This window comes from Malaclemys terrapin, chromosome 24 (assembly GCF_027887155.1).
Source record: "Malaclemys terrapin pileata isolate rMalTer1 chromosome 24, rMalTer1.hap1, whole genome shotgun sequence".
Taxonomy (NCBI): Eukaryota; Metazoa; Chordata; order Testudines; family Emydidae; genus Malaclemys; species Malaclemys terrapin.
In genome coordinates this window covers 16,340,239-16,604,316 of record NC_071528.1, presented here as the reverse complement: position 1 = coordinate 16,604,316, position 264,078 = coordinate 16,340,239, and the positions used below count along the sequence as shown (strand labels likewise).

The 264,078-nt window shown below is 56.7% G+C and overlaps 6 protein-coding genes and 1 pseudogene across 12 annotated transcripts; 1 reads left to right on the top strand and 6 right to left on the bottom strand.

The window, feature by feature from the left end:
* Positions 1–5: 5 nt before the first annotated feature.
* Positions 6–15,953, bottom strand: RAB3A (RAB3A, member RAS oncogene family; the record flags this gene model as incomplete). The annotated part of the gene is made up of 5 exons (XM_054013946.1): positions 15,847–15,953; positions 6,285–6,512; positions 3,807–3,925; positions 1,609–1,733; positions 6–43 (listed from the first exon to the last, which is right to left on the bottom strand). Coding segments are annotated over exons 2-5 (510 nt in total), but the record flags the coding sequence as incomplete, so codon positions are not given.
* Positions 15,954–27,609: 11,656 nt separating this feature from the next.
* PDE4C (phosphodiesterase 4C) lies at positions 27,610–136,124 on the bottom strand. Of its 6 annotated transcripts, XM_054013726.1 has the most exons (18): positions 135,949–136,124; positions 134,258–134,379; positions 130,872–130,947; positions 102,370–102,587; positions 49,956–50,147; positions 49,319–49,355; positions 48,534–48,607; positions 48,178–48,227; positions 45,608–45,720; positions 40,492–40,585; positions 35,446–35,624; positions 34,973–35,071; positions 34,435–34,599; positions 33,305–33,404; positions 32,608–32,762; positions 31,190–31,312; positions 30,518–30,700; positions 27,610–29,958 (listed from the first exon to the last, which is right to left on the bottom strand). In XM_054013726.1, the coding sequence occupies exons 3-18, from the start codon at positions 130,911–130,913 to the stop codon at positions 29,395–29,397; spliced, it is 2,388 nt and encodes a 795-aa protein (XP_053869701.1). In that variant the 5' UTR covers positions 130,914–130,947; positions 134,258–134,379; positions 135,949–136,124; the 3' UTR covers positions 27,610–29,394. The 6 variants fall into 6 exon arrangements, with proteins under 6 accessions (XP_053869701.1, XP_053869700.1, XP_053869699.1 ...); XM_054013725.1 differs by lacking the exon at positions 134,258–134,379; XM_054013724.1 differs by lacking the exons at positions 134,258–134,379; positions 135,949–136,124 and adding an exon at positions 135,455–135,652.
* Positions 136,125–140,384: 4,260 nt separating this feature from the next.
* Positions 140,385–150,085, bottom strand: LOC128828680 (putative protein TPRXL). Its single transcript, XM_054013538.1, has 4 exons — positions 149,969–150,085; positions 142,408–142,881; positions 141,202–141,362; positions 140,385–140,610 (listed from the first exon to the last, which is right to left on the bottom strand). The coding sequence occupies exons 1-4, from the start codon at positions 150,024–150,026 to the stop codon at positions 140,563–140,565; spliced, it is 741 nt and encodes a 246-aa protein (XP_053869513.1). The 5' UTR covers positions 150,027–150,085; the 3' UTR covers positions 140,385–140,562.
* Positions 150,086–158,088: 8,003 nt separating this feature from the next.
* JUND (JunD proto-oncogene, AP-1 transcription factor subunit) lies at positions 158,089–159,648 on the bottom strand. The gene has a single exon (XM_054013717.1). The coding sequence runs from the start codon at positions 159,471–159,473 to the stop codon at positions 158,505–158,507; it is 969 nt and encodes a 322-aa protein (XP_053869692.1). The 5' UTR covers positions 159,474–159,648; the 3' UTR covers positions 158,089–158,504.
* Positions 159,649–180,853: 21,205 nt separating this feature from the next.
* Positions 180,854–185,440, bottom strand: LOC128828915 (uncharacterized; annotated as a pseudogene).
* Positions 185,441–193,504: 8,064 nt separating this feature from the next.
* Positions 193,505–203,823, bottom strand: LSM4 (LSM4 homolog, U6 small nuclear RNA and mRNA degradation associated). The gene is made up of 5 exons (XM_054013677.1): positions 203,630–203,823; positions 202,923–202,964; positions 200,119–200,217; positions 197,400–197,583; positions 193,505–194,286 (listed from the first exon to the last, which is right to left on the bottom strand). The coding sequence occupies exons 1-5, from the start codon at positions 203,630–203,632 to the stop codon at positions 194,198–194,200; spliced, it is 417 nt and encodes a 138-aa protein (XP_053869652.1). The 5' UTR covers positions 203,633–203,823; the 3' UTR covers positions 193,505–194,197.
* A 4,863-nt stretch (positions 203,824–208,686) lies between these two features.
* PGPEP1 (pyroglutamyl-peptidase I) lies at positions 208,687–236,343 on the top strand. Of its 2 annotated transcripts, XM_054013562.1 has the most exons (6): positions 208,700–208,737; positions 211,930–211,982; positions 219,829–219,973; positions 223,895–224,011; positions 226,492–226,724; positions 228,642–236,343. In XM_054013562.1, exons 3-6 carry the CDS (start codon positions 219,968–219,970, stop codon positions 228,832–228,834), a joined length of 549 nt encoding a protein of 182 aa, XP_053869537.1. In that variant the 5' UTR covers positions 208,700–208,737; positions 211,930–211,982; positions 219,829–219,967; the 3' UTR covers positions 228,835–236,343. The 2 variants fall into 2 exon arrangements, with proteins under 2 accessions (XP_053869536.1, XP_053869537.1); XM_054013561.1 differs by lacking the exon at positions 219,829–219,973 and having other exon boundaries at positions 208,687–208,737.
* Positions 236,344–264,078: the final 27,735 nt, after the last annotated feature.

The window sequence follows — 264,078 nt, the reverse complement described above, 5'->3', positions numbered from 1 at the left end:
TCATTGATGTTGTCCTTTGCGCTGGCTTCGAAGAACTCAAAACCTGGCCAAAGGGAGATGGGAGAGCGTGAGACGGGCAAGGCAGGGCCTTTGCTCACCAACAGGGCCCTGCAATGCAAGTTACCAAACGATTCCTAAGCCCTGGGAAGTACTTTAGCTGGGATAATGAAATGAATCCATCCCGGGTAATCACTTTTACATGGCCCCAACGTACATGGAAACTAACAAGGCAACCTCAGCAGCAGGCAGGGGCTGCACAGGGAGTGTCAGCAGCCGGGCACCATCGCTCTGGCCAGTGAGGTCACCCCGGCTCTGTTAAATGCCCCAGGATGTTCCGCTCAGGCTCCTGCTCCCCATCGCGGGAGCTGCCGAGTCACGCTAACTAGGTCAGCCAGGGGACGGCACCTTTACAAGCTTAGCGTCTCGACAGCAAGAGCTGAGATCCGGGGCCGGGATTCCGCCAGGTGAGACCCAAGGAGCAGAGCTCAGCATCCCTACAGCGGAGTGTTTTCTGCACAGCCACGTGCGAGGGCCCCCGCCTTACAAAGCCCAGGAAATACCCAAGCCTCTGATCAGCAGTTGGGTCTTGACTGACCGTGTAAAGATGGGGCCGGGGCGAGACGCCAGCACACGGATACCAGTTGCTTATTGTAAACTTAACATTGGCTGCCCAAGTCCCTTCCAGGCAGGCAACAGAGTCCACGGGCGGGGCCAATCCCAGCCACTCAGGCTCCTGCTGGTTGTAGCCAGTTCTCGTCATGCTCACGATAAATATGGAAAGCGTCTGAATTTTTAAAGGGTTTTACAGCTCCTCCTCTGGGCTGTTAAATTTGAATGGGACGCTTTGCAGGGAAAAGGGTTTAGCTATAATTCCATAAAACTCACCCCACGTTCTAACTGGGGTTAACCTGCTCGGAAAGCCACCCAGGCCGACTGGTTTTCCAACTACTTCACAGCAGTAAATGCAGGGTTTAGAGGGTTGTTATAATAAGAGATTATAATAGAAACAGTTATTGAAAACACTGGCGCTGGCTGGGCAATTCCCGTTTTGTTAGAAGACAAGCCAGGCTGCTACATAAGGACAGAGTTATGGAAGTGCACCATTACTCGACAGGAAAGAGAGACAGATCCCCTCGCAGGGTTACAGATCCTGTGCCTGCCATACAACCACACCGCAGTGCGCGCGCACACACCCACACCCTCTCGCAGGATTACAGGTCTGTGTGGCCGTACAACCGCACCGTGCACACACACACATACGCACCCCCCGCAGGATTACAGGTCTGTGTGTGCCGTACAACCGCACCGTGCACACACACCCACACCAGACCTGCAGGGCACCGTTACTGCCCCCTCTCAGTCCAGATGCCTTTTGGGGCAGCAGATGCTGCTGCTCAACTGGCCAAAGACCTTCCCATGCCAGGACTTGGCTTCTGAATTGCTCTTGTGCAAGGCAGCGCAAAGCCCCGACAGCTCGGCAATTCCTGGAACCCTCTCAGCTGCTCACGTAAGACCGAGTCCTGAAAGGGCTTGAGCATCGCCGCCGGAACCGTGCCGGGTCAGCCGGTTACCTAGCCTGGTGCTGCGTGCATGGTAACCAGCACTTACCCAGGTGCTCTGCCAACTGCCGCCCTCTCTCCGACGCCACGACGCGCTCGTCCTCCATGTCGCACTTGTTACCCACCAGCAGCACCTGTGCGTTATCCCAGGAATAGGTCTTGATCTGGGTTGACCTTAAAGCCGTAGCAGGGGAACAAATAACCACAATATTCAGACAGCGGGGCTGTGGGCAGCTGGTTCTAGACGAAGGCCCAGGTAGTTAAAGGCACTGAAGTGGTACTGTGCTCTGTGTTGCAATGCCCAATGATTTAGGAGCCTTTCACTCATTTTCAAAAGTGATTCAGGCACTTAGGAGCCAAAATCCCATTGACAGTTAATGCAATGTAGGCTCCTAAATCAGTTAGGCACTGCAGTGCTGAGCACAGCAATACATCAATACCTTTAAAGACTCTGGGCCCAGAGTCCCAGATCCCAGCCAGAGACTGGAGCCCGGTTCTCTGGGCAGCGGCAAGAGGCCTTCAACCCTCAGCCTCTTAGCAGAGAAGTTTCGCCTTCACCCCACTGAACTCAAGCCATCAAAGCCGGACCGCCAGAGGGCATGTCAGAGACCCACCACAGCTGCAGCCACAGAGTGTGAAGAAACCAGCAAAGCAGGGAGAGACCTGAAGAGGTAGCTAATACAGGGCAGAGAGAGAAAATTCCTGTAGAAACCAGTAGCGAGATGCATTGGTGGTCAGTGCACCAGAGAACGGGAGCAGAGGATGGGGACAGCAGAGATGGAAAAGCTCAACTCCCGTGCTGGTGGCAGCCTGGGCACAGCATGGCTCGTACAGAATAGACAGCAGCAGGGCAAGCTATGCTCCCCCCTCCCCCCCCCCAAACCGCTCTGCAACTGGCCCTAGCGTGCCCAGCTGGGGTGCCCAGGGCTTCGGCTTCTCTGCAGAGACGGCCCCGAGGGGCACACCTGGGGGGCTGCTCGCGAGTGTGCTGAAAACGCTCCATCTGCTCGCTGCACCTGGGCACCAAGTGCCAGTGGGTGGGAAAGGATTTCGGTCGCTGCCCATCCAGGAACCAGCCTCCTGGGGGAGAGCTCTGACCCCATCGCCAGCAGCCAGAGCCAGCCAGCCACCAGCACGGAACGGGCTTGCGGGCTCAGCCCTGTTTCGTTCTTGCACTGGGGAGGGAGCAGGCGGCCCGAGCAGTCAGCCAGTGCCAATGGGACACGTTCCGGCCCACATTCCAGCTCTCGCACTTGCAGCCCCTACTACGGCCCGTCAGGGGCTGCTTGGGGCACCTTGGCACCTGCTCAGTGCCGCTCCCCTGGCCTGCTGCAGGCGTGTTCCTGGGGGCTCTGAGCTCGTCTTGCTGTCGTGGGCTGGGGGAGGAGGCTCCTGGCCCAGAATTTCTGCAAGGGCTGCACTGAGTTTGGCTGAGACGCAGCCGCAGCATGGGCAGGTTATTAGCCAGGCTGCTGACAGCACAGAACTCAAGGCCAGGGGACTGCCCGGCGGGGGGAGCCATGCGGGCTGCATTACAGCTGCAGGCCCAAAAGCACCAAGTCACGCAGCCCCTGTCCCCTCACACCTGGGCAGAGGCCAGGAATCACAGTGCACAGGGGAGGGAGAAGCTCCAGGCAGCAAACCTTGCCCTGTCTCTGGGCGGCTCCCGGCCCCACCCCGCAGGGTGGGAACACCCATTTCAAATGGGGTGGGGGGCCGCAGCAGAGAGATGGCCAGCAGCAGCCGTGCAGAGTCCAAGCTGCAGCCCTAGGAGGAGGCAGGGGGTGCAGGTGCCCAGTGCGTGTGTGGGGAGTTTCCTTAGCAGAGGGCAGGAGAGGATTGTAAGTGGCCGAACATCTTGGCAAGCTTTGAGAAGGCAGCAGCCCCTTAGGAGCAGAGCAGGCCCCAGAGGGCACCTGGTGAGCAGCTGGCAGCAGAGCGAGTCTGTGCTGTCCGCAGAGCTGCCACGCGCAGGGAGTGCTCCCAGTGGTACCACAGGCCGTGGGCATGCAGAGACACGGCATGGGGGAGGGCAGAAGCACAGACAGACACCTGCTGAGTGGCCAGGCTGCCGGGTCCCAGCACGGCTAAAGTGACTGCGGTTACAAGCTGGCTCTGCACAGCTCCCCCAGCACGATGGAGAGGCTCCCGCCCCCACCCCCGGCTCTGCTAATGAGACGCCGGCACGGCAGTGCCACGGCTCAGCATCACTTTCCCTTCCCGGTGCCCTCAGAGCCGCCCGCTCACCAGTCCTGCACGGCGTTGAAGGACTCCTCGTTGGTGATGTCGTACATCAGGATGAAGCCCATGGCCCCCCGGTAGTAGGCGGTGGTGATGGTCCGGTACCTCTCCTGGCCCGCGGTGTCCTGGGGAGACCAGAGCAGGGTCACTTGGGAGCAGCAGTGCCAGGAGCTGCCCTGAGTAATTCAAGGCTCCCTTGGAGACACACACCCCCCCCCACAGCATGAAGCACGGCCACGTCCAGGGAGAGCCCAGAGGCAGGCCCTGGGCCGGGGTGCCAGAGCTCAGGGCAGGAAGGACGTGGGAACCCACCCTAACTCCCGTGCTGCCCCGGAGCTCCAGCACTGCGAGATGGGCGGAGATGGATCCTGCCTCTGAGATTTAAAGAAGGAAAATCCAATGTTTAGCCAAGTCTCTGGAACTTTCTCCCAGGGCTGCTGACCCCCACCCAGAACAATCTAGGGCACAGGGCCAGGCCAGGTCTCCTGGGCTGGGAGTGCAGGACACGGCAGAGCGCCTCTCCCACACCTTGGCCCAAGCCCGGCAGTGAGATCACAACCAAGCAACCCTGCGTGTGCCACGGAGGTGGGGTGGGGGACGGGGCCTCCAGGGAGCCCTGCCAAGGAGCGGGGGCAAGGGGGGGCGTGACTCCCTGTCACTGGGGATTCCCAGGACGGCTGGAAGTCTCACCCAGGCCTGCCGCGGAGCTGCCTGCGATTCGCCATGGCAACCCGTCCCTGTGCCAAATGGAGCCCTGGTCCCACAGTCCGCGCCCAGCTCCAGGGACAGGCTGTGGCTTGCTGCCTCCCGCGGGCGGCTCTCGCAGCCAGAGCTGGTGGGCCCAGCGGCCCTCCCTTCCCAGCCCTGCATGCGGCTGCACTGAGGGCAGGGCTGGGGCCAGCAAGCGTCAGAGAGATGCCTGCAGACCCCTCCTCCATGGCCCCTCAGGTCACTGCACCCCCCGTCCCAGGCCTCCAGCCATTGCTGAGACACTCCCCGCCCTGGGGATCCGTGCGGAGGGGGTCCTGTCCCAGACCTCCCCGCAGAGGCAGGCAGAGGTGGGGAAGCGCCTCACAGTCTGGCTTCGGCCCCCTGGTTCCTGGCAGCAGGGGCAAACCCCACCCCTGGCAGGAGGAATCCGAGTGGTCCCATTTTGGCACCTTTTGCCTCCCAGCAAGGGACCGTTCTGCTGCCTGCAATGCTACCAGGAGAGCTGAACGCAGCCCCAGCAAAGCCCCCTGAACTCGGCTCTCCTGAAAATTAAGCCCCACTCTGCCCTCCCAGGGCTGGGAACTGGCCCCTTCCCCGCTCCCCCAAGAGTCACCAGGCTCCGCGCTGCTCTGGCTCCAGCACCCAGAGCCTTCCCCGCTGCTGCAGGCAGCTCGGAGCCGCGCAGCAGCGTTTTACATCCCACGGGAACGAGGGCAAAGCCAGCGCAGCGAAATCTGTCACTCCAGCTGCTCCTTCAGCTCTGCTGCTCAGACTGTTCCGGGCCCTTCCATGATTAAGCTCTGTGCTAATTGGCATCCGGCCTCCCCGGGGAGGCAGGGAGCCTGCCAGCACATGGCGCCTGTGGAGCACGAGGCCACCTCTGAGCATCCTGGAGCCAAGGTCTTGAGCTAATGGCGTCTTCCCTGTTAGGAGCCCAGCACGTCAGAGGCTGTGTGTGTGTGTGTTGGGGGGTGTCAGCAAAGTGAATCAAGGTGGAGCTGACAGCCCTGGGGTGCAGAGCAAGGGACAACCCGGGACTGCTCTGCAGGGGCCCGGTGGAGGAGCTCGGAGAGGCGATGCTGTCGAGCTGGGCTTTAGAACAGCCCTGAGCGCGGGGTGCTCATGTTCTCGGAGGCAGAATAGGCCACAGTCGCCGCCGTCCCATGCGGACCCCAGTCCCCAGGTGCACACAGCACACCGGGACCCCTCTTCTGAACGGGCCACTCTGCCAGGCCACCATGGGCAAGGAGGCTGTGGGACGGGCAGCGGGCTGGCAGCAGATGCAGGAGGCTCACGCTTAGTGGAAGTGGTTAATTAGCAACCTGTGTCCTGGGGGGAAAGAGCGTTAAAGAAACCGGAACCGGCGTCACCCACGTGATGTCTGCCCTTTGGAAAACACTCCGGGCAGGTTATCATTCCGTGAGCATCTCCCCCAGCAAGCACCATCCCATGGTGCCCACCATGGACTGCCCACCGACGGCCTGGGGAGAACACCCCAGCCGCGCTGAGCCAGGCACACCACGCAGCAGCCACGGCCAGGGCACCAGTCTAAGCTGCAGGGAAGTCGAGGGTGGCCGAACGTGACTCCCCGCACTGAGGCCTGGCCAGGACTCTGGGTTATCACCCCAGCCCTGGAGGGGCCGGCTGGGCCGGGGAGGTTTCAGTGCACGTCTCCTGACCCGGATGGCTGCCCCACGCGTGACGTACAGCCCCACAGAGCCCCCCTCACTGCATCCCCCACCCGCCAGCGCGTGCAGCGGCCACGGCCCCTACCCAGATCTGCAGCTTGATGCGCTTGTCATTCCTGTAGATGGTTTTGACTTTGAAGTCGATGCCGACGGTGCTGACGAAGGCGGGAGTGAAGGAGTCGTCTGCATACCGGAACAGGAACGAGGTCTTCCCCACGCTGCTGTTCCCGATGATCAGGATCTTGAACATGTAGTCGAAGTTCTGATCCGAGGATTCCTTCTGGCCATAGCGGGAGTCAGTAGCGGAAGCCATCTGCAAAGGGAAGCATAAGGCAGAGCTGGGCTGGTGGGGCACGTGCTCCCTGGGAGATTCAGGCATGCTCAGCCCCATGGAGTCACCAGGGTGGCTGCTCCCCGCTCAGACCCAGAGACCCCACCATCAGCTTCTGGGAGGTCAGAGCGAGGTCCCATCACGTAGTATCACACCCCGTCAACCCTCTGGGTGCAGTAACACGGGCGGGCAGCGTGAACCACCAGAAATGGCACCCAGATATGCCCACCCTGCAACGGGGAGGGGGGAGACTCACGGGGGGCTCTTCCTGTGGGTCATATCTGGTGTCATCCGCAAAGGAGCACTGAAGCGTCCAACACCCTGGAAGGAAGGTACAAGGTTTCCCAGCGGGGGCGGAGCGACCAGAGAGCTGGGAACAGAATCCAGGTCTACGCACACCCAGAACGGCTCGGTCAGATTTTAAACGTGCTCCTCTCTGCCACGCCGTTTTAGGATAACCCTGAGACCCCAGCCCTGCCTGAGCCTGGGCCGTGCCCAGTCTTTCCCCACTGGCAGCTGGGGGCAATCACAGCACATGCCACCCACCAATGGGGCTGATGCAAGAAGTTGGGCCCGGCAGAGGAGGCCAGTCCCGAGCCATCTGGGCTCTCTGCTCCAGCCTCTCCCAGATCTAGCTACTCCACAGGATCTCCCTGCCCTGTTCACGAGCCAGAAGCTGTGAGGCCCATCAGACCAGAGGCCCGGGCTCCCTTTCTGTCCCAGCACATACTCGGGGTACGTTACACCCAGAAGTCAATGAGGAGGAAGAGGCCTATTCCACCCAACCCATCCCCCAGCCAGCGCAAGGCTGATCCTACAGCCCGCTCCCTAGGGCAAGGCTGTACGACTCCAGGCACAGCTCCCCCCATCCCGCCCTGAAGAGCTCCATCACGGCCTAACGCCGTCCTGCTACCCACCTCGAGTGTCTCCATCTTCATTCCATCCCCGGGCCTTGCCCTCAGCAAAGCGCCCCCTCAATTCCCCACAGGCTGCGGCCGCTTGGCCGAGCTAGGCAGAGTTCCTTCCCGACCCCCTCGGAGCTCAGCCCCTCTGGCCCCCCAGGCACTACCACTGCTCCCCCCAGACCTTCCTGCGCTTTGTCTGCAAAGGGCTGGCACGCTGGGCCTAGACAATACTGCATTTCCCCCTCGCCCCTTTGACTTGGCTAAAGGCTCCCGCTGCCCTTGCCAGCGATCCTTGCATCCCCTGCCAGGGCTGATGAGAGGTGCCGGGTGGGGACAGTCTTGAAGACTGAGGCCCTTTGATTATCCACTGAGCAGGCTTAGCTCCCCCCAGCCCCAGGGAGTTCGGGCACCATGGCCCATTCCGGCCGGGGCCCCTGGGGGGACGGGCAGCACGGGGGCCAGTCCGGTTCAGGTGTGGCAGCAATTCTGTGCCAGGCCCCGCAGAGCCACCAGGGATCCAGACTCATGACGACGTTTTTGAAGCCTGTTGCTGGCAAGTGATGGATATTCAGGGTCTGAACAGCTGGTGGAGACACAGTGAGCGGCAGCTGCGAGTGGAGAACTCCGGGTCCTTGGCACTATGCACAGCCTCTGTGTGTGGAAAGAGGCAACTCTGCTCCCTGGGTTCAGTGGGGCAGGAAAGAGACCATGGGGAAAATGGCAGGTCTGCCAGACAGGCCCCTGAACAGCCCACGCGGCTCACGGCGCAGGCAGGACGGCTCTCTGCAGTACCCGCAGTTGCACTCGGAGTCCTAGACGAAGCGGGAGCCCAGCTCGCAGGAGCCTTATGGCTACCAGCCTGGGGAAGCCATACGGGCGTGGCCAGTTCCTCCCTGGAACGCTGCTCTCAGTAGTGTCTGCACAAGGGCCTCTGCTTCTTCTGCCTATCACAACCTTTGTCTCCTTCCTTCCCAGCTGCTAGAGTGAACTGCAGCAGGGCACCAGACCATGCTTAGCATGTGCCACAAATCCTGCTTCCTCCCCACTGTGGAGGGGCTAACCCAGGGCAAACTCTAGCCCAGACTCCTGGGCTGAGAGTCCACCCAGCTTCAGCACGAAGCAAACTCAGTCTTTGACGCAAACTCCTCCACTGCTAACGTAGCTGTGAACTACCCCAGCACATGCATCAATCAAAACAAGGACCCCTTGGGGCTGCTAACGGAAATGGTGCGATACCCCTGCAATAGCAGGGCCCCCCAAGAGTCTGTACGGGGACCAACAACGTTCAACGTATTCATAAATGATCTGGAAAAGGGAGCGAACAGTGAGGTGGCAAAATTTGCAGAGGATATAAAATTACTCAAGATAGTTAAGTCCAAAGCTGACTGTGAAGAGTTACAGAGGGATCTCACAAAACTGGGTGGCTGGGCAACAAAATGGCACCTCGAGACTCAGTCTAAGTGCAAAGTCATGCACATTGGAAAACATAATCCCAACTATACATACGAAATGATGGGGTCTAAATTAGCTGTTACCACTCAAGAAAGAGAACTTGGAGTCATTGTGGACAATTCTCTGAAAACATCCAATCAATCTAAAAACCAGCCAAGAAAGTTAACAGAATGTTAGGAACCATTAGGAAAGGGATAGAACATAAACCAGAAAATATCACAAGGCCACTATATAAATCCAGGGCGCACACACACCTTGAATTGTGTGTGCAGTTCTGCTCACTCCATCTCAACAAAATAGATGAGAATGGGAAGAGGTGCAGAGAAGGGCAAGAAAAACGGCTAGGGGTATGGAACAGCTGCCCTGTGAGGGGAGATTCAAAAGAAAGGAACTGTTCAGCTTGGAAAAGAGATGCCTAAGGGCGGATGTGATCAAAGCCATGAAAATATGACTGGTGTGGAGAAAGTGAAAGTGAATAAGGAAGCATTATTTATCTTTTCACATGACACACAAGCTAGGGGGTCACATGTTGAAAACAAACGAACGGAAGTACTGCTTCAAGCCGTGGAACAACCCACGGTCACAGTCTGGGACATTGTGAAGGCCAAAAGTAGAACTGGGCTCCAAAGAGAGTTAGATATGTTCATGAGGACAGGCCCACCAATGGCTGTTAGCCAAGACTGTCCGGGATGCAACTCCATGCTCCAGGTACCCCTCAACCTCCAAATGCCAGAAGCACCTGGCACTGGCCACCGTGAGAGACGGGATATTGGGCTAGATGGACCATTGGTCTAATGCCAGCATCACTATTCCTAGACCAGTGGTGCACAAAGGCCCAGCGGGGCTCAGAGCACTGCACAGAGACAGTCCCTGCCCAAGAGAGCTTTCGATCGACAGAGACAAGACAGACACAGGGCGGGAGAAAGGGAATACAATCCCCATTTTGCAGGTTGGTAACGGAGCCCAGGGGGGTTATGGGTGGGATTATCAGTGGCCAACTCCCCTGGATTTTCAATGGGAACTGGGTGCCTGGACTCTCTCAGCTGCCTTTGACAGCCCCACCCCAGTGACGCTGGACCTCTGGGGCACAGCAAGGAACCAAGCCCAGATCTCAAGACTGTCTAGAGCCTTCCCCACTAGGCTGCATGAATGTGGAGAGGCACATGGCTGATGGAGCACGGCGAGAGAGCCCAGGGCTTCTCCTGGACAATCCAGAGCAAAATTCCTGAGAACCAAGGGCAGGTCTGCAGGGACACAACAGGGCAGACAGCACCAGCAAATACTGTTGCTCTGGGAGGTCCCTAGAGCTTTGAATGCAAGAATAGATCCAGGAGGTCTGTATTTACTAGGTCCTGAGGCAAACCCTTTCCCCCCAGGAATTAATGCTCCCAGTGAAGTAACAGTCCAAGTGCACCATGATGTTTTTCCCATTATATAAGCTTACTCTAGAGAAACCCTTGAAGCGAACAGCTTGCATGAATAGATAAGGTTCCAATTTCCTTCTTGAGGCAACCAGCCAGTGCGGGCCTTTGATCCATGCAGCTGTGATGTTCCTGCACTCTGCCTGAATCACTGCGAAGCCAGGCCTCCACTACTGGGTTTAACGTGCATCCTGCCAGCCTGGGTGCTGGCAGCAGCCGAATCATGCAAACAAAGTCAGATGTTTTAACATAAGAACGGCCACACTGGATCAGACCAATGGTCCATGTAGCCCAGTGGCTGGGGCAAGCCGGGTCAGAGGGAACGAGTGGAAGAGGGCAATTCATAGAGTGATTCATCCCCTGTTGCTCAGTCCGAGCATCTGGCAGTCAGAAGTTTAGGGACACCTGCAGCATGGGTTGCGTCCTTGACCACCTTGGCTAATAGCCATCGATGGACCTATCCTCCAGGAACCGATCTACTCATCTAGATATTTGCCTAGTTTTACAACAGGCAACATAAAAAGCACTAGCGAAGTCAGTACAAATTAAAATTTCATACAGACAATGACTGGTTTATACTGCTCTATATACTACACACTGATGTGTAAGTACAATATTTATATTCCCATTGATTTATTTTATAATTACATGGTAAAAATGAGAAAGTCAGCCATTGTTCAGTACTAGTGGCTGTGACACTTTTGTATTTTGATGTCTGATTTAAGTCGTTTAAGTGTGGTGAAACCTGGGGGTACGCGAGAAAAATCAGACTCCTGAAATGGGTACAGTAGTCTCAAAAGGTCGAGAGCCACTGCTCCACACCATTCATGATTTTACAGACCTCTATCATATTCCACCTTAGTCGTCTCTTTTCTAGACTGACAAGCCCCTGGCTTTTTAATCTCTCCTTAGAGAGTAGCTGTTCCATCCCTCTGATCATTTTTGTTGCCTTTCTCTGTACCTTTTCCATTATAAACCCAACTGTGCCCCCTACACACCCCATTTTCTAAAGTCATACCAGCCCCAATATTAGTGGGTTAGGTTTAGAGCCAAGGTAGAATCCCCACACACACACACACACACACAGTTTACCTGAATTGGACATTCAGCTCCCAAATTATGACACCCTAAAAACAAAGGCATTCACTGAAGCTCGTCTTGTCTATTATTGTGCCACTTTATAACATAAGGAGCGGGTTCTCCAAGCTGAGATCTAGCCCAGGTCTGAGATGACTTGGTTGGGACCAAACATGAAGAGTTGTTCAACATTTTCAGCAGGGGCCCTGTTATGGATCATCAGCCCCAACAAGCACTGCACAGCACAACGGGTCTGCGAGAGACCCCAAGCGTCCGCTACACGGCTGCCGCCCCCCCAGTGTGGACATGGTCTCACTCTCTCTTTTTCCTGCAGAGCCGGACCGCAAAGCTGAACTCGACTCTCCAGGGTCTGTGCGTTTGCACAGCACCTACCACAACGGGGCCCAACCTGGCTGTGGCCTTGAGGGACTATTGCAATGTAAATGTCAAACCACCACCACACAGAGGAGAACCAGCCCTGCAATACTGAAGTGAAGCAGAGACACCATTTGTAAATCCAGACATTAAGAACTGGGGGTCACCACCGCAAAGCTTCAAACATGTCATCGCCAGGCCCCAGTGGGAGGACAAGAGCAGGAGACAATTACCTTCACTGAGTAATCACTCTCCTGAGGTGAACAGCTCCCACCCTGCTCCCCACCCATGCACGCACACGTGCACACACACGACCCCTACTCCTCGTACTGTCGCAGATGCGTGGAGGGCTGAGAGGAGAGGCCAGATGATCAAGATTGGCTGTTTTGATAAAAGACCTGCTCTGGGAATGATTTTGGGGAAGTCCTGGGGCCCATTTTCAACAGGGGGAGACACTAGATGCCTGCAGTAGATTCCAAGGCCAGAAGGGCCTAGAAGGGTGCTGTCCCCCTCTGCTATGAACTTCTTAAGAGGGAGAGCCTGCAGCAAGCCTCAACAGGCTGATTGGAGACCCCCACATGTCTCAGACGGTTCACCAGGGACCACTCCTTGACCCCCCTGTAACCCTTAGTAGCTTTTTTTCGGGGGGGGGGGGGGGGCAGGAGATTCTCCAGACAGGCAAATCCTTCGCCCTTCCAGCAGCTTCCCATTTACCAGACCCCTATCACCCGGCTCTGAGAAAGAGCGCTAAGCGTGGTCCAGGGCAGCACATTGATAAGAATCCCAGAGCCAGGGAGGGAATGGGGGGGGTTGGCTACCGCTTCACACTAGGGAGTTGCCCTTATACCCTGCAGACGCCCGTCCACCTTCTCAGATTTTCAGGCTGGCCTCTGGCTAATAGTTTCAAATCTCTGGTGACGTTTTCCTAGCCCTGTTTATAAAGCGCAGAGACTAGATTCGGCTTCATCCGAGTTGTACCAGGATGCACACTAACTTGAGCTTTTAGTGCCAAGATTTAAGTGTGGGGGATGTGGCTTGCAAAGGGGTTTACTGATTCTCTCCCTTTTCTGTCAATGGAAATGAACAAGTTGGGCGAGCTGCCTCTTCCTCCGTTTTATGACAAGTTTCAGAGTAACAGCCGTGTTAGTCTGTATCCGCAAAAAGAAGAACAGGAGTACTTGTGGCACCTTAGAGACTAACAAATTTATTAGAGCATAAGCTTATGCTCTAATACATTTGTTAGTCTCTAAGGTGCCACAAGTACTCCTCTTCCTCCGTTTTATGGTCACCCTTTGCGATGGAGAAACAGAGACTCCAGAGACACACAGTATTTTTTTTCCTTTCTGTGAAATAATATCAGGAAATAATAACCTCAGTCATATTCACTACTGGGCTGACTCCTGCTTGGATTCTCTAGTTGCATTCCCTGAGAAATTGTTGTACCTTTGTTTTAGTCTCTGATCACTTAATAGTCAAGCACTAAGGTGACGGCAGAGTACGCAAGGCAAGAGGGTACGCAAGGCACTGTACGTACGATGCACAAGGCAAAAGGTTGGGCAACTTCAGTTTTGAGTACAAAATTCACCCAGAAATACATGTCCACTTTCTGATTCCCTTTATCAAACTGAACTTACAAACACAGCCAGGAGGAGGAGAGTTTTTGTTTTACAAGTGTTGTCCCAAGTCCAAAGGCACCTCAGATAGGGAACAGTTGGCCGCACTGGACAGTGCAGCTATGGTCATGTCATTACATGCCATCAGGAAGCTTTAATGGTGCGCCGAGCTGAACGCCATTTCTTAACAAGCTGCACAATTCAGAGTTTGGGGAGAAAATCAAGAGAGAATTTTCAGCCTCGGAGAAATCGGCCCTGCTCCATTTCTCTAAAGCCAAACAGAAGAAAACCTCTGAACACGTGGATGAATAAACCCTGTTTACACGGCTAATCTGACAGCAATCCAGATCCAATGGGAACTATACAATCTAACAAGTCACTTAGCTCATTTTAACAATTTGCAATTTAACTCAAATAATGGGTCTCGACATAATATTCGTCATTTGGCCCTTGGGGACCAAGTTCATATTTAGAGAAACATTTTGTTGCTACATTAAGCCAGCCACTTAGTGAGCTAACTCCTCCAATGCATTTTAATTACAGGACTCTGAATATCTACACGCAGCTTCAGTGTTTACCATCTCCAAGCGTCTGCATTAAACAATATGCAGCGGGGGACACACCCCCGTGACAGGCACGTGGAGATCCCAGCAATGAGCTAGCGCTCCAGAGAAAGGGAGGGCGATTCCCCACTAGCCCCAAGACTTAGTGTTTGTCACCCAAGTAAAAGCCTCTCCCTCCTGCCAAGGCCCAAACTGAGACACGCATGAACCAAGCCCCACTGTAAGGGACTGTGCAGATCAGGCGTGGAGGTGGGCTGCATTTCTGTAATGCCTCTGGACAGAGCAGCCCAGAACACGCTGCCCTGGCCTGGCCGAGCAGCAGGTGAGACGGAGCCCTCTATTTTTCATGCCTCTATGGCAAGATTCTCCGTAACCTCACAGGGTCCTGGTGTAAAATGACGGACACTAGTAACGCTGCGCTAATGAGCAAAGCTTGGTGTGGAGGCAGATTTGGGTCGGTAAAGTTGGAGAATTACACTGACCTAGGCAAGGCACGTTTCTGTAGTGAGGAAGAGGGTAACAATGGAGCTGGGCTGTACCTAGGACCTGGGCAATGAGTGTCTTTCATCAGCTAGCGCTTTTCTGAGGGAGGGAGCAGAGCAGGACTGGGACAGAATCAGTTTTATTCTGTAGAGAGAGCAGGGCTGAAAAGGGTTCATGGTATTTCTGTACCAGAAGCATCTGCCCTAGCAGTGGGCGCTCTTCTCCAGCTCCCTAGCTGTTTTCTTCTGGAAACTTCATCCTTTAATATCACCCAAGAAACACAAAACACCTATCATTGGAGGCAGACCACCTCGTTCACTGGTTTGCCTTCACCATGCAAACGTCACTAAGTGCACAGATGCCAAGGCAAACAGTTACTCAGGCCCCCACATCCATTTTGCTCTCTATTTTAAAAGCAGCATTAGGCACACGTGAAGTTAGTTATATCACCCATCAAAACGAGAGCAACACAGTAACCTTATACACCGTTGCATTGTACAGCGGGGACCAATAAAGTTGCATGCTTGGTTGGATGTGTTAATAAATGACTGTCAGAGACTCAGGGGTTGAGTGGATGCAGGTGGATTGAAGCTATTCAGTGCCTGTAGCATTCAGACCTCCGAGTCCCCGCCCGGCCATCAATCATTCATATTAAAACATCCTTAACCAGCTCAGTGTTATTTTATTTAAAAGGCATTCTCTGGATGGCATCAGTTAGCACCCCCACCCCCCCAACACTGGCAGAAAAGGGGCATGCACAGAATGGGTCCTTTTGCAAACACCGCATCTACGTTATTCTTTGAGGCCCAGCCAAATCTTCTGACCTGGCACCAACCAAGAGAAATGTCTCACCTAGGGCCGAGAGAGAGAAATATTCAGTGACCCTATTCGGTTCCCTCAACCTCCATGTTTCCCCCCATTGCCGGCTGAGAAATCACATTTGCAGAGCTTGGCAAATCACTGGAATGGATTCAGCCTCTGGTCCAAAAACGACCCTTCAATATGTTTTATACAAAGCCCGAAAACGCCCCATCCCCCGCAATCCAAGCGCCAGGCGGGAGGCCACGGGAGTTCCCGTGCACCCCAGGGCACCCCAGCTCCCCGCAAGCCCATCGCCAGACGCGCAGCGTAGGTGGAGGGGGGGGGAGCGGAAGCTGGTTTGCTCTCCCCCAGGCCGGTAGAGACGGAACTGGATGCAGAACGCTGACCCTGTGCACCCCCCGCCCCAGGTCTGTGTGCATGCACCCCCCCCCCCATTGCTCTGCCATGCTAGGGGCGCCCCCCAAGCACACAGCTCCCCTCCCCCCGCTTGCCCCCCTCCCGTGCAGCCAGGAGCCCCGCCCGGTGCATCCCCCCGGTGTCAAATGAAGGTTATCGCCCTGCACGCGGGGGCCGGGCGGGGCTGCCCGGGGGGGGCGCGCGCTCACCTCCAGATCGCGCTCCCCAGGCTTCTCTTGCACCAAATGCAGCAGCAGCGCGCGCGGCCCCGGCAATTGCAGAGCCCGGCTGACGTCGCCAGCATTCTGAAGGGGCGGGGACCGGTATGCAGATGAGAACGTGACGTCAGGAGGCCGGAGACGACCCATTCCGAGCTTCGCCCTCGGGCTCCGGGGGAGGCGGGCTCCTACCCAGTCTTGCGCGATGATAGGCCCGCGCTAATGATTGACAGCATGAAGGTGCACCCCCATTCGACGCTTTCGTGAGCTTTTGAGTGACAGCCTCGAGCCTCCTAGGGAGGCCACCTGGCCTGGTCCCTCAGGGATGGCAGAGCCCCCTCAAGGCAATGGCTGTTACTGGCACATGACGTGCCACCCCTCCACACCATGGGGCAGTGGTACGAGCCAGCACTATCAAGCTATATCGCACCCCCACAGGGTACAGTGGTATGAGCTGGTTCTCATCCTCTCCCCTGTCAGGACTGGCACCATCCTGCACAAGGGGCAGTGGTATGAGCCGGATCACACCATGTCCTCTGTCACAATAGGACTGCCCACAGCAAGCCCACACACGTCATCTCCCCAGCACAACAGGTTCATCCCCCGAAGGGATAGTGGTACAAGCCACCAGATGTGCCACCTCCTCTGTCACATTTCCCACCTGCCCCCAGAGGAGATAGTGGTATGAGCTGCCAATTCCCTCTGTTCCAACATGTCACCCCCCATGGGTCGGTGGTACGAGCCATCAAAGGCCCTCTCTCCTGTCCCAACACGTCATCCCCCGATGGGACAGTGGTACGAGCCGCCCCAACCCGTTCCCCATGTCACTCCCCATGGGTCGGTGGTACGAGCCGCCCCAGCCCGCTCCCCCGCCCCAACATGTCACCCCCCACGGGTCGGTGGTACGAGCCGCCCCAGCCCGCTCGCCCGCCCCAACATGTCACCCCCCACGGGTCGGTGGGACGAGCCGCCCCAGCCCGCTCCCCCGCCCCAACATGTCACCCCCCACGGGTCGGTGGGACGAGCCGCCCCAGCCCGCTCCCCCGCCCCAACATGTCACCCCCCCATGGGTCGGTGGTACGAGCCGCCCCAGCCCGCTCCCCCGCCCCAACATGTCACCCCCCACAGGTCGGTGGTACGAGCCGCCCCAGCCCGCTCCCCCGCCCCAACATGTCACCCCCCCATGGGTCGGTGGTACGAGCCGCCCCAGCCCGCTCCCCCGCCCCAACATGTCACCCCCCACGGGTCGGTGGTACGAGCCGCCCCAGCCCGCTCCCCCGCCCCAACATATCACCCCCCCGTGGGTCGGTGGTACGAGCCGCCCCATGCCAATGACCGGTTTCGAGTGCAGCGCCCGGTCGGAAAGGGACCCTGGTGGCGCTGGGTGACGCCGCCGACCGGGCCGTTCAAAGTCTGGTTGGCGGCGCAGTGGGGCCCGGGGCTAAGGCAGGCTCCCTGCCTGCCCTGGCTCCGTGTGGCTTCCGGGAAGCAGCCGCCAGGGCCCTGTGGCCCCTAGGTGCATGGGGGCCAGGGAGGCTCCACGCGCTGCCCCCGCCCTGAGGGCCGGCTCTGCCGCTCCCATTGGCCGGGAATCGTGACCAATGGGAGCTACGGGGGCGGCGCCTGCAGGCATGAGGGCAGCACGTGGAGCCTCCCTGGCCGCCCATGTGCCTAGGGGCTGCAGGGACCTGGCGGCTGCTTCCCGGGCGCCGTGGTAAGCGCTGCTGGGACCCCGCACCCCAAACCCCCTTCTGCACCCCAGCTCCCTGCCCCAGCCCGGAGCCCCCTCCCACACCCAAACTTTCTCCTGGAGCCTGCACCCCCCACACACCCAAACCCCCTGCCCCAGCCCCCTCCTGCACCCCAAACCCTTCATCCCCAGCCCCACCCCAGAGCCCACACCCCCAGCTGGAGCCCCCCCTCCCCCTGCTCCCCAACCCCCTGCCCCAGCCCAGAGCCCTCTCCTGCACCCTGAACCTCTCATTACTGGCCCCATCCAGAGCCCACACCCCCAGCCCAGAGCCCATACCCCCTCTCCCCACACCCCAACCCTCTGCCTCAGCCTGTTGCCCTCTCCCGTTTTACAAACCTCTTATCCCTGGATCCACCCTAGAGCCCACACCCCCAGCCGGAGCTCTCACCCCCTTCCCACACCCCAATCCCCTGCCCCAGCCTGGTGAAAGTGAGTGAGGGTGGGGGAGAGCAAGTGATGGAGGGAGGGGGGAATGGAGCGAGCAGGGGACGGGGCCTTGGAGAAGGGGCGGGGCCTCGGCGCAGGGGTGTTCGGTTTTGTGCGACTAGAAAGTTGGCAACCCTACCCCAGCTGCCAAGCCCTAGAAGCCCAAAATTAAATTCTAGCCCAGCAAGCCCAAGATGTCACAATCCATATTACCCCAGTGATTGCTAGGGATGAACCCTAACCCCAGCCTGGGGAGCCCCAGCGCCCCAAGCCTAAATCCTGCCCAAGCAGAGTCACCAGCCCCAATCTCAACCCTACCCCAGCGAGTCCTATGGGGCATGACCCTACTGCTAGCCTGGGAGCCCGACAGGCCCATATCCTTACCCCGGCCATGTCCTGAATCCCAGCTTGTGGAGTCCTACAGCACCGTCCTGAGCCTGCACAGCCCTATGGGACCCACCCCAGCCCTGGCCCTGGCCGCCTTCCAGACTCAGCCCACACCCGAGGCCTGGGCATCTCAGCAGCCCCGAGCCTAAGCACAGGCCCAGGTGCTCTACAAACCTCAACCCTAACTTTAGCTCCGGAAGCCTCACCTGAGCCTGGCACCTAGCCCGGGGAGAGACCCCAGCGCTCACCTGAGCCCGGCACCAGCCTGGGGAGAGACCCCAGCGCTCACCTGAGCCTGGGGAGCTCTACTAGCCCCAACCCTAACTTGAATCTAGGGAACTCTATGGGTCCAACCCTAACCCGGGGAGCTCCAGTGACTGCAACCTAACCCTACCCATGGGGGCCCCACAAATCCCAGCCTATCCTTAGCCACGGAGCCCTCACCCCACCCTGTCTCCATGGCCCCTAACCCTAGTCACTTCCATTCATACTCACCTGAGCCCAAGGGAGGGGCTGCGCTCCTGGGAGAACCAGGCTGAGACAAAGGCTGAACTGTCACGTCACAGCAGTTCCGAGACCCCCGCTCCAAAAGGCAGCGCTGCCTGGAACTAGCTCTGGTGTCGCTCCCTCCCTGAGGCCGGCCAGCGCCCTGTCCCAAAGGGCTCAGGCGATTGGCTTGGGGGATTAGGGGAAGCACCATATGTCACAGTCGCACACACGCTCTTGTTTTCAGCCACAGTGGCTTCAGACGTTAAACCCCCGGCATGCAGCCCTGAGGTCACAACCCACCTGACATTACCTGCCCAACAGCCGGTCACAGCACCCACCAGAAAGGTGGCCCTGAGCTACTGAATCTATCCAACAATCATTTCATCGTTCCTGAAGCATCAGCCGGGGCTCAGAACACGGGGCCAGGCAGCCCTCATCAATATGCCCAGAAAGCAGGTTGTAGGGAACAACACTGCCCAGACCTGGGCTGCCCCAGACCCGGTGAGGCCTTTCCGGTCTCTAATCCCTGGCGTTGAGGGTGAAATGTGGCTCAGAGCAGCAGTGCTGGCGGTGAGGCTGCGTGGCCTGCCCATGGGGGGTCTGGCACACGGACGGTGTTCTCAAGGGGGTGTAGCAGAGATCCTGCGGCTCCGTGGCACAGCCCACACGGTGGCAAGTGAGCGCAGGGAGGGCGAGTGTGATGGAAACAGGCCACTGGCCAAGTGAGGGGGTGGGCAGAACCACAAGCTGGTGAGCACCCGTGGATGTGACGTTTTGCCCCTTCCCAGCCCCCAGGGAGGAGATGGACCCTGGGCCTCACGCCCCGTCGTGCCCTGGGCAGAGGCCGTGATGGAGGCTACGTGACGTGACGAGCCCCCATTCCATCCCCCAGCTGGAGGGCACCAAAGGCAGGGCAGGAAACCTCTCCCCAGCCCTCGCAGGGTCCTTGTGGCTAACCCGGCTGGCCACTGGGTGGTGCCATTGAACCGTTATTGGGAGCACCGTGGAGGTGGGGGGCAAGGACTGGTGGCTTCTCCTGCTCTGGGTGCTCAGCCCCGTCCCAGGGGGTCGCCAGCCCCACCCTGGGCGAGCTGGATCCGGGCCCTTAAGGCCAGAAGGGGCCCTCGTGGTCGACGGGTCTGATGCCCTGCGGGCACGACCATGGCAGTACCGGTGAGGCACTGGGGGCTGAGCCGGCCCCTGGCTCAGGGGCCTGGGCAAGTGAAGCAAATTCAGGCGGGGGGGCACCAGGGGCTCTGCCTTCTCCCCTGGACTCCACGGCCCCCTTCTTCAGCCCTGGGGCACCTTTCCCCACTCTCCATCCCCCCCAGCCCCAGCGCCATTCACTGCCCTGCAATGGGAGGTGGTGGCTGCTGCTGCCCAGCCAGTGTTACAGGGAGTCAGGGACTCCCCAGGGCTCTACCCCGCTCAGTGTGCACGGGGTACCCCAGGTTGGCCTGCAGCACAGAGGTCTCTAGAGAGCCAGGGAGAGCTGCAGGTGCCATTCCTGGGCTGGTCGGGGGCTGCACCCAGCTTGCAAATTGCCTGCGTCCTTTAACCCCGGCTGACACGGCACTGCCCAGACCCCGCGGGGAGAGAGAGAGCCAGTCTGGCACAGGACGCTCGCCCCACTGGCGCACAGGGGACGGCACAGGCAGGCAATCGGCTCCCACCGAGCAGCAGTGGCTAGGGCGAATCTCTGCCGCTCACAGCAGGCAGCGAAAGCTACAGCCGGCCCCCCACGCCCTGTCCTGGGTCTGCACTTGACTCAAGCCACGGTGCCGTGCAGGGAGCAGCCTGTGTGTGGCTACGGAGAGCCAGCAATGGCTTGTGGAGGGTGGGAAGCGCCCATGGTGAAGTTGCATGCTGCAGCGTGAGCCGCGCAGTGCTGCCCAGAGCTGTGCACGGCTGGGCTGGGTGCTCAGCTTTCTCCCTGTGAGACTCCCCTGGGGAATGCAGCACACTTCCTCCGGCCTGGGCCTGTTTCCCATCAATCCGCACAGAGCACAGGCCCTTCCCAGGGTCACCGGAGGCCAGGGGAGAGACTGAACAGCCCCCCAGATGGCAGGGCTGATGCACTCCAGAGCCCTCTTCAAATACACTCTGCAGGCGTGCGCCGGAACCAACTACTGCGGCACATTCCGGCTCTTCCCTCCCAGCCAAGCCACGGATTTCGGGGGCCCCCGAGCTGCCGGCTCCTTTCCTCTCGGCCCTGCCCATGCGCTCAGCCTGGCCCCGCAGTGAGCTGAGCCGTTTAAGCCAGTGCTCGTCATTCTCCCAGGGACCGGGCTGGGTAGCACTGCTGCCCTGGACGGCCCCAGGCTCCCTTGGCTAGTCGGCAGCGCTGGCTAATGTCGTTCTGGGGCAGAGATTAGTTTTAGGAGCCGAGTTTGTAGCCGGCTGCTTCTTTCAGTTACATTTGTCAAGTCCCCAGGGGGAGCCCAGCTCTGCACCCTGCGTTCAGGACATGGGGCTGTGTCATGACAGCCAAATACTCCAGGGACAGCTCACCTCTCTGTGGCAGCCGACCACCCCAGGTGCCACCCAATTGCCCTCCGCCAGACCCTGCCCTGAGCCAAACCGCTGAAGTGGGGCTGTACAGGGTACAAACTGTCTGCGCGCGACCAGGCAGGGGTGGAGCAGAGCTGGCCACGTAGTAGCCATAACGGCTTCATTTGATTGCTGCCGCATCCTCCTCCCACCCTCCCATTTGCATCTTGTCACAAGCCCAGCTTGCAAGTGCCTCTTAGTCATCCGTGTGACGGTACCGGCCTGGGTCTGTTTGCACAGCCCTCAGCGGGGTCTGGATTGGGGCCCCCAGCTGCTATCGTCATACATAAGAACACAGGACCATGTGTGTGTGAGTTTTGTCTGCAGAGAGAGTCTGTACCCAGATCCGGAGGGTGTCCGGTCCCCAATCCATGCAGATCCAGCATTCGGTTCTGTGCTCCTCAGTGCCACGCAGCTGCTGGGAAATGCAAGGGGGAGTCGGAGGCAGGCAGCTAAAATGATGAATAGGCGGGAGGGGCAGGGCTTTGAAGAGGGCTAAAGTCTGCTAAATGAGTACGTCCAGCTTTTGAGTACATAAGAACATAATGACATAAGAATGGCCATACCGGGTCAGACCAAAGGTCCATCTAGCCCAGTATCCTGTCTACCGACAGTGGCCAATGCCAGGTGCCCCAGAGGGAGTGAACCTAACAGGTAATGATCAAGTGATCTCTCTCCTGCCATCCATCTCCACCCTCTGACAAACAGAGGTGAGGGACACCATTCCTTACCCATCCTGGCTAATAGCCATTAATGGACTTAACCACCATGAATTTATCCAGTTCTCTTTTAAACGCTGTTATAGTCCTAGCCTTCACAACCTCCTCAGGCAAGGAGTTCCACAAGTTGACTGTGCGCTGTGTGAAGAAGAACTTCCTTGTCTTTGTTTTAAACCTGCTGCCTATTAATTTCATTTGGTGACCCCTAGTTGTATTATGTGAATAAGTAAATAACTTTTCCTTATTTACTTTCTCCACACCACTCATGATTTTATATACCTCTATCATATCCCCCCTTAGTCTCCTCTTTTCCAAGCTGAAAAGTCCTAGCCTCTTTAATCTCTCCTCATATAGGACCCGTTCCAAACCCCTAATCATTTTAGTTGCCCTTTTCTGAACCTTTTCTAATGCCAGTATATCTTTTTTGAGATGAGGAGACCACATCTGTACACAGTATTCAAGATGTGGGTGTACCATCGATTTATATAAGGGCAATAATATATTCTCAGTCTTATTCTCTATCCCCTTTTTAATGATTCCTAACATCCTGTTTGCTTTTTTGACCGCCTCTGCACACTGAGTGGACATCTTCAGAGAACTATCCACGATGACTCCAAGATCTTTTTCCTGACTTGTTATAGCTAAATTAGCCCCCATCATATTGTATGTATAGTTGGGGTTATTTTTTCCAATGTGCATTACTTTACATTTATCCACATTAAATTTCATTTGTCATTTTGTTGCCCAATCACTTAGTTTTGTGAGATCTTTTTGAAGTTCGTCACAGTCTGCTTTGGTCTTAACTATCTTGAGCAGTTTAGTATCATCTGCAAACTTTGCCACCTCACTGTTTACCCCTTTCTCCAGATCATTTATGAATAAGTTGAATAGGATTGGTCCTAGGACTGACCCTTGGGGAACACCACTAGTTACCCCTCTCCATTCTGAGAATGTACCATTAATTCTTACCCTTTGTTCCCTGTCTTTTAACCAGTTCTCAATCCATGAAAGGACCTTCCCTTTTATCCCATGACAGCTTAATTTACATAAGAGCCTTTGGTGAGGGACCTTGTCAAAGGCTTTCTGGAAATCTAAGTACACTATGTCCACTGGATCCCCCTTGTCCACATGTTTGTTAGACTTACCGGTCTGTAATTGCCGGGATCACCTCTAGAGCCCTTTTTAAATATTGGCGTTACATTAGCTAACTTCCAGTCATTGGGTACAGAAGCCGATTTAAAGGACAGGTTACAAACCTTAGTTAACAGTTGCGCAACTTCAAATTTGAGTTTTCAGAACTCTTGGGTGAATGCCATCTGGTCCCGGTGACTTGTTAATGTTAAGTTTATCAATTAATTCCAAATCCTCCTCTCGTGACACTTCAATCTGTGACAGTTCCTCAGATTTGTCACCTACAAAAGCTGGCTCAGGTTTGGGAATCTCCCTAACATCCTCAGCTGTGAAGACTGAAGCAAAGAATCCATTTAGCTTCTCCGCAATGACTTTATCGTCTTTAAGTGCTCCTTTTGTATCTCGATCATCAAGGGGCCCCACTGGTTGTTTAGCAGGCTTCCTGCTTCTGAAGTACTTAAAAAACATTTTGTTATTACCTTTGGAGTTTTTGGCTAGCCGTTCTTCAAACTCCTCTTTGGCTTTTCTTATTACATTCTTGCACTTAATTTGGCAGAGGAAGAGAACTGGGGAAGGGGGCTAGGCTGTGTTGGGCAGAGGCTGCCACTGAGTGCATTTGCCAAGTGCCAGCACAGAAGCACAAGGGGCCCCGGGCTGGCACCTCTCGGGCAGCAGCGCTATGAAAGCACTAGGTGAGGAACAAGCCCGGGCATGGGGGGGTTATAGTGTGAAAAGGGAGCAGAGGCCCAGGGACGGACTAAAAGCAACAAGCTGGTAACTTACGCCGAGACTAGGGAAAGGTCCTGCTGGTGGAGGTCAGCGGTGACACATCCCAGCAGGACTGGCTCGGCCTGGTGCCCGTAGGCCTGGCATGGAGTGGGGTCACATTCGTGTCCAGCAGTCTAGCTTGCCCCGGCCCCTGGGTGTCAGCTTCCTCGCACTATCTGGTGCTGGGCCGGCAGGGCAGGCGGTGCCGGGCTGTGGGGATCTGGAACGTGTGCGGCAGGAGACGCTGGGCTGGAATTTGAAGTCTACAAGAGACGAGCGTCGAGGCAGGAGCTCGCGTAGACCTGTGTTAGGGATAAATCACGCATGCGAGCGCCAAGGAGGAGACAGGCGAGGCTGCGGGAGAGAAACAGGGAGTGCGCTGCACTGCACAGGGGCCAGGCTCAAATATTTACTTTAGCTGGGCCAGGAGCATCAGAGACGAATTCAGGTTTCCTGGGAAGAACTCAGCTCAGCTCAAAGGAACGGAGCTTTTCTGCCGAGAGCGAGCGGAGCCAACACCATGTGCCCAGCCACCAGCCGCTGCCTTGGTTCTAACCAGCCACGCGGCTGGTTCTCCAGAGCAGGCAGCTTCCCTCCTGTGTCCACAGGCGGCCTGGGACCAGGAGAGAGGAGCTGCGCCAGGGCGCTGCTGGGGGGCACGGTCGCTCCTCTGCCAGGCGCTGTGCTCGCTACCCGTCAGCATAAGCGGGAACGTGGAAGCTGCGTTTGGCTTGTAGCACTCTGGAGCTGCTCCGTCTCTCGCCACGTCTGTGTAGCAGCCAGAACGCTGGGCCCCGAGCTCAGCGAGGGCACCAGCTACTGCTGCAATATACGTGTAATAAGAATCCCGCCTAGACAGGGCTTTTGGGGCCCGCTGAGGTCAGTGGTGTTTAGCCCAGCAGGGGCAAGGCCAGGGAGGAGGGCAGGGATGTGGGGAGCAGTCAGGGCCGGCTCCAGGCACCAGCTTAACAAGCAGGTGCTTGGGGCGGCCAAGGGAGAGGGGCGGCACCTGCAGCAATTCGGGGACGGCAGATCCCTCACTCCCTCTAGGAGCGAAGGACCTGCCGCCGCCGATCGCGGCTTTTTTTTTTTTTTTTTTTTGCTTGGGGCGGCAGAAATGCTGGAGCCGGACCTGGGAGCAGTGAAGGATTCTGGGAAATACTGGCTCTCTTCCATTGCCCTCTGCCGAGGGGCTGGTCTGCGTCCTGCAGCAGGCGGATGGCGTGAGCACTGACTGATCGGAGGAAGCAGGCGTCAGGATCGTGACGGGGCAGCTGGGACCAAGGGTCAGAGCAGGGACAAACCTGAGGCTGGGGGATCAGAGGAGTTTTGTAGGCAGGTTCCCGGCCAGCGTTGATATCAAGGGGCCGAGTTCGAGTCGGATTTCAGGGGCTGGGTCAGGAGGCGAGGTCCAAACCGAGGGGAGGCCGAAGCCAGGCATTCAGGAGCAGGGCTATGAGTGGCAGCTACAGGAGAGCCACGCTGCTGCCTGGACACTGCCTGCAAGGCCCCTTGGGTTTATATAGGGCGGGAGCCAACCAGGAGCCCCTTGGGCTGGGACTTCCCATGGTCTGTGTGTGTCCACAGTGGGTCATGGGCAGTGGAGTGCCATCTGCCTGGCAGTTCTGCAAGCCCGCCTTCTACACCGGTGGGGCCCGACCCCCAGGGTGCAGTGAGACAGGGCAGAAAGGTCCCAAGGGTGTCTGGGAATCAGGGTGCAGTGGGCAGGCAGAGAAACGGACAAAGGCTGGGGGAGGAGCCGGGGGAGGCGGAGTGAGACGCTGGAGGGAGTTGCAGTTTTGGAGCTGGCTGGGGAAATGGAGGGGAGCCCAGACGGGGCTGTGGTGTCCCTGGGGCCCCCAAAATGGACCTAACTGGGGGGGGGGTCCTGTTGTCTGTACCTGCAAGACCTGTTTTGGACTGTGTTCCTGTCATCTAAATAAACCTGCTTTACTGGCTGGCTGCGAGTCCTGGTGCATCGCAGGAAGGGGGGTGCAGGGCCTTGTCTCGAAGCCCCTGGAGCCAGGAGAGCCCAGCACCCCCAGGCAGCATGAACCCCGGCCTGGCTGCTGCTGGCTCCTGCCGGGGAGCGGGCAGGACGGCATGTGCTCTGCCCTCCCTCCTGTCAATGCTCCTGGGTCCAGAGTGCTGCTTCTCAGCTCTGACGATAACACGACTCAGTCCGGAGACACCGGCCTGGGCAGGGGCGCAGGCGGCATGCGGCCCAGTCTGCCTGCTGAAGGCTGGGGCAGTGTGTGTGGCACGAGCGGCCAGTGCAGGAGAACCCGGGCGCTCTCTGCAATGATGGAGTTTCCTGGAGCAAACATCTTGTTCCCACAAGCTTCAAACAGCCCCAGCCCCGCAGCCTTCCACAAATCGATCCCTGAAAGACTCGCTGGCCACATGGCTGTGTTTGCAGCGCTGACCAGCCCCACTGGAGAAAGAACTGGCTGAGGCTCTGAGTTCGGCCAGGAGTTGGCCATGGGGGACCGCTCCCCAGCACACACGGCGGGGCAGCAATTGCCCAAGCACCTGTCCCAGCCCGGCCCAGCCCAGTCTCCAAGGAGCCACCAGACCCACGCCGGCCTGTTAGAATCTCGGGACTTTATCTCATGATAAAAACACGTTGACATGGATCACATTGAAAAAATAAAAGAGACGGAACAGGTTTAATACCCGCCGAGGAGAGTCTCTCTCCTCGCTCAGACACACGGCGAATGAGGAACGGGGCCGCAGCGCTCGGCTGGGCCGCCAAAGTGCAAGGTATAAATGCAGCATTTCGAGTGCTGATCACAGTAAAACCAGCGTGTAACAAGGGACACGGGAGTGAGGAGGTGAGTCGGGATTAAAAAGTGAGCTACAAAAGGCTTTAAAAAGTGAACGTGCCCCACAATAAATTAAACACGCTGCCTAGTGCACAGTGGTCTCCCCAGCCCCCCCCACGCAGCGCTCCCTGGTCTCCCCAGCCAGCCCCCCCTGCAATGCTGCCTGGTCTACCCAGCCGCCCCTCTGCAGTGCTCCCCAGCTCCCCCAGCCAGCCCCCCCCGCAGCGCTCCCCAGCCCTCCCCACAGTGCTCCCTGGTCTCCCCAGCCCACCCCGCCAGCCCCCCCCCCCCCCGCAGCACTCCAGGGTCTCCCCAGCCAGCCACCCCCCCACAGCGCTCCCCAGCTTCCCCAGCCAGCCACCCCCCGCAGCGCTCCCCAGCCCCCCCCGCAGCACTCTCTGGTCTCTCCCCCGCAGCGCTCCCTGGTCTCCCCAGCCCCCCCAGCCAGCCCCCACCCCCCCGCAGCACTCCAGGGTCTCCCCAGCCAGCCCCCCCCCCCCAGCACTCCCCAGCTCCCCCAGCCAGCCCCGCCCCCCCCCCCACAGCACTCTCTGGTCTCCCCAGCCCCCCCCCGCAGCACTCTCTGGTCTCCCCATCCCCCCCCCCTGCAGTGCTGCCTGGTCTCCCCAGTCCCCACAGCCAGCCCCCCCCCACCCCCCGCAGCGCTCTCTGGTCTCCCCAGCCCCCCCCCCGCAGTGCTCCAGGGTCTCCCAGCCCCCCCCACAGTTGGGGTGCTGTTGCATTGGAGAGCCAGTGCTGCTTTGTGAGGGGAAATGTTTAAAGCGGCGTTTTACGCATCTCCCCTTTTGGTTCATATTCTGCAGTGTCTGCCGGCAAAGGGCTGTTTGGAGTCAGGGAAGCCGGGGGTATGTCAGTGCCCGGCCCCTGCACTGACCATCCCCCCGCTGAGGGGGGCCAGCCAGTTCGTTTAGTTGCATAAATTAGAGGCAATGGAGATTCACAGCAGCACACCAAAGTATAAAGTACTTGCGTGGTCTAGGTCCCAGCGCAGGACAACACGTGAGAACGGGGCGTCCCTGACGGGCAGCACTAGACACTTTTCCGTGACAGCTCCTGTAAATACAGAGACCCTCTGCCACCCAGGGCCTTCCATAAAACCTCCCATTACCAGCCGTGCCTCCTGCTGGCTTCACTGGGACCCGCACAGCTGGGCAGGGAGGACAGGGAGAGGCGGGGAAAGTCGCTAGAGCAGCACAGCTCCCGGCGTGGGCACCATGAGCCCGGATAAAGGTGCCTGAGACCCAGACAGCTTCTTCCCCTTCCCCTTCCCCTGTGGCTCCCAGGCCCAGCCGCAGGGGGTGGGAGCCCTTCCACGGGGAGTTGCCTCCATGCATAGAGCCCTTGGGGCGGCCGGTGGGAGCGGGGCCTGCGCCCGGTGACACGGGACGGTTCCTTCCCGGCTCTGTTACTCACAGGGCCCGAGACCAGCAGCTCTGCTGGGTACCAAGGAGCTGCGCCAGGTCACAGCAGCTGAGTGCCCGGCCGGCCCCGAGCTCCCGGGGAGATGATGTGACGGTCACCCTGTGAGGAAATCCCAGCTGCGGCCTGCATGCACCCAGCGCTCCAGCCCCTGCAGCCACGGGGCGAAGTGCTTGGAGCTGGAACGTGGGGGCAAAGCCCCACCTCCTGGAGGGGGGTCCCCGCCCCACATCCCCTTCCGCAGGGTGGGCAGGGCTTCACGGAGGGGGCTGATGAGCCGCTAACAGGCAGGACACTGCAGACTGGCTGCTAAGGAGCTCAAGGCAGGGATGCTGCTTGGGGCTTAGCTGGGCCCCCGGGTTGGCACAGCCCCGATGTGCATGTGGATCAAAGGCCTGGCTTCCCCGGGAGGAGAGGCAGTGCATCCCGGCAGGGTGGGAGGGGGAGAAGACCAGGATCCGAGGGGGCATGGCCCAGGGGTACCAGGGAACACGCTCCCCACTCAGGAGCCCAGAGCTGCAGCCTGAAGGGGACACAGTGCTTAGCTGTGAGCAGCAGGGATGCTCATGGATCTGCGTGGCCTGTCTGCCCCCCCGCAGCTTCCAGCCCTTCTGCCCATCCGGGTCCGGGTCGGGCCCTGGCTGGCAGGCGCGGGGACGTAGGGCACAGGGTGAGACCGAGGATAGTGAGGCAAGACACACACGACAATGCTGCGGCCGCAGCCCTGTCCAAGCCCAGCGGCAGCACACAGACTCGCCCCGGGCGGCTGGGGGCCTGCTCAGGTACAGAGCCATTCCCACGCCGTGTGCCCGGTCATCACTCGAGGGCACATGGCAATTGACGATTCTAGTCCGGGCCCGCCTGGCCAGCTGCTGCCTGCTCCCTCCAGAGGGTCCTGATCTCAGTCCCCAGTGGGTGCTACGGGAGGGTGGGGGCCCACAGAGCTCATGTGCTCCATGCCCCAATCTCGCTGTCTTTATTAACGACCCTGCGGTGCCCAGTCTCCAGGTGGCTCCCAGACCCAACCAATGGGCACAGCGGGCCCTGCCCGTTACGTCCCCAGTGGCAGAAACGTGAGGTTCCCCTCTGTGTCCAGGGCCAGCTCCTTGGCCTCCAGGCTCCCCCTGTGGCCCAGCTCCGAGGTGCCGCCGTCGGGCTGCGAGAGCGTCCTCTCCAGAGCCCTCCTGTTGTCAAAGTGCAAGGCCTCTTTCTGCTTGACCAGCGTGTTCCTGAGCGGGCCGCAGGGCGCGGGGGGCGGAGAGTCCTGGACAGCTGAGCCAGGGGACAGGCGCTCGAGCTCCGGTGACTCCGAGTCGTCCGTGGCCAGCGTCTTGGAGTCGCTGCCACTGTTGTCCTCCTCCAGCGGGCTCTCGGCCTCCTCCGGCTCAGTGTCTGACTCGCCCTCCTCCTCCAGGGTCAGCTGGAACTGGAACTTCTCCCCCCCACCGCCCTTCTCGGGGTCCTGCTCCTCGGGCGGCGAGGGGCTGCGCGGGATCATGCTCTGGTACCACTCCCGGTTGTCCTCCAGCGTGTCCAGGATCTCCTGGGCGTCGGGGTGCACCAGGTCGGCCCACGTCTCCCAGAGCGGGTGAGCGATGTAGTCGATGAAGCCCACCTGTGAGAAAAAGCAGAGCTGGGGGTTACGGGCAGGTCCAGGCACATCCCTACGGGGGCAGCATCCCTGCCCCGGGGAGTCCTGCAGTCAGGTCCAGCATCTACATCAGCTTCCCCCGTCCAATTCTGACCCCATGGGGTCCTGCCCCGGGACCTGCCAGCTTCCAGAGGCTGCTGACGGGCGGCCCATGGGCAACTCCAAAGGACCTGGAGTGGTGCCAGCTCCTCCCTGCTATCGCCCCCAGGGGTCGCCCCCAGTCTGCCTCTCCCCACCCGGATCCTTCCACGAGAGCCCGGACGCTGCCTCGGAGCCAACGTGCCGCGTGGACAGGACCACGGCAGGACCCTGCCCACTGGCGAGTGCAGTGGGGTGGCAGCAGAGCCCAAGAGCCCTGCCTTCTTCTCGGTGATGGTTCCCCAGGCTCCAGTGGGGGCAGAGGGCCCCCAGAGAAGCCTCCTCCCAGGGCCACATCCCTCCCTCCCTCCCGCTGTGCTCCATGGCACCTCGCTGGCCCCTGCACCCCGAGCTGCGTCCAGCCCAGCCCCGGCCCCAGCCCCACCTGGGACTTCTCCACGGAGGCGCTGAGCTTGTCACACATGGGGCTGATCTCCATGCCCTTCTCCCGCTCCCGGTCCCCCTGGTGGAAGAACTCCACCATGATCCGGTCCGTCCACTGGCGGTACAGCTCCAGCGGCTTGGTGGGGTTGCTGAGGTCGGCGCAGTGAACCATGTTCTGCAGGACCTGGGGGGAAGGACAGTCACCGCTTTGCAAAGAGCCCGTCCGCCTCCCCGACGCCTGGCTGCCCTGGCCAGCCCCACTCCCAGGGCCCGTCCCTCGGGGGCAGCGCTGAGCTGGGACCTGGCAATGTCTGCACGAGATGCCCAAAGCGGAGGGGGCAGGGCCCTGGCTGGGCATTCGTTCAATATCCCCCTGCAAGGACAGCACCGGAGCAGCCCAGCCTGGAGCCAGACCTGGGGCTGGAGCTCTGAGTGCTGTGGTGGGGCCGGAGGAGGGGGGTGGTTGGGATCTGTCTCGGGTTCAGAAGGGCAGAGGGGGCAGCAGCGAGGAATGTCTCCGCCAAGGAGTGTCACGGTCTCATCGCAGGCCGGAGACCCACCTACATGAGCCATTCCGGCCGATGGGTGAAGCAATAAGGAGGAAGGGCTGGGGCCTGCAGTGCTGAGCTGCCCCATTGCATGGGGTCGGGGTCCCAGAGCCCCTCGCTCTCACCTGGATTCGGTCCGAGTAGTTATCCAGCAGCAGGACTCCCAGACTGGTCACCTTCTTGGTCTCCACCATCGTCTTCAGATCTGCCAGCAGGTTCATGTGTTTGGACATGTCCGTTGCCAGCACCTGCATGGAGGAGAGGGCACCCATTAGCCTGTGTCCAGCCGAACACCCCAGCCCCACACTCAGCAAACCAGGCAGCCTGTCCCTCCACTCCCCCAGCACCCTGGCTCCAGCGGCCACCTCCGTGGAACCGAGTGCAGGTCTCTTGGGCCTCCTGGGCCAGTCCGATCGCTGGTGCCCGGGGTGGGGAACAATCCCAGGCTGGCTGGCACGGGGGCAGCTAGAGGGGACCTCTGTGAAGAAGTGGGACTGTTCTTAATGTTTCCTGTGAATACTGTGAGTGCCTCAGTTTCCTCTATGCATTTCTTAAGTCTCCAGTGTGCATAAATGGCTGACAATTTGTCTCCTAGCAACAAATGGCCAGGGTCCTTCCCCCCTGCAAGGGGATAGTTAAAGGTGAACAAAGAGATCAGGTGACCTCCTGGCCCGGGAAAGAAACAAAGGCCAGAAAGGAGGGGCTGGAGGGGGTTTCAGTTTGGAGCTGGCTGGGGACTGGAAGGGAGGGCAGACGGGGTTGTCTGGCTCGCTGGGCCCCAGAATGGACCCGGCTGAGGGGTCCCGTTCGCTGGACCTACAAGCTCTGTTTTAGACCATGTTCCTGTCATCTAATAAACCTCTGTTTTACTGGCTGGCTGAGAGTCATGTCTGGCTGCGAAGTGGGGGTGCAGGGCCCTCTGGCTTCCCCAGGACCCACCCTGGGCGGACTCGCTGTGGGAAGCGCACGGAGAGGCATATGATGAATGCTCCAAGGTCAGACCCAGGAGGTGAAGCCGTGTGAGCTTCTTGCCCTGAAGACAGTCTGCTCCGAGGGAGAGGAGGCTCCCCAGAGTCCTGACTGGCTTTGTGGGGAGCAGTTCCAGAGCATCGCCCGGGGACTCCGTGACAACCTCGCAGGCTGTGACTCTCCTACTCCAGGGATGTCACAGCACAGGATGGAGACCAAGATCAGCCGTGCCCAGAGCAGCCAGGTCTTGTTTAGAGTGAAGGGAATAGCGTGTCCAGCTCCCTCTGGGCCACCAGAGTCCGTGAATCATTGACCCTGACTCTGCCAAGCCCTGCTGGGAGCGGCGGGTGCATGTGCGTGAGAGACCCCAGAGCCAGCTGCATCGGGGCCCTTGCTCTGCAATAGCAACGCACCAAGGGCACGAGGGCAGACAGGCGTCAGGTCAGTCAAAGGGGGCCCGTTACTGTCAGGCCATCGCTCCATGCAGGCGTTGGAGAGTACCTAGGCCTGACCCCCATGGAGTCGGGGTCAATCCTGCGTCTCATGAGCACCGAGCAGGCCCTGGCCCCCTCACCATGTCGATGGCCATCTTGCGGAGCGACTGCCGCTGCTTCTTGCTGAGGTGCTGGAAGATGTCGCAGTTTTCCTCCTGGAGGAGCTTGAAGCCCACGGCCAAGTGGTGATTCTCCAGGACAGAGACGTCATTGTACATCAGAGCCAGCTCTGAGTCTGCAGAGACAGGCGGGGTTAGCGCGAGAGGCCGACGCAGGCTCCCGGCTGCCAGCCCGTCCATGTGGCTGCCGGCGGCTCCCGGTGGGACCCCTGCTGCAAAGGGGCCTGCACTGGGAAATGATTGGCCCCAGCCGGGTCTGGGGCACCTCAGGTGATACCCGGGGCCACGTCGATACCAACTGCAGAAGCCGTCTGGGGGGCCCTTGAATGAGCGTGTCTGCATCGCAACTGTTTGCAGAAGAACCACACGTAGGCTCCCAACACCTATGGCTACACCGGGGTTCAGACCCACTGTGCCCAGCACAGGGACCTCACGGAGCTGGGCCACATGGCACAGGGCCCCCGTACTGCGGCTGGAGCCCTGGATTTGGTCAGAGGAGGCTGGCAGTGGCATTAACCCTGGGAGTGCCAGGCCTTTGCAAGGGCTCCTCCACCTGGCCAGTGTCTCATCACAGTGGCCTGGGGCAGCCAGCCCTATGACACACGTGTCTCCCAGGACCAGCCTGGGACTGGCGGGTTCCTGGGGGAGCTGAACTCACTGGTGTTGATCAGGAACTGGTTTGACACGCCGGGGTGGTCAACGTCATGGATGGCGCTGGCGAAGATGGCAGCCATGACCTCCAGGTCCGTGAACACAGCCTGGAACCGAGGGACAGGGAGTCAGAACGGAAAGAAAGCCACTCTGCAGGCCGACGGATACACCGAACATGTGGGTTTGCACGCTGGGGGAGCCAGAGGTGTACGTCACCGCAGCCCACTGGGATCAAGCCCCTGAGCTCTGGTTAACTGCGGCTGGAGGCGCCCGCGTACCGGGCTGTCTGCATGTCTCGGGCAGCGAGCTGGGGTGAGGGAAAGTCGGGGTATTCCCCACACGCTCCAGGCGGGAGGCATCCCCCAGCTGGGATCCTGGTGTGAACAGGTCCAGGATGGGACTGTGAGGAGACCCGGCATCTGCTGGACAACGTCGGGAGGAGAAGTGTAACTCCTACCCCTGCCCCTACGTCCCTCCTTCCCTGCGGCCATCTGTCCCATCCAGACAGTGTGACCTGCCTTCAGGGACCACCCAAAACTCCAGGAAACTGGGCTGCACGAGGGGACTGAGAGGGGACATGAGAACAGCTTTCAAGTATGTCAAAGGTTGTGACAAGGAGGAGGGAGGTAAATTGCTCTCAATAATCTCTGAGGACAGGACAAGAAGCAATGGGTTTAAATTGCAGCAAGGGCAGTTTAGGCTGGACATTAGGAAAAACTTCCTAACGGTCAGGGTGGTTAAACACTGGAATAAACGGCCTAGGGAGGTTGTGGAATCTCCATCATTGGGGATTTTTAAGAGCAGGTTGGACAAACACCTGTCAGGGATGGTCTAAATAATACTTAGTCCTGCTTTGACTGCAGGGAACTGGACTAGATGACCTCTCGAGGTTCCTTCCAGTTCTTTGATTCTACGATTCCTATGCAAAGATGGCTCTTTAATTGAAGGATGGACACACCTCACTGGGGATGGGTGGCTTGTGACATGGTGCAGACCTAGCCCAGGCTGCAGGGAGATGTGCTCTGGGGGGCACTAAGCTCTGGAGCCCAGGGGCAGACCCGGTGTGCCGCCCCACTAGCCTCCCAGTCTGGAGCCTGGGTGGGGGAGCGACTTCGAGAGCTGTCCCCACCCCCTCACCTCCAGAGCCGGCGTGGACAGCAGCACGTGCGTGGACTGGACCACGTCTGCGGCGTGGATGTTGTTGTGATAGGCCACGTCGGCATGGTAATGGTCCTCCAGGGTCATCAGATAGGTGATGAAGGTGTCGGCTGGGATGCTGAAGGTCTTCATCAGGTCCCGCTCCTGCCAGGCAGCAGAGAGGGCGGGACGGGCTCAGCGCAGGGCACTGACCTTCCCGCTACCTCAGTGCAGCTTCAGGATGAGCCAGGGTCAGTCCCCAGCTCACGGGACAAAGGGTTTTTAATTCAGAACTCCACGGAGTTTCTCTGACCTACGGCTGTCCTGGCACCTCCCCAGACACAGGTGCCCTGGAGGGTCGTGCGGACAAGGACGAGCTCGGGAGAGGCAAGGCCAGTGACTGTGCGGGGAGGTAAGGTTAGAGCGCGAGGCATCGTGCTGTCCCTGGCCCCCCACCCTGCCCCCTGCTGCCCCCCACCCCCTGCTCCACGCTGCCCATGCCCTGCCCCCACTGGGAGCCCCCCTGGGGCTCACTCACCTGGAAGATGCTGTACATGACGACCGTAAGCGGGCGGTTGCCAGAATACTCGGTGATTTTAAACATGTCAAGACCCCATTTGTTTGTATCTTTGAGTTCCTGGGAGAGACACATGGCAGTGAGTCAGCGGGGGACGCGGGCGGCACAGGCCTGGCGGTGGGACAGGGCGGGGGGGGGGGCGCAGGCGGCACAGGTCTGGTGGTGGGACGGGGCAGAAGGCGGGGCGCGGGCGGCACAGGCCTGGCAGTGGGACGGGGCGGGGGGGGGGGGGCACGGCCATCACAGCCCTGGCGGTGGGACGGGGCAGGAGGGGGGGCGCGGGCGGCACAGGCCTGGCGGTGGGACGGGGCAGGGGGGGGCATGGGCGGCACAGGCCTGGCGGCGGGACGGGGGGGGCAGCCAGGGGGACACGGGGCCGAGGGGCGAAGCATTCCTCCCCCTCCCTCAGCATGTGGGCTCAGGGCCCTGTTCACCTTGGCCAGGAGCCCTTCCTGGTCCGTCTTGACCCCGAAGCGAGGGATGCTGGAGCTGATGAAGCTGGAGCTGTGCGTCAGTTTCTTCAGGCCGCTGATCTGGGCCATGGGGCGCGTCGTCTTCTCCGCCTCCTTCTCCTTGGGCGTGGGGGAGGGAATTTCCACCTCATGCTGCTTGTCTGGGGGAGAGAACATGCAGAGACCGGTCGGAGCGTCGGGCACAGCCCCCCCGCCAGGCCATCGCCCTCTGGGAGTTGGGGACGCTGCCCGGGTCCGGACATTGTGACCGTTCCGGCACCTGCCTCTGTCCTTCCTTGAGCAGCTGGTGAGCCAAGAGGCTGCTCTGAGAGCCGGCGGGCACCAGGCTGGTCAGAGCCCACTGAACGCCCCCCACCTCAGAGCCCCTTGGCGCGCGGCTAGGTGAGGTCCATGAGCAGCATGAAAGTGGCAGATTTCCAGCGGGGGCGCACAGGACGGGACACCACTGCCGAGCTGGGGGAAAGCCCCTAACCCTGTGCCCCAGGCAGCTGGTGACAGCCAGCAGGGACAGGGGGGAGTTAAAACCGGAAGCTCCCCCGTTCCCCTGCAGAACACTGCGTTCCCCTTGCCAAGCCCCGCACCGCGGCCCAGCGCCCACACTCCGCGCCTGAGAGCAGCCGGCTCAGTGCCCTGGCCTGTGACCGCACTTACTGCTGTCAGTTTCCTGGAGAGGTAAAATGCTGGAACAACCTGTGTGTGTTTTCCGCCCGAGCCCCACGGCTTCACGCCGCTCAGGCCTGACCCGCCCGCCCAAACGACGTAGACCCAGACGTAAGTTGAGTCTAATAATATCGCTGCCATGGCAACGGGAGACAATGTGTTGAGGAATGTTGGTGCTTCCCAGCTGAACTGATGTTTCAAAGATCAATTCCTCCCCTCTCCCCCGGTGCACATGCACAGGGACAGATCGCCTGTGTAGACCCCCTGCCTAGCACTGGGAACCGTGGCAAGCCGGGGTTCTTCACAGCGACACGTTTCGTTTCCAGACAACTCTGCTCCATCGCCGTTCAGAGCTCTGCCAGAGGCTCTCAGGAGAGCCCCTGACCTGCTCCGTGCCTCAGTTTCCCCATCTGTAAAATGGAGCTGCTGAGGCAGGGCTGGGAAGCTGCGTTCATTCTGACTGGTAAAGTGCCCCTGGGGGCAGGGGTGGTGCAGATTTTATTTGTGGAGGCCTCTCCTGTTCCTGCAGCCACGTAGGTATCCAAATGAATGCTCCCTTTGTTAAAGCCCCACTATCTCAGCAAAGGGCCTGAGACTTTGCAGTAGGGTGACCAGATGTCCTGATAAAATCAGGACCGTCCCGATATTTCAGGGTGTGTCCCGCGTCCCGACCGATCTTTGGTCAGGACACAAATTGTCCCGATATCTGCTCGCAGGGACTGACTCGCCTTATTTTTTTTTGCTCCCCCCCATGTGTCCCGATTTTTTCTTTCCCTCATCTGGTCACCCTACTTTGCAGGGAGCCCCAGGGCGTTTGCATTCCTCAAACAGGCAGGGGGGGGGGGGAATGCGTGGAAAATGAAAGCAAAGCCAAGTCCGTGTGTGGGACAGGGCTGACCCCGAGGGACGAGCGCTGGCTCACCGGGCTGCTCTGAGCCCTCAGCCCCAGGAATGCAGGGCTGGGCTGTGCAAGAGAAGCCCAAAGGAATCGGCCGTCAGCTGTACCCAGCACATGCTGCCCATCTCTGCCTGGACACGGCGCTGCAGGTCAAGCGCCAGGTGCCCGGAGACCAGCCCCCTGCCCTCCCATTGCCAGCTGACTCCAGCCGGAATCCTGCCAGAGCGAGGACCCAGCTCTCGCGCCACCCTCCGCTCTGCTGGGAAAGGAAGAGACGCAGAGAAAGCATCTCGCCTCCAGGTCTGGATTGCAGTTACAAAGGGACACGGGACAGAGCCCTGCGCTGGGTGTGGCTGGAGACGCATGGTCAGAGCCCAGCGGCCTCGGGCTGGCACTGGGCAGCGCTCACACCACCGGGCAGGCCAGTCACTATTTCCCATGTGATTTCATTCGCCTGGGCAGCAATTGGGTCTCTGGGAAGGGCAGGGTCGCTAATAGCCTCACATCTGCACAGCGCCGGGAACGTACAAGGGCTACAGGAGATCTCGGGGGCCCTGGCAACCTCTGCTGCTCTGTGCAAAGAGCAGCTGTGACGGAGCAGGGAGCGGGTGGATTTGACCTGGGAATGTTGCAGGGGAGTTACATTGAGGATGGGGGACTTCCCTTGAGGGAAGATCCCTGAGCTGTAACCTGAGCCAGGAGGGGGGTTGGGAGAAGGGACACCACCTGGCTGGAGACTGGACAAAGGAGAGGAGGAGCAGAGGGGAGGGGGGAGAGAGCTGCTGGAGGAGGTTTTAGTTTCAGTTTGGGGCTGGGAGGTGCAACGCAGGGAACCCCAAGCTGGGGTCCAAGCTCCCTGAACCCCCCAGAAGGACTTGATTGAGGGGTCCTGGCTGTGCCTACAAGCCCTGTTTTAGACTGCATTCCTACTGACCAATAAACCTTTCATTTTACTGGCTGGCTGAGAGTCACGGTGAATCGCAGAAGAGGGGTGCAGGGCCCTGACGTCCCCCCACTCCATGACACCAGCAGGACCCCGATTTCCATCTGGGTGCTGGGCTTTCCCCAAGCTCCATGCCAACAGCGAGTGCCAGGCCCATCCCGGGGGACTGCGAGACCTAAGCAAATGCTGGGAGTCAGACGATTCTTCTCGCTGAGCATTGACGAACTGCTCCATTTCCTGGGGACGGGACGGTGCCGCTCTGGCACCCAGCCCCTGCCTGCCTGTCGTCCCAAAGGACACGGGATTCCTGCTCCCTCCGGCTCCCGAACAGGGAAACGCTCAGCGCTTTATTCACCGTCACTCAGCCAAAGGCCCTAGGCTGGCAGCAGATAGATACAAGCCCAGATTGTGTGAGCTTCAGCATGACCAACAGACTCTGACGCTGGAGATGAATCACCGCAGTGTGGTGACCCTAACGCAGCCGCCACTCTGGTTTATTGGGACAGACCCAGTTTCTCCGGTGAGGGCCTGGTGCCCCGGGCCCTTCTTTCCAGTCACCCGAAAAGTCCTGTGTTTTTTTCTGCCTGTCAACACCGTTGGGTTTTTGTAAGCACCGGCGTTGGCCTGTGGCGTGCAGCTGCTCCAAGCAGCGTTTGCGGCCTGCTCACCGGGGCCCGGCGAAGGAGTGAGCGGCAGGATGAGTGGCCGTGTCTAACGAGCACGGGCCCTGCCAGAGCTGCTGTCAGCTGGGAGCGAGCGTTAAGGTCACTTGTTTGGTGGTTCACACGCTCGGCCTACGTCTGCACTTGGGGCTGGAGGAGCCTCCCTCGCACTAGCGCTGATGGCTGCGCGGCCAGCGGGACGGGGTATGTACTCGGCCCAGCGACCCGGCTACACTCTCTTCACGCACTAGCTTGAGCAGAACTAGCACTAGCACGTCTCCTTGAGCTGGGACCCTCCCCCAGCGCTGAGTGTAGTCCAGCGGTTCCCAAACTTCATTGCTCCGCGACCCCCTTCTGACAACAAAAATCACTAAATGACCCAAGTCTGAACCTGCCCGAGCCCCACTGCCCTGGGTGGGGAGGCCAAAGTCGAAGCCCAAGGGCTTCAGCCCCAGGTCCCAGCAAGTCTAATGCCAGCCCTGGCGACCCCATTAGAACAGGGCCCCGCCCCACAGTTTGAGGACTGCTGGTGTAGCCATATCTCACTGGTCTGTCCGCCCTGCTCTCCGATCTGCAGCACGGGAGCATCCCAAGCTCGCTGTGATCTGGCTAACTCCAGTACCAGCCGCAGTGAAGATGGAGCAGCACAGGTGGCAGGCTCCCAGGATGCTGGGTACATCTCAGGGCGATAGCACCCCGCAGCTACCACGGCTCTGGTGCTCTTGTGTGCTGCAGTCCCACGCCCGCGTGCTCTGCAGACAGACCCTCCGTTACTGGGCAAACCCCCCTCTTGGAAGCGGGGGGCTGGCAGCAGCGACATCAGCGCATGCTGAGGAATGTATCTTCTGGCCTCTGTATCACTATTTTGTGGCACTAGAAACGTGGCCGGCTCCTTATCTCCAGCTGGAGAGCCCGGCAGAGTGGCTCTAGCCGTGGGGCGACAGGCTGGACTGCAGTTAACCAAACCCTTCCTAAATGCTGGCCACACCTTGGCCACTGCAAGGCTGCTGGACCCCACCCCGACCACACTGACATACAGAAAGTACAGCAAGCCCCGGGGTGCAGGGAAATCACCCCTGCCTGCCCCTTGATCCTGAACAGGGCTGGAGGGGTCCCAGGAGTGGGCTTTTGCCACTTTAATCAGCCCCGTCACATACAGCAGAGACCACGTTCCCCCAGTCACCCGGCAAGACGTCACGAGGGGAGATAAGGGCACTTCTCCTGTCTCTGTGGGGTAACAAGGAGAGAAAGGGGAGGCCTCGTGGGCAGCCGTTCCCATGGCCCCGTCATTGGGAAGAAGTGGCTGACGTACTTAGCCAGGGCATGATGCAGGACCCAGAAGGAGATTGTGGCAGGCCCTGTCTTTTTAGTGATGTGTCACACGACTTCCCTAGCTGGCTGACACGGCATTGCTGGGTGCAGCATCTTCCCCTAGCTACCCCCACAACAATCACTATCCATGGGATTACGGCCACACCCGGCTCGCTCCAGCCCCTTTGTGCCTGGTGCTTTGCAAACACACCCTGCCCCAAAGAGATTACACAGAATCCACTCAGAAACAAAATGCAACAGGCAGGGCTCTTCCACCGCATGCACCATCAATACCCCTCCATGTTTTCTGCCTGGGTTTTGCTCAGCCTAGGAAAGCCTTAGAGACAATAGGGCTTCTGCACGTGGCGATGGGGAGCTGCTGAGACGACAGTGCAGCACAGGAGAAAATCTCTGGTCCAGCCACCCCCCCCGGCTTCTCACTGGTCCTTCAACTCCAGACATCACATTCTCTAAAGGAAAGTGCCACTGTGTATGGCCGGGGCAGCGCGGCATCCCCCAGCCCTGCTACTCACCCAGGAAGGTGCTGGAGATGTATTCAGACACCTGGTTGCCAGAGCGGCTGGTTTCGGATAGGTGCGTCAGTTCCCTATTCAGCATCCTTTTAAACTGCAAAGACAAGCAATGGTGCCCATTAGCAACCCGGCCAGGAGACCCGAGCAGGAGTCACCCCCCAGCCTCCATGGCCCTGCCCAGCGGGATGGGGACGGGGTGGAGTGGAAGCACCAAGCAGGCTCCGGGGATGGCGACAGGAATTCATTTCCCGGGGGGTTGCAGCACTCTGCCTTGGGAGGCTCTCATGGGGTTTATAATAACGTGCTCGTAATGACCTGGGCCTTGCGCGCACTACACCAGACCGTGGGCCGCAGCACGGCACCAGCATGTAAACGCAGAGACGCAGCCCACAGAGGTGCGAGCTGCATGGACGTGACCAGGGGCTGTTACATAAACTGGCTGCATCTGGGTTTTGCCCTTTTCCATGCTCATTCTTGGGGAATATCCCAGCAGATGCAACTGAAGCAAATTGCTCTGATCACAGGCTGCTTTCAAACCAATTTCCTTCCCCGTGAGTGGGCTGGACCCTGCGTTCACACCATCATGTCTGACACACATTGCACGTGGCACACTCACAACACGCTGGATCAGTCCCACTGCGCAGCATGTGCGTGTGAAAGGAGCAGGGAGTGCAGGAGCCACTGCCACGGGCACAGGCTCAATGCCACCCTGGAGAGGGTGCCCGGCCGGCAGGGACCCTGCGAAGGCCACTGGCTGAGCTCACCGGGGGAACTTCCAGGGGTGACATTGGTTCTGGGGCAGGAGACAAAACACGACTGGGGCAGCTAAAGCCAGCAGCAAGGGCCAGGGCTGGAGGCGATCGCTCGGAGCAGAACAGGGCTCCGCATAGGACACCGAATGGGAAATACAGCCGGCCCTGCATTCCCAGGTGGGCACCTGCGCTCAGTGCATAGCCAGGGGCACCAGGGCTGCAGTTCGGGAACCTTCGGCTGGAAACACCTGCCTCCCTCCCCGCTGCAGGGGAGCTGGCGCTGTAAGGACTGGGCTGCAGGAGGGCTCCGACGCCCCATCCCCGAACTGCTGCCATGGGGGATACGCTAGACATGGGCTCTCCGGGACAAGGGTGCCCGGGGGTGCAGCCTGGCCCCAGCGAGAGCAGGCTGCACCCTGCTTGGGGTGTGAGGGCCAGAGGGTGGGCCCGGGCCAGGCTGCCGCGCGGAGGGAACTCAGAGGAGCCTGCTGGGGTGACAAGCCCCTGGGCCTGGGACCAGCTCACCCACTTATCTTGATAAAGCCCCAGGATGCGGAGAACCAAGGGCTGGCGTCAGGCATCTCAGCTTCCCGCCAGCAAGGCTGGCACCGTGCGGCCGGGAGCCTGGGGCTGAGCCAGGGATGCCCTTTGGGAACTGGGGGGCCGGGGGGGGGGGATTAGCCGAACCCCTGATGCCCTTCGAATCGGAGCAGGATGCTGACGCGCCGGATGCAGCGTTGCAGGTTGCAGGGGTTCGGGCTCCTTGCTCATGTCCCAGGCACCCCAGGGCTGCTCCCGCAGTGGCAGGTAGCCCCGCCCCCGCGCGCTGCCGCCCAATGAGCAGGCTCCGCAGCAGGGGCAGGACCCAACCCTGCACTCCCATTGGCTGCCTGAGCCCCAGCCGATGGAGCCCCACTTTAACCCTTCCTGTGCTGCAAGGCAGCCCCCGTCTCAGAGCCGGGCCAGGGGATGGAGCGTGCCTCGGCGCAGCGGCCGGGACAGGCGGGGAGAGGGCTGGGGGGGCTGTCCCGGGCTGTCACAGCGGCAGCTCTCGCCTCTGCCCAGCGTGCAGGAAATGGGGCCCAGTCCTCGAGGTGGGGGCAGCTCAGGACGGCAAGGTGGGACCAGGGGCATAGGGGGGCTGGGGGTGCACCCCTGGCTTGAAATGGTTTCTGTTCTATGCAGGGTTTACAGTTGGGGCAATGGTGACAGGTTTCAGGGGGGCAGCCGTGTTAGTCTGTATCAGCAAAAACAACGAGGAGTCGTGTGGCACCTTGGAGGCTAACACAGTTATTTGGGCTGATGAAGTGGGTTCTAGCCCACGAAAGCTTATGCCCAAATCAATGTGTTAGTCTCTAAGGTGCCACAAGGACTCCTCGTTTTCAGTTGGGTCAATGGCTCTCAGCACCCCCCAGTGTACAATGGGCAGAGAGCTGCTGGACTGCGGGTACTGGAGCGACACGCTGGGCGAAGGAATTCCTTTTATCAGGCCCTCGACTCTTGGCGAGAGAGACAACGTGTGTGTCTAACGCAGCCTGGGGTACAGTCTGTTCCCGGTTACAGCCTGGCACCCACGGTGCATGTGTGTAGCGGGGCTCTCTCCCCCCGCAGATCAGAGCTATTCGAAGGCAGGCCCAGCCGCCGTCCTGAGCCACTTGGCAAGTCACGCTCCTGAAAAGCGAAAGGAGCCGGAGAAGAAGCCGAGGCGCGGATCGAGCTGTGCAGCATGTGCTGCCCCAGCAACATCTGCACAACAACAGGAAGGAAGGAGCGGGTGACGTAAGCCGAGAACTTGGCGCCGAACACACACGAGCGTCTCCGCTGCTTTCTATCGCACTCCGAACATTCGTCAGAGCGGAAGGACCAGGAACCAAATCGCTCATGGGCTTGGCTTCTGCAAGTGCAGTTGGCCAGGCAGGTCCCTCCGGGGGAGAGCAGGATTTTCCGCCTCACATTTCATCACAAGTTCCAGGACGACAGTGGAGACAACATCCAACCCTCTCCGGGCAGGACTAGGCAGCTGTCAGAGCACCCGAGCCTGGAGACGCACGTCAGAAGAATCTGAGCACCTCCGAAGTGTCTATGGGCCTATCTTCATGGCCCCGCTGGAGGCAGGGCAGCATCATTGTTCCCATTCCCAGGTGAAAGATCCCAAAGTCACCCAGGGAGTCACGGCGCCTAGCTCCCCCGACTCCCACAGCAGTGCCTCAGCCACGCGGCCACCATTCCTCCATTGCCGCCCTGGTGAATTCCGGTGCAGTTCTTGCCAGTGGCAACAAGGCCCTAGTGACTACGCACCAGCACCGCCCTGGTGCTCCCCTCTCTCCACAAAGCAGGGGGCAGCCCTTTGGCTCTTCCTGGGTTGCTGACGGCCTGACTGAGGTCGCAGGCTTAAGCTAGTGCATTGGACCAGCTCTCTAGGGGCTTGGCTGGCTCCCAACGTGTTGGCGTTAAGCTCCGAGCCCTCGCTCGATGGCTTGGGACCCGGACCCACGCTCCCTATGCCAGGATGCCACAGCTCAGACCAGCAGGGCCTACAGCTGAGACCCCTCGCTAGAAAGGGCCAGGAGCTTTGGGCAGGGCATTCGCTCAGGTTAGGCACTCGGTTTGCCAGAGCCCAGGTTTAACCTTCCAGGCCCACTGCACAGCCCAGATTCTCGCTGGCTGCTGCGGCGCGAGCGGGTTGGGGTGGGGCTGCGTGTACGGGCAGCCCTTGTGTGTTGAACCCGATGTGAAGGGCACCAGAGCCCACACAGTCAAAGTAAGAACCATAAATCTGACTACATCCTAACGCCTCCCTCTGCCCGCCTGGGCCTGCAGTCAGCGAGCGGAGCAGCAACGCCCAGCCCTCCAAGCGGGGCTCACTGCCACAGAAGGACCCCGTTAGCTATTGTCCCCCAAAGGCAAATCTGATCTGGGAGCGAAGTATGTGTCAGCGCAGAACCTGACTTCCCTCGGTCAGAGAAGAGCCCTGGAACGGGGAACGTCACTCCTGAGCTCAGGGTGCGATGGGACTCCCAGAGCTCGGCTCCTTGCCGAACCTGCTGCTTGCCACTCTGGTCACGGGCTCTGAAGCAGCAGATTCCCTCTTGCCAGGAGCCCCCTGCGCTCCGCCCCAGAGGGAGCGCACCCCTGGCCACACACGGTGTCTGGTGGTGAAATGTTACCCACATGCCCCCTATCCGTACAGTGGGAGCCCACGCACAGGAGGCAACGAGGCCGAGTCCGGCGCTGGGGTGCGCCCGGTAGTGTCACTGTCATGTGGGGCTGTGTCTCTGGTCTGGGGTTGTGCAGCGCCTAGTGCAATGGGTTCTGGCCAGCGACTGGGGCACCCGGGCGCTACCTTGCCACACAGAGCAGCAGCAGGCACCTATGCTGAGTCGGGCCCCACGGGAGTTGCATGGTGTGATGAACTGGGACTGTTCTTACTGTGGTCTGTGAATGCTGGCAGGGGTGTGTGGCTAGGATAGTCTGCATTGGGGGATGGGAGACTGACCAACGGAGAATACCTGAGCATGTAACATGAGAACTTAGGAAGGGGTTAGAGGCCAGGTGACACCTTTGCCCGGGAAACTGAACAAAGGCTGTGGGAGGGGTCGCTGAAGGAGAATCGGAGGAGCTGGTTTGTGAGGTGGCTGGGAGGCAGACGGGGCTCTGACCTCCCAAGGGGGCTGGGGTGCCCGAGGACCCCAAGATGGACCTAACTGAGGGGTATCCTGTTGTCTGTGCCTGCAAGACCTGTCTTGGCTCCTGTGTTCCTGTCGTCTAAATAAACCTTCTGCTTTACTGGCTGGCTAAGAGTCATGGTGAATCGCAGGAAGCCAGGGGTGCAGGGCCCTGAGTCCCCCATACTCCGTGACACATGGAGCCAGGTCTCCAGAGGGCTACTCACCCGTAGCTGCCTTGGACTCTGCTGGAACTACAGCTACCAAACCCAGAGGTACCTAAACCAGCAGCTTCTGTTGACAGTGTTGGCCATAACCTGCCAAGCGCCCAGCGGAAGGTGCTAGCCCCATGGTTCTGGTCTGGGGACCAGTTTCTAAAACTTCCCAGGTCAGCTGGCTAGAGTGTTCTCCACTTCCTGTCCTGATCCGCTGTGTGTCAAACAGCTGCCACGCTCCAGCCCAGAGCAGGCTGCATTCCTGGGGCGGGGGGGGGGGCAGAGGAGTGCAACCCCCTGCGTCCAGGCTCTGCAGGTCGGGGCTTGTCCCTGGGTCCTTGGGACTGTCCACCGGCTCTCTCTGCACAGCTGTGGCCCACAGGATGGCTGGGGTGGGGGTTTATAGACAGGAGCAGTGTCTCTGTTTCCTGTCAGGGTCTGACAGGGATCGCAGGCTCCCGCGAGGAGCTGCTGCGTCTCTTACCTTGTTGGAGGCCATCTCGCTGACAGAATGCCTGGTCTGCAGGGTCTCCAGCTGGTCCAAGCACCAGTCCAGCTCTTCCAGGGTCTCGATTGCCAGCTTCTGACAGGCATCCTCTGCGGACAGAGAAGCAGGTGGCGTTGGGGAGGGTGCTCGCTGGCCCGCTGGCCAGAGGCCATGCCAGCATGCCGCAGGGTCTCAGCATCACGTCCGTGCCCCCTGGGCCGTGCACTGCAGCCGCTCTGCTCCCAGCATTTACAGCCTGGGCCCAGAGGTGCCTCCGCTTCACAGCCTGGTGCCCGGATAGCGTAGCAGCCTCTAGCCCTGAAGTTCTCTCTCCCACTGCCTGGCCTGCTCTGCCCTCTCCAGCCGAGCCGTGCTGCGCTCAGCGTGGCTGGAGGGGAAGCCGAGCCGGGGGTGCTGGCAGGGCCGGCTCGTTACATAAAGCACAAATAGCAAATATCGGGTGGAAGTTGCAGCCATTTATTGTGTTGCCATGGCGACAGCAGGGGTTGAGCCTGACGGGTTCGGTGCCAAGGGAAGGTGCAGGACCGGGGCTTGGGGGGGTTTGGGGTCAGACATGATAATGACGCCTGTAGGGAGCTCTGCTCCCCGGGCTGCAGCAGGCACCGGCTACCAGCCGATTCCTGCTACCAGGCAGTCACCAGGCTCAGACACCAGAGCTTGTGAGCGGCATCGTCCCTAGAACTGCCCTGGAGCTGGGCCTGCCCCGCAGCGGTGCTTTGCCAGGACCCGGACGTTGCTGTGAGCCAGTCCGAGAAGCTGACCCGGGCACCACCGCGGGGCCTGGTGGCACAGAGCTGAGGGGGAGCCGAACCCCAGCCTGGCTGGGGGACTTGCTGCACTTTCTGCCCGGGTTTTTCAGGCCCAAGTGGCTGTTTTTTCCAAGCCCTGGCCACATCGCACACCCCAGGAGTCGGGACGGGAGCCGAGCCCAGTCCACACAGTGTGGCTTGGCCAAGCTGCCGTTTCCTCTGGGCAGCCCTGGCCCATGTCCCTGGCCACCCTGCTAGCGAGGTTCTGAGATGCAGAGGGGCTGTGCTTGTCTAACCACCTGCCCTGAATTAAGGCCAGTGGGAGCCAGGGTACAGCTTCAGAAAAACCATCCCTCTCGAGGGAGACCCCGGCCCAGCCCAGGGCTAATTCTGCTCGCTGTGCCTTAGTCCCAGTCTGAACTGGGCTCGCGGCAACTTCCGCCATTGGAGCTTGACAGGCTTGTGTCATAGAGTCCCCAGGACAGCTCGGGTGTGCAAGGCTGCCCCGGCGTTGATGCCCGAGGCGCATGGGGCCGGGCCCCAAGTCCAGGCAGGAAGCTTAGCAGGCACTGGCCCCTCTGCCAGGATCGGACCCTATATCGGGCCTTATGACCCTGCCCCAGACAGCAGCCCCATATTATAGCAGAGATGTCCTGGGACACCCTTGCACCAGCCCCCCAGGGAGGGCGATGCCCATGCCCCCTGCCCTACCCAGTAAGGTCAGGCCAGCCTGGAGAAGTGCTCGGCCTTTTAGCGGGGCACAGACTTCTGCAGGGCTGCCAGGCTCTGGGATGAGGGGGTTTAGGTGCCCAGGTTCCCCACTGGCTGGCTGAGGGGTGCCCCTCTGGCCCCCACCTGGCGTCAGCACCCCCCACGCTCCCGCCCCAGGCTGAAGCCAGCTGCAGTCGGGTTGGTTTGTGTGTTGCGGGTTGGCCGGGGTCAGAGGAAGCAGGGGCAGGGCCCACCCAGCAGCCCAGCTGGAGGCGGCAGGCCTCCCGCCGGGGCTGGAGCTCAGGCCTGGAGACACGAGCAGAGAGTTTTATTAATGGAACGTCTGACGTCAATAGGAGACTTTCCATCCTTGCTGCAGCATGAAGAGGAGCCAGACAGGAGGGAGCAGGCGAAAACCAGACATGGATCAGGAGGGGCCGTGCCAGAGCCATGGCACGCTCACCCCTTGGGGGACTGGGCTGGGGAGGGGAGCTTCATTCCCACAGGCCTCTGGCCACGGGAGGCCCCATCTCCTGGCAGCTGCCATTGCAGCGCCTCCTGGGGTGTGGCTCCCGGGGCCAGTGACACCGTCAGGGGGGCCGGGCATGACGGTGCCCATGGCTGGGGACGGTGCCCCTGCAGCGCAGTTCAGAGACAGGCTGGGCGTGGCCCTGGAGCTCAGTTGGGCTATTTGCGGAGAGCTGGGAGCAAGTGGCGCTGCCTTGGGCACCTGAGCAGATGACTTGCCCACGTCCACCGTTCTCACCAGTACCAAGGCAAGCTGCAGCCCTGGCACGAGACAGCAGGCAGCTGCTCCGACATCCCAGCCCCGGGCTCAGCAGGGCAGGTGGGTGATGGCAGAGGCCGGAGGTTCACGTCCATCCTGCTGGGGAACCCAGGGCCTCAGCTCTGACGGGGCTGGGACACAGGGATCCTGCGGGGAGGCCAGTCGGGAAGAGAGATCCTAGGGAGGGTCAGTCTCACCCTCCCCTGTCAGCTCCAACCAGCTGCTGCTGGCTGCCTCCATGCGGCCGCCGGCGCCCCGGGACAGCCCTGCAGTGAGCCTGGCCCCCGCAGGGAACTTACCCGACAGGCTGGCCTTGCACACAGAGGGCGGGTTGCTGCTAGAAGTTCTCCTGCAAGACACGTGGGACAGGCAGTGGCTGAGCGTGGCATTGCTGGGGTGCACCTGACTCAAACACACAAACCCCCCCCAGGCCAGCTCCCCACGCCCCATACACTGGGGAGCAGCTTCTGCTGGGTACACGGGAATCCGATTCTCCCCCATCTCCCCTTCCCAGACCATTGTCCCCAGGAACGTTTGCTCTGTGCTCTGGGGTCTGGGGGATCCTCCCCACCTGCCCTTGGGACCTGGCCCCTTGGGATGGGCCCCCACAGCATGCGTGTTCGAACCCCTCTGCTGCTCCCTGCTCCCCACTCACTTGCTAGCCACGCGGTCCTGCAGATGCGTCAGCATGGCAAAGTTGCTCCTGACGGTGCGCAGGCTGGCCAGGACCTGTGGGAGAGGAACGCAGCCGCTGAGGGCAAGCAGCACAAGAAAGATCCTGGGCGCGGGCCTGGAGCCAGACGGCTCAGCAGTACTCCGGGGGAGCCCCATGGCTGGGAGCCTGGAATCGGAGACTTACCCTGGAGTCAGGGCTCAGACTGGAATTCACAATCCGCCCCACACCGATGGCAGGAGCAGCAGCCCCTTATGGGGGGGGAGGAGTGGGGGGAGCAGTGCTAGGATCTGCCCCAGGCCTGGGAGGTGGGTGGAGGCGGAGAGGAGAGGGGACGCCCCAAAGGCCTTTCTGAGCTCTGGAAGCGTGTGCCAGGACGGTGCCTAAGTATTTGGGGGGTGGGGGAGAAGCTGGTGTTTGGATGGGGTGGGTGTATGCTCTGTGCTGTGCCCGTCATTCTGTCCTGTCTGTCTGGATCCTCCCTTCCCAGAGGGCCGGACTGAGCGGCTGGGACCCATCCTGCAGGAGGCAGAGGGATGGACGTTTGCTGCGTGTCTGCGCAGTGCATGGCACAACGGTGCCCCAGGCTGCCTGGCTCCAGGCACACGTGTCTATGGGAGCGTAGGGGCTGTGCAGTGGCGGTATGATGTGGTGGGTGCTGGATGGAGACGGGCCTGTCTGTGGGGAGCATGGGGCTTGCACTTGGCTTAGATCCAACTCCAGAGCGATTCCCAGCTGCCCAGCCTCAGGGCAGAAGAGACCCCTACCTGCGCGAAGGGCGTGACGATCATGTCTTCTCCATGCCTGCAAGGGCAAAATGGCACATGAGGCCCCGCGTGGGCAGTGAGGGAGGGGCTGGGTGGGCACCCCGTGCACAGGGCTGGCCCAGGGCCTGGGCACCACAAATTAGGGGGTGAGTGATGTGCTGGCATGGAACCACCCTCTGCCCAGGACGGGATCCACCCTGGTCAAGGGAGAGCAGACATGCGAGCTGGGAGTCTGGGGCGCCCAGCTGGGGCTGGCCTGGCTGCTGAGCGGGCCCAAGCTGTGGTGCCTGGCCCCTGAGTTACGCTGGCTGCCCCTTGGCACGATGCCCCCGAGCAATGCAATTCCAGCTCCCGCTTTTCCCTAGCCCTGTTCCACAGCTACAGCCTGGTGCCCCGATGCCTCTGCTCCCGTCAGTGCCAGGCCCACACGTGAGCTCCCCTCCCATCTCCAGAGGACAAGGGCACCAGACCTGAAGACTTCAGCTTTGTCTGGCTGGACTACAGACTAGGGCTAGGGCCTGTTCCAGTCCCTTTGGCCCTTGGCCGGGTGTCTCGGCCTGCCAGCCCCGGGCGAGTTCCCCGCAGGGAGGGGCGTCCCAGGGGGGCTGCACGGGGCCGAGGCAGGGCTGGTGCTTACAGGTCGCTGGCGATGGAGGAGTTCCGGGACATGGCTTTGGGAGACAGATCATAGTCGCTGTCGGAGCGGTAGAGGAAGGACTCCCGCCGCTGGCTGTGAGGGACGTTCCCCTGCAGGACCAGGCCGGAGCCGGGGCTGGCTTGGGGGTCCAGCGGGCTCCTCCCCGATGAAAGGCCATTTTCAATGTCAAAGCTGCAGAGAGAGGGAAGGAGGAAAGGCTCAGGAGAGGGGAGGCAGCGAGCCAGGGCCTGCCATGGGCCCACACCGTCTTGCCCAGCGCAGGCTGCTCTGGGACGCTCCTGGCTAATTTTTCCCAGCTCTGAACCCCGCTCACTGCACACGGGGCCAGGCCAGGAGCCTGGGGAAGGGGAAGGAACGTGGACACAGGCTGTGCTGTGCAGGCCAATGAAAGGCCTGAGAAGGGGCAGGGAAAGGGGTTTCTGAACTGCAATCGGGGACAGAGTTGTGGGGCAGACCCAGCCTTGCCCCACAGGCAGCTAGGCACGCTGGGGTGACTGTCACAACACCCGCTTGCTGCTGGCTCTGTGGGCGATACCCCCACGGCGGGCGACCCCCATGGCAACGAGATGCTGTGGGCAGCCCTAGCTCTCGAGTGTAACCCTACAATTGCAGAGCACCCCGGTTTGTAGCACCCCTACTCCCAGCCCCACGCCAGCCCCCCAGCACCCACAGCACTGCAGCATAAGGCCCAGACACATGGGGCTAAGAGCTCCAGGCCCAGCCCCCTGCAGTGCCCCATCTACCCCCTACCCCCACAGCACTGCAACCCCCCAGCCCTACTGCCACTGGCCCATCTCTGGGCCCCCTGGGGCAGGACAGGCACCCTGCCCATCTCACAAGGTGGGCTCCGCTCTGGCAGAGGAAACGGATTGTTTTCATCCGAGGGGAGCGGGGTCCTGGCTGTGGGAGCAGCAGTGGGGTGGGTGCAGATCTGGACCATGCAGTGACGCTGCGGGACGGGGCCCAGGCCTGTGCCTTGCTGAATGGGCAGGTTCTTACAGAGCTACAAACGGGGACCAGGCCTGGCCCCTGGGCCTGCTACGTGCTGCTCCCCCTGCCTGAACCTCATCTACCCGGATTCCTGCACTCGGCCAGCAGCCAGCACGGCTGCCACCCCCTAGCGCAGGGCTGGGAGCCGTGCTGGGGGAGCTTAGGCTGGTGGGGAGGCCAGGAAGGGCTCTGTGCAGCCAGACTCCAGCCAGATACAGCTTTCGTCTAGTGCATGTGTAGCAAGAGGGAATGAAGTGCAGTCAAGTGCACAGAGCAAGGGCCTGGAAGCCAGGACTCCTGGGTCCTATTACGAGCTCTACCACTGACTCACTAGGCCGCCTTCTGCCTCAGTTTCCCGGTTTGTGTAACGGAGGTAGTGAGATTCACCCGCCACTCATGACCATCTGGGGTGTGCTTTAAGCCCCCTGCAAAAAGCAGCTCTCCAAGGGCCCCGTCCAAAGCCCGCTCCATGGAGACACTCCCGGCAGTCCTGCAGGCTGGGCACCAGGCCCCCACGATCCCCGCTAGAGACAGCTGCAAAGAGCCCGGCTCTGGACGGAGCAGGGACCCACGAAGGGGCTCGGTGCTGCGAGCCCCAGCTCTGCCCCTGCCCGACCAAAGGCAATGGTGCTGGTAGCGCTGCCCAAGCCACACCCCTGTGCCAGCACATCCCCCATGCCGGAGCCACCTGCAGCAGCAGCGCCGACCTTGGGAAGACGAGGTCAGCGCAGCCGAATGCTGCTCTAACAGCTGCTCAATAGGATTTTCCAGCAGCAGCTGCTGCCCCCACTTGGGGATGGAGTCAGGAGCCCCCATTCCCATCGACTGGCCAGCTCGGCTAATCAGCGCACTTGTCTCCTTCCCTGCAGGAAGGTCACAGCCGTGGGGGGGGGGGGGGAGAGAGCAATGGGCTTGGCCGAGCCATGGCCCATCCAGAGGGCTGGTTCACTGGGGTTTGTAGGAACCTGCATGTCTGTTGCACGCCCCACACTGCCTGTCCCAAGGAGAGGCAGGGAGCTGGGCAGCAGCTCCCCCATGGTAGCATGGGACAAACTCTCAAGGGAGCTGGCGAGCTCCGGCTGGGTTTGGTTTGGCTCAGCCCGAGGCCAGGGCACTGGGCTCTAGCCTGCCCAGCTCAGATTCTCCCGGCCGTGAAAACAGCCCTTCAACATCGCACTGCTGGGACGCACGTCCCCACCTTCAGCCGGTCTTGTCCCTTCCTTACCGTCACCCCATACTGCCAACACATCCCCCGGGCAAGCCCCGCTCCAGTTCTCGTGCTCGGGTGGAACCCACCCTTGTTGATGGCTCAAGCTGCATATGGAAACGCAGCCCCCACTGGGGAGCTGAGCTGAGAACCGTCCCTACCCCCTCGACGGTGCAATGCCAAGGCCCGGGGCCACTTTTCAGCAGCACGGCCATTTCCTGGACGCTGACAACGGCATTATTTGCTTTGGCCTGAGCTGCTCGTCCTCCTCGCAGGACGCCTGCCCCTCCGAAGGATGCTGGGAGGTGGAAAAGGCATGGCAGCGTGGAGTGGCTCACGTCAGCTGGTTTGGGAGATGGAGGGGGCCCCAGGATGGGCTGAGAATTGCTGAGGAGCAGTGGGGGTGTCAGGAAGCAGCGGAGAGAGAAGGCCCAGCTCCTGCTCTGCCGGCGATACAGAATTTACCCATTTGTCAATGGAAAAAGCCCTCAACGCCATCACTTCCACAAAGCAATAGCGACTAGCGGAGTAGGCTGATAACATCTGCCGCTGAGCCCCGGCTGGGAGGGGTTGCAAGCACTTGGGAGGACAGGGCTACAATTCCAGTCCTATCGATAGCACAGGGAAATCTGGGCTCTGTCCCCACCTGTCCCCATGGAGACATTCGCCTGATGGGAACGCTCCCCTCGGCGTAACCCCACCTGAAATCAGAGCCAGTGGGCACTGCCCTTCCCAGCTCCCTGGCTTCCCATGGGCTCAGAGACACCGGCTGGACCTTCAGTCCCTGCCTCCTCAGAGGTGTGCAGTGCAGGACTCCACGGCCCAGCCCCTGCCCAGCACGCTGACCACCGGGGAATCCTCTGTCACTAACGGGGCGTCCATCCAGGCCCTGCTCCCCGCCCCGGCTCCCTTCAGCCTGCAGCGTTCCCATGGCGCTAGCCGGGGCATGCGGAAAGGCAGCCGGCACGTCCCAGTAACCAGTCGTGGGGACCGGCTGCGCCGCAGGATGTGGGGCTGAGCAAGCAGGGGGGGTTGCTCGCCCCACCCAGCAACCGCTGCCCTGCCCCTCCCCCCCCCCTCCACACACACAGTCCAGGTCACACCTGGCTGGGGGAGCTGGGTGCAGAGCACACCTTACCCCCTGCGCCTTCTCCCCTCCGAACACGCCCGGAGCCTGCTAACGGGCAGCCAGCCCCCGCTCTGCCTCCTTGCCCCATCAGTCCCAGGAGGGGCTGGAGCCAGGGACTGTCCCCAGCTGCCCCCCAAGCGCCTCCGAAGGCAGCACCGCCAGAGAGAGCCACTCAGGTTGGAGGCCCTGGCATTACAGGGCGCGCCGAGGCAGCCAACAAGCAATGGGGTCCCCCGTCCCCAGGCTGGTTCTTTCGCACACAGCCCATCGCCGGAGCCTGCCCTGAGGTCTATGGGCTGGCAGTGTCAGCAGCTGGCCGGCCCGAGCTGGGCTGGCCCTGGGATCTGAGCCCAGTGAGCACACGGCAAGCGGCGCAGTTACCGTCTGTGCTTCTGCGCGATGTCGATGGGCCGGTTGACGGCGCGGGGCGAGCCGGCCAGGTGGCCGTTGCAGACCATAAGGGCACAATCTGCCAGGGCCACGGAGCCACAGCTTGTGGACAGGCTCATCCTGTCCCGTGCCCTCCAGCTGCTCCCACGCCAGCAGGGCCAGGCCCCTGCACACCTGCAGGGAGAGCGGGTCTTCTCCTCTAGCGCGGGGGCCTGGCCCGAGACTCCCATGGGCCGCCCTGCGGCACCGCCAGCACTGCGTCCGTGGCCAGCTCCCCACAGCGCCTTCCGTTGCACCCCTAGGTCTAGGGGGCTCTGTGGAGCTGCAGCCCAGGGTGGGCTGGGCATGGGCACCTCGCCAGGCTGCGCCCAGCTGCCCTCTGCCTCTCTGCTCCCACGAAGCGGCTCCACACAGCCACGGCTGGCTCTCCCTGCGTGTCCCCTCTCCACGCTGCCTGCTCCTGGCGAGGGGGCCGGCTCCCCCAGGCCGGCTGCAGGCTCAGATGCACACCCCCCCCCTCCGGTGGCTGGCTTGGCTTTGCCTTGCTCAGCCCCAGAAGTTCCTTCCCTCTGCCCTGCTGCTCCCCCTGCCAGCAACCGGCACAGGACCCTCTGCGAGCCCAGCTCGCCAGCTCCGCGTGATGTCACTGGGGGGAGGAGGGAGGGGCCAGCTGGCACGTTCAGCTCTCTGCAAATATTTCCCTTTAACTCCTTCCAGCCCAGCATGTGCCCTGCTGGCTTCTGCCCACGGCCGCTCCCTGGCGCGCCCCCGGGGCACGGCTGGCACAGGCTGCCTCGTGCCCCAGGGACCAGCGCGCCAGGGTGCAGGAAACAGAGCTGTCGGCTGGGCAGACCCACTCTTGGAACCAGCAGGCGAGGAGTTAACACAAGACGGGCTGGGGACATGGGGGCTGGATACCACCTGGCAGCAGGGTAATGACATGGTGGTTCCAGGCATAGCAGCCTTCTTGCCCCAGTGACCGTGACAGGCAAATCCACCTCCCCCAGGTGGGGGCCCACGGTTCGTGTCCGGACACAGATGTGGGGCTCCAGGGGACAACAGGAAGGATTTCACACACACACACCCCCGGGGTGAGACAACCGCTGCCCCAGCCCTTTGCTCAAAGCCCCAAATCTGCCCCCCTTCCCCAGAGCCGCAGCTGAGCCTGTCCAGGAATGGGAAGTGACGCTCTGCTCCGCTCTCCAGCCCCCATGACCGTCACGTCTGAGACCCTCGCCGCATGGGACACATTTCCCATCACTCCCCGGCTGAGGCAGGGCTGTGAGCCCCAGGAGGCAAGTGGGGAACTGACGCACAGAATCAGCAGCTGGTCCACACTCCCGAGTCCCACGCGGGGCCCTACCCACCGGGCCAGCCGGCCTCTCACCCCTCTGCCCTGCTGGGCTCGCTGCGCGGTGCTTTGCGGAGCCAAAGGGCTGCTCCTTTACCCCACCACATCAGTTTAGAGGCAATGGCAGCGGAAGCAGCCCAACGCCGTGTGTGGACGCAGCTCACGCTGCTTAGGGTGGGGTGACTGTTCCCACGGAGTGACGGGGTGATGCCGCGCTGGGGGGTCTGACATGGAGCCGTGTCAGGGGGCCCTGGTCAGACAGCACCCTTGGCACAGCGCAGAATGGTGCTTCCAAGCCCCAGGGCCTTTCCCTGGCATTTCACACAGACACAAGTCTGGCTCCTGCTGACGTTTCCAACAGTCCTTCGGCATGGGCGAGTGGGTAGACGGGCCCCAGCCTAGCACCTGATGACCTGGGTCCAAGTCCCTGCTCTGCCACAGGCTTCCTATGGGGACCCTGGGCGCTGTGCTTCAGTTCCCATCTGCCCGGGGGTAACCGCCTGGCCCGGCCTCCCGGGGGGCTGGGAGGATAAACACAGTGAAGACCGTGAGGCTGTAGCAGCAGCACCTACCCGGCCTGGCCTCAGTTTCCTCGCAGTGCCGGGGCTGATCACCTGTCCGCACTCTCTCCCAGGGCACGTGGCCGGCCAGCTAGCCCGGGCGCACAGACCTGGAGCCGGGCCCAGGGCTCAGAGCAATTCTTTAGGCAAAACCACCCAAAGAAAACAGCTCCTCTGCCCACCCTGGGCTTGGCTCTCCGCTTTCCCGGTAGGAGCCCAGCTCCTAAGGTCTGAGGGACTGAGCGTCCTCTGCCCTTCCCAGCTGGGTCGGGCCAAGGAGCCGTAAAGGGGCAGGCCGTGCACCTGCCAGTTCTTCACTGCAGCAGCAGTAACAATAGCAGCGCCTCGCAGCCCTTGCTCTCCTCCTCCGGACCCCGGGAGGGGCTCTGCAGACAGAACTGCCCTCTGCAGGGCTCTGCGGGGCGAAGTAGGAGAGGCTCCAAACTGGGCAAGCGTGGCAGCTGCGCTGGTGTGTGTGACGGAGCAGGGAGCAGGGCAGATTTGACCTGGGAATGTTGCAGGGGGGTTGCAGTGGGGATGTGGGACTTCCCTTGAAGGAAGCTACCTGAGCTGTAACCTGAGCCAGGAACGGGGGTGGGGAGAATTAACACCTTCTGCCCGGGAGACTGAACAAAGGAGAGGAGCAGCGGGAGGGGCTGGGAGTTTAGTTTCGGTTGGGGCTGGGTGGTGCAACGCAGGGAACCCCAAGCTGGGGTCCAAGCTCCCTGAACCTCCCCGAGGGACCTAATTGAGGGGGTCTGGTCGTACCTACACGCTCTGCTTGAGACTGTGTTCCTGTCCTTAAATAAACCTTCTGCTTTACTGGCTGGCTGAGAGTCACAGTGAATCTCGGGAAGAGGGGTGCAGGGCCCTAACTCCCCCACAATCCGCAACAACTGGTGGCAGCGGCGGGATCTACTGCACCCCGTGGACGGCGCTTCCTGCAGTAAGTGACTGGGGAGCAGTAAAACGAAGGGGGATTGACGGGGACCAGGCGCGCTGAAGAGTGAGAGAGAGACGGTTATTACCCCTGGGAGTGTGTGACCAGCGAGAAGGACTTTTGCAGTAACAGGGTCCCCCGAGGGGATCGCAGCGAGTGGTCCCAGGGGCGGAGGAGTCTGCAGCTCGACCCTGGCAGAGAGGTGGTGACCTCGAGAAGGGCTGGCACACTAGGGGGCCCCCTGGGAACTGTGGGGAGCTGTGAGCACACAGGCCGGTGAGTGGCCAGCAGGAAGATGTATGCCAAGCGGCTTAAGAGCGACCTGGTGGAGCTGTGCAAGCAGAGGCAGCTGCGCATTGGGAGGCTCACCAAAGAACAGCTCATTGCCCAGCTGGAGGCAGAAGATCGCGCGAATGAACTGATCCCTGTGTCTCAGGGAAGCAGCCTGGCAAATGCAGCGCAGGCCCCAGTGTCTGTCCCAGCTGGGAGTGGTCAGCCGGCTGCTGAGGGCGTCCCGAGACCCCTCCTTCCTATGCCTAGGGGAAGGGTGGGGAGGAGCCCAGCAAATACCGAAGGCGCCGTGGCCCCCCCGGCCAGCAGGGGGTCCCCCCGGCGAAGCTCGCCGGCCAGCAGAGGATCCTCCCGGCGACGTTCGGCATCCGGGGAGCGGAATTGGCTGGAATGGGAGAAAGAGCTAAAACTGAGAGAGCTGGAGGATCGTGAACAACAGAGACAGCATGAACGGGAGGAGAAAGAGAGACAGAGACAGCATGAACGGGAGGAGAAAGAGAGACAGAGACAGGAGAATGAGAGACAGCGTCAGCATGACCTGGAACTGGCGAGATTGAAGGGCAGCGAACCCCCGGCTGCGGTGAGTGAGGGAGGACCCAGGACTGCACGGAGCTTTGATAAGTGCATCATGGCCCCATACAAGGAGGGGGAGGACATGGATGACTTCCTGGAGGCCTTTGAGACGGCCTGCGAGCTGCACCGGGTGGATCCCGCGGACAGACTCCGGGTCCTTACCCCCTTACTGGACCCCAAATCCGTGGCATTGTACCGCCAACTGGGAGAGGCAGAGAAAGGGGACTACGAACTATTCAAAAAGGCCCTGCTACGAGAGTTTGGGCTGACTCCTGAGATGTACCGGGAAAGGTTCCGGAGTCAAGATAAAACCCCTGAGATCTCATATCTGCAACTAGCCGTCCGCATGGAAAGATACGCCAGCAAGTGGGCTGGTGGGGCCCAGACGAAGGAGGACCTGATTAAACTGCTGGTACTGGAGCAACTGTATGAGCGGTGCCCATCCGACCTGAGGCTGTGGTTGGTGGACAGAAAGCCAGAGAACCCGCGACACGCCGGGCAGCTGGCTGATGAGTTTGTAAAGAGCCGGTCAGGGGGTGGCAGGGAGGAGCCCCAAAGGAACAGGCCCGCCGCGATGCAGAGAGAGAGTCACCCTGGGACCTCCCAAAGGGGGAATATGGGGAATCCCCTCCCACGGGGAAGGCCCAGCATCAGGGACAACCGACCGGCTCGAGGGGACCCACGGGACCTGAGCTGCTATTACTGCGGCCGAAGAGGCCACGTTCGGGCCCAGTGCCCCAAGCTCAAGGACAGACTGAGCAGACCGAACCCGCACCGGGTTAACTTGGTAGAGGCCCAGACGGACGAGGGGCCGGCTTCCCACGCAAGAGGGGCTGGCAGCTTATCAACTGCTCAAGAGAGAGAAGGGCCCCCGGCCAGCTTCTCTGGGGGGCCAGATGCTCCGGATTCAAAGTTCTCCGTTTACAGGGTTGGCGCGGGGCTGTCCCTGCGGAGCGAGTGCCTTGTTCCCCTGGAGGTGGATGGGAAGAAAGTTTATGGATACTGGGACACGGGCGCAGAGGTGACACTGGCCCGGCCCGAGGTGGTGGCCCCAGATCGGGTGGTGCCCAACACCTTCCTGACCCTGACCGGGGTGGGCGGGACCCCATTCAAGGTTCCCGTAGCGAGGGTACACCTGAAATGGGGGGCCAAGGAGGGCCCCAAGGACGTGGGAGTGCACCACCATTTGCCCACTGAGGTGTTGATGGGGGGGGACCTAGAGGACTGGCCAAGCAGCCCCCAGACCGCCTTAGTCGTGACCCGTAGCCAGAGCCGGCGAGGGGCACTACGCCCTGACCTTGGGAAGGATGTCCCACCGGAGGCACCGAACCCTTCCCGGGTGGGGAGGGAACACCCAAGGACAGGCCACGGGGTGGCTGGGGCTTCCGACCCAGCCGACGAGAGGGAGCAGGTCCCCATCCCTTCCCCAGCCGCCGAGTTCCAGGCCGAGTTGCAGAAGGACCCCTCCCTGCGGAAGCTAAGGGGCCTGGCTGACCTCAGTGTGGTACAGACCATGAGGAGAGGATGCAAGGAGAGGTTCCTGTGGGAGAAGGGGTTCCTGTACCGAGAGTGGGCTCCCCCGGGGGAAGTGGAGTCGTGGGGGATCAGGAGGCAGCTGGTGGTTCCCCAGAAGTTTCGCCACAAGCTACTGTACCTGGCCCATGACATCCCTCTCGCAGGGCACCAGGGGATCCGGCGCACCAGGCAGAGGCTGCTACAGAACTTTTACTGGCCCGGGGTCTTCACCAACGTCCGGCAGTACTGCCGATCCTGTGACCCCTGCCAGAGGGTGGGGAAGGCCCGGGACAAGGGGAAGGCAGCATTGAGACCTTTGCCCATCATAGAGGAGCCTTTCCAGAAGGTGGCCATGGACATAGTGGGACCTCTCAGCAAGACGACCCGGTCTGGGAAGAAATACATCCTGGTGGTGGTAGATTTCGCCACCCGCTACCCCGAGGCAGTGCCCTTATCGTCCATTGAAGCAGACACTGTGGCGGATGCGCTGCTGACCATTTTCAGCCGAGTGGGGTTCCCCAAGGAAGTCTTGACGGACCAAGGGTCCAACTTCATGTCGGCCCTACTCCGGTGCTTGTGGGAGAGATGTGGGGTCCGGCACAACTGGGCCTCAGCATATCACCCCCAATCCAACGGGCTGGTGGAAAGGTTCAATGGGACGCTAAAAATGATGCTGAAAACATTTATGAATCAGCACCCGCAGGACTGGGACAAGTACTTACCTCACCTGCTGTTTGCGTACAGGGAGGTACCCCAGGAGTCTACCGGGTTTTCGCCTTTCGAACTGCTATATGGAAGGCGGGTAAGGGGGCCCCTGGACCTGATGAGAGACGAATGGGAGGGGAAGGCCACTCCTGACGGAGAGTCGGTGGTGGAGTATGTCCTGACCTTCCGGGAACGACTTGCCGAGCTCATGGGCCTGGCCAGGGAGAATCTGGCCAGAGCCCAGAGGAAGCAGAAGGTCTGGTATGACCGCACAGCACGGGCCCGCACCTTCGCCACTGGGGATCAGGTGATGGTCCTCATCCCCGTGAGGAAAAACAAACTCCAGGCCGCCTGGGAAGGGCCCTTCAAGGTTGTCAAGCAACTAAACGAGGTAAACTATGTGGTGGAGCTGTCGAACCGGGCACACCACCACCGGGTGTACCATGTGAATATGATGAAGCCATATTATGACAGGGGGAATATGGTGTTGGCCGTGTGTGGACAGTGGGAGGGGCAGGGAGATGACCCTTTAGTAGATCTATTCCCTGGGACAAGAGTTGGCTTCCCCCTGGAAGCAATTCCCCTCTCTGATCGGCTAACCCCTGCCCAGCGAGCTGAGATCGGAGGGGTGCTGCATCTGTACCAGCAGCTGTTTTCCAACCAGCCTGGACGCACTAATCTGACTGTCCACCGGGTGCAGACAGGATCGCACCCGCCTATAAAATGCTCCCCCTTCCGAGCCACAGGGAAAACTGCTCAGGACCTGGAAAGAGAGGTCAATGACATGCTGGCTTTGGGGGTGATCCAGCCGTCTTCCAGCCCTTGGGCCTCGCCGGTGGTGCTGGTCCCCAAAAAGGACGGGTCGATCCGGTTCTGTGTGGACTATCGGAAGCTCAATGCCATCACTGTAGCCGATGCCTACCCCATGCCCAGGCCGGACGAGCTCCTAGACAAGCTGGGAGGTGCTCGGTACCTTACCACCATGGATCTTACAAAGGGCTATTGGCAAGTGCCGCTGGATGCAGATGCCAGGCTGAAATCGGCCTTTGTCACCCCTCTGGGGCTCTATGAGTTCCTGACCCTGCCCTTCGGCCTCAAGGGAGCGCCGGCCACCTTCCAGCGCCTGGTGGATCAGCTACTGAGGGGGATGGAGAGTTTTGCCGTGGCGTATATCGATGACATCTGTGTCTTTAGCCAGACCTGGGAGGACCACATATCCCAGGTTAGACAAGTGCTGGACCGACTCCAGAAGGCTGGGCTGACCGTAAAACCGGAGAAGTGCAAGGTGGGGATGGCTGAGGTATCCTACCTAGGCCACCGGGTGGGAAGCGGCTGCCTAAAGCCGGAACCAGCCAAAGTGGAGGTGATCAGAGACTGGCCCGCTCCTCAAACCAAAAAGCAGGTCCAAGCCTTTATTGGGATGGCAGGGTACTATCGGAGGTTCGTGCCCCACTTTAGCGCCATAGCCGCCCCCATCACTGAGCTGTGCAAGAAGGGGAAGCCAGACAAAGTGGTCTGGACCGAGGAGTGCCAGGAGGCTCTCCGGGCGCTGAAGGAGGCTCTGGTCAGTGGCCCAGTTCTGGCAAACCCAGACTTTGACAAGCCCTTTATGGTGTTCACCGACGCCTCAGACACAGGACTGGGGGCGGTGTTAATGCAGGAGGATGAAAAGGGGGAGAGACACCCCATCGTGTACCTGAGCAAGAAGTTGCTACCCCGGGAGCAGAACTACGCGGCCATCGAGAAGGAATGCCTGGCCATGGTGTGGGCCCTCAAGAAACTAGAGCCATATCTCTTTGGGCGTCACTTCACCGTGCACACCGACCACTCTCCCCTGACCTGGCTGCACCAGATGAAAGGAGCCAACGCCAAGCTCCTGAGGTGGAGCCTGCTCCTGCAGGATTATGACATGGACGTGGTCCATGTGAAGGGACGTGACAACGTGATAGCGGACGCGTTGTCCCGGAGAGGGAGCCCTGAACTTCCCCAGGTCACTGGTCAGAGTGACCCCGCTCAGTTCAGTCTCGAAGGGGGGAGAGATGTGACGGAGCAGGGAGCAGGGCAGATTTGACCTGGGAATGTTGCAGGGGGGTTGCAGTGGGGATGTGGGACTTCCCTTGAAGGAAGCTACCTGAGCTGTAACCTGAGCCAGGAACGGGGGTGGGGAGAATTAACACCTTCTGCCCGGGAGACTGAACAAAGGAGAGGAGCAGCGGGAGGGGCTGGGAGTTTAGTTTCGGTTGGGGCTGGGTGGTGCAACGCAGGGAACCCCAAGCTGGGGTCCAAGCTCCCTGAACCTCCCCGAGGGACCTAATTGAGGGGGTCTGGTCGTACCTACACGCTCTGCTTGAGACTGTGTTCCTGTCCTTAAATAAACCTTCTGCTTTACTGGCTGGCTGAGAGTCACAGTGAATCTCGGGAAGAGGGGTGCAGGGCCCTAACTCCCCCACAATCCGCAACAGTGTGTTACTGGGCGAGAGCAGAGCATGCAGGAGAGTTCCCCTCGGAGCTGGGCCTGCCAGATTGAGACAGGCAGTGTTGTGGAGCGTCAGCCGAACAGCCACCTGGGCTTGGCCCAGACTGGCGGGAGAGAGAAACAAGACTTGCCCTTAACTCCCCTTTCCAGTCACCCTAGGACCCATTTGTAACTCCAGCGGGTGCAAACAGTCAGACAGAAATGGGGTGAGATTTACTTAGCTGAACTGGGGTTTTTAATGGCCATGTGCTGCCGGGGCGTCACGGGAAAGGCAGCGTCTCCTTCGCACCAGGCTGGGGCCCTGGGTCAAAGGAAGCGGTGTCCCCAGCTGTGGCACCAACACCACTTCTGCAGAACCTGGGTGCTCCGGAGAAGTCTCGTCCCCTTGGCCTGGCTAACGGCAGCTCAGCTGGGGAGCTCGGATCGGACCAGACACAAGCCAGCAGAGTTGCAGGGCTGTCAGCTAACGGGTTTGTTTAGCTTTTCCTGCATGCCGCTGAATTTCCTTATGGCCATTGATAAAACAAAGTATCACGAGGAAAACCAAACGCAGACAGGTGCAGGCAAACCCCAAGGGACCGCCAGAGCAGGGGGGCCTGAGAGCCCCTCTCCCGCTCACAGCGTCTGCCTTTGCCCATGGCCCATTCTGCTCCCCCATCACAGACACACCCAGCTCCTGGCATGGGTGCCGCCCGGGATGTCTCCAGCCAAGATGCCAGGGCAGAGTCTAGGCTCTGAGCAAAATCCAGCCCTGTAATATTTGCTCCAAGCGCCTGGGTCCCTCCCACAGGCCAGAAGCCAGCGCTGGGGTAGGGGTGGGACAGTATTTGATTTGAAGGCGTCTAACCTCCCAAACCATGTGTAGGTGCAAGAACCAACCCAAGCCTGCCAGGCCCCCCTGGCTGGGTGTTATCCCCGCTCCAGTTCAGCACAGAGACTATTTAATCTCTGCACAGCTGCCTTTCACTGGTACCATTTCTACACCCCATGTGAATGGTCTGGCAGAGAGGGGGCATCCCCTGTCCTGGGCCCATCCGGACTCTGGGAGCAGCTCATGGTCCCGGCAGACCCCTCGTGACAGCCTTGCTCCAGCCGTCTCTGGAATGCCAGGCAGACTCCTGTGTGCCCGATGCTCGCTGCAGAACACGCGTGCTGGCAAGGCAGGATGGCGTGCGCCTCCGTCGAGGAATGGAGCTGGCACAAGCCCCTGGACCAGCACGGGTTTGACTGGAGTGGCATGTTTACCAATGCGCACGGTGCACAGACGGTCTCCCCGCCGGGGAAAGGGAGCTGCAGGCGCTCTGAGATGGAAGAGGGCTGTCTGGATTCACAGGATACATTCACACTGCAAATAAAAGGTGTGTTCATAACCCACGTGAGCCAACTCGGGTTAGAACAGCAGGGAAAACACGGCACTCAGCTGTCCCCTCGGGTGAGCAGCTGGAGTTAATCAGAGCAGCTCCAGGGGCTGACACGTCGAATTGCAGCGCAGCTCACGGGGTTACGAACACGACTTTTATTTGCAGTGTGGACACTGCAGACTGGGCACCTGCTAGAGCCCCCCCAGCCGGGCTCCTCATGGTACCTGACTGCACCCCCACTCAGTGCGTCCCCGGGGCTGCCCCACAGCCACGCATTCAGCGGGGAGGGGTGTGTGCAGGGGGGGTTAGTTCTGAGCTCATTCTCCTTTCTCCAGCAGTGGAAGAGACCCAGGGCCACAGAGTCGTGCCAAGCACCTTCCACCAGCATGAAAGGTGAGCGAAGGACCCACGGCCCGGCGAGGCTGCTGGCCTTGTGTGACGGGGAAGCCATCCCCACGGCCTGTGCTCCAACAAAGCCTGCACAGGTCCCGCCAGGCCTCTCTCCAGCTGGTTTCCAGCCATCACTGTGACAGAAACGGGGCAGCTCAGAACCGCGCTCAGGGAAAACAGCAGGAAGGTTTCCTGGCCTGGCCCAGCCCAGCACCCCTGCGGCTCCCGCTTTCCCATCTGCTCCCTGCCAGATCCCAGCCTGGCTTCCGTTTCCATGGTGTCGTGAGAAAGTGCATAGCCCCGGGACATGGCCAAGGGAGCAGAGTAAGGAGGAAAGCCACCGGGCCGGGGGAATCCCAGCTTTGTGCCCGTGAAATCCCACGCGACAGCCCCACTCACCGGGGCAGTGGCGGGTCCTCACACTGGGCCTGGGATGGCCACGCTGGCAAGTCACTTTCCTGCATGCCCATGTCCCCCCCCGCCGCAAGGCCACAGTGCCAAGGGTCAAAGACTGCAGCCCTTGGGCTTGCAACAGCATCCTGGGCCCAGAGCCGAGCTCACCCTGCATCTGGAGCTCCCCCCAGGCCAGACCTGGTCCGGTTCTCCCTGCCAGAGCGACGTCCCCTGCCAGTGCTGCCCAGCCTCACTCCGGGGGTAGCCACGGTGGGCTCCCCGCCCTGCCCATCACAGCTGCAGGCAGGATCCCAGCTGCCCTGGTGCTGGGCGGACGTGCGTCACTGGAGCAGCTCCCAAATCGATTCAAGCATCGATCCACCCGTCCGTGCCGAGATGCGACCTTCAGCGACCTCCGTGAGCCAGCCGGCCCCAGACACGCAGCCGGGGGCGGGGGGTGCTGAAGAGGCTCCATGCAGCTCTCATCTGCCTTGTTCTGAAGGCAATTAGAGGGAGGGCCCAGGCGGCCCCTGCCCCTCGCAGGAAGCCCAGGGGGCAGCAGGCCGGGCAGGAGTGCTCTCCCTGCAGGCGGCTGCACACGCTCTGCTCTCTGCAGTCACAGCCGGTGCTCGATGGAGGTGGCTCATGGGTCCCATAGTGCCCATCTCTTCCCCGGGCGCCAACAGGATCCTCACAAACGTCTCCAGCATGGGGGCTCCCAGCCCTTTTCTGGGGAGACGATTCCCCGGGCTCATACATCCTGCTGGCAGGGCGTCCTCCTTGGTACTTGTTGCTCCAGTTCCTCACCCTATGCCCCGGGTCTGTCCCACTCCCACTCGTCCTGGAGCTGTCCTGGGATGGGGCTGTCCTGGCCCAGCAGCGTGAGGCCAGCAGGTGCCTGGCCGGGTGTGACGAAGTGGGACTGTTCTTTATGTTTCCTCTGAATACTGTGTGGGTGCCTCAGTTTCCCCTATGCATTTCTTAAGTCTCTAGGTGGAGGGATAAAGGCCAGTGTGCATCAATCACTGACACTGTCTCCCTGGCAACAAATGGCCAGGGCCCTTCCCCCCCCCCCCCCCAAGGGAATAGCTAAAGGTGATCAAAGAGATCAGGTGACCTCCTGGCCCGGGAAAGAGACAAAGCTCAGAGAAGGAGGGGCTGGAGCGGGGTTCAGTGGGGTGCTTACTGGGAACGGGGAAGGGAGTGAAGACAAGGGTGTCTGGCTCTCTGAACCCCATAATGGACCCAGCCGAGGGGTTCCGTTCACTGCTGTACCTACAAGCTCTGTCTTAGACCGTGTTCCTGTCATCTAATAAACCTGTTTTACTGACTGGCTGAGAGTCACGTCTGACTGCGAAGTGGGGGTGCAGGACCTCTGGCTTCCCGAGGACCCCGCCTGGGCGGACTCGGTGTGGGAAGCACATGGAGGGGCAGAGGATGCTCAATGCTCCAAGGTCAGACCCAGGAGGTGAAGACGTGTGCTCCGAGGGAGAGGAGGCTCCCGAAAGTCCTGACTGGCTTTGTGGGGAGCAGTTCCAGAGCATCGCCCAGGGACTCCGTGACACCCGGCAGCACAGGAAGGTTTTTCCTCCCCTGAATACATAATAGCTCGGAGCAAACCACCAATCCCCCGCGCTCTCCTGGTCCATTGAACCGTCTGATTTCAGAACATGGAGACTTTTCACTTATGCAGACAGGCCTGCAGCCCAGCGTCCCCAGCGCTTCATTCATTCAGCATCTCTCTGCACATGGCAGCAGTGAGGCAGAGGGGTTAAGATCTGCAGCAGAGCTGGGAACCCAGGAGTCCGGACTGCTTGCTAGAGCGGGGTGCGGGGTGGGGGTGTCATACTGGGCTGTCTGTTTGCCTGTCTTTGCAGCGTGCAGGTAACGCTGTGGGAGAGAGGTGCTGGGGGCATTATTAGGAGACCGATTTCCACAGCTCCCTCAGGTGCCGGAATGCAGCCGGAGCGTGTCACAGAGAGGTCCAGAGATGCTGCAGCTGGCTCCATAGTAGCTGATTTGGCTCGTCCCGCTCTGTCCCAGGGCTCCGGGCCTCCCACACACAGATGTGCCGGGAGGACAGGGACCCCCCAGCTCATGGGAACCATCACTTAACCCCCCTTTCCCTTCCATCTGTACCCCATGCAGGAGCGCCCCCGGACGGGGGAACAGCTGTCTGGCAGCATCCTCCCGGGAGCCAGAGGCAGGTGCCAGCAGCTCCAGTAACTTCAGCCATGCTGAGCCGAGTGGCCCCAAGCCCAGAAAGGGAGAGACTGAGGGGCAAGAGAAGCCAGGCCACACTATTGCAGCGGGTGGGGGCTCAGGCCCCGCACCAGGGTAAGACCAGGCAGGTGTTGATCCTTGAGGTTGTAGATGTGCAAAAGGAATGTGCGTGGCCAAGAACATGCTCCTCCGATGCCCCCAGTGCCCTCCCCTACTTCCGGCTCACAGACGCAGCCCCGGCACACAGAACCCCCTTGTGAAACGCACTGGAAGGGGGACGTGTGTCTGGGCCACGGGCAGGCGAACAGCTCAGGGGCGATTGACCCAACAGCCCTGGCTTGGCAGGGGGATCAGTGAGTGTGGGCAGCTGGGGCTGTGCCCAGAGCCCTGGCAAAGGAGGTCACTGCATGCCCACAGCTACTGCCCCTGCAATGCCCCAGCTGGTGAAGCTACTGTCCAGCCAGAGGAAAATGCTACCTCATCACCTGCATCAGTGCCCCTGGCTTGGCAGAAAGGCCCCCGCGTCCGCAGAGACAGGCTCGCAGCAGCCCCCTGGTTCCCTGTGGAAGGAGAGATTCCCTGTGTCTCCTTGTCAGGCTCATGATATTTGGTGTCTCCCTGGCTGCCCCCGCTGCTGGAGTCAGGGGGTGGGGGTGGGGGTGTCTCTCGCTGAAGAAAGAACAAGAAGTTTCTCCTCCTCCTGGTTGTCAAGCAAAGTTTGAAGTTGTGGGGCGGGGGCGACGCAGACGCTCAGAGACAGGTGAAGACCTGGACCCCCCGGTACGATCTGTCCAATGCTCCCGGCTCTGGGGCCGGACTCGTGATCTTTGCATGTTTGGGGCTGGCTGCTGAGCCCCCCGGCTCACAGTGATCTGTGGGGTGGAGTGTCCAGACCCCATTCCCTCCTCCTGCTGCCAGGCCGCGCCATGGGCTCCCAGCCAGCACAGCAGAGCCACAGCAAGGAATCGGACGAGACCGTGGAGAGGCTGAAGTCTGCGCCATTCTCTCTCGCCCGGATCTGACCTGATCCCGGGGACTCAGCCCTCCCCACCTGCGGGGCTGTTTCAGGCTCTGCCGAGCTCTCCGGAGCGGGGCTGAATGCAGCCACCATTCGTGCTGTGGGTGCCCAGCCAGGACGCCACATCCCTGGCCTCCAGCTGGAGCTGGCCACAGCCCTGGTGCCAGTTTGGCATGGCTTTGCCTTACTGACGGGCGGTGCTTTAAAAGCCAAAGGTCTCACTGCCCCTTATCACCTGCCGTGGTGTCACGGAGCCAGCGGGGCTCTCGCTCCGTGTCCTGCTTCCCATCTACACGGCCTGCGAGCTCCAGCACAAGGCCCCTCCCCGGCCCAAGGGCTGCCTGAGCTGGGCCCCGCGAGGCGTTTGGGCGCTGGGAGCTGCCCAGGGCAGAGCTGGTCCAGAGAATGGCCACTGGACGCAACGGCTGGAGCTGCCCAGGAACCATTGGGCACCTCCTGTCCAGAGGGACGTGGGGCTTGGGATCTCCCATTGCACCTCCTGCAGGGCGGGTTCCGCTCTCAGCAGGAGTTTGTCCATCCGTCTGTCCATCTGAGAGGCTGCTCCCCACCGAACTCCTCCTGCCCAGGCTGGTCGAGTGCCCCCTGGCTTGGGGTTCCCAGCTCTCCACACCCAGGGCCTGGTGTGCAGGGGCGGAGCACCCACTGCCCCCAGGGAAGACCAACGGGCTGCAGGTGGCTCAGAATCCAGCAGCTCCCCCTCAGAGCCACGGAGAAGCCGCCTCTCCCCGAGAGCAAGAATTTCTTGGAAGATTTGGTCCTAGGAGAGTGATGCTGTGGGGCAGACCCCAGCCGTAAAACAGGAGCAAGGGGGCTGACCCACGGCTGGGCCAAGAGGGGCCAGTTCTTATTTCAAAAACCCAAGTAAGGTTCGCGGGAAACCAGTGCAGCCCCAAAGAATGTGGTGCAGCCCGGAGCCACTAGGTGTCAGCACAGACAGGCCAACGGAGACGCTGGCACAGTGTGGGGAGCCCGGTGCCCGAGGGCCGTGCCGCAGAGGTGCCAGGGGCACGCCGGGGCCCAGCACACTCGGCTCTTGGCACCGCGCCTTTCCCAGGAGACTAGTTACTGAATTAAACATACTTTCCGTCCCACGCGATCTCCTTTGATGCTCACCGGCCAGCCTGGGCCCTGGGCCGGCCGTCCTGGGAGGTTTGTTTCCTCTATAAATAGCTCTTGTTGCCATTGCAAAGGGCTCAGCTGCTCACGTCCTGCACCAGAGGCAGGGCAGCCCCGTGACCCCGCGCGTGAGGACCTGCTGGGCCAGCTCTGGGGCCGTCATTCCTGCACCCCGCCCCCCAGCTCAGGGATTCGTGGGGGAGAGAGAGCCCAGGAATGGAATGGTGCTGCCAGCATCACACGCTGCCTTACGCAGCCTGGCTGGAAACGTCACCGGGGCTGTGGGCCGGCGCCAGGCAGCATCTGCAGAGCAGTGGCCCAGGAGTGCAGCCGGCCACACGGCTTGTTTCACGTTCACTCACCAGGCCAACCCCTGCCTCACGTGGGCAGCTGCAGCTGCCTCCCCCATAGCCGGGCCCCTGCCGGGGGGGTGCAGTGGCCTTGGGAGAACAAAGCCCACTGCTGCCTGGCATCCACCATGCACCAATGTCCCTTCCAGAGCGCTCGCCACCTGCATAAGGAGAGGTGCAGGACCCAGCAGCAGGCACCTGTGGCCCACCTGGCTTGGCCAGCTGGGGCATGACGGGGGGAGGGGTAGGGGGCACAGGATGAGTCTGCTGCTTGTTTTCCTCTCTCTGTCATAACAAACACCCTTTCTAGTTACATTCCCACATCTGCCGCGCAGCTGCCGCCCAGCTCCCAGACAGCCCGGCTCCTCCCAGATCCCCAGCACCCTCCATCCAGGTGGCCTGGCAGCCCACTGGCCAGAGAGGGGCTGCCCTGGCCCCAGGCCTCTGCCAGGTGGAGTATGGAAGTAATCAGCCAGGCCAGGCAAACAAAGGTCCTTCAGCCAGCGGGAGGCTGGATTGGGACCTGCCCCGGTTCGCATAAGTGGGTGGAGGGTTCGATCCCCCAGAGCTGGAGCTGCCCAGCCTGGCCTGAACCAGCTTTCCCCACTCAGCTCCTCCTGGCTCCCCGGCTCAGCCCCGCATCCCCTGTGCACCTGGCCTGCTGGGGGCTGGGCAGGGGGAACCCTCCGGCCCCACAGGGCCTTCGCCGGGGGAGAGGTGCCGGGGTTCCTGGCCTCAGAGCTGCTTTTGCTCAGGGCTGCAGGGTCTGAGCAGGGTTGATGCCAGCTCTGCGTGAGCCCCCCACGGTGCGGCCAGGGAGCAGGACCAGCAGTGGGGAGCAGCCCCACACACCTGGCCTGCAGGCACCCACCGAGCACCCGCCAAAGACAGCGCTTGGTTGGGGAACCAGCTCTGGGCACCTCCTGGCATCACCCAAACACCCCAAGTTCTCTGCTCTCGTCAGCGCCCACCCATGGCTGGTACCTTGTGTCACCCACATAACGTGCAGAGCTGGGCTGGGGCCAGGGAGGCGGGGAAGGGAAGTGCCCCACGCCACACAGACAGGCCTAAGTGCCCAGCTCACCTGCAGGCACCTCTCAAAGTCTCCCAGTGAGTTCAGGTCTCAGCACCCTGCCAACCCTGGCTCTGCACATCGCCCCGCACTGGCCACCCTGCCCGGCTCCGTCCTGCCCGGCTCCGTCCTGCCCGGCCCAGCTCTGCCCTGCCCAGCTCCGCCCTGCCCAGCTCCGCCCTGCCCGAAGGTGGGCAGCCCCCCACCTGCCCTGCCCGGCTCCGTCCTGCCCGGCTCCGCCCTGCCCGGCCCAGCTCTGCCCTGCCCTGCTCCGTCCTGCCCAGTGGTGGGCAGACCCCACCTGCCCTGCCCAATCCTGCCTGGCTCCGTCCTGCCTGGCTCCGCCCTGCCCGACGGTGGGCAGCCCCCCACCTGCCCTGCCCCGTCCTGCCCGGCTCCGTCCTGCCCGACGGTGGGCAGCCCCCCACCTGCCCAGCCCGACTCCGCCCTGCCTGGCTCCGCCCTGCCCGAAGGTGGGCAGCCCCCCACCTGCCCTGCCCCGTCCTGCCCGGCTCCGTCCTGCCCGACGGTGGGCAGCCCCCTACCTGCCCTGCCCAGCTCCGCCCAGCCCGGCTCCGCCCTGCCCAGCCCAGCTCTGCCCTGCCCGGCTCCGCCCTGCCCGATGGTGGGCAGACCCCACCTGCCCTGCCCGGCTCCATCCTGCCTGGCTCCGCCCTGCCCGACGGTGGGCAGCCCCCTACCTGCCCGGCTCCGTCCTGCCCGGCTCCGCCCTGCCCGGCCCCGCCCTGCCCGGCCCAGCTCCGTCCTGCCCAGTGGTGGGCAGACCCCACCTGCCCTGCCCAATCCTGCCTGGCTCCGTCCTGCCTGGCTCCGCCCTGCCCGATGGTGGGCAGCCCCCCACCTGCCCTGCCCCATCCTGCCCGGCTCCGTCCTGCCCGACGGTGGGCAGCCCCCCACCTGCCCAGCCCGACTCCGCCCTGCCCGGCTCCGCCCTGCCTGACGGTGGGCAGCCCCCTACCTGCCCTGCCCGGCTCCGCCCTGCCCAGCCCGGCAGTGGGCAGCCCCCCTACCTGCCCAGCCCAGCTCTGCCCGGCAGTGGGCAGCCCCGGCCCTTACCAGAGGGGGTGAGCCACGGTAAAACGCCGCTGCATGCGGATGCTCTGGTTCATCATGAGTTTCCTGAAGAGGATGGGCGAGTTGCGGGGCGAGCTGCAGGGAGAGGCACTGGGGGAGGCCCCCGGGGAGCCATGCTTCGGGTTCAGCATTTCGGAGCCACAAATTAGTGTGTGTGTGGGGGGCACATGCACAAGAGGCTCAGGCAGGCCTTCACCCCCCTGTTGAAAACTCTCCCCCCAGAAAATCACTTTGAGGGCTCCCCTGCCCACAGCGGGGCCCAGGCTGGCAGAGAGGGGGCGCGGGGGCCGCTGCCGTCACTTTCAGGCCATCAGTTTGATTGTGCGCAGAAGCTCCATGGAGGCTGCCTGCCCCTCTCTCGCTCTGGCTCCGCGCTGTGCTCTGGCTGAAGGTGAACGAGCGTGACCGGGGGGCCGGCGGGACGTTGCTACGCGGCTCCGTTTCCTGAGGGTCTCGCAGCGCCGTCTCCCCGGGTCCCATTCAGAGAAGACAAACTGTCCGTTTGGTACAAAGCAGGAAGCGCATTGCAAACACAGCGCTCTCGCTCCCAGGGAAACTTTCCATTCCCCTCCCGTCCCTGCCTGGGAAATTAAACAACTGTCTGGCTCAGCAGATACTGAAATACGAAGCAAGCCCCCCTCGCTGCTCGGGCTGGGCCAGGCCGGTCTGGCACAGGGACGCTCGCTCCCTCGCCCGCTGCATGGACGAGCCGGGGCTTGCTGGGGCTCTCCGTGGAAGGGAGAAGCGGCACAGCACCCCCAGCCTTGCTGCTCCCCCACTGGGCACTCAGCCCTTTCCCCGTCAGCAACAGCTCCGGCTGCCTCAACTGCGGAGACGTTAAACTGCACTGGAATCTGGGGCAGGACCGGGGAGACTTTCCCGGCTCAGGATCGTAAACCACAGGGGCTGGATCCTCGGCTGGTGTAAATCCAAAGACTTCAGTGCGGCTACACCAGCGTACGCCCTCTGGGGAGCTGGCCCACTGGCTTCCCCTGGCACCAGCTTGCCCGGGGGAGGCTCAGCTCAAGGTGTCCCCTCGCTCTGCCAGCCGCAAGGGCAGCCCCCTTCATTCTCCCAACCCAGACGGGTTCCCCCCGTGCTCCTCCCCTGTTCCCCAGGCACCCCCAGAGAGGCCCGGCAAGGAGAGCAGTGGGGCAGAGCCCCTCCCTGGAGCACAGGCAATGGGTAGCCTGGCTGGGAGCGCTACACTGAATCATAGACTATCAGGGTTGGAAGGGACCTCGGGAGGGGTCTAGTCCAACCCCCTGCTCAAAGCAGGACCAACACCAACTAAATCATCCCACTGCTGCTTGCGCAAGCTTCATATACCACTTAAACATCCCACACAGCTGTGCCGGAAAACGGACATCTCCAAACAGCCCCGCCAGCTGCAGCCAGGCGCAGCCCCACTAAGCAGAGTGGGAGCCCCACAGCCCAAGACAGTCCCCAGCCCTGCTCAGAACCTCCTCGCATGGCACTGCTGTACGGGGACGGGCCACACAGCAGCCTGCCCACCACAGCCTCCAGGCCATGCTGCTGGCCCAGGCCCCTTTCAGGCGCTCTGGGTCCCACCCTGCTCCAGCCTCCACCATCAGCGCCAGGCCCCAGGGCAGCGAGAAGAACACCTGAGCAGTGGGACCAGGCCCCAGGGCAGCGAGAAGAACACCTGAGCAGTGGGACCAGGCCCCAGGGCAGCGAGAAGAACACCTGAGCAGTGGGACCAGGCCCCAGGGCAGCGAGAAGAACAACTGAGCAGTGGGACCAGGCGACAGGGTTTCCGGGGTGGAGAGTCACTGGGGAGGGGGCAGGCAGCAGTGGGTCAGTGTCGCTCCCACGCAGGGAGATACACGATGTGGCTGTAGGCAGAGTCCCAGTGGCACAGCTGGGCAGCTGGGAGCGCATGTGGCTGGCTGGGCTGAGCGATCTCCAAGCCCCCAAGCCGGCACAGCCACCGGCTCCTCCTCTGCTCCCAGCGCCGCTGGGAAACTCACCCCCTCTGGCTGTCTGCACCGGCTCAGGAACGGCTCCCTGCGTCAGCCGCAGCCCAGACCCCACGGCAGAGCCCAGCGGGGCTCCCGCCTGGCTGCTGCCCAGGAGCCTGCAGGCCAAAGCCTTGTCCTTGCAAACCCTCTTGGGCAGCAGAAGCATTTCCACGGACCTCGCGCTGCGGCAGCCGCAGGGGCCCCACTCACACCGAGTTCGTACATCTGGGCTGTGGGTCAAGACAGACAAACCAACCAGACACGCTCGGCGCCACCGGGCCTGGAGCGGTTAACACAGGAGGGCATGAAGGGATGGCTGCTTCCCTGCAGCCAGGAGCCCTGGCCACCATCCATAGCATGTGGGGCCAGGAACCCCTCCCACCCCAGAGTGCTCTCTCTCTCTCTCTCTCACACACACACACCTACCCTGCAGTGAAGGGGTGTGTGTGTGTGACAAAGTGGGACTGTTCATAATGTGGTCTTTGAATGCTGAGTGGGGAGTGTTGGCTGGAGAAGGTTGCAGGGGAGTTTGGCTGGGGCTGTCTGCACTGGGGATGGGAGACTCTCCTTGAGGGAGGAGACCTGAGCACGTAACATGAGAACCAGGACGGGGGTTGGCGGCCAGGTGACACCTTTGCCCGGAAAATGGACAAAGGCTGGGGGAGGAGCCGGGGGAAGGCGGAGTGAGACGCTGGAGGGAGTTTCAGTTTGGAGCTGGCTGGGGAAATGGAGGGAAGGCCCAGACGGGGCTCTGGTCTTCCTGCCTCCCCAAGATGGACCTGACTTAGGGGTCCTGTTCTCTGTACCTACAAGCTCTGTTTTAGACCGTGCTCCTGTCGTCTAATAAACCTCTGTTTTACTAGCTGGCTGGGAGTCACGTCTGACTGCGGAGTTGGGGTGCAGGGCCCTCTGGCTTCCCCAGGACCCCGCCTGTAGGGACTCGCTGCAGGAAGTGCATGGAGGGGCAGGGGAGGCTGAATGCTCTGAGGCCAGACCCAGGAAGGTCAAAGCTTCCTAAGCTTCTTGCCTGAAGACGGTCTGCTCACAGAGGAGGCTCCTCCAGAGTCCTGTCTGGCTTCGTATGGAGCAGTTCCAGAGCATTGCCCGGGGACGCCGTGACAGGGAGCATTGCAGGCACTCAGCCTTGGAACTGGACTGGGGACCTGGGTTCCCACCTCACGACCCTTCCCAAGACCCAGGCCCCAGCACAATCCAGCCCTGGGGCCCCCGTTTCAGGAAGCTTGTACTGAAGCCCTGTCTCCACTGAACGTCTCGCTGCAGCTCAGATGACGCATCATTAACTCACCAGCTCCCAGAAGGCGGAGAAGGCCCAGCTGGCTGTCACCCCCACCCCCCACCTCCTGCCCTGCAGAACCATCCCAGGAGGGTCCTCCAGTGAGTAATGGGAACTGGAAACTACCCTCACAGCCGGCACCAAGCGGCTCCCTGGGAGGCCGACTCAGCAGGGAGGCCACGGACAGACTGGGCCATGGGAACTGAGCTCCCCACGGTTGCCATGTCTAACATGAGTCACAGGAACATCCCCCTCACGCCGTTCCCGGTGGCTCGGGCTGTATCACAGCTGGGCAGCCGGAAGCGCACGTGGCTGGCTGGGCTGAGCGATCTCCAAGCCCCCAAGTCCGGACACAGCCCCTCGAGGACTGCGGCCCGGCAGGATCTAACCAGCCGCAGGCAGCCCTGCACCAGCCTCGTCGAGTTCTCTGAGCAGCAGGTAAAGGAGACCTGGTTGGCAGGATTTACTGGCCCTGGGGCCAGGCCTGGCAGCTGCAGCAGGGAGGGATGCAGTCCCAGCGCTGGATCCAAGCGCTGGAGGGGGAGCCTGCCACACGGGGAGAGCTGAGGACTTGGGGTGAGCTGCAGTGCCGCTGTGGGGTGGAACCTGCCCTCCCCGTCTGCTGGCAGGCAAAGCTGGGCACTGAACCCTGCCGTAACTCGGGGTGCTTGGGGCCTGGGAGCAGGGCAGCAAGAGACCCCACATTAGAGCATTCCCCCTGGGGGGACGCAAATACACAATGACCCAAACCTTCTAACTGCCTTTGGGCAGCCAGCCCGGCACCGCCTGCCCAGGAGAGATCAGCAGCCCCGGTTGGATGGCTCTGGTCCCCCGCTCCCTCTGGGCAGCTCTGGAGGGGGATCACGCAGCCAAACCCGGAAACCCCGATGCAGGCAGCCCCCAGCACACGAGTGGCCGGATGCAAGGCTCTGACCCACTATCACCATCACAACGCACTGCTCTCGTGCCAGGCGCTTGCCTGGTGCTGCCAGGGCCAGGACTGAGAGAAGCCTCTGCCTGGAGAGTTTGCCAACTCTGCAGCCTCCACTGGCAGTGCTCGGAGCTGGATCTTGGCACCTCACGTGACTCACCCTTGTACATGCACCCGGCAGGAGACAGCCCAGCTCTGCTGAGCTCCTCCCTGCGATCCCATTGGTGACTGGAAAAAGGCTAAGGTAGTGCCCATCTTTAAAAAAGGGAAGGAGAAGGATCCGGGGAACTACAGTCCCTGGAAAAATCATGGAGCAGGTCCTCAAGGAATCAATTCCGAAGCATTTAGAGAAGAGGGAAGTGATCAGGAACAGTCAGCATGGATTCACCAAGGGCAAGTCATGCCTGACTAACCTAATTGCCTTCTATGACGCGATAACTGGCTCTGTGGATGAGGGGAAAGCAATGGATGTGTTATTCCTTGACTTTAGTAAAGCCTTTGATACGGTCTCCCACAGTATTCTTGCCGGAAAGTTAAAGAGGTATGGGCTGGATGAATGGACTATAAGGTGGATAGAAAGCTGGCTAGATCGTCAGGCTCAACGGGTAGTGATCAACGGCCCCATGTCTAGTTGGCAGCCGGTTTCAAGCGGAGTGCCCCAAGGGTCGGTCCTGGGGCCGGTTTTGTTCAATATCTTCATTAATGATCTGGAGGATGGCGTGGACTGCACCCTCAGCAAGTTTGCAGGTGACACTAAACTGGGAGGAGTGTTAGATACGCTGGAGGGTAGGGATAGGATACAGAGGGACCTAGATAAATTAGAGGATTGGGCCAAAAGAAATCTGATGAGGTTCATCAAGGACAAAGTGCAGAGTCCTGTACTTAGGACGGAAGAATCCCATGCACTGCTACAGACTAGGGACCGAGTGGCTAGGCAGCAGTTCTGCAGAAAAGGACCTAGGGGTTACAGTGGACGAGAAGCTGGATATGAGTCGACAGTGTGCCCTTGTTGCCAAGAAGGCTAACGGCATTTTGGGCTGTATAAGTAGGAGCATTGCCAGCAGATTGAGAGACGTGATCATTCCCCTCTATTCAACATTGGTGAGGCCTCATCTGGAGTATTGTGTCCAGTTTTGGGCTCCACACTACAAGAAGGATGTGGAAAAATTGGAAAGAGTCCAGCGGAGGGCAACAAAAATGATTAGGGGGCTGGGGCACATGACTTATGAGGAGAGGCTGAGGGAACTGGGATTGTTTAGTTTGCAGAAGAGAAGAGTGAGGGGGGATTTGATAGCAGCTGTCAACTACCTGAAGGGGGTTCCAAAGAGGATGGAGCTCGGCTGTTCTCAGTGGTGGCAGATGACAGAACAAGGAGTAATGGTCTCAAGTTGCAGTGGAGGAGGTTTAGGTTGGATATTAGGAAAAACTTTTTCACTGGGAGGGTGGTGAAGCACTGGAATGGGTTACCTAGGGAGGCGATGGAATCTCCTTCCTTAGAGATTTTTAAGGTCAGGCTTGACAAAGCCCTGGCTGGGATGATTTAGTTGGGGATTGGTCCTGCTTTGAGCAGGGGGTTGGACTAGATGACCTCCTGAGGTCCCTTCCAACTCTGAGATTCTATGATTAGGGTCCTTCCCCCCCTGGCAGGGGGAGGTGGGGATCTTTGCCCAGGTTGCAAAACGGAACAAGGATTCAGGAAACAAAGTCTCTGGGGTTTGGCTGGTGAGAGTCACACTGATGAGAGCAATACAGGCCCCCAGGACACTGACCGACTCCAGGGGGTCTCCAGTGTGTCTGGTAACCCCCTGCTCCACCCCTTGTGCCTCAGACACGTGCCCCCCTTGACTCAGGCAAGGCCCTGGGAGGGCAGCTAAGATCTGGAGGATGGTTCTGGGCTCTAGAACGTTTCCCTCGCTCATCAGACCGTCCCCTCCATAGACTCATCAAGCTCAGGCTTGAAGCCAGTTCAGTTTTTTGTTCCCACTGCTCCAAAGCGTCACTCGTCCGATGGTTAGAAACGTTTGTCTGGTGTCCTGGCCAGTTTATATCCATTTGTTCGCGTGCCACCATTGGCCCTTAACGTAAATCAATTCTTCAGTCATTGGGCACAAGCCCGAGTTTAGCGATTCATTAGAAATCCTGGCTATTGGCCTTGCAATTTCACGGGCCAGTTCCATTAAAATTCTTGGAAGGAGATTTTCCGAGCCCCCCGCTTCGCTCCCATGAAGCTGTTTGAGTTTGGACTTCTGCCTCGGACTTGGTAATTTCTAACTCCACGTCCTCGTCCCCAGTAGGTGCCTGCCACAGTCCCCAGGCAGAACAGCCACAAAGAGTTTGTACTAACTAAAGCTACTCCGACTGCCAGCTCTGCATCCAGGGACTGGCTGTATGTCTGGGTTTGTACAGCACCTAGCGCCAGGGACCCATGGCCCGTGATTGGGGCCCTAGGAGGGTCTACCCCAAAGCGAACCATAAACAGGGGTGGCCAATGGAAAGAGCTGAGGGTTTTGATGCTCCGGTGAAGGCCACTAGATGGCAGCACAGAGCTGACTTGCTTCCCCCTGCTGCCCAGAGCCTGGCTGCAGCTCTCGGACGCCAGGACTCAAACTCAGGCCCTCGCCGCGCGTAGATGGCAGGGGCTGCTGGGCTGACGCGTGGGCCCCTCCGTGGCAGCAGCCTCGCCAGCTAGATCCATGTCCCTTGACCTCACTCCTGCCTGCTGCCCCTGCCCCCAAATCCCCACCCCACTCACCACGGTCTGACTCCTAGGGCGGTGCCAGTTCTCCCAGCTCAGCATCTCTTGCAGCCACCCACCCCCCACCCACCCCCGGTCCAGCCGGACCCCGCAGTGCAGAGATGCCTCTGCCGTGCAGGTGCAGGTGCAGGGCTCTCTGGCTGGCGCGGATGAAATCGGGGGGATAATTCAATGCCAATCTCAATGCCCAGGGAGCAGCGCAGCCCCTCCCCGCGGCTGGACCCTCAGCACCCCGAGCAGCCAAGCATGGATTAACGCAGACCCAATGTAAACACAGCGGGTCAGCCAGGGCAGGAGGGGCTGGCAGAGCAGGGCAGGGAACCCAGCACTTTCAGCCTTCCTCGGGGCAGCACAAGGCTGGCTGAAGCTTTCCCCTTGCTGCCCAGTGACTGGAGCGGAATTCCTGTGTTCTTGGCACCACACCTCCGCCATAATGCTGACACCAGCTGGCGGGGCTGGGGGCCGTGGATGGAGGCAGGCGTGCTGGCCCAGGGATGGCTCTGTGACAGCTCCCATGGCCATGGGCTGGCAGCTCAGACACTGTGCAGACTGGGCAGAGGGGGACAGAAGCGGGCCAGGGTTTCAGCCTGTCGAATTCCAGCTCTCCAGCTCGCAGGGCTGCACTATGCGGCAGGGAGAGAGCTGGCACAGGCGGGCGTCAGGCTCCCTGACACGGGTGGGGAGTGGGCAGAGAAAGAGGGAGGCTAATAGATGCTGGGGAGAAACGCCGCGGGTGCTGTGAGGCTCAGCCCACGTGATGCACAGAGACGCTGGGGGCTCTCACCCCCCGTGTGCAGGGTGTCACTGAGCTGGGAGGGAGCAGGCCGCTGTGGGAGCCCCCCGGCCTGGGTGGGGGTGAGCGGGGCCTGTGCCAGGCAGTGGGGGAGATGCAGGGACAGTGACCGACTTGTTTAATTTGCACCAATGAGCCAGGCCATTTTTCAGGGAGCAGCAGCAGGCCCCGCAGCCCCTTCTTAAGGGCTAGTTATAGATGGGCGCTGTCCCCTGCTGGCAGCTCAGCCATGCATTGCAGGGACAGCGGGCAAGTGCAATCAAATTACCCTCTGGCTGCGGGCCCCCCCCCCAGGGCTGCTTACCACTAACCGCCCTGGCCTCATGCCTCTTCATTCGCTGCTGATGGATGAGCAACAACCAGCCACGCCCCCAGTTGTCCCCGGGCAGCCGCCTGGACCATGAGGTGCCACGCGCCACAAGCTACACAGGAAACGCCTGCTGGCTCTTCGGGGGGCTGCCCGGCCCGTTCCCTGAGGGGGAGTGGGGCACGGCCTGGCCCCTCCTTAGCCCCACCAGCCACCTGCTGAGCCCAGGGCACGGCCTGGGTGGGGGTGAGCAGCCCCAGGGGACAGAAGTGGGTTCTAGAGGCGACAGGAAGAAGCTGGCAGCCCGGGCTCCTGGGTTCTTCAAGAGCTGGCTCTGCCCCTCCCCCCCCCTTTCAGGGGGGTAGCCCCGAACACACACGGAAAGGGTTTAACATTTAACTCTCCTCAGTCCATGGTCAAAGTCTTTCAGGCCAGTCCCCAGCCCCACCTGCCTGCTACCTCTCTGGCTGCAGCTTTGCTGCTGGTGCTGAACCCCGGGGCTGCCCGAGATGGACTCTGCCCAATGCCCAGTGAGCCCTGGAGAGAGAGACACCCTCTGAGTGACCGCGAAGAGTTAGCAGGAGTCTCACAAAACTGGGTGACCGGGCAACAAAATGGCAGATGACATTCAGTGTCGATAAATGCAAAGTCATGCACATTGGAAAACATAATCCCAACTAGACATACAGAATGATGGGGTCTAAATTAGCTGTTACCACTCGGAGTCATTGTGGATAATTCTCTGAAAACATCCACTCAATGTGCAGCAGCAGTAAAAAAAAAAAACAACCTAACAGAATGTTAGGAACCGTTAGGAAAGGGATAGATAAGACAGAAAATATCATAACGACACTATATAAATCCATGGTATGCCTGCACCTTGACTACTGCGTGCAGTTCTGGTTGCCCCATCTCAAAAAAGATTGAATTGGAAAAGGGGCAGAGAAGGGCAACAAAAATGACTAGGGGTATGGAACAGCTTCTACATGAGGAGAGATCAAAAAGACGGACTATTCAGCTTGGAAATAGATGACTAAGCGGGGACATGATTGAGGTCTATAAAATCATGACTGGCATGGAGAAAAAGTGTTATTTACCCCTTCCCATAACACAAGAACTGGGGTCACCCAATTAAATAAACAGACAGCAGATTTAAAACAAACAAAAGGAAGTATTTCTGCACACAATGCAGTGTCGCCCTGTGGAACCCATTGGTAGGGGATGTTGTGAAGGACAAAAGTATAACGGTTCAAAAAATAACTAGATACATTCCTGGAGGACAGGTCCATCGGTGACTGTTAGCCTAGATGGTCAGGGATGCAAGCCCACGCTCCAGGTGTCCCTGAACCTCTGACTGCCAGACGCTGGGACTGGGCAATAGGGGAGGCATCTCTCGATAATTACCCTGCTCTGTTCACTCCCTCTGTCACACCTGGCACTGGCCACTGTCAGCAACAGGGCACGGGGCTAGATGGACCATGGGGCTGACCCAAATGTGGCTGGTCGTATGGCCAGTTGCTCCCGCACAATGCCCTGCAAAGCAGAGGTTACAAGGCTTCCATTTACCCAGCAGACCCCGGCTGGTGTGTCAGTCCCCTGTATTGACCCATCCACTGTGGAGTCCTCCCCCAGCACCTCCGCCTGCTGGGGAAGCAGATGGAAACACTGAGCATTTTGCCTGCGCGTGTTGCCCGGCTGCACGTGCCTCCGAGTGGCTCGGAGAGTCACAGAAGTGCTCTCGCCCCCGGAAAGCTCCTAAGGCAGAGAAAGCACCAGACGCCCACGGGAGCAGCGAACCCTCCTCAGCAAGTTCGTCTCCCGACTTCATTTCTGTTGGGTTTATGGCGGGGGCCTCTCATCAGTCTCTAGGTGCAATTACGGTGCGAGTTTACAGGCCCACGTCCCTCCCTGCCCAGCCCCAGCCCCAGCCCCAGAGCAGCCTGCGAGGCCGTCTGCATCCTCCAGCCCAGCACAGTTATTGCTTTCCTTGCCGGAGAACATGCCCTGGAGCAGGCGAACGCTGGTCAAGGGGGCGAGTTTATTAGCCAACATCCTGGCAGCAGGGGCCGCGATGTTAGATTTCCCTTCTGCTCCAAGACCAGGCTGGGCCCCATCTCTCCAGCCCCCCAAGCAGAGCCAGTGAGGGATGAGCCTTGCGGGGGGGAGACCAGGAGCCCCCAGGAAGGAGAACTGCAGCAGTCTGTCCCTTTGCTGGCACAAACCCCCACGTCTGGGATATTTGCAGCCCCAAGGACTGTGGGAGGCTGGTAAATTTCCATGTAAAACGTCATCCCTCCCCCCGGTGCATGCCCTGGCGCAGTGCTGCCGCTGTTCGCGGTGGTGAGCCAGCCCCAGCATGTGTGAGCGAATTGACAGCTCTCCAGGCCTGTCGTGTGGGTCCCAGCGCCCAGGACCCTGCCCAACGCGGGAGGCCTGGGATTTTATTCCATGCTAGTGGGATTGTGCAGGAACTGGCCCAGCACTAGAGATGCAGGGATGGGTCGCAGGCAGGTGTCCTGCCCTGGCCGGCAGCGCTCAATGCTGGGGCTCCCCCATCCGGGCTCTCTCCAGCGCCAGCTGTGCTAGAATGGGCTGGGGGAGGCTGGGCATTACCCTGGGTCAGTGTCACGCTACAGTGATGGAACGGAGCACGGCTCAGGGGCCTGGACTGCGGCAAGGCTGGGCTGGGTTCAGCTCATTCCCTGCAGCGAAACTCCACGCTCAGCCGAGCTTTGGACGATGCGGCGGCCAGGAGAGTTCGAGGCAGGGCCGGGGGCGGGCTGGAGCCAGGGACCACAAAGAATCCCAACACCCACGGTGCTGAGAGGGCAGCGAGAAGGGGTGGGCAGGGGGCAGGCGCCATCACCCCCAAACACAATCTGTGGCACCAGTTGGGCAGGGCCTTGCCCATCCCCCTCTCTGCGCGTTACACTCCCCTTGGGCAGGGGCTCGGAGACCCCTCACTCTGCAGCGTCTGGCCCCAGCGCCCAGGGGCCCTACCCAGCAGAGCGCAGGGATCTGAACTGCCGGGCACGGTCCCAGGGCAATGGGGGTCCCAATGGCCCAAGCATGGCGGAGCTGTTCTCACTGTCCCAGTGTCACAACAGGGGGACGCAGAGACCCTGAGCTCCGGTGAGGGCAGCCCCGGAGCCCAACAGCAGTGACAGCGCAGGATTCAGCCCTCTCCTCGGGGTGAGGGGAGCCCGTTCTCCACAGCTCAGGGGATCGGGGTTCTAGCACCGGCTGTACCTCTCCTCTCCGGGCCCCCACCCCTGCCTGGAGGGGGGGTAATCGCCTCCCTCCTGCATAGGGCCATGGGGAGCAGAACCTCCCCGAGCAGCACCCACCCCAGCTGGGGACACGAGGGTGCCAGGCCTGGCCCAGACTCAGCGAGAGCCAGCTCCTGCCCCAGAGCGCCCACAAGCAGCTTGTGACGCAGCAGGGAGCGGGGCGGACTGACCTGGGAATGTCGTTTAGTTTTACTGGGACTGTCTGCATGGGGGATGGGAGAGCAGGGGGTGACTTTAGGGGAGGGACGCTACCTGCACCTGTAACCTGAGCCAGGAGGGGGGTGGGGCCAGGTGACACCTTTGCCCTGAAACTAGACAAAGGGAGAGGAGGAAGGGGGGGGGAGTGAGTTGGCTGTGGGGGGGGCGGTTTTTTATGTTTTGGGCTGGCTGGGAAGACGCAGGGAACCCCCAGTCTGGGGTCTAAGCTCCTTGTCCCCCAGAGAGACCTGGTTGTACCTACAAGCCCTGCTTGGGACTGTGTTCCTGTCGTCCAATAAACCTTCTGTGTTACTGGCTGGCTGAGAGTCCCAGTGAATCGCAGGAAGTGGGGGGGCAGGGCCCTGACTCCCCCACACTCCGTGGAGGGGGCGGGGGAGGCTCTGAGGGGAGCAGGGCCTGGCACAGGGTCTCAGTCACCAGGCAGCACAGAGAGGACGTTTGTGGGGCTGCCAGGCCTCGCCCCCTTGCTGTGGGAGGTTTGGGCCGGTGACCCCCGCCGGCCCATGGGTGGGATCACACCGCTCTCTGCAAGGCTTTTTTGAAGGGTCTTGATTTCTGCCATGAGAAAGGGGCTCCCCGTTCCCCTGGAATGGCTGGTTGTGCTGGATTCTCTCCCCAGAAGGGGCCTGGAGGGAGCGAGGCCAAGAGCCAGGCCCAGCGGACAGGGCAGGTCACTTTCCCGCAGGCAGAGAGCAGCCCCCTGGGAAAACACCTGCTCGGAGACCGTGTTTACTTGGCCTGAGTCACTGATTTATTTCTGGCCGCTCAGCCTGGCTGGGAAGGCACAAAAACAAGCTCAGGAGGCTAAGAGCACGTGGAGCCCGGGAGAGCCGCCGGAGAGCCAGCTGCCACGGCACCGCTTGGCGCAGGAGCAGAGCGATGGGGCCTGGGCTGCGCGAACCAGCCAAGGCTCGGCGGGGACCCCCGGCCTGGTGCTAGAGGGCACAATGTCCTCCTCTGTCTGAGGCAGAGACCCGAGGGCCTGAGCTCAGGTATATCTCCTCACACGCAGATCACAGCCTCCGGGCCACAGTCCAAGCTACGTCACGCCCTGAATCCGCTGCGGGGTCAGCGAGAAAGAGCAGAAAAGGATGTAGCTTTCTGGAGGAAGGTCCCTGCCCCAGGCTGCTCCAGGGGATGCCCCCCTCAAAGCCAAGCAATACGGGCAGGGAGGAGAATGCCAGAAGTTCAGACCCCGGCCATGCCACTCCACACGGGCACTGTCACAGCCCCGCAGGATCTGAGCTACACCCAGCTCGGGAGGAACCTCTTCGGTGTGCCAGACCCGCATCAGGTGACCGGCGCCCACGGGGGGTGTGTCTCCCCTTGCCCACTGGATTGTGTCGGTGATGGCTGGGAGCAGGGCGAACCAGCCTGCTCCATGCAGACCTTGTGGCGAGAAGCCTGTTCAGGAGGCCGGAGGCCCTGCAGCCCCAGAGATGGGCACCAAGGCCAAGGCACTGGACTGTGGACCAGACTGACCCCTCTGTGTCCATTTCACCAGGAAATGGCTCATCCATCCCTGGGGGGCTTCTCATGCTGCTCACCCCGCCCGACGCACAGAGGCTCCTGGGCCAGGACAGCGTCTCCTTCTGTGCCCCTCCAGCGTGGGAGTGGGACCGGCCCCCATCAATCAACGGGACAGTCAGTTACATCAGGTCACGGACTCAGCTCAGAGCGCCTGGCCGGCGAGAGCCGAGCAGTGGGGGGTAGAGACTGTGCCGGCTCTGAGCCAGGCCTCAGGCTGCAGCTTCCCGCCATGGGGCAGAGCTGAGCCCGGGCAGCGACGCTCTGGCAGGCTGAGGTCTGAGGAGCGCCCCGAGAACCCTTCCCCAGCCCTGGGAGAGAGAGGGGTCCCTCGCCCTGTGGGCCCATTCCGCAGAGGCCCCTGCGCTCTCGGGGTCCCAGCTGGAACATGGACTCACCCTGGGTTACCCTTCCAGGCCTCCAACTCGCAGGGCAGAGCAGGGCAATGGTCTCACCCAGCGGTTGTGGGAGGGGCTGGAGTTCAGGACTCCTGGGTTCTATCCCAGCTCCGCCAGCCCCGTGCTTTTGTGGGGTTAATCCTGGTGACGGGAGGGCTGCTGGCGCTCCATGATCCCTAGAGGAAAGGTGCTGGGAGAGGATTCAGCCCAGAGCGACCTCTGTTACCTCCTGGCTCTGTCACAGCTGCAGGGCTGGGGGCAGCTGTGGGATCAGGGCTCCCCAGAGGCCCCCCTGGGAAGCCAGGCTCTGCAGTCTTCCCCCTGCTCATGCACCCGCAGGAGGCTGCTGGTCAGCGCCTGAATCCCAAGGCAGAGCTTTGCCCCTCCGGCAGACAGGCAAAACCACTGCTGCAGCTGCTTGAAACCCGGCTACCAGGCGCTGGCACCGAGTGCCCGGCTGGCACTGCTGGGAATGGGAGCACACACCTAGCAGAGATCAGGCTCTCCGGGCCTGCGCCAGGGGCTGCAGTTTGCAGCCATTTTATTTCCTAACCCACAGGTGACACAAGTGGCTGTTCCTGCATGATCCCTGTCCTGTGGAGGGGAAGCATGCATCGCTCTTGGCAGACCATCCGGGAGCCAGCCCCCCGCACAGCACCCCGCCGGCCATTTCCCCGGGGCCCTGCTGGGGGCACCTCTATGGCTTTTTCTGCAAGCGTCTCCTACGCAGAGCCGGGGGCAAAGGTCTCGTTCAGCATCCTTCTCTGGGGGCTGTAATCACCGACGCCCAGGGATCCCACGTCAGAGCCTCACAACTGGGAATTAAGACGACTTGGCAGAGGAAAGGGGCCGGGATTGTGTCTTTTCATTTGAAGAGCAATTTCCAGGCAGCTGCGTCTGCACCAGCCACTCCCTCGATTTAAACAAAACTTAGGGGTGGGGGGATGACAGCCTTTCCATGTTCTCTGCGTCCCCTGCTAGTGAATAACAGCCTGCGGGGTTCACGCACAACAGCCCTTCCCAGAAAGCGTTTCTTTAATTTCACCATCATTTATCCCCTCCTGAGACAGGTGCTTAAGGAGCATTTTCTTCCAGAGTCAGGCAGAGAAACTCTTACTGCACAAAATTCATTTTCTGTTGATAAACAACAATTTGGCTGCCCCGGCAATTGGCTCAGGGACGCTCACCCCAGCGCTTCCCGGGATGCCCAGAGCACATCGCTCCCCAGCTGCTGCACCTTTAGGTGCTCGATTGTACCTGCCCAGGGCCGCGGCTCAGCCCGGATTCCCGGCTTTCAACCGGAACGTGCAGACAATGCCGAGCGCCGGTGGCATTTGCAGCTGATGATGCAGAGACAGGTTGCGAGGTCCCACTCTGGCAGGGGACAGCTTCCTGACTGATTCTGTGGGCGTTTCTATAAAGTCTTTGATTACTCATCACGGAGCAGGGGGTTAGTGCAAACTTCTCGAATTGAAACCGAGCTACAGGAGCCACATCCATTGCACAATCCCCCCCACCCCCCGCACACGCACACACACACGGGCCTCTGTCCGCCATCTCTGTGGCAAAGGCAGCAAAGCAGGGCCGGGGCTGCAGAGCCTGACTGGCTGCCGGCGAAGGCCTGGGAACAGACTCTGCTTGTGCAAGTGCCCCGCGGTTTGAGTCTGTTTTCACAACACGGAAACGCGATGCTGATTAAACAGCGTGCAGAACAGAGTGGAGAACTAGCTCCCGGCTGTGGCTTTGCTAGTGCCAGTGACGATGAAATCAGCACCTGCCCTCGTTTTAATCAACTTAATGAGTAAATAAACAATGGCATTAGATAACAGCCTTGGAACCACTGGTGTGCGCACTCGCTGCCCATGGGACCCCGACCGCACCCCGGCTCCCTCACCCCACTCCTCAGTTAGATTAACAGCCTCACAGACGGGACCTCCAGGCTGCACCCCTCAACCCCCAACCATCCGTCTCCAGCCCAGAACTTCTGGCCAAGCAAGAGTGGGGCTTTCGGGAAGAGACGCCCAATCCCAGGTAGTTCTCTGGGGCAGGGACTGCGCCATCCTAGGACGCCCTTTACCTCCTGCAGGGTCCTGCTCAGTGCCTGCAATCACTTCTCCGTATCGCTCGTGCACGGATTACGGGCTCCTGTCTACCCTACAGCACTGCCCCCACCCCGGCAGGTCTCGGGTGTGATTCACAACCACTGTCCGCACACGTCAGTACGCCCGGGCTATGAACAACAGCTGCAGAACACTGCCTGGTGCACCAGGGCTGGGGGGGGTGGCCTGCATCCACCCCTATCTATGCAGGGCAGGGGACCCTCTGCCTTCAGACCCCCACACTGGTGCATGAGGGAGCCCTCAGCCATCTACATGGCTCCCCCTCGGCCCTTGGACTGTGCTTTGCACGTCTGGGGGAGGGGGAGCCCCCCATCCAGCCCCTTGGAGAACCCCAGGAGATTATAATGCCCCTGGTAGTGCAGCTCTTGGGCTGGGGGCACATGAGCAGGAAGCCAGGCCCCACTGAGAGCCCCAGTGCTAACCGGGGCTGCGCAGGTCCCTCCCCGCATAGCTTGAGCCTGGAGCTGTGCAGGACCGTGGGGGAGGAGGCTGCACCGTGCACACCCCCGGCCTGGGAGCCAGCCTGCACTCCGGGCAAGGTGTGACGGCGTGGGAGCCCCGGCTCAGTCTGTGCAAAGCAGAAATGTGGGAGCCAGGGTCCCCTTCCCAGGTTCTGTCGGGCACTCACCGCTCAACCCCCAAAGCCATTGGAGAATGCTGCTACCCCGCAGGCTGTTCCCTGGCACTGGACTGGGTGGGAATGCCGCAGAAACGCACGGGGCAGAGCTAAGGTTACATCTGCTGGCTTCAGAGCGCCTGCCCGGGCCACCTCCAGGCTCTTCACTTCCATTGTTTATGGAACAGAAGCGAACACGAAAGAAGAACTCTCCCCTCCCCCTTTCCTTGCGACACACAGAAGCTATTTAAATACAGGGAACTTTGAGTTTACAAACCAGTGAGTCAGGGAGCTGGAAAAGAAACGCGGCCGAGTTAACTTCTGAGCAATTTTAACTCAAGGCCGTTTCTCCAGGAGCCAATCATCTTCCCCTCTCAGCTGAGTCACTGAGATGTGTCTGTCAGCGGAATTACCTGGGCCTGAGTCACAGGCAGCACAAATATTGGAAATTAGCTCCTAGGGAAAACCATATCTTGTTAGCCATTCCAAGAATGCTGAGCTCTTAAGCAGGGTCCCCGAAGGACTCCCCCTGTCACAGCCCCCTGGCGAGTTAGTGGGTTTGCTCTGGAAGGAAGAATCCTTCGGGGATAGCCCCAGACAGGAAGTTCAGCTGTTGCAAATCTACAATGGAATTGGAAAAGGTTCAGAAAAGGACAACAAAAATGATGAAGGGCTGGAACAGCTTCCATATGAGGAGAGATTAACACGAGTAGAACTCCTCAGCTTGGAAAAGAGACGACTAAGGGGGGGATACGATCAAGGTCTATAAAATCATGACTGGTGAGGAGAAAGTCAATAAGGAAGCATAGGCACCGACTCCGTGGGTGCTCCGGGACTGGAGCACCCATGGGAAAAAAAAATGGTGGGTGCTCAGCACCCACTGGCAACCCCCCAACCAGAACCTCCCCCTCCCCCAGCGCCTCCTGCCTGCCAGTGGACCCAACAGATCAGCGCCTCCCCCTCCCTCCCATCACCTACCACAGATCAGCTGTTTTGTGGTGTCAGGAGGCACTGGGGGGAGGGGGAAGGGGAGAGCGAAGGCACAGCCTGTTTGGGGGAGAGGGGCAGAACTGGGTGGGGAAGAGACGGGGCGGGAAGAAGGAGGGCTGGGGTGGGGCCTTGGAGGAAGGGCCTGGGCGGAGCCGGGGGGAGCACCCCCTGGCAGATTAGTAACTTGGTGCCTGTGTAAGGAAGTGCTATTTACTCCTTCTCATAACACAAGAACTAGGGGTCACCAGATGAAATGAACAGGCAGCAGGTTTAAAACAAACCAAAGGAAGTATTTCTTCACACAACGCACAGTCAACCTGTGGAACTCCTTGCCAGAGGATGTTGTGAAGGCCAAGACTATAACAGGGTTCAAAAAAGAACTAGATAAGTTCACGGAGGATAGGTCCATCAATGGCTATTAGCCAGGATGGGCAGGGATGGTGTCCCTAGCCTCTGTTTGCCAGAAGCTGGGAATGGGCGACAGGGGATGGATCACTTGATGATTCCCTGTTCTGTTCATTCCCTCTGGGGCACCTGGCACTGGCCACTGTCAGAGCACAGGATACGGGGCTGGATGGACCTTTGGTCTGACCCAGTCTGGCTGGTCTTATGGCCATATGCATCCCCATGCCACTGGCAGAGCCCACGGAGACAGAGGAGCGCTGGTCACCATCACACCATGTGGGAAATGAACCTCAATATTTTTAAAACCGAAATGTCAAACTTGGCATCAGCACGAACCCCCAGAGATTCCCCCCACCCTGCGGGCTCCTGGCCTCTCGGTCCCAAGGCCGTTTGTTTAGCATACGGACCCCGCTGTGATCACCACGCAGCACATTCTGAGCGGCTGCAGCTAAAGATCAAAGTCTGACAGGTGACATTTTTCACAGACTTGTTGTTCTCCGCTGAATTTCAAATAATCTATGCAGCTAGTTCTGGATATCTGAGCAGCTGGGCGCAGTTACCGGGTGTCTGGGGTCCGAGCAGGGACTGGGGTGTGATTGGACCCTCAGTGGCTTTATTCTGCTCCTTCCTGACTACCCAAGCAGCACTTGGAGAATCTAACTTCCAGGGCAACTCTCAGGAGGGCAAACACAAATCCCACTCATTTTTCAATAGCCACTTCAGAGTCACCATTCCTGCCATGACACCTGCTCCACTCATGTGCGTACGACCAGCCAGAAGTGCAGGCCAAGTGAATCCCTGTCAAAAGGCAAAGGAACATTGGTGGCAGATTGTGCCCAGAGGCTGCCAGCAGGCCAGGAAAGATCAGCTGGGCTTGCAGAGATCAATAAAACCAGAAACGTCCTGGCCCAGGAAGGGGAGTGAGAGGCTCCCACCCCTGCCAACACAGCCAGCCCAGGCTAGACTCGGCTTGGCCAGTTACATTGTAAAGTCCCCAGTGACAGAGCTGCCCCTACCTTTGGAAACCATCCCACAGCCCGGAGCCCCTCCGGGCTAGTCACTCCCACCCCATTTCACCTAACGGCCTGGGCAGAGGAGGGTACGTCCACACTGCAATGCGAGCCCATGCTCAGACTCCGGCTTGAGCCCAAGCCCACACTGATCTGTCTGACTTCGGCCAGGAAGCCCTCAGGACCTGGCAGAGGGGGTGGGTCCAAGCCAGAGTCCCACTGGGACTTGAGTCCAAACTTCATCGTTTTGCAGTGTGGACGCAGCTCAGGTCAGGTCCCCAGACTCGTGCCCTGAGTCCACCAAGACTATCCCACAATCCCCTGGGCCAATGTTCCTTGGCCTGTGTCACGGAGCAGGGAGCGGGCAGATTTGACCTGGGAATGTTGCTGGGGAGTTACATTGAGGTGAGAAGGAAGCTACCTGAGCTGTAACCTGAGCCAGGGGGGTGGGAGAAGTGACACCTTCTCCCCGGGAGACTGAACAAAGGAAGGAAGGGCAGAGGGGAGGGGGGAAAAGGCTGCTGGAGGGTTTTGGTTTTAGTTTCCTGTTTTGGGCTGGGTGATGCAACACAGGGAACCCCAAGCTGGGGTCTAAGCTCCCTAAACCCCCCAGAAGGACTTGATTGAGAGGCTCTGGTTGTACCTACATGCGCTGCTTGGGACTGTGTTCCTGTCATCTAATAAACCTTCTGTTTTACTGGCTGGCTGAGAGTCCCGGTGAATCTCAGGAAGAGGGGTGCAGAGCCCTGACTCCCCCACACTCCGTGGCAGTCTGTCTATCCCAAGTCTGGCCAATCAACCCTCAAAAACGGAAGCCAATCTCTGGTTCAAATGCAGCTGGAGAACAAAACACCCAGCACCAGGCCAGGCCTGTGCTAAACCCCAGCTCACGCTTTTCCGTGGCCGCTGCTTCCCCCCAGTCCCTGGAGAAAACCCGCTGGCCAGACTCAAGCAGGGATCACCCAGGATGAGCTGAGTCCGATGGCAGGACTCTGGCAGCTCCAGAAAAAGCCCTGCTCAGTCAGTTCTATCCTGGCTCTCCTTGTCCTTCCAGCTCTGCCTAGCAAGGCTGCGCTTCTCCAGCCACCTGCTGGGCTCCGCACACAGTGGGGCACGGGAGAAGGGCCTCTGGTCACCCTGGGCTGCTTCCTCTAGGACTGTCACTCCTTTGGAAACATGGAGCCCCGCTGCCGAGCGGGGGAGAGGCCATCACATCCCTGGTCGGAGGGAGAAAGGTGTCATGGAGTCCCTGGTCGATGCTCTGGAACTGCTCCCCACAAAGCCAGTCAGGAGTCTGGGGAGCCTCCTCTCCCTCGGAGCAGACTGTCTTCAGGGCAAGAAGCTCACACGGCTTCACCTCCCGGGTCTCTCCTTGGAGCCAGTGGCGTAGCCAGGGTTGCTGCCGAGGAGGAGCAGCGGAGAAAAAAGGCACATGTCCTTCGGTGGCATTTTGGCGGCCCTGCGCGTGCGCCAAAATGCCACCAAAATCACGGACAAGGGGAAAAGGCGCCACTTGGGAAATTCTGGGCTCGGAGGAGCAGGTGCTCCCCCTGCTCCCTCCCTAGCTACACCACTGCTTGGAGCATTCAGCATATGCCACTCCGTGCGCTTCCCACAGCGAGTCTGTCCAGGCGGGGTCCTGGGGAAGCCAGAGGGTCCTGCACCCCAACTTCGCAGTCAGACATGACTCCCAGCCAGCCAGTAAAACAGAGGTTTATTAGATGACAGGAACATGGTCTAAAATAGAGCTTGAGGTACAGAGAACGGGACCCCTCAGCCGGGTCCATTCTGGGGCCCAGTGAGCCAGACAAGCCTGTCTGCCCTCACTTCCCGTCCCCAGCCAGCTCCAAACTGAAACCCTCTCCAGCCCCTCCTTTCTGGCTTTTGTCTCTTTCCTGGGCCAGGAGAACACCTGATCTCTTTGTTCACCTTTAGCTATCCCCTTGCAGGGGGGAAGGTCCCTGGCCATTTGTTGCTAAGAGACAGAGTGTTGGCCATTTATGCACACTGGAGACTTAAGAAATGTATAGGGGAAACTGAGGCACCCACACAGTATTCAGAGGAAACATTAAGAACAGTCCCACTTTGTCACAAAAGGGCACAGTACTGTCCCTGTGCACGGAGGTGCCAGGCTTGGATCTCAGACTAGGAAATGCCCCAGCATCCAGGCTGCATGTCTGCGGCCAACGTAATCCCCATGCTACAGCCCCGGAGCGACGTGTGGGTGAATCCAGCCCCCTGACGCTGGGTCTCAGAAAAGAGAGTATAAGTGCGGTGAGGGAGTGAGTGCCTAGCTAGCAATGCCAAAAGTATGCACGCTGGGTGACGCCAGGTGCACTGCCATCCTGGCAAAACTGTCATTGACCTCAGTGCGGCCAGGCCTTCACCCGCGGGCGCAGCCCACCGACCTGCCTAGCAGCACGGCACGCGGCCCAGGACAGGCGTTGCGGCTAACGAAGAGACAACCTTAGCCAAGCCTTCAGCAGCCTGGAACCAGCCCCCCCGGAAGCGGATTTCTTGGCAGATGCCCCTGCAATGTACAGATGGAGGGCGGGGGGGGGAGGTTGCTAACAGACAAAAATAATGCCACCCTTTGCTCCCTCCCGGGAGACTGATCAGTCTGATTAGCTGATTTGCCGGAAGACTCCGTGGTTGTGTTGCTGGATACACAGATTGTAAAACAGAACAAACAAACCCAAACCCACCGGCTGCTGTTTACCAGCCCTGCAGCCCCAGAGTGGAAGGATTTGATTTCCAGCCCAGCTGAGCCACCATCAATCTTCTTCATGCAGCAGAAACAACATAAATATTCCAAAGCGGCCGCCGAGGAATTAATTTCTACAGGGATCCTCATTTGTTCGGTCTGACACCGGTTCCCTCCTAGCCCGCTCCGTCCTTAGTCACTCCGTGGGACTGGGGGAGAATTCCTAATGCCCGGCCCCGGCCCGGCCCCGGCCCGGCCCCTTCCCCGCGGAGCAGCTCGTCTGCACTTTCACTGGGACACGGGAGGTTCACGGCTGCGGGGACAGGTGGTGCCGGATCAGCGCGCAGCGGGGAAAAGAAGAGAGCTGTTGGCTCGGATCTTTCTTGGGGCTTTGGGTCTCTGAGCTGGCCAGGGGCTCTCCGGGGCTGCCCCTCCCAGGCTCCGGGTCCAATTCTCCCCCGCCCCCCTTGCTGAGATCTTTGTTCGGGTTCGCGCGGGCTCGGCTCACCCCCAGCTGGGGGAAGTGCAGCGGCTGCGCTCGCCGGCAGGCGGAACACCCCGTAACGCCCGGCAGCCAGCCCGGCTCAGGCGTTACACGTGCCCTAGGCCGGGCCGGCTGGATAACGCCTTGTCCAGCCCCGGGGCGCGGCACCAGAGCTGGGGACGGAGCGGGAAGGCGGCTGAGCCCCGGGACACAGAGACACTTCACCCCTTAGTACCCGGGGCTCCGGACCCCCCAGGGCTCCAGACCCACCCCCCCCAGGATCCCCCCGCCCGGGGCGCGGTCTTACCGGCGCTGCAGGGAGCAGGGCCAGGACATCCTGGGCTGCCGGAGGCCGGGCCGGGGCGCGCCGTCCGGGGCGCGGCGGAGCAGGTACCGCTCGGTGTCGGAGTGGAAGCGCTGCTGGATGCGGATGTGGGTGCGGGGCTGGCGCCACAGGTGCTTGGGGGGCTTGGCCGTGCCGGCCCCCTCCCGGCTCAGCTCCATGGCCCGGGCCCGGGGCGCTGTCCGCCCGCCGGGTGCTGAAGCGGCTCCGAGCGCCGGGAGCCGCCCCCGGAACCGGCAAGTTCCTGGGCGCTGCGGGAGGACGCGTGGCCCCGGCCGGAAACTTTCCCGGCTGCGCCCCGCCGGCCAGCGCCCGCCCCGGCCCCTTCGCTTGTCCCCGGCCGCCGGGCTCCGCAGCGGCTGCGGCGCGCTCCGACAGGCGGTTATATAGCGGAGCGGAGCGGAGCTCGGCGCAGGTGCGGGGGAAGCGCTCACCCCGCCCCGCCCCGCCCGCAGCCAGCCCCGAGGCGCTGGGCGCGGCCATCCCCGGGGCCTCGGGCCGGACTGGAAGCTCCCTGGGGCTGCTGGGTCCTGCCTCCACCCACCCGCCCATGGCCCGGGGCCGAGCCGGACACCCTGGAGGGGCTTGGGGAAGGGGCGGGGGCTGCTCCCGGGCCAGGCTGGGCCCCCACCATCGCTGCCAGGCACCGCCCGCCATGAAGGGACAGAGACACTTTTCATTGGGCCAAACCCCAGCCCGGACCCCTCTGCCAGAGGACCCCCCCCCCCCGCCCAGCAGCCAGGCAGTGCTCGGAGCTGGACAGACGCTGGGGGGAGGGGAGATGCAGGGCCCAGCGGGATGGGATGGGGGCAGGGGAAATGCAGGGCCCAGCGGGATGGGATGGGATGGGGGGAGATGCAGGGCCCAGCGGGATGGGATGGGAGCAGGGGAAATGCAGGGCCCAGCGGGATAGGATGGGATGGGGGGAGATGCAGGGCCCAGCGGGATGGGATGGGAGCAGGGGAAATGCAGGGCCCAGCGGGATGGGATGCGGGAGGCAGCCCAGTTGCTCTCACACCCACAACATCAGGGGGCTGGCCAGGCCAGAGTGCACTGACCATAAGACCAGCCAGACTGGGTCAGACCAAAGGTCCATCCAGCCCAGTATCCTGTCTGCCGACAGTGGCCAGTGCCAGGTGCCCCAGAGGGAATGAACAGAACAGGGAATCATCAAGTGATCCATCCCCTGTCGCCCATTCCCCGCTTCTGGCAAACAGAGGCTAGGGACACCATCCCTGCTCATACTGGCTAATAGCCATTGATGGACCTATCCTCCATGAATCTGTCTCGCTCCCTTTTGAACCCCATTACAGTATTGGCCTTCACAACACCCTCGGGCAAGGAGTTCCAGAGGTTGACAGAGCATTGCGTGAAAAAAATACTTTCTTGTGTTTGTTTTAAACCTGCTACCTGTTAATTTCATTTGGTGACCCCTTGTTCTTGTGTTATGAGAAGGAGTAAATAACACTTCCTTATTTACTTTCTCTACACCAGTCATGATTTTATAGACCTCAATCATATCCCCCCTTAGTCGTCTCTTTTCCAAGCTGAAAAGTCCAAGTCTTATTAATCTCTCCTCAACAGGAAGCCGTTCCATACCCCTAATCATTTTTGTTGCCCTTTTCTGAACCGTTTCCAATTTCAATATATCTTCTTTGAGATAGGGCGACCACATCTGCATGCAGTATTCAAGATGTGGCCGTACCATAGATTTATCTAGAGGCAACATGATATTTTCTGTCTTATTATCTATCCCTTTCCTAATGATTCCCAAATTTCTGTTTGCTTTTTTAACGGCTGCTGCACATTGAGAGGATGATTTCAGAGAACTATCCACAATGACTCCAAGATCTCTTTCTCGAGTGGTAACAGCTAAGTTAGACCCCATCATTTTATATGTCTAGTTGGGATTATGTTTCCCAATGTGCATTACTTTGCATTTATCAACATTGAATTTCATCTGCCATTTTGTTGCCCAGTCACCCAGTTTTGTGAGATCCTTTTGTAGCTCTTCGCAGTCTGCCTGGGAGTTAACTATCTTGAGTAGTTTTGTATCATCTGCAAATGTTGCCACCTCACTGTTTACCCCTCTTTCCAGATCATTTATGGATATGTTGAATAGAACTGGGCCCAGAACAGACTCCTGGGGGACACGACTATTTACCTCTCTCCATTTTGAAAACTGACCATTTATTCCTACCCCTGGGGTCTGTAACTTCCATGGCCAGAGGCCAGGGCCGGGCAGAGGGGCATCAGGAGCAGATCCTGCTGCTGTGCCCCGTGCCCTGTGCTCTGCCTGGCCCCATGGGCGGGAGGGACAGGGCGGTGCCAGGCTGCACTGCCCACGCTCCTGCTCCGTCAGCCACGCTGGGCCTGCTGGCACTGGGCTCAATTCAGGAGACCCCCTGACCCCCGTGAAAGAGAGCCAGCGGCAGAACTAGGCTCAGGCATCACACGTCCTTCACTGTCCCTCGGCCAGCGCCTGTGCCCTGCCGCCCCTGGGCTCCACAGGCAGCCTGGCGCTCTGCATGTGTCTGGGTGATGAAGTGGGACTGTTCTTAATGTTTCCTCTGACTACTGTGTGGGTGCCTCAGTTTCCCCTATGCATTTCTTAAGTCTCCAGTGTGCATAAATGGCCGACACTCTATCTCCTGGCAACAAATGGCTGGGGCCCTTCTCCCCTGCAAGGGAATAGCTAAAGGTGAACAAAGAGATCAGGTGACCTCCTGGCCCGGGAAAGAGACAAAGACCAGAAAGGAGGGGCTGGAGGGGGTTTCAGTTTGGAGCTGGCTGGGGATGGGGAGTGAGGGCAGATGTGGGTGTCTGACTCGCTGGGCCCCAGAATGGACCCGGCTGAGGGGTCCCATTCTCTGGACCTACAAGCTCTGTCTTAGACCATGTTCCTGTCATCTAATAAACCTCTGTTTTATTGGCTGGCTGAGAGGCACGTCTGGCTGCGAAGTGGGGGTGCGTGCAGGACCCTCTGGCTTCCCCAGGACCCTGCCTGGGTGGACTCGCTATGGGAAGCGCACGGAGGGGCATATGCTGAATGCTCCAAGGTCAGACCCAGGAGGTGAAGCCGTGTGAGCTTCTTGCCCTGAAGACAGTCTGCTCCGAGGGAGAGGAGGCTCCCCAGAGTCCTGCCTGGCTTTGTGGGGAGCAGTTCCAGAGCATCGCCCGGGGACCCCGTGACTCTCTGTTAGTCCCGTTGGTGCTCACAGGCTGAGGTGACGGATTAAGGCTTCGGGGAGGGGGCAGGCCCCCGGCCCCAGACCTAAGCAAGAGCCTCATCCTTTGCTCTTCAGTGAGCCCAGCCACAGACACTCAGGACGAGCTGAGATGTGACTGTGCCCATGCTGTGCTGAAGCCTCTCAGCAGCGGCCTCCCCTCGGAGAGGGGCAGAGCCACGCTGGGCTGTGCGTGTGTTGAGTAAAATACTGACAAAGGTGCCTGGCCTGCTGCCTTCAACGGGAATCACATGTGCTGAGCTCCAGTGCGCACACACGGCTCATCTGGGTCCCACCAAGTGCATCCCTCCCCCGGTTACCGGGGCTGGGGAGGCGTGAACACGCCATCACCCCCTTGGCATGAAAGACTTCCCCCAGGACGGGACACGGCGAAGCCCAGCAGCTCCGGGGGACTCTGCTCAGCACTGCAATCCCCCTACAGACTAACAAGCGATTGGCAAGGATTGTGCTGAGGTGTTATTTCCACGGCTCTATAAATACGTGCCCAGGGCTGTCGAATGCAGCGTGCCAATGAAAGCCCGACACTGAAGAGCCCTGCAGAGATTAAGGCTTTACCTTTGTCTGCTCATTATCTCAAATCTCCCGTCAGTCCCACTAGTACCAGTACTCTGGACTCCACAGCACCCTGGAGTACCGGTACTCTGCACCCAGCAACACCCAGCACCCTGCAGTACCAGTACTTTGCACCCCACAGCACCCTGGAGTACCAGTACTCTGCACCCAGCACCCCGCAGTACCAGTACTCTGCACTTAGCAACACCCAGCACCCCACAGTACCAGTACTCTGCACCCAGCAACACCCAGCACCCTGCAGTACCAGTACTCTGCACCCCACAGCACCCTGGAGTACCAGTACTCTGCACCCAGCACCCCACAGTACCAGTACTCTGCACTTAGCAACACCCAGCACCCCACAGTACCAGTACTCTGCACCCAGCAACACCCAGCACCTTGCAGTACCAGTACTTTGCACCCCACAGCACCCGTAGTACCAGTACTCTGCACCCCACAGAACCCTGGAGTACCAGTACTCTGCACCCAGCAACACCCAGCACCCTGCAGTACCAGTACTCTGAACCCCACAGCACCCGTAGTACCAGTACTCTGCACCCCACAGCACCCGTAGTACCAGTACTCTGAACCCCACAGCACCCGTAGTACCAGTACTCTGCACTTAGCAACACCCTGCACCCCACAGTACCAGTACTCTGCACCCAGCAACACCCTGCACCCTGCAGTACCAGTACTCTGCACCCCCACAGCATCCTGGAGTACCAGTACTCTGCACCCAGCAACACCCAGCACCCTGCAGTACCAGTACTCTGAACCCCACAGCGCACGTAGTACCAGTACTCTGCACTTAGCAACACCCAGCACCCTGCAGTACCAGTACTCTGCACCCAGCAACACCCAGCACCCTGCAGTACCAGTACTCTGCACCCAGCAACACCCAGCACCCTGCAGTACCAGTACTCCGCACCCCACAGCACCCGTAGTACCAGTACTCTGCACCCCACAGCACCCGTAGTACCAGTACTCTGCACTTAGCAACACCCAGCACCCCACAGTACCAGTACTCTGCACCCAGCAACACCCAGCACCCTGCAGTACCAGTACTCTGCACCCAGCAACACCCTGCACCCTGCAGTACCAGTACTCTGCACCCCCACAGCATCCTGGAGTACCAGTACTCTGCACCCAGCAACACCCAGCACCCTGCAGTACCAGTACTCTGAACCCCACAGCGCACGTAGTACCAGTACTCTGCACTTAGCAACACCCAGCACCCTGCAGTACCAGTACTCTGCACCCAGCAACACCCAGCACCCTGCAGTACCAGTACTCTGCACCCAGCAACACCCAGCACCCTGCAGTACCAGTACTCCGCACCCCACAGCACCCGTAGTACCAGTACTCTGCACCCCACAGCACCCGTAGTACCAGTACTCTGCACCCCACAGCACCCGTAGTACCAGTACTCTGCACTTAGCAACACCCAGCACCCCACAGTACCAGTACTCTGCACCCAGCAACACCCAGCACCCTGCAGTACCAGTACTCTGCACCCCACAGCACCCGTAGTACCAGTACTCTGCACTTAGCAACACCCTGCACCCCACAGTACCAGTACTCTGCACCCTCCAGCACTCTGCACGTGGCAGCTGTCACTACTTGATGCTTCAGGTAACAAAGGTTTAGACGTTCATATGACCAAGAACACCCGTATTTAGATGAGACAGAATAAACACGCATTGGTGGGTGTGAACTCTTCTGCTTCGGGATGGAAGCGGCCATTAAGGGATTGGGTGAGGGGGAGACATCGCTATTGGACAAGTTCTTCCAAAATTAACCCCTCTCCCTGACCAAAGTCACCGCCCCCCCGGTCTCTGGGACCAACCTGCTGTGGTGATTGCAAGCATGGTCGGTGCTGTGGGATACACACAACTAGCATGTTACCACCCGATGGAAACCCCAACACCTGTTGAGAGCAGGGCATTACCAGTGACACACAGCGACACATTTCTTGTCTCAGGCCAAGCAGCTGTGGTGCACAGTCTATGGGATTTCACTCACAACATCCAGCACATCGGCAAACACCTGTGAGAGCCGGCACTGGGATCCTGCCACTGGGCGTCACGCATTCACGTCCACGCCCCTTGCCAACCCCCCACCCCGCGAGCGTCCCACAGACTGGCAGATGGCAGGTCTGGTACCTCCGACCTCTGTGACGTTTGGGTCAGAAGGCGAGCGGGTGCAAAGCTTCCCCGATCGGTGCCCATGTCTAGCACCGTTGTGAACAGCAGAGATCCGTCCTTCTGGGCTCGGCTGGCCCTGGCTTAGTCCTCTTCATTGTCCTGTTTGTTTATTCACCATCCCCAGCAGACGCCAGGCGCACCCAGCATTAGTGGTGGCGTTGGGAGCCTTTCCCCTCAGCAAAAAGAACAGGAGTACTTGTGGCACCTTAGAGACTAACAAATTTATTAGAGCATAAGCTTTCGTGGGCTACAGCCCACTTCCCCTCAGCGCCGCTCTCAAACTTATCTTGGGAAACTATTGTTATAACCAAGGAGCGATTTTGAAAGGAAATGATTTGCTGGCACGGGAGCGCGTCTGCCTGTGTCTTTGTCTTGACCATTGTTCCTCCCCGACCAGCGGGTGGGGCTGTGCTGCCGGGAGGAGCAGGCTGAGCTCATGCTGGGGGCCAAACGGCTGCAGGGCTCCGGGATTTCTCTCCTCGCCAATGGAGGGGCACCTGCAACAAGGCAGCGCATGGCTCCCAAGCCAAAGCCAAGTGTGGTTAATGGGCAGAGCTCAGGATTGGGCTCGACAGGAATTCCCGCACTGCGTCTGAACAGCCGCGTGCCTCTGATGGGCCAGCGCCAGATTCTCGCCTGTTCCCCCAAAGCAACTGGTAACTGGCCCTGTTGGGAGCCAGGCCTCAGGACCATGCCCAGCTGGTGCCAGGCCAGACGCAGATGCTGGACCCAGCCTAGAGCTCTGGGCTCCAATTAAAACAAGCAACATGGCCAGACCCAGTTCACTGCCAGCCGCCAGAGGCATCTGGTCCTACAATCCGCACCAGGCTCTCAGACAAAATGCCCAGCGGCCGTGGTTATTGCTCATTGTCTGTCCTCGGCACGGGAGCATGCCTGGCAGGGGATAGGTGGCAGAGGGCAATAGCAGAGCAGGGCCACGCACAGTGCCAAGAATCCACCTCCCCTCACATTGGATTTTCATGTGACAGCAACCGCTGTATGGACAGGAGGTGCAGTCCCCTGCCAAGAGGGACTAGATCATGCAGGGGAAGGCCTACGTGGGCAGCACAGGCACCTGCTCCGTCTGAAACAAAGCAGCCACCTGGTCCTTCAGCAGCGCCGGCAGGGGGGTGTGCAGGGCACGCAGCCGCAGGGACATTGAAAGCATTTGCTTTATGCAGCGAGGGTGGGAGCCCGGCCTCCCTAAAGGAGATGGGGGGTTTGTCACCAACTTCAGTGGAGCCAGGATTTCATCCCATATTCGTCTCCCTGGCCCGGCCAAGTGGGACTCGCGGTTTGCCAGCGGAGGGGCGGGGGATGGTGCCATCAAGCCTTGGTGCAAAACTGGGGAGTGAAGCCAAAAACCACAAACAAAGCAGCCTCGACCGAGAGGGGCAGAACCGCCCCAAACACCCTCTCTCCCAGCTGGGTCCCCGTCCGGGGAGAGCAGGTCACCAGTAGCATAACGTGGCCCCGAGCTCTGCTCTGTGAAAAGCATCCGTGGGGGCCCGGTCGTTCCCCATCAGCCCCATGAAAAGCAGCACCGATCCAACCTTGGCACCAAGGCCGCGCTGCGGGGCAGGGAAGGCAATGTGGGGCTGCTGCCACTTGTTTTTCTTGCCACAAAAATAAATTAAAACCCAACACCACCACCCCAAAATGTGCGTGAGGCAGGCGAGGCGCCGGGCTCCAGCACAGAGAAGCAGCCAGAGACAATCTGCTGTGGTGGAACAACCGCAATCAATATTCCTGACAAGGAAATTAAGAATGTGGCGCTGCGGGGGAGGCGGTTTGGGTCAGGGAGCTGTGCCAGGGGGACCACAGGCAGGAGGGGAAGAGTGCTCCAAATGCGGGATCCCATCCCAGCCCACCCCTCGGTGCATCTGCTCCGTCTCCTAGCCAAGTTTGAAAACTAAGCATGAAATATGTGCCGGGCTATCAGTGAGAGCTGAATCAAAGCAAGGCAATAGATTTTTGGGAACACATCTGTGGGGAATGAATATCAAGTAGGTTAGCCAGTCCCTGGAGCCGGGAGCGCTGCCTGGGATGGGTGCCAGGCGGCTAATGAGCAGCAGAAGATGGAGGGGCCGCTGGCCGAGGGCAGGAGCAGGGCTCTGTTGAAGCAATCAGGCCCCCAGGCATGGTGATGTCACCATAACGGGTGGCCGGGGGCAGGCTGTGGGCATCACCCTGAGCTGCTCTGGGAGTGGCAGTTTGCAGAGTGTGTCCAGCTGGGTACATTCCTAGTGTCCTGCAGGGGCTCCTTTGGGGAATTTAGCCTCAAGACCAAGATTTCTGGTTTAACAGCAATATTGGAACGTGCTGTAAAATCCACAGGCCGGCTCCGGCTTTACTTCAGGTGCTGTCAGGAACTCTGCAGTCCTGAGGCAGAGGGAAGCGACTGGCCACCAGAACCGTTTCCTGAACGCGATCCATGAGAACCAGCCCGGCCCGCTGTTCCCCACGCCCGCCTCTGCAGTACCTGCCCACACAAACTGCAGGCAGCATTGAGGTCCCTCAGCGCTTTGCAGCCATTTCCCCTCCCTGTGCCGCTCTCCGCAGAAACCCCAGTTAAGAACGTTCCCTGCCACACACACCCCGGCCTCCCCATGAGCTGACACCCCCCCGCCCCGCCCTGCCCCGCCCCACCCCACCCCTCCTCCGGGCACATTCCATCTCGTGTGTCTGCAGAGCTCCAGGTCCATTCACCGTGTTCCCTGACGCAGCGCCACTAACCGTGCTGGGTACTGAGGTCCAGGCCGAAATCCTGCTGGCTCTATGCCCCCCCATAAGGCTCCCCAAGCCCCCTCATGGAGCAGATGGCAATGGGGGGAGCCGGAGCCCTGATGGGCCTCTCCACTCCCTGGGCCTTTCAGCAGGTAGGGCCGGCAGCGCGGGAGCCGGGTTCTGCTGCCCAGGACGGAGAGCCCCTCCAGGAGCCCCCCAGTCAGTGCAGAGAGCTCCCCAGCTCACCCCATCAGGAGGGAGGCCAGGCTCTCCCCAGCCCTGAGGGGAGATCTCGAGGAGCACGGGGCCCACCAAGCGCCCGCCTTACCGTAAGAAGCCAGGCTCCTGGCCGCTGCTCGGCCCGCTCTCCTCGATGGTGAACACGACCCTGGGGCCCTCTGACTCTGGGGGCCTGCTGGCCTCGCTGAGTGCCACATGGCGGCAAGCCAGCGGCGGCAGCAGCGGGGTCCCCGAGAAACGCCGCTTGATGGCGTTCATATGGGGTGCTGCGCTGCAGGTACCGAGGTCCGGAGAGTCTCTGGATCGCTGTGGAGAGAATGAGACTCGTTAGCTTTGCAGGGAGTGACGGGAGCTGCGCTCCGGCATCAGGAGACAGCCCCGCTGGCACAACGCACCACGGCTCCCGGGCCCGATTCCCCAACCCCCTGCTGGGCTGGACTCCCATGCTCTGGATGGGTCTCACCCCAAGCCCTTCACGGGCCCCCCCAGCCTGGCTCACTCCCAGGAGTGCAGGCTGAAGTGCGGCAGCGGAGTCTCAGGCTCCAGGCCTGCCCAGGTGCATCATGGCAGCGCATGGCTCCTGGGGCAGGCCAGCAGGTGTGGTGGCCCCGGACCCGTCCCGCACGGCTGAGGGGAGAGGCGGGGCAGGAGATGCCGCTGCCAGGGCATTGATCGACTCAGCGCTGTTCTCTGCAGCGACTGGTAGTTCGGTTCACAGAGAGCGACAAGGGGCGTGAGGGAATATACTGTCTGGGACTCACTTCTGGGGTGAGAGAGACAAGCGCCAGGTCTCCAGCCCCGGAGAAGAGCTCTGTGGAGCGTGAAAGATTCTCTCTGACCCACAGACATTGGTCCAATAAAAGATATTCCCTCCCCCACCTTGTGCGTCTAATATCCTGGGACCGACAGGGCTACCCCACCACGGCAAAGTACAGTTTGCACACACATGTGCACCCCACACACACACATGTGCCCACAACCCCCCCACCTGCATGTGCACACAACCCCTGCAGACGCACACCCAGGCCTGGCCCTGGGCACCTGTATATCTTAGGCTCCAGCCCTTGCAGCTGGTCGCTGGAAGGAGGCAGGCCTGAAATTGCACTTCGCAGTAGCTCGGCAGTGAGTTAAGGAGCAGGCAGGTCTCAGGGCAGGGGAGGGGGCATCTACCATGGAAGGGTGGAGGGGGGGGAGGGTTGGGTCACCTTCTGCTAAAGTCAAACCTGTGATCTGTCCCACCAGATAAGGGTCTCTCCTCCCTGCTATTCTGAAGGCTCCTGATCTGAAAACCCTGCATTTGCATTCGGCGCAGACTCGTGAGGGGGGACCCAGTGTGACTGGGGCAATACTCAGCTTACCCTCCCTTGTCTGACAGGAAACCTGGTTTTGACCTTTGCTGGTGACCGATCCTGTCTCTGCTGAGGGGAGACCCCGCCCGTTGGGTCACGTCTACACTGGAGCGCTCCAGCCGTGCAGCCGTAGCGTTTCAAGTGTAGACAAGCCCACGGACTGTCACCGGGTGTCGGTACATTCACTTCACAGTGATACTGACGAACGGGGGGACAGCGGCTTTCATCGGAGAACTCACGTCACTCGCCGGTGACCAGAACGCACCCCCCAGACCCAAGCGATACCTGCCAGCCCTCTGCCCCCTGGCCAGTTGGCATTCAGAGCTGCGTGGGTCAGTCCTGGAGCGCTCGCATTCAGAGTAAGGCACGGCCAGGGTGAGCCGTTCCCACAGCAGCTTGTGTCTGGAGCAGGGAACATGTCAGTCCACACAGGGCCCAGCAACACAGAGCCTGCTCCCGGCTGGGGGCTCTGGATGCAGCTGTGACAAACCCTCCGCATTTCTCCAGCTAGTTAACTCAGATCACCGCAATTTCCAGCCGTCTGTCAATGGGTTACGTGTCTGCGCCAATGGGGTGTGGCCCCGAGATCCTGCACGCTGGGCGTGTCTGCACCCAACAGCCTGGGTCCCCAACCCGCCATGCTCGGAGCAGCTGCAGCTACGGCCCTGCTCAGGGCCGTCCCTAAGGCGGTGCAGGGCCCAGGGTGGAAGTGACGGATTAGTCTCTTCCGGGACCGACTGTGCCAGCCAATTGCACCAGCCTGTGGGGCCCCCCATAGCACAGGTCCCGGAGCGGTCACCCCAATTCGCCCTACCCAAGGGACGGCTCTGGCCCTGCTCCTGCCTCAGGGGCTGCAGCATCACCCCAGGCCTCAGCCACCGCCCCCCTCCTTCCTGGTGCCGCGTCCGCGTCTCGCCAGGAGACAGGGCTACGGTCCCAAAGGCTGAGTGACCTCGGGTGCCCGGTTCAAGAGACTCCGAAGGGGCTGGATTTGCAGCAAGTGCTGAACGGCCCCTCCAGGGCCACGCTGGGCACCCAGCTTGGTCACTCTTGGCAATGAGGCCTCAGCACCTGGCTGACCGCAAGCTTGGAGCCTGACAGCCACAGCCCCGGAGCCCGGGCTGCAGTAGACCGCGGCACCCGCAAAGAGGAGCAATAAAAGGAATAATCCAGCATCACCTTTGCCAGACCCCCAGGGCAACTCAGCAGAGTCCCTGCCTCTGCCTGAGGCCCCCTCCCTCAGTCAGCGGCTGCCAAGCTGGGGGAATTCACCCCGGCTCCGGCTGGTCTCTCCCCACTTGAAGGCTGGTGATTGGCAGCCAAGGATTGGAGTGACCGACAGCACGGGCTGTGCAGCCTGCCAGGGGGGAGCCAAGGACTGCGGTGCTGGGGGGCCTGAGGAGTTCCCTGCGTGCCTCCCCCCCCATTTGTACTTTTGTGCTTCCCCTCCCCACCCCTGCAGTGCCCTGGATCATAGCTGTGCCCAGGAGCCGTGGGGCCCAGGGTGCATTGGCCAGCGGGTGGATTCCAGACACCCCAGTGAGCCCCTCCCTCCAGGTCTGCCGCTCCCCGGAATAACTCCGGAAAGGGCTCCCAGCTCCTCTTTGCTCTAAGGCCCCTTTGCCTGGCCGGAGCCCCAGGCTGCGGGTTATTCCTGCTTTCCAGTGTGGAGCAGCTCACCCCAAAGGAGAGCCGCAAACAACCATCGCAGCGGGCGAGGGGCGGCCCCACGACAGCCACTTTGCTGGAGTCATAAGAGCACGAGAGCCCCCAGCCGCCAGCCGCGTTCTGCATTTCACCGCCTCGGGCGCAGGGCCGAGAAACTCCAGCGCCCCGGGACAGCCAGAGAGGCTCCCCCACCGCCCCCCCAGGCCACCCCTGCCCCCACAGCTGACATTCCACGAGCCCTGGGACAGCCAGAGAGGCTCCCCCACCCCGGCCCAGGCCACCCCTGCCCCCACAGCTGACACTCCACGAGTCCTGGGACAGCCAGAGAGGCTCCCCAACCCCGGCCCAGGCCACCCCTGCCCCCACAGCTGACACTCCACGAGCCCTGGGCGGAAAAGGGGCAAGCGCAGGAGTGAAATCCAGGCCCTCAAGCCAGCCAAGAGGTGTGCAGGGCTGCCCGGGGGGGGGGGGGGGGAAGTGGGGCAATTTGCCCCAGGCCCTGCAGGGGCCCCCATGAGAATATAGTATTCTATAGTATGGCAACTTTTTTTTATGGAAGGGGCCCCCGAAATTGCTTTGCCCCAGGCCCCCTGAATCCTTTGGGCAGCCCTGGAGATGTGGTGTGCCAGCCCCCAGCCTTCCTGCCCATGGCTAATGGGCCCTGGGGGCTTGCTTGGCCAGCTGCTCAGACCTGGGGCCTGGAGAGCTGCATCTGGTGACAGGCCGGGCCTAGACTGAACAGAGATGGGTCTGGGAAATCCAGCCCGTGCACAGCACAGTGGTGGGTGCTACAGACAGGCCAGGGCGGGGGACGCATTCAGCCTGGGGCTTCCCTGCAGCGGCAGACTGGGGAGAGCCTGTGGGAGGCACGTCGCGCACGTAGACTCAGCCCAGCCTGCTGGAGCCGGAAAGCAGACGGTGTCTTCCTGCCCCTCACCCCCTTCCCCGGCAGGGAGACGACAGCCTGGCTATTGTCTGAGGATCCCCCCCAGTCCATGGCACACGCCTTGGGCAGCAGCAGGGGCCTGGCTGGGATTCAGTCCTGGAGACGTTCTCCCCGGCCCGCACAGTCAAGGGGGGCGTGTCTCCGCCTCCTACCTGCCCCAGCACAGGGGCGAGCTGCACTGGGCATGTGCCCTGGCCCGGGACGAGGGTCTTAGCTGCAAGAGCCTGGCTTCAAGGGCAGCCAGGGAGCCCAGCGGCCTCGGGCTAGTGCCCCCAGTCGAATGCCCGGGGATAGGGCATTGGCAGCGGGGAGACAAGCAGGAGCTCTCCATGGTGCCACAGCAGCACTGGCCCGGACAGGCACGCTCTGCCCTGCGGCACAGACGGCCTGGCAGGCAAGTGGCCCTTTACACAGGAGCGGGTGCAAGGCAGGTGCTCGCCGAGGATCCCCCCGGGGCCTGGCAGCACGTTCTCAAGGTGCAGCAGAGAACGTGCCCCAGCAAAGCTCAGCACGGGTGGCTCCGAGCAGCACCTTTGGCTCCCTGGGCCTGGGCTGGAGCTGGCTGCTTCCATCCCCTCCCCCCCCCGAAGATGGGGGCTCACGGGCTTGCAGGGAGGGGAGAAGCAGCTGGTCAGACGTTGATGCAGCTTCTCCACGGGCGTACGGATGCCAGCTGATGGGGCCGGGCAGCTGATAATTAAGTATCTTTCTTTGAGATTCTCTCAGCACTTCGACTAATTAAAAAGCCCTCTCAGAATAAATTGCATTGCCAATGCATGCAGACGAGGCTCTGTGGATTGATCACGGACTGTCAGCCCACACCCGCAGGGCCCAGCGACTGGAGCCGGGGTGCGCGGGTCAGCTCTGGCGGGAGCCCATGGAGGGGAGTGGGGCAGAGGCGGGGGCTGGGAAAGCGGGGGTGGCTCTAACCAGAGCCTGTTCTCGCTCCTGGCCAGATGCATACAGCCCCCAATCAATACGCCGGGGCCTCTGGCACACCAAGGGGCAGTGAGGGCATTTCAGGAGAAGGGGGCACAGCTGGCCTGGCACCCAGGGCTCTGCCCTGCATATGGGGGGTGCCGGCTGGGGAGGGGGCGAGCAGCATTTTCCAGCCTGGCAGCAGGGCTGCTTGCCCCAGGCATGGCACTGCTCTCCCTGGGCAGCAGATGTTGGGGAAAGCGCCCTACGGCCAGGCAGCTGCTGCCCCATGTGGAGCTCCCACGGTGGGGTCTATCCTCAGTGCTGCCTTTGGAGCTGGAGAGTGGGCCCCAGGGAGCAGGAAAGGGCCATGGGGGAGGGGGGGACTTGCTGACTTAACCCCCCCCCCAGCCTGAGGGAGCAGCAGCAGATGGAGCCGTCTCCTGGGCATGGGGTGGCGTTTAACCACCCCCCAGCTTCAACTCAGCCAGACTCTGGGAATCGCACCCACGCCCTAGTGCCCGACTGAGCCCGTGGGTGCAGGCAGTGCAGGGCACTGGTGACACCTGCTGGCCACAGTGGTTCTCTGCCAGCTTGGGTGTCCCCTGGGCCTCCACCTCTGCAGGATGCCCTGGGTTCCTGATGCATGTTCAGATTCCCAGGCCACAGACCAGCCCCGGGAGAAACAGCCCAGCTCGACCGTCAGTGCTGGAGTGAGTATCCGCTGCCACACTCAGTCCGTTGTTCCAGTGCTTAATTACCCTCACTGGTAACAAGTCACACCTTATTTCCAGTCTGAACTTCCACCTCCAGCCAGGGGTTCAGGTTAGACCCGTCTCTGCTAGCGTGGAGAGCCCAGCATGAACCATTCATTCCCTGGGTAGAGACTTATAGACGTGGAGCCAGTCACCCCCTAACCTGCTCTCTGTGAAGCTAAGTAGCTTGAGTGCTCTGAGTCCATCACTCTAAGGCAGGTTTTCTAGTCCTTTCATCGTTCTTGGGGCTCTTCTCTGAGCCTCTCCAAATTATCAACATCCTTTGAGAATTGTGGGCACCGGCACTGGACACAGAAGTCCAGCAGCGGTCGCAGCAGCGCCAAGTACAGAGGTAACATAACCTCTCTGCTCCTCCCAGGGTCGCATTAACCGTTTTGGCCAAAGCGCTGCATGGGGAGCTCATGTTCAAACATCTTTCTACAACAGCCCCCAAATCTGTCACCCCACTTGCTGCTTCCCTGGCTAGAGCCGCCTGTCCTGTAGGTACGGCTGGCACTCTGTTCCTAGATGTAGACATTTCCATTTAGCCATATTAAAATGACATAGTTTGCCTGTGTGACGAACTGGGCCTGTTCTCACTGTGGTCTGTGAATGCTGACAGGGGAGTGTGACTAGGATGGTCTGCATTGCAGGATGGGATCTGCCCGAGGGCGCATACCTGAGTGTGTAACATGAGAACCCAGGAAGGGGTTGAAGGGGAGGCGACTCCTTAGCCCGGGAGACTGAACAAAGGCTGTGGGAGGGGTCGCTGAAGGCAGAGTGCTGGAAGCAGGCAGGGAGAGAGGGCTGGGGGGCAGAGATGGCTCTGACCTCCCAAGGGGGGCTGGGCTGGGATGCCCGGGGACCCCAAGATGGACCTAACTGAGGGGGTCCCTGTTGTCTGTGCCTGCAAGACCTGTCTTGGACTGTATTCCTGTCATCCAAATAAACCTTCTGCTTTACTGGCTGGCTGAGAGTCATGGTGAATCGCAGGAAGCTGGGGGTGCAGGGCCCTGAGTCCCCCAATACTCCGTGACAACTGGTGGCAGCGGTGGGATCTACTGCACCCCGTGGACGGCGCTTCCTGCAGTAAGTGACTGGGGAGCAGTAAAACGAAGGGGGATTGACGGGGACCAGGCGTGCTGAAGAGTGAGAGAGAGACGGTTATTACCCCTGGGAGTGTGTGACCAGCGAGAAGGACTTTTGCAGTAACAGGGTCCCCCGGGGGGATCGCAGCGAGTGGTCCCAGGGGCGGAGGAGTCTGCAGCTCGACCCTGGCAGAGAGGCGGTGACCTCGAGAAGGGCTGGCACACTAGGGGGCCCCCTGGGAACTGTGGGGAGCTGTGAGCACACAGGCCGGTGAGTGGCCAGCAGGAAGATGTATGCCAAGCGGCTTAAGAGCGACCTGGTGGAGCTGTGCAAGCAGAGGCGGCTGCGCATTGGGAGGCTCACCAAAGAACAGCTCATTGCCCAGCTGGAGGCGGAAGATCGCGCGAATGAACTGATCCCTGTGTCTCAGGGAAGCAGCCTGGCAAATGCAGCGCAGGCACCAGTGTCTGTCCCAGCTGGGAGTGGTCAGCCGGCTGCTGAGGGCTTCCCGAGACCCCTCCTTCCTATGCCTAGGGGAAGGGTGGGGAGGAGCCCAGCAAATACCGAGGGCGCCGTGACCCCCCCGGCCAGCAGGGGGTCCCCCCGGCGAAGCTCGCCGGCCAGCAGAGGATCCTCCCGGCGGCGTTCGGCATCTGGGGAGCGGAATTGGCTGGAATGGGAGAAAGAGCTAAAACTGAGGGAGCTGGAGGATCGTGAACAACAGAGACAGCATGAAGAGAGACAGCGTCAGCATGAACGGGAGGAGAAAGAGAGACAGCATCAGCGTGAACGGGAGGAGAAAGAGAGACAGCATCAGCGTGAACTGGAACTGGCGAGACTGAGGGGCAGCGAACCCCCGGCTGCGGTGAGTGAGGGGGGACCCAGGACTGCACGGAGCTTTGATAAGTGCATCATGGCCCCATACAAGGAGGGGGAGGACATGGATGACTTCCTGGAGGCCTTTGAGACGGCCTGCGAGCTGCACCAGGTTGATCCCGCGGACAGACTCCGGGTCCTTACCCCCTTACTGGACCCCAAAGCCGTGGCATTGTACCGCCAACTGGAAGAGGCAGAGAAAGGGGACTACGAGCTATTCAAAAAGGCCCTGCTACGGGAGTTTGGGCTGACTCCTGAGATGTACCGGGAAAGGTTCCGGAATCAGGATAAAACCCCTGAGATCTCATATCTGCAACTAGCCGCCCGCATGGAAGGATACGCCAGCAAGTGGGCTGATGGGGCCCAGACGAAGGAGGACCTGGTCAAACTGCTGGTACAGGAGCAACTGTATGAGCGGTGCCCATCTGACCTGAGGCTGTGGTTGGTGGACAGAAAGCCAGAGAACCCGCGACAGGCAGGCCGGCTGGCCGATGAGTTCGTAAAGAGCCGGTCAGGAGATAAAAGGGAGGAGTCCCAAAGGAGCAATCCCACCACAACGCAGAGAGAGAGTCACCATGGGACCTCCCCGTGGGAAAATACAGAAAAACCCCATCAGAGGGGAACATCCGGCATCAGGACCATCCGACCCACTCAAGGGGACCCATGGGACATGGGCTGCTACCACTGTGGCCAAAAGGGCCACATACGGGCCCAGTGCCCCAGGCTCAGGGACAGACTGAGCAGGCCGAACCCACAGAGGGTTGACTGGGTAGAGACCCAGCCCGGCGAGAGGCAGCATTCCCAGGGAAGGGGGGCTGGCAGAGTACCACCTGCTAAGGAGGGAGGAGAGCCCCAGGCTAGCTTCTCTGGGGGGCCAGATGCTCCGGATTCAAAGTTCTCCGTTTACAGGGTTGGCGCGGGGCTGTCCCTGCGGAGCGAGTGCCTTGTTCCCCTGGAGGTGGAGGGGAAGAAAGTTTATGGTTACTGGGACACGGGCGCAGAGGTGACACTGGCCCGGCCCGAGGTGGTGGCCCCAGATCGGGTGGTGCCCAACACCTTCCTGACCCTGACCGGGGTGGGCGGGACCCCATTCAAGGTTCCCGTAGCGAGGGTACACCTGAAATGGGGGGCCAAGGAGGGCCCCAAGGACGTGGGAGTGCACCACCATTTGCCCACCGAGGTGTTGATGGGGGGGGACCTAGAGGACTGGCCAAGCAGCCCCCAGACCGCCTTAGTTGTGACCCGCGGTCAGAGCCAGCAAGGGGCACTGCCCCCTGGCCTTGGGGGGGGTGCTTTGCCTGAGGCGCGGGACCCTAAGCTGGTGGGGAGGGAACGCCCAGGGCTGCAGCTTCGGACCCAGCGGGCGAGAAAGAGCAGGTGGCCATCCCTGTCCCAGCTGCTGAGTTCCAGGCCGAGTTGCAGAGAGATCCCTCCTTGCGGAAGATAAGGGACCTGGCCGACCTCAATGCGGTACAGACCATGGGACGAGGTGGCCGGAAAAGGTTCCTGTGGGAGAAGGGGTTCCTGTACCGAGAATGGGCTCCCCCAGGGAAAATGGAGTCAGGGGGGATCAGGAGGCAGCTGGTGGTACCCCAGAAGTATCGCCGCCAGCTGCTGTGCCGGGCCCATGACATTCCCCTCGCAGGGCACCAGGGAACCTGGCGTACCCAGCAGAGGCTGCTACGGAGCTTTTACTGGCCTGGGGTCTTTGTTACTGTCCGACAGTACTGCGGATCCTGTGACCCCTGTCAGAGGGGGAGGAAGGCCTGGGACAAGGGGAAAACAGGTTTAGGACCCTTGCCCAGCATAAAGGATCCTTTCCAGAGGGTGGCCAAGGTTAAAAGGGCGGCTCTGAACCAAGGGAGCCCAAAGCACAGACCTCCAGACTGGAGCGCTGGGAGAAGACCACAGCCCAGTTGGAACCCCAGAGGTATGGGGGTGGGAAAAGGGCGCAGGCCGCATAAACCTTCCCACATGCGAACTGCGAGTGCCATCAAGCACCCCCAACCTAAGGGGGAGCGTGAAACTGGAGGGGCCTGGTGTAATTCTCACCAAGGAATGGGAGGGATGCGGGGGCATCCATGGGAACGGGGGTAGGTTCGAACTTCCCCGGGTCACTGGCTAAAGTGACCCTGCTCAGTTCGGTCTCGAAGGGGGGAGAGATGTGACGAACTGGGCCTGTTCTCACTGTGGTCTGTGAATGCTGACAGGGGAGTGTGACTAGGATGGTCTGCATTGCAGGATGGGATCTGCCCGAGGGTGCATACCTGAGTGTGTAACATGAGAACCCAGGAAGGGGTTGAAGGGGAGGCGACTCCTTAGCCCGGGAGACTGAACAAAGGCTGTGGGAGGGGTCGCTGAAGGCAGAGTGCTGGAAGCAGGCAGGGAGAGAGGGCTGGGGGGCAGAGATGGCTCTGACCTCCCAAGGGGGGCTGGGCTGGGATGCCCGGGGACCCCAAGATGGACCTAACTGAGGGGGTCCCTGTTGTCTGTGCCTGCAAGACCTGTCTTGGACTGTATTCCTGTCATCCAAATAAACCTTCTGCTTTACTGGCTGGCTGAGAGTCATGGTGAATCGCAGGAAGCCGGCCGGGGGTGCAGGGCCCTGAGTCCCCCAATACTCCGTGACAGCCTGTACCCACTTTACCAAGTGATCCAGATGGCTTGGAATCAGTCACCCGTGTCCCCAATTTGTGGGTCATCTGCTAAACTTGTCAGTGATTATTTTATGTTTTCTTCCAGGTCATTAATAAAAGTGTCAAACAGCACAGGGCCAAGAACCAATTCCTACGGGACCCCACACCTGATGGACAATGATTGCTTATTTACTATTACATTTTGAGACCTAGCAGAGTTGGCCAGTTGTTAATCCATTTAACATGTGCCATGATATAAAATTATCATTCTAGTTTTTTTAATCAAAATGTCGTGATACCAAGTCAGAAGTATATCCCAACACTATTACCTTTATCAACCAAACTCAATCTCATCAAAAACAAAAGGATAGCGAGTTAGTTTGACAGGACCCATTTTCCATAAACCCACATGGATCTGCATTAATTAGATTACCCGCTTCTACTCCTTTACTGAGTCCCATATCAGCCACCCCATTGTCTTGCCCAGGATCGATGTCAGACTGGCAGGCCTAGAATTACCTGGGTCATCCTGTTCACCCTTTTAAAATATTGGCACAACATTAGAAAATCACAATTAATGGTCCAGAGAACTCCTCAGCCAGCTCTTTTAAAACTCATGAATGGAAGTTACCTGGACCTGCTGATTTTAAGAAGTCTGGTAGCTGCTGTTTAACATCCTCCTGAAATGCTAGTGGAATGGAAAGAGTGTTACTGGAGGATACGACTACAGCAGCTGGTTTTTCTTCCACATACAGAAATATTTATTGAACATTTCTGGCCTTTTCTGCATTATTATTGATAATTCTACCCTTTACACTTCGTAATGAACCACTACCATTGCCAACTTATTTTTGTTCCTAATAAACAAGTCCCAATTATCATTCACATTTTTATGGTTAAATTCTTCCTCCCAGCTGACCTGGCTCAGAATTGCTTTCGGCTTTGGGAAATTGGCCTTTTTAAATCACCACGTATGAGTATCACGGGTCTAGGCTTTCTTCTGTTTGTGTATCATAGATGTGATCCAGCCATGATCACTTGTCCTAAGTTACTATTAATGCTGAGTTCTGTGATCAGTTCCTCTTTGTCTGTCCCGCTGAGGCTGAACACAGAATGCTCCTTTGAGTGCAGTGGGTGACAAGTCCCCAGGCTGGCGGTAGTGAGGACTTGTGACGAACTGGGCCTGTTCTCACGGTGGTCTGTGAATGCTGACAGGGGAGTGTTCTGGGATAGTCTGCATTGCAGGATGGGATCTGCCCGAGGGCGCCCGAGGGCGCATACCTGAGTGTGTAACATGAGAACCCAGGAAGGGGTTGAAGGGGAGGCGACTCCTTAGCCCGGGAAACTGAACAAAGGCGGTGGGAGGGGTCGCTGAAAGCAGAGGGCTGGAAGCAGGCAGGGAGAGAGGGCTGGGGGGCATAGATGGCTCTGACCTCCCAAGGGGGGCTGGGCTTGGATGCCCGGGGACCCCAAGATGGACCTAACTGAGGGGGTCCCTGTTGTCTGTGCCTGCAAGACCTGTCTTGGACTGTATTCCTGTCATCCAAATAAACCTTCTGCTTTACTGGCTGGCTGAGAGTCATGGTGAATCGCAGGAAGCCGGGGGTGCAGGGCCCTGAGTCCCCCAATACTCCGTGACAACTGGTGGCAGCGGTGGGATCTACTGCACCCCGTGGACGGCGCTTCCTCGGCGCTTCCTGCAGTAAGTGACTGGGGAGCAGTAAAACGAAGGGGGATTGACGGGGACCAGGCGTGCTGAAGAGTGAGAGAGAGACGGTTATTACCCCTGGGAGTGTGTGACCAGCGAGAAGGACTTTTGCAGTAACAGGGTCCCCCGAGGGGATCGCAGCGAGTGGTCCCAGGGGCGGAGGAGTCTGCAGCTCGACCCTGGCAGAGAGGCGGTGACCTCGAGAAGGGCTGGCACACTAGGGGTCCCCCTGGGAACTGTGGGGAGCTGTGAGCACACAGGCCGGTGAGTGGGCAGCAGGAAGATGTATGCCAAGCGGCTTAAGAGCGACCTGGTGGAGCTGTGCAAGCAGAGGCGGCTGCGCATTGGGAGGCTCACCAAAGAACAGCTCATTGCCCAGCTGGAGGCGGAAGATCGCGCGAATGAACTGATCCCTGTGTCTCAGGGAAGCAGCCTGGCAGATGCAGCGCAGGCACCAGTGTCTGTCCCAGCTGGGAGTGGTCAGCCGGCTGCTGAGGGCTTCCCGAGACCCCTCCTTCCTATGCCTAGGGGAAGGGTGGGGAGGAGCCCAGCAAATACCGAGGGCGCCGTGACCCCCCCGGCCAGCAGGGGGTCCCCCCGGCGAAGCTCGCCGGCCAGCAGAGGATCCTCCCGGCGACGTTCGGCATCCGGGGAGCGGAATTGGCTGGAATGGGAGAAAGAGCTAAAACTGAGAGAGCTGGAGGATCGTGAACAACAGAGACAGCATGAACGGGAGGAGAAAGAGAGACAGCATCAGCGTGAACGGGAGGAGAAAGAGAGACAGCGTCAGCATGAACGGGAGGAGAAAGAGAGACAGCATCAGCGTGAACGGGAGGAGAAAGAGAGACAGCATCAGCGTGAAGAGAGACAGAGACAGCATGAACGGGAGGAGAATGAGAGACAGCGTCAGCATGACCTGGAACTGGCGAGATTGAAGGGCAGCGAACCCCCGGCTGCGGTGAGTGAGGGGGGACCCAGGACTGCACGGAGCTTTGATAAGTGCATCATGGCCCCATACAAGGAGGGGGAGGACATGGATGACTTCCTGGAGGCCTTTGAGACGGCCTGCGAGCTGCACCGTGTGGACCCCGCGGACAGACTCCGGGTCCTTACCCCCTTACTGGACCCCAAATCCGTGGCATTGTACCGCCAACTGGGAGAGGCAGAGAAAGGGGACTACGAACTATTCAAAAGGGCCCTGCTACGAGAGTTTGGGCTGACTCCTGAGATGTACCGGGAAAGGTTCCGGAGTCAGGATAAAACCCCTGAGATCTCATATCTGCAACTAGCCGCCCGCATGGAGAGATACGCCAGCAAGTGGGCTGGTGGGGCCCAGACGAAGGAGGACCTGATTAAACTGCTGGTACTGGAGCAACTGTATGACCGGTGCCCATCCGACCTGAGGCTGTGGTTGGTGGACAGAAAGCCAGAGAACCCGCGACACGCCGGGCAGCTGGCTGATGAGTTTGTAAAGAGCCGGTCAGGAGATAAAAGGGAGGAGTCCCAAAGGAACAGTCCCACCACAACGCAGAGAGAGAGTCACCATGGGACCTCCCCATGGGAAAATACAGAAAAAACCCATCAGAGGGGAGCATCCGGCATCAGGACCATCCGACCTACTCAAGGGGACCCATGGGACATGGGCTGCTACCACTGTGGCCAAAAGGGCCACATACGGGCCCAGTGCCCTAGGCTCAGGGACAGACTGAGCAGACCGAACCCACAGAGGGTTAACTGGGTAGAGACCCAGCCCGGCGAAAGGCAGCATTCCCAGGGAAGAGGGGCTGGCAGAGTACCACCTGCTAAGGAGGGAGGAGAGCTCCAGGCCAGCTCCTCTAGGGGGCTGGATGCTCCAGACTCAGGGTTTTTGGTTTATATGGTAGGCGCGGGGCTGTCCCTCCGGAGAGAGTACCTTGTTCCCCTGGAGGTGGATGGGAGGAAGGTCAGTGGATACTGGGATACGGGCGCAGAGGTGACGCTGGCCCGGCCCGAGGTGGTGGCCCCAGATCAGGTGGTGCCCAACACCTACCTGACCCTGACGGGGGTGGGCGGAACACCAGTCAAAGTACCCGTGGCAAGGGTACACCTGAAGTGGGGGGCCAAGGAGGGCCCCAAGGATGTGGGGGTACACCCGTATTTGCCCACTGAGGTATTGATGGGGGGGGACCTGGAGAACTGGCCAAGCAACCCCCAAAAGGCACTGGTTGTGACCCGCAGTCAGAGCCGGCGAGGGGCACTGCGCCCTGGCCTTGGGGGGGGTGCCTTGCCTGAGGCGCAGGACCCTAACCTGGTGGGGAGGGAACGCCCAGGGACACGGCTCAGGGAGGCTGCAGCTTCAGGCCCAGCGGGCGAGGAAGAGCAGGTGGCCATCCCTGTCCCAGCTGCTGAGTTCCAGGCCGAGTTACAGAGAGACCCCTCCTTGCGGAAGATAAGGGACCTAGCCGACCTCAATGCGGTACAGACCATGGGACGAGGTGGCCGGAAAAGGTTCCTGTGGGAGAAGGGGTTCCTGTACCGAGAATGGGCTCCCCCAGGGGAAATGGAGTCAGGGGGGATCAGGAGGCAGCTGGTGGTACCCCAGAAGTATCGCCGCCAGCTGCTGTGCCGGGCCCATGATATTCCCCTCTCAGGGCACCAGGGAACCTGGCGTACCCAGCAGAGGCTGCTACGGAGCTTTTACTGGCCTGGGGTCTTTGTTACTGTCCGACAGTACTGCGGATCCTGTGACCCCTGTCAGAGGGGGAGGAAGGCCTGGGACAAGGGGAAAACAGCTTTAGGACCCTTGCCCAGCATAAAGGATCCTTTCCAGAGGGTGGCCAAGGTTAAAAGGGCGGCTCTAAACCAAGAGAGCCCAAAGCACAGACCTCCAGACTGGAGCGCTGGGAGAAGACCACAGCCCAGTTGGAACCCCAGAGGTATGGGGGTGGGAAAAGGGCACAGGCCGCATAAACCTTCCCACATGCGAACTGCGAGTGCCATCAAGCACCCCGACCTAAGGGGGGGCGTGAAACTGAAGGGGCCTGGTGTAATTCCCACCAAGGAACTGGAGGGATGCGGGGGCATCCATGGGAACGGGGGTAGGTTCGAACTTCCCCGGGTCACTGGCTAAAGTGACCCTGCTCAGTTCGGTCTCGAAGGGGGGAGAGATGTGACGAACTGGGCCTGTTCTCACGGTGGTCTGTGAATGCTGACAGGGGAGTGTTCTGGGATAGTCTGCATTGCAGGATGGGATCTGCCCGAGGGCGCCCGAGGGCGCATACCTGAGTGTGTAACATGAGAACCCAGGAAGGGGTTGAAGGGGAGGCGACTCCTTAGCCCGGGAAACTGAACAAAGGCGGTGGGAGGGGTCGCTGAAAGCAGAGGGCTGGAAGCAGGCAGGGAGAGAGGGCTGGGGGGCATAGATGGCTCTGACCTCCCAAGGGGGGCTGGGCTTGGATGCCCGGGGACCCCAAGATGGACCTAACTGAGGGGGTCCCTGTTGTCTGTGCCTGCAAGACCTGTCTTGGACTGTATTCCTGTCATCCAAATAAACCTTCTGCTTTACTGGCTGGCTGAGAGTCATGGTGAATCGCAGGAAGCCGGGGGTGCAGGGCCCTGAGTCCCCCAATACTCCGTGACAGGACTGCTGGGAGCTCCTCCTGGGAGAAAGGCCAGAGCAAAGTCCTGCTGTGCTCACCACTCCCGCAGTGCTGAGAAGCGGGAAGGGGAGAAGGTATCTGACCTTGTGCATGGGTCCCAGCCGCGCTGGAGGGTTGCTGGGAGGGAGAACTAGCCTTGCACACATTGCAGGTTGCAAAGGACCCTTGTAAGAGATTGACATTCAATTAGCTCTTATTTACAATGCTAATTGCAATGACACTGTCCTGGTGCCAGTAAATCACTCTGTTTAACAAACCTGCAGCCAACTTGCAGCAAGATGCATCTGCTGCCCCGTTGATGGATGTCTGGGGGACTATTCCTTTAACTACAAGAGGAAGCAGAAGAACAAACTCGGTGGCTAATTAAGCGGATGGCGGCCTGGCACGGCTAGATGCAGCAAGGCAGAAAGCACGCACCCCGGCAGGAGACAGCTTCCCGCAGGGCCGCGAGCAGGTGCGAGGCTGGAAGGGAGCAGCTTTCTAGAGCATGAAGTTCAGAGGCTGCTTCTCTGCTCTTGAGCCAGGGAACCAAGGCCACTGCAGGCCTTGAGCAGCTGCCAGCCAAGCGGGGCAGCCAGCCCTGAGCAGAGACGAGGGGGAGCCCCTTCCACGGCCCTTCACCAACCCCAGGGGCAAACCGCACGCAAACCTTCCTTCGTGCGCGTTCAGGCTGCAGGCTCTGCTGCCCTGGGCTCCTCCTGCCCTTCCACTGCCAGGATCCCACCCAAGGCCGTCAGGGCCACCGCTCAGAGCAGGGGCAAACCTCAGGAGTTCGTAGTCAGGTCCTGGCCAGGGGCAATACCAAGGGTGGGAGTGGGGTGGTGAGTTCAAATCAAGCCAGGAATTCAAGAACAAGGAACAGTCATGGCAGCTGCAGAAGATTCACACTATTCCCTGGATGCACCGTGGGCTTATATAGGGCAGGGAGCCAACCGGGCCCCTGGGACTGCTCCCTGTCAAATCCTCGAGGCGGAACTTCCCTGTCTGTATCCACAGCAGGTCCTGGGAAGTGGAGCACCAGCTGGTTACAACTGCTGCTGGGTGGCAGCCTGGCATGTCAGCGCCTGCTAGCGCCACGGGCCTGGGTTCTAGACTACCGCCGCCTGCTAGCGCCACGGGCCTGGGTTCTAGACTACCGCCGCCTGCTAGCGCCACGGGCCTGGGTTCTAGACTACCGCCGCCTGCTGGCGCCACGGGCCTGGGTTCTAGACTACCGCCGCCTGCTGGCGCTACGGGCCTGGGTTCTAGACTACCGCCGCCTGCTAGCGCCACGGGCCTGGGTTCTAGACTACCGCCGCCTGCTAGCGCCACGGGCCTGGGTTCTAGACTACCGCCGCCTGCTAGCGCCACGGGCCTGGGTTCTAGACTACCGCCGCCTGCTAGCGCCACGGGCCTGGGTTCTAGACTACCGCCGCCTGCTAGCGCCACGGGCCTGGGTTCTAGACTACCGCCGCCTGCTAGCGCCACGGGCCTGGGTTCTAGACCTGTGGGGCTCACTCCCCCCTTGGGAGTTCTGGGGACACTTCCCAAGCTGCAGACGCTTAACTCTGCCTGTGTGGCCCCTTGCCTTAAGGAGCCCCCGCAGGGAGCGCACAGAGATAAGGTCACTGCTTGGCGGGTGAGTCTGGGCTGGAACTTCGCTCAGGAGGCGTTTGCACGGGGGCAAAGGGACAGACGACGAGCTGGGCAAAGGTGGGTCAGCCCCCTCGCGTGCGTGGGGATACCCAGACACAGCTGCACGTGGCCAGGCCCCAGAGGACAGCCCCGCCTGCGGCTCCCCCATGGCAGGCTCAGGGCCTGAGCAGGGAGTTGTTATCGCTGCTGTTCCGCACCGAGCAGGCGCTGCGCGGGGCGCTGCTCCGCGGGGACGGCCAGTTTCACATTTCATTTACAATTGCGGTGCCAGCGGAGCGGGTGCAGCTGGCTGTGTAGGTGGGGCTCTGCTGGAAATGCCCCAGGCTGCTGGAACAAGGCACAGCCGCATCTCCCCTCCCTGGGCCACGTGCCGCTTCCAGGCTCACTAGCCCACGGCCACCCTCAGGGTCCAGCAATCCCATCACCAGCATTTGGGCCTGTGCCACGCAGTCTTTCCAGCCCTGACCCCAGTCAGCACCTTGCCGCAAGGGCAGCGCATGCCAATCTGCTTGAGTCACCCACTGCCACCCAGCAGGGGCAGCCCAGCCCTGGCTCCGCCCAGTGACCGCGGGCGAGTCCTTAAGCCAGAGTCCAGATGCCCTCCTGCTGCAATCCCCCAGTGAGTAGGGGAGTCGCGCCCAGGCCCACCCTTGGCCTGATGCCTGGCAGGGAGGTGTTAAGGACCGCAGTGCCCTAGTCACATGCACAGGGGCTGTGCCCATGTCCTGCCCACACCCAAGCCCAGAGGAGCCTGCGATTCGGGTGCCGATCTCAGGCTAATCCTGCAAGGTGCAGACTGTCCTGCGTGGCCAGGGAAGCCGGCAGAAGCTGAGGGTGCCCAGCCCTGCACTGGGGAGGGGGCTGGCTCAGACTGGGCCATTCTGTATTGTTCCCCTTTCTGTTCGGCACACCAGCATCAGGACTGCCCCCCCCAGCCAGTCCCAGGTCCTGCTCCCACTGTGCTACCCCAGGGACCCCCTCCCATGGCTGGTCGGGGAGCCAGGAACACGACCTGCCCTCCCCCTTTGCAGGCACAGGGCAGGGCAAATCCTGGAAACGTTTGTTCTGGACGGCTGCACTTAGAGTGATGGCCTGAAAAGCAGAGACAGGATTGCCAGCTGCTGGCCTCACCCTGCCCTAACATGGTTAGTGGGTTTGGGAAGCCTTTAAATGTAATTAGGAGAAAAAGCCATTAATTAGCAATCCCCTCTGGCCAGAGAGCAGCCGTGCTCATACAGCTAGTCCCCTTAGCAGGACGGATGGCCCAGGAACAGCTGCTGAAGGAAACCCTTCACTTCCAGCCCACCCAGGGTGGTCGCCTGCCCCAGGGCCCTGTCCAGCCATTTCCCAGACCCCGGCAGAGCAGCAGCTGCTGGAGGGAAAAGGCCCTTTGCAACAGCAGGGTGTGCAGCTCCGCTCTCTGGACTATAAAGCCTCCTTCCAACCCTAGCAGAGGAGCAGCCCTAGCGCTGCTCTGAGCAGCCCCACAGAGAGAGGAAGGCAATGGCGGGAGGAGGAGGAGAGGTGGGCAGTCCCCCCCCCACACACACACACCGCTTGTGTGAGGTGCAAGGGAAGGTTGGGACTGGGAGTGTGTGGGGCGTGTGAGGGGAGGGTGGGGGCGTGAGGGGATGTGGTTGTGAGTGGGTGTGAGATGTGAGGGAAGGGTGAGGGGAGGGGTGTGTGTGAGAGAAGGGTGTGTGGTGTGAGGGGATGTGGTTGTGAGGGGTGTGGGTGAGGGGTGTGCAGGTGTGAGTGTGCAAGGAGGCTGAGGGTTTATTTATGTTGTGTGCTGGCTAAAAAGGGCCAACAACCCCCCTCCCGCTCCCTGCTCGGCCCCAGCCCTGAGCAGATGTTTTTTCTTCCGCAGGCCTGAGAAGCTGCCACCACCAGCACCAGCCCGTGCCAGCAGTAGCAGCAGCGCCGGCCCTGTGGCGCGACGGCATTTCAGCACGGCCAGCCGGCTCCTTCCCTGCGCTCCAGGCGAGTGCCAGGCAGGTGGCGGCGGGGGCGGGAGGGGTTGTGGTATCTGAGCAGCACCTTGGCCCTTTCCCAGGTCCCAGGCCCAGGCCTCGTGCTAGTACTAGTGGCACCTGTCCTGACACACACCCCAGGCCATGACCAAGAGCACAGAAAGCGAAGCAGGCACCGAAAACCAGAGTCAGGGGGAGGTCACGCGCATGCGGGGGGGCCCTGGGGTAGAGAGACAACAGTGCTCACATCTAGCCCATGATCCCAGCCTGCCTCAGCAAGGAAAACAGCCCCAGGGGCAGGGGCTTGTGCCCACCACAAGACGGAGCCGGAAAGGGTCACAGGAATCCCACTGTGCTCATCCCCCTGCGGGGTCCTGGGGAAGCCAGAGGGTCCTGCACCCCCACTTCGCAGTCAGACGTGACTCTCAGCCAGCCAATAACAGATTTATTAGATGATAGGAACAGGGTCTAAAACAGAGTTTGTAGGTAGAGAGAACCCAACCCCTCAGCTGGGTCCATTCTGGGGTCCCACGAGCCAGACACCCACATCTGCACTCACTCCCTGTGACGAACTGGGCCTGTTCTCACTGTGGTCTGTGAATGCTGACAGGGGAGTGTGCTGGGATAGTCGGCATTGTAGGATGGGATCTGCCCGAGGGCGCATACCTGAGTGTGTAACATGAGAACCCAGGAAGGGGTTGAAGGCCAGGCGACTCCTTAGCCCGGGAAACTGAACAAAGGCTGTGGGAGGGGTCGCGGAAAGCAGAGGGCTGGAAGGAGGCTGGAGAGATGGCTGGGAGGCAGAGATGGCTCTGACCCCCCAAAGGGGGGTGGGCTGGCATGCCCTGGGACCCCAAGCTGGACCTAACTGAGGGGGGCCCTGTTGTCTGTGCCTGCAAGACCTGTCTTGGACTGTATTCCTGTCATCCAAATAAACCTTCTGCTTTACTGGCTGGCTGAGAGTCATGGTGAATTGCAGGAAGCCGGGGGTGCAGGGCCCTGAGTTCCCCAATACTCCGTGACACTCCCCATCCCCAGTCACCCCCAAACTGACTCCCCCTCCAGCCCCTCCTCCTCTGGGTTTTGTCCCTTTCCCGGGCCAGGAGGTCACCCGATTCCTTTGTTCTCCAACACCTTTAGCTAGCTCCTTGCGGGGGAGGGGAGGGGGCGCGGAAGGGGCCCCGGCCATTAGTTGCCAGGAGACAGAGTGTCAGCCATTTATGTGCACTGGCCCTTTGCTCTGCAACAATTACACCCCCTTATGAAAGCAACTTAAGAAATGCATATGGGGAAACTGAGGCACCTCTACAGTATTCAGAGGAAACATTAACAGTCCCACTTCATCACACCCCCGAACTCCCCACAGCAACCACATCAGCTCAGCCCCCAGGCACTCCACAGCCCTGGGACCTGTCACAGGAGTCCAGGATTGTCCCGCTAATGCCTAGAATGTCTGTTGGGTCAGTGTGGTGCAAACGGCTCCACGCGCGGCTGGTGTCGGCGGCACTGGGGTTTGGCACCGCCAGGGACACAGCTACACCAGACTCCGCAGTGCCCAGGGTGCTGCGCCAGCATCCCTGCCTCGCCTGTCTCATCAGCGCAGGGGAGGGGCACATGCACACCCCCCCCCCGGGCTCCCTAGCCCAGCCTGACAGGCAGTGACAGAAGCAGACGAGTGACAGGGAATCTGCCAAAATATTGTGTGTGCTAGTGGGTGACGGAGACGCTGCCTGCACGGCTGCTTTGTCTCCCCCCCAGCAGCTGGAGTGCGGAGCTGGAGCCCCGAGCCCCCCAAGAGGCAGGGTGCAATTACAGCTATTTCTCTAGCTGTCTGTCAGGCATCATGAAAGCAGCAACAACAAAGTCTTTTGCAAATGATCAGACAGGCATTTCACACAGCAGCGTTAGAGCAATTTTGTGCCTTCGCATAAAACTTCCTTGTTTCTCTCTTGATTAAAAGCGAGTTTTTAAAACATTCCTGCATTTCCAGATCCTAGCCCCTGCGCAGAGCAGGGCTCCCACTACGGGAAGGGCAGGACTGCCTGTGTCTTGCTGGGCCCAGAATGGCGCCCCCTCCCCGCCCCCCTCTAGCGGAGGGGCAAGGAGTCAGGCTGCTCCCTCACCCCCATGCCTAGTAGCCACGTGCCCTGCTTGTGCTCAGGGCCGGGACCAGTGCACAGCTCTCAATCCCTGATTGTTGTGCGCACGCACAGCTGGGGGGGGGGGGTCACCAGCACCATCTCTTTCAGAGCAGCCCCGGGACGTTCAGTCCTCGGCAGCAAACGGACCCAAGAGTCTACACAATTCTGGCTGCCAGGGGCTGCTGGGAGCTCACCTGTGGCTTGGCCAGGGGACCCAGGGGGCTGGTGAGCCGGAGGGTCTCCAGGGAGACCGGCCTGTGCAGACCCCACACCCAAGCAGCTCAAGCACTCCAAGTGCGCCAGGCACTGCCGTCTACTGTGGCGGTGCCCGGCGCCTCAAGCAAGCAGACGGGCCCGCTGGTCGCACGTGGAGGTGTCTGCGGGCAGGGGCTCGGTGCAGAGAGCAGCCCAACCCCCTCACCCCGCACTGCAGAGGGAGGGGGGCCCACATGGGCAGCAGGATCTGGCGAGCGCAAGCTGTTCTGATGAGGCCCCCGGCTCAGAAGTCACAGCTCCTGGCCCCCTGGGAGCAGCTGCAGCCACTCAGCGCTAATGACGCCCTCAGCTGCATTCATGGCCTGGCGCTGAACATCTGAATTACCTGAAGTGCCAGGGCCTGTCAGAGCCGAGGGGCTGCCCCGCACCCGCTGCTGATCGATGGCCTCGGCGCTGTCGGGGGGCCTCAGAACACTTCGCCCGTCACTCAGCCGCTCGGCAGGGCTCCCCTCGGCCGCGGCCGGCCCTCAGGCTCCCGCCTCGCTGCAGGAGCAGGGCTGGAGACAGGCACGGCAGCCGGTGGCCCGACACAGGGCTCAGCGGGGGCAGCTGTGTCTCCCCAGCGCGGGGGCAGGCCCGGGAGCTCCGGTGACTGTCTCCCCTCAGACTGCCCTTCCCCTGCCAGGAAACCCCTCCAGCACTCAGAGGGTCAAAGCTTTTGTCCTCCTATGCCCGGGGCTAAGTCTGGAGCGCTGGGCACGTGGCAAGGTGCCCCAGGGCTGTCCCAAGAACCCAGGGCCTGGTCTAGGGGCCAGCGGGGAGCCAGGACACCTGGGTTCTGTCCCTAGTTCTGTCACTAGCCTTGCGGGTCCCCGTCCCTTCCCTTCCCTGTGCCGGTCCCCTGCCTCCGGCTGGTCAGCAGCCCTTCCAGCAAAGAGGGCGCAGTGCCAAGCACAATGGGGCGCCCGTCCGGGCTGGGGCCTTTTGCTGCTACTGGGATATTGTGACGAAGTGGGACTGTTCTTAATGTTTCCTCTGAATACTGTGCGGGTGCCTCAGTTTCCCCTAGGCATTTCTTTAGTCTCATAAATCACTGACACTGTCTCCCTGGCAACAAATGGCCAGGGCCCTTCCTCCCCTGCAAGGAAATAGCTAAAGGTGAACAAAGATCAGGTGACCCCCTGGCCCAGGAAAGAGACAAAGCCCAGAGAAGGAGGGGCTGGAGGGTTTTTTTCCAGAGTTGGAGCTAGCTGGGGACGAGGAGTGAGGGCAGACGTGGGTGTCTGGCTCTCTGAAACCCATAATGGACCCGACTGAGGGGTCCCGTTCTCCGCCGTACCTACAAGCTCTGTTTTAGACCGTGTTTCTGTCTTCTAATAAACCTCTGTTTTACTGGCTGGCTGAGAGTCACATCTGACTGCAAAGTGGGGGTGCAGGACCTCTGGCTTCCCCAGGACCCCGCCTGGGCGGACTCGCTGTGGGAAGTGCACGGAGGGGCATATGCTGAATGCTCCCAGGAGAGACCCAGGAGGTGAAGCCATGTGAGCTTCTTGCCCTGAAGACCATCTGCTCCAAGGGAGAGGAGGCTCCCCAAAGTCCTGACTGGCTTTGTGGGGAGCAGTTCCAGAGCATCGCCCAGGGACTCCGTGACAGATATGAATTCATATGGGGGTTTGAGCCCCGGTCAGAGCAGCAGAGCGCTGGAGGTGCCGGCAGACACAGGTCACATCTGCTCCATTGTTCCAGGGAAGATGGAAGACCGTAATTCGTGAGAGGGGCCTGGGTCACAGCAGGGGCCTGGCTAGGGGGGCCTAGCGCTGCTGGGTTTGCCCTGTTAATGTCTCATTGCTGCAGGGTGAGACGCTCTGTTCCAGCTGCCTCCCGTCCCATCCTCAGCTCCGGAGAAGGGCCCTGCTGTTAACCCCACCGGGAAATGCCTGCAGACCACGACATTTCAGCCTCTTCCCTTTTTAGGCTGAAGAATGCGACCGACAAGGAAAGGCTCATTTCCTGAGGGTGCTGCGTGTGCAAAGGGCTGAACACACCTCCCCACGCTGGGGGGCACCCAGGGAACAAGGCAGGGGTCAGGGTAATGGAAGCCAGTGACGTAACTGGGGAGCAAGTGAAGGCCCCGCTAGCAAATGGAGGGGCAGCTCGAGAGAGAGCTGTCAGAGACCCCCCAGCCTGCTGTGTATAGATGGGGCAAGCTTTGGCCCAAAGCCCAGGCCCTCCGCTCCAGGCTCTAGGAGCAGCTCCTCAGAGCAGGGGAGTGACTGAGCCAGGCAGCAGAGGGCAATGGTGAGCGTGTACCTGAAGCTGTTGTGCAAAGCACAGACCTCAGCGCCGTCTACACTGCATGCTGTCCAAACCTGCGTACCCCCAGCACAGCTAGAAACAGCAGTGGAGACGGGACAGCCCAGCTTAGGGGAGTAAAAACACATATCCAATGTGACAAACTTCCTCCTCTATCTTGGTGGGTCCTGCACTTATTGGCAGATTTTCTTGCCTCAGAGATTCACCATGTGGGTGGGGGAACAGCCCAGAGACCTTCCCCTTCTGGAAGAACCCACAGTCCAGGTCAATTGGGAGGTTTGGGGGGAACCCAGGCCCACCCTCTACTCCAGGTTCCAGCCCAGGGCCCTGTGGACTGCAGCTGTCTATAGTGCCTCCTGTAACAGCTGCATGACAGCTACAACTCCCTGGGCTACTTCCCCATGGCCTCCTCCAAACACCTTCCTTATTCTCACCACAGGACCTTCCTCCTGGTGTCTGATAACACTTGTGCTCCTCAGTCCTCCAGCAGCACACCCTCCTTGCACCTCTTGCTCCCAGCTCCTCACACTCTCTTACTCTAGTGCAGCCCCTTCTCTGGTCACTCAGGGAACAGAAAACTACTCATCTAGTGACCAGTATATTTGCCCTCTACCCGACTCCTGTACCCCACTGGTCTGGATCTGTCACACCGAGTACAACCCTACGGGGCTCTCTGCTCGGCCAAGCTGTGCCCCCCGGCTAGCCCGCTGCCAGCACCTTTCACTGAGCTGCGTAGCCACACACCGCAGCCGGCTTTTCACCATGCTGTGTGACAACGCGTCCCCTGCCCGCCCCCACACTGGGGCCGCAGCCTGGGCCCAGGCCAGCCAGCACAGGGAGGTCTCGCTGGTGATGGGTGACGGGATAAACCTCTTCACTGGAGTGAGTGAACGGCTCACTGAATCGTGCCCCTCCCTTTCGCTCCGAGGAGATGGGTTGTGGCAGGAGCCGTCCTTTCCCTGGGCCCCCGAGCTCTGCTGCTGGCAGTGGCCGGCTAGGCAGTTAATGGCCAGAGGGACATTCTCAGTTAGCAAGGGGGGCTCGGGTTCGGGTCAGGGCATCGTGCGGCCGGCTCCCAGCAGAGCCGAGCTGAGCTGTAGTGAGTAAGGAGCCCGGTCTGGGCACAGGGAGGAATAAAGGAGGGCAGCGCCCTGGCACCTTAGAAAAGAGCCTCGTGGAGTAAGGCGGGGCCGGAGGGAGGGCAGCAAGGCAGCAGACTGGCGCGCGCAGGCCCTGGGCGCAGTGGGGCACACACAGCTGCTGTGCTGTGACGAACTGGGACTGTTCTTACTGTGGTCTTTAAATGCTGACAGGGGAGTGTGGCTAGGATAGTCTGCATTGGGGGATGGGAGACTGACCCATGGAGAATACCTGACCATGTAACATGAGAACCCAGGAAGGGGTTAGAGGCCAGGTGACACCTTTGCCTGGGAAACTGAACAAAGGCTGTGGGAGGGGTCGCTGAAGGGAGAGTTTCGGGAGCTGGCTGGTGATATGGCTGGGAGGCAGACGGGGCTCTGACCTCCCAACGGAGCTGGGATGCCCTGGGACCCCAAAATGGACCTAACTGAGGGGGGTCCTGTTGTCTGTGCCTGCAAGACCTGTCTTGGACTGTATTCCTGTCGTCTAAATAAACCTTCTGCTTTACTGGCTAGCTGAGAGTCATGGTGAATCGCAGGAAGCCGGGGGTGGAGGGCCTTGTGTCCCCCCACACTCTGTGACATGTGCAGGGTGGGAGGGAGCCCCCCATGGTGCCGTAGGAGGGTGTCTGACTTCCGAAGCAAGTGGGTTAGGCTCTCTCACTCCAGCGAAGAGGTTTATCCCGTCACCCATCACCAGGGTATCTAGGCGCCTTCCATAGGAAATCAATGGCAACAGCGCAGTCTGTGGACTCCAGGGAGGTCCTGGCACGTCTCCCTTTTCAGGGTAAAATCTCGGCTGAGGGGAGCGGGGGTTTGGAGTTTTTTAGCTTTTAAATGAAATGTTTTGGGGCCAGAACAGCACATACCACACATTACCAGGCCTGATCCACTGATACATCTCAGAGAGCCTCTCCCCACTCCCCCAGCCGGCCCCCCCAGGCCAGGGGCAAAGCAGAGGCCGGGTGGTGAGAGCTGGGTCAGGGGTCACAAGGCACCAGCCTCGGAGGTGGCTAGCGCAGTGGAAAAATCCTCTAGGGGCCGAATGTACAATTATCCCAGGAATAATAATAATTAACTGCCCATTAGGGGTATAATTAACTCCCGCTAAGTGCTCTAATCCTGGTTATTAGCGCCCTGGAGCGGCAGCAGGTGGGCCAGCTCGGGCAGGCGGGGAGAATGTGCCTCAGGCTCACGGTCGTGTTCGTTTCAAGAGAGCTCGATAGCCGCCTCGCAGCCTGGCGAGGGAGAGGGGAGAACCCAGGTCCCAGCAGGGAGTGGTGTGCGAGGGGCCCGGCGGGCGCTGCAGGGCTGGGCTCACACCAAGGCAGGGGGAATTTCCTGCCCCTGCTGGGGCCCTACCCTGCCACTTGACAGCCTGTGAGTGGGCAGGGAGCTGGCTAGCGGCGCCCGCCTGCTGTGTGTTGGCTCCTTGAGCCGTAACCAGGGAACCGCAGGATCCAAACAAGCAAAGTGGCTTTTAGTCCAGGTGCTCTAATGTCCCCCAGCCGAAAGTCGCTGGAGCGGAGAGGGAAGCGCAGCCGGAGCATGCTGGGGCTTGTGCGCTGCAGCACGGGGCTGAGGGTCAGCAGCGCTCGCATTAGGAGGCCTCTCGGGTTAATGAAGCAGCAGGAGCTGGCGCTAAATCTCTAATCAGGCAGGCACTTGTGGTGGGGCCCCCAGCAGGCGCTAAGCAAGCCAAGCTGAGTGCAGCGGCTGTGAGCAGGCTCCCCACCCCGGCCAAACCGAACCGCAGCGCTGGGCTGGCCCCTGCCAGGCTCCTTAACCACTAGCTAGCAGCGCGGTACCGCAGAGCAAGCCAGACACAACGTGCCGGCCAGAGCCAGCCCCAGGCCGTGCTCACACGCCCATAAGGCACTAGTGCATGGGGCGTGAGGGCAGAGGCCCATGAGTGGGGAGAGGAAGCTGTTACCCCAAGCCACAGCCACCACCGCAGCACAGGGGCTCTCTCCACCCCCCATTTCCTGGGCCCCAGAATTTGCTCGTCACAGAATCACAGAAATGTCGGGCTGGGAGCGACTCGAGAGCTCACCGAGCCCAGCCTCCCGCGCTGAGCCCGGACCAAGTAAACCCAGCCCAGCCCTGACGGGGGCTTGTCCAGCCTGGTCTTAACACCTCCGGAGACGGGGAGTCCACCCCCCCCCGGGGAGCCTGTTCCAGTGTTTCATCCTTTCTAAGCGAAATCTCCCAGGCTACAGCCTGAGCCCCCACCTGCAGTGGACACGCAGAACAATTGGCCACATCCTCGCTAGATCAGCCCTTCACGGATTTGCGGTGTCACCCGGTCCCACCTCTGCCAGCTTGTCTCCAGCCTGAACACACCCAGGATTTCTAACCCTGTGGTGAGTTTTGTCACTCTCCTCCAGACTCTCCCATTTGTCCCCATCTTCCCTAACGTGCGGCACCCAGAACTGGACACAGGACTCGGCTGAGGCCTCGCCAGGGCTGAGTAAACCAGGACAAATACCTCCCCTGTCTTGTATCCAGCATTCCTGCCAATACGCCCCAGAATGAGATTAGCCTTCTCCACAACTGCATCACATCGCTGACTCATCCAATTTGTGATCCCGTTCAGCAGCGCTCCCACCTCACCAGTTAGTAGCTGTGCGTTTGATTTGTCCTTCCTAAGTCGTCCAAGTCTCCTGTCCCCCCAAGTGCTTGCAACCCCCCACCCCCGCCGCAGCCTGATGGTCTCTGCAGCTCTTATCAGCAGACTCCCCACTCCATTATCCACATCACTAATGAAAGTAGCCAGGCCTGGCCTCTGTGGCACCTCCCAGCTAGACAATGAACCACGGGTAACCCCTGAAGTTCTGTCTTTCAGCCAGTCACGCACACACCTCAGTCATTTTATCTCAACCCACGTGCCACAGTTTCCTTATGAGACTGGACAGACGTGAAGGGAGGGGCTGTCGTGAGCTTCCTCCAGTCAATGCAGCGGCCACTGTCCGTCCCAGTTGGGGCTGGCGCTCAGTGTGGGGACGAACGCTCGCTTGGTGGCGTCAGCAAAGGCCGTGAGATGGGGAAAGTTTCCTTCCTTCCTTCCTTCCTGAGGCAGGGACCGGGCGTGGCTGGGGGCAGCTGCTCCGAGGAGGTTCCCAGCTGCCCTCGCTCTCTGCCCCGGCACACGCCGCAAAGCTCGTCCAGCCCCGGGGAGCTGGGCTGCCTGCATTGGGCGGGAGACACGACTGGGGCTGCCCCCGTCTCAGCTGGGCCAGCGACAGCGCGAGGTACCGCGCGCGCCACAGGGACATGGCAGCCAAATGAACCAGAGGCCCCTCCCCCCAGCCCGGGGGGTACGACGCTGACACTCACACCCGGCCCCCCCAGGGGTAGGGTTACAGGCTCCACTGGGGTCTGTGCTGCTTGTCCCCTCCCCAACCCCAGCCCCCGCTCCTTTTGTTAGCACCACTGACCCTTTTCCCCTCCGCGCACTGGGGCCCAGTCTGGCCGTTTCCTGCAGCCCCCGATGCCGTCTGGGCTGCACAATGTGACCGGGATCCACTCCACTTGGCCAGCTGGGTTCCCAGTGGGGTGCCCTCCCCCCGCCGGCCTCCAGCCCCGCTCACCTCCATGCTCAGGAAGGACAGGGCTGTCCGACTCCGGCGCATCCTGGCCCCTGCTCCGGCTGCCCCGGTCCTTCCCCTGCAACCAAAGGAGGGGGAGAGGGTCAGGGCTTGTCATGCATTCGCCCCCCACCGGATCTGGGGAGGCCGGCAGGGGACGACCCTCCCCACTCACGGCCGGGAAGTGGAAGCCAGACCTGCAGGCACTGGAGCCCGGAGCGATGGGGCGGCTCTGAAGGGTGCTGGGAGGAGGGGGGAGATCACCCCCCGCTGCAGGATACCTGCCCTGTCGGGCCCCCGCTGAGCCAATAGCACGACTCCAGCCACTAGATCCCTCGCAGCCAGCACCCCGGGGTGGGGGGCAAAGCGCCTCCAGCCAGGGCAGCTCCCGGCCTCTCAGCACAACAAACCGTGTGACCGCCCCAGTCACCCAGCGGCACCCAGGCAGTGAACCATCACCCAGGGCTTGCTGGGCCTCTCTGGGAGCTGCTGAAAGGAGACGCCCCCAACATGGCCAGAGTCACGGCTGCCCCAGCAACGCCAACCCCGGGCCTTTGGCTTCAGACTGTGAAGGGGAAGGTTTTGCTCAGGTCCAAACGTCAGAGACCTGGAGCGGGAGGGGACAGAGCCCCGGTGAGCCCCACACGCCTGGGGTCAGGCAGCCAAGGGGGGAGGTGTCACCTCCTGCTCTTTTAGAGGCATTTCTTGTATTAATTTGTGCGGGATCAAACAGCAAAGAGTGAGCGGGTGAGGGCTGCGCCTGGCGGGACGGCGCCAGCTGATCCAGGCCCCATAGGAGGCCGGGGCCTTGTCCCCAGCACCGCAGGGTCTGGACGCCCATCACAGCAGACTGGACAATGCAGAGGGACCCAGGCTGCTGGTGCACATCTGGGTGGCAGTGCCAGGAACAGCTCCAGTGAGAAGGGAAACGCCCTCCTGCCGCGCGTTGGCTGCTGCTGGCCCCAGGCAGCACGACTCCCTGTTCCACAGCTCTCGGCTGTCCTGGGATCGCCTCGGGCCCAGCTGCAGCGAGCGAGAGGGGGCACCTGGGACGGTCTCTCCGCCGTACTTACAAAGACCAACAGAGAAACAAGGCGACAAAGACTCGCTCCTGTAAGAGTGCCAATTGCAATCCAGGGCCCTGGGGCAGCTGGCATCACCCCCAGCCTGATCAGCCCGGCCCCCAGCAGCATGGAGGGGAACTGGGGTGGGGGAGATCTCCCCTTCACCAGTCAGATGCTCCCCTGCAGCACAGCCAAGGAAGGGGATAAAAATCTGGCTGAGCGGGAGTCTCTCTCACGGCCCCAGGGCTCTATAAATCTCCCCCACACACCAGGGGCTGATTAAATTCCAGGCCTGGGAGAATGAGAAAACAGCTGCTAAGGGCCGTGATGCTGAGCAATCCTCAGCCAGCCCTGGGCCCCAGCCTGCCCCGGGAACGGGCCGCACTTGGCAGCAGGCCAGGCCATCCAGCACAGAACTTCACTGCTATTTCATTCCCTCTCTGGGGCACTGGTGACCAGCCTTGAGCTGGGGGGAGAGGGAACGGCACCAGCTCCCTTCTACTGCGCCCTCCTCCTGGGGGGCCGGCGGGGGGGGGGAGGGGGGTTGGTCCGGCTCCAACGGTGGAAGGAGGCAGCGTTCCTCCCCCAGGAATGTGCACCTGGCTGAGCCCCACTTAAGCATTTGCAAAGCAGGGGAAGCCCCCTCCCCCCCAGCTCTATGCATCTCAGAACCAGCTCCCAGCAGGTCTGGCCACGGGGCCGAGAGGCGTCCAGCCAGGCTGGGCCAGGAGTGCCTCGAGTGGAGGAGATGCTCAGGTGCGAATTCTACCAGGCAGGGCTGGGTGTCCCCCCTTCCCAGTGCAGTGCCCAGGGGAGTGCCCAGGGGAGGGGGGGACTAAGTCCAGCTTCCTGACGCACCTGAGAGGCTCCCTGGGCCCTGCACTGCAGCACACAACCCAGCCCAGGGCGTGTCCCCAACCAGCCAGTTGGTCCAGAGAAGCACGAACAACCGGCCCCTCAGGAGGACCCTTGCTCTACTTCAGAGGATTGAACCCTGGCTGGGGAATATTGGGAACACCCAGGGGCTGCAGCCTTTGCAGTGGGAGGGGCCCCACGCCCGACAGGCTGGGAACTGCATGACTCCAATCTGCTGCTGCTAGCAGGGGCTGGGGGGGGACCCAGGAAATCCCCGGGCACAGAGGAAGGCAGCAGGGCCCAGGCTGCCGAGAACCAGCTCCCGGGGCTGCCCTGCAGGTCCCTACAGGAGCTGCTGTCAGACGGGGGCACGTTGGCGGCTGCTTGTCCAGGCATCGCCGTCTCCGAGCTCCACGTTGTCTTTGGGGGGGCAGCCTCAGGCTGCAGCAGAGCCTGACATGCTGGGGGGGGGAGCTGGCCCGCAGCGGGGGGCCCTAGGGGAAGAGCTCGTGCACCCCGACTGGTTCTCTCTGTCTAAACCAATGGGGTCTGGAGCCAGGAATGGTGCAGACTGCCCCCCTCGCAGCTCTGCTGATGCCTCCCAATCCCAATGGCAGCCCCACGTTATTCCAGTCCTGCCCCCACCTCCATGGGGGTGAGAGAGGCACCCGCTGTGCTGTGGGACCCTGTCCCAATGGGGTGGGCAGGGAAAGCCCCGCCAGCCTTCCTGCCTGCAGCCCCTCCATCCCGAGCCCATAGGCCAGGAGTGGTGCCCGCCTGGCCCTGCAGCCCCAGAACAAAGGGAGCCAGCTAGACAGGCAGGCGAAGGAGGGATCTCTGCTTGCGGCCTGGACGCTCCAGCTGCTCTGCCCCAGAGCACAGACCCGCTTCAGCTCTCCGGGACGTTGGATCCCACCGGAGGGCTTGGCTCTAGGAATCACAGGGGGGCAGGTCTCTGGCCATCAGCCTGGGTGATCACAGTGGGACCTTCTGGCCTTGGCAGGGGCGAGGTTTGACCCGCAGCCTCCTGACGGGCCCCTGCCCTGGCTGGTTGCGCGACCTGACAGCCTGATGCTAATCCGGAAAACCCACCAGAGGGGCAGCCACCCTCCTGTCCGCACACCCCGCGCGCCGCAGCCCAGCTGCATGGCACCAGCCAAGGGCGCTAAGGAGCGAGGGAGCCCAGAAATTCCAGGCAAGTCAGAGCTGCAAACCCCTGCCCCGGGCACTGCTCCACACGCCGGGCACTTAACACGCAAACCCACTGCCACCAAGTACACCTCGAACCAGCCAGGGACCCTCGCACAAGGCCTGGCTGAGTGCCCCATCCCCGCTCACTGCTAGAAGGATCCCAGGGATCCCTGCCCCCAGGACTCGACGACCTACAAGCTCTCCCCGCTGTTATTTGAGTTTCGAACAAAAGCCACGTTCCCACCTGCCTGCGCTAGCCCCACGCCCGCAAAGACTTACGCTGAGTGGCTGTCAGCGGAGCAGGGCCGCCGAATCCGTCCGTGGGCCACCGGAGCAAGCGGAGGGGAAGTATTTAGCAAACCATGCGCGTCTGCATGTGATCCAGCGGGCAATTGCACGGTCTGGAGCAAGCGATATTATTACCATGCAGCTTTCTCTACACTTCCTTAGTGCAGTCCCTTAACTCTTCGCTGCCCACTCAGAGCAGAGCCCCTGCAGACGGCCCGGAGCTGCGGTCACAGAGCCACACGTGCGCCAATCCACCCTCCAGCAGCCAGAGAAAGGCATTTGCTTTCGGTGCGTTTGCACGTTTGCTCCCCCCTTTGATTTATTTATGGCCTGTGAGACCTGGCAAAGTTTCCTCTGCACAGGGAGGGGCCGGGCGCTCTACTGGTTATACTGCAAAAGCCGAGGGCTTAGTGCACATGTTGCCCCATCGGCACATGGTCTGGGGGCTGAGCCAGTGAAACCCAACGCCCCTGCTCAGCCTTTGGCCCCCGGAGTCGCTTTTTACACCTAGACTTGCCAGGCCAGCTGCCCCCTTGTGCAGAGAGCGGTTCCCGGCAGCCATCGTCTCTGCCTGAGACTCCACGGCCCCTCGCCCCAGCAGCACGTCCTTTGCCTTTAAGCTGTCCCTGGATGGGGGCGTCTCACCCCATGGAGCAGGCGCCCGGCAGCTTCTCCTCCTGCTGCGCCCGGGGTCTCCTCCGGAGCCTCACTGCCCAGAGAGCCGAGCTCTGCCGGCTCCTCCCAGCATCTCCCGCCCGCAGCGCTGACCTGGCGAGAGGGGTGACCTGCGCTGCCCTGTGCCGAGCTCAGCAGAGACACGAGGGGGGGCGCAGGGGGCAGACTCCACTCCAAGGATGAGCTGGCATCACATCAGGGTTTGTTGCACCCAGGCCTGCCCTGGATCCACTGACGGTGGGTTTTAGCCCTGGCTCAAACCGGTGCAGCTTGTGTGCAGCCACCTCCCACTGGCCTTAAACCGAATCCTCGCTGACTTCAGCTCAGGCCAGCAAGGGCGTCCACATGGCGCTTTGTGCTGCTTTGACTAAACTGGTTCTAAACCACTTTCAGATCATGCAGTGCAGGGGGTGTGTGGACAAGGCCAGTGTTTAGGGATCTCCACACATGTCTTTACACACCCCGTCACACTGCCCTTGGGCCGGACTGAAACCACTTCACACTTGGCCTTACCCCTCGAGCTCACTAGGAGTGGGTGCCGCCATCCAGCGAGACCAGAGCAAGGGCCTGCTTGTGACCACATGCTGCACAAGGGCACCTGTGCCGGCCAAGCCCCCAGGCTCCATGCAGCCGGTGCCAGGCCTGGTCCCCCACGGGCCTGAGCGCTCTCGGCCGGTTGGAAGGAACAAAGCCCGGTCACTCCAAGCAGCTCAGCTACAACACTGTTTCCTTGGGGATTTTCCTGCGGGAGGGAAGCTACATGGCCCCTTGGGAGGAGCTGCCTTCCTATTGGCTGGAGGCCGCAGCCCATAATGAGAGTCACCAGCCTGAGGACCTTCGGCCTCCAGGGCAGTTAATCGGCTAATGGTGAAATAAATACTTTGTGGAAACCACGTCAAAGCACAATCAATAAGCAGTATTGGTACGTTCCCAGAGCCGCCCCTCCGGGGCCTGGCACCACAGGCAGCTGTGCCAGCCGGCTGGAGAGCTGCAGCATTTGCTCTTACCTGGCGCTAACATCCCCCGTGCCCAGGGGCTGGAGCAGAACGAGCTGAGGCGGTGTCCCTGCAGGAGGGAATGGCTGGTTCTGGCAGAGGCCTGTCCCCCTGAAGACTCGCAAGGGCGACTGTTACACCAGTGAGCATGCTCCCGTAGCACCCGTGCGGCTGGAGCCAGCAATGCCTCGCCGGTGCCTCGCACCCGTATCACGCCCAGGTGAGCAGATCCGCCCAGCTCGCTGCAGCGTGACTCTGTGTCACCTTCCCCAGAGCCGCTGGGTTGAGATAAATAACCAGCAGGCACCTGGCCAGGAGCACTTTGCAATTGCAGCACATGTGTAATGACACCTGGAGGCCCTGGGGTGAGCATCTCTCCGCTCCCAGGCACTCCCTGCTGGCCTGACGCAGCCAGGAACCCGGGCGAGTCGGTCCCGGGAACCCTCTGCTCAGGACCTGGAACATCACAGGGGCTGGCTGAAGCCGACCAGCAGCGACACTTTCTGGGGGCATGGGAGGTGAAGCACGGCCGGTTTGTGTCACTGGGGATACAGCAATGCAGCTGGGGCCAGGGCTGCAGGGACCAGGCCAAAGGGCTTTAACCCCCCAAGGGGGACAGGAGCCCCCCAGTTCAGAAGCCCGTACCACAGCCCTGGGACATTCGTCCCTCCCTTTCCAGAGCACCTTTCAGTCCCTGAAGGGCTGTCCTACAGCCAGGGCCCACCTCCCCCAGCAGTGACATGCAGCCCCCTCTGCGCTGGGGTTTGGCAGCTGTTTTACAGCACCCATCAACACAGCCCAGGGCAGGAAGTGTACCTGGGCTTGGGGCAGAAACTGCACTGGGCGACAGCTCCCTCCCAGCAAGGCACGAGCATGAAGTGCTCGCTCAGCCTTGCGCCTGTTGGTCAGAGGGGCTGACCCGTCCCGGGCCCCAGCAGAGACTGACGGCTGCTTGGGAGCAGCGCGAAATAAAGGGCAGCCTTTTAGGTGCCCTGCGGTGTGACATAGCGGCATGACGGGCTGGGAACCGGCGCCTGCAGCGGGGGGGTCTGTTGTAATGGCAGAGAGGGGAGAGCGCCTCCTACTGGGACCCAGCACTGCACCCTGGAGCCGTTCTTCACAGACGTGGAGTTCAGTGCCGCAGTGAAAGGCCGGGAGCCAGCCCCGCCCCGCCAGCCAGAGGGACGAAAGTCCCCCGAGGAGATTCCTGCAGGACCAGGCCCCTGTAGCCCGGCGATAACCCGGCACTGTGCCCACCCAGCGGCAGCCGGGGCAGTAAAGCCGAGGCACTGGGAACAGGAGAGGTTTACACAGTTGCTAACCAGCAGCGAGCAGAGGGATTGTGCCCATCCTTGGGCACGGTCCCGGTGCCCTCGTGCAGCACCCTGCCCACGCCAGGGCGCAGGGTGGGCGTGGAGGCAGCTGGGCTCCGGCCGCACTGTTCCCAGCTCGATGTCAGAGATACGGCAGCAGAGCCCTGCCTGACCTTGGTCCAGGAAATCGCTTCTGCTCCGTCCTCCCCCCACGCGCAGCAGCCGCTTGGCCAGATGAAAGCCAAGTTCCAGCACAAACTCTTTTCTTGGGGGGAATTTAATTTTCTCCTTGTTTGATTTACTGCCCAAATCCAGCTGTGAGCGGCCAGGCATGTTCCTGCCCTGGTCACTGCACTTCATTAAAACAGCCCCCTGCCCCCAGGCCGGGCGGGGGCTACAGCTCCCTCCTCCCCCGCCTGGGAACAGCCATGCTGCCGGGGGGGGTCACACGCCTGAGGAGACGGCCACAGCTGCGGTACGCCAGTGCTGGGCCTTGTGAGAAGCCAGCCAAGCCACACGCCCCCAGCGCCTCCTGTCCCCGCCGATGGGGGCTCGGGGATCTGGCGCCTGGGACGAAGATCGAGCCGCAGCCCGCTGAGGCGTTAGACAAGGAAACAGGCCTGGGAGAGCAGGAGGCTTCGCTCTCAGTACTGATTCCTAGTTCTCACCCTCTGCTATTCACGAGGCCCTGGGACACTGGTCCGGAAACAAGGGGCAGAGCCCGGCCCCAACCCGAGGGAAACGCCGAGCCGTGAGTCTCTGCGGGGGAGCCTGGTGCAAATATCTCCCGCGCGGCTGCACTCCCAGCACAACACGCTGGGCTCGGCCCAGACCCAAAGGCCTCGGCGCATGAAGGGGGCAGCTGCCCCTCCTTTCTCCCCCTGAAGCTGTCGTCAGTCCCAGCTATCACCTTGCTGGGCCCCGCAGCTCTGGGGCTGTCACTCAGCCTGGGCGTCCTGTCCAACCCCAGTGGAACCCTGCCTGGAAAGATGCCAACAGGTGCCCTCTCTGCCCCGGGCCAGAGACCAGCACAATGCCCAGATACTGGGCTTGGAAAGCGACCCTCAGCCCCTGTGCCAGGGAACCCCCCCTTGTCCCACCGCTGGATCTGGAGGAGGGGCATTTCCCAGGGCTCCCCCTCCTGAGGTGTCTGCAGTTGATTTGCAATTATCCTGGGAACCCCAGGCAGTCCCCAGCACCGCACGGAGCCGGCACAGGGAGGAGGGGCTGGCGGGGTCTCGCTGGAGCAATGTACCAGGAGTACTGACGCTCAGGACCCCAGAGAGCAGCCGGTGCCCAGGGATGGCTCAGGCCCATGGCCCCCAGTACGCCGGGTCTGCACGGCTGAGTAGATGTCAGGCAGTTTGGTTCTGCCGACAGCCTCGCGTTCCCTGCAGGGCTGGCAAGAAAGCCGGTGCAGTGGATTTTTTGGGGCCTAGGCTGAGCGATGGGCATCAGCAAACAAGCAATTACCCGGGGCAGGGACAGGTCCTTGCCCCTCAGCAGGGCACAGCGCAGTCCCTGTAACTGACAGCTGCACTCGGCAGCTGCTCCACGGCAAATCCCCCTAGCGATAGCCCCACGGCCCTCGGGAACACAACAGCGAGGAGCGGGGACTGGAACAAAGTCACTCGGCAATCCAGAGCCGGGACTAGAACCCCAGAGGCCCAGGCTCCGGCCCTGTAGGTGCGGGCCTGGCTTCCCAGCGAAGGAGCATTGGCCAGGGGACAAGGGGTTGCTGAGCCGTAGAGGGGGCAGGTGCCCGGCTCAGGCGTCTGACGGAGCCAGAGCTGCGCAGATCCAGCCGCAGCCTGGTCGCGGGGGAGGGAGCCGGCCTCTAGCCCCCTCCTCTCTGCCTTTCTCCCTTGCCCGCTCTGTACTGCCCCCCCTTCCAGGCCTCGGTCCCCCCTCCCCCCAGCCCAGGGGAGCAGTGCTGTCCCCCCAGGCAGGGGCAACAGGGAAACTGCCTCCTTACCAGCCTGTGCTGACTCTCTGCTGGCAGCCGAGGCTCCGCGGCTCCCCCCAGGCGCCTGCCGCAGCCCCTGCAACGGAGCAGAGCAGAGCAGAGCCGAGACAAGGCTGCGTGCCTGCCTGCTCGCATGCTCCCCTCCCCCACGCCAGGCAGGGCACTGGGGGGGGCAGAGGCAGGGCCTGGCATGCCCGATCAGCCCTGGGCATGGTGAGGTGATGGGAGGGGGCGCAGCCTCCAGCAGCCAGACCCAGGGCTGCAGCCACAGGCCTCTCCCAGATTTAAAGGGGCAGTTTCCCGCGGAAGAGCAGGTGGGGGAACGCCCTGGGAGCAGGTACCAGAGGAGCTGGAAGCCAGGGCAGGTGCTTGGGGGGCAGGGCCCACGCTGAAGGCCGGAGCCCGGCTGGCTGCGATGCAGGTGTGCGTCTCTTTTACTCGGCTAGGGGGAGTCTCTCCCCCCGTCCAGGTGCTCTGGGCCCCTGACAGCAGGAGAGTTCCGACCCGTGGCTTGAACTGGAGCAGGACCCGCTGTGCTGACCCCGGTGCCCGGTACCTGAGCTCGGGTTGCTGCCCCCGTTACTCCAGAGCCAGGCCCCTGCTGGGCTGCTCCCAGCTGAGCCACGGGGCCCGGGAACCTCGCACGGCTCCTCAGGGCTGGCCAGCAACCGCGCGAGCACAGGCCTGACTCACGGAGCCAGGAGCCCACCCAGCTGACTCCCTCCTTGGGGCAGAGCCGGCGAGCAGGCTGGGCTTGGGCTGCGCCAGCCCCCCGAGGAGAGCAGCACTCGGCCCAGAGCTGACCCTGCCAAGGTGGGCGCTAGTGCTGGGTGGGGACACGGCTCGCAATGGAGACAAGCAGCCAGTGCCCAGGCAGGGGCAGCTGCAGGACATGGGAAGACAGGCCAGGCACCCTGGGGTGCATCCTGTGAGGGGCGATAGAGGGGACAGGCTCCCCTCCCTGGGGCTCTGTCAGGCAGCCGGTGGCCCCCCATGGCCACACAGAGCGGATAGTGCCGGGGGGGGGGAAAGAGGGGGAGGCTGCTGCTTTTAGACAAAGCCACCCGGGAGGGTGATTGCAGCCCACGCAGAGTCCACAGCGCGTTCAGTTACTCGCCCGCCCCCGCCCCCACTGCGCTGTGGGGGCCACAGGGGCGGAGACCAGCAACTCTGAGCAGAACCAGCAGCCTCTTTATTCACGCGGCGTCCCTGAGCAGTACGGGAGCTTTAACCGGGCCGGGCCGGGAGGAGCTGGAGGCGCCCTGCTGCTGCAGCCTGGCCAAGACAGATGTGCAGATCCCCCCCCACACAAGGCTGTGCTCAGCTCCCGGCGGGGGAAGGCGCCGGTTATTTTGGAGGGTAGCGAGCGAAGGGCGAGTCTTCGGTCATCTTCCCCTGCAGAGGAGAGAGAGGAGGGTGAGCCCACAGGGCCACCCAGAGAGTCAGGAAAAGCCCCACGGCTGGAGGGCAGCGAGGGGAACGCCTACGGCAAAGTCCCAGAGCACAGCTGGGGTGGGGCTGGGCCAGGAGCTGCCCCCCCACCCCTCCCCCTCGGGCTGTTACGGCTGGCTGATGGGCCTGGCCCCAAGCACAGACAGCAGCACCCACGCTTGGCGGCCGTGTAACCGTGCGGAGCAGGAGGCTGCCGCCCATGGCCGCGGGAACAAGCACTGTTCCAGTGGGTGCCAGCAGGAGGCAGAGCCAGCCCGGGACACAGTGCAAAGTCCTGGGCTGCTGCAGGCCCAGCCGGTCCCGGAGGTACAGCGATGCTCCAGCAGCTCACGCTTGGCCCAGGCCTGGAGGCGGGCGCCTCAGTGGAAGGGGGGGCAGCTCTTTCTGCCTCTGCCCCTCTGCGGGACGTGGGCACGATCTGTGAGTCCATGACAGCAGGGCAGAGTCACTAGGACCTGCTGCAGGCCGGGACAGACGCATGGACAGCGGGGCAGGGCCCGGGGCAGAGGCCAGGTCCTCTGCGGAGCTACGCACCATTGGCACCTCGTCCAGCTTCTCGAACGCCGGCTCCCTCCTGTGGCAGAGCTTCACCACCACCACCCCAGCAGCAATGAGCAGGCAGGCCACGAAGATGCAGATCACGGCCACCAGACCGGGGCTCTGGGAGAGCGCGGGCTTGTTCAGGGAGGACACCGCTGGAGGGAACGGAGCGCTCGGCTTAGACACCTCCCCAGCCCTGCAGCCACACCGCTGAGAACCCTGCTCAGCGGCTCCCGCTCCCCCACACTGAGACGACACGTGTCCATGTGGGGGCAGAGGACATCCTGGCTGCAGCACTGGGCCCCGGCTGGGGGTCAGGAGTTGCACTGTGGGGTGGGGAGAGGCTGGAGACCAGCGCTGCGCTGCCGGCTCCTGCGAGTCTCAGGCGAGTCGGCCGGAGCCCCGGGATTGCAGATCTGCAGCTTTACATTTTTTACTTTTTAAATGAGAGTTTCTCTTGCTTCTGGGTCTGAAGAGTTGGGAAAAGGGACCCCCTGGCCCAGAAACGCCAGGCAGAGACACACACCCCCGGGCTCCTAGAGCTGGAGATTGTTCTAATCCCTCTGTGCGATTTCTGGTGGGGCCAGCCGTGCTGCTCTATCAATATAACTGCAACCACCTAGGAGACGCTCCGTGGGACAGGGCACGGAAGAGCCAGCAGGCGCTGCCCATGTGATCGGGCATCTCACCCGTCCAGGTACCCCCCCACTTAGCGGGAACACCTGTCTCCTCCACCTTGCGGCATGGGACAGCTGCGCCATCTGGTGGTGAGAGTTAGAAAGTGACCCCTGCTAAAGCGTTCAGTCAGTAACGCACCCCGCGCACAAAGGCACCCGCACGCACCCCCTGCATTTGGCAGTTGTGTCCCGTGACCAGTGCTTGGCGCAGGGCGGCCCTGGGAGCCCCGTATCATGCAGCATGGTTGCATGGCCTGAGGGCAGTGACAATGGCTCACCTAGATGTGCTCATGGATGGCATACGGAGGGCAGAAGTGACTGACCACTGCCATCCTTTGGTGGCCTCCGTCCAAAGCCTGACTGGGGAGATGCCAAGGACTCAGGGGGTTCCCTGGAGGCAGGGGAGGCAAGCTTACCTTGCTACCACTGTGCTGCACCTGTTCTGGGGCCAGAGGCCTGCAGAGCCATTGCCTGGTGCCTCTCGCCCCCACGCAAACCCCACGTGCCCACACCTGGTCCTTACCTGAGCCACTGGCTGTTGTGCCGTTGTTGGGCCCCGGCTGCTCAGTCGAGTGCGTCTCACTGGAGTTGGCAGCAGGAGTAGCTGAGGTGTTGGTGGGACTGGGGCTGGCCGGGGACAGGGGAGGGCTGGAAGCAGATTCTGGGTTTCTGGACGAGGCTGGAGCTGCTGCTGTTGTTCTGTTCAGCGTGGATGCAGTGGTGTTGTCAGTGGGAGCAGTGGAAAGGGAGGTGTTTCGGGAGGCAGTCGTGGAGTTCTGCGATGGTGAAGCCATAGTGGATGGGTGCTGGCTGGACGCGGTTTGTTGGGAGGCAGTCGTGGAGTTCTGCGATGGTGAAGCCGTGGTGGATGGGTGCTGGCTGGACGTGGTTTGTTGGGAGGCAGTTGCGGGGTTCTGCGATGGTGAAGCCGTGGTGGATGGGTGCTGGCTGGACGTGGTTTGTTGGGAGGCAGTTGTTGTGGCAGTAGCATTCCTAACTGAGAAAGGGAAATCAGAGTTACCAGGTTTGCTCTGGAGATTTCTCTCGAACGGAGGATGCCGTGCTCCGCGATACTGCGGGGGCATTCCCCACTCGGCCCAGGATGATCCCAGCACTAGGAGGGGAGGCCCGGTGGCAACAGGGTGGTTGCAGATAAGCCAGTAAGCAGAGGGCCCCCACGTCAGATCATGTTCATGCTCGCATCAGCCTGGGACCTCCACCTCCCCTCCCACCCCCCTCCCCAAGGGCCTTTCCCTGCATATGGAGGATGCCTGGAAGGTTTGGGGTTCAATACAGTTTTCACCCAGGAAATGCAGGTCCTGTCTAGGCTGGAAGACTCTCTGGTGACGGGAGATCTAGGGAAGAGAGGGCACCCCAGGAGCCAGCCCGATCCCCAGCCTGTTAGCAGCTCTCCTGCTACCTGGTGTTTCTGAGTCCCGGCTGCTGGAGACGAGCCCTTAGGAGATACTCACGGGGTCCGGGGAGGAGCTCAGCCTGCAGGTGGGGACAAGCCCAGTGTGCCCCGAGGCTCTCACTAAAGGGAGCCCAGCGTTTGTGGGGTCTTGTAACGTTTAATCATCTCATGGCTTGTTGTCTGCATTCCTAGCGCCTCCTGCCCCAGCTGAGAGCCACTGCATGGGGGGGGGGTAGCACAGGGCTCTGTCTGCAGGCAGCCCCCGAGAGCAACACACCCAGCACTGCCCTGCCAGTTCAGCCCTTCCCAGGGGCAGAGGCTGCTCAGGCACCGCCCGGCCTCAGGCTGCCCTGGAAATGCTGCCAGGCTGGGCTCTGGCCCTGCTCCCGAGGGAGGCGGGTCGGCATCCCACACAGCGGCTCTGCGCCCTGCAGGGACAGGCCGTGGTCTCAGGACTCGCTCCCCAGGGGCAGGAAGGCTCATAGCGTCTAACCCGTCCCACGGCAGCCCCACAGGGTTAGAGCAAGGGGGCCGTAGCCTGGCCAGGGCTTGGGCAACTTTGTCCCAGTGGCAGCAATCCTTGAGGGGACCACCTAGGGATCTAGGGCAAAATCAGTACTTGGTCCTGCTAGTGAAGGCAGGGGGCTGGACTCGATGACCTTTCGGGGTCCCTTCCAGCTCTATGAGATAGGATATCTCCATATAATAATAATATATGGAGATATACCTAAGTCCCCGACGGGCAACCCTGGTATAGCTTGTCCCTAGGGCAGTTTCTTCCAAGCCCCAGGCTGCCAGGGGTGGCTTCTGCCCCATCTCATGGCACTAGATGTTCTTGTTCTCCATAGAGAAGTGCCTAGTCTCTCCCCAACCCGCCCCCCAAGCAGAGAAATTCCCCCAGCTTCTTGGCCTCCCTGCCAGTGACTCAATCCTGAAACTGGTTCCTAGGATGCTTTCCCCACAAGAACACGGGGGCCTCGGGGTTTAGAGGCCTGAGCACGGGCCTGGGAGCCAGGAACGCCCAGATCCTAACCACTGACTCCCTGGGGCAAGTCACCTCCTTTGGTGCCCCTCTTTCCCCAGCCCTCCCCAGAGCAGCAGCGAGTATGGTGCAAACAGCTACAGGTCCTTCCAGCCCCCAGCCCTTCCCTGAAGCTGGCAGGTGTGTCACATACTCCCGTTTCCCCAGCAGGCACAGACTGGGGGGGGGGGGGGGAGACAGGTGTCTTCTGTTGCGTGCACAGCTGGGAACAAGTATCTGATCCTCCACCCAGGCTGCGCCCCACCCTCCCGGCTGATGCAAAGTCAATATGGACCCGCCCGCTTTATCCGCACCATCATGTTTGCTATTCCCAAGGTGCTGCCCTGTTGGCTGTGGGAGCAGCCTGTCCCCCCCCCCGCAGCAGAGCGGCCACAGCCCCGCACTTTCCAGCTGAAGGGCACCCCCATTTAAATGACCAGGATTCTGGACACGTAGGACCCCCAGGAAGGGGGACCATGGCCCACTTAGGGCAGAGGTGGATGCACCTGGGTGGCAGAACGGGTGGATTTTGAGAGGGAATATTTAGCCCCCCCCAGGACGTTTCACTCACACCCCAAAGCCCCAGCTCACTGGAAGACGAGGTGGACGGGAGGTCTGGAGTCACCTTTCATTGCTATGAAAACAAAACCTTCCATTTGCCCAGGCACGTGTATTTGGCCTCCTGGAGTCTGTGACCCACAGGGCTGCCAATCCAGGGCGCAAGTCCCTGGCACTGCTGCCACACCCCCAGCTCCTGAAGAGCAGAAGGGGAGGCAGTATCAGCATTTCACAGGAGATTCGTGGGTGCTCTCAGTGACCCACTCCGGCCTCCTGTGATCTCTTCTCCATGGCGCTGCACCAAGCTCTGGCCCTGTCCGATGCATCTCTGCACTCAGTTAAGATCATAAGAACGGCCACGCTGGGTCAGACCAACGGTCCATCCAGCCCAGTGTCCGGTCTCTGACAGTAGCTGGTGCCCGGTGCTGCCGAGGGAACGAACAGAACAGGGGGATTATCGGGTGATCCAGGCCCTGTCGTCCAGTCCCAGCACGTGGCAGTCAGAGGTTCGGGGACACTCAGAGCATGGGGTTGGGTTCCTGCCCATCCGGGCCAACAGCCACAGATGGATCCATCCTCCAGGAACTGCTCTAGTTTGTCTTTGAACCCAGTTATATTTCCAGCCTTCGTAACATCCCCTGGCAGTGAGTTCCACAGGGTGATTGTGTGCTGTGAGAAGTTAACTTAGTCTTGTCCTTCCCCTCAGGTTCTGTTCATTAAGAGGCCACCTTGAGGCAAACAAGTGGCCACCCCCTGCGATTTGACAGCGCTAAGAGTAACTGGCCCTTCAGAGTTTAGGGTACAGCAGTTTCCTTCACACGGGTCCCCTAGCACAGGCATCAAGTCAACAACCTGCCCTTCCACCACCGTACAGGGAAACAAGCCAGCAAGAGGCGCTGGTTCTAGGTAGAAGCTAAGGCAAGTGCTAATTTCCTGTTCAAATGATTCATTCCAGGAGTGATGCTGTTGAGTTTCAGAAAGGATAACGAGCCATTACTTGTTTTAGCCTGGAGGGTTTTCAGTTAACCACAAGCCAATTTGTTTGCAAGGTTGTCAAGGCTCCGCCAGCCCTTCCAGACACAAGGAATTATTACTCCATTTTTAAATGCCATCACTGTAACCCATGACTGCGCCAGAAGCCCTAAGCCCATTCAACGGCTGCCACACCAGTCATGGGAGGCAAGGCGGAGCCAGAGAAAGTCTGGGTACATTTGTGTTAAAAGTTTAAATCCAACCGGGGGAAGGCAGCTGAGAGCAGCAGCTGTCCTGGGCAGCTCAATGTCGGGCGGTTCTGCTGCCGGGAAATCTGGAGGCCCCTGGGACAGCGTCTTAGCCCTATCTCAGGGTGGGAGCAAGGCCCAGAGATCAGGTGCCTCCCCCACGCTCACCTGGGAAGGTTGTGTCAGACCCACAGACCTGAACCCTCAGTCCAGTGCCCCACAGATCGCCCTTTCACTCCTGAGTTCTGAACCATGAACCACTCCAGCCAAGCCCTGCCGTGGTAAGGAGCTTTGCCATTCACGCCATGGCTCGTCAGGCGAGAGGCCCACCTGCCACGTTAGGATACCAGGATGGTATCCCTGGCGAAGCGTGCCAAGCCACTGCCCGAGCTCAGAGCCTTGTATGCTCCTGGCCTGGGGCCTGTCCAGGCTTTTAATGAAATGCTGAGCACGTGGGATGACAATGCTGGAGGGGAGCTGGGCAGCACCATTAGAGGCAGCGTTCCAGCTAGGAAAGCCACCGCGGAGTCACAGGAGAGCAAGTGGGAGCGTTTGCAAGTTTTGAGACTTGGGCCATAGGGCAGGTTGGTTCCATGCAATGGTGTGGGGGGGGGAGGACAGGGCAGAGGACCCAGAACCTGCGGGGGGGTGGGGTGGGGGGATGCAGGATAGAGGAGATGGAACCTGCAAGACCTTCTGCTGCCGTGAGGCACCTGCTAAAGGCAGCGGGAAGCCATGGGCTGGCTCTGGCCACATCAGACAAATGCCCCCCCCCCCCCATTACCAACATTGCTGCAGGCACCGCTTGGAACCAAAGCCAGGAACTTTGACAATCACTTCAGCAGGGCACAAAGATCAGCCCTTAGGTGCACAGCAGAAGGGTTGTGACTAGCCGCCTCGCCACACGAGCATTCCCCACATTGGAGTCTGATCGCCAGAGAGAATCCCATGCAGCCCGACGCACGGCCCCAGTGAGACCATCCCTGGACGGCAGTGGGGACGGTGCGAATGGAAAGGGCTCTGAAGAGTCACAAGAGCGACTCAAGATCTGGAAAATCTGCTCTGTAGTGAGAGATGGGGGTGGGGGGGCACCTCTTCAGCCTCAGGGACTTGATCAGCTGATAGGCTCCTACGGGGGAGGAAGATTTCTCACACAGAGGGCTGGAATCTAGCAGGCAAAGGCAGAACGAGACCGGGTGGCTGGAAGCCGAAGCTAAACGCATTCAGACTGGACATAAGGAGCTCGTATTTCACAGGGCGGGCGACTGTCCGGGTCAGGCCCAGTGGATGTGCTGGATTTTCTGTCATTCAGCAGCTATAAATCGAGATTGGGCAGTGTCACGGAGCGTTGGGGGGACACAAGGCCCTGCACCCCCGGCTCCCTGCGATTCACCACGACTCTCAGCCAGCCAGTAACGCAGAAGGTTTATTTAGATGACAGGAACACAGTCCAAGACAGGTCTTGCAGGCACAGACAACAGGACCCCCCTCAACTAGGTCCATCTTGGGCTCCCAGGGCACCCCAGCCCGCCTGGGAGGTCAGAGCCCCGTCTGCCTCCCAGCCATCTCACCAACCAGCTTCCGAAACTCTCCCTTCAGCGACCCCTCCCACAGCCCTTTGTTCAGTTTCCCAGGCAAAGGTGTCGCCTGGCCTCCAACCCCTTCCTGGGTTCTCATGTTACGTGCTCAGGTATTCTCCGTTGGTCAGTCTCCCATCCCCCAGTGCACACTCCCCTGTCAGCATTCAAAGCCCACAATAAGAACAGTCCCAGTTCGTCACAGGCAGCTCTCCCCACGAGCTCCACCTGACATTCTGGGCTGGACGCAGGAATCGCTGCAGGGGGTCAGCCTAGAGCATTGGGTCTCCTCTGGCCTTAATCCATGAGCCAATAACCACTATTCCTGCACTGGACAGAGTGAATCCAGCAGGGCTGGAGGGAGCCCTGGCCCCACTTAGCCCAGCCCTAGGACGGAGAGGGGTCTGTACCGTGCAGGCCCCTGGGCATTGGAGCTCCGCTGTCCCTTCAGCCTGGCTTTACTGAGCAGGCAGAGGCTGGACCCAAGAGCCCCAGCCAGCAAGGGGCACAAGGAAACAGTCGGCAAGCGGCAGTGGCCCAAGGAAGCCCAGTGCACGCAGCAGATTTGCTCCGTCATCGGGGCATGGCCCAGTGGCGGGAGTGTTACACTCCAGTGTGTCACAGACAGCAGGACCCATGCAGCCAAGGGGCCTCGTGAGAAAAGCGTGCCCCATCCCCACGGTGCAGCAGCGCCCCCTAGAGTGCTGTGGAGAGAATCCTGCCGCAGTACCAGGGAACCCTCAGAGCAGCAGGTGCCGGGTGGGTTATGTGGCATCCTTTGCTGCTGGCTCCACACTGCCCTTCTCCAGGAGGAGACGTGCTGCCCAAGCCATGTTCAGCAACAGAGGCCTGTCCCCAGGGAAGGGGCAGAAAGCGGCCCAGTTTAGGGAGGGGAGCCCCCTCTCCATGGGGAGCAGAGTAAGTAACTGGAGGGTTGACTGCCTGGCTCTGCACTCCAGAATCCGCGACGGGTCTCAGCTCCCAAGCCCAGGACAGAGATGGAGGAGCAGAGCAGAGCCGTTTCTGAAGCAATGGTCAGCCACGAAAGGGTTAATAAGGCAGATCTTTCACTGCGCTTCCGAGCTGCCCAGTGCAACGAGGGGGCAGTTCTCTGCCCTCCTGGCAGCTCACAGCTGGGTCAGCCCAGGCAGGCACCACTGCCGTTGGAGAGGGGTGGTCTCCGGAGCAAGGGGAGCAACCACTACAGAATACACGGGGCCGTGCTGGAGGCAGGATTCCCAGCCAACGGGCAAATGTGGCAAACCTGCCCGACCAGGAAGACAGGGCCTCTGGGTCAGTGGGAATGGAGCCTACAAGTGCTGCTGTCAGACCTGCTGCATTACGGGCCTAGCTCTGCCCTTCCATTTTCAAGCCCCAGGAGGACGGCCCAGGGTCCAAGCTGGGGACCTGCAGAATTCGTTCACAAAAGGGACAGGCCGAGCACAATGAGCCTTTGCAACCAGCCAAGCGGGTTTGTCAGCGTCTGGGCGAAGTGAGCTGCAGGGCGCCAGCTCCACTTGCCAGTGACCTGCAACAAAAACAGTGCTGCTGGCTGGAAGGGTCACTGGTTAGTGCTGGGGGGGGGGGGGGGGGAGAACACGCTCACCCCCACCTCACAACACTGGGGTAAGGAACTCTACAGTGACTTTCTGAACACCCCCCTCCCCCGTTTCGTTTCAGGAACACACAAACCCTGCAGCACCGGGCACTCTCACAAACTGGGGGGGGGGGGGGGGCAGAGAATTGGTGCTGGAGCTGGGGGGCTGCCGTACCCCCTGGCTTGAAGGGGTTCCCATCATACCCAGGGTTTACAGTTTGGTTCATTGGCTCTCAGCCCCCCCCCTCCATTGTACACATTGTTCCAGCACGGGAGGGGGGGAACCTGGCTTGAGAACACCGGATATTGGTGCAGGAAGGGGGGGGGGGGGAGAGAGGCGAAATCTGCCTGGCCCCAGGGCAGAGTCTGGGAACCTTTCCGACGAGCCAGACTCTCCCTGGGGCGACCGGCACCCAGCCCCGAGAACTTTAGAATTAAAGTTTCTTCACGCCCCCCTCCGCGCTCGGGGGGGGGGGGGGGGGGGGGGGGGCTGACCCTGCATCAACTCACCAGAGCCCCCACCCCCCGACTTCCCCTTCCCGCTCAGAGGGGGGGGGGGTGACCCTGCATTAACTCATCAGAGACACCCCCCCCCGATGCCCCTCCCGCGGGAAGCAGGAAGGACGGACCCTGACGTGCGGGGAGGGGGCAGCCCCCGGGAGGGACCTGCCCCCCGCCCCCCGGGGCCGCCCCTTACCTGCGAGCGCCAGGCACAAGCCGCAGCCGATCAGCAGCCAGCGCGGGCCCCGGGCCATGCTGCCGCCGCTCCCGGACACCTGCCGCGATCCTGCCACGCAGGAGGTGCCGCACCTGTGCGGAGACCGGCGCGCCCCCTGCTGGGCAGCCCGGGTCCCTCCCGCCCAGCCAGGCGGCTGCAGCCGGGGCGGAGCCCAGCGCCCCGGGGCTGGAGCAGGGGCTGGGGGGCCGGGACTGCTGGGTTCTCGGCTCAGCTGGGGGAGGAGAGCAGGGCCTAGTGGTTAGAGCCGCTCCAGGGCGCCACTGCTACCCTCTCAGCCAGAGCCCGTCCCGCAGTCAGTCCCGGGGCAGAGCTTCCGGGAAAGCATCCAGTCCTGCTTTAAAGATTGCCAGGGGCATGGCCCCCCCTGGGTAAATTGTTCCAGTGGTTCGTTACCCACCCTGTTAAACTTGAACGCCTTATTTCCTGCGCGGACTCCTGCCTTCTGTTCCCAGCTCTGCTACTCATTTATGGTAGGACCTTGGGCAAGTCACTTCCCCACTCTGTGCCTCAGTTTCCCCCTCATTAGTATGCACAGGCAGCTGGAAGAATGTGTGCCAAAGCTTTCTCCTCCCCAGCCGTTACCCAGAGCTGGTGTCACCCACCAGCTCCCTCCATTTCCCACACCCATGGGTGACACCACGTGCTCAGTGTGTCCTGCCCCAGCTGATCCCAAAGCGGTTTCCTGTCTCCTCCCTTTCTGGGGGTGGGGTAGCCATGCCCTGCCGCAGTCTGGGATAGGTGTTAGTGGCCTGCAGGCCCCAGCAGCTGGTTATTTTCACGGGTGCCCTTTGGACCAGCTGCCTAGTTTCCTTGAGCCCCCTCCCTCTGGTTCAGGGCTAAATCCCTTGCTGAGGGAACGCTTTCCACACCCAGCAGGGGCTGCTCTCCTGGCCTTGCCTGGGGCCTGGAGGAGGGGATAGGCATCACGGTGTCTGGCTGTCACTCACTCCAGGGTCTCAGCCCCCCTGCCTGACAGGACCCTCCAGACAGCTCAGAGAGGCACCAGAGACCCAGCCTGTCCCGCACCCGCAGTTACTAGTGAGGAATGGCCAGGACGGAGAAGGGCTGAGTCGTGGCAGAGCCTGGCCATGACCTGACCTAGAACAGGGAGAGGCAGAGAGTGGGACACTGAGCTTCCTTCTCCCCCCACACACACTCCAGTAGGGCTCCTGGCACCATCCAGGGCCCGGTTGCTCACCTCTCACCAAGCCAGGCCAATCTTTTGCCCAGCACCACAGCCTACAGCCAGTGAAAAGCATTGTGGGTCAGTGCTGGAAATCTTTGATCAGGCAAATCACAACAACCCGTCCCAGCCAAAGGCAAGAGGCTTCCCCTTGGCTTTGTGATGCTGAATGTCACATCTGGAGTCCAGTCAGAAAAATGTACCAGGGATTAGGAAAAATGTTTATGCAAGGCTGGGAGGAAAGCTTTCTCCCCACAAACCACAGCCTGCTGGCTGTCCCAGAGCTCCCCCCCATCGCCCCCATCTCCACGCAGCCCGGGACAGCGACAGGGCAAACGGGGACAGCATTGCTGCATGCAAAGGGGGACTGCAGATACTAGCTCTGCCATTTAGCCATGTTTTAAGTTGGCTCGTCTGCTGTTTTAACGGGGGCATTTTATCTGCATTCCCAAGGTTGAGGCCCCCCACACACACACTCTCACCGACTTCCCTACGCTGTGGGTCAGAGCCTCAGGCCAGGAACAGCAGCTTCCTAGGTGGTCACACAGCTCATAGTGATCGGAACCTCCTCTAGACGCTCCAGTAATATGGGTAACGGCACTAGTACAGCAGAGGAGTAACTGGGGCCAGACTAGAGGACCCCCCCCCAGGGAGCACCCTACAGCAGGCGGAGGGCGAATGCACTGTCATCTCTAGCTGAAATGACTGGAACTCCACTCTCGAGAGATGACCTGTCGTCATCTTCCTGCCCGAACGCTTGTGCAGTGTCGCTCGGTGCTGTTCAAAGTCACTGTGCTCCACCCCAGAGGTGGATTGACTAGAGGACACAGCTATTTCTATAAACAGAGCAGAGCCTGAAACCCCTTCCACACATCACTAGTCCACATTCCCACAAGTAATCCTGGTGCTACCTGGCACCTCTTCCCTAGTGCTTTTCTGCAGCAGCTTCAAAAGCGCTTTACAAAGGAGGTCAGTATCTGTGTAACCAGGCCTGTGCTTCTCAGACAGCAGCTTCAAGGTGTGACAGAAATCCCCTCATCTCCGCAGGCCCTCCCCCCCCCCCCCCCCATTTCCCACTGGCAGGGCATGGGCTCTGCACTCGAGAAGCCAGGCCCCACATCAGCAGGGAGTAGCTCAAGGCAGCGCCCCATATGCGCTGACTCCACACTCAGTGCCTTCCCCAGCACATGACCCCAGAGCTGACCCAGCACAAAGAGGAAACGCAGATGGTGGAACCCAGCCCCATCTCCTTTGCCAGAGCGATGTTGGGCTGAGACTTCAAAGGCAGATGGCCACAGTGACCAGCCCCCAGTGTGACTTCACCACTGTGTCCCGTCTCATGCAGTCAAGCCTCCAGCCAGCCATCAATTAACTTATCCTACCTGGAGCCCCATGCACCCAGGCCCCATGGCGCGCCAGGGCCAGGGCTAGGCTGGGCCAGTTCTAGGGTTCCATTAATGGGGGGAGGGAAAGGGGGTATTCTGGGGACCTGGCTGTCACCATTTCAAAAACAACCACCGTGCCAGGAGCCCAGGGGCTAGTCAAAGCACTGAAATCTGGGATTAAGAGTTTACAAAAGTGTTCGTGATTTGGCTCCTGTGTCAGTATTTTGCTGTGATTTAGAATTTACAAGGAGACTGAAGACTTTCCCATTTGCAGCTGTTCCAATGCTGGACATCAGATCACCTTCTACGTGTTTCAGCCTGAACATTTTGGATCCCTTGAAGATAGTTTTGGGGGCAAATGTCCTCCCCCACCCCAGTTGCAGTGGGCCTACATGGGATGCATACAGGGAAGTCACCGCGGTGTTTAAAAGAGTGCCATGCCACTGACAAAGGGGCAGGGAAGGGGGGTGGATTTATGGGGAAAATGCCCATTGCAGCCTAGCCGGTCAGTGCACTGGGAGAGGCACTTGCCCACCAGCAGGTGGTGCCACCTGCATAGTTGTACAAAAGAGCACAGCACCTGCAAGCAAGGCCAGGCCTTCTGGGCAGCCCTGGGGTCCTGTCTCCTGTGCCTGTATGAGAGGAGAGCAGGCACCTGATGGTGTCACTATTAACTCCCATGTCCCCTGGGTTTGGGGGGAGGGCGGGGGAGGAGATTCTAGCCCTGACCCTTCTACCTGACCACACACCCCTCAACCTGACCTCACCCTGCAGTATCCCTGTGGAGGGCAAGAGGAAGCCACCTTGGCTCCTGTCCCCAGCTCATCCTTCCCTTCCCTGGGGCCTTCTTGTCATTAAACTGTCATCTGAACCCTGAAAAGTCCCTCAGCTCCCCGCAAGGCCAGCCCGAGTTGCTCTGCCAGGTGCCTGGGCGATCCCACCCTGTGGGCACTGGGTTTCTCCGAGTGCCCCAGGCCATCCCCCCTGCCAGTGCACACAAACCTGGCCCGTCACCACCGCCGCCAAAGGGCGGGCGAGTGAGCTGCAGGTGGAACGTGCACTCCATGCCCTGTGGCGCCTGAGGCTGGTGGAAGTGGACCCAGTGCCATCAGACACTCTGGGGCAGGGCCTGGTCCCTCCCCACGGACTGGGATTGCTTTCACTAACACCACAGCCCTGAGACGTGTTCTATTGGCGCTGAGCCCCAGCCGATCACGCAGACCGACGTGTGTGTTGTGCCTTTGGGGGCACCCTACCTGGTAAGACTGAGCATCCGGTAACAGGGTGGCTACGCCCAAAGATGCTCTCAGAGGAGCTCAGGGACTGGGGTGCACCCACCATTAACCTGTGAGGCAGAGAAAGGCTGGCAGAGCCCTGAAGAGACTGTTTGGGGGGCTCACAGACCACTGGTGCCAGGGAGCCGACACCCAGCTCAGCACAGTCCAGTCTGTGTCACTGAACCAGCGGTAACAGCCCTGGGCACCCTACAAACACTCACAGGGGGCTACTCAACAAGGGGGGGCACCCAGCCAATCTCCCCAGGCACCAGGGCAGGTGATCCTACAAGTGATGGGTGGGAGGGACGGACAGCTCAGAGCGCAAGCCCGAGAGGCAGGAATATCAGGGTGCTGGGTGCCTGTGCGTGGTGGGGGAAGGAAGACAGAAGTTTCCCACTCGGCAGCTGTCCAGGTAGCAGAGCACTTTGGCTGGTGCCCCATGGACAGCCGGGACAGAGGGCCAGTGCCATGAAGGACAGCCCAGGTCCGTGGCTGGTGGGCAGGCAGATGGAAAGGGAGCACTTGGAACCCCACAGGGCCATAGCAGGTGGAGAGAATGAAGCAATGAGGCTAGCACAGGTGGGAGATGAAGGCGAGGGAGAGCAAGGGGAGAAACCAGCAGCAGGAAGGTGGCAGAGACACTGCAGGCCAGCTCCAGGCTCTCAGGCCGTGGGGATTGAGCTGACCCCTCCACACTTTTGCTGAAACACAAAGCCAGGGCCCCAGCTCAAAGGCCAGGGTCTCAGCCTCGCTTCCCTTCAATAGAGGTTACCGCTGCTGGGCGCCTGATTGCTACACTCATTTAAGCACCACTCCGTGGATTCAGCCCCATCTCCAGTGCCCAAACCTGAACACGTCACCCAGTAACTTCTTGGGGACCCCAGGAACTAGTTTGTTTGCCTGAATGGGGACTGCAGATCCTAATCCTGCCATGGTGCTACCATCAGCCCATACGTTCTTGAACAGCACCTGTGAGCAAGGCTCTGGGGCCCAGGGTCATGGGGGAAGGGGAGGAGAGGAGAGAAGAGGAGTCTGGCTCCCAGGCAGAGTGATCGGTTCCACCATCCCTAGTTTCAGGTTGGCTTAAGGACGGAAGCATGGACAAAACCTCTTTAGACTATTTCACCCAGTCTGAGAAAAGCCTCTCTCTGGAGGCTGGGTGGGGATTAGTCTGACCCCTTAACCTGCAAAATAAGCAGTTCGGGGAAAGCTAACCAGCAAGTTCCTTCATTTTGGGGAAGCAAAGTTTATTCCTTTCCAGGCAAAGCCCCAAAGGAGGCTTTCCAGCTGTTTTATCCAACACAAGCTGTTCTCAGGCTGGGGAGCGCTGGCTGGGAAGTGGAGTCCCTGCTCTGGGCTGGCTTTGAGGTTTAATTTATATTGGCTGCAAATGGGTTTTTATTCCCCTCAGCTTTGTCGGCTGTTTAGACAAATGAGGAAAGTCTCCGTGCCAAGCAAGCTCCCAGCATAACTGATAAGAGCTTGAAACTGTCTTCCCCTGACTTTTGCCTCCAGGGTTTGGCTGGAGCAGTCTAATGTACAAGTTGCACCCAGTTGTTAGGACCACAGTGATTTGTCACCATTTCTTGTTCTAGGGAAGCACGGTGGTTCTGGGGTTGAGTGGTTGTTTTTAGACACACACTGAAAACAAAGATGTGATTAAAGGCTGCGTGACACTGATCTGGCATCCGTTCTTGATCGTGAACTCAGATTGGGCGCCTTGGGCTGCTGGTTTTGAAGAGGCTCTGAAAGTCGTACAGCTGCACCACCTAATGCACACAACCCGCCAAGCCAAGCAGCGATGAGGGCCAGGGGGCACAGGCTATTCAGGAAGCGGCACCTCCCAGCTGGCCAGTACCAGACCCGTGCTCTTCACAGGGCCAGAGCTGCTGGAAGTGCTTCCCCTGGGATCTAATGGGAGGCCAGTAAAAAGCCCAATAGATACACTTTCCGCAGGAACCAAGGAGGCAGCCCTTTGGGTCTGGCTAAATTCCAAACTGGGCAATTCCACCCTGCTCTCTGCGCCTTACCTGGGTGTAGTATTTTCAACACAGCACCTTAGCATGGGACATGCACGTGCTGTGCCCCGTTAAGCTGCTATTTCACCCTAGAGGTGGCCAAGTGTCACTTAGCCCTTCCCAAACTAGGTTTTATGCCGCGTTGATGCCGTACACTCCCCCCAGGGCATTCCCTAGACAAGTCATTACTTGGAAAACGGCTCCTCTTGCCAATTTTCTGTCTGTCACCATTTGGTAACAGCACTCAAAACGAATACTGCTCTTTTGTTCACTTCATTCCTGATGTCAGCACAGGTTTGGGAACAGAAGTTGGGGGTTCTCTGCTACAGTAAAGACAAGGCCGGAGACAACTGTTTCCTTGCTCCCATAAAGAAGAAGTGTAGCCTTTAAGGACACATTCTTTAAATATTTTATAACATTGTCTGGGAATGCTGAAAATAAAGCTCCTACCAACGCTGCCTTTCCCCTTGGCAAAGGTTCGTTTTTATTTCCCCCTAGGGCCTGAGCAGAGCCGGAATCCACCTCCCTGGGTGCGTTTACTGTTTTGATTGTGCACCCGTATCAGTGAGGTCAGCTAGCTCTGGGCCTTGCATTGCGCAACCAAGTACCCTATAAGCCATACACACCCCATTGGAGTCCTATTGAAAGTGGCTAGTTTTTAAAAAGGATCTCAGACCGCTGTGGAAAAGATAGAGGACTCCCCTCAGCCTGAACTGTACCATTAGAGTACTTCACCACCTACTTTCCTGGCCCTACGAAAACTAACCTGAACATGATCAAGTTAACCCTGGAATTCCTGTTTTCAAAATAGCTCCCTCGTGCTCCTTTAGTAAACAGCCTGGGATGAGCGGCCCCCACCAGGCTCACATGCAATCCACTTGGGGTGTGACAACATTTAATGCGACTTAAAACTTCTGGTAAAATTAGAACCTCGACCACAACTCACCTAATGAGCTGTTGTGGTCTTGATTTTGCAAGATTATCCCTTCTAGAAACCACCAACCCCGCTGTGGGTGATGTCAAATACTAAGACACCTCAGTATGAAAGTTTCATCTGGCCCACTCTTTCTGACACCGTTTAACACTTTGAAAAAGGCGTTTTCCTTTAAGCTCTTGACCAGTTTGCTGCAAATCTTAGTAAGGCAGAGCTTCCACCCAGCAAAAATCTTTTGGACCTTTCCTGTAATCTAGTATCACGGGCCATTGGCCAAGGCAACCTGTGTGTTTAGGGCTTCCTGAGAAGAAAGTTGCAGAGCTGTCAATTCCAATTAGCCAGAAGTCTATTTGCCTAGTCACAGGGTTTCTAAGAAATGAAGCAGCCCCTTACACTTCCATTTTCTATCTCAACTCATTTCCTTCTTTCTACCCCTCTTTATGCACGCCAGGCCAAGGGTGATGGAGCCAAGAACCTGACAGTTCATTTTTTTGCACCCAATCACCCCTTCAAGGCCTATTAATTCACATGACAGCAAGACTCCAGCAGTCACCGCCACAACTAACCAGCAGGGAAAGGCAGCCTGAAATGAACAAGCGGCCTTGCCACTGGACCAGGCGTCCTTACAAGGAATTGGCCGAAGTATGGCGTCTAACATTTCAGAGCACATCACCCCTCGCTCCCCCAAGGACAGTCACCGGTGATAGGTGCTCCAGGGCAAAGCCCTACTCAGCGGGAACCCAGCTAGGAAGACAACGAGGAATCCGGTGACACCTTAAAGACTAACAGATTTATTTGGGTGTAAGCTTTCGTGAGATTTTTTGACCCATGAAAGCTTATGCCCAAATACATCTGTTAGTCTTTAAGGTGCCTTGTTTTTGTGGGTAAGACTAACACCGCTCCCCCCTGATACTTGACAGCTAGGAAGCTCCTTCCTATGGGGGGTTTCAGAGTAACAGCCGTGTTAGTCTGTATCCGCAAAAAGAAGGTGCCACAAGTACTCCTGTTCTTTTTCCTATGGGGGCGCATAGATGCCGTTTCCACCATGGGCAGGAGGGGGGCGCGCTTGACACACATTACACCTCCACGTCACTTGCAGCTCAGGGCAGCGTCTCCTCCCTTCTGCAACAAGTAGTTCAGGTCAGGCAGAGGGGGCAGCCTCCTTCCCTCTGCCTTGTGAAGCACCACCCAGGCCAGCGCCCAGCAAGCACCCACCAAACCCGGCTCTGAAGGCAGAGCTCCCCCCTTCCTCCCCCAGCAGGAGACACACAGCAGACACCGTTCCTGGCACAAGACTTTACTGCACACTGGAATGTGGCGCCTCGAACAAGGGGGAGGAACATTGGGCCCAGTATAAACATAAATAGAGCAAAAACACTTCAAACGACAGAACACTTGAGCTTATCGCCTGGGGCCGCCCCAGGCCCGGCTCTGCCGAGGCGGAGCCTGGAGAGCTCTGCAGTCTCTTGATCCGTGCGCTCGGAGCCCGGGGGGCCGAGCTTGTCCGGGCCCTGGCGAGGGCAGGAGTCCGCGCCGCAGCGCTCGCTCGGAGAGATGGGTCCCGGCTGACGGAGCAGGGCCGCTCCTGAGTCCTGCGGCGCCCCGCGGAGCGCCCCCGGGCCTGTCCGGCGCCGCGCCCCCGGGCCTGTCCGGCGCCGCGCCGGGGCGCACGCAGCGTCCCCGCCCCGGCCGGGCGCTCAGTAGGCCGGCACCTGGTGTTGCTGCGGCAGGAGCTGGCAGCCGCTGTTGACGTGGCTCAGCACCTTCTGCTTGAGCTGCGCCACCTGCTCGCGCAGCAGGCTGGCGGTGGAGGCCAGCTCCGTGTTCTGGCTTTTGAGACTCTTCACCTTCTCCTCCAGCCGCGAGATGCGCTCCAGCTTCCTCTTGCGGCACTTGGAGGCGGCGATGCGGTTCCGCAGCCGCTTGCGCTCCGCCTTGATGCGCTCCTGCGTGTCCATGTCGATGGGCGACAGCGGCGGGCTCTCGCCGAAGCTGGGCACCTCGGGCACGATCTGCGGCTCGTCCTTGAGCGGCGGCGGCGGCTGGAGGCGCGGGTGCGGCGGGGCGCCCCCCAGCCCGGGCGGCGGCGGGTAGGGCACGGTCTCGGTGGCGTAGTTCACCGTCGTGCCGGGGTAGCTGCTCAGGTTGGCGTAGACCGGCGGCTCGGGGGGCGGCGGCGGCGGCTGGGCCAGGCTGGCGGCGGGGGGCAGGTCCCCGGGCGGGGCGCCGCCGCCCGCCCCCAGCTGGTTCTGCTTGTGCAGGTCCTCCAGCGCCTTGACGAAGCCCTCGGCGAACTCCTGCTCCTCGCTGGCCGTCACCTTGGGGTAGAGGAACTGGCTGCTGGTCGGCGTGGTGGTCACCAGCCCGTTGGACTGGATGATGAGCCGCTCGAGCTCGGGCGAGCCCAGCTTCAGCAGCCCCAGCTCGGCCGAGCTCAGCAGGGCCGGGCCCTCGCCCCCGCCGCCGGCCGCGCCCCGCAGCGGGTGGAGCGGCTGCCCGGGCGCCTTCAGGGCGGCCACCACCTGGTCGCTGAGCCCGAGCCCGTCCTTCTTCATCATGCTGCCGCCGGGGAAGGGCCGGGGGAGGCCGCTGCTGCTGCCGCGGGACGGGGCCGAGCCGCTGCCGAAGCCGCTCAACACATCGTCATGGTAGAAGGGTGTTTCCATCCTCCCCCGCCGGCCGCGGGGCGCCGGCTGCAGGGGGCTGCGCTGGGCGGGGGTCGGTCCCGGCCGAGGGGCCCCGGGGGGCGGGGCGGTCCCGGGCGCTGGGGTCGGTCCCGCTCCGGCCCCGGGCGCTGCAGGCTGGACGCGGCCCGCGCTTCGCTCCGCGCTCTCGCACACACGCGTCGGGGGGGCGCCCCGCGCCGCCTTAAATCCCCAGCGCCAGCCCGATGAGGTCACCGCGTGCGGCCGGGATTGGCTGCAGATGACGTTCTCGTCGGGGTCCATTTGCATGGGGGCGGGGCATGGCCGCCACGCCCCCCCCCCACTGGCGCCCCCGTCCCCATGGCGACCGGCCTGTAAACGGCACAACAGCGCGGAGCCTCCTGGGTTGATGTCATAGGGGGCGGGGTCACGGGGTGTTTGCACAGCGGGCCTGGCCCGGGATATTTATAGGCGCGCTGGGAGCTGCGGGCCTGGCGCAGGCACCCCCCAGCGGCCGGCTCAGGCACCCGCCAGCGCCCCGGGGTGCAGCAGGGAGCGGGACCCTCCCTGGCAGCAGCTGGATCCAGCCTCCTGCCAAACCCCATCACCCTGTGAGGCCAGATCAGCTGCTCAGACCTCCTGCTGGTCCCAGCCACCAGCACCCCCTCGCTAAAGCCACCCCCCCCACACACAATGAGACCAAGGGGTCACAGCCCCCCAGGACTGGACCGGTCCCTCCTGCACCCCCGCTAGCTTCCGCGGGCACGGGGGCTGCTCCGCCCATCTAGCATCAGGCCCCCGTTGGGTACCCAGCCCCAGGGGCAGTTCCCCTCCTCCCCCATTTCAAGGAGGAAGCAGGTGCCATACAGTCCAATCCAAACCTCACCTTAGCAGAGGGGGTGTTTTGACTTCATTTACCTTCTCCATGGTAACACATTGGTATAAATGAAGACTACACTGAACTGATGCCAGGCTGGAGGGCCATGGGGTGGTTCAGGGCTGGCACTTGTTCATTACAGGCTGATTCTGGGGGAGGAGGGTCTAGTGACATGCAATTACCTAGTTGGATGAAGGGGGGGGGGATTTAAAAAGCCAATAAAACTGGAAAGGAGGGAGCTGAGATTTCAGCTGTCACTTAAGACTAGAGCAATTAAAGCTCCATATAACATTACCCCAGAAAATACCCAGTGGTGCAAACAGGCAGGGCCAGCTAGGTCAGTGGCAAAACAAACCTTTCACTCACTAAGAGTTTTCAGCCTTCAGGCAAACACCTCATACCAGAGTAACCCACCTTCACTGCACAGCACAGCAGCCTTCAAACACCAGTGCCAGCATTCAGACTTCTGGCTAAGTCTGTCAGCTGCTTTATTGACCATTTCCTGATTGGGCCTTCAGGTCCCTGGCCTGCCTCCTTACTTCATCCGAAACACCTGTGTGGGAGCCAAACAGAGAATTAACTCCTTACTTGCTTGAAACCAAGATTGTCCTTTGCAATTTGCAATAAGAATAGAACAAATCTGAGACTGTTGTGATTCCCCCATTCAGTGTCTGTAGATACCAGTCGGGCTGGAGAAAGATTTCCTACTTTATCATGAATTGTGACTAGACGGTAAGAGACTAGTTCACCAGGGGTGCTGCAGAAGGATGTCACAAGCAGAGGACTATGGAAAAGCAACTGAACTTCTTTCATTTAAACAAGTTCATATTTGCTCCGCTGACTCGAGGAGACAGAGGGAGCAAAATCCCTCTGAAGCCCAGACGTGAGCTGGGATTGCTGTAGAGCCAGTATGTGCAGCCCCCAAGGAGTGGCCCTGCTTTTGTCTTCACCTGCCTCTGCTTGCCTGGAGGAAGTTGTCCCTGTGCAAGGTTGTTTGGGATGGGGGGATGTTCCCGGAGAGCTGTGTGTTCGACAGAACTGGAAGGACGCCCGACTTGGCCACTTCTGCAGAATCAGTGGCGGAATCGTCATTTTCGTAAAAGTTTCTGTATTCCAGAGTTTTGCACATACCTTTTCTATGCTTCTCTCTGCAATTGAAAGTCTTAGTCCAGCGCCCGCTAGGGCAACAGCAAAACTCCCAGTCAGAACCAGTGGGCTCCCTGGACCTGCTCCACACCGCAGAAATTCACAAAGCCCAAAGCTGAGGGGCTGGCTCTGTGCAGTTTGTGCCTGTGCTGGACTGCAAGAGGAGGCAGCAAAGGGTTAATATTACAGGGCTCTATTCAAAATGAAGTGTAACTCGTTTGGGGATGAAAAACAGAAACAGCTTCAGATAGGTGGGGCGGAGGCAGCCCTTTTCCTCCAGAAGGTTTGGGGGAGGCCTGGCCTCTTTTCCAAGCATGTAGAAGCTCGAGTGGTAAATCTGGGTTCATACAAACCCTCACCAGCTAATACAAGCTTATTCCTGCCCAAACTAGTGATGTTTGTGCCCTAAAGGAACCTGCATAGCAACCAGGCAGCGGGGCTGGCTGGCTTCCAGCAGGCAGAGTGCAGCGGCACTCAGACCGTCGCCAATATTTTCATTTCATTTTGTATTTATTGGCAATAAAGGATTGTACACAGCCCTTCCCCCCACCAGACTGTGGTTTGGCACAAACACGTGGGCTGGAGCCCGCAAGGCGAAGGGACGAGATCCTCTAGTCTGAGCTCCTGTTGTGCGCAGGCCACTAGCCCCACCAGCCGAAAGGAGACCGCAGGAGGCTAGGCTGTATGTGCTACAGGCCGAGAGTAGGAGGGGTCGAGATGCGCCCGAGGCCCCGCAGGGGCAGGGAAATGATTGTGAGATACACCCAGATAATCCAGGCAAGTGACCCGCACCCCACGCTGCAGAGGAAGGTGACCTGCCGGTCTGACCTGGGGGGAAATTCCTGCCTGACCCCACACATGGTGACCAGTTAGACCCTGAGCACACGAGCAAGAACCAGCCAGCCCAGCTCCTGAGAGACAGACTGCTCAGTGCCCCCCCATAGCCCTGGCCCTGCCCATCCAATGTCCTAGCTCCAGCCAGAGCCATCCCTGTGATGCTTAGAGGAAGGAGCTCAACCCTCCTCCCCCAGAATCCCCTGGGAGGGATCCCTTCCTGACCCCTGCCGGTGGCTGGCTGAAATGCTGAAGCATGAGCCAACCTAAGACATAGACCCCAAGTGAGCCCCAGGCTGTTGAGCTCTGCCCCCCAAGTGCAATCAGAGCTTTGTCGTGAGTCCTCTTGCAGTTTCATCTGTCCCCTCTGGCCTTACGGCCCGGCCTGCTGCTGAATCTCCTGATTGTAGAGCGCTCAGAAAACATCAGGTGCGAAAGGACTCCTCCTCTCTCGCCCCTCACAGAACCAATTTCTGCTTGTCAGTGGGGCCTCACTACAATTCAGCCCCAGGCCTTTCAGCACAGAAAGTCTCCCAGAGGAGCTTTATGGCCTTATATGGTTCGGGCTCTAACTACCGCCTCTGTCCCCTGCGCCTCCAAGGTCAGCCGAGGTGCTCCTGCTCTCAGACCCTAGATGTGAACATCTGGCAGCTGCTGACAGGCCATTCTCAACAGAGGCCCCTTGACTCTGCCTCTTGCTTCCCCGCTGACCCCCCAGAGCCCCCGTTTGCTAACCTTGGGCGTGGTGCGAGGCCTTTGCCTGAGGCTGGCCATGTGGGCAGGACGTTAAGGCTTGTGGCTCAGGTTACCGGTTGGAGAAACTGCCGCTGAGTTTCTGCGTTCTATAGCTGTAAAGTTCAGGAATGGCTTTTTCACAGCCAGCTGTAGGCAGGACCATGTGGAAGGTGCAAGGCGATGAACTGTAGTTTTGAATGACTGTGGATGCCCCTAGGGTCTTAGGCAATGGGCGTGCGTCTTTCAGCAATCTAAATCCAAAGATAGACTAGCTAACCCGGGCTTAGGCCGCAGTCTCTGGCATTGTGAACGCTCCGGGATGGCCATCCTGCAGTGCGAGTGAGCGTCCCAGACACGAGTTAGTGCACCACAAATAGCCGTGTGGACGTTGCAGCTCGGACTCTCCAGCTCACCCGACCCCCTAAGTCTGAGCTCGGGGCTAGCCCAGGTGGCCGTCCAAACTGCAGTGTCCATGCTGCTGTTTGTAGCGTGTTAGCGCAAGCCAAGTTCATGTGAGTCGATCTGCCTGCGTTGGGAGGCTCAGTCCCGGCACCAGTGCAGACATCCCCTGAGGATCCTCCGTACACTGTACCAGTGCAAATCCTCCGCACTTCCCTGCGTGGCCAGTGATTGGTCTCAGGCTAATCTCCATTGTACAGACATGGGACAGAGATGAACTGACCTGGCCAAGGCCACAAAGTGAGTCAGTGACAGAGAGTGGGGGAGTGCTTGGCGCCCAGTGTTCTGCTTAGTGAAGGACACTCACTTCTGAGCAGCACAGCGCAGTGCGGATGGGACATGCTCTTCCCGCCACAGAGGCAGCTGTTTTCATTGCCCTGGGTTTCATGGTGTTCCAACTTGCCTGGACGTTGTTTTCGTTCTCACATCGTGACAGGCTCTGTGAAGCTAATTGTGGCCTCGTTTCGTCTGGGCTCTGTAATTGGGTTGCCACAGGGCGGCACGCATCACAGCCACAGCAGCCCTGGCCATGCCAACGCTGTGCCAGGGCTCGGCCCCGTTCCAGCCCACAGGGAAGCAGAGCGCTCAAGCAGCAGCTATGTGGCCAACTTAAGTACAATGTCTGCTATTTCAAAGCATGATTTTCCAGACCAAAATGCCTCGGTGGGCCGAGCTGTTCTGAGCCACTCCAAACTAGCAGGCCTGGACAAATCGATATATCTACACACAACTCCAGATCAACCCTCAGGACCCCAGGGCACGTGCAGGGCTGACACGGCTCAACGGACTGACATCTTTTGTGGATGTGCAAAGGAACATTCTCACATGGGCCGAACACCTGCAACACAAGTCTCAGGCTAATGCAGTTTGTCATCCTTGCCTGTCTCCTGGCATTGCCAGGGCTCTGCGTCTGCCTTGTCACGGGGGCCAGATCAGGGGAGCTATCGCTGCAAGTCACTCTGCTAGCCCAACAGGTTTGCCCCACATCCCCGGCACACCCATGGTGCTCAGAGGCAAGACAGTGGAAATACACTGATGGAGAGCACTAAACCTTAGCCTGGAATTTAGACTTTTTCCAGGAATGTGTGGTCCCACTGTGACTCCACAGAACAGAACAGCACCCTGGGGTTAGGAGGGCATGCAGCCGGCCAGGGGAGAATGGCTGCTGACTCCTAGGATGACATCCTGGGTGCACTGGAGGCAGTGGCAAAACACCCCAGGGCCAGGATTTCACCCCCGGCTTTGTGTTTGTTCAGCAGAGTTGCCATTAGTTCAGGCTACTTTTAAAAATTAATGATCTGAGCCCCCAAGTAACCCAGGGGCCTGGGTGCTGCCCCCCTAGTGTGCAGCAGAGTCCCCCATTCAGCTTTCCAAGGGCCCTCCCCGGGCGTGCAGGGCCAGTGGGATCTGTCCCTGACTGAGCAGAGCCCAAGGATTCAGGAAGCACAGGAGCAAGGCCTTTGGCATGGTAAGAAGCATGTGATGCAAGTTACAGGAAGGGGAGCAGGAAGTGCCAGTTGGCTCAGCCTCGGGCAGTCCAGCAAACCTGCCTGGTGCCCCAGAACAGCTGAGAAGCGCTGCACCATGCTAGCAGCACTGTAGGATCGAGACCATTCCCAGGCAGGCCTGAAGGTTACTCCTGGGGTTGCTGAGGGAGTTTTTCTTCATCAGTTGTGAGCTTTACACTGTCCTGCTACATAGAGCCAGGAGCAAGGGGAAGACTGGACAATAAATAACAATCCGCATGGCCTTCGGAGGAGTCTCTTGTACCTCAATATGCTCCCCACTGCCAGGCGGCAGCTTGGGCACGGCACGCAGCAAGTCTTCTTAGCATGCCACTCACTCGAGAGGGGAAAACAAAGCGATTTCCCCGCGTTTGCTGCAGATTGCAAAGGCCAAGTGGACATGCCAGAGTGCCAAGGCTGAGGCTGCAGGACGAAGTCCCTGGAGCCCGGGTCGCCATCAGGGCCTGCAGCAGAAATCCAAGAGGAAGATCTCAGAAAACTTATTCTGGAACAACAGCCCCATCTTGCCTGTGCATCACAGAGATGACGTCTGCCCTGCCCCTCGCTGCTGCTTTGAGTTTGGCGCCGAACAGGCCCCAGCCCCGCTTTGCTCACCTCAGACTTTATGGTTTGGATTATTTGCATTAAGTCATGTCTGTCTGAATGCTTGTGCCTCATGACCTCACTCCCAGGTCCATGCAAAGCCCTAATAAAGCTTCACAGCTTACAGTCCCCTCCATTCACACCCATACAGAGCGAGCTGCTGATGTGCGGCCCGAGGGGGTTCATGTGCTCCGAGCACTGCCCCTGCCTGTCCCTTAGCAATGGCTGTCAGGGTTTCCAGCTCTACAAACCTGGGGATTTATAGAACAGCCATGAAGGCTGAGAACTGGGGGTACAGGGCTTGGCAATTGTCACAAGTTGCCCAGACAGCATCCCAAAGCTGTTTTCAAGCCATCCCAGCTGAGAAGCGCAGGCCCCGGGCGGGGTTAGAATTAAAGGGGTCCTTCCGAGCCTGGTTTTACGACTCTCTCGTGACTTGGCTCTGCTGACCATGGAGGGGTTGGGCCTGGTGCCCACCTCCTGCCCAGCCCATTGGGCCCCCATGTCCCAGCACAGCGCCAGGCTCTGCCCAGCTGTGTGACAATCCTGGAGACAATGCATCCAGAGATGGGCTCCTCCTCCTTGGAGGGCTTTTCCCATGTGCAGGGCCCCCCGCTGTGCAGAGGGGCCAGCCCGAGGCACCCCGGTCAGCCCCGCAGGGGCTCGGTGGGGAATGGGGGGGAACGCTCAGCCAGAGGGGGAGGGGCAAAGAGGAGAAAGCAGCAAGGTGAGGGGGAAGGGGAGGAAGGGGAGATGGGCTGGGGAGGGGAGATGGGGGGCAGAGGCAGAACGGGGGGGGGGCTGCTCTCCTTCCCTTTGCTCTGCTCTCTCCTCTCTGTCCAGCTCTCACTTTCGCTCCTCCCCAGGGGCAACCTTCCCACACCCCAGGGGTGCTCCCTTGTCAGAGCAGGCCAGAGACACCAGAAATGACTCAGCCACCTTCCCCAGAGGCCGTCCATGGGCAACAACGTGCAGCATCCCTGCCCAAAGGTTGTTGTGTGGGCGCAGAGGCGGGCAATATCCCACGGTAGGTGCCCACCACTCTGGTCTCTCCTCCCCAGGCAGGCTGGTAGCCATAGGAGAGAGATCTCCAGCGAGGTCGGGCTTTCAGTCCAGTCAATTGACTCACTGTAATTTGATCCCCCCAGCTAGAAGACCTGACCATCTTCTTCCCTTTATTCCCGGGGGAATGCTGGGAATACAGGACAGCCGCGTCAGCACATGCCCAGCGTATGGTTTGCAAATCTAGGTTGTGTTGCCTTTTTCCAGACACAGCCCAGTGAGGCAGGATCTGTTGCACTGGTCCAGTTACATAGACTCCATCGGGCGCACGGGGGCTTTGTTTTTGAAGGTAAATAAACTATCCAGGGAACGTTAGCTCAAGGCCACTGGAAGTTATAGCCCAGGAGAGGGTGCCAAGCAAGGCCAAGTTCTTGAGGCATAAGAATGCAGCTGGGGGAACAAAGGACCTGGTGCGTGGGGACTATCTGCTCAGGCTGTGGGAAGTACCAGCTGGGAATGCTAAGACCATGCAGATTCTTGGGATCAGGTTACCCAGGAAGAAAACAGCAGGCGGCGGGAATGCTGCAACCTCTGCCTAGTCATCAGGGAGTTTCTGAAGGACTCCTAGAAACCAAAAGCAAAGCCAGCCACAGCATCGCACACCAACTCCTTCCCCAGTGCCTGAGCTGGGAGGCCAAGGGGAGGCCGACAGCATATTCCCGGCTCCCAGAGCTTGCAGGAGGAGGGCTTGATTTCCAGAGTGCGGAGCGAGGGCATCTCCCGCTGAAGTCAGTGCGGGGCTCACGTCTGGAAACCTGAATCCACTGAGCTCCCCAGCGAAACTCCCCTGGGCCTCTCTGGGAGCAGGAGCCGGTGCTGAGTGCTGGAGTCTAACTTGCTGCTCCAGCGAGTGGGGAGGGGAGGGGGCTTCGTCCCAGCGCACAGGAGTCTCCTGAAAGCCCAGGCTGGCAGAGCCAGCGCTAGGCCTGCCTGCCATACCTGGTGGGAGGCGGCCTTCAGCGGCTGCTCTCTCTGCCTTTGGGGAGCTGTGGTCAATGTTCAGGGTTAGGAGGGGGAGTGGGGAGCCATGGGGTGCGGTGTGCTCAGTGCAGAGACCGCACCCAGCTTTATGGCTCTGCCTCAGCTGGCCCCGGGCTGCCCAGCCGAGCACCAAGCCAGGGTCTGGCTGGGACTGCGGGCTGAGAGCCAGCTGGCTGAGATGGGGGAGAGGCCAGAGGACCAGGCCTAGGTAATCGCAGTCCCCTTGTGGGAGATTCTGGGCCCGGCCTCATTCTCCATGCAGCTGTCAAAGTCCAGCTCCAGCTGGATCTGCTCCCCCCGCCCCATGCGAAGGAGATGGGGGGGGAGCCCCTGGCAGGGCCGACACCCCGAGAACCCCGTGCCTGGGAATTTGCTGACCCCTCGGCCCAGAGCAGCTGCCCTCAGGTCACACTGTCCCGGTGAGGGCGTGGGGCAGGCAGGAGCCAGGCTGTGGCTGTCTACACTAGCTGGCTCTGGTTGCACGTGGGCACAGTACTGCTGAGCGCTTGTTCCTCTGTGGACTGGGATTCCCAGGAATCACCAGGGCAATGGCGAAGCAGCTTCCTCCTAGTTTAAATCTAGATAAATAACTCCCAACCCCGCAGCAGGCTCCCCAGCCACAGCCCAGCTACGCAGGGCCAACCCCGACGGGGCTGCTCCGCCACCAGCCTTGTGCCAGGGGAGCAGCTCCTGTCCCGCTCCGCCTGCTTTCAGAGCCCTCCAGCTCAGCAGGTCAGACTGGTGAGCCGCTCGGCTCAGGGCTCAGCGCAGAGGGGAGGGGAGGCTCCCCCGGGGAGGGGGTTGGCCTGTGACGCCCAGCTCTGCACTTTATCAGAAACAGAAACATTCGAATAACAAACCAACTTCCTCTCCAGGCTTTGGCGCTCTCTGGCTTCCAGGAGACAGTTGATTTCACTTCCTGTTTTGCAGCAAGAATGTTCACATTGCCCCAGGTTCCCAGGTGGAGGGAATCTGGCCTCGCCCATTGCCCTGGGAAGAGCCAGCCCCCTTCTCGGCACGCAAGGGCCGCATGCTGCTTGTGCGACGTAGCGCAGGACCGCGGGACGGGGAGGGTTGGAATGCAGAGTTCCCGATTTAAGGACCAAGGGCTGTTTTCTGGCATCCTGGGTCTGTGCACGTCAGAGAGGGGGAGAGATTGGCAGCTGCTCGCAGCACGGAACGTGATACCACCCCGGGAGAATTTAGCTACCCTTGATTTGTGCACGGCTGATGCCCTTTGCTCTTCGGAGTCCTCACACATAGGGTCTGCAGCAGGCCTCAAAATCCCCTTGGTCTGCTCTGAGTGGAAAACCGAGGCGAGAGAAAAGATCCAGTCCCCAGCCTGACCACAACTGCAGGGTGCAGGCGCGGCTGCCCATCTGAGCCGGGCAGGCCAGCAGCCTCCAGCCTTGGCAAAGGCTGCTGCTGCCCCATGGCCCCTCGCCAAGCGAGTGAGCGGAGGGAAACGTGGGCTCTGATAAAAGAACAAAACAGGCATTTCACAATAAGGGCCCAATTGTGCAAGCCTCCTTCACACACCAGTCCCAGGAACACTGTGTAAGTGCCCCCCAGGAGGGCCAGCCCTCAGCATATCATTGCTAGTCGTGCAACACCAATGACCACGCTTGTGCAAAACCATCATTTCTGACTCTGATGCCTGTGCTGAGAACAGCCTGGTGAATGCACAAAACCAACCAGCAGAGACACTTCTCTGAGCCCAGAGGAATAAACAGCCGGGTGGGTTTAAAGCTGGATCCAACAGCCACTGACCACCCTGGGGAGGCACGTTTTCACATCAAGGGGCTGCTCCAAAGTGCCAATCAAACCTGCTCTTTCCCTGCCCCTCCGGCAATACTCAGAACTGGAGCAGTGTCTCAAACAAGCCTCCCGAAACCATGCGCTGGTCTGGCCTGGCCTGGCTCCAAGCACTGGCCAAGGGGCTGAGAATTGGCTAGGGAGCTGGAAACGGCAACCCGCTGCAGTGGGGCCTGGCAGGGCTCAGTGGCGTGGGATCATTGAGTGAATGGTCTGCCAGGGGGGTAGGTAGCACCTCATTGCATTTGCAAAGAATACGAATTTGGGAGGAGTTGCAAGAACCAGTGAGGACGGCAAAGTAGCCAGAGACAGAACCACGGAGATCCCCCGGCTGGAGGCAACCCACAGGGCTCCAGCGATGCTGCTTGGTGCCAGCGGAAGGTCTGGAGTGGAAAGAACCCCGTGGGTTTCACCCTGGGAAAGGGGAAGAAGAGCCATCTGATGGGAGAAGGGGGTGTCGCTGGGAGCAGGTCCCAGCAGGCCAGTGTGTGGGGCTGACAGTGGGCAGCAGTGACCTGCGAACACACGGCCCCGCCCAGGGGAAAGCCAAGGGGGTGATGGAGGCTGCTGAGGAAGAGCTAAGGGACCCAGCTATGAGGGAGGAATGTGGGTGTCCCGTCAGGATCTCAGGACACAGGCTCACGGGGAGGGAGCACTGCCTCGCCATGCCCCCGAGAGCAACTGTCTGAGACATCTGGCCCCGCTGCACACAGCTGCAGAGCAGGGCTCCCAACTTCCCCCATGCCGGGGTGGGAAGGGGCGAGTGCTGGCGACCCCCGGTGGAGCAAAGGCTGCAGGGGACAATGCTGCCTTGGCCCTGGGGTGGGTCTTGACCTGCTCAAAGATTCGCTCCATCTCCCTGGTCCTCTCCAAACATCTCCCTCCCCGGGCAGGGAGAATAGCAGGGCAGATGCCTGGGGGGGAGGGGGGGTGCCACTGGCCCAGGGAACCAGCTCCTGTCCCGGGCCCCGGGAGGCTCGGTTAATGGGGCGGGAGATGGAGTCCAGCAAGACCTCGGCCATTGGCAGGGGAAGGTTTGACCAGTCCGCAGCCAGCAGGACTTGCCCGGCTTCCCCCTGGAGGACCTGGCCTCTCCGTAAGGGCTCCCAGGAATGGATGCGGGGAGCTCGGCACATGCTAGTGTCCACTGGCTTCCGGCCTGGGCCATTTGCTCATTGTTATGGGTTGGGCGGCGCCGGAGCCAGTGGATTTATGCCTCTCCCTGCAGGGGGGAACTCTCCTGTGCCAGCAGCACATTCCCAGACGGCTTGCAGGCTGGGGGCACATGGAGCTGGGGGTGGGCGACGGGAGCTCCGGGAGGGCAGAGACGTGGGCCCAGTGACGGGGTCAGGGCTGGGCTGGCAGCGGTGCCCAGCCATGGGTTCAAGCATCACCTTGGGATGTGGATCCATGGGAGTCGGGGTCGGGGGGGGGGGGCAGCTGCATATGTCCACCCGGTACCCCTGCCTGCCCGGACCCCGGGGGCAGGGAACCCATCACAAGGCCAGAGGGGCCGTGGTTGTGCTGCATGGGCTGCGGGTGGCGCTGGGTCTCTCAGGGCAGCGTGGGCGGGCGACTCCCAGCCGGGCTGGCGAGGGGCTCGCTGCGGGGGGGAAGGAGTTAAGCTCAGGCCACGCTGCGCGTCATGGCCAGGCCAGGGCCTGCAGGCGGCTGAGGGGGTGGATCGGCGTCAGCCACTGACGTCAAGGCCCCAGCTCGGCGCTGCGGTGGGGGAGGCGGAGAGCGCAGCTTGCAGTGGATAAAATCCCCACCCCCGGCAGCAGGGAGGAGGGCCCGGGGGCCCCAGGGGCCAGCGCCGCGCCTGCCCTGCGCACGGGGAGAAGGGAGCGGTCGCTGCACAGCCACAGAGCAGCCGTTCTCCAGAGCGGTGCCAGCGTGGCCACACGGCGCGGCTGGGGAGGGACCGGGGCAGCCCCCAGGCCCGGGGGTTCTGTGCTGGGGCCCGGCGCGGGGCCTTCACGGCCCTGTTAGCACGAGCGTCTCCCCCGCTCGCTGAGACTGTGCTGGGGGAGGGGAGCCCGTGCGCTCGCCTTGGACAGGGCGATGCAGAAAGTCCTGTGGGCTGAACAGAGAGCCGCAAACGGGGGCTTGTCAGTGACGTGCACACCGCGAGACATACACACACACCCCCGAGACATGCACACACACACACACCGAGAAATGCACACGCACACACACACACCCACACACCAAGACATGCACACACACACACACACACACACACACAGAGAAATGCACCCCCCCCGAGACATGCACGTACACACACACACACACACACACACACACCGAGAAATGCACACACACACCCACGAGACATGCACGCGCACACACACACACACACCAAGACATGCACACACACACATCCTGAGACATGCACACACAACCCGAGACATGCGTGCACGCACACACACACACCGCCAGACACGCACACACACACACACACACACACCGAGAAATGCACACACACACATACACGAGACATGCATGCACACACACACACACACACCGAGACATGCACACACACACACCGAGACATGCACACACAACCCGAGACATGCGTGCGCGCACACGCACACACACCCCGAGACATGCACACACACACACACCTCGAGACATGCGTGCACAGACACACACACACACCCTGAGACATACACACACACACACAACCCGAGACATGCACGCACACACACACACACACCAAGACATGCACACACACACACACACACCGAGACATGCGTGCACACACACACACAAGACATGCGCGCGCACACACCCCCCCGAGACATGCACACACACACACACCCTGAGACATGCACACCCACACCCTCACACACCGAGACATGCACACACACACACACAGACATGCGTGCACACACACACACAAGACATGCACGCACACACACCCACACACCGAGACATGCACACACACACACCCCGAGACATGCACACACACACACACACATACACACCCCGAGACATGCACACACACACCCCGAGACATGAACACACACCCCAAGACATGCACACACACACACACTAAGACATTCACACACACACACACACACTCTGAGACATGCACACACAGACACACACGTGCACAGATCTACATCATGCCCCCCTGCTGCATGCGCGGGGCTCCCCGCCCCACTCAGCTCTCCTGGAAAGGAAGCTGGACGGGGGAAACGTCCACACCAGGATTTCATGGTTCCACTTTCTGGCTGTGACCCGGTTCCCGTGGGCAGCCCCTCCCCCGCAAGGGAGGCCGGTCCTAGGGCCCTGAGATGAGAGGATGATCGATTGTCCCCTGGGCGTGGGGGGGTAACACAAGCCAGGGCCTGACTGTAATTGGAATCACATGGCCCGGCCACACGCTGGCTGCCCTCAGCCTCCCTCCCGCTGAAGCCGGGGCTGCGGGGGGCAGGCTGGGGCTCTGCCCTCCCCTGGGTCACACGCAAACAAATTGGTGCCTGATCCCGGCGGGCGTGTCGTGGCGGTGCCGGGAGCCAGGGGATCGCGAGCCATCAACGGGGCCCTTCCCCCACTGACCCCAGGCCCTGGCCGATGAAAACCATCCATCTGTGGTTATCGCCCGGCCCGGCGATGCCGAGCGCAGGGAGGGGGCAGGGGGCCGAGTGCCAGGAGAGCCGGGCTGGGACCAGGCCTCTGTCAAATCTCAGTGCTGCCAAGCACGTGTGGCACAGAGAATTAACCCCTTCCTTGCTGGTGCCCGCAACCTGCTGCCTGACGCCGTGAGCCCTGGGCCAGCGAGGGCCCTGGGCAAAGGCAAACGCCAGGGCTGCCGGGACCTGGTGCTCGGCCCTTGCGTTGCCTCCCTGCCTTTGGTGGTGGCGAGGGCCTGTTGCACGTGGCTGCTGCCCTGTGTTCTCTGCTCCTTTGGGTCCCTTTCCGCTGCCCCATCGCCCTCCAGCTGCAGCCGTTCAGCACCCAGCTTGCAGGAGGCAGCGTACCACGGGGAGGAGCCTCCCTGGGGAGCTGCCGGGGCCCCTCTGTCTGTGGCTCACCCTGCAGCCCCGCAGGGCCTGATTCCTGGGTGCCTCTGCAGGAGATTTGGGGAGTTAACTACGAAAACCTTTGCTTCCAGCATCTTCCCTCCCTTCCTCCAGCCCTGACCCTCCTCCTGAGAGCAAGCCAGGCTTGGGTGCAGGTGTGATAGCCCTGGAGGGCTGGGCTCCAGTCCTGATCAGGTCACATGTGCACTGAGTTGTATGGTCTCAGCTTAATCTCTGCAAGGCATTTATCCACCTCCGCCAGACTTTGCAGTGAGGCTGAACCAAATGGCCCAGTAACCCCCTAGACTGGGTGAATGAGGGGGGCTGACAATGGGGGTGGGGTGCGTCAGCAGCACTACATGGGCCTGCAGACCCCACCACATCCCCCCTCCCCCCCCGCGTTACACGCTGCACTGGGTGCAGGGGCTGCAGGACAGCTGAGGGCCCTTTGCCTGCCCCTGTTATTTGGCAGAGGCATGGGGTGGGGCTCAGGGGCGCTCTCCCCCATCCTGAGGGGCCCTGTGGAGAACTGACGTTGACAACGTCAGGAATCCCACTCGCCGGGTCCCCCCGTGGCAGTCTGTCCCCAGCTGGGATAACGGTCTCTGCACAGAGCATGGGTCCCTCAGGCCCCACTTGCCCAGGGAGGTCCGTGATGCAGCCCCACTTACGCTGGCACCTCGGGGCTGAGGAGCGCAGGCGTGCTGGGCCCTGTATCTCTGGGACCCGTGGCAGGGCCGAGCTAAGCTGAGGGAGCAGGTCAGGGCTCTGCCTGGGCGGGCTCCCAGCTACACGTGTGTGCAAGCAGCAGCAGTGGGTTTGGTGGTGAGCCCAGACGGGCCCTTTCCCCCTGTAGGAGGCTGCACCATTTACTGTAACCCAGCCTGCCCTGTGAGCTGGGAGCACGGCAGGGCCCGCTCAGCACATTCACTATGACTCGCATCCTCTGCCCTTTCATCTCGTCAATAGTATCTGCAAAAAATCCCTCCCGCTTCTAAAAATAGCGGCCGCATGGGCTGTGAAAGGGGAAGCCACGGTGCTGGGATGGAGCGTGTGAGCGCCCTGGTGCGCAGAGCGCGGAGTGTGGCAGCATGGCAAAGGCGACAGCTCGATGGAGATCATGGCACAGAGGGGGCACGTCGGGTCTGGTTCACGGCTTGGAAACAAACGTAGCCGGTGATACCAACGCTTGGTGTTAATTAGCTGTGACCACCCCCCATGGGCTTCATTATCACTACTTTGCAAATGGGGAAACTGAGGCACGCAGCAGTGAGGTGATCTCATTTGCCCAGTGTCCCCCAGGAGGTCAGCGACAGAACAGAAGCCAGGAGTCCTGACTCTCACCATCCTGTGCTAACCTCTGCTCCACATGTGCCCTCTAATCCCCTCCCATCTATCCCCCTCCCCTGCATGGTGTCCACCCGCCTGCCCCCAGCACCAGCTGAAACCACTGGGAGTCGCATGGCCGTGAGCTGGAGTTTGGCCAGGACAGCAGAGCTAGCCCCTTGCCTCTTGGGAACAGCCCCACGGATCCTGAAGGACTCCCCCTGCTCAGACCACGTGGCTTCCAGAACAGGCCCTAGCAGCTGGGGTCTGCACTGAATGTGTGGGGAGAGCGCCCCCATCCCGCTCCCTGCAGCACAGGCCCCCTAGCCCTGTCCGGAGCTAGGGGGCCCAGTGCCATTGCCAGTGACTGTCTTTCTACGGCAGGGTTTTCTATAGGGCACATTCTAGCGCTGCCCAGCTGAGACCCCAGCCTAGGCAGGCCATTCGCCCGGGGGGAACCCGGCCAGTCCTGCCGTTCTAATGTGTGGCCCCCTCCAGGACTGAGCCAGAACCGGCCGGGGTTTTGTCTGGTATCAGATGGGGGGTGCCATTTCAAAGAGCGCACCACTCTGCCTTGCCAGCACCGTGTGGGCCTGGTCCCGCTGGCAGGGGTGGGGGCCATGACATTCCCGGCAGGACCGGAACATCCGGTGGGCTGGGACGCACAGTGGCCCCAACGCTGCATAGCTGACGGGATTTGCCGGCACAAGGGCTGTAAACGTGGCCGTTGCTGACGCAGGTGGGAGCAGCGGAGCGCTTGGGCACAGGGAACCGGCCTAGTGCAGGAGACCAACCCCGCCTGAGATTCACTATTGTGATACCAACTCACTGCCACCTTCCCCAGAGAGCCTGCGGGAGAGGGCGGGGTGGGCCCATGGGGGCCCCTGGCACCGCTGCACCCCTCCATCTGCACTGCGACGACACGCACAGCTTCCTAGCTTGTGTGGCGACCTCCTGGCCCAGGCCATGCCCGACTCGGGGGAGCGCTGGGAGCAGAAATACATTGGGGCCTAGGCACGACGGGACAGGGGCAGGGAGCACTGGGGAAGAGGAATCTAATCTCGCTCGCTCCCTCCCTACAGGGGCACCTGTCCAGGCTGGGGTTACTCGGTCGGGCACCAGCCACCCTCCTACGGGAGCCTGGCAACCCCACGACAGCAGCATAGGCTCTTTCTCAATGAGCTGCCATCCTTGTGCAACCGCAGGGCGTGTGGAAAGCGCTGCCGGGCTGTTTCCACGCCTGGTTTGGAACATGCAGCGCACCGGAGTGGGGGATGGGACTCAGGATCGGGCTGGGGGTCTGTTCGTGGAGCAGTGTGCGATGCGTGGGTCGGAGGCATTATTTCCTATAGCCTGGTAGTGCCCACTCTGCGTTGGGGGGCGCTGCCCCTGCACACCGTCCTGCCCCAGCGCTCGCAGTCTAAGGGCGGGGTGAGGGTGATACGACACGCGGTATGTCTCAGCGCTCCTGCCTGCCCCTGTGCCCGGCTGCTCCCCGCTGGCTGAGTTGTGTGCGACGTGGAGGGCGGCTCGGGGGGGCTGTGGCCCTCCGGATCAGTGCGGGGAGGGCACTGCGGCAGGAGGTACCAAGATGCCTGTGGGAGAAACAGCGGCCCAGTGGGATGAGGGCCAAGAGCAGATGAGCCGGGGGTGGGGAGGCTGCATGAGCCAGGTGCAGGGAGACGGTCGGGCTGCAGAGAGGACAGGGCAGGAGCCGGGGGGAGGCCAAGGGAAAATCAAGCAGCAAAACCAGAGAGAAGAGGGGGGATATGCAGAACAAGGGCCTGGGGAGCAGGCGATGCCCGGGCGAGACTGGGAACAGCCCGTCCCAGTACAGCGATTGGGCGGCAGCCACGGCGCATCATGACCCAGCCCCTGGTGACTGGCGCGGGAGGCACCTTGCAGCGCTGCTGGCAGTTCTGCCGGGACGCTCCATTGACCTGCTGTGGGCTGAGAGCAAAGGTGCCTCCCCCCAGTCCTCCTAACCCGGCCTGGATCTGTTGGTGCTGCCAATGGCCCTGTGGATGAGCTCTGTGGGCTGTGACTCAGTTTCCCTCATGTCCCAGGTGCCTTTCATTGCGTTCCACCCCAAGGGACTGCGAAATCCCTCCTGGAATACAGAGGCTGCCCCTCCCTCGGAAGCGACCGGCCCGTGTCCTGCACTCAGCTGTTCAGCATGAGATGCCTGCCTGGGCAGACCAGGACAGCCGCAGTCCACCTCATGCTATGCCAACCAGCCCCAGCCCTTGGACGGCCTTGGCGAGGCGGGGTTTGGGTGCCCAGTTCAGTTCCAGAAGGCAGGTGGGGAGCCTGGCAGAGGCCTGTTCCCAGCAGGGCGAACCACGTGGCCACCGTAGCGCAGGATGTGGTGCAGGGAGATTGTGAAACCGCGTTGGGTTTCCTCCTTCCCCTACGTGAGCGTGTTTGTGCCCCGGCAGCTTGGCAGGAGCGAGCTCATCAGGATTATTCCGGGGAGCCGCACCGGGTGCAGACGGGGGCTGGGGTCAGTGGGTCAGGCGGCACCATGGCCTAGTGACATGAGCACTGACAGAGGGACCAGGACTCCTGGGGTCTATTCTTCACGCAGGCATAAACTCCCTGCGTGACTGGGGCGGGGGGTCCCCCTCGACAACAGGGGCACAGCTGGGGTGGCCAGTGAGGCTAATAACTGCCCTTTACTGATTTGTCTCCCCACACGCTCCCACGGACACCCATGGGGCTTGGGCGCCCTGAGTCATCTTGTCCTTGGTGGGTGGGAACAGCAGGGCTGGCCCAGCCTCCAGCAGCCTCTCCTGGGTGTTAATAACAACCCGCTGCGCTGACCGAGCAAACGCCTCTCCCGTGGGGAGCAGGGCAAAACAGCTTCTCCTCCAGCCCAGTGCAACAAACCGCCGGGGAAACGCCACTCCCCATGCCGGGAAAACGCCACTCCCCACCAGAGTCCCTCCGGCCCAGGCCAGGTTCTCTGCTGTCCTGCATGCCCCGGGACGTGCTCTCTCCTCGGTCTCAGGAGCTGCTCCTAGTCCTAGCTGCTGAACGGTCCCAGAGGTTCTGGTGGCGGCAGACAGGCCTGGGCTGCGGGGGTGACCCATCTCCCCGTGTCCAGTAAAAGGGAGGCTGAGAGCACAAACAGATGCAGTTCCACCCCAGTCTGCCATGTTCCCGGCCCCTCCCCGTCTCTAGGGCCAGTTTCCTGATTGGAAATACAGCAAAGCTGCCTGTCTTGCCTGGGGGGGCCCTGCACGTCAGGACCTGGGGTGGGCAGGAGCATGGCCAGCAGCACTGGGTGGGCCTGCTCCCCATGGGACAGCAGGTTCAAGTGACCCTGGGTCGTTAATAGGAAGCCCTCTGGTATTTCTGTCTCCAGACTCTGCTCCTGCTGCGGGAGGCCCTCCTGGAAGGGACCGCCCTCCAGAAGCAGTCCCCACTGGGCCCAGCCGTTCAGCCAGACCGCCCGGGCCATACGAGAGCTGCTGGTCTGCTGGCCCTGGGAAGCGTAGTAGGAGTTACTGCAGCCCTTACGCAGCCCAAGCAGGCCCTAGCGAGCCCCAGAATGTGGGGAGCGTAAAGGCGGAGAGCCCCGCATTCCTCCTGGGGGAGGAGAGGAGGGAATAGAGCCTGGCCCAGCAGTTGCAGGGCTGGGGAGAGAATAAGAAAGTGGGGTAGGGGGTTGCTCTGTGCTGCAGCCACAGCTGCTCGTGTCCCAGCAGCTGCGGATGGCTCAGCCCATGCACACCCCGCTCAGGGCACCACGGGCGCTCCACGCTGCCAGCCAATCCCCCAGCAGTAGCGTGACCGTACTTCCCATTTTGGCCAGGACAGTCCCTTTTTGAAGCCCTGTCCCTGCCGTCCCGTTTTAGGCATTTGACCCGTTTGCTTGTCGACTTGATCAGCTGGCAAGAGCAAACAGGACAAATGCCCGGTTTTGTCAAACCAGTGGGTTGCAGAAGAACATGCAGGGGGGCGAATGGCGATGCCAGCCCCGGGCAGGGGGGCAGACAGGGCTAGGACAAGCAGTGACCCCAGCAGGGAGCGGGGCTCGGGCGAGCGGCTTGGGGGCAGGGAAGCGGGCGGGACTCAGGCTGCCCCGTGCAGTGTCCCGTTTTCCCTTTGGGAAATATGGTCACCAGCAGGGGCAAGTCAAGGGCGCTCCACACCCATGGTGGAGCAGGCAGTTCTGGGGGAATTGCCGTAGGCCAGGGGAGGATGAGCCGTTCCACACGCCCTGGGACAGGACGGCTGGGCTGAGCCACGTGGTTAACGGTGCCCTGAGCCGCCCTGTCTGTGTTATTTTACCCCAGGGGAGCAGCCAGCCCTGCTCCCAGTGCAGAGCGGCTGGTCCCAAGCAGTGCCCGCCCGTGTTCCCATTGTCTGGCCGATGACACAGCAGCTGTGGCTGCAGGATGGCGCTCACAGGCGTCTGGGGCCAGGAAGCCAGCGCGGGGGTGGGAGGACACCTCCTCGGTGCCACGCCGTGGGGGCTACAGGCAGGTTGCTGGGTCCCTTGTCACACAGCCCCGGCCCCCAGCACCAGGCCTGCGTCTGCAGCTCCCTCGATGTCGGCGCTTCAGCCCCACGCAATCAGCACAGGCTGCGTTGCCATGGCGATTAGTCATTTCCAATTAGTTTTTGCAGCAATCAGAGCACAGCCATGCCTGTGGTTTCCCCCTCACTTAGCAGCCCCAGTGGGTCAGAGAACCCCCCCCCACCAGCCCCAGCCAGCTTTCGAACCAAGCCCAGTGTCCCCCCCACACCCCTGCACCCCACCGGAAGGGCCCTTGGCCCAGCCCAGAGCCTGGCTGGGACCGGAAGTGCCAGCCTGTGCACGGAGCTTCTCTTACTGCAACAGCCCCATCCCACCCGAGCACCCCAGCAGGGACGCATTCACCCCCATCCCACCCGAGCACCCCAGCAGGGACGCATTCACCCCCATCCCACCCGAGCACCCCAGCAGGGACGCATTCACCCCCATCCCACCCGAGCACCCCAGCAGGGACGCATTCACCCCCCGCCCTGCGAGGCAGGGCCGGGCTAGGATGGGAGCCGAGCAGGAACCTGCATCCAAGCTTCCCACCCCCTAGGCTTGCGCCCTAAGCACTGGGGCAAGGCTGGGCCCGGTAGTTCGGGCGAGGCGCAGAGCGGCAGAGAAGCCTAGAACTCCCCAAGAGACCCAGTGGGTTGTGCCCAGAGCGTGGAGCTGGGAACCAGAATCCAGGAGTCCAGTCCTGGCTCCGGCTGGGAGCGACGTCTAGCCGTTGGAGCAGACGGCCGGGCCTCCTGGTTCTGCCGCTGGGAAAGCTGCTCTTCCCTGTGCCTCCCTGCCATACAGCAGGGATGGCACCAGCTGGCTGGGGGGCAGGGGGGCTCAAAGCACTGTCTGGCTCTCAGCAGCAAACACGTCTGTACAGCACCTAGCGTAGCGCATTCCGAACCTGAGCCTGGTGCTCCTGCAGCGGTTGCATTATCCCAGAGCAGCCAGCCCCAGAACCCAGCAGACCAGCTCCAGCCCAGGTGTTTACGACCCCCTCTGGCACCACAAAGCCCAGCTCTGGGAGCAGCCCACCGAGGGCAGGACCCACCGTCCACAGGCTGGATGTGAAGCACCATTAATACCCGGCAAAGCACGGGCAGGACGGAAAATATGCAAATGGACTGAAGACGAGGGGAGGTCATTTCTGAGAAGGTTTGACTGAGCGAGTGGAAACAGAACCGGGGCTAGGGCAGCTGAAACCAAGTGCCTCCCTCGCTCCCTGGGTGGTTCACGCCCGTCTCTCCTGACCAGACGGCACCGCACGATTCAAGCGTTAATGCTGGAGTCACAGGGAGCCTCTGTCAGCAGCCCTGATGCAGCACTGGCAGAGCGACCCCCGCCCCAGGCCCGGGGGAGCCTCTCCAGGGCCGGAGCCCCACAGCACCCACCTGGCTTCCCGACTCGTTACAAGCTCAAACTCTGACGGAGCAGGGAGCGGGGCGGATTTGACCTGGGAATGTTTTTTTTTTTTAATTCAACAATTTGATTGTATACATTTACATAAGAAATATTGCAGAGGCGCCTGGAAAACTTTTGTAAGCATCCTCCCCACCAGCAGGTGCATCTCCACCTTTGTATTTCTGGTGTAAATCACTTGGGCTCGGTGCTTGGACACACGTTTGATCAAACCTTTGCTGAGCAGGTCTTGGAGGGCAGCCCTTGCTAAAGATCCTCGAACCTTCAACCTTTCAGAGACTACAGCTGGCGTGATGAGCTTGTCGTTGGGCCCTTTGCACAGTTGATCATAAATAGCTTTATCAAATAAAACAAGGTTGTTCAGCTTGTCTCTTACTTTCCCCTGGGACCACTTCTTTTTTTGGCTTTACCCCCAGAATTGTTCACTGGATCCTTGTCTTTCTTCTCGGACTTCCCCGCCTCCTTCTTCTTCTTATCGTCCTTGGGAGGCCTGGTGGTTGCAGGGGAGTTACACTGGGGATGGGGGACTTCCCTTGAAGGAAGATCCCTGAGCTGTAACCTGAGCCAGGAGGGGGGTTGGGAGACTGAACAAAGGAGAGGAGGAGCTGGGGGGAGAGAGCGTCTGGAGGAGTTGTTAGTTTCAGTCTTGGGCTGGGTGGTGCAACGCAGGGAACCCCAAGCTGGGGTCTAAGTCCCTAAACCCCCCAGGACTTGATTGAGAGGCTCTGGTTGTACCTACACATTCTGCTTGGGACTGTGTTCCTGTCATCTAATAAACCTTCTGTGTTACTGGCTGGCTGAGAGTCCCGGTGAATCACAGGAAGAGGGGTGCAGGGCCCTGACTCCCCCACACTCCGTGACACAACCCCCCGCCCAGGTTTGGGGATCCCTGGCTCTCCCCATTGTCCCACCTGCCTGGCAGGGGCACCTGGAGGGCGCGGACAGAGGGGGCACCTCACAGCTTCCTTTAAAATGAATACAAGACCCCGTCGGCCAGTGTGGGACCTGGGCCAAGGCAGGCCCCAGACCCCAGGCCCAGCCCTGAGTGGCGGTGCCAGGACTCAGCGGGTGCCCAGCTGCCTGGCACCGAGCGTGGGAGGGAAAGCCAGCTGACTTTCACTCAGAACCCTCTCCTCACGTCCCAGCGACCCTCCCTCTGGCTGAGGACACGAGGGTCCTTCTGCCCCAGCCCATGTCTCCCAGTCCCCCCTGGCACCCCAGGCCGTATTACACCAGGGCCCCCTGCTTGCGAGACACACAGCCCGCTCAGCTGCTGTCCCTGAGGTCAGTGAATGTGGTGAGGTCACACCCCTGCGGGAGCCCCAGCTGGCCCCGGGCCCAGCCCCTCGACGCTGCGTCACTCGCTGCTTTTTAGCAGCCAAACATGCAGTTCAGGGGCCAGACTGGTGCTTGCCACCGCCCCAGGTTGCCAGCCCCGTTCTCCCCCAGCTCCCCAGCTGCATATGCAGGCCTCGGGCCGGTGAGCTCATATCCTGCCCTGGCCTCTCCATCCGGCCCTTTAGCTCTGGGGGGCTTGGTGAGGGCATGGAGACCACACACTTAGGGGGGCTGTTTACTGGGGGGGGGGAGGCAATCAGAGACATGGATCCTGTCCACGGCTGTGTCCCTTCCTGGGCGCTTGAGAGCTCCTCTCCAGAGGGGTTGCCAGGCACCAGAGCGGGGGACAGTCAACACAGGCCTTCTCAGCGGGGAAGGGGGGTAGAGAACTGCAGAGGACAGCACTTCCCCCAACCACCCAGCGCCATCCGCTGTCCCACACGTGCATCGATGACAGGCCTAGAGCCCCAAGGCAGGGCCTGTGGCACCAACCTTCCCTCACCAGCTCAGGGGGCTGGGGGTGGCAATGAGAGCATCCTGGGGGAGCAGGGGCCAGGCTGGTGCGCAGCCGCTGCAGGGAGAATCAGGGAGAGTGGAGGGGGCTGCAGATGAAATTGGGTGTCGAGAGGAGGGGGTGCCACACAGCCAAGAACCCCCAGTACCTCAGCGTGGCCTCCTCAGGACTGCGGCGTCCCTGCTGCTGGCAGAGCCGTGACCCACTTCTCTGGTTCCCTGAGTCCGAGCTCCCAGCCGGGCAGCCCTGGTTCGGTGACAGGACGCAGCTGGGAGAAGGGAATGGTTCCCCGCGGAGGCCATCAGTCATTCAGGGCTTGGGGCAGTGTGGGAGAATAAGGCAGACTTGAGCCTAGCACAGGGGTAGGCAACTGGTGGCACGCAAGCTGATTTTCAGTGGCACTCACACTGCCCGGGTCCTGCCCACCGCTCCGGGGGGCTCTGCATTTTAATTGAATTTTAAATGAAGCTTCTTAAACAGTTTAAAAACCTTGTTTACTTTACATACCACAATAGTTTAGTTCTATATTATAGACTTATAGAAAGAGACCGTCTAAAAACGTTAACATGTATGACTGGCACGCAAAACCTTAAATCAGAGTGAATAAATGAAGACTCGGCGCACCACTTCTGAAAGGTTGCCAACCCCTGGCCTAGCACATTCCACTGCTTGAGGAGAGGGAGCCACAGCTGGGGAAACTGAGGCACAGTCGGCAGAGCTGAGAATAGAACCCAGGAGCTCTCACTCCCAGCCCCATGCCCCCCCACGGTGACTGCAGGGTCCCACCTGGGGAGTTGCTGGCAGGCAGAGTGGGCCATGCAGGGGCTTCTGGCTGCACCTGGTGCTTTTGTCAGTCTTCACCCAGGCAATAGGCGGGTTAGGCTGTGGTAAATCAGGTACCCTCCCGGCCCCATGCTGACAGCACTCCCCGGCACCCTCTGAGACTGCAGCCCTTCAAACTGCCCTGCTCTCCGCCCACGTCTGCCTGCTCCCCATGCTATCTGCCTACAACCTCTGCCCGCACCGCCTCCTCCCCGCTCACCCCACTGCGCCTGCTCTCGGCACACCGCCATGTGGCCAGGGCTGGGGAACGGTGCTGGAGCAGCAGCCCTGGAGGGCGCAGGCCTCTGCTTGTCCAAGCCCACTCCCAGCAGAGCACGGCACAGCAGCAGGGCACGTGCCATGCATACAGCCCCCGCCCCTGGGGAGCTGGAAGTCGGCCTTGCCTCGGGCGTGCACCTCACGTGAAATAGTCACGTCGAATCGTAGTCCAAGTGCTTGTGCCCAAGCTCCGTTCTGTGCCAGCCGCCGAATGGACCTGCAGGCAGGCTCCGGGGTCCGCCCAGCCTCCTGCGATCCACGCCCAGCCGACCCCCAAGCCAACAGCCACCTGGGCCCTTTGAAACTCAGCTTAAGGGCAAACTAAGAGTCTGCCGGCGTAGGGAGGGCAGGAGAGTGGCAGGGCGCCCCGCGCCGCAGCGGGTTTGTCTGCTGCAGGGCTGTCAGGGTTAACGGCGGGGCCACGTAGGGGAGCGAGGGACAAATTTACCTCCGGTCTGTCGTAGGACGTGGTAAAAATAATTGTCTCCCGCAAGCTGGTTTGCGTGTGGGGAGAGTCTGTCAGTGCAGAATAGAAAGGACTTCACTGGGTGCCATGGCAACGCTGACATCACCCAGCGCACACACAGGTAAATGATTGATGGGGCAGCGTCAGAGGCTGCTCTGGGCTCAGAGCTCTGCTGGGCGCTCTGCGCCGGGAGCCCTGCGCTGCAGCTGGGAGCCCTGTGCTGGGAGCCCTGGCTGGAGCTGGGAGCTCTGCGCTGGAGCTGGGAGCCCTGTGCTGGGAGCCCTGGCTGGAGCTGGGAGCCCTGCGCTGGGAGCCCTGCGCTGGAGCTGGGAGCCCTGGCTGGAGCTGGGAGCCCTGCGCTGGGAGCCCTGGCTGGAGCTGGGAGCCCTGCGCTGGGAGCCCTGGCTGGAGCTGGGAGCTCTGCGCTGGGAGCTCTGGCTGGAGCTGGGAGCCCTGGCTGGAGCTGGGAGCCCTGCGCTGGGAGCTCTGGCTGGAGCTGGGAGCCCTGGCTGGAGCTGGGAGCCCTGCGCTGGGAGCCCTGGCTGGAGCTGGGAGCCCTGCGCTGGGAGCCCTGTGCTGGGAGCCCTGACTGGAGCTGGGAGCCCTGCGCTGGGAGCCCTGGCTGGAGCTGGGAGCCCTGCGCTGGGAGCTCTGGCTGGAGCTGGGAGCTCTGGCTGGAGCTGGGAGCTCTGCGCTGGGAGCTCTGGCTGGAGCTGGGAGCTCTGCGCTGGGAGCCCTGGCTGGAGCTGGGATCTCTGGCTGGAGCTGGGAGCCCTGCGCTGGGAGCCCTGGCTGGAGCTGGGAGTGCGGAGCTCTGACACTCCTAGGAACTTGACCAAGATTTTCCTACTTGGGCGCCTCCCCCTCTGCCCTGAGGCCATTCGGGTCCCTAACCAAAAGCACCTGATTCTCAGAGGCTCTGCACCTGCTGCTCCCACTGAGGCCCAGGGAAGCTGCTGGTGAACAGCCCCTTTGGAAGCCAGGCCAGTTCCATTTCAGTGCCTAGCTGTGGCCGCCCAGGCGTAGGCCTGGTGCTGGGGGCTCCATGTGCTGGGCTGGGCGGTGCCCCGCGAGGCCCCTCTCACCGCGTTTTCTGTCCTGTAACATGCCGGCGAGTCGCCGTTTTCCATCTGGAAGCTGAGCTGCAGCTGTGCTCGCCTCCTCCCCGTGCACAGCCGGCCTGGCAGCCGATCCTGGCAAGTGCACTGTCAAGGGGCTGGGTGGATGCGATTGTATCGCTGCACCCATGTCGAGTGCCGAGGCAGCTGCTCCCTCCCTCTCCCCCCGGGTTAAAGCATGGAAAATTCTTTGCCTCCCCCACACCGGCCCAGCCTGGGCCCTCGCAGTGGCCCTGGGAAACAGGAGTTACGTTTCGGACTGCACTGCCGTGAATGACATACACGATCAGCAGAGCAGGACGGAGCTCGGGGGCTGGCCCGAGCCCTCTCCCAGAGCCCACAGCACCAGCAGCAGCCCCGAGCGCCCCTGCCCAGCCAGTCGCTCAGCAGCTCAGCGCTGCGGAGACGCTCACAAGGGATGATTCTGGCCCCTTGTGTGTGAGGGTTAAGTGGGCAGTGAGCTGAGAGCCAGGGAGGGAGGGAAAAGACCCCTGTGCACTCCAGCCCCAGGGTCCGGGGTCCCGGCTCAGCTACTCGGCTGTGAATCTGCCCTGACCCCTGAGCTCACTATCTGGCCTGTTTGCTCAGGGCTGGGGGTGGGCAGCAGCCCTTGCCAGCTGTGTGCGTTAGGGAGCAAGGCAGCCGGGGGTCCGCGGGGGCTGGGGGGAGCAGCTTGTGCTCTGCCCCAGCAGGTACTCGGGATGCTCACAGCTGACCCCTCCTGGCCCAAGGCAGCATTGATGGGCTCCTCCATGCACTCAGGTCAGGCCGGGGGGTGGGAGTTGCGGGGACGGATGGCAGGGGGCTCCTCCCCTCACGCACCACTGGGCTCCTGCTTTAACTCATCGCCGAGTTTCCACCCACAGCCACATCCCAGGGAGGCTCCACGGGCCCCGTAATTACAGGGGCGGGGCTGGTGCTGCCAGATGAGCAGGTTCAGACTTTCCATCCTGAGGAAACACTGTCAGCGACTCCCTCCATGGTCCGGAGCCCCATGCACATGGGAGGCTCCGCACCAGGCGTCCCTCAGAGGCCCCCCTCCTGGGAGCCGGTTCACAGGGCCAGCTCGAGTCCCTGTCCCTTTAATTGGTTTGTCTCCACATTGACGCTGTTCTGGCTGGTGCCAAGTGGCTTTGCCCACCCGAGGTGCACACTGGGAGCCTGCCCCGCTGGTTTCCATGCACCCCCCCCCTCGTGAGGCTGTTTGCTCTACGCCCCACAAATTGCCAGCTGGAGCTGCCGGCCCCGGCGATGTCAGCAAAGCAAACAGCCCCACCCCGCTGCCTGACGTGGCTGTTCCTTGCCCTGGGTGGCTCCCTGGCTGCAGGCCCACGTCCCCACCCACGAAGAACCAGCCCTGGGCGAGCAGCATCAGGTGCCCTCCTGCTCCAGCCCAGGCGGGCACCTGAGGGGCCCCCCAAACGTCCTTGCTCCTGGAGTCCAGGCTGAATGAGAGCCATCCTTGCTTGTAGGTGCTTTAATCAGTTCCAGAGCGGAGCAAAGCAACCCCTGGGCCTCAGTGGCAGAGGGCTGGCCAGCAGCCAAGGCTGTGAGCAGTGCCTGGCCTTCCCAGGCTGGAGATCAGCTGCAACACCAGCATGCGCTGATGAATAGAGGCCTTTCCGGCTAACCTTTCAGGGGACGTCCACACTGCAACAACCCACCCGCAGCTGACCTGGGCTCGGGCTGTGGGGCTATCAAATTGCAGTGTAGATGGTTGGGGTCAGGCCCAGGCTCTGCGAGCCTCCCCCATTGCGGGGTCCCAGAGCCTGGATAGCTACACTGCAACGTTATAGCCCCTAAGCCCCAGGCTGCCATGGGGTATTGATTGCAGTGTCCACATCCCCTGAGAGGAATCAAGGCAGCAGCTAGTATCCACGGCAATCGGGTGCCATGGGGACGCCTTGCAATCCTCTACTTCCTGGGCAGAGTCAGGCTGTTGGTTTGGCCCGACAGGAGGGGTTGTTGTGAGACCCAGCGTCTCCACGCTCCGTGCCCAGGTCCTCCAGCGTGGCTGGCAGGGCTAGTTCACATCCTTTCTGAGAGCAAAGGTCCTGGCATTGGAGTTGTCAGAGGAGGAAAAGGCCTGGGAGTCGGAGGTGGGTAGCCCCCCTGCCCAGTGCCGGGCGGCCATCACCCTCCTAAGAGAGAATGAATCCTCCACTTATTTGGCCTTCTCTAGACTTCGTCCACACACCCATTCAGCCTCCAGCATCTCCACGGGATCCGTCCCTGTGGTCCAGCGGCCCGGGAGTGAGCGTGCTCCTGGCTCCAGAGCCAGCTCCTGGAAGGGGCAATGCCTGTGGAGGGGAGGCTGGCTGAAAGTCCATTCCAGAGCATCATGCTGGCCCACGGCCTGCCGCTGTGCAGCTCCCAAACCGATTCCCTCGGCCAGAGACGCAGCACCGCTGGGCTACGCAGGCAGACGCTGAAGAGTAGGACGTTTCTGGAGTTGCCCTGGGATGCAGCCATTTCATACAGAGCCCTCGTTCCCAGAACGTCTCATTACTGCCAAGTTTTCATCGCCGTCGAGCAGAAATCCCATTGTCATCTGCACGCACCTTCTCTGGGGGTGATTCCCAGCCCCTGTTCTGCAGATTCAATAGGATTTCCATGCAGGGGGCAGCTACCCAAGTTCCCCCCAGCCTAGGCCAAACCCTGTTCTCAGCAACACTCAGCGACTTGCTGTTTTCTAAAACCTTTCTCCTGGAAAAACGAAGTGCAGCCAACTACCGGCCTTGCTGCTCTCTGTGCCTCTCCCCACCCCAAGGAGACAGCCTTGTTCAGTGATCTGCAACAGGGTCAATCAGTCTTCCCAATGCTCCTTGTGGCATGGCAGACACACCCGCCTGGTAAGTGGCTCACAGGCAGCTTAGCACATGATGTGTTTTATGAATGTGTATTTTGTTCAGAGGACACTTCAGTCTGGTTCCCCAAGTGCCTTGTGGGGCAGGCAACCTGAGTAGGGTGACCAGATAGCACATGTGAAAAATCGGGACGGGGGTGAGGGGTAATAGGAGCCTATATAAGAAAAAGCCCCAAATATTGGGACTGTCCCTATAAAATCGGGACATCTGGTCACCCTAAACCTGAGAACTGCAACAAAGGCTTTTCCCAGCTGTGTTAGGGCCATGGGAAGCCCTGTGGGAGGAGCCGCCTCCTTATCCATAGTCCATAGGCGCTACAGCCATGTTTGGAGTCTCCCAAATCGAATCGATGCCTCACATGCTATTCCTGGAGCCAGAGCGGCCCGGAGCTCACGCGTACCCACTTAGTCACACTTTTGCTCTGCCACCTGCCAGCTATATTTATCTTGTAGGAGTTGGAGAAGAATTCTGCCACTGCACTGAGGAGACGTACAATGGCTCTGCGCTCACCCGGCTCCAAAACCTCTCCCCTGGGTGTCCCACTGGTATCGGAGCGAACCCTGGATATCACGGGGAGGAGAATGGAGAAGTGGACAAGGCAGAATCTGCGCTCTCTGGCCCAGCCACTGTGGTTTGAGTGAGCACAGCCAGACCCCGACCCAACTCCTGCTGTTCCTCTGATGCTGATGAAACCATTAGCCTCCCAGCTGGACTCCCGAGTACCAAAGCATTCAATGACCTTGGAGCTGGCTCCAGCACACAGAGGGTTCATTTCATTCCACCTCCGTTCCCGAGGGCCCTGCACCCCTAGCCCCACGGGCTCCAGCTGCAGGACAGGCTGGGTCTCACCAGGCCTGTCAAACACCCAACGCATGTGAAGAACCTATCACTGCGGGTCCCGGTGCAACGCTAACCAAGGGGTGTGTTCTCGGGTGCAATGCTCCTGGGGCAGAGGGGAATTCAGCTGTCCTAGCGCCAATCTCCTCCACCAGCTCGCACAGTGCAAGGATGAAGCCACCAACTCCAGAGAGGGAAGCTCCAGGGGCCTGATCCGTCGGCCCAGCACGTGCCGATTAATAGCGGATGATGCTGATGCCCTCTGCAAATACGTTAACACCCTCCAGGGCACCGTTCTAAGTTCTAGACACCTCAGTCTCGGGCAAGCTTGGGCCCTGGTCAACCCTAGCGTATGAGGCCTCTTTCCCCGCTGTCCCCACGCTGTGATCTGTGCAGCGCTGGCAGGGCAGGGCTGCTGGTTCCTTCTTGGGTCCAGCTGCAGAGCTTCTTTGGACGCACTCCCTGCCCTGGGGAAGCAGCCGCTGCAGGGGGGCTGGCATGTGACCATGGCTGAGGGGAGGGGGCACGTTTGGGATAGAGGACAGTGGTGGCCAGTTGGCAGTGCAGGGCTGTGGCTCGCCCGGAAAAGGTGGAGGGGTCTGGCTGGCGGTGGTGGAGGCTATACAGGTATTCGCAGGCTGGACTCGGCTCTCCGCAGGCCCCAGCTCTAAGGTCCAGGCCCCTCTGCTTGCGCAGAGCAGCGCGGCTGCATGGTTAACGTTGCACATGTGGGTGGGGGGGCTTGGAGGTGCTCTTTAGCTCTCTGCAACCATGACCCCTGAACTAAGCACCACAGCTCTCCAGACCAGCCCTTCCGCCGACTGAGCAGGGCCCCACAATGTCCCAACCCAGCCCAGCTCGTCTGTCCCTGAGAAACGCTTCCCCAGCTGGGCGAAGAGGAGGGTTGATGACGGACTTGTTGGGATAAGTTCTTTCCCTTTGGCCTTGGCTCAGGGCCAGGAACCCACTGTTGCGCTGCAAGGGGGGCAGCCCATCTCAGTGCTGCTGGAGCTGTGGTTACAGGGCTCTGTGGAGCTGGGCGCTAGCAGGACCTGCTCCTACGTTGGCCTGGAGGGCTCTTCTTCCCCCAAGCACACAGACCGCGCCCTGGGCCATGATGCAGAGCTCTGCGCGGAGCTGAATCAGTTTAAGAACTTTTCTGGCCTTTATCATCATAGTATGGGCATCTTGCACACTGGAATGCCATCTCGCAGTGCCCCCCGAGGCACGGCCGTGCCCCTGTGCCTGAGTTACAGAGGGGAACGGAGACAGAGACGTTAAATGACTGGCCCAAGGTCAGCGAGGGAAGCTTTGGCACAGAACAAAAGTGAACCCTGAATCCCCCGCTAGTGCCCTGGGCACTCTCCTTCCTCTCCATCCAGCCGGCAGGGCTAGGAGCTGGGCAGGAGCCCATCCACTATTCCCCTGACCAGCCCATGGTCTCATTTCTTTGCCTGCATGAGGGGAGGGGTAGCCAGTGCTTGGAGTACGAGGCCCTGCAGAGCCAGCTCCCACCCAGCAGTGCAGAGTCTCTCAGCGGGGCTCCATCCACCTCCCAGCCTTTCTAGGGGATGGCCTCTGGAGCTGGCACGAAGGAGGAGGTGTGGAAAACAGCAGTGCCAGGAGGCAGGTTGCATGAGGTTGTGCTCCCCCCCGCTTAATGACTCCTCAGCTGTGTAGCAGCGAGACACCCGCAGCTGGGGCTAGTCAGCCTGGGAAGGAGAATGAACCACTGCTGGGATTCACCCACCGACACCCGCAAGGCAGGACTCAGCGGGAAGCGGCAGCTCAGAGACAGCACCTGCTTTTCAATTCTTATTTCCTTCCAGAAAACACAGAGAACCTGGCTCTGAATTCTGGAGGGAAAGCCTCAACCACGCTGAGCTGTCAGCCATTCCCAGCAGCCTGATGGAGGCACATGGAACAATCTGAAATTTAGAAAGGAAAAGGAGGAGGAGGAGGATTCGAAGTGTATTTTTAGTTGCTTAACACAGCCCTGAAATATTTCTGCAGCCACTCCCTCCGGGCTGCAGGCTTCTCCCGTGTAACTCTTCCATGCTGGCTTCCAGCTGAAGGCACAGCAGTTATGAGTCAGAGCTGCTCAGAGTCAACAGAGCGCTGTTTACGCTTTGCAAAATAAGCATTCTGCTAAAGAGAGATCATGTGTTCCTAGTATAAACACTCGCCCCATAAATACACACAACGGTATGTTTCAGAACAAGGGGCAGCCCTTGCCACCCAGCTGGGCTGTGGCAAAGAGAGAAGAATTGTATTTCAGGGAAAGGGAAACTCCGAGTCAATAGAGCGGGAGAGAAAAGGGGGTGGGGGTGGACTAGCAGGTTCCCTGGGACAGCCAACACCCTAAGAGTAGCACTGCAGGCTCTCCAGAACACCCTGTTCCGTGGGGAGCTAGAGGAACAGGCTCTGACTGCACACTTCTCCCTGTGGCTAATGTGGTTCCCCACCCCCACTGGGAGCAGACACTGCCATTTATTACTGCTCTGGCTGCATCCCAGCGCCATGAGCCATTCCGACAACTTCCCTCCTTTGCTGCAGCGCCCCCCCCCCCCCCCCATAGCTTTTCCTCACACTGCCATGGCCTTACTGTGACACTGTCCTATCACCCACCTCACACCCCCATTGCAAACAGGGGAAGAAGCTAGTCTGGCTAGCGGGCAGGAAAGACAATGCGTGCACAGTAGAGATGTGCATTGCTAACGCATTACATCTAGTCCTGCAGGTAACTGCTCCTTTGCAGAAGGCAGGACATGCAGATACTGGGTAAGGCCTGAAATATTCCCACTGAGAAGCGAAAGAGGGTTGCGGAGGAGGAACTCCCCTGCAGTAATGAAATGCTAGCAGCACTTCCCAATGACTTTACAGGGTCAAGCGTTTCAGGTCGTTAGGAGTCACCTAAGGAACGGTTAGTGGGATGCTACTCTGAGCTGAAGCCAAAGGGCTGCCTGTTGTAACTGCGCTGGGTCTGGCCAGACTAGACCTTCACTCCATACGGTAGTGACACTAAGAACCACCCTTCGCAGCACTCGTTTCCTCTTTCACTGAGGCAGCTGCAGCACTTGAAGGCTCCTGGCTCCAGGCAGGGATGGGAAGGGGAGGGGAGCAGAACGTTAAAGGGGAGAAACTGTTCAAGGGCCACAGTGATGTTTATTTCCAAATGCAGCCCAGAGAGCAGGTCCCCATTTCCATTTGCTTGGTCTCCATGTCCTTGGCAAGAGGAGACTTGGCTGCATTTGAACCTCTCTCGCTGCTTTTGCTCCAAGGGATCAGAAGCTCCACAGGCCCCCGTGATCAAACATAACCAATTAAAATATACAGTGGGGTTTAAAGATGGGCATTTTAGCCAGTCAACTGGGGAGGGTTTGGTTTTTTTGGTGATGACACTGATTTATACAAAATTAACCAATTGTCTAAAACAGACCCCAAGGCCCAGCTTTGTTGCAGACAGCAGGCAAGAGTCATTTTCTACAGGTGAACAATGAATTTATTCCACTCACAACTTAGCACTGGACTGGTTCCATAAGGTAAGAATTAAAAAAATATGTATATATAAAAGCACGTTCTTCGCTTGTTTGCTCTTGTTCAGAAAAGGGGACTGAGGGCACAGAGGTGGACATGAACACAAACAGATACCCCTTTAAAAAGGAAATTGCGTTCTCACCAAGAGCTGAAGGGTAAGTTACCTGTAATATTTTTTTGGGAAAAAAAAAAAAAAAAAAAACTACTTAAGTCTTTCAAGACAAGAAATAGCTGAGGCAAAAGTCTACAGCACCTATTTCCATGCCAAAAGTTTCAACAGGTCAGTAAGTCTATTCTAGGACCACATCATTCAGGGAACATTACAACCTCTGGGACTGAAGACTGGGGAAAATCCTGGCCCTGCTGAAGTCAACGGGGAAATCCTGTCCTCACTGAAAACGGGGAATTCCCATTAACTTCAGCTGGGCCAGGATTTCCCCTTTTTCACCAGGATAAAAAAAACGAAGCCCAGATTCTTACAGGAGGCTTAGAAGTGCCAGATATTGTTAATGAAATTAATCTCTACCCATCAAGCAAGAAGCAAGCTGGGGGGGCGGGGGCGGGAAATCAGTCTTATTTCAAAAAATGTCAGTCTCCAGAGTGAGGTTAGGGTTAAAGACTAGTCAAAGCACATCCTCCTCTTACCTCACTATTCAATCCTCTCTCAAATAAAGTAATCTGAAGACTAAGTGGTGCATCGGCATTTCAACCCATTTACAAAGGAAGTTTCATCCACAGTCTTAAATTTAAAAAAATATATCAGTATTTGGGAAACTCACTTACCATGGAGAACTCAGAATAGTACATGCACACAAACCAACGAAACATTCAAGTAGTTATGACCAAATGAATTATCTATAGTGTAAAAAGAGCCGTTAGCCTCTTGGTACCAGTACCTCAGGACTTCCCGATGTGAAATTCACATACAGTAACAAAGCAGACAAAGCCAGGAATTAGTGATGTGATTTGAGAACCTGTAATAGTAGGTTTATTATTTTCAGTTTTTAAATCACACAACCCAAGAGTGTTTTCCCCTTGGCCTATGGTCCAAGGCATGGTAGAGAGGGACCACTGCTTCATCAGAAACAGAGGGCTAGTTAAAAAAGGCGTTAAAAAAAAAAAAAGAATCTTTGAGACAGCTCTTAAGCAAAGATACAATGTCCTCGATTTCAGTTTTTCTAACTAAAAAGTTGTGTGTATGCAACAGATGTAAAAACATCCCAAATCTGATTTCAAGTATAAAACAAAGAACAAAACCAAACTGTCCTCAAAATGTTTACACAAGTTCTTAAAACATACAAGGGACAACATTTCCGTGTGTATTAAAAATAGAGTGAGCCTGAAGAATTAAACAGAATGTAACTTCTCAGGAGAGAGAGAGTCTACTGAAGTCACCTCCTTTACCAAACTGAAAAGAGAACCCAAATCTTTCCAATTATGGATTTACTGGCTAAAAAAGTGACCGCAATTACCTAGCTTTACCAGCAGACTGGGATCTGGGGGGCTGACAAGTTGCATGATGATTCAGAGTTTGTTTAGCTTGATTAATTGAAGTTTAGAAATCTAACACCTTTATACACATGGCAATCCGGAGGTGACAAAACCATATAGCCTCCCAACACTGTCTCTGGCAAAGGTACAGAGTCTCATTGTTTTGCAGATTGTCTGCCTGGCTTCTTTTCCTGCTGCCCTCTTCCACTCCCTGGTATCCCTCGGCCACGACCACCAAACACTCCTGGGGAAGAAGAGCAGTGAAAGAATAAATCAGCTGTAACCGCCAGTGAATAATCTGGGTGCAATACAGTCACACATGCTTTGCGTGATTGGTAGACTCCTTTTCCATGGCTCTCAAATGAGGTGATAGAAGAACCTTAAAACCTACACCTTGCTAATCCACAACACCCCTTTTTCTAATCAACCATGTAACCGCTCTTCTCTTATCAGCGGAGTACTGTCAGATCTCTCTCTGCAAAGACTGTTAGCAAGATACTCACTGCAGCAGTTACTAGTAGAATGCATTAGGATCACAAATTAAAAGTTACGATTTTCAAAATAAGTGGCCCAGTATATGGATTTAAAAACTAGACCAATGTATCAGTCATTTAGTGAGATTAGAAAATTGTAGTGCAGGAAAAAAAGGACCCCAACAAGGATGCAGAAATCCACATGATGGATAAACATGCTGCCAGGGAGCTTCTCCAGACCAGCTTTCAGGATTACTGTGGTGTGCTGGAGACGGGGTGCTCTGGGATTCACCCTGCTTACACCCCTGCACAGCTAGCTCCAGAACAGTGGCTTCCAACCTTCTTAAACTGTTGTGAAGGGACACCAAACTCACATACCACTGGTGGGGCACGTACTAGTTTGGGGACCCCGGCTCTACAGCCCGTCCATGCACTGTTCAGGTGAGTCAAGTTAGCCACACTGCTGGCCTGAAAAGAGGAGCTGCCTCCTTCCCCCAAGCGGCTGAAGATGTGGACTACAGTGCCCCCTCCTGCTGGCCAGGAGCAAGAGGCCCCCCGATTGCTGAAAGGGGCATGAACGGTGCGCCCAAGGATAGCTTTGCTCCTGCCTGCTAGCTCCTTAGCAAACTGTGTCACCCTTTCTGTGCCGCAGTAACCAGAGCCTTTCAGCTGATTAGCGAATGCTACAGCCACCCTTTAAAATATCCCCTGATCTAATTAAAGTTACACATCAAAGCAGCAGGGAACTCCTCTACCTCAAGTGGAGAAATCAACTCTGCTCTCCACCAGGTGGATACTGCGAGACGGCGCAAGGTCTAGAGGAAATATTTCATGCAAAATGTTTGTCCAAACCACCGAATCCAGAAGCAGCAATGCCAAGTGCTGTGGTCACCGGCGTGCAGGGAAGAGAAATAAAGGCGCCTTCAGATTTCGAAAGGTCACTTTTGCATTTCGAAGGCTATCAGAGGCTGAGCAAGAGCAGCAGAAATCCTAACTTTGTTCCTCGGGGAGGAGATGGACATTCCTCGGGATGCTGCTTTTGCAAACAGAGTCTCTCCAGTTCAAATCTGAAACCGCCAAACTCACAGCAACTCCTCGTGTGATCAGTACGAGAGGAAATGGTTCTGGTGACCAGCCTTTAAGGCTGCTCCATCCACAGAACAGCCAATCTCTCTCCAGTTATCGGTGCACAGAGAGCTAGTTTTGGGTCACAGGTGGCCTAGGCCACCTCACATTTTGCTGTAACAGAATGAACGTGAGGTCCAGGACTGTCCTTAGGAGAAGCTTCAGACCCTGGCTCAAGAACAACTCTTTGGCTAAGTAAGGAGCAGTACTGAGTGAATCCCATAGCTTTGACCAAAGCTGCAACTGGCCTCAAGGGTGGGAGACAAGCAGCAGGAGGATAAGGAATGACCAGCAATGCTGGGATCCTGGGGCTGGGCCAACCCCTGTGATCGTTGCACCCTACACGTATTTCTAGAGTGGTTTTCAGAGGATCACCTTATAACAGGGGTCTCAAACACGCGGCCCGCGGAGCTCTTCCCTGCGACCCGCCAAGCTCCCCACGCCCCCCACCCCTGAGTTATTTAATGTGGCAGCTAAGCTCCCTGCTCCCCAATGTTTGGGGCCAGGTCTCTCCCCCGACCCCGCCTGCCACCCCCACGCGTCTCCCTGGAGTGTCCCCCGGACTCTACCGGAGCCGGCATCACCTGCTGCCGCAGGGTCCTTGTGCCCCCCTCCACTGTGGCCAGGGCAGGCTGCCCTTCCCCTGCCCTTCTGCCCTAGTCCTGAGCCTCTCCAACGCCCTAAACCCCTCATCCCCAGCCCCACAGCCCTCCCCCCTGCACCTCCTCCTATCCCCAAACTTCATCCCAGAGCCTGCACCCCCACCCCCTCCTCCACCCAAACTCCCTCCCAGAGCCTTAAGCAGGTGGGGGTGGAGTTTGGGGGGGGACAGGTTCTGGGCACACCAAAATTTCTACAAACCTGCCGCCCCTGGAAGAGGCAAGGCAGGGGTGGAGTGGTGGTGCAGCCCAGTGCAGTGGGGGTGGGGGGGGCTTTACTGAGTGTATATATTTTATTAAAACTGCTTTGAGGAGGAGGTGGAGAAGAGATGGGGCAGGGGCGGGGCCTCATGGAAGGGGTGGAGTGGGGGCGGGGCCAGGAGCAGTGAGGGAGTGTGTGTCGGTGATGCAGCCCTCAGGCCAATGCACTAGTCCTCAGTGGCCCTCATGGTCATTTTGAGTTTGAGACCCCTGCCTTATAACAAACATGAAGCCTTCAGCTGGAAGGGTGAGAATGCTCCAAACATTCAGCAAGTGAAACAAAAAGTCAGCAGCTAGGTCTCTTACAAGCCATGCAAATGGCCAGATGTGCTTCTCTTAAGCAGACTAGAGTGCCTCACCGGAGCCATGCACTGGAAAGAGGCTGCCCCTCCCCCACTGCAGTAATGGTCAGAACCCAAAGCACATTCAGACACAACGTTCACTCTTTCCCCCAAATGGATTTGCTAACGAAGCAGATAGCACAAACCTCATGCGAAGAGAGGGACAGAGCGATTACCCGAACGGGCCACAGCTTGTTTGGAAGGAATCTGACACGGCCAAGTTCAGGGACTGACTTATTTGTTACGCTCCTACCCAGCTCCAGCAAACAAAGAGGAACAGTTCCTGCACTTCCCTTTGTGTTCACAAACATGCTGTAAGGCAGGTGAACAAGGCAAAGGACTTAGTCCTCCTTAGCTGGCTCTTTTGTAGGAATCCAAGGTCTCACACCACACAGCACTATTAGTTTAAAATTGAGGAACAACAACAACAGTTACACCGATGAGATTTGCTTGAGACACAAGCCTAGGTACTCCACTGCAAACAAACAGGACCATTACCTCGCCCGGCACCTCCACCTCCTCGGCCTTTCTGTTGTTTCTGCTGCTGCATGCCACCACGACCTCTGCCCTTTGACACCACCTCCTCCTTCACCATGTCAATGATTTCATCGGGGATACGCAAATATTTAATTGTGCTGCCGCGAATGTAACACTCTGGCATTCTCCAGAATTTGTCTCCATCCTGTTGGGGAGAAGCACGTTAGGGCAGAGCAGGTGCACACGTGCGCTCTGACGTCTTTAACTCAGAAATGCCTAAGTCACTTTGAAAATTTTACCACTTATTTATTGTCAGCATAAATGGTTCCTCTAATACAAATACATCCCTTGGCTTGGGGGGGGGGGGGGAGGGGGCATTGTACATCTGCCGCTAAAGTTTTAACACATCACTTGTGGGATAAATCACACTATTAAAAGTGCACGAAGTCTGAGTTAAGGTGGAGGGTAAGATCCTTACATCTACTGAGCACTAGGAGGGACTGAAAGTGTACATAGGACTAAAGCAAACTAAAAACTACTACTTAGAAAGCAGACTCAAAAGCAACAAGAAACACGACTTCCTCACCAGAGGCATATCTGCAACAGGAGATTTCAGCTCCAAGAACCTGGGAGATCACCCACCCATTTTACCCTATTGGGCCTATTAATGTGGCACTCGAAGGCTGCCTTTAGAGGAACCCAACAGAGGAGAATGAATGCAGGGGCAGGGTGGCCACCAGAGACACATTTCAGAGGGAACAGGTCCCCACAGGAGGAAGTGGCTCTGAAAAGCAGGTTTAAGATTTGGCGTTATGGGGCTGCCCTTTGTGAAGTGAGTTGCAGAACCTTCCAATTCTGCTGTGGACAAAACCCTGTTAGTACGTTAGCTCTTAAATGATGGATGAAATGGCGAGAAGGAGGGAAATCAGAGTAGTGTCTGAGCTGAACAGTAACCCACAGACTGACCCATGATGCAGTCGGGAGAAGGGGAGAAGAGAGCCTGCCCTGCCTTTTGTTAGTCAGAAAGCAGCCACCAAAAAGGGCCTTTCATCACTGAAATAAACTCAGGTTTGTCCACACATGGGGTTATTCAGGGCTAGCTCCCTGTGTGGACACTTACTCTGCAATAAGGGTGCCTTGCTCCTATTTAGCTTACTGCTGTCCCCCACCCTCAGCCTTGGATCTTCCTAACTGGACTTCGGCTCAAAATACAGGAAACGATTGAGCCAGTCTCCCTTCACTTCCTTGTTTCTGTACTCAGAGAAGTAAACAAACTAAGTAGTTTAGAGCCAGATCCTCCAGATACAGTCCCATGCCATCTAGTGGCCATTGCCATTAATACCATTCAACTAACCAGAGATCAGCAGGGTCAGCTGAGGCCTGCTTGACTGTATCCTGGGTGTATTTTGCTAAGTCTGGGCTTGTCTATTGATGTTTTTCTATTGCACAACTGGAGGGGGATTAAAAAGGCAGCCAGGCAGGATGAGACACACCAACCACGTGGGTGTAAGCCAGCCAGGCATGCGTCCAGCTGTGTAGCACTCTATGGGCTCGCTCTGACCACTACAAGCTTCTTTGCGGTGCCGTGGGAGGGAGGGACAGACACTGGAAACTTTGTTGCCCTCAAACAGGTGCTCTAACAGCTCACTAACCATACTCCAGGCTTTACCTGCCGCAGGGGCCTTCCCAAAGCATCAGACACCATCTAACTCCAATTTAATATAGGTAAAAAAACAGATCCCAGTTCTCTTAAACAAAAACAGTTTATCAGACACAGCAAGGAAGAAGTGGGCTGTAGTCCACGAAAGCTTATGCTCTAATAAATCTGTTAGTCTCTAAGGTGCCACAAGTACTCCTGTTCTTCTTTTTAGGAAGGAAGAAGAAAGTCAAACAAAACATTAAGCAGAACATGATCATGGTTACACTAATGTCTAGGAAAGGTGCACAAAGATTGGCTCTAAGCCAGTGGTCTCCAAACTTTTCAGGGTCACGCCCCTTACCCCCACCAGAGCCGGGCCGTGGCTCATGGGGTGGGCTGCAGCTGGGGCCAGGAACAGAGCCATGGCTAGTGGCAGAGGCTGGCACCAGGGGGGTGGGGCCCCGAGCAGAGCAGGTGAGGGTGGCGCAACCTCCCCATCCTCTGTAGAGGCTGCCTGGTTTTGGCCTCTGTGCTAAGCTCTGTTACGTAGCGTGCACGGTTAACCAAGATGGAACCTTTGTATATTGGACAACCCTGACTCAACAGCATGCTATTATCAGTTCAGATTCAGTCTCTGTGGAAATCTCCACAATACCTCCCCCCACTTCTCTTCTTGAGCCCCTTTTCCTCTTTATTTGGAAATGAAGCACTTACTCCGTAGCAGACGTTTCCTCCCGTTGCCCAGCCTCGTTAATTTTGGTTCCTGTGATTCCCTGCAAACTGTTTTACCCACTGGTGTTCGACCATTTTGTTTCTTTGCCTTTGGTGGCAAGTACACAAACATTTATTTGCATTTAAGAGAAGGTCCTCCTCATTTCTACATAGACATTAAACAGTATGACTGAGCAGAACGCATGAATACCATGTCAATGGGAACAGCTCAAACAGGCTAGTTCTTACCAAAGATCTCTTAAAAGTGGTGACCCACTAAATGGAGAATACAGAACGATGGCCAGGCAGCAGCTATCAGACAGCCAGAGTAAGACTGCGGGTTCCTAGCATGGGGCACCTGACAGTGTAATCTAAAACAGCCAACCTTACCCTTGATGTGCAGATGACTTCTCTAAGGTTGATGTTCATCCAGTTATCGCAACTCACTAGGTGACCGTTGTACGTTTCACCATTTTTCAATTCCACCAACTGAGAGACAATGGAGAAAATCAAATACAATAAACCATCAACCATCACAATGCAAGACTGTACAAGTGAATTTCCAAATCAGCGTATATGGTATAATTTAGGCAAGAAACAAGACACACCAAGAGGTATAGTCACTCCACATTACACGCACATATAACAGCTACCTCCTGTTAATGGGAGTTGTACAGAAACAGGGAGAATAAAACCCGAGGTGTGCTAGGAACTTTTTTTTGCTACTCAAGCTTTAGGATTAAAAAGCTGCTACCACACTCTAATCCAGGGGTCTCAGTCTCAAATGACCAGGAGGGCCACATGAGGACTAATGCATTGGCCTGAGGGCTGCATCACTGACACCTCCCTCGCTGCCCCTGGCCCTGCCCCCATTCCACCCCTTCCATGAGGCCCCACCCCTGCCCTGTCTCTTCTCCACCTCCTCCTCCAAGCGGTTTTAATAAAATATATACACTCAGTAAAGCCCCCCCACTGCACTGAGCTGCACCACCACTCCACCCCTGCTCTGCCTCTTACAGGGGTGGCAGGTTTGTAGAAATTTTGGTGGTGCCCAGAACCTTCCCCCCCCCCCCCCCCGCAAGGCTCTGGGCGGGAGTTTGAGTGGGGGAGGGGGTGGAGGTGCAGGCTCTGGGATGGAGTTTGGGGATAGGAGGGGGTGCAGGGGTGAGGGCTGTGGATGAGGGGTTTGGGGCATTGGAGAGGCTCGGGGCATTGGAGAGGCTCGGGGCTAGGGCAGAAGGGCAGGGGAAGGGCAGCCTGCCCTGGCACTAGTTGAGGGGGGCACTAGGACCTGGAGCGGAGCCAGCGTGAGCTGCAGGCTCCAGGCGGTGAGGGGGCAGCAAGTGAGCCCGGGGGACACTCGGGGGAGGTGCGTGGGGGCGGCAGGTGGGGCCGGGGGAGAGAGACCCAGCCCCAAACATTGGGGAGCAGCGAGCTTAGCTGCCACATAAAATAACTCGGGGGGGGGGGGAGAGGGGAGTTTGGTGGCGACAGGATGTAACTGGGGGGGGGGGGGGGGGGGAGGCGCGTGGGGAGCTTGGGGGCCGCAGGAAAGAGCTCCACGGGCCGCATGCGTGTTTGAGACCCCTGCTAATCCCACCTCAGAATTCTAGTGGCCCTGCCTGTATCATTGCCTGCAACCTGAATTGAAAAGTGCACCCTCTCTACAGGACAGAGACCGTTTTGTATCCAGCACCACTTTGGCCCTGATCCACTTTGCAGCAGTGACTTGCGGTTGTGTCAGATTGCTTGTACAGTTTGACACAAGGCGTTACTGACCACAGGGAACTGTACTGGGGCAACCAGGTTCATTGAATTTAAATACTTTAGGTTACAGCACATTTTAACATGACCAAGAGACTGTTTCCCTCTGCTGCTTGGGGCAGTTTAGATCCAAGTCAGCAAGACACCCCAACCAGAGGGTACGAGACCCACTCAGAAAACACCCCCCCCCGCCCCAATAAAATAAAAAGGAGAGGAAAGAGAAAACAGGAGGAATAAGAGTGCTACTGGAACAAAATACACCTCTACCCCGATATAACGCTGTCCTCGGGAGCCAAAAAATCTTACCGTGTTATAAGTGAAACCGTGTTATATCGAACTTGCTTTGATCCGCTGGAGCGCGCAGCCCCACCCCCCCAGAGCACTGCTTTACTGCGGGATATCCAAATTCATGTTATAGCGGGTCACGTTATATCAGGGTAGAGGTGTATCTGGCCCCTAAGTTTTGTGAGCCTCCTCCATCTTCCCCCACTTACTCTGATAAAGTGAGGAAAATGCCCCCAAAACACAAAGAAAAGCCAAGTCTAGGCAAACTCCAAATGATGTTGCATGAGATCTGCATTTGTGTAGCATCTGTTCTGTTCTCTCTGCAAACAACTTTTGCTAACAGAGTTTTATATTTTTATTGTCTGCATTCCAGTAGCACCCACAACATGCCCGATCTCTCCACATACATACGAAGATGCAGATTCTGCCCTGAAGAGCTCACAATCAAAGACAAACATACAAAGGAATTAAAAAACAGTCAACAGAGTTGGATAATAAGCATCAGCTGGCCCTAGCTACTTGTCTACACAGCCATAATTACTTGACCAATTCTTGTGTTAATTTTTTAACAGTGACCAGGCAGTGACTACAACAGGATCTTTCTAACATTCATATACAGACTGCCTTTCTAACATAAAGGTACTTGGGATATTATTGTGCTAGCAGTTCCAGAATAGCTGCAATGCCCTTAGAAAGCTCCGTGCAGTAGTTGCTGCACAAACACACTAGATGCTTTGTTAAATTACGTGACTATCGGTTTTAAATTAAAACAAGAGATGAGCAACAGCCCAAAGACTCGCCTTTAAAACAGTGAGACTTCTGTTAAATTGAGAGTGGTGAAAAATGCACCTGACACTGCTTAGAATCTCTGCTATGTCTGATTCTAATCTTATTTCATAAAAAGTCACTCAAGATTTGGAAGGTTTACTTTACACTAAGTTAATAAGAGACTGAAAAAAGGCCCAGCACACTACATTGTGGCTGAAGCACAGGGAAGATACAGAAAATATATTTAAGGCACCTCACTTCTTTAGAGCTTCCAAATTCACCTCCCTACTCTCCAACACACAGACTCTGACCTGGTGACCCAAGAAGCTTTATAGGGTTTGCAAGCATTGCTTGTAGGAAATACCCTTGTTACTCACCATAGGGTGGTTCTGTGCAGTCTTCAACAGGGATAAAGGAAGCTAGAACAGAAGGAAAGAGGATAAGCCTGAGAAACAGGTCAGCAAAATAGAGGATAAAACAGTCCATTTACAGACCAAGTGATTTTAGCTATGAATTTACTACCACGCACAAGATGACTCGGTTTCACTTTGCAGGGAGGAGTAAGAACCATTTTGCCAGGTATATGTTACAGGAGCTCCCACCACTCAAATTTACCTTTGAGCGTCAGGTAAAAAACAGCAGGGACCGAGTCTCACCCAGACCCTCCCTCCCCCGCAAACAACACCACGTGCCAGGCGCAGCCAAGCCACAAAAAACCGCGAGTGCCCCCAGCATCTACCACACCACAGCCCCGCACACCGACCTGCCCGGTGCATTATCACAGTAGCAGCTAAGAGCCCACGGTGCTAGGGGCTGTACATTTCAGTGGTTGAGGTGTATCATGGTAGCACCCAGGACCCCCTCCAGCCACAGCCCAGGGGCCCGTTATGCTAGGGGGTGTACGCTATTAGGTGGACTACGGTAGTGCCGCAGAGCCCCTGGGCCAGGACCCCCGGGACTAGGCGCTGCTCGCGCTATTAGGTGTATTACGGTACCTCTTGGGCAGCCCTGCACCAGGGCCACGCGCCTTCCTCCTCCCTTACACCCCCCCCCGCCGGCCCCGCGCCCCCTCCCCCCGACTCACCATCCTCCCGCTCCGGCCGCGCGGGCCCCGCCGCTCAAACCGCCTCCGCCGCGGCCCCGAGCCAATAAACTCCGAGCGACTCCGGGCCCGGCCCAGTCCTCAGCGCCAGCCGCCAAGCGACAGCCGCCGTTTTACGACGGTGCCGCAAAGGGCGGCGGGCGCCAAGGCAGGAATGGCGCGAGGCGTCCGCATTACCCACAACCCCCCGCACCTCCAGGCGCCCGCATGACCCACAATCCTTTGCGCGGCGCTCCAGCTGCCAAGGGGGGAGGGGGGGGTCAAACTTTTGCGCTGGTGACCCCGTGACCCAGCGAGCCTGGGAGTGTCACCCCCCCCCCCCAGTCAGTTAAAATCCCGTTTATGTATTGAACACTCGCACCCCCGAGGGGCCCCGAACCCCGGGTGGGGAACCCCAAAGCCCGCCCAGCCCATATGCCAGTGCCCCGCTCCTGCCTGTTCTGCGCACCGCCCCCTGCCCCCCTAGGCTGGTAGGGCTCAGTCCAGCTCCCCGGGGCCGCTCTCCCTTCCATGGGCGGCCGCGGTCCCCATTGTCTGAGCATCTCGTGTCCCAGCCCTGCTTAGAGAGCTAATCAGCCCAGCAGCTAAACCTGTGGCCGTCAACCGCCTCTCCTCTGTGATGGAGCTGAACCGTCACGGGAAACAATGAGAAACTTCAATCATCTCTCCCATCTCGTTCTTTTCTCGTGTTCCTTCCAGTCCTGTCTCTGCCAGTGTTTACGGGGCACTAGTGTTAGCAACCGGGCTCTGGGCAGGGGCAGACGTCCACCTTCTCAGAGCTTATTGCAGGACTCAGGCCTACATTTCCTAGTGTCCAGCCAGCCTTCCTATCTCCTCTCCTCCAGTCTCCTGAACGTTAGCCATACAAAGAACAGGAGTCCTTGTGGCCCCTTAGAGACTTTGTTAGTCTCTAAGGGGCCACAAGGACTCCTGTTCTTTTTGCGGATACAGACTAACACGGCTGCTGCTCTGAAATTAGCCATACAGTACTGCATTTTAGTAGCAGGCTCACAAACTAGAAACCCAGAAACGAGGAACTATGCCCCCTAGTGTCCATTTCTCTTTCATCTTAAAACATTAGATTAGGTTATTGAATGAGTAATGCTACCCCAAAACCATTCACTTACATGACTGACAAAGGGTCAGGTGAGAATTGGACACACTGCATCCCTTTAGTTCTTTGAGGGCTGCACATACATCCTTCATACACTGAATTGGCAAAGCTGTTTATTAGCATATCTCCCAGTGAACTATTTAGCCCCTTTATTTATTTATTGGAACAGTATTAGCAACTTTCTGCTTACTGCGGATGCATTTGGCCAGTCTCGATACGTTAAGTGATGTTTAACCATGTTAAATAGGTGTGAAATTATTAGTGAAATTATAAAACACAGAAGCTATCAAATGAAGATCTAGTGTGGATGAAATACAGTGAATATTATTTTTCTTAATGTATTATTCCCAGTATTATATTTTATTTCATTACATCTTTTCAGACTTATTTCTATCTTTAATGGCCTGTTCTCTTCATCAAAACAGCCACTTAATTGGGAAAATATGTTGTCCAACTAAAAGTCCCCATTGAGAAACTCCTATACTGTAGATCACCCTAAATATGTATTTGTTTGGCAGGTGGTCTGGAAAACTTGTAAAATGCAAACTGTTGATACAGTGTCCATCTTCAGAATTAACAACAGTATCATGGAAGTCTCCTTCCAGTAAAGAAGTATAAAGGTTTATACTATAGCTTAATAAATACCCATGGATAAATGACAAAAATCTGATAAAGAAAACCAGTGGGTTTTCCTTTTGCATAATAAAGCCTGATAAAGCAAGATGCTGAGCTTATGGGAGTTAAGAATGCTCAGTACCTGCAAAATTTATAAAAACCCAAATTTCCTTGTTATTTCAAAAAGATTATGAATCAAAGCCTTGTGGAATAAAACCAAGATTGAAGCAAGCTGACCTGGAGAGAGAAGGGGGGTGGGCGGCTCCATGGTTAGCCAAAGCTAAACTATGTTTCCCATCGCTCCACCATGAAACTTTCACTGTAGCAACCAAGAAAGATTACACTGGACTTTAGCAAGAACCTGACTTAGCCTGCAAAGCTAGTCAGCGTGAAATGCCATTATTACACTAAACCGTATCTCCACTGAGGTTTATTTATTTTATTATACTCATGGCTAGGCTGCTATAATTGGCTGGCATGGTTCACCTGTCCCCGATGCCTGCCCCTTTTGCAGTGAGGTAGACCCTAGCACACGCCTACCTTGAGTGCACCAGGTTGCAGCCCCTTTTCCAGCTCCTCCTAGACTTACTTTTGTGTTTTTGGCAGCACTTCTCGCCCCACTTTCTCATATATGCACACCCCATCCGTGGCCCCACAAAGTCACGGGACCTCATTGTCAACCTCCTCCTAGCAATGGCCAAAGTGGCCATCTACAACACCAGGGAGAGGATGCTGGCTGAGGGGGTGCTCTGCAACTGTGGGACCTACTTCCGATCCTCTCTCCACTCACGTATCCAGGCAGAGTTCCTCTGGGCAGCATCCGCTGGCTCCCTTGACACGTTCAGTGGGCGCTGTCCGGGGTTCTCTGAGTGTCCCCTTCAGGTTCCCTACTTTTGACCCTTTGACCCTCACACCTGTCCTTGTTTTTTCTTTTGTTGTCCCCCGTATTTAATTGAGTCCCAGGCTCGGTGGACTCTCCTCGTAGGTTAGGGGAGGGTTCTTTAGTTTCTGACCACCCACTTCCCAGAACCCAACAGGATGGTTCACCCAAAACACCCCACCTGGTTTGCAGGTGTTGATCCTGCAGCTAAAGGGTTAAGTGGGCTCTACCGACTCACTGAGGCAGGTGGTTCACTTCCCACCAGCATATAAGGGAAGTAAGAGTAACACTTTATTTCTTTCAAAGAGAAGGTTTAGTATGTGAGCAAAGCCATCCTGATGTAAGATCCCCTACCAACAGGCAAGTCTAGGAAAATGTTTGAGGTGAACTTTATTAAATTCTTTGTTAATAAAGGTAAAACCCTGAGGGGATAACTTGGCTTTACATTGTGGACTTTGGAATGTGGCTTAGAGTAGGTTGAGAAAGGCATATCCAGGCCTATCAATGTGATATGTGGGTGCATTTTATATGGTTTATGATGGTTTATTCCCATCTCCTAATAAGATTGATCATGTTTCCCTTTAATTTTAAAGAAGGGGACTTAGCATTTAGCCAACCAACTAATTCAGGACTTAAAATTCCCTCGATTGCTTGGACAGAGACATTTTGTATTTCTCCTTAAAAGTTGTGACCATGGTAATTTCCTTATGGTGACAAAAACTGAACGTCAGCACACACAGATGGATAAATATTCAAGAATTTACCTACAAATGCAATCAATGACTAGGTGGTGTCACATCATATAGCACAGCAGTAACAATAGCAGACCCTGTTGATACTGTAATTCCCATACTCTAGTACAGAGGTGGGGAAGGGGAAGACGCTCAGAACAAAGCAAAAATGGGTCTGATGAGAATATCCAACCTTGCCAGTGGTCACCCCAACCATCACTCAACTCCATTACATGGGTTGGTTTGGTGTATGTAGACACACCTTTCTGCTGGTTCAGGTTATGTTTTATCCTTTATAGCCAAGACAAACCCTTGGATTTCAGTAACTGGCTTTGTTTTCAAACTCCCTGGCATGTATGGAAATCAAATAGCAGCTCAAAGCACCATTTTTAGTGCCTTCCTTGTTAAATTCTTAGTTATGCCATCGCTAGTGGTAAGATGTTGTTAAACTAAAGGTACTGGAGGGACGAGGGGAACATGCAGTGAAGTTACCAGTGCACTCTGTACCACTGCTTATCAGCATTCCAGTTAGTAGGAAAAGCAAGAGAGTCCAAGTTCATTCATGAGGCCCATGTGGGATTTCATCATGAGAAGCTCAAAGGTTCAAGTCCATTGGAAGGGCACATCATAAGGTGTGCCTGAGGCAACGCTGAAATCAGGAGGGGGCAATCTTAGCCTGCTAAGGACATAGGGCTGAGTGTGGAATCAGGCTGTGTAGGGTGTCTCAGCCCTGGGGGCTGGAGAGAACCGGGGGGGACACGGGGACTCTGCCCTAGGGGCTGGAGAGAACGGGGGGGGGCTCTGCCCTGGGGGCTGGAGAGAAGGGGGGGGAGGGGCTCAGACCTGGGACTGGAGAGAACGAGGTGGGGGGGGCTCTACCCCGGGGTCTGGAGAGAACGAGGTGGGGGGGGCTCTGCCCCGGGGGCTGGAGAGAAGGGGGGGGCTCTGCCCTGGGGGCTGGAGAGAAGGGGGGTGAGGGGCTCAGACCTGGGTTTGGAGAGAACGGGGGGGGGCTCTGCCCTGGGGGCTGGAGAGAAGGAGATGGGGGGGGGCTCTGCCCCGGGGGCTGGAGAGAGCGGGGGGGGGGCTCAGACCTGGGGCTGGAGAGAAGGAGATGGGGGGGGGGCTCTGCCCCGGGGGCTGGAGAGAACGGGGGGGGGGCTCAGACCTGGGTCTGGAGAGAAGGAGATGGGGGGGGGCTCTGCCCCGGGGGCTGGAGAGAGCGGGGGGGGGGGCTCTGCCCTGGGTCTGGAGAGAAGGAGATGGGGGGGGGCTCTGCCCCGGGGGCTGGAGAGAGCGGGGGGGGGGGCTCTGCCCTGGGTCTGGAGAGAAGGAGATGGGGGGGGGCTCTGCCCCGGGGGCTGGAGAGAGCGGGGGGGTATCACAGCCGGGGGCTGGGCATTGGGCAGTTCGGGCCCCGGGGGGCTCAGCTCTAAGGGCAGGGGCAGGGCTCAGCCCTGGGGTGCGCGCAGGACACCCAGCGACTGGGGAACACGCGAGGCCACGTGACCCGCCGGCAGCGGGAGCATAAAGAGCAGTTTCCGGTTTGTAACCCCAGACCTGACGGAAGTGTCCGGCTGGGGCCGCTCTGCCCCATGGGCGGCCCGCTCTATGCTCCTGGGCGGCTGCGAGCGGCGGGCGCGGTCACGTGGGGGGCGGGGCGCGGGGCGGCTCCCAGTCACTCTCCGGGCGGCCGCGGGCAGGGTCGGAGCCGAGATGGAGCCTCCCCGGCGGCCGGTGGTGGTGACGGGTAAGCGCGGGGCAGGCGGAGCGCTTCTCCAGCCCGGCTCGCGGGGGAGCTCCGGGGCTGAGGCGAGGTGGGGGCTCTGGGGTGGTGAGGGGGGGTTGGTGGAGCTGGGGGGGTGAGGTGGGGGCTCTGGGGTGGTGAGGGGGGTTTGGTGGAGCTGGGGGGCTGAGGCGAGGTGTTGGGATTTGGGGTAGTGAGGGGGATTGGTGGAGCTGGGGGGAGCCTGGGGGGCTGAGGTGAGGTGGGGGGATTTGGGGTGGTGAGGGGGGGTTGGTGGAGCTGGGGGGTGAGGCGAGGTGGGGGGATTTGGGGTGGTGAGGGGGGTTTGGTGGAGCTGGGGGGCTGGGGCGAGGTGTCGGGATTTGGGATGGTGAGGGGGATTGGTGGGGCTGAGGTGAGGTGGGGGATTGGTGGAGCTGGGGGGAGCCTGGGGGGGTGAGGTGAGGTGGGGGGATTTGGGGTGGTGAGGGGAGCCCGGGTGGGTGGGGGAAGCCTAGGGCACAGGGGCTGTCCACTGGAGGGCAGGAGGCTGCCTGGGCAGTCCAGTCCTGCCGCTTTCTCAGCTGGGGGGTGGCCCTCACTTTTCCAGCCTGGGCTCCCTGCTCAGGGTCTTGCTGCAGGTTTGGGGAGCAGGGGGAATAATCTTGTGAATTACAAGTAAATTCACCCAAAGCAGCATGGGGAGCTCTGGAAAGCTGGTGAGTGTGAAGAGACGTTTACACCCGGGCATGCGATCCACTGGGGAAATGAAGCCAAAAGTTTTACCAAAATAACTGTGCCTAGGAGAGTAAAGTGGAAGCAAGTGAAGGAATGAAAGGCCCTTACATAGCAGGCGAGAGCTTGTCAGAGTCTTTTCCTAAGTTACAAAGGGGAGGGTAGCTTGATTTGTGGGGAAGGCAGCTCTGTGACAAATGAGGAACTCGATGAAACTATTCAGTGCTCCCTGTGCAGCTGAAGTTGAGATTGTTTGCCTTGGGAAGGTAGGGGAAGTGGTAAGGAGTTTTGTTGATGCACTGGAGTGATTTGAATTGGAGGCAAGTGTTTCTACAAGGTATCTTTACAGAGATCTGGGAAGGTGGCAGTTTGGCTTTGTCAACCCAGCCAGTGTATGCAGTGAAGTGTCAGCATCCACCACTCATCGATTCCTTGATCAAAGGCCTAAAAAGAAAAGTTGTGTTGGTAAAGTTTCCACGTCTTGCAGCACTTTCTGCTTTGGTCCTACACATCTATGGAGTCCAGTTTTGACAGTCAGACGTTAACTTGCCTTAGACCCATGTTTACCACTGGGGTAATCTGTGTACAGCTGTCATGTTCACTTTTTAAACTCTTTCTAAAAGTCTGGGAAATTATATTTCTTCCGCCTCCTTCTGTTGGCGATATGCACTCCGCAGGTGTGTGTGTATATATACTTTTTATTGTGTAGAACTGTTTAAAGAGAGAATTCCATAAAGATCTTTGCAGCTGGTGGCAGCTGTTTTAGTGCTAATTAGCCTTGGAGGAGGCCCCTTCAGTGTGGATGTCAGAGAAGTCCTGAACATGCTCAGTTGAGTTATCTTCCATAAAGGACATAGGACAAGAGAAGGAATCCCCGTACACCTTGTATAGTGGGTCAGAAGAGGAAAAGGCCAGTGTGGCCTGTGTGGGGAACAGACACAGAATCACGAGTGCTAAGCTACACTGTGAGCACCTTTAGAATTGCCACTGAGCAGGGAATTTGGTTTGTAGCTGGACTTGTTACAGAACTCAAGAAATGCAACAGTCTGGATTATGAAATGTTTCTGGTCATCTTTGGATAGTAGTTTCTTTTAGAGTGTCATTGAGTTGACTGATGAAATGATTTGTCAGCATTGTGCTGCGTTTCACTATTTGCTGGTATGCTACTGTCTGTTAACCTTTATCTTATGGAGGTTAGACCTGCATGAATAGGACACCTTCATGTCAGTCTTGTGGAAAGCTTAACGAGATTTTTTTTTTTTTTTTTTTTTGAGAACTGAAATGTGAGTTTGACACTGGTTAGATTATATATGGGGTTTTTTTTGTTTGTTTTTTTTAATAGAATTTCTGTTTGAGCGCAGAGAGAGCTAATTACTAGTATAGCTGTATACAATATAACCTGAAACCTATTGATAGCAAACTGAATACTATCATAATAATGACAACGTTTTTTATACCCCTATGGCATTTCCTTTAGCTGAACAAGACTTCTTGTGTGTTTTCACAAGCACTCTAGGGTCACAAATCAATTCTGAAAGTTAATTTAAACCATAGTGGTATAACTTTGCATGCAACTGGATTGCCTAACTTTTGTGGTGGTATAAGAGTGAGGAAATGCTTGCTCAGTAAAAACTATTGAGGGTTACTAGTTAACCATAAGTTATTCATTAGAAAATTTAGACTCCATGCAAGTATTTTGTATAGAAATATCATAACCTTTGGTGCTTATTTGTACAGGGACCACCAGCAGTATTCTGTTTAGCTTCCTGTTAAAATATAACGATAATAATGGAAATCTTAATTAAGACTTGTTTAATAGAGAGGAGATACACTTAGCAGACCTACTAATTTGCTTATATATTTGTAGAGGGCTTTGTTGTGGATCTTATATCAGAGGGGTAGCCGTGTTAGTCTGAATCTGTAAAAAGCAACAGAGGGTCCTGTGGCACCTTTGAGACTAACAGAAGTACTGGGAGCATAAGCTTTCGTGGGTAAGAACCTCATCTGAAGAAGTGAGGTTCTTACCCACGAAAGCTTATGCTCCCAGTACTTCTGTTAGTCTCAAAGGTGCCACAGGACCCTCTGTTGTGGATCTTGACAGTTTTGGGACGGGATGATTTCAACTGGGAACGAAGAACAGAAAATTTGTAACTTTTTTAGGCTGTTTTTTTTTTCCCCCCAGACCATATCAGAAGAGGGAGGGAGTCTTTATTTAGACAACCTATTGAATCGGAATCTTCAATATTTTGGTCTATTTTTGATGTTATATTATGTAAATTGTATACTTTTGGATGGTGGAAAGGATTTGAGTACTTGGATGTAAACGAGCAAGAATTTGGTATTCAAAGAAATCATTGTATTGTCTATAAGTAGTTTCCCATGGGCACATTTAAAACAGAAAAGCACAAATCAGTTTGCACCTCTGTGTCCAGTCAAGCCTGTGGTAATGATTTCATCACTAAATCTTTATTTCTATTTCAGGGTTTGGCCCATTTGGAGAACATGCTGTTAACGCCAGCTGGATTGCAGTTCAGGTAACAACACAAATTAAAACACACGTGGCATGTTCAAAGAAAGTGCTGTGCTGATGTGTCCCCTTTTTTAAAAAAAAGTTAGAATTTGTGAATCTATTATAGAGCCTTGCAGAAATTGTTCCTGAAATTTATCAGTTGAGACCCACCCACCCTGATGATCAATCAGTTTATATATTTTATTCACTCATTTAAAAAATGAGTTCTGGACAAGTCAAATTTTGCAAGGCTGAGTTAATGTAGTTAAGCAAAACAAGGAATTCCCAGGATAACTCTAACATTGTAGAAGTTTTCCTGTTATCTTCCCCCACAGAGGGGAAAGAGGTAGATTTTTTTTTTTTTTATAATTCCTCAAAAATAACCTGAAATCTTCCTTGGTGGTTGCAGTGTGCAATGGAGTGAGCACAGGTTTTGGTTTAAGAAATGCATGAGTTCTGATCCCAGTTCTGCCATGAATAATGGCCTTGGGCAAGTCACCTAACCTCTGTGATTTCCCCATTGTGAATGAGGGTAACATATAACATCCCTGTGGAGACAGGTACAGAACAAGAATGGTTTTTAAAGCACTGCTATTTATTGATGAGGCACAAACTGCTCTCAGATCAAGTCATTACGTAGGACACTTATGCCATTCATCATCTGCATACCTTCATAAGCATGTGTTCTTACACTCCTCTCACTGTGTACTCTTACAACACCTGATATATTCACACTAGATGTCAGCAAGAAATCAAACTCTCGCTAACGGTGAATTAAGGTATTCTGCTTGTTTTGCAATATCCCATAACAGCGTTAATTTGTGACAGTACTACTGCATTATCCAAATTCTTTGTTATTGGAGACAGTTGACAAGTCAAGTGGAAGTTAGGGTTATATTTCAGTACGTTTGCCCAAGGAATTAGACCTGTTTTTCTCACCAAGTCCCCATTCGCCTCAGTGTTCTGGGACTAATGTATTCTTCAGAATGCTTTTAAATTAAATCACAAACTAAAATCAATTATAGCCAACTAATGGAGGGCTGGCCAGATGTTTGATGCCCTGCATTGTTATAAGGAGATCAGACCTTTGGTTCCTTGAACTGTTGGGGCTGGATGTACTTCTGAGAGAGGGTTCATTCAACTTCAGGTTGTAGAAAAGATAGGCTGTGTATAGAAAAACTTCAGTTATTATAATTTGATGTTAGATGGTAGGGCTGACTGGTCCTTGTCAGTTTATCGTTGGCATAGAGACAGTTATCCCTAATAAAGGTAGCTTGTTATGGGGGGCAGAGGCTGAATAATGGGGATCTGGGATGAGAGCGAACAGAATTGGTGGCCACTGTTCTGTGGCTTGTAGTAAAAGTAAATACATAATCTGGGTTAAGGGAAGAGACTAGTTAACATCCCCCCAATCCCTCAGTTTAAGGCACTGGTGATTGTGATCAGTTCCATTGTTGATAGGCAGAGTAATCATGTACATTTTATTAGAGAATCTTTTTAATGTAGTTTAAATTTGTTCTGAATATTTAAAACTATCCTTTGAGTTTTACACACACATTGCTGAGTTATAACTGTACATGTGCCGGCTGTACTATAAGCCTGTTCTTTGACAAGATTTTTTTAATTACTTGTGGTAGATTGTGACTAAAAACCTTAAACTTAAACTTTCAACCAATGTGTAGGGGATTTGCATTTCCCAACTCTATTCCAGTCCTGAGAGGCCCAGACAAAAAAGGAACAGCATGTCTTTGAACACATGCAAGTTAGGCATTGTGCGAGTTTCAGACAGGGGACTTCATGGAGCTGAGTGGACACAAAGACATGTGTCTGAGTTTCTGAATCCCAGACAGTGTGATCTGCATTTTAATAGAAGAAAAATCAATTAAACAATCTTTGTAAATCCTCCCTAGCTTTAGGGCTAAGCTAGTTCTGGTTTATTACATCTTTTATTATCCTGCATCCTGAGGATTTAAAAATTCTGTTTTTCTTCTTTCCATTTCCCCCCCCCCCCTTTTTTTTTTTGGTATGTTTGTGTGTTAAAGACAAATATGATGATTTTTTTTCTCAGAATGCAGTGACTTTCTAATATGTTCACTCGGTCTTGAAAGCTAAATTATTGCTTACGTTTGGTAGAATATGGATATCTTGACACTAGTCACTGCAGCATTTGAATAGTGCTAAGACTTTTAATTGTTTTGTGCTTTTGTATGCACAGGGAAAGGCTGATCCTTTAAATAAGATTATAGGACAGAAATTAGACACTAGACCATATGTATATATGCCTTTTAAGAGTAGTAACGTAGACTCTATGTGTTTTTTTTTCCAAAATGCGTATTTTTGTTTAATGTCTTGAGACTTCATTTAAAAACCTGCTTTCTATGAAATAGAGGACTGATGTCCATGTATATAGAACACTCTGTATGTACTAAATTGTTTGAATATTTAATGTTTGGATTTTTTTAGTTTCTCACTTTGCGTGAGAGGTGAAGGCAAAGTTTCATTCAAGGGAGCTTTAAAAAAACAACATTGACATAATTTTCCTGTTTACTTAAACATACTGGCTTTTTTCCCTGGTATAAAAGTCTGTTTTCTGTACAGATCAGCTTAGACACAGGTGTGCCCTATGGACTGTGAAGCTAATTGGCTCCTGGATCCATCCCATTGAAGTGTTTCTGGCTGAGCTGGAGGACGAGAAGAAGGGTCAGAGTGCGTTTTGACATTACTAGGGACAATTGCTGTCAGCGTGTCTAGACAGACCTGATAAGGATATTAAAGGCTCACAAAGAGGTCCATTGTTGAGGGGTCAGGGAATGGGTCAAACATGTTTTTTTTTTTTATTTGTCAGGTATACAAGGCTGTAGATAATAAGTTGTCTGGGGGCCAAAGGACATTTTTATTATTGAATAGAAGTGTGTGTGTGCTATCTGGTAAAATGTTAGTTGTGAATTTGTAAAACTACATTTAATAGAAATGCGGATAGAGAGCAGAGAAGTTGGCCTTTAAATGCTTCCAGCTGCAAGTTACCGCCTGGAGCATTCAGTCTAACATATAGGGTTGAGTGAGAGGTGCAGTATGGCACATCTCATAATTGTTGAGACTCAGCGTCTAGTATCTTTCCATACTCTTAGAGAGAATTCCTAGGTGTTAGACTTATTTCAGTATTTCTTTAATATTCTGTAATTACTTATTTCATTGATGCACCAAGTAAAATACCTAAAATTTTGAAAGTAATTAGTGTAAAGAAGATGTGATGAAACATTACTTAACATCCGTCTCTAGTAACAAATGTCTGCATGCTTCAGACGCTAATCAATACAACAAACCTTTAATATCAGACTTGCCTTCAAAGCTACAGCAAGTGATTTATCACTGTTCTGCTCAGACTTTCATGGACCAGCAGGTCTGACTCTTATCTTTTCTGGCTCTGTTAGTAATCTTGTTTGGCAGCCGGGGGGAGGCGCAGTGTCCGTCTGTTCATCCATACAAGCGTAAATTTTCTCCATGTGCCTAGAACTCCAATAAAGGAAGCGACAGCATTGATAACTAGAGAGAAACTAGGGTGACGTTAAATGTTGACAGTCAGGTTACAATATAGGGGAAATACTGCTTTATAATACAGCAGTCTCTCTATAAACTTCACAGTTAATGTTTACACTAGCTTCCTATTACTGGCCAGATGATTCAAATGCTTCTCGACCCACGTTTTCCCAAAGAAACCAATCTACCTGAAATTTTACATGCTTCATCTCGTTCCCTCGTTAGAATTTTTCTGGAATGTTTGGTAATGATCAGAAAAGGAGTTGTAAAGTTAAGGAGCTTTGAAAACTTTCCTAAGGTATTATGGCTCACGTCTCTAAAATGGCTTGGCCTAAAAAGTCCAGGAAGAGTTTAGAGCTTCATAAGAGCTGTCAGAGTAGCACTTCCCTGCTGGGGGCCCTATATGCTAAGGTGCTCACTCAAAAACCCTTATTAAAGAGTTTGGTTAAGACCCAAACAATATTGCTGTCTTTATTTAAAAGAAACCAGACATTTTAATGTTGGGTTTTTTAAGTGTAGAAATAAACAAGGTATCCAGCCTGCTCCTTGCTGACATATAATCCTTCATTCACTTTACCTGGCCCAGTTTACAGAGTTTTCTCAAGCACAGCTTTGCTCTTGAAAACTTGCAAGAAATATTCAAGGATTAAGATGAATTACTAGGCATTGTTGAAAACAGGATTTTATAATCTCAGTAATTTATCTTTAACTTTGTGTATATTTTTGCAAATTTTAGGGGCAAAGCTGTTTGAGTGGACTGTGTAAATTAATGGGTTGTTTCCAGAGATATTAATGTTTGGGTTTTTTACGAAGTGTAGAACTTTTTGAAAGTAATATTTGTTTGAGTGTTAGAGACCGCACTGAAACACGCGTTTAGCCTTAATGCTTTAACTTTCTGTCTGTCTGAAAATAATTCCTTGAATACACGCGATTCAGTCGGCGGAGAAGGTTAACTTTTGTTTAAATGGCAGGAAGCAAAGGGCCATGATTTTAAAAGCAGTTAACAATTTTTAGCTTCCCACAAGAGGCACCATCTAAATGGGACTCGTTTCAAGAATACTCTGACCACTCACCCTCTTGCCCATTTAAGGGATTTCAAGTCAGGCACACAGAATCGATATTCACTTGTGAAAGTCTGGGCCAGCAGTCTTATTCAAAGCATGTTTTAGACCTAGCCCCAAATGTGACAGCAGCGTGAGTGCATAGAAAAACTTTTTTTTAAAAAGTGCACACTTCATAAAATGGAAAAGTTTGCAATTATACTTGGGGAGCAAAAGAGATTTTTTTTTTTTTTAAAGTACCCTACAGAATAAGGCCTGGAACCTCCACAAGGGTCTGCCCTCATTGCTCTGATTGCAGCATCAGGAACTAAAACAGCAAAAGAGAGTAAAAGATTTTGGAGAGTGAAACTGCTAAATATGTTCTTGTATACTTATCCTTAAATGTGTAACCCATCTGTTTGAGAGCAGGTTGGTGTAAGAACAACAGTGTGGACTCCTGAAAACAATTAAAATAATAGCTCTTGGACTGTGAGTTGAAACTTATTTTCTTGACATGTAACTCCTACTCTGACACTAATTGGAGTTAGCAGTATAAGATCTTGGCAAGAGTAGAATTGCACTCTTTAATTGATACCCATCTGCAGAAAAGCACCGGAATAGATGTTTTTAACAGTGTATCAACTTTTGAAAATCTAAGGACCTAAAAAGTCAGTAATCTTTCCATGCAAAATACAGGATCAGCGATTAAAAACAGATGTGGTACAAAGTATCTCACTACTTGTAATTGTGTTCCAAAAGAAATACACTGGTCACCTCATTCTTGGGCTGGTGGAGGAGGAAGAAGGACCTAAAGCGAAAGTTCTGGGATGCTGATGACTTGTCTGTCTGTCCTCTTGTTATTTAAGAGCAATGGGTAACATTATCAAAAGTGCCTAAACCTGTGTCCTTAGGAGAAAGATGTGTATTCTTAACTCTAGCTAATGAGATAAAGTCCCAGTACTGACAAGGCAGCTTGTAGACAGGTTTCAGAGTGGTAGCCGTTTTAGTCTGTATCAGCAAAAACAAGGAGTCCTTGTGGCACTTTATTAGTCTCTAAAGTGCCACAAGGACTCCTTGTTGTTAAGGCAGCTTGTAGTTACCCTTCAACTCAGGTGGGACCTCATGCAAACTACGAACTATCTTGTCTGCACTAGTTTTGTTCCTCGAGGTAGCTAACTTGAGTTACGAGCACTGACTTTTTCCAAATGAAGATGCTGCTTAAGTCCTACTGAAAGTCAGTTGGATTCTGAAGACCCTTAGCAGCTTCTGAAAATGCTCCCCAGTGTAATCTGTGGTAAGGCTCCTAAACCCAACGTACAGTATAGGTTTGGAGCTCAGCTTTTGAGCTTGCTTATGTAAATCTCTGCCTTTTTTCAGAGGCTTCAAATCTTGTGTGTGTTTCCCTCCCTACAGTTCTCAGGATGTTTGGGGTTTGAGGGCTCTGGAATTGATGGTTTCACTCCTGATGAGCCAGTTCCATTCTGGCTAAACTGTTAAAGTCTGACATACCATATGAGCAAGCACCTGACTGAAATCTTGCTGGTAAGACTGGAATGCATCAAAACAGAGGTGACAGCAGAAGAGCAAGAGAGAAAAGAGGCCAAACTAGTGTGTTTGGCAATTGACCATAGAGTAAACTAGATGAATGGAGATACTGCGTTATGAACAATTTCCACTATAAAAGTAATCCTACAACTATGAGAGCTGGAAAACAGGCAAGACCTTATGCTGGGTTTGGAGAGAATTTTCAGTACAAGCTGTATTGAAACAATACTATTCTCTATTCTTTCTTCTTTCATTGAAGCTTTCATCCTCCCCCTTCCCTAATTAACCTCAAAGAAGTCTCTGGCCAGGGGTCCAACTGGCAGTTGCAGAGTTTCCCCCAAAGGTTTAAAAGAAACTAGCCCGAGCACACTTTTATTTTCTATTCTTATGAATCCCCTTGGAAAACATCTCCTAACTTCAACTTGATAGTGTCTTAAACTACAAGAATGTAGGCTGAACATTATGCTACCAAATAAATGCAACTTCTGGGGTGCATGGTGATACCTTGCACTACCTGCATACTCCACCCTTTACTAAAATATTGGGTGAACTGGAAACAATACAGATTTCAGATGTGAGGATTCCTTCCAACCCCCCTCCTCTCTTTTTGATTCACATAATGAATAGTGCAAGTGTTAATGCTCAATGCCCACTCCTCATGGCACCAAACTCAGAAAAGCGCCTCTGCCGGGGCATAATCGGTGACTACACGGGAACTGCTGGAATTGACACTGATAGAACCACTTCAGAATAACGTACGGAATCCATGCTGGTGGTGCGACTTCTGCCTTCCCGGCCCTGGCTTTGGATGCCACTGAACACGCTGGAAATGGGCCGAGCTTCCAAAGGAATTTCACAGCTGCCTAGATCAAGAGACCACAACTCATTGATCTGCCTTAATGAAACCAAACACAACTCCAATGGAAAAGTTTAGTAACCACCTGCTCTTTGAGGGAACACGCCCTCGAAGAGACAGGTTCAGTATCCCATGCTCCATTGAGGTACTGGAGAAAAGACACTAAGGCAAACTGGGACCCCTTTACCCGCGCTGGCCACATATACGTTGGAAAGAAGAAACAAGTGGAGAGTGCCTAGTGTCGAAGAAAAACCCATTTGTCCCTTCTAAACCGCAGAAGCTGCTCAAGGCCTCTTTAGCCAGGTAATCCTAAGACCCTGTAATGCTGTTGGGGTCAGCAAGGCCAGTGGTGACCTGCAGAGTAAGTGTAAATCACAAGGTAAAGAGAAGCTTGGGGGCAACTTGAACTTGCACGCTCAGCTTCTCCAAGGTTTTCAACTAACGGTTAGAAAAAAGTAACTTGCTAGCTGGGGCTCATTGCCTTCTCCTAGATGTGCACAATCCTCTCTTGTGTACCTGACAAGCCTACTCTGAGGAACACTAAATTATCCATTTCCATCCCTGCCCCAAATTTCTAATGTCCTGGACGTTTTGCATAGAGCCACTTCTGTGTATCACTTTGGAAATAACTAAGACCAGACTAGCGCCCCGATTCTCTGCTGATTGAATTGAGACGGTTTTAGTATCGACAGAGTTCCCAATGTATGTCTTCAGTCAGCATGGATCTCTCACTTAACCAATTGTATACACAGGAAGAAGCAAGCAATGACCTGCAAGAGGTGCAATAGATCCCTACAGCCATTTGGAGTATTGTTTGGCACAAAGCCAGTGATCTTCAACTCTGTGAATGTCTATATGTGATAAAACTGTATTCTTTATTTGTATTACCATAGCACCTTGGAGCCCTAGTCATGGACCAGGATCCTGTGGTGCTAGGCGCTGTACACACACAGGACCCACAGGAGTTTGCAATCCAACTCTAAGACAAGAGACGACAGATGGATACAGACACGCTGGGAGTACAAATAAAGAATGAGTGTGAGTGTTGTTGCACTTCACCCTGTAGCTGTCCTGGCTATCTGGGTTTCCAACTTTCATAATATCCCGAGGTAAATGATCAAGGCTGTATTTCTAAGCCTTAATATTTAAAATCACCAAAGTCAGTCCCTTTCTTCCTTTAGTAGTTCACGAAGCATGTGGAGGATGCAGTTACCCTGTGCACTTGCATACAAGTTTTAATACTGATATCTTAATACATGAATAAAGAATTCAATGAAGTGGTGCAACTTTGAAGAATCAGTTATTACTAGGATGTTGCAAAAAGTAGCCATAAATTATAGTGCCGTATTACTCTCTCCCAAACTACTAAAGCCTCCATGTACTAAGCTGCTCTTGGGGGGCCTCATTGAGTTGCTCCCACAGGTTTAGTGTCTTTGTGCTTCAAACCAAGTAGTGTGGTACTCAAAAATTCTCCCTGCCTCTGGGCATTTGGGAAGGTTAGTGTGTCTCTGGTGTCTGGATTTAGTTACAGTCTGCTGTCTGGCTTCTGTTTGTCTGATTAAGATTGTCATAGGACAGAAAGTTTTGACTACAGCAGAAAGTCTAGTCCTGCATTTGAATAAATAGATTAAATTCAACTGAATTTAATGTTTTATTTTAGAATATTTATTTCACCTTGCAGATGAGTGAGGGTCTAACTTTTTTTTTTAAATATTTAAGCAGTCACTTTATTTTGCTGCACAGAGGGTATAAATCAGGGGTTCTCAAACTGGGGGTCGGGACCCCTCAGAGGGTTGCGAGGTTATTATATGGAGGGTCGCGAGCTGTCAGCCTCCACCCCAACCCACGCTTTGCCTCCAGCATTTATAATGGTGTTAAATAGATACACATTAAAAACACTTTTGTAAGGGGGGTCACACTCAGAGGCTTTGTGTGAAAGGGGTCACCAGTACAAAAGTCTGAGAACCCCTGGTATAAATTCTGTAAAATTTCATGACTGCATACATGTTTGTATTCTGGGCCATTAATCTTGGCTAAAATTATAATCCAGTTACTCTAAATTCAGAAGATGGGACTCTAGCCAGCTGTCCAGTTCAGCAACAATGCTGATTCTCTGTGGGTTTGTGGAAATATAATTTCATTGATTTGCAGTAAACCTACAAATCCTACGGAAGTATGGAAAACACCCTTCTGCGTGCTCCGAAAACTAATTCCATAGCCAGCAGATGGAACTCCTTTTTTTAAAAAACGCATTTCAGTGCGTTGTCGTCTTTTTTGAATTGCACACTTTGTATGTGGAAAAAACAATTCATTTTTGTAGTGCCCAGATAAGCACAAAGCAACCACTTTTATTTGCTGAACTCCAATACTCCTCCCACACACAACCCAAAATGCACAACTTTGATATGGTGAGAAGTGAATACCACAACGGTAGTCAGTGAAGTCACATTCTACCTTTGCATTTCAAAAACAGTTAAATAACCACCATGGTTAGAATGTTTTTGAACATGTTAACTTATGAGTAAAGGGGTATTCACTGTAGCTTCTGGGGAACTCCAACTCTACCAGCCGCTCAGATTCCCGTTTAAAATATGTATACGTCCCACAACACACACACTGTGTAGCTGTCTTAAGCAAACCTGTATAAAATTCAGTGCAACGAGTCAAAAGCTGTGCAAATCGTGATGTTTATTCTTTTTATAAACATGTCAAAAGGGATACATTTACAATGCACTAAATGATAAAATAAATGGACTTAATACTCACTTATCCTAATATTTTATTTAACCTATCAAACCAAAATATATTGAAACAGCAGGGCCCTCTGAAACAATACCTGTTAAAGCAAAAGGGTTATTAAAGTGTTAGTGCAATCAGGATATTGGTTTTTATGGGTTCTCTATTGTCCCAAACACTGTTGGGACAAACATGACAACATCCCTTCAGGCCACTCGGTATCCAGATGATGATCAGAGGAGGAGGATGGCTTTGTCTTTAAAACTCTGCTAGGTGTCCAGTGAATTGGATTCTACTTAGCATGCTAAGTGAATTGCTCAAGGTTGCGTATCGCTGCATGAGTTTTCCAGTCTGTAAAATGGGGACCTTACTTCCCTTCCACGTGTCACAGGTGGGTTTGTGAGACTGAATTAACAGTTAGTAAAGCGCTGGGATTTTTGAGTGAAAGATGCTGTAGAAGTACAAGCAAAACATTACTTAAAGTGGTCCCATGGCCCAGGTCTGGTTACATATAGAGGAGTCATATACCAAGAGGATGGGCATACACCTTGTCTGTTTGCCTTGGAGTAACACTAATTGTTGTCATACCCACTGATTGAATGGGGGGGACTGTATGTAGCCCTTCATGCTTATGGGAGGGCGACGGTGGAAATTTAATGCACACTAACACTTGTTGTATGTGTATTGATTGGTTAGGCGCCTGTGGGATGTGTGTTTTACAGCTCTCGCTTAGTGGACTGGGGGAAAGATACATACCTGAAATCCTAAAGTAAATGACAATTGTTTCCTTCAAGTGTTGAATGTCAGTGTTTTGGCTCAAGCACTTCCATGTATCTTATGCTCCAAGATTTTATTTTTAAATGCTCCTAAAGGGTATATTCTCTGTTGTTGTACTATCTAATCCTACTGCACAAAGTGACCAGTTTCCCACTTGTATTATTTAATTTAATCATCTGGGAAACTAGTTCCTGTCGCATTTAGCCACAGTGCTCTTAAGTTTTCTGCTTGTCTTGCTCTGATGGCTTGGGACACTGCTTCCCAGTGCAGCAGGATATATTTCCTAGCTAGCTATCTTCTCTTGAGCTGAACATTCTCTACTTTAACACAATATCATTTTAGCTCGTGATAAGCATGCCACAGAACTGCCACTTTCACTTTGTGTAGGAAAAAATGTGATGCTGGATGTCTTTCCAGCTGAAATTCAGTTAGTGTCCAAATATTTAAAATAGTCAGAGGGGACTCTTTTAGCCAATATTTTTAAAAGAGGACGTGACTTATTGCAGTATTTGAATCAGAAATTAAAAGTTGCTGTTGCAACATTAAGTACAAATATGCTGGATAGTACAGTATAGGTAAAGCCATCAAATGAAACTCCTTTTCCATTTTGGAGTTGAAGGCTGTATTTTTGATCCTGCCAAAGTGAAAGTAAAACCCACAAATATACTGAGTAATCTGTACTGATGCGGCTTCAGTTTTCCATATGAGGAGTTTTGTAATTCCCTATAAAGATTAACAAAAAGGCAATCTGCCTGCTGCTACTTTTAGCTAGAGATGAGAGTTGCTGACCTTTTTACATGCAGGCAAGCATGAAAACTTGCATATTCTTTCTTCCTATGTAGGATGACCAGAAAGGCTTAGACTTCTTCTGTGAAGAGAATTATCTGTGGTGCTTTCCATGTATAACACAAACCACTTGAAAGAAGCAAGATGTCATTACATATTCTTTAAGATAATATAGCTAAGAAAAATGGCACAGACATGAAGTTGATTTTTTGATGGGGGGCACTGTCTGCAACCTTTCCAGGTTTAACTAAGGAATGTAACTTTCTGTATGATAAACGGTCCTATCCGTGGATTTTTAATATTGTTTATGGAAAGATCATCTTTTCTCACTGTCCCTTGAGCCCAGTTGTGGCTGCTTTCCCCCGCCCAGCTCACTGCTATGGAGAGAGCCTCTCCTCGGGGCAGGTGCAAGGCTTGCTTGGGAATGCTGCATCACTTCTAAAAATGGCCAGCAGAGGAGGAATAGAAATGTCATTTCTTTTCTCTCACTTTAACTTGGGAGGAGAACCACCATGAGGTTTCCAGTCCCCATCTGTCCAGAGCCAAGGAAGCCAGTCTGAGCTTTCTCGTGCATAAAGCACGCTTGAAGACTGGCCCAGCAATAGACTTTCCAGCATAAATGTCTGATCTCTTGATATTTACTTTTTTTCCTGTTCTTAGGAGCTGGAGAAGCTGGGCTTGGGAGATGGTGTGGATCTGTATGTATATGAAATCCCAGTTGAATACCAAACAGTACAAAGACTAATTCCCGCATTGTGGAAAAAACACAGTCCACAAGTGAGTAAAATGCAAAGCAAGATGGAACAGATGATAGTAAACTGATGGATCCTTACAACCATGGGCTGATGTTCCTAATGCAAAGTCAGACTTCTGACGTATGATTAAAATGTTGATGATTTGACAGATCTTTCCTTTTGACAGAAACTTGTGAATTTGGACAATTATACAGCTTAAAATAACTAGAACCCTGGTTAGTAGTGTCAGTTCCCGAATCCCTGCACCATTGATGTCTACATACCCTCCTTGAGGGTGGCCCGCTTTGGTCTCAAGCCTCAAGCCGTCACTGTTCTCAGGGCGGAATTCTGCAACTGCTCCTGGGCTGCAGATCCTTGCAATTCATTAATCACCTCCACAGATCTGACTTCAGCTCGTCATTTGCAGTTCCATTCTCTCAGGGGCAATGACAAAGCGATCCAGGGATTAGCCAACTTTCATAAAGCCAAGTACTGTTCAGAACGAAATCATTTGGGAGAAAACACATCTGAAAAACAAACCGGTTATATGCATGCCTGCCCTACCAGGTGATCACCCATCTTTCACATGGAAGGCCTAGTATCAGAGGGGTAGCCATGTTAGTCTGGATCTGTAAAAAGCAACAAAGTCCTGTGGCACCTTTAAGACTGATAGACGTATAGGAGCATGAGCTTTCGTGGGTGAATGCCCACTTCGTCGGATGCATGTAATGGAAATTTCCAGGGGCAGGTATAAATATGCTGGCAAGAATCAGTCTGGAGATAACGAGGTTAGTTCAATCAGGGGGGGTGAGATCATCTGCTAGCAGTTGAAGTGTGAACACCAAGGGAGGAGAAACTGCTTCTGTAGTTGGCTAGCCATTCACAGTCTTTGTTTAATCCTGATCTGATGGTGTCAAATTTGCAAATGAACTGGAGCTCAGCAGTTTCTCTTTGGAGTCTGGTCCTGAAGTTTTTTTGCTGTAAGATGGCTACCTTTACATCTGCTATTGTGTGGCCAGGGAGGTTGAAGTGTTCTCCTACAGGTTTTTGTATATTGCCATTCCTGATATCTGACTTGTGTCCATTTATCCTCTTGCGTAGTGACTGTCCAGTTTGGCCAATGTACATAGCAGAGGGGCATTGCTGGCACATGATGGCATATATAACATTGGTGGACGTGCAGATGAATGAACAGGTGATATTGTAGCTGATCTGGTTAGGTCCTGTGATGGTGGTGTTGGTGTAGATAAGACCATCACAGGACCTAACCAGATCAGCTACAACATCAGATCAGGATTAAACAAAGACTGCGAATGGCTAGCCAACTAGCCACAGGACTCTCTGCTGCTTTTTATGGAAGGCCTAGTAGGTTCTAAAATACTGCAGGTCCTCCCGCATGACCTGATTCTGTTGGACATACCTTCATGCCCGTCAGTTCACAAGTAGTGCCTGTGGCCCTCTGCCCAGGCCGTAGTTGACATCCTGCACAGCTCCAAGTCCTTTCTCTGTTAGTCGGAGTGCTATTTCTCAGGGGATGAAATGCCACAAGCGTTGCCACCTGCTCTGTTTCAGCATTGGGAATTTTTATTAATTACACCCCAGTACTTTGGTTGCTTTAGGAAACCTCCTATATCTTACCCATTTAGCCAGGAATGCCTTCACTAGGCAGCCCATAAAGAAACATAGAACATTTATAAAGTCAATAAAGAGGCCTTTGGATAGTCCATGGTTTCCAAAGCATCGCTTTTGTTTGAAGAATTCTACACCTCAAAATAGAGAGCCCTGCCCATCAGATGTGCTTGCTGGGCAGGCATCGAAAAGGGCTGGCTAGGGGGTAGGCACCTCAGGGCTAACCTGTGCCAACTTGGCTCTTCCAGTAGCAAGCTTCTCCTGAGCAGATTCTGCCATTCATGCCAACCTTCCTTTTGCCTGGTGTGAAATAAAACTGTCACTAGGAGCTGGACAGACACAAGTGGAATCGTTTCACATTGGACCCAAGACTTCATTGGCTTATGAGCTACGGTAGAATCTCAGAGTTACAAACACCTCGTGAACGGCGGTTGTCATAACTCCGAACATGACATTATGGTTCTTTCAAAAGCTGACATCTGAACATTGACTTAATCCCACTTTTTCTTCTGCACAGTAAAGTTTCAAATGCTGCTTTTAACCATTTTAATTTAAATGAAGCAAGCACAGAAACAGTTTCCTTTCTTTGTCAAATCTTCTTCTTTTTTTTTTTTAAGTAGTAGTTTACAGTTAGCACAGCACTATATTTGGTGGGGGTTTTGGGGGGTGGTGGGGGGGGGCTGTCTGCTGCTGCTGCCTGATTACATACTTCCGGTTTCAAACGAAGTGTGTGGCTGACTGGTCAGTTCGCAACTCTGAGGTTCTACTGGAACTCTCTAGTTTTTTAATGTGGCCCCATCAGCATAGCATTAGAATGCCCCCAGGGTTACTGTCTTCCCTCCCACCACCCTAATTTTAGCTAGCTCTAATTTGTTTTGTTTTTTTTCTTTGCAGTTGGTGGTTCATGTGGGTGTATCAGGTATGGCTACAACCGTAACATTGGAAAAATGTGGGCATAACGTAGGATACAAAGGCTTAGACAACTGCCGTTTCTGTCCAGGCTCTCAGTGTTGTGTAGAAGGTGGCCCAGAATGCATCGATTCGATTATTGACATGGATGCAGTTTGCAGGAGAGTCTCAACCCTGGGACTTGATGTCACGGTTACTATATCCAAGGATGCTGGCAGGTATGGGATCACAGTGATCAGTGGTGTATGTTCCATTTGTGCTAAACTAATGGGGATGACAGAGTTCCTGGGCCTCTCACTTCTAATGGGGTCATCACTTCCATCCCGCCCCACAGGGAGTGGGGGCAGGGAAAGAACTCCTAATTTGTCTTTTAAAATGACTTTAATTTTATCTGGGTCCATAAAGAGAAAATGTCATACTCCTAGGCCAGTGGTTATTGCATGGTGTCACTAGAAGATAGAGGTAAGATTGTTCAGATGCCCTAACTGTATTTCCATTTCTTCATTTTAAGTTTTAACCTTAACTGTGAATTTCCTAGGAGTATAATTGGAACATCACTGTAATGTAATTTGGGGTAAAATACTGATATGTGCTCTCAACCGTAACTCCATTTTAACAGTTTTTGTCTGAAGCATCGGAACTGGACTTGTTTTCTATTGTTGCGTTAATGAAAAAGAAACTAACAAGAATGTTTATCTGGAAGCCTTGCAACAGTTGTTGCTATCACTAGGTTTATGCCAGAAAATTATCCACCATTCACAGACCACACAAAGCCCCTGGGCTGGAACTGAGATGCATTAAAATGTTGTAGTAGCCAGATATGTTGCATGCAACCAAAGGCTCTTATCACCACTGTTTTTTTTTGTCTGTGGGATGTATTGGGGCACTTACCTTGTGTTTCCTGGAAGTCCACTTAGATAATTATCACAATGTTCTTATTGTGGGAGTAGGGTTTCCGAAACTGGGTTAAACCAAAAACTGCAATCTGGCTGCAGCAGAAACAGCTATCATGTGGTTTTGCTTTACTGTTAAACATTGTCATGACTTTTTCCCAGAATAGCAAAAATAACTCCTTCATTTTAACAAAATATATTCAGAGAACTTCTGAAATATTTGTTTGAAGTGACTTTTGAAATATCTGCAGCTGTATCTTTAGCTGCATTTTGATATTCTCCACTTCAGCTTTCCTTACAGAAGGCAAAGCTATAAACTCTTCAATGTTTGCATGCTTCCTCTCCCCCCTCCCCCAACCCCCGTTTAAGTATTCCAAAGATAGGGATGGTCTGGAGTGTAGGGCCCTAGCCTGGAATTTGTGGGATCTGAGTTCAGTACCCTCTTCTGCCACAGGCTTCCCATGTGACCTTAGGCAAGTCCCTTAGTCTGTCTGTACCACGGTTCCCCATCTGAACGATGGGGATAACAGCCCTGCCGCCCATGGGTGTCGACAAGATAAATACACTAGACGAAAGCGCTTGTGGGCACTTTTTGTCTTCCTTAATTAGAAACATGCTAATTTTTCTCATGTCTATCAGTTATCTAAAATAGAACTCTGAGCCCACAGAAATGCTTAGGAACAGATTGTCTGCAGAGCAGAGGAATGCTTTAACCCTTTCTATGAAATTATTACTTAAATCTAAAGTGTTACACTGAAGGTTAGCAATCAACTATGCCTCTTGGGCCTCCCTTATTTCAATGTGTGTGTCTTTCTCAGTTGGTACCATTCTAACCCACTCTGCACAGCTGTAAGTAACTACACATGGTGTAGGATAGCGGAGAATTGGGTCTTTTGTATTTGTGACATCCTGCTATCCTAATAAAGGCCATCTCCTTAATATTCTTTAGGTAAAGCAGCTACCAAAGTGATGTTTTTGCTGTCTGGGGTGAAGTTGTTTGGTGCTTTAGAACAGCTGGCATGGGAATGATATGAGAGGCTCTGAAACCTGTTTCTTTGCTGCAGTGACAATAACTGAAGCCAATACAGGATTAATTTAACCATTCTTTTCTCTTCTGTAACAGTTTTCCCATTCTAATTGGCAGAAGCCATTGGTGCTGGGCTTCCCACGCTCAATTTTATTCATATCAGTTTTCTCACGGTACTTGTTGCCTATCACTAAATAAACTTTTTTTAATTACAGATATCTCTGTGATTTCACTTACTATACTTCCTTATACCAGAGCCATGGCAGGTCTGCATTTGTTCATGTGCCTCCACTGGGAAAACCATATACTGCAGAACAGCTGGGCCGGGCACTACAGGCTATCATAGAAGAAATGCTTGATGTTTTGAAGCATTCTGAAGGCAAAATCAATTGTCGCCATGAACACTGAAGCTGGGCAAAACTCCTACCACTGTTGCACTTCCAAAATCTTCCCCACTACTAAGTACTGGGGAAGCAGCCTGTCTGAAATGTACAGAAAAAGAATCAGAGACTACAGAATGAAAGTTAATTCCACTTCCAGCAACTCTGTGACCTTCTTTTCTTCCTGTGTGAATTTCACCTTAAACAAGAAAGTATTTCAAGTCTTTCTTTTAAACCACCTGCAACTACTTATTTCCTGAAGTGGCTGAAAAATGTGTGCTGTGTTTCCTACAGAGGATCTCTGTAAATCAAGTGACCGCTATTGAGCAGTCTAATACAGTGCAGATGGAAAAGTTTACACCTGAAGTCAGAGTTCGTGTGCAGGGAATTGATAATACCAACTTCTGATTAAAGTCCTTAGTTTAAAAGATTTGCTGATTTTAAAAAAAATTAATAGGTTTTAATGTAAAATTATAGCTATAAGCAGTTGGCATAGAAGATTGTGGGCTTATTTGGGTTTTAAACAGTTCTTGTTTGGGATGGAGAGTCATTTATAATTGTTTTAGAGGGGCACTGAATATTTTTTGCCAGTCCTAAAATACCCGTGCATTAGTGTGGACTCCTGTTAAGACTTTAATAGTGCTGCAAACAGAAGGGGGTACATGGTTTTTATTTCTCATGTTGGGGAGTACTTGAGACACCCAACCTACACCAAATATTTCTGAAAAATGATTTTTATTGTGCTCTTAATACCACCTTCCTTGCTCAGATTAACCATATACCTCCTTTACGAAACACATTGTTTCATATGTGTATAAAATAAAACTTATAGCGGTTGGAAAAGCTTTGCTAGTGACCACTGTTTCCACAGGGGTCTCTTTTCCCAGAACCTCAATGCTAGAGTTTACCCTGCCCCCGTACCTTAAAAACAACTCGGTACTCTTTTTCCTTCTTTTTTTATTGTAAATGTTTGTTCTGTTTCGGGATTGGAGGAAGAATAACATTTAAGGACTTGTCCGCACAGTGCGGCAAAGCACTCTAGCGGCTTGTGCTCCAGCTGTCCCTTGAAGACCCTGCTGGTACGCTCTAACAGGTTCCTAGTGCGCGTTGACGGAATCCTGCTTCAACACTGAATTCATACACAGCACGTTAAAGTGCTTTACAAATCACACCTCTCTAGAGTGCTTTAGCGTGCCATGTAGACAAGCCCTGAATTAAATATTAAGTTAGAGTCTTGGCTTATTATAGACATAAATATGCCAAAATGTGAGTGAAAGGCAACCCCGCCCCACAGCTAGCAGGCATTCAGCCTCACCCACTACCACCCCTGCTGCAGACCCAGAGTTGCAATGATCTTGTTTACTCTGTGCTGAGCTCGGTGTTGGTGCTTCTCCTGGGGCACCGGGAAGGAATGACCAGAAGGTACCACGGCTTCCATTATTATCTGTATTGTCTCTGAGGCCCCCATTGGGCTCCACTGGGCTAGGTGCTGTACACATCCACACACTGGTTCCTGCTGCAAAGAGACTCCTGCAGCTCTGATTTTCAGTCCTATGCCTCAGTTCCCAGCCAAAGTATCAGAACTCCTCTAGTGGCCTACAGCCAGGAGAAAAGCAATCTGATTCTCCACTGCCTTGCCTTTCTGGCCATTATCTACACCAGTGCAAACCAATTCTGATCCATCTACACTAGGAAAATCAGGACCCAGGGTTCTCTGCTGGGGTCACTCACCCCAGTGATAGCAAACATGCACTTTTCTGACTGGCCCGTTCTAGTCTCAAAACCAAGTGTAGGGGCCATGATGCATCAGGGGCAAGTACATGCCCCCATTCTAGCTGCAGTCTCTTGGGCAGCAAAACTTTCCGCACGGGCGGTGTTGTGGGCCTGGTCCCATTCTATAAGTTTTTAAGAAAGCCCTTCTCAACATGTATAAACTGAACCTTGTGTTTTAAAATTTCACTCCAAAGGGGCATTTCTGGATGGCCTCCAGGTGCCCTCTGTGTGGTGAGATGATCTCCTTCGTAACACTGAGGCTAGGTCTGACGTACTGCTTGCTCAGCAGACTTTCCAAATGCAGCACTTGGAAAGACGGGTCTCGTGTTCTAGCCAAGATTCAAAAAGGTCTTTGAACCAGTAGTGTGTGACCTTGACTCTAAATTGTGATGTAAGGGGAAGGTGCGTCATGCCACAACAAAAGTAGCGGTTAAATTGGCACTAGCTAGCATGTCTTGTTAGGGAGCCATTTAAATAAGAACGTATGTGACTAGTTCTAATACTTTTACTAAAATAGATATTAAACTACGTTTTGAAACCTGTTAGAAATATCTTTAACTGTTTTAAGTTCTCTAATTATGAATGATTCTACTAGAGTATCTCTCAATGAGAGCTGCCACTTCCCACCAGGAAGTCTAGCGACAAAGAGAATACATTTGAATGCATGAGAGCGGTTGGAGACTTCTGCAGTTTTGTTAAGGCAACTCTTTTGTTTGGGAAGCTAGTGCATGGAGATGTTCAGGTATACTTTTGGGTTACTTAAGATTGATTTTCTGTGGAAATATCTCCCATGTTTTCTTCACCGCTTTTCTGATTGATAGAACTTGCTTTAAAATTCAATGTACAGTCTCTCCTGTGCTCTAAATGCAGAGTAGCACTTCTTTGTCCGGCTTTCAGCAGGCAGGTCAGATCACAATTTCCTGTTTAGTAATTTATTATATTTAATATTTTGTTTAAATATTGGTGATTTTACTCATTCTTGCAAATAGTGGAGGTAATGATCTTGTAGCTTTCCCTTTCATTGGTAAGCAGTTCTGATCATCAAAATGCATCTTAACTGCTGAACCTCTTCAAAAGAGAAGTGTGTGTGTGTGTGTGTGTGTGTATAGCTATATTCCATTAAATATAGCAGCTGACTTACATAATTTCTGAAACCATTTAATTTCCACTTTAAAAAGATTCCTGGCTATGAACAAAATGGAAGCAGAGCTTCACAGCTGAGTGAGATAGAATGACCATAGAGTTGAAATTCCGCGGGATGGTCTCATAAAGGGCTGCAGATCAACAACCACATGTTCCTTGTAGTGTATGGCCCCAGAAAGTCACAGGTGAGGCTGCCCCTAAACAGAGAAGCTAAAGCGCAGCTTGTCTGCAGAACTTTTTATTGGTTCATGTTGGCAGATATCTGCTTATGTGGGCCACCTGTCTGCTGAACATTCCTCCTAATTCAGTAAGGGAAGTCTGTCTAGCAGCTCTGATCCTCTGGATCGTTGGCCAGTTTTACATCTCATTTTGGTCAACATTTCCAGTTCTGAATTGGACACTCTGTCAACATCTTCCTGTTGAATGTTCGTTGTAACTTTGAGTGCAGATAGTCCTTAAGGAGTTTGCAGATGGTCAGCCTCAGAGCCCCCTACTAGTGTTGATACTGCACCATGCTCCGTGGAATCCACTCGAGCTTAGGAATGGATTATACTGTATAGAACTGTAGAAGGAGGAGCGTACAGTTCTGTGAACGGAGAAAGTAGGAGGGAAGTGTCGTCTTCATTCAGGATTCGTCTGCTCAGTCAGTGGAATCTCCCCAGCCAGGCACCCTTTCAGAAGTGCATTTTGGGTCCCTTCCCACAATCCTCCTTTGAGGGGAAAAACTTCATTGATTTCTGAGAATGGGAGCGTGGGATGTGAGCTCTGAATGTCAGTGTCAAAGTTCATATTTCTACTAATATGCTTCACTTTGTTGTGAGCAGTGTTTTTAATTGTTTGCATTTTCTCAGTCTGCTTTTGTAAAGCTTCATGAGATCGGTTTTATTTGCTAGAAAATATAATTTATTTTATCATCTTTTGTTTTGAGAATAAGTAGTTGATCGCCTCTTTAAAGAGCTGGTGTCTCGTTTTATTAGTGAACTTTTGTATAGTGATTTTTTTTAATTGTGACATTAAACTCATTTTATTTAAATCTGACCTAAATTAAATACTTCTGGTTTTTTTTTTTTGCTGATTTTTTTTTTTTAATTTAAACTCATTAACTCATGTGTTCTCTATTATAGACCTATTTTGTTTGGAATTATACCATAAAAATGGTCAAAAACTTTAGTTACTGTCTTGTGTAATATTTGCTGCCTGCTTCATCCTCTGTTCATTAATAAATAGAACTTTGCCTGGGAGACTCATTGCCAGCTACAGAATTTTTCAAACTAGCAAGTAAATGTGGAAACCCAAAAAATGAGTTAGTTAAAATTATGATACCTATAACTAGTACACCTTGTAAAATATGTGAAATTCTAGTCAGTCATTGCAGCACTGTCTGTATTAGGGTGACCAGACAGCAAATGTGAAAAATTGGGATGAGGGTGGGGGGTAATAGGAACCTATATAAGAAAAAGACCCCAAAATTGGGATTGTCCCTATAAAATCAGGACATATGATCACCCTAGACTGTGTTAACACTTTGCTGAGAAACTGGGTGAGAGAGCTTGGTGGATTTTGTTTTAATGAGAGAGAAGGTTTGTAGAATGGGAGAGAGAACTAGGGAGATTTTGTTATGTTGGTCAAGGTGTCTTTATGTCCTCACAGCTTGGGGGAGGTAAGGAGTTGGTGACATACTTATGGATGAGACTCAGTTGTTTCAGTTAATAAACACTATGGAGGATTTTTGAGAAACTCCAGATGCGCTCAGACTGCTTCAGGGATGGTGACCATAGTGGCAGGAGAAATTAAGCTTGAATAAAAACGTGGTAATAGCCATTATGAATCAGGGAAGAGAAGTACTGCTGACTCTGAACTTGAAGGCTTCTCTGAAAATAAGGACTTGGGAGCCACGGTGGGTGTACTAGTGAAGACCTGCCCAAGGCTCAGCAGCTATTTGTGCTTGAGTGCATTTGAAAAAAGGACCATGAAATACGAGGAAGAAAATATATATCTATGGTTCACATTTATGTGGAGTATTGTGCAGCATTGGCTGCCTCCTCTGGAAAGATTGAAAAAGGTAATGAAGATGGTTAGAGGTATTGAGCAGGGTTGTGACGCGAGACTGCAAAGACTAGAATTATTTAGCCTGGAAAGAACAATTTTACAAGGAGAGGACTTAGTTGAGGGTGTTCAAAATTCTAAGACTTAGTGAAATTAAAGGGAGCACATTTACAATGGGAAAAAAATTAATACCACTTTATGCAGCTCAGTGTTTGCAATTCATTGCTGCTGGTAGGCCTGGCTCTGTGGCCAGTATCACTGGTACTATGTAAACTAAGAATCCTAACCTTTAAACTGACTGCTTGCCAGCATCGAGAAGGGATTTGCATGACCGTGTGTGGAGGGTTGTCACTCTTCCTCTGAAGCATTGATATTGGCTGCTGCCAGGGTCTGATATATGACAACTTCTCTGTATCTACTTAGGATTTGTACTGTAAGTGCTTGGCTTATAATAAGTCAAGTAGAGAACTATAAATTGTCCCAAATGTAGCATTTAGACTTAAGTGATGTGGTGGTGTTTTTTTGTTGTTTGGTCTGCCCGATCTTCCACACAGTGTTACCTCTTGGTGCCTCACTCACCTGGCAAATAGTACCCCGGGCGCTGTCACACAGTGAATCCATGGTACCGCTGGGATAAGAACCCAGGAGCTTCCAGGCCTGGGTTCCAGCTGAGAGCACAGCCTCCTAGTATTTTTTTAAATGAAAAGTTAAAAAATAAATTAATCTCCTAAATGTGATAAAACACCAATAATCCTCCTACTATCTGAATGTGTAATTCAGTGAAACGTTACATGCAAACGTGTATATATGAACTGTAAAAAGGAATTGCAGTGCAAAGGGCTGGCTGGCCCCCAAGTGGGGAAAGGTTATGTGGAAAAGAGCGATTAATCTGCCAGGTGACAGCCTTCTTTAAAAGAGGAACCATCCCACGAAATAAACTCCCAACCTGACTGTATTCTGTCACCACCTGCCCAACGGTGGCCTGTGAATTGGTTTTAAATTGTAGCATAAGTGTTTTTAATCTTTCTAACCATGCATTTTTGTGCTACAGCATTGAGCTCCGTTAAGCGTTAGTTGTGTTAAAAACCAACGGTCCGGGGACAACAGAAGGGAGAGTAACAGGCACGTTTGTGTATTTTCATACATGGAGTTCAGTTTTAGGAATCATTCTGCAACAAGGATGTTGTAGCTGAATTCACAATAGCTCTAAATCCATTTGTGTTTCTCGAATGGGCTTCCATAGAGCAGCTTCCCTCCAAGCGCCTTAGACCCTTTCACTTCTGGTTTGTAGAAAGCTGGTTTACAGTAAAATACGGGGGCGGGGGGGTGATAGGGCTTCCTTCAATTTAGCTTATTCTAGGTTTCGTTATAGTTTCAAAACTTTATTGAAAAGCTTGCATAAAATGCCCCTAATTGCTCATTGTTATATATTGTAGAGTGTTGCATTGCATTTACCAGAAATCCTACCTAATATTTTGCAGTGAAGAAATGTCCTTTTTCCTTTCAAAACTAGTATTTGCAGCTTGACATAAATATCTGTCTTATCGGTGTAAAAATAAACAGCAGTGTCACTGCAGCTCCACAGCAGAAACAAAGCAATATTCAAAACAATTAAACCCACAGGATACTCTTGGGCTGTGTTGTTAATCCCTCACCCTATTGAAACATGGAGACTACCTCTATTTAAATAAATATTTTAAAACAAAATGAAAGGCACAAGGTGTCTTGCTGTAGACAAGAATTAAATATGGGAAATGAAATAAATTATACACTGAGCTGAAGTTAAACCCTGGGCTGTTTAAATACAGGCTCAGGTCTAGTATTGCACCAGCTTATTGAAATACCTGTGTTAACTTTGATTAAACAGGGAGTGCCTTTTCTTGGGCTTTGCTCCATGGGAATGCAGCCTGTTGGTGCATGGGGATAGATGAGCCATTTGCACGCGGGTTTGGAGGGAAGAAGCAAGATTGGACTCCTGTAACTGGGAGAAACCAGTGACCACGTGTCAGTGTCCCCTTTATCTGAGGGGACGTTCTATAGAAGCTCTGCATTGACCTGATCTCCTAAGACCTTACCAGAACACATCCAGGCCTAGTAAGGGAGAGCAGAGTACATGCTACTAAGTGCACTTGCGTGCACACAGCGTTCTTACTGTTCACTGGGCTTCAGCAGACTGGCTGAATTATTGGTCAGATTTCTTCAGATCATGTTCTCTTGTCCGGACGTCTCTTGTTTATGCATTTGCAGCATCACTCAGCCTTTCAAGATGGGCACTTTTGAACCTCCTCTGTTAATTGTGATCAGATAAACATTCTCCTTCCCCCTCTCCCCCCAAGTCTCTCAGGTGTGCTTATCAGGACTATTGGCGCTACAGTTATACATTTGTTGAGGCTTCTGTTTTTCTCAGTACTTTCTTGCAGTGCCTTGTAAAACCAAACAATCCAGTGTGTCATAAAAGGGCTGTGTTGTAATGACCAAACAATACCATACTTTCAGCTTGCCATTGCTAGACTGAACTCTGTAACTGGAAATTTAAAACGGATATGTCAAAAGTAAATAAAATGAGTTAATTCTTTGCTGTGGCGTGTTCTTTAACAAACCCTTCAGGAGCTTTCTCTGAGATGCCCTCTTGTATGGTTGGAATCACTTTGTTTTTAAACTTCCATTGCATAGCTTAGATTTTTGTGTAATCTTACAGGGAAGAGTGCTTGGAAGTATTATTGTGTGTGTGTGTGTGTGTGTGTGTGTGTGTACAGCAATATCTGTGCGCCCCATTGTTCTAGGCACTATGTAATGTGGGACTTTTTAGAAAACTTTCATTGGTCTACAAGGGAGTGATATAGGACATAAAACTGGGGGTCTGTAGAACATGGTTCTGGCATGTGACCTAGCAAAAATTGTGTACTTTTGTTTACAGCTTTCTCAACATTAAAAAGTCTCCTGTGGCCACTTGCCAGCATGGTGTCCTTCCCCTTGTGGGGGGGGGGGGGAGGAGTGTTATGGAGATTCTTGCACAGGTTTGGCAGCTCTATCAATTCGGTAAGAATAGCAAGCATGAAATCTTAGCAGACAAAATCTAGTCACACAGTTCTCTGAGCCCGAGCCTTGCAACGCGTCGCTCTGTGACTAATGATCCCGGGAAGCAATAGGCAGAGGTTCTAGTTATTACATCCAGTTATGCAACTGATGTGATGTATTGATTCAATTAGGAGAATTGTTGTTTACAAGGCAATGGCTTGATGGACCTTTTTTGGCAGCTGACCAAGATTTTTGGAGCTCCCTTCCTCAAGTTTGGAATGTCCACAAATCTCTCATCTTTGGACCAAAATGCAAGATTAATCTCTCTGCCTTAGTTTTCCTACGGTAACGTTTTAAACAAACACACCCTGGTCCCTCTATTAGCTATATCGACCAATACACGTAAGCTCCACTGAGCACCTGTTAGTTCCCATCTTCCTGTAAATCTCTCATGGTGAGTGGACTTCTTGCATCTGAAGAAGTGAGGTTCTTACCCACGAAAGCTTATGCTCCCAATACTTCTGTTAGTCTTAAAGGTGCCACAGGACCCTCTGTTGCTTTTTACAGATTCAGACTAACACGGCTACCCTTCTGATACATGGTGAGTGCAGTATACATACCTAGATAACGTTCTGCACGTCAAAGAATGCCACTGAATGTAATATTAGACACCCTGTCTAGCATATCTAGACAGGTATTTATAGAGAAGATACATAAAGGCCAGCCATGTCCCCTGTCTGCCAGGGTTCAAAGAGCTTCACAAAATGAATTCAGAAGCATTAATGTGACAGAAAACTGGGGGAAAAAAGGATTTGTCAAGATCATCTTTTTAACTCCTGTCTGAAATTAAAGTGTGGGACCATCCCAAAATAATATGTGGTGTGTGAAACTTTTAAGGAGACACACTTCCAGCTCATCCCATCAACCCCAGACCTTTGCTTACGCTGAATATAAGAGTATACTGCAAAGCATGGATTAAAGTAACGGGCACGACTAAAAACTAGACACAGTGAATTTAAATATGGTGCCACCAGACTCCTTGTTGTTTTTGTAAATATGGCTCTTACTTTGGGCTGCAACTTCTTCACAATGAGTTTACCGAAATCTGAGAAGCTGCCACAGTGGGTGGGTTTGCTATAATTGTTGGTCAGGTTTTTTCAGAATACTTGATCTGACAAACTAAGCCTGGAGTAACACCTCTGTGGAGGCTGAATAGCCCGTTAGAAGAGCCATGGTTTGGCAGATACTCGTAAAACGATTGGTTAGATGCCTACCTCCAATTGACCATGGATGCCAACTGCCTCTTGTGCCTTTGAAAACAAACTGCTAATGCTGGAAACTTTGAGGACTCCAGCTGATCAAATGGGCAGATCCTACTTTAAGCCTTGCCTGCCCTGAGCTCTCTTCTTGACTCTGACTAAAGCCACACCAGCTGTGGGAGCATTATTGTAGACAGGTCACCAACCTTCTTACCGCTGTGTCCTGATCTCAGCAGTGCTAGACAACATGGCAGTCAACGCACGACAGCTGATCCATGTAGGGTGACCAGACAGCAAGTGTGAAAAATCCAGACGGGGGTGGAGGGTAATAGGAGCCTATATAAGAAAAAGACCCCAAAATTGGGACGATCCCTATAAATCGGGACATCTGGTCCCCCTCAATCCATGGGAATGCTACCACCATTGCAGCCGCATGTGGAGCGGCCCCAGCAGCAGCGGAACGGTGGAGGCTTTATGTGGGGGGCGGTGAATCTAGGCCGAGCCTGACAGTGTTGATAGCTTGTATGTTGTGGTAAAGCCACTAGATGGTGCTAACGAACAGCTAATCCAGGGCTGCGGGTCAGGTGCAGGTGCTGTAGCCTCCCCAGTCGGTGCCAATTTTGAAGTTAGACTAACTGAAAAGCTGTCTATGCACAAGATCTCAGCTCTCCGTGTTTTCAAACAAGCTAATGCTGCCTACGTTCAGCCTGTGGTCAATCTAAGCAGGTTCCGCTGGCCTGACAGAACAGGGTGGGTCACTCCTCAGACTGAACCATCGCCTATGTGAAAATATCTCTGTTGCAGGAACCCATGGCAGCAGTGCCTTTTCCTTCTGGTAACACGGCACAGACATGGGGAGGAATGCAAGGGCTACCCCGTGTTGTCTGGAAAGTGACCTTTCAAGAACATAAGCTGGAAAAATCTCTAGCTTTTACTAAGATCCCTGTGACGGATGCTGACCACTTTTTGGACAGCACTTTGAGATTTGAAGATAAGAGCCAGGTGGTGGCGGTGAATAGGCATAGTCAGTGCAGATCTGTTACCAGAAGAAACTTGAAGCAATTGGCAACATCACTTCTGTCCCCGCACAGGCAAACCCTAGTGCTGGTCAGGGTTACTAGGTCAGCGCCATGGGGAATCTGCTAGGACTTCCATGTGCATGCCCAGGGCCCCAGAGATAGAGGAGCTGTGGTTACAGCAGAGGTAAGAAGCTGAGATTTGTAGGTTCTCTCCCTAGCTCTCGGCCCTGGACAAGTCTCTCTCTCCCTGACACTGTGGCTTCTCTGTAACAGGGGAAGCAGATTTAACTAGCTCTGAAGAGCGTTGTAACGGTCCATTATGGTAACATACAAAAGTCATAGGAGAACACTTCAATCTCTCTGGACATTCTAGAACAGATTTAAAAGTAGCTATACTTGAACAAAAAAACTTCAGAAACAGACTTAAAAGAGAAACAGCAGAACTAAAATTCATTTGCAAATTTAACACCATTAATGTGGGCTTGAATAGGGAGTGGGAGGGGCTGGCTCATTACAAAAACTGCTTTGCCTCTCCTGGAATTGACACCGCCTCATCTATTATTGGGAGTGGACTACATCCATCCTGATCAAATTGGCCCTGTCAACTGGTTCTCCACTTGTGAGGTAACTCTCTTCTCTTCATGTGTCAGTATATAATGCCTGCATCTGTAACTTTCACTCTATGCATCTGAAGAAGTGTTTGTTTGTTTTTTTAACCCACAAAAGCTTATGCCCAAATAAATCTGTTAGTCTTTAAGGTGCCATCAGACTCCTTGTTGTTTTTGTGGATACAGACTAACGTGGCTACCCCCTGATACTTGACATTTCTCTGTGACTCCCTGAGGTCCTTGATTGAGAGGTGCTGTGGAAGGACCAAGTACTAATGAACCTACTCGTGCCTTTCTTAGCAGTCTGACTGACTTTGCCTCGTCTTTCTTTTGCAAGATCTATGAAAAAGTGACACATCAGCCTCTGGGCTGGTATGCGCTTTCTTTTATAAAGACAGTGGAAGTTCACAGATATCTCCGCTCCTGGTGGGGGTCAGGTCTGGGCTCTAGTCTGCCATTTACTTGCTGCATGACTTTGGGCAAGTCCCTTCTCCTGCCCATGCCTCAGTTTTCCCATATGTACAATGGGGTAATGATGCTCATCTTCCTTTGTAAAGCAGTTTGAGATCAACAACTACAAATGACAGTGTTTGTGGGGCTGGGAAAATGGCACATGAAAATATCCATCTTTTGAAGTTCCCTTTAGAGTCTGTCTCAAACTACTTGTGCTAGGTCACTTTGTTTTAATTCTATCCACATCTCTTTCTGAGATGTGTCTTGAGGTTACCCATTTGCCTGTATTACTTCTGCTAGTGACATACCTTTTAGGTGCTTCCAGTCTGGTCTCTTCTTGTGGGTTGCTGATGAGAAACCACCTTGAATGAATTCATCATATACTGTCCAAGTGACTTCCCCTTGCTGCAAGTGAAAGAGTAGGTAATGGAGAATGTCAGCCGTTTCCTCAAAATACTTGGGGTTACTGGAAGTGCTCTGGAGAGATCACTAGTTTGCAACTACTTCTTCTAGCTTTAGTCCTATCTATAGGGGGTCAACTCTTCAAGTCTTCCTCTATCCCGGTCTGTCTCGAAGCAGTGCCTCAGCCACTCCACAGCTAATCATAGGCGTTGGTATGCCATCTGTGAAAGTGAAATGAATTATATTAAAGAAATAGAATGAATTAAAGAATGCTGTATGTACCTTTAAGTAGAAATGAGAAATGCTGCAAGCCAGGGGGCAGGAAAGCAGACATTAACTGCTTAACTTGCCACTTAAGGGCAATTGGTGAAGCATTAGTCTTAGATTGATAAGAGTTAACAAGGAAGCAGGATATGCATATTGTGCTCCATGCATATTTTACAGTTTTGCTCTCTCTGTCCCTTTGTTTAGTTCGCACCCTTTTATCTGTATAAATAAGACTGTTTGAATCTTGCATGGAGGCTCACATTATCTGAATGTATTAGCAGAGCGCTGTGCTAATAAAACAGAGTGGTCTGACAAACTGAGTCCTGAGTCTAACTTTGACAATTTGGAGGTTCCACTGAGATGGCAACCGTCTTCACTGGGGCTGTGTGATTCCTGACCGTTTTTGTAGGATGACCGTGGTAGCCGGCACCTGGGCATTTGGCCCGAGTGGTCCTCCTCCTGAACGGAAGGGTGCACGAACACAGTGAAGTCTACGCCATCGAACCTGTTGGTTCCCACTCTGTTCTGGTAGGGATCCCGGGATCTGACATCAGGAATCTGGTCAGGTAATTATTTCTGTGTTTTGTCCGGACTGAGGACTGTCCTGTCTCTGTGTCTATCTGTCCTCCTGTGGAGTGTTTGAGTCTGGGTGCCATCTCCGTCCGGGGATCGGCCGACCAAGGGGTTCCTGTCCCCGCGGTCAGAGTGAGTGAAATCTGCACAATCTCAGCCGCACCGCACCTTGGGTAAAACCCTTGGTGTGAAAGCAAGGGCAATTGAGTCAGTAGCCTGTGGGCTCCTTTTGTGTGTTGCACCGGGCATCGCTCTGACGAACCCGAATTTCCTTCTTGTGTGATTGGTGTGTGTAAAGTCCTCCTGTATTGGTAACCAGACGTCTAAGTCGGGACAGTTCCCTAAAGGAACGCCGGCTCAGTTTTAGGAAGGGTCCGGACTCCTGTAAATTTCTGGAAAAATGGTCTAGGCTAACTCAGGGAGATCCCAAAACTCAGTGGCCACTGTTAAAATCTTGGAACAAGGACTGAGTGGACATCTTAAAAAACAAACTCGGCCAGCCTAAAACTAAATTGGCTAAAGAAGAGGTTAATTGTTTCATGCAGTGGTGGGAAGAGGCAAATCGTAGGTGGACAAAATCAAAACTCGCCTTTCTCAAATATTCAAATAATAAATTAAAAGCTTTATTAAAAGTCTCCTCTCCCACCACCAGTCTGAGCGCTCCCCTTCACCCTGTTCTCTGACAAAAAAACAACCCCGGATCGATCCCAACTCCCTTCATACTCCCCTCTCATTGTAAAAAGGATAAAATGCCCCTTGTTCTGTTCCCCTTCGTTGTCTGCCTCAGAAACTGATTCTTTAGTGTTCCATTACCAATTCAGCAAGGAGGGTGGGTTCCTCAACTAGCCCCCACCCTTCCTGGGCCCTTTCCTTAAGCATTTCTTTCAAAATTGTGAAATGACCATAATATCACTCACAAAAATGGTTCATTGGAAAAAGCAGGATTGGGCCCAGACAAGCAGGCAAGCAACAGATAAAGAAACTAAAAAAAAAAAAAAAACAGGTTGGAAGCCCTAAGGGCATCGTGTCAGGAGTAAGTGCAAGTATGAACCCCTGGAACAATACTTACAATGGTGAAATCTGAGCTGATAAAGGTGTCATTTTGGGAAATAAACAAGTGATTTCAGGAAAGAGTGAAAAGTTAACTCTACAGAGACTGGAGAGAATTAAACAGTTAAACTTTGTGATCTAATTAAAATCATTTGATTATGGACAATTGAGTCAAATTTGCTAAAAGAACATAGTGGGGGTTCTATTGGAACTTAACTTAAGATAAATTGGTTTTGTTTTGTTTATAATGCCACTAAAAATCCATTTGACTCTTTGAATTCAAAGTTGCAAAACTGACCGACCTTTTTGCCAGACACAGGTAATCAGTGTTGGTTGACTTTGAGATCTGGTATTTAACCCTTAAGGGGTAACTTGATTCTTTACAAAATTTAAATGTTTTCAAATAAAGACCAGGTCATGACTGCAGCAGGACAGTCAAAATCAGAAAAATAGGGAGAGATTCTGGATTTTGTTTGTTTGTTTTTGTAACAAAATAGCAAATGAAAGCTGTAGGAAAAGAATAAAGACAGTGGCCCTCTGAAGCAACAGCAGGGGTGAGGTGCACAAAACAAAAAGAAGCAATGTTAGAAACACTGAGCCTTAAAATGGCTCTGTGTAATCAGACTGTCACTTTGATAAGGGTACATAAAACTCTGTAAGAACAAAAGAAACAGTTACACCTTATGTAAAAATGAATATGGCGAATGGTTTAAAAGTTAAAGTATAGAAGGAATGTGCAGACGTGTGCAGTGTATATGATAGAGGGGGTAAAAGAAATGCAAAAGAAACATGCTACTTAATTAAAATCCTATTAGGGCTCCAAAGGAGCCACAATAGACTGTGTTTTCTTTTTCAGATCTGTGTGTTTTGGAAGCAAGAGTTAAAAGTAATCAAAATTCTGGTAAAAGTTAATTGTGTTCCTTTTAAGACAGGTTTCAGAGTAACAGCCGTGTTAGTCTGTATCTGCAAAAAGAACAGGAGTACTATATCCATTCTATATGCATCCGAAGAAGTGGGCTGTGGTCCACGAAAGCTTATGCTCTAATAAATTTGTTAGTCTCTAAGGTGCCACAAGTACTCCTGTTCTTCCTTTTAAGACAGAGTCTCTGAGCTCTGCTAATGGTTTTGAATCCAAAAGCCAAGCCTGTGATGATGCAAATTATCTAACTGATAAAGGAAGTGAGAGAACTGCCAGCACAAAGAAGTTGCAGATAAAGAACATACCTGGTCAGCAAACAAATTGTCTAAATAAAAAGCACAGTATAACAAGATACCTTTAATTAAAATAAATTTAATGTTAATAAGTACCCCTGTAACAATGTATAGTGTGTATGATTTTTTGGGGAAAAAATAAATCCTTTATGGTAATGATGCTTTTCAGCTGTTACCTGTGAACAAACTTAAAGCTTAATACAGCAGGAAAGACATTGTAACCTTGGTCTGCTGTAAAGGGAAAACTGAGGTACACCACCGCATGGATTTAATGACTGAACAGTGGGATAATTTCCCCATAACTCTTAAAAGATAGAAGCCATTAAAACCTGGCCTGCCTATAGAACAAAAACACAGGAAAACATGGAGGTAATTCCTCTTGTTTTGCCTGCAATCAGCAAGTGTATTTGTAAAAGAAAGGAATATTTTAAGCAATAATGAATGCCACCCCAAAAGGGGTAGAAAAAATGTTATTTTTGTCTTTCAGAAAAAGCTAATATCAGCTACAGGACAACCTAATAAGAAACAAATAAAAGTGGGTATGCTTATCCATCCATGCCTGTTGCTCCAAAGCCCTGTAGTAAAGACATCTCACTAGGATCCTGTATGTGGGATCAAATGAATAAAGAGACCAAAGTACTGTATAATGGGTTATGTGTATGTGTTAATTCTTCGGGGGGGGGGAGGGGAAGTGTTTTAAAAGAATGGAAGTGTTAGCAACCTTCCAATAGACAAATGTAAATGTAATGTAAGTACTGTGTTTACAAAAGGTAAAAAGGTAACATAGTTCCTAAAACAAACAAACACAAGGCAATGTGGGAAACCAAACCATTCATATTATACATGCAAATGGCAACATGTTAAGAATTGCCACTGCAGAAAGACATAACAGCTTACCATTGGTATAATATATTTTCTGAATGGTCTCCCACAACTACTGGCATACTAATGTTACTAACCCTAATTGGTTTTGATTTTAAATTGTATGTGTTTAATTGTAACGTTTAAAATGTGCTGTTGGATAAAACAAATGTATGCAAAGCTAGAGCCACAGGCCCAAATCACCTCCCAGTATTTTCTATTACGTGGACTAAATAAGAAGCGACACTGGCGATTAATAATCTTAGTGTCAAAAGGGGATATGTAGGAGCAGGATCTTATAATGTCCCATAAGAATTAATGTATGATTTGATTTCATCCCTGTCAGCCACCCTTTTTGAATAGCAGAAAGGAATGACAGACCAGAACAATCCTTATGACTGATTATGGTCACCCTTTTGTTTTAGAATAAGTTATAATGTCTACTATGGTTTCCTATGTATTACAAAGTAGGCCTCTAGTTAAATATACATTTCTTTGTTTTAAGGTTTAGTAAGTACGAAACAGGATTCTCTAGTGTGTCTCTGTTAAGTAGATTAGAGGAGCATTGAAGGCCTGGGTCTCAATGTAAATTGTCTTGGTTATTGATTGTAAAACTTAGCAAGGTTTAATTTGCAATGCCTTTTTGCCCCATATAAAATACTACTGTTTGTATTCTCAATCTGTGTGAATAAGGAATGTATGCATCAGGAAAAGCTAAGGTGTGAAGGCCATTGTTATAGCCAGAGTCAAGGAAGAAGTAAAGAGACTTAAAGGACATCAAAGAATCATCAGGTACTGCTTACTATCCAGATGGCTGTTAAACTGTCTGGCATCACAGCGTGCATACATGCTTCGCAGTGTAAGAAGGCACCCCCCAGCAAACCAATCACCTCAGGACCACGCAGAGTCAATTTTGACTCCAGAAGAAGACGTAGAGGAACAGCCTGCAATACCTTACAATCTCCCTGACAAAGCACAGGAACAAATCCGTACAGACACATGCCTAGAACCCCGACCAGGGGTATTCTATTTGCTACCCAAGATCCATAAATCTGGATATCCTGGACGCCCCATCATCTCAGGCATTGGCACCCTAACATCAGGCTTGTCTGGTTATGTAGACTCTGTCCTAAGACCCTACGCTACCAGCACTCCCAGCTATCTTCGAGACACCACTGACTTCCTGAGGAAACTACAATCCATCGGTGATCTTCCAGAAAACACCATCCTGGCCACTATGGACGTAGAAGCCCTCTACACCAATATTCCACACAAAGATGGACTACAAGCTATCAGGAACAGTATCCCTGATAATATCACAGCTAACCTGGTGGCTGAACTTTGTGATTTTGTCCTCACCCACAACTATTTCACATTTGGGGACAATATATACCTTCAAGTCAGCGGCACTGCTATGGGTACCCGCATGGCCCCACAATATGCCAACATTTTTATGGCTGACTTAGAACAACGCTTCCTTAGCTCTCGTCCCCTAACGCCCCTACTCTACTTGCGCTACATTGATGACATCTTCATCATCTGGACCCATGGAAAAGAAGCCCTTGAGGAATTTCACCATGATTTCAATAATTTCCATCCCACCATCAACCTCAGCCTAGATCAATCCACACAAGCGGTCCATTTCCTGGACACTACTGTGCTAATAAGCGATGGTCACATCAATACCACCCTATACCGGAAACCTACTGACCGCTACACTTACCTACATGCCTCCAGCTTCCATCCAGGACACACCACACGATCCATTGTCTACAGCCAAGCTCTAAGATATAACCGCATTTGCTCCAATCCCTCGGATAGAGACAAGCACCTACAAGATCTCTATCAAGCATTCTTAAAACTACAATACCCACCTGCTGAAGTGAAAAAACAGATTGACAGAGCCAGACGAGTACCCAGAAGTCACCTCCTACAAGACAGGCCCAACAAAGAAAATAACAGAACACCACTAGCTGTCACCTTCAGCCCCCAACTAAAACCTCTCCAGCGCATCATAGATCTACAACCTATCCTGAAAGATGATCCTTTACTCTCACAGATCTTGGGAGACAGACCTGTCCTCGCTTACAGACAACCCCCCAACCTAAAGCAAATACTCACCAGCAACCACACATCACTGAACAAAACCACTAACCCAGGAACCTATCCTTGTAACAAACCCCGATGCCAACTCTGTCCACATATCTATTCAAGTGACATCATCATAGGACCTAATCACATCAGCCATACCATCAGGGGCTCGTTCACCTGCACATCTACCAATGTGATCTATGCCATCATGTGCCAGCAATGCCCCTCTGCCATGTACATTGGCCAAACCGGACAGTCTCTACGCAAAAGAATTAATGGACACAAATCTGACATCAGGAATCAAAATACTCAAAAACCAGTGGGAGAACACTTTAACCTGTCTGGTCATTCAGTGACAGACCTGCGGGTGGCTATATTACAACAGAAAAACTTCAAAAACAGACTCCAAAGAGAGACTGCAGAGCTAGAATTGATATGCAAACTAGACACAATCAACTCCGGTTTGAATAAGGACTGGGAATGGCTGAGCCATTACAAACGTTGACTATCTCCCCTTGTAAGTACTCTCACACTTCTTATCACACTGTCTGTACTCGGCTAGCTTGATTATCACTTCAAAAGTTTTTTTTTTTTTTTTTTTTTTCCTCTTAATTAATTGGCCTCTCAGAGTTAGTAAGACAACTCCCACCTGTTTATGCTCTCTGTATGTGTGTATATATATCTCCTCATTATATGTTCCATTCTATATGCATCCGAAGAAGTGGGCTGTAGTCCACGAAAGCTTATGCTCTAATAAATTTGTTAGTCTCTAAGGTGCCACAAGTACTCCTGTTCTTCTTTTTACCTTACCATCTACGCTCTCGTAAGGGTTGCCAGAAGCAGACGAGGACCTAAAGCAAGGCCCAAAAAGAAGCAGTCGTGAGCCTAGCGCCTGCTGCCTGGTGGATGTAAAACCGTGACTGCGGTTCCCTCAGTTGAGGTTGTCAGAACCGGAAGGGCCTTGCCTCCAACATGAGCCTCTGGTGGCGCCTGTTCCTCGGCTGCTGGTGTCTTAAGGTCTGGGGAGTCCACAATGACAATTCTTTTATCCAGCAGCAAGTGTGGATAGCTCAGACTCTTAATATTTCTAATTGCTGGGTCTGCAGCCACATCCCAGCCCACTCTCAAGCTGGTGTTCCTGTCCTGGCAATCCCACTCAATTCCCCAGACCTCACTGGAGGACTTCATCCGTTTAACAAAACATGGAACAATAATGACACTTGGGAAGCAGTGGGAATAAATGTATCTAAATGGATAAGTGTGGTGGAGGGAAAAGGTCATTGGTGTTGGGTGTGTAATGGGACAGGGCTGGATCTGGGAAAAAGTCATTGCCTTCAGCATATTCTTGCCAATGGTGTATGGGATTATTCGAACAAAACTAAAGAGTGGCGGGCCGGGTATGGGGATATGAATTTTTTCTCGACCTGGGATCAAACAGAAAAATCAATCTCATGTTCCTCTTACAGTAATCTTAGTGAAAACAATACAATCTTTCAATGCCATGCAAATAACACCACTCCTCGTAAGGAGAATCACCCTGTGCCCTTCAAAGGATATTACTCCTCCTTTGTAGGCACCTATGTGACAAATGGGTGCAACCGACCCCTCCCGGCCTTAATAGGCCATCATTGGGTTTGTGGGACCAAAGCTTATACTGTGTTACCAGCTAACTGGTCAGGTATCTGTTATCCCCCCCAACTCTTCCCACAATTCCGAGTGCTAGGGTCCTTCCCACGAGAACGCCTTCGTAATTTCAGGCGAAGAAGGGACTTATCAGATGCCCAATGGTATGTAAATAACATAAGCCCCTTGACCTGGGAAGAGGCCATTGGCAGTTCCCTTATCCCACTTGGGGGAGTAATACACCATGCAAAAAGGCTCCTAAGGTTACAAGCAGTAGTTGAAATAATGGCAAATGAAACCGGAGAGAGTTTAAAGACCCTGGCCAAAGAAACAGGGGCGATCCGACAGATGGCCCTCCAAAACCATCAGGCATTGGACATAGTGCTGGCGGCCAAAGGAGGGACCTGTGCTCTCACTGGAAAAGAATGTTGTGTGTTCATACCTGACGACACCAATGAGGTAATAGATCGTGCTAGTCACTTAGAACAAATTGCATATCTTCCCCATGAAGAGCCAAGTTCTTTATGGAAGTGGCTAAGTAACCTATTCAATTTCTCTGGCATAGGAAATTGGTTGTTTCAGGGAGCCCTGACTATCCTGTGTGGAATCCTAATGATTTTTGTATGTTTTCAGTTAATCTCCTGTTGTATCCAGAATTGTGTAAGGTATGCCACCAAGGTGACTGCCCCAAAACAGAGTGCTAATATGATGATGTTAAATATCACTGATGAACCAAGAGATAAAGAACTATTAATATGTGGAACCCAGTAATTGTTGGTCTTTGCGTAAGCTTGACCAAAAGGAGGGATTGTGAAAGTGAAATGAATTATATTAAAGAAATAGAATGAATTAAAGAATGCTGTATGTACCTTTAAGTAGAAATGAGAAATGCTGCAAGCCAGGGGGGCAGAAAAGCAGACATTAACTGCTTAATGAATTGCCCCACTTAAGGGCAATTGGTGAAGCATTAGTCTTAGATCGATAAGAGTTAACAAGGAAGCAGGATATGCATATTGTGCTCCATGCATATTTTACAATTTTGCTCTCTCTGTCCCTTTGTTTAGTTCGCACCCTTTTATCTGTATAAATAAGACTGTTTGAATCTTGCATGGAGGCTCACGTTATCTGAATGTATTAGCAGAGCGCTGTGCTAATAAAACAGAGTGGTCTGACAAACTATGAGTCCTGAGTCTAACTTTGACCCATCCATCCATCCATCCAGTTTTGGGTCTTCCAACCCTTCTTTTATCCTCCATTTCTAAGTTTAGCACCCTGTTTTCTATATGCTCTTCCGATCTTCCTTTCACACATCCAAATCCTCTAACCCTGGATTCCCTCAGCTTTTTCACAGCTGGTACCACTGTCCCACTTCCCGACTCGTTCATTCTGAGCATGGTCCATCCAGGGCAGGCACCACCCATTAGGCGACCTAGGCAGTCGCCTAGGGCGCTAACATTTAGGGGGCAGCGACTGTGGCGGCCGGATCTTCCGCCGCCTCTGTTGGGGGCGGGACCTTCCGCCGCCTAGGGCGGCAAAAAAGTTGGCGGCGCTCCTGGGTCCATCCTTGTAACTCTAAGCATCCATCTTAAGACTTTCATTTCCCCTGTATTCAAGATCTGCTCCTGTCTCTGTGCCCAGCATTTGGAGCCATATGAAAGTACAGGCCTAATTACTGTCTTGTCGATCTTGTCAATGTGATAGGCATTCTCCTTCTCTCCGTTGAGTCCATGCCTTTCCAGTTCTGCTTATGCGTGTGAAACTGAAATGAATTATATTAAAGAGAGAGAATGAATTAAAGAATGCTGTATGTACCTTTAAGTAGAAATGAGAAATGCTGCAAGCCGGGGGCAGGAAAGCAGACCTTAACTGCTTAATGAATTGCCCCACTTAAGGGCAATTGGTGAAGCATTAGCCTTAGATCGATAAGAGTTAATAAGGAAACAGGATATGCATATTGTGCCCCATGCAAATTTTACAATTTTGCTCTCTCTGTCCCTTTGTTTAGTTCGCACCCTTTTATCTGTATAAATAAGACTGTTTGAATCTTGCGGGGGCGGGGGGGCGGCGGCTCACATTATCTGAATGTATTAGCAGAGCGCTGTGCTAATAAAACAGTGGTCTGACAAACTGAGTTCTGAGTCTAACTTTGACATAAGTTTGTTGAGTTCACCATTATCCTGTACTATTAAACACAGGTACTAGAATTTCTCTACCTTTGGAGTGGCTGGCCCCCAAAATTTAGTCTAGTCTCTCTGCAAGGTATCCTCAAATCTACAGCCCATGTACGAATTTAGTTCTGCTGATTGTCATGCCCATTTCTTTCAAGTGTGCACCTCCATCTCGAAATCATCTTCCACTTCCTCCTTGCTTCCCCCATGAACACATCTGCAAAAAGCCTGCGGCCATGGTGCCACTCTCTCTGGATGTTTTCTGTAAGTGAATTGAGCATCAACATGTGCCAAGCCTTGATGTATTCTGGTTTGTACTAAAAACTGTTCAGTTTCTCCACATGGCCTTCTACCTGTGGGAATACAACCACCTTTGTATATGTCCTGGATGAGTCTGAGATGGTCTTCAGAAATCTTTCATTCTCATGCACCACCAGATTTATTTTGGAACGTGGTCATAAGTCTTCTCAAGGTCGATGAATACCACGTGCAGGGTTTTCTTCTTTTCTGTCTCTTTTTTTCCACAAGCCATCTTAATGCAAAGATAGCGGCTGTTTTTGCCTTGCTTGGCACAAATCCAAACGGATTGTCACTGACCTGTATTTCTCTTTGTAGTCTTATCAATAACTTTCTCCCAGATCTTTTTTGTGTGGTGTATGAGTTTAATGCTGCAGTAGTTACCACAACCTTGTACATCTCCTTTTCTCTTAGATATTGGTATCAATGTGTTCTTTCTGTAGGCATCAGGCATCTTTTCATGCCTCGTGAAGCAACCAGGCAGTTGTCTCAACATCTTCACACCTCTTTGCTCCAGGTACTTCCATACTTCTGGTATGCCATTGGGGCTGAGAGCTTTCTTATTTCTCATTGTTTAATGTCTCCCTGCTGCTTCTAGGACTGGTATCATCAGACCCTTGTTTGGTTTTCTCCTACGGCATGGTTCTCTTGGATTCTCCTCATTCAGAAACCTTTCAGAGTAACTTCTCCACTGGTTCCCATTGGGTAATGTATTTCTACTTTGATCTTACCAGTGTCTTTAGTTCTCATTGCAGGTCTTTGCCAGTCTATATTTTCCTCGCCCTCCTTCATTTCAGGATGGCATATAAGCCTTCCATGGTGTTAGCCTTAGCAGCTGCCACTTCTTTCTTGGCTACCTTTTTGATTTTTGAATACTCCTGAAAATCCTTCTGTTGGAGTGTTGCTTGCCAAAGTTTAAAATACTTTTTCTTGTCCTTCACTGCCATCTTGCAATGATCCTTCAACCGTCTTGCAACTCTAGTCTGTAAATTATTAACTTGTACATGCGCAGAGATCACTCTAATTAAATTGCTTGATAAAGTGATATGCCATTCCTGCAAGGTGTTTCTTCTGGAATGATGTCCCAGTGCTAGATCTGATAAGGTCAGATTGCAGTCAGAACACTTTTTTTGAGGAACGAGTGACCCAAGAGCAAGCCAATAAAGATGGGTACCTAGCTGAGAAACTACTTGGATTTTTGGAGTGCATCCTGGGTAGATTTCTAGACAGTAGGTGCGGGGAGCTAGTGGAAGAACTCAACTTAGGCTTGAACAGAGACTGGGCATGGCTGAGCCATTACAAACATTGAATCGATCTCCCTATGTAAGTATTCTCACACTTCTTATCAAACTGTCTGTACTGGGCTATCTTGATTATCACTTCAAAAGTTTTTTTTTCTCTTACTTAATTGGCCTATCGGAGTTGGTAAGACAACTCCCACCTTTTCATGGTGTGTGTGTGTGTGTGTGTGTATATATATATATATATTATACACACACACAATGTGTTCCATTCTATGCATCTGATGAAGTGGGCTGTAGTCCACGAAAGCTTATGCTCAAATAAATTTGTTAGTCTCTAAGGTGCTGCAAGTACTTCTGTTCTTTTTCCTTGTGCAGTGGTTCCTGCTGGATTTTATTCTGTTAGCTGAGGATTTTTATTGAGGTTTTTAAACTCCACTGGCTTCAGGCAAAGGTGCGAGAACCAACCCTCTTTGCAATGTAAGAGAAGAGCTCCCCAGCTATGGATCTGGGGTTAGGAATGGCTGAAATTTCCTGCCTCCTGGGATCCCCAGCTTCTGATAAACCCTTTCCTGGGGGTATGCGCACGCATATGCCTCAGGGAAAAGAGTTTAGCCTGTAAGTGCTTGAAGGGCTGTTCACTCCTGGCAAGCTGGACCTGTTTCACAGGTCACTGGCTCTGGCCCAGCCCTTGCTCAGCCAGATGACTGACAAACTTGAAGCTCTGGAAAGGAATTCCTGGTATTTGCTTCCTGTTCCAGGGAGCTGAGTGTTTCTGAGCTCATCCTTCGGAGACAGGCTTTGACTGTACATTTCCCACTCCTGCCTCTTCCTTGGCTCCGTGCAGTGACATTTCAACAGCCTGTTCATTACTTTACTGACGCCACGGAGGTACCTTCGTTGTCTGGCTCCTGTCCTCTCTGAGATATAAAGACCTCATCTCTCTGCGCACACGTGGCTCTCTCTGTCTCCGCCCTGGTACCTAATGGTATGGTGCAGAACTCTCCTGAGTTCCAGTAGGGTTACCATATTTCAGCAAGCAAAAAAGAGGACGGGAGGAGCCCCGCCCCTGCCCCTCCCACTTCCCGCCCCCCCCCCTTTCTCGAGCGTACTCCTGGGCATTGTGCTCTGTCGTCCCAAAGGAGCGCGGCCGCCTTGGGGGTGGTCCTGGCCTGCTGATGGCTTTGGAAGATCTGTCCCAGGCCCTCGAAGTGGCAGGTGGAAGCAGACTGGTGCCCAGCCTGTGCTCATGGCAGCATCTCTCATTGAGGAGCTGGGCTGGCTGCTGTGTTCTGCATGATCCGGAGCCTCTGCCTGGTTCCACCTTCAGCCCCAGCCAGTGCTACAGGGACCTGGAAGTGATGGATTGCTGGGGCCGGGTCCTTGTCTGGGAGGAAGGGGCAGCATTTCCTAGCGGGTCAGAGGTGGACAGTGACCTCTTTCTCCACTGATGCTGTCCGGTCGTCTAGGCCGGTGTGTCTCAACCTCTTTGATACCAGGGACCAGCTCGCTGCCTTCCCAAACTGTGTCCAGGAGGTCTCGGGCCAGTCCACAGACCGGTCATTAGAATCACTGATCCAGGCTATGTGCGAGGTCAGACAGAGTCCTGAGACTTCCTACCAGTTCGACAAATGGGGGAGGGCTGGGATGTGCAGTGCTTCCCTCTCCCGATCAGCCGGGTCTTGCCTGGGCTGCGTTTGTCGTCTGCTCTCCAGCCAGGCCGGCCTCTCGGCATTGCGAGATCCTTAGGAAGGTGAAGAGAGAGAGACGGCTTGTTACGCTGAGCAGCGCCGGAGGAGTCTACTAAGCACCAGCAGTTCCAGCTAACGGAGAGACTCATTAACTGTCCCTTTCTTTCCTGATGGAAAGACCCACTCAGGGCCTGGCCCAGCCTGGCAATGGCTGGGCCATGATGGTGGATAACAACTAAGGGAAGGGGGAGATTGGGGTGGCTGTGCATCTGTGAAAGGGGCAAGCTAAAGAGACAGCTGGGGGGACCCTGAGAGACCTTTTGGGTAAAGGACTGGCTGGAAAGGGGCTTGAACCTGGATCTTGCTGCCGGTTTCCCTGACCACAGCAGGAGTCAGGCCTTTGTGTGCATTCTTCGGAAGTAAATCAGATTGCATCCCATGAATACCTGACTCCAGCATCCGCTTCTAGCCTGCAGGACCCCCCAGTACTGGCTAACTGCTCAGGTCCAAAGGGGGTTACACCTGGGACGGTCTCATGTAACAGCATAGCCTAAGGAAGGGCTGTCACAGCCCAGCACCCTTTTTGTGTAGTCCTGTCCCAAGTCAGAGCCCAGGAAGGATGTTCATTGCTGACTGTGGCTGCACAAGACTTCCCGTGTGAAGAAGTTAATATCCGAAAGGTGTTTCAGGAGCAGCTGAGGGGACACGTTATACGAGATTTCTATTTTTGGTGGTTGGAAGCTCAAGCATGCGTCTCTGCATTGCATGGACCGGGAATGCTGGGGGTTACTGTACAGTTCATTTCTTTGACGGTCAGTGTGGTTAAGTGAGAAATTTTCCACTTGGGAAAAACGTAAGCTTTGTCTTGGACAAATGCTGTCAACCTGCCGGAAAGGAAAAGAAAGCAGACAGATTCCTGCTGCAGCAGGATAAAAACTGTTTAGCACCCACTTTGATTCATCTTGTGTTTGGTTGCTTTAGAACTGCCTAAAGGTCAGCGAGGATTCCATCATGACTGAGTCAGTGCTCGAAAACCCTCACATGTCACTGTCTCCAAACTGGCAAAGGAGGAAGAATGTTCTGGTTCTGAAACCTTCATTCTTCACGTGCAGCTCTGGACAGAAGGTGAAAACACTTCCTCCTTTTTTCTCGGCTTTATGCAGGATGGCAGAGGGCAGGGTCTTCGCTACCCTTCACTATTCTGTTCACAAGCAGTGAAAGATCAACCAGTTTGCAGACTCAGATGTTCTTTCATTTGTGGGGTTTTTAAAGAATTATAGTTAGGGAATCTGCTAAAGCCGCCTCCAGTAAATTAATCCACAGGATAGTAAAAGACCAAGAAAACTGCTAAGTTGCGTCTAGCCCATGGGGCTTATCTGGGGTCTTAGGCAAAGCACAGTCTTCCTGCCTCTTGGCAGTGGGGAATTTCTTGTATGTTACTTGCCTCACTGCTTTTGGCTTCAAGCATTACATGAAAACGGCTTTATTCTTCGACTGAAACATCCTTCCTCAGGGGAAAGTAGGCTGATGCCCCATGAGTCTGGGGTTTAGAATATTCATTAGGGCATCAAGTTGAGTATGCACTAGTGTGTATCCGTGCCGCTATAGTGAAAGGGGTGGGGGGGCCTTCCATCTGAATTCCGTCCATCAAGCGCGGCTCTCGCTGAGGAAGGAGTGCAAACTGATCGCTTCCAGGGAGATGAAATAGAGTACATCTGGTGGTCTTGCAGGCAAAATGCCCATTGACGTGACCCCAAGTTCTCTACCTGGTCAACACAAACATGTGGCATATTTCTGAAAGCGTGAAAGGAAAGAAAATAGAAAATGAAGGGACCAAGTCTAAAGAGGCCTTGGAAGACCTAGGTGATGGACATTCGAGCTGCAAAAGGTCTGGTAGGTAGTCTGGTTCCTCTGCAAGTCAATGCACAACTGTTGTTACAGCACGCTTCCCTTGGCTTCGCCCAGCCTGTTTTTAAACATCCTGTGCCCTGTCTTTTCCCTTGAGGCCATGCCACAGCCTAATATCTCTCGGTGTTAGGAAGACTTTCTTGATGCTCATCATAAATCCCACTGCCAGAGATGCATCTTTCCCAGTAGGCCTGAGGCACTTGGATGCAGGCTTTGAATAAATGCTCTGAGGCCAGTGGTGCAACATCCCCCAAGAGTCAAAGAAAATAACGTTCCTCTTACTGAAACTACAGCAAATCGGTGGCGCTGGAGCAAACATTTCTACTGAATACATGCACCTTCCAATTGGTGTGGGTCAGTGCAGGCCGCGACCCTTTGCTTCGCAGATACTACAACCCACCCCACCTCTCTTGCCCCCGCGTCCTCCCCGGAGATTTCCCTGCAGCTCGGGTGTGTCGCTGTGCAAGCGGAAGAGGTTGGAGACGGGGAAGAATGGGACTAGACAGTCTTCTCTTACAAGACCTTTTCCAGCAGAAAGAAACCAAATGGATGTCGAAGTTTAGACAGAGCCCTAGGAAGCCCAGTTGGTGTCTCTGGGTGGCCCTGTGGCCGGCTCCTGATTTTCCAAACCTTTTAACTGCCCACAATGCACGAACCAGCTGCAAGTCCCCAGCCCATTAACACACGGACTTTTCCTAACTTGTGCTGCTGCCTCATCTTCTGACAACGTGGGGTCCCCGTTGAGCCTGTAGCATGTTGGGGACCCTGTTCTTTGCATTGACGTCTTGACTGTTCGTTGCACGGATACGTAGCGTCTGAGTGAGCTCTCCCCTGATGTCTAATGATGAGCCTGGGGGGCGTTAAGACTGTTTGTTTGCATAGACACGCCTACTCTGCCTAGGTGCGCGGCAGATGGAGCCAAGGGATCAGTGTTAGCTGGTTCTGAGTTACCAATACCCTCGTACTCGAGTGCAGGGTAACGAAATGTTGTTCTGATTGTACAAGCAAAGGGCAGCAGTCTGTGCTCAGTCTGTCTGCCTGCGGGAGCAGGGTGTAGGGATGGAGCCAGGTGTTTCTGCCCCAGGAGTCCTAGACACCCGTGACCCTCCCCCTCCAGCGTGACTCCTGGCGTGTGGTTGTTGGCTCTTGGAGCTGCCATCGCTGCTGAGTGGGTCTGGGGGCCCCTGGGCTTTCTGCGGGGACAGCGTTGCAGCATAAGACCACCCAGGAGCTGCACTGGCGGCAAGGTTCCCCTCTCCCTGAGAGCTGGGTTCAGTGGCAGAGACAGACCGCGGCAGCTGTGAGCCAGCCACAGAGGGGCAGAGGCATTGCTCTGGGAAGTGTGAACGCACCTCTGAGCTCTGGGTCGGTGCTAATCAAGGACCGCAAACCGGGGGGGGGAGGGGTGTGTTGGACTTTCACCCCGCAAGGTGAGAAACTGAGGCAGAGAGCGCTGCCCTGCGCGCTGTGGGGTGGGTGTTGGTTGTGGGCATGCCCGGATCACCGCTCGGGCCTCTTTTCCCTTTGAATAAAAGCTGTATGGTGGTGTACCTGACCTCGGTGCTTGTACGAGGGGTGGTATGGTCTCTGCGAGGGGCCGGGGGAGGGGCTCATTTCCCCGATCCCTGGCTGGGGTTCAAGCTGGTTGTGTTGGGGATTAAGAGGAGCCCCTAGGTATTGGCCCGGCCCTTGCTCCCGCTTCAAGCCCGGCAGAAGTTACCCGTCAAATCAAGGGAGTCCAGGCTCCCGTTGTTTCTATTTGCTAGAACATCTCCATCTTGCAGGGCTTCCTGGCTGTTCTGCTGGTGACTCTGGGAATGCAGCGGCGGCCGGACCGTCCAGGCCCAGTGATCCTCTCCAGCCAGCACCCTTCGTGCTGTGGCATGCAGCTGCCAGGAGGGAGGTTCCCAGCTTTGGGGATGACCAGCTTTCTCTGCTTTATCCCTCAGCCGAGCGGCTCGCTGAGTCCAGGAGACCACCAGCGGCGTGGCTTTGGGGGGTGCTGTCTCCCATTGCTGTTCCTGTCCCCTCCTGCCAACTGCCGCCGCCATTGTTCCAGGCCCGAGTGCTTCTGCGCTGCCGCGGGCTCTCGGAGCCGGCCAGAAGCCGGCCAGGCAGGTCTCTTCTGCACGGAAGTTCCAGACATGGAGCTGGTACCGAAAGTTGGCAGGTGCGTGTCTCCTAGAAGCACTCCAGGAGGAAAGGTGCCCTGTGCACATGACGGGCGTGAAGGCTAGAAGAATGAAGCCCTGCTCTCCTGGGCCTGCCCACCGCGTTGGTACCGCTGGCCACGTGCATGAACTGCTTTACGTACGAACGTTGAGCTCTGCTCGGGTTTGTTGTTTAGTGACGGTGGATGGCTGGTTTATGTTTCATTTAACGGGGAAGTAAAGTGTTTATGTTCCTGTTGCTGCCTGTTTGGTATCTGAAGACGCTCTATTCAGCACGGCCCCTCTCGGAGCGGATTCATCGTCCCAGCAGGCGGGGGTTGGCCCTGAGCAGTATGTTTAGACACACAGGTGAGAGCAGTGAAAGGCTCATAGAGAGGAAGGTCTTTGTGGTGGTTCACGCAGTTGTCAGTTTGCACGACCGGCGCGGTCCCTTGCAGAATGTTCTTGTCCAGGCAGAACACAAGCCCGACCAGCTCCTTGCACTGTCTGATGGCACCCGAGTCAGGCCCCTGCTCTCCGGGCTGCTGGGACCTCTTGCGTCTGTTGACCCAGTTAAGACCTGGGCCGTTTCCCGTAACGGGTCAGCAGCCGCCCTCTCCTGCATCGCTCTGTCCTAGCACCCCAGTTCTGTGTAGCTCTGGGCTCTAACACACGTGCCAGGGGAGCACTTGGCTGGAGAGGAGCCGGATCAATGTATCTTGGGGGGGGCACACAGCTCATTGGAGTCCTTCCCTTATCGGTTGGTCTTTGAAGCCCTGCGTGCGGCGATATGTTTCTGAGTGCACCTCTGAATTTCCCTCTCCTCGCTCGTTAGGCTGTTCTCCTGGGTGTACCAGACACTCCACTAGGCTGTTCAATCAGAACAAAACTTTAGAGCCATCCCCCTGCTTCCACTACCCACTTCCCCCAGAAGAAGGCAGGGCTTTAGCTGGTGGAGCATGTGCACTAGCTGCAGAGTTGCTTTCTTCCACCCCTTTCCCCAGCACACTCTGAAGATCTGGCTCAAATGCGAGGGGTTCTTTGCTTCCCCGTGAGCAATGGTGTTGGGTAAATCTCTGACTCCTATACCGCTGGGCCCTGGAACGGAAGGAAATGCAGGACACTGGGTTAGTTACAAATCACAGAAGAGGATAACTCAGTTCCCAGGCTGGTCAGGACAGACACGGAAATTTCTTCACTGAGCAATGCTAATGCCTCTATTAAAACACAAGAAGTTTTATGGCTGTTGCTGGATTGTAAATCAACTTCAGCGGCTGGAGCTTTTCGAAGGAAACCAGCTGGTTTCACGTAAGCTTTGAAGTGCCCCAGGCTTTAGTCACCAGGCATCAGTCATGGGACAGGAAGCACTAGGACCAATGAGCAGAGTTCAGGAGCCAAACAACTTTTGAAAAACAGAGCTAAAATGTTTAGAGCTTGTCCCCTCCAATGGATGAGAATTTCCCATGTTGCACATAAACTGCTCATGACCCAGGGCCTGTTTGTACCCTGGGGAGCTGGGTTGGTAACCTAAATTCTTGACCTCCCGCAACAACGGGCTTGCCACTCAAATGGACTTGAACTTGGTGTCTTGTGGAGATTCCCTTTCCAGCTTCCCTTTGACTCACCCAGGGATTTCGGGAAGCCTCCCTGGCAAACTTCACGGCACTTTCCTTCTACGCAGTGCTGCATGCCAAGCTGTGCCAATGCTACAGCTGGCAAAACTCAGGTTGGTTTTGCTGCTGGGGTTTCATGCAGAGATTCCTTCAGGTTTGCTCCGTGGGGAGCTTCAGGCTGAGATTGGGGGTTTGAAGGAAGCAAAACCTTTCCAAATGGAAGCGGGGGGAAGGTCACCAAGCGACCCACAGAAACCCAAAGCTTGGCAAAGGTCTCCTGGCCAAGGTATCAACTCCCCAAACTCATGCAAAACCAGGGCCCGGTTTGCCTGGAAACTGCATGCTCCTCTGTGAGATCCAACTGGCAGGAAACGTGGGGAGCTTTGGGTTTCCACTGTCACCGTGCTACGGGGCTTGAGCGGGAAGGGAGGCTTCCCCTCATCTCATCCTGCCTCCCCTTCCTTCGCTCGCGTTTATGGCTAAGGCGCTGTGATTCCCCAAGAGGCTGGACGGCAATGGAGCAGCTAGTGCAAGGGGCAGAGGAGGAAGGGAAAGTTGCTTGTTCTTTACAGATTGAAATAGAGAGACAGGGTGGGGCAAAGACCCAAGGTGCTGCCTCTTCCATTTGGGGGGCCCTGGCCCCCTAAGCAGCCAGGGCTCGGGGTGCTCCCTGTGCTGCAGATTCTGCCATTTGTTCCCTTCAGTGAGCCAGGGCGATGAGCCCTCAACTGCCCAGTGTCTCCTGAACAAAAATACCAGCAGGAGCCCCTGTTCTGAGGCCCTGTCCTTCCTTGGACCTGTTCTCCATCCCTCCTGCCCGGTACCTGCCCTTTGCCTTCTAAGGGTTCGGTCACAGAGCCCCCCTTGGGACTGTCACCTGATGTGCCAAGACTACCTCTGAGCCTGTTTTCTCTGCCAGTTTGGGCCTCCAGAATCTGCCTCGTTGAGCCAGATGCACTAATCTGCTGCAACACAGACCCAGGGTCTGACCCACACCCCGAAAGCTGCAGACTTAACTGAAAACAGCTCAGCAAGTGCTCCTGGCTCTAGCCCCAGACACCCAGCTCCCAATGGGATCCAAACCCCAAATAAATCCGTTTTACTCTGTATAAAGCTTATACAGGGTAAACTCATCAACTGTCCGCCCTCTGTAACACTGATAAAGAGAGAGACCTGCGGGAGCAAACAGCTGTGCACTAATTACTTACTCTGGGTTAATTAATAAGCAAAAGTGATTTTATTAAATATAAAAAGTAGGATTCAAGTGGTTCCAAGTAATAACAGACAGAACAAAGCAAGTTACCAAGCAAAATAAAACAAAACATGCACGTCTAAGCCTAATACAATATGAAACTGACTACAGGTAAATCTCACCCTTCTTTCAGAGCCTGGACTCCTTCCTAGTCTGGGCCCAATCCTTTTCAGACCAATGTTGTAGTTTATGGTCTGGATCCAGCAATCACTCCCACCCCCGTAGTTACTGTCCTTTGTCCCAGTTTCTTTCAGGCATCTCTTGGGGGTGGTGTCACAGAGTACCCGGGCAATGCTCTGGAACTGCTCCCCACAAAGCCAGTCAGGACTTTGGGGAGCCTCCTCTCCCTCGGAGCAGACTGTCTTCAGGGCAAGAAGCTCACACGGCTTCACCTCCTGCGTCTGACCTTGGAGCATTCAGCATATGCCTCTCCGTGCGTTTCCCACAGCGAGTCCACCCAGGCAGGGTCCTGGGGAAGCCAGAGGGTCCTGCATCCCCACTTCGCAGTCAGACGTGACTCTTAGCCAGCCAGTAAAACAGAGGTTTATTAGATGATAGGAACATGGTCTAAAACAGAGCTTGTAGGTACAGCGGCGAACGGGACCCCTCGGCCGGGTCCATTATGGGGCCCAGCGAGCCAGACAACCCCGTCTGCCCTCACTTCCCGTCCCCAGCCAACTCCCAACTGAAAACCCCTCCAGCCCCTCCTTTCTGGCCTTTGTCTTTTTCCCAGGCCAGGAGGTCACCTGATCTCTTTGTTCACCTTTAGCTAGTCCCTTGCAGGGGCAAAGGGCCCTGGCCATTTGTTGCTAGGAGACAAATTGTCAGCCATTTATGCACACTGGAGACTTAAGAAATGCATAGGGGAAACTGAGGCACCCACACAGTCAGAGGAAACATTAAGAACAGTCCCATTTTTGTCACAAGTGGAGAAGCTATCTCTTGGGCCAGCTGTAAACAAATTGGAGAGACTTCCAGGGCCTTTTATATTCTCTCTTGTAGGTGGAAACCCCTTTGTTCTTCTGTGCAAAGTTACAGCAACAAGATGGAGTTTGTAGCCACCTGGGCAAGTCACATGTCCATGAATGATTCAGCTTTTTGCAGGCCAACGCCATTGTTTACATGTTAGTTTGAACGTTCCCAGGAAAGTTCAGATGTGGATTAGCGGCTCCTAAAGGCCATTGTCAGTTAAGTGTTTCTCGATCGGGCACTTACTGAGAATAGTCCTTTCTCAAGAAGCTGACCAAATGCTTCCCTGAGGCTACTTAGAATCATACCCATTGAGATACAAGTACAGAGCCAATATTTATAACTTCAAATGCAAAAATGATACACACATACAGATAGCATAATCATAACCCGCAAATCACAACCTTTCTATAGACACCCCACTTGACCTCCTTTGCACAAGATTTGGTGCAATTATAGGACCTTGGTTGCAACAATGATCTATACGGTCACAGTTCATGTCGATAATGTCACAAACCCCCTCGTCCCTAAGGGACGTACCTGGTGCTAAGCATGGCACCCCCGCGAGTGCCATCACTTAAATCTCCAGCCAAACAACACTCTCCAAAGGGCTGGGAGCCCCGCCGGCGCCACGCCTGGGTCCAACAACCGGGGAGCAGAGCAGCATGTGGCTGGGAGCCCGGGCTCCTCTCACTTTGACTCACCAGAGTTCAGGGAAGTTGTGGCAGGGGAGAAGCAGGCTCCGTGGTTTTATCAGCAACCACAAACGTAGCTCTGCCCAGAGGAACTAGAACTAAAGCAGCTGAATGTTCAAAGCAGGCGGGGAGAGGCCACAGCCTGGGCTGAGTGAAGCCCCTGACAGTGTATTTCCTGGCAACGTCTGGTGCCAACCTGCCAAGATCTCTGCTCAGATCAGTGTCCGTCTTCTAGGGTGAACTGAGAGATCCCCTGTTCAGTGACCTCTTCTGCTGCACGCGAGCGCCCAAGCCGGGCCCCTGGTTGATGCAGGGACCCTGTGCACTGCCAGAGGGGGCAGACCCTCCGAGTCCCATCCCAGCCATCTGCACTGGTCCAAGCAGCGGGGAGCCGGGCTGGGCTCATGCTGTGTCCAGTTCAGTGTGATCGCTGTGGAGGGAATTGTCCGGCTCCGTCTTGGCGCATGGCAGCTGGTGTGGGCCATGGCTTCAGTCATGATCCTTTGCCTTTCAGCAGATCCCCCTCGTCCCCTGAGAACAGGCAAGTATCCCGACGTGCCCCAGTTATTCAGTGAGGCAGCAGGGCCAGGAGGCACTCGAGATCATCAGGCTTCTCCTACAGTGTCAGGGGCGAGGTCCTGCCCTGAACATGCTCCAGCCAGGAAGCAGCACAGAACAGCAGAATCCGCTCCGCAGCCGATGTTCCATGTGAAGCTCTGAGCATCTTGTCCTCGGGCTGTTACCATGGTCCCCTCTGGTCATAACCCCCCCCCCCCCCCAGATCTGTGCCTCCCTCCAGCTGAAATGGGGCTTGGGGGAAGATTGTGGCCGGGGGAGGCTGCCACCCGTGCGATGGTTGTGGTTCCCTCCACTGAAGAGAACCTTGCGTCATGCTCGCTTTGGGGGGGAGCCACATCACCTCCTTCTGCCTCGGCCAGCCCAGCTGTGACACTAGGTAACAGAGCAAGACTCGGGCTAGGCACCAGCTCTCCTGGGCTCCAGCTGTCTAAGCAAAGGAAGGGGTGTCCTTGCCCATCATCCCGGGCAGGTGCCTGGTCAGCCACCTGCCTTTAGCTTCAATTCCTGCAATGCTGGAGCCCTCAAAGGGGAAGCTAGAAGTGTCCTTCATGGGCACTAGAGGGCGCCCTTCCTCTGCGCGCTGTGCTGGTCCGGGGAGTTCTGGCCCCTGGTCCTGTCCCAGCCGGGTGCATGGGCTGGCACCTGGGGGGCGCGCAGGCCTGAGGAGAGGAGAGCGGTTCACAGACCCATCAGCAAAATTCTTCTTTCTTCGGGTTCAAGTGCATCCCCGCTCCCCGGCTCACTGCGACGCGTGCGCCTGGAGCCCACGTAGACTCCCACGCTGCCCCCAGGCCGGCTTCACTTCTCGTGTGGTGCTCACCGGGGCTGCAGGTCACTTTAGGAAATGGCCCCACATTCAAGTATGTGACAGGAGGCCTCTTGCATCTTTGCCAGCTGAGGGCAGGCCCAGGCGTGAGTGGCTGGAAGGGGAGACCGGCCTAGCAGAGGAGGGGAGGCGCACCTCAAAGAACCAGTGTTAGCTCCAAGGGGGTGGTAGCCACATGCCCAAGGACAGAGTCTGCCCCAATGACTCTGGCGCCGGGCCAGGCTCGGAGTGTGGCAGGTACAGCTGTCCTGGGGCAGGGCTGGGTTACAGTGGAACCAGGAATTCATCGGCCAAGATTTTCAAGAGTGACTGGTGACGTTTTCTGGCAGTCCAGCCTGAGACTCCCCTCGGGGATCTGATTTCCAGAGCACGCTGAGCCCTCCGCCCTTGCACCTGGGAGCATTTCAAGCAGCCCAGTGTCTGGTGTAGGTCTGTGTCCTGCTGTCCCAGCGTCAGGGAACTGCAGCTGAATTCCCCCTCCCGGC

Coding starts and splice junctions, on each gene's coding strand:
- LSM4 (XM_054013677.1), bottom strand. Junction 200,218..202,922: donor CTGCACAGAACCACCCTATG/GTGAGTAACAAG, acceptor ATTGTCTCTCAG/TTGGTGGAATTGAAAAATGG. Junction 197,584..200,118: donor AAGTCATCTGCACATCAAGG/GTAAGGTTGGCT, acceptor TCTCCCCAACAG/GATGGAGACAAATTCTGGAG.
- LOC128828680 (XM_054013538.1), bottom strand. CDS start 150,026: ATGGCCCGGGGCCCGCGCTGGCTGCTGATCGGCTGCGGCTTGTGCCTG. Junction 142,882..149,968: donor CTTGTGCCTGGCGCTCGCAG/GTAAGGGGCGGC, acceptor TCCCTTTCTCAG/TTAGGAATGCTACTGCCACA. Junction 141,363..142,407: donor CACAACAGCCAGTGGCTCAG/GTAAGGACCAGG, acceptor CGTTCCCTCCAG/CGGTGTCCTCCCTGAACAAG.
- JUND (XM_054013717.1), bottom strand. CDS start 159,473: ATGGAAACACCCTTCTACCATGACGATGTGTTGAGCGGCTTCGGCAGC.
- PGPEP1 (XM_054013561.1), top strand. CDS start 208,704: ATGGAGCCTCCCCGGCGGCCGGTGGTGGTGACGG. Junction 211,983..223,894: donor CCAGCTGGATTGCAGTTCAG/GTAACAACACAA, acceptor TCCTGTTCTTAG/GAGCTGGAGAAGCTGGGCTT. Junction 226,725..228,641: donor ATATCCAAGGATGCTGGCAG/GTATGGGATCAC, acceptor TTTTAATTACAG/ATATCTCTGTGATTTCACTT.
- PDE4C (XM_054013724.1), bottom strand. CDS start 135,567: ATGGAGCCTGGGGGCTTGGCCGGCACAGGTGCCCTTGTGCAGCATGTG. Junction 40,586..45,607: donor GCGAGATGGCCTCCAACAAG/GTAAGAGACGCA, acceptor TTGTCTTTGCAG/TTTAAAAGGATGCTGAATAG. Junction 34,600..34,972: donor TCATGTACAGCATCTTCCAG/GTGAGTGAGCCC, acceptor GCTGCCTGGCAG/GAGCGGGACCTGATGAAGAC.